The sequence below is a fragment of the Phocoena sinus genome, chromosome X (assembly GCF_008692025.1).
Source record: "Phocoena sinus isolate mPhoSin1 chromosome X, mPhoSin1.pri, whole genome shotgun sequence".
NCBI classification, from domain to species: domain Eukaryota; kingdom Metazoa; phylum Chordata; class Mammalia; order Artiodactyla; family Phocoenidae; genus Phocoena; species Phocoena sinus.
In genome coordinates, this window is record NC_045784.1 from 15860459 (window position 1) to 16148816 (window position 288358).

Consider the following 288358-nt stretch of genomic DNA (forward strand, 5'->3'; position numbering starts at 1 on the left):
TGCTGTGGCAGCTGTCTTGCAACCATGAGAGAAGGAAACGGCACATTCTAAGGATGATAGAGAAGGAAGATGGGAAGGGCATGGATCATTCATGACATTACTGAGCCACTGAACCAACCCTGCAACCTCCTGGCTCCGGACTCCTTGTTAAATGAGATGATGATTATCTTTATTGTTCAAGCCACTGATAGCTGGGTAGCCTGTGATGTACAGCTGAAAGTATCCTGAGAGATTACTGAAGAATCTATCCACTAGTATCATCCTGCCTTTTAGAGTTCTGGGAAGAGACAGGTCTTCAGAGCACGTGTGCCACCCCCCCCCGCCCTCCCCCCCCGCCACGGGTTCGGGCAGTGCCAGCCCATACTTAAGCAAAAAACATGACGGGAGGGGGTTGAGGGCCTTTTACTGTCCCATCTCCTTTCCCCTTTAGCTCCCCATCATACTGTCTAGCTCAGAGGCTGAGATTCCACAAGTTATTGCTTTCACTGAGGATTAAACATGACTTATGAAAGACAAACACCCCTGCAAAGGCTGGGAATGGCCAATGACCATCAAGGTTTCTTTCCTCTAATACTTCAGCAACATGAGTCTCTCAGAGGAAACAGAAGACTGGCTGGAGTGAGGACAGTCGGGGAGAGAAGGCATTTGGGGTCTGTTTTTAAACAGGAATTCATTGAATGTTTGCTAGGTTCCAGGAGTTGTATTCTATCTAATTTTTTCAAAAAAATTCAAACAAACATTTACTTAGCACTTACTGTGGTACCAAGTGATATCCAAGCACCTTAAGAATTAATACATTTAATCCTTGTAACAATCATATGAGATGGAGGTGCTATCACAGGCCCCACTTCACAGCGGAGTTGGACCCCAGGCAGGCAGGCACCAGCTCAGGGGCGGTGCTCTGAACCATTCCCAAGCAAGGCAGCTCTCGTGGTCTCAGCAAAGCAACGCCATGTCCTGCTGGCTCCCTGACTCTGCCCCTCAGCTGCTGCCTGGCCTGCGCCCATCCCAGATGCTCTCTTCTCCGAGAGCAGCAATACTTCTTCCAAGGAAGGGAGGAGGCTCCAGCCCTCTCTTGTCACACCAGGCCCTTGGTGACAAGTTCCAAGAGACAGAAGGAATTCAGAGGTTGAAGATGAAGATAGGGCTTTGAAACTCCTTGCTCCTTCTCCCCAAAGTGCCATCCCCTGCCTCTGTCTGCCCTGCTTTGTCCTTGGTCCACAGCAGAGAGCCCTGCTCAGGGCGGAGAAGAGGGCAGTGACCTTGGCCTCTCTAGAGTGTAACTAACACCTGAATTGGGCTTAACCCAAGCTTTGCCAGGTTGCAGTACTGATGGACCTTCTTTTAAACAATTTTTTACTCCCATTATCTAATTTTTAATCGTCCTCCAAATCCTTAAATGGAGAGCTCTGATTATCCCCTCTTGACAAATGAGGAAACGTGGCTCAGAGGAAGGACTTGCTGTCCGCGGGTATGCAGCTAAAAAGCAGCCTGTCTGGATCCACAGCCCACATTCAAAAGCACCCGGGCTGCCTCCCATGGGGATTGGAGTCTGCAGACCTAGGTGGGAGGCGCCGTGGGGGAAGGTGACTACAGCCGCTGTCTACTTAGCCTTTGCCACGTGCCAGTGGCTTATACGCATTATCATGACATCAGTATATATACATTATTATGATTATTATTACACACATTACCCTGTTAATCTCTGGAACCTCCAGTGAGGACGGTTTATATAATCCATCCCATCTCACAGAGGAGAAAACTGAGGCACCAAGAGACTATGTACAATCCAAGGGTGCCCAGCTCCCAGCAGCAATGTGGGGATCTGACTGTTGCCCGGCTCACCCCAGAGTGCCCGGGGGAGAAAGGGCTGGGGGCCCAGGAAGCGGTCAAAGCCAGGTTCGATGCCTTAAGGCAACCGCTGCCTCTGCCTTGCTTCCAATTTTGTCAGAGGCTCACCATCTGGTCAAGGTCTCTAGGGTGGCAGGGCCCACATTAAAACAGACACTCTGGTTAAGAGCTTTGCAGTTTCCAAAGCACTAACCACATTTCTTCTAAATTGAAATGGACCCTTAGAGAAAGTGGAGCAGGACATGGCCTCCCAGCTTTAGCTGGAGAGCTAAGGGCCACCTAGGGGCCGGCTGAGGGCCACGCTCGGAGCACTGTTAGTCTAGCCCTGAGCTCTGTGCCCACCCGAGGCCTGGCGCCTGCCTGTACGGCGCGTCTGGTTCTTAAGTAGGCTGGAATGCATCCCCTGCGATAGCTGTCTCCATATCTGCCGTCCAAGTCTTGTGTGATCCAAGAAAACGAGAGGCTGTCTTCTGAGGTAAATTTGTAAATGAAATGCAATATTCTTTGCCCAGATCTAGGTAAACATGGAGTCTTGAAACACAGGCTTTAGTCCTGATCTAACGCAGGAGAATTTATGAAATTCACAAGCCTCTTGAGCCTCCGTTTCCCCATCTGTAAAATCCTGGTGCTAAGAATGGTCATCTAACTAAGCAAATGTACGGGGGTGAAAGTGTGTTCTTTTCCAATGTCTGAGGGATGTGCTACTCGACCAGATGTTCAGTTTAAATGTCTGCCGCCTTCCTCTGTCTTTCCAACATACCTGGGGCTTACCAGCTGTTAAGACCCGCCAGACTCTCGCCTATTCCCGAGATGACTCAGAGCCAATCCTGTTGGCCTCACCTATTCCCACCACCATTCCCCTGACCACGGCCTCCAAGTGGGAGCAGCTCTCTTCCTCCCAATGACTCACTACATTTCTTGCTTGCTTGCTTTCTCCATTGTGCCTTTTTTAGCTTCAGAAAAAGAAATGTGTCAAATTTAAAACTCAGCACAGCGCAGCTATTTAAAGCGCAGAGGAAGCAGCCTTTGAATGGCTTGCAGAATGTGAAGCCTTTAGAGCCTAGAAGGCCTCAGCCACCCCATTCTTCCTCGTGCTTTCTGAGGCCCGACTTGAAAGGCAGCTGGGCTCTTGTGGATGGCAGAGAAGAGGTCTGATGTCCCCTGGGTTGGGGATGGGGAGAAACTTCTTCAGGGGTGGGGACAGCAGGAGACTGCAAGCCTGGACGGAGCCCTGGGGACCAAGTGCAGCCACTGTTCCCTTTGCGGCCCCTCGCTCTGCACAGAACTTGCGGCCCCGGCACAGGAAGTGTGGCAGGCGGTGGCCGGCCGATGGCTGGGTGCACGTGTATGTATGTTTGCTTGAAAATGATCTAAGGACCACACAGGGTTTTAGGCCTGAGAGGGAGAGGAGGGTTGAGGAAGGGAACAGGAATAGTTTTCCTCTGTCATTCAGTCATTCGATCACCTCCATTTTCCAGCTTCAGGAGGAGCTTGTCTGCTTCTCAAGTGGGGTGGAAGGAAGTTAAATCACCTTGGGCACTTGCCCCTTTCGTCTCACCCTCCCAGAGACACAGTCTCTCCAAACCTGCTGCGAAATGAACCCTTCTCTCCTCTGCCCCTGCTTCCCTGTGGAGTCGATCTCTGGAAGGGTTGGCATTCCTCTGTCCCAAACCCCCCAGTGATTTGGGGCAAAAGCCAAGGTCTACACTCCTCACCTTGATGGCACCAGTCTGCACCCTCTGGCCTCCTTCCTGTTCCAAAGACATGTTAGGTGCATTCCTGCTTCGGGGCCTTTGCACTGGTTGTTCCCTCGATCTGGCGCATTTTCCCCCTTAGTTTCCCCTAAGTTCAGGCCCTCACTTCCTCCAGGTCTCTGATCAAATCCTGCCTTATCAGGGGTCTTGTCTACTCATCCCATATGACAGTCCCCGCTGCCCCCAGGCCTCCCTGCCCTCTTTGTCTGCTTTAATCTTGTCCAGCCTCTTGTCATCCCAACACATTATGCATCTAATTGCTCATTCATTTACGATCTGGGCCAGGAGAGGAAGGAGGACTTGGGGGTTGGCTTCTCAGCCCTCTTGGCCGAGTTACATGGAGACAGGGAGATGGGCTTGGCCCCGTGCCCTCCCCTGAACCCCACCCCCCACCCCCCTCCCCCGCACTGGGTTCGGACAGCTATAGGCCGAGGTCCGGTACATTCTTGAGAAGCTCCTGCCCCGTCACCCAGAACGTTTTGCAGGTGGGTATCTTACTCATCCGTGACCTGCTAGGGGAGGGAGGCCCATCGCACCCAGGGGAGGGTTTGGGGCTGCCCTTTCTTCTTCTTCCTGTGTCGTCATTGTCGAGAAAACAGGGTGGTCCTGGTGGAGGGCTAGTGAGTTTACTCTGCAGATTCCCTACTGGCCCCGTGCTCAGAGTGGACCCTTTGCTCTGGGCTCTTGATTTGATCCCCCTCCCACGGTTGACCTGCTTATTTTGTCTCTTGCCTTTAGTAGGCGTGCGCTGCTGTGTCCCAGCCTGCTGAAATAGCGCCAGCCGCAGAAATGTGTGCTGACGGCACAAAAGCCACCTCTGGTCTCAGGGGACCTGGGGACAGAAGCGTGTGTGTGTGTGTGAGATCACCGTAGCACATGTCAGCTCGCTGCTTTAGGGGATGAAAAGCCCAGAGATCTTTCTGGAGACTCGGGCTGCAAGGTCAACTCAGGCTCCAGTGCTCTGCACCGCCGGGGCCGCCAAGCCCGGCTTCATCTCCGGCACAGAGACCGCCTCGGCGCCTGCTGGGCCGTTTTTCACTCCAGATGGAGCTCTGTGGTTAATGAGGGGGAGAGCACTTCGGGGGAGCTGCCACGGAGGGAGGGAGGGAGGGAGGGGAGCGCCAGAGGCCGACTCGCCTCCGCGGCTGGGCTCTCTGGAGCTCAGGAGACAGTGGCTCGGACGCTTGCGAGAATTCAGGGATGGAACCTCGGTGACAGCTGGGGGAATTTATTCACACTGTCAGGACACAGGCTTACACTTCGAATCAGTTCCAACTCTTTATTTTTAAATCCCCCAGCTGGCTAAAGACTTAGAAGGAAAGATGAGACAATCATTTGCGTCTTGTCCCAGATGGGCTGTCACTCAGAGGGTCCAGGAAAAGGCTACCAGGGCTGGGCTGGTATGCTGGTAGCTTTGCAACAGCTCCTTGGAAGCTGAGTGGCAGGAGGTGGTCTGCTGTGCAGGCCGGGTAGCAGCAGCGACCCAGCCCCTATGACTTAGAAACATTTCTACAGGCAGAGAGAAGCTGTGCTTGGTCCAGCCTGAGCCCAGAGGGGGCACTGGCCGCCTGCTGTGCACACCCTCTTCACTCCCACTGACCGAGCCTCGCCAAAGGGCAGACCCCGGGAGAGCACATGTCCTGCGTCTCCGGACAGAGGAATACAAGCCAAGGGTCCTGGCTGTAGTGGACGCTTAGTTTTAGATGCTCAGCATCGGAACGCCCTTCCTGGGTCTGGGGGGGTGGTCCGCCATGTTATGAAGCCGGCCCCGCCTCCACTCGAGGAGGAGGAAGTCTCAGATGCTGGCTTTTCCAACCTCCCTCTCAGCTGACAACCCCGCCCCAGCTGATGGAACACACCTGCCAGAGTCTGACTTGACGGCTAGTGACTGTATGAAACCTACTCTGTTGACAGGTGGCAGCCTCTACGTTTAAAATAGTTTCTGAAAGAGAGGAGGCGGAGGTCCTCGTGACATTGGTCAGCGTTGGGGGCATCTGTGGTGTAAGCTCCAGGGCGTGAGCCCGGTGACCTGGGGCCTTGTTCTTGGCTGGGGAGTCGCCAAGTCTAGTGATCACGTGACTTATCCAATCTCCTTTAAGAAACGTGTTTCCTACCCAGCTAGAGTTGCTGTCTGTAATTTGCAACTAACACAGTGGTGAAAGGGGACACAGAGGCCGTGAGAGAATAGAGCCAGTGACTATGAATTCTCCTTGGCAAGTCTAGCCTGAGCCTGTATCTGGAAAGGTCTTTCAAAAAGGAAAACTGGAAGGCGTAACCATTGCCCCGTGCCCATTTCAGAAGTAGCTCGGGGCCACACCCTTAGCCCACCAGCTGGAGGCATCTGGCGGCCACCCCGCTGAGACAGGTCAAAGACGCTCAGGATTGAGGGCCGACGCATGGCTGTCCCGGTGGGGCGGTGCCAGGAATGCTTCCATGGGACGCTGGACAACGTGCGTCCTTAGAGGTCTTCTCAAACGACAGGCGTTTCTTCATCCCGCCACGCTGGTCCGTATTCTGTGGGCGGACTGCCGCCTGGGTAATACCGTAATAGGCCCCCAGTAAGTGCCTTCCTGAGCAATTCATTTTTCAGAATAGCTGACATACTGCAACAAGACAGAGGGAGGAATCACGTGACTTCAGAGTTCAACGGTTACGACGATGCCAGTCCTTCTAAGAAGGCATTTTTGCCAAAATTGCACGTATGTTCCTTAAAAACATACACAGTTGTTTTCGGATGGAATTTTTCCTCTCCCAAACTATCAAACACTGCGTGCTTTGGGTTTGAGAATTAGTCTCTCTTGCGGTTTCAGGGGTCTTGTTCCTCAGAGAATTCTCTTGGTAACTTAAGGATACGGCTTCTCCTAAATGGCTTTGAGGGAACAAGGGCACACTGGGCTCTAAGAAGGTGGCAGTGTGTCTTTACCTTCCCCTCACAAGCAGAGTTATCAGTGGCCAAGTCCGGGAGAACAGAAGGCATTCTGGGAACATGCGAAGTGCAGAGCTGTACAGAACAGATGGCAGGGACTTCAAAAGCGTAAGAGTCACCTTGAAAGATGATGGCGCCAAGGGAGGGGGTGGGAGGCTTTTGTACCTTTTGACAAGGAAGCAGGGAAGACAAAAGCGATCTGCCAGACTCCCGCGCAAGTCAACAGAACTGAGAGATGCTCTGCTGTCATTTACATCAAGGGAGGCCGAGCCACCTGTCTTCTTGTCCGGAAATAAATGGCATCCATCAACTGACAAACTTGTTTCTCTTGCCTCCTGATCTTCTGGTCTTTTTTCTTTCTTCTTTTACACAAGGAGCATTTATATCCTCTCTATCCAGGCAGCTATTGCGTAACGATCTCTCCTTTTAATCGCCGCATCTCAGGGGAGTTGCAGAGGCTCTGACCTCCGGGCTGATGTCCACTGGGGAGATGCTGGCTTGACCGGACAGCCTCCCGGCTCCCCCAGCCCAGCCTGGGTTGCTACTGGGCATATCTGGCTTCCTGTGACTGGAATTCAAGTTGATTAGTTTTGTTACTTCTTAGCCGCAGAAAAGGGTTTACCAAGAAATGAAGTGAAAACGCTCTGTGGCCCGGCACCCTCTTAAACAGAGCTCTCTTATTTCTGCAAATCTGCCACACAATCATCATCAGTATTTTAACCCCAAGGCCCTGCAAAATCCAGAACTGCTTTCTATAACATTCAAGTTCTTTTTTCCTATAAAATGTATGCATGTATTTATTTATTAATTTATTTTTGGCTCTGTTGGGTCTTCGTTGCTGCCCAGCCCCAAGGTGCCAGGGGCTCCTGGTATGGAAACCTGGGCCCATCCGCAGAGGCCAGGATGGTGGCAGGACAGGCCTCTCCCATCCCCCTCGAACATCTGTTCCTCTTCTTGGTGGTGTGGGCCTCAGCTGCTCGTGAAAGGGATCAAGCCTCAGAAGGCTGTTCTTTGAAGCTGACAGCTTGGTGCCTGTGGAAATGTGGTACTATTATTTCAGGATTTCATTTCAAAGAGGTTTCAAAAGAGTGAATCGAAGGCTCAGTTGAATTGCTTATTATGGCTCTTCTCCTGGCTGCCCGCGTCTCGGTCGGTGAGCCCAAACACAGCATCTGCGACTTTGCGCGTCATCCACAGGCAGGTGATCGTTCTAAATTAGCACCTGGCTCATTCTGGAGGACTGTAACTCTTCTCGAGCCTTTGCCCAAGAAGCAACAGGGCCTTTAGCGGCTTGTACCTTTCTTACATTATCTGTGTTTGAAATGATCCACCAGGGAGTCTATCTGGTGAATGACATGAGTCTTGTTTATGTCAAGCATGTCTTAAAGACACCAGAAATAAAGGCCATGAAAATGCGACTATGAAACGTGGGTGGCTGTGACCCCCCTGGACCCGCCGAGGCAAATGAGAGCAAACTGGCTTCCAAGGGAAGACGGGGCACAAACAGGAAGGCTCCGGGCACTGCGGGGGGCTCGGGGCACGGCGCCAGGCCACCCACACTGTCTCCGGGATCTGCCATGCTGATGGCAGGGCTCTGGGCCGTCCCTACCTTCCCAGCCCAGCCCTCGTCCAGCTCCCTCACACCCCCCCCCACCACGCTAAAGCCTGGTCATCTGTTCACACTGGCTTTCCTGCGCAGGCTGAGGGCCTTGAGCACCGAGTCACAGACAGAGCATCTCACACGTGCCGATGAATGACAGAAGGAACCATCTAGTAATCTGAGGAGAAAGGTTTGACATACCGACAGTAATAGGAAGGAGAGGGGATGTGGGAGTCCACTGGAGCAGAAATTGAGAGAGATTTTGGGCACTGTTCTTGTTTTTTTCTTTAGCGGTACGCGGGCCTCTCACTGTTGTGGCCTCTCCCGTTGCGGAGCACAGGCTCCAGAAGCGCAGGCCCAGCGGCCATGGCTCACGGGCCCAGCCGCTCCGCGGCATGTGGGATCTTCCCGGACCGGGGTACGAACCCGCGTCCCCTGCGTCGGCAGGCGGACCCTGAACCACTGCACCACCAGGGAAGCCCCTGGGCACTTTTCTTTATGTAACTACTCTGTACCTCAGCAAGGAAAATATTATGGTTTCAAACAAATATGAAGCCAAGGCACTGATGTCCCGTATAAACAGTGCCTGTGCACCACCGAGCGGGTAAGTGAGCCAAGACTCGTGTTCCAGACTCTCTCCCCCGGGGCAACTACAAAGTGTTTGGCTTGGACTGAAGCGAGGCTCTTTAGCAGGAACCGTCCCTGCCTTTCCTCTGCTTCAGGAATACTGGTCAGTGCTGCATCTTGACTCTGAGAGGCACTGGGCACCTTGCTGTCCTCTCAAAGCAGCCTGAGCATCGGCTTTCTCCACCTTCACGCAAACTTCCATGCAAAGATCCAACGGCCAAGTTTCCATTTCAGAGGCAGAGTCATCACCAATCTAAGCCGTCACCCTCAACCAGCCAGAGCGCACCACGAGGCCACCAGGTGACTGTCCTTCAGAGTCCGTTATCCACAGAAACGGTTTTCCCTGTTGTGTGTCATGCCCACCCCCCGTCCCCGTAAGACACCTGGAGAGAAACTCCATCAGGACCTTGGCAAAGACAGACTGGTGAGGCCCTGCCCCATCAGGATTTGTCCTCACGCCTCTGCAATCAAGGCCTCCAGCTACACCCCACCTGAGAGCCTTAAGGCAAAAGTGCTGCTGTGAGAAGGGCTCCAGGCCCCAGCCTGGCTCTGCCGCAGAGGGAAGCGTCGTTTCTGAGCATGGCACGCACTTCTGTGGCGTCCGGTGCTGCAGCCTCATCACGTGGCTCCCCCAGAACACGGCGGACGTGCCGCTCCCTGCCGGCCGTCACCCCGTGAGGGGGGCGGGGGCACAGGCCTTGCAGAGGGACTCCCTGCCTATGCCAGCCCCAAAACGACAGTTGGCCCAGGTATAAGAAGGGTTGGCTTCTCCTCTGCCTTTTTTCTTTTTGGTTAGATTCTGGAAGATGATGTGGGATTTTTTCGTAAGGCAGGAGAAATCCCTAACTCACGGGTGGCCAAGATAAAATCCTTGAAGACCATGAGCCAAAGTCAAGTGGGAGCAATTTTCTAAATCTTGGTGAAGGCGAACCGTCACGCAAAGGTAGCTGCCAATGAGACAGCAACGGGCCAAGGAGACAGCAACGGGCCAAGAAGGAAAGCAAGGCACAAGACAACCAAACCTCTGCAGAATGAGTTCTATTTGCTGCACATTTTGACCCACAGACAGACTGTACCCTGTTAAGATGTGGCCCTTGCCAAGGTCCACAGCTGCGGGAAGGATCTTTTCATCTTGAAGATGTATTATCACTAGCTCACTGAACCTGTTCGGCAACTCTGCGATCTTTTCATCTTGAAGATGTATTAGCACTAGCTCACTGAACCTGTTCGGCAACTCTGCGAAAGCCAATTTAAGCTGCCTTCTCACTTCACTCTGCACTCACAAGAGGAGACCAATTTCCGATACCTCCTCAGACTCCAGGAGACCAGATGCTGTGACAAACTTCCCAGCAAAATGAATGTAGGAAGATGATCCCAGGGCGCTCCTCGGGGACGGGCACAGGATTCTGCGGCTTGGACGTATACTGCTTTCAGGTGTGTTACTGCCACCTCCTCCCTGCCAGTGCTTCTGACGGGAAATGCTTTTGTGACAGCACAGGGGATCTTGGGGAACACAAGAAAGTTCCCACGAGAAAGCGACAGACTCAGAGCGCCAAGGCCCTACTGCATCTGGCAGCCTGAACTGGGCAGCAATTCCTGCAGATGAGAAGCCACCGCCTTCGTTAGGTAGGTCATTGTCCCATAAGCCCCGCTGGGAGCACTGTCGTAAAAGAAGTGGCAAATGCCCGTGGCTTGGTCCTTCTCCAGTGTGTCCGTGGCACCGATCGACATCTGCAGCAGGAAAGGGCAGAGGCAACATGTGAGCAGAGCTGGTGCTACCGGCCTAACGGGGGGACAGATGGCCTCTACTCTGGGCACCGTGTCCCCACCCGCCCGAGTTGGCAGCACATCACTGATTCTAGGATGAGAGGACGGCTTCTTCTAGCTCGACTTTGGTGCAGGCTAAGTGGTTGGTTCACTTGGGGCCAGACATGTCGCGAGGCTGGTGCTGGCACTAGAACCTATGCTGAAATGGGCCTGTCCATCTCCAAAGGTCTTTAGATCTCCCAGTGGCCACTGTGCCATTTTCAAACCAAATGGTTGACATTTTCCCACCATCTGTGATGACATTATCTTTGTTCGAGGATATTCTTTCCTATTGGTCACAGGATCTCCAGCCTCGACAGAGATAAATGCCAGCCAACCCGGCTGCACTGCCGCTGTCCCCACCTTGGCCCTGGGCACACCCACCTGGTCCTGCAGGAACAGCTGGTTGGCCACGTGCACGATCTGGTCCACATGGATGATGCCCCCGATGCTGTTCATCTCCGTGTCCGAGAGCAGCGTCAGCACCATGATGGCCTCCACCAGCAGCTGCCGGTACTCAGGCTGCGGCACTCGGTTCAGCACCGACTCAACGTGGACAGCAAACTTGATCTCCTGTGGGGTCATCTGCCAAAGGGACCAGCAGGGGGTCACGAGTGAACCGAGCACAGACACAGTCCTGTCACCCACGCTGCCCACAGCACCCAGGGGCTCAGAGTAAACACTGCCTCCTCTCTGGCCACTTTGCTGATTCTGCCCACAGGAATCCTCTGGGGCAGGAAGCTGAAAGCTCTGCCCTGGGCGTCAGTCAGCCTTGTCCTAGCATTAGTCACCTATCCCGCTGGACTGCGACTTCCAGGGGCCAGGGCCATTTCTTATTTCTCTTTCTTCATTATTCCTTGTGGCGCATAGCATGGTGCCTTGGGTGGTGTAAAAACTAAAAGATCAATTTTTTAAAAGAACGAATGGGGGAAAGAAAGCAGGGAAGATGACTGTTCTCTGCTGTGGGTCCGATAAGCATGGCGAGCAACTTTGCTCTTCTCTTAAGAGAGTTTTCAGCAACAAATCTAAAGATGTCGATAGTCCAGACATGCTCTTTCTGAGGGGAAAGAGAAAAGATGATGCAACAAATGTGGAAAAAAAAAACTTTGCAAAACTTGAGGGTTAAGTGTCTAGAAAGATCGATCTACAAATGCCCTGTCTGTATGTAACAAGCTTGAAAGAAGGGTGAGTGGTCAGAGTCCAAGAGATAAAGCACTTAGTGAAAACTCACGGCGTTCGGGTTTTTCCCATCCTACCTCTCGCGTCGTCGAGGATGGGAGCACATAACCGTCGATGGACAGACCGTGACACTGGAGGCAGAACACACATTTCAGTCAGATTCCAGAACGCGATTAAAAACGGCGCACACACACTCAAGTCGCTCTGCCCTGGAAGCCAGCACGAGGACTGACACACGCCAGACTGTCGCAGTTATTTTTAGAGGGCTTGTTCTCACTGCCCACAGGCTGTGTTTTTCAATGGAACCAGCAGACATCGTTCAGATCTCACCCGAACAACGCCCCAGGGAGCTGCCGGGTCCTCCTCTGTGGGAGCTCCAAGTTTCACTTGGCAACCCGGCCCTGGTGGCTGAGAGGCCCCCTTTGGTGCCAGATAAAGGGAGATGTGCATGTTTCCTGCTGGCAAAGTGATACTTCTATGCCTTTGCAGGCATCTATTTTTGAGATTTCTATAATAAGCACCAATCACAGAAGACTAGAGCACATGCACGCACACGCACACCCGTGTATATAAATAACCAGCGCTGGCTCAATACAAAATGCTGCTTTTTCATAATAAAAGCATCTTGGTATGAAGCCGGTGGAAGCCCGGCCCCAGGAACAGTTCTGGGCTCACAGGCTGCCTCCTGACTCCCTGCGCCCTGGAGACAGCAGCTGCACCGCCTCCGTCCCAGGGGGGCTGAGGATGCAGGGGCAGCAAACGCTCCTTCCTCCTGACAAGAGGCCTCTTCGGGCCCTGCCCCCACGTGGGGACCGGAGTTCAGCTGTGAGGACAGGGACCCCTCTGACCTCTCCACGCCCAGCTCCACGAGGAGGACTTCACAGGGGCCATAATGCAGCCGAAAGGGGCCGTGGCTTTGGGAAGGGGCTGCAGTACGGGGTCTTAGGGATGCCTCTTCTCTCCTCGCCTCTTCTACTGTGAAATGAGCTAACAAACATAGTTTAGGGAAAAACTCGGTCCTGCCTGTGGTTCTTGGTTTGCATAGAAGCTTCTAATGGAGGCAGACAGTCCCTCTGGTGGGGCCCAGGGAGACACCGGGACGCTCTGAGGCTGATGTGGGAGCGAGACAGGAGGCGGGTGCAGGGACCAAGGGGCGTGGCTCCTGCGGCTGTTCTGGGTCAGCCGGGTTACGGCGTTTCATCCAGAGCTTTCCCTGCCTTCTCTGGTTCTTGCCTACCTTCTGACTTTTCTGCGTTCCTAAATTACGTCAAAGGTGGCCCCCCACAACCCGGGCTGCCACCTTATCTATCTTGTTGGGTTTCCAGCCAGTGTTTCTCAACCAGTGGCAATTTGCTTCCCAGAGGACACTCGGCAATGTCTGGGGACATTTTGGTTGTCACACTGGGGGAGGGGGTGCTACCAGCATCTAGCGGGTGGAGACCAGGGATGTCGCTTAACATCCCACAATGCACAGGGCAGCCCCGGAAGTGAGAATTACCCAGCCCCAAAAGTCAATGGTGCCGAGGGGGGAGAAACCCTGCTCTAGGCCGTGAGCTACCTAAGGTTGGGGGTTATGCGCCTGTTCTGCAGCCGCCTGCTACCTGTAGGTGCCAGCACGCCTCAGCACCAGTGCCTATGGGATGCAGCACAGTGGCCAAGCTCACCTTCTGAAGGATCTGCCACACCTTCTGGTAAAATCCCACAGGGACCCTGTTGATGGCCCCGTCCAGCCTTCTCCTGCGCAGCCACTGGCCCTGCCGCTCCCCCCAGCCGATGTGATGCCCACCTGAGTCTGACGATGACGTGCCTGTGGGTGAGGATGGGGTGCTGGACCTCTGCAAGACAGAAAAGGCGCGGCCTTCAGAAGCCTCACAGCCGGCACCCCATGGCAGTGCTGGTCACCGAGAGGGCAGCTCTGTAAACCCGTCAACACCACCAGCTGGATTCACTCCTTCCCGCCCCAGTTCGTTTACTAAGCTCCTTCCGTGCACTCTTCCCAGCCCCCAAGAGGAAGTACAGCAGAAGAAGCCCCTGACCCAACGGAGAGGCCGAGCAGGTCAGGGGGTGGGCGCTGGGGGGGCTGCCCCAGTCTCTAACTCGCCGCGAGCGCGCTCAGCCTCATCTGAGCAGTGGGGCACAGGTGCGCACCCCGAGTGCAGATGCGGGAAACCCTGGGAGCACGCCCGGCCGTGGGGTCGGCAGGCACTGCTGCTGGAGGGCTTGGGGAGGCCTGGGACCTGGAGGAGGTGACTCCTCGGGCGCCGCAGCCCACGGAGACCGACGCCACAGTGACCACTTTCCTCCTGTGGCGCCGCGGAGAGTGGTGGTCACTCCCCTGGCGGCGCAGCTGCCACGAGAACACAACACAGCACAGGGCAAGGCTCTGGAGCCCTGGAAGGAGGGAAGGCTGGAACCCACGTTTGTGGCGGGGCCTCAGAGGCTATGGTATTTCCACCTTCCTTTTCAATCGCTTTCTACTTTGCCTGTTCTCAGCACGGCGCTTTATCCTAATTTGGGGCGATGACCACCTCCGAGCCGGGAGCCTTTGCTGAGGCAGGAGGGGTATCACCTCCTTCCCACCTCCTCCCCGAGGCTGGATTTATTCCGGCCTCCACGAGGGAAGCGCTGGGGCAGGGCCAGCAGTTTTGCTTCTGCCTCGGGAGCCGCAGGCCCACCCACGACTGCGGAGGCAGCTCTGAGAGGCTCCCGGTGGGGCCTGAGACCAGGCCTGAAAGCGGTTCCCTCAGCGGCGGCCTCCCTGCGGCAAAGCTCACACCTGCTTTCTTCCCGTGGATGGATTCTCACCCCTTGGCCTCTGGGTCGGGGAAGGGATAACCTTCATCCTTACACATCATCTTTGTTCTGGACTACCTGGCACTTTCGTTTCTCAGTGTGCAACGTCAAGTTTAAAGGTTTAAAAATGCAAACCCAATGTTAAGCAGGCCAGCAGGGCCGGAGTCTTCTTGGAGCGCATTGAGACTTCATCGGATCTTATTTTGAAAAGGCTGTTAGGCTGGGTTATTCCATTGGGCTCATTACTGCCATTTAAATACGGCAACAATTAGATACAAATAAAAGTAATTACAGCCACGCTCATCAATGACTCAGCTGGTTTTCTGCCTCTAGTTTCGCAAGGAGGATTCAGACTCGCCTCTGCAATGAGAACACTTCCTAGCCTTCCATCTCAGCTGCGGCCTCAAGCCAAGCGGGGGGGGGGGGCGGCATTCTGCGTACAAAGTGCCAATCAGCACGTGCTGGCAGTGGTTCACCCCCGTGACTCAACGGAAAGGCACAAAACCACTGCCTCGAAAGTTCCAGAAGCTCCTGGGAATTGGTGAGAAAAGTGCTCCTCAGTCACACCCCACCGAGGAGCATAAGCAGAGAGCTCAAGATGGAAAAACAGAGCTCAGTTCCACAGGTTCTCGGCTTTCTTTCCAGCCTCTACTCATAATCATAGTCAAGTGGAAACACTTAAACCTGTTCACATCTTCGGGAGTTAGGGAGGTGGTGGGAGCACGAGAAGGGCAACGAGAGGATTCAGACACCATAAACGAGAAGGAGGTGGCGAAGGGGACAATGGCTGGGACACAATGTTTACCACAGACTTGGAGGAGTGTGCGCTGCCGGATGGGGCCTGAGCTACAAAACAGAGAGTCCACTCAGTCATGCGCAATGACGCCAAAGGATGCACGCAGAGAGAAGGAACACAGAACAGCCTCAGAGACAGCCAAGGAAGGAAGAGGCAGAGGATGCGGGTGGCCACAAGTTCTCACTCACCCCCGCCCCCCAGGCAGATGGCCTGCAGCGCAACGGGCAGAGCTCTGGGCTCGCGCAATAGAGGTCCCAGGAAATGCTTTCTCTGAGTGTGGAGTGTTCCCATATCTAGTCAGATGTGGAGGGTGCCTCATCAAGTTAGCACACGACTTATTTTCCAAACTCCCAGCCATGAAATGCTAATCTTTTATGTTAATTTTGGAAAGAGGATAATATACTTCTTTGATGTAAGTGGCCAAATACAAAACTTGTACTGGCTAACTGAATCTAAACCCATCAAAGAAAAAAGGTGATCATTTTGTCCCCATAATATGTAAGGACGGCACTAAATGGAGACGGAAGGAACCACCCCATATTCAGCCACAGTCAGCGGCCATCGGGATGTAGGTAACAAGAGGGACAGTGCCACCTAGTGGTGGGAAAAGGAAGATGTTTGGAAAATCTGTTCCTTACTTGGAAAGAGCATAAATTCGAATGAGACAGCATGGACGTTTTTCCCGGGGACAACACAGAGAATCCGCGTGTCAGTATGTGACTCCTCTGAGCTCTCTCACAGAGACATTAAATCATTAGGAAAGGGACTCTGATCTTCTGGATGGAGGAGGCGAAGGAAGTATGTCACAAGGGTGACATAAAAGAACAGTATCCTTACATTTTTCCTTCCTTCCAGGGTTAAATTCCCCCAGGCAATCTAGGGACAGGAAGTAGCAGTATTCTTTCTACTGCTATAATCAATGACCACAATCTATTTGTCCCTATTTCTTCCCTTTTTTTGAACAGAAACTCCTGCCGAGGCAGAACCCGGGACCATCTCTTTCACATAGCCTCCTGTAAAATCCAAGAGTTTGATACATGGATTTGTTTAAAGGCGCTGGGCAAGGTCATTTCTCCTGCTTTCAAGTCCAGTGCTCTGCCTGTCCCCAGGGCTGCCTCCCACAGCCTGCAGAGTCCCCTCCACCCAAGCATGTTGGATGGGCAGAACCATTCTCCACGCACTCAGACTCTCTGTACTCACAGCCTTGCTTGCCCCATTCAAGCCAGAAAGAACATGAAGCACAGTAAAGGAGGAAACAAGACAAAGATGTTTCACCTGTTCATCAGCACTAAATCGCCTAGTCATCTGAAAGTAAAAATACATCAGAAAATAAACAAAAACCAGTTTTAAATCAAGGATGCCTTACTACTTCTATCACCCTCTAGATTATCCAAGGAAGTGTTGCTCCAGCTGCAGGGTGTGACCCTCAGTGCCTCACAGACTCAATCTACTGAGTCATCATTTGAAATGGAGAAGAAAATCCGAGTGCGTCTCTCACTGCAGGTCACGGTCAGAAGGAAAGAAACTTTCCTACTGTAGATCACTGTCAAGTCCTACCACAGTAACCGGCACATTAGGACTGAAAGGCTGTTGACTTGCAGTCCTGTGGGATCAGTTGAGAAGGAACTTACTGTGAATTAAATAACGGTGAGCACAAAAGAGACACCTGTGGATGGTGGAAAATAAAGGTGTCTCTGTTTCACCTGAAGGACACATTTGATGGAGAGATGATTCAGTTACCTTTTGCGCGACTCTACTTTTTAAATGGCTGTGATCCATTTGAATGACTAGTTCTCGGGCAACAGGCAAACACGGGGAAGGGTATTTTCCAGAATGCTCGCATAACACCTTAACGTTAAGGATGAGCATGTGTTGGGTGCACGTGAGTGGCTCTGGGATGTCTGGGTATAGGGTGTGTTCAGATTCCAGGACAGAAGGGATGGCACATCCTTTACAAAGCAGGCTGTACCCTGCATGCCTTGGGATTCTATCACTTTCTGAGTTGAGCCCAGATAGGAAGAGCACTTCTTTCCTGGCGCCGAGAGCTCTTCTTACCTGTTTCATCTCACTCCTCAGCCTGTTGATGCCACTCCTCTCGGTTTTGGTGACTCCAGTATGTCCCACCTCATGGATGGAGATGGCAGGGCTGGATGTGGAGGAATGGATAGGCCGCACTGGAGGGGAAACACACACATCGTTCTTAGAAACGATATTTTGTCCACCCTGAGAGGAATACATGCATGTGCTTATTTTTTTTAATTAATTAATTATTTTATTTTATTTATTTTGTTTTTGGCTGCGTTGGGTCTTCGTTGTTGCGCGTGGGATTTTCTCTGGTTGTGGTGAGCGGGGGCTACTCTACTCTTCGTTGCGGTGCGCAGGCTTCTCAGTGCAGTGGCTTCTCTTGTTGCAGAGCACGGGCTCTAGGCGCGCAGCCTTCAGAAGCTGTGGCTCACAGGGTCTAGAGCGCAGGCTCAGTAGTTGCGGCACACGGGCTAGTTGCTCCGTGGCATGTGCCATCTTCGTGGACGAGGGATTGAACCCATGTCCCCTGCATTGGCAGGTGGATTCTTAACCACTGCGCCACCACGGAAGCCCACATGTGCTTATTTTTATCCGCGTCTCTCTCTCCCACTCGACCATGCACTCCATTAGAGGCGGCCGTGTCTGCCCTGGCCAGCGCTCTGTTTCCAGCACCTGGGGCAGCGCCTGCTACACAGCACAGGCTCAATATGTGTTTGAGTGGATGGGTGACAGAGTGAACATCACTTAAGCAGCATGCAGAAAACACTGAGTGGCCAGGAAACCCTTCAGTGATTTGTTTACTTCTCCAAATGCACCCCCTTCCTTGCAGAAAACTGAGACCACCTAATTAAGGTCCAGCCTTGGGGCCGGAGAGGGAAGTCCTGGGAGAACAAGCCGACCAAAGGCTGGAGGTGGCGAAGACACACAGAAGGGTGTGTCCATCACCTGGCTCCACTCTGCTGCCCGCCCTGCCCCCACTAACCGGTTCTCCGCGGTGCGCTCACAACGATCATTCTTAAAGGCACGTATGACCATGTCACTGTCCACCTGGAATCCTTCTTCAGGTTAAAAGCCCTGTCTTCAGGTTAAAGCCTCACAGGGGCACACAAAGCCCTACCGACTTGAGCCCACCTGCCCCTCTTAGCTGTCCCCTCCAGGCCAGCCACTCAGCACTGGGCATTGCACAGGCGGCTCCCTCCTGGCCTGCCTGCTCCCCTCGGCCAGGTGCGTCCTCTCCTTCTGCAGGCCCGACTCTCAGGTCATTTCCTCGGGCAGCATCCTCTGCGTGCCCTGCCTTCCCACCCACCCCACCCCCGAAGCCATGGGAGTAGGGCACTGCCCAGAGGAGTAGGGACAGATAAGGAGCCAAAGGACAGCACAGAGGGAGGACCCACAAAGGAGACACGACGATTAGCCAGAGAGGGAGGAGGGACACCGGGAGAGTGGAAAACGGAACCCAAAGGGGTCTGGGAAGCTACAGTGGGGCCTGTATAGAGTGGGCATTAGCTGAAAATACTCATCTCCGACATCTCAGAATGTAATAAAAATTCTAAGACTATTTGAGTTTCCTGATTTATAAAAATTGAACAATTACAAAGGACAATTAACAAATGATGCTGTACGCAAAAAGACAGGACCTCTTCTGGCCTTGCTTGCAATCAGACATATTTATGGTTTCAAGTGACATTCCTCTGTTTAGTAACAATTTTTAGTAATTATCTGTCAAACCACATGTATTATTTTCATGAGCAGAACACATTAAATATTAATCTTATATATTTACATTTCAAGGACTGTGAATTTCAAAGAACTGAAAATTACTTTTGGAAAAGGATCTTGACCATTCCTCAGGAAAGGAGAAAACCCACCAAAACACACCTGATCGCACGATGCCGGTTTCGTTTGCCTGCTGGTGCCCACTCTAAAGAAAAGGTCCGAAGTACCCAATGTCCTTATTAAATAAAAAGAATGACAGCCCACACTGCATTTCTTTGGCTTGATGAAATAAATTCACAAATGTGTCTGCAAATCATTTCACCTTATTATGAGGAGGGTAAATGATAATTGCTTCAATTATAATTAGGGAGCATTTGAGAACAGAATTCCACCAGGACTTGGGCGATTATATTTCCTAGCACTGCAAACAGGGTTCCGGTACAGATAAAAAGTGAGAGAGAGCAAGAAGGGGACGAGGCAAACTCACTCAGCAAGAAGGTGCTGTGAGGCTGCAGAGGGCTTTTATCTGGGCCCATGAAGGGTGATGGGGGTCTAACTGAAAACCAACCCACACTAAAGGTGGGGCCCTCAGGTGCTGGGAAAAGACAGCCCTTGCATGCTGACACCTTGGTCACCTCACCTGCTCCTAACCCCTGTGCACAAGTGACAGTGCCTGGACCAACTGCAGAAGGAGGGAGGCCGCAGGCCAGGGTGTGCACCACGCCCACATGGGACCGCAGCTCTCCCAGCAGGCCGACGAGGGGTCACAAAGCCCTACAAGTCACAACCTTAAACCTAGAACTCTGTCCATCTCAATGAAGTAGGAACCTTCTACCCAAACATTATGTCCCGAATCGCGATTACTGATGTTGATCTGTATAGAAATGAAGCAGTTCCAGGCCACGCTGGACACGTCAGTCAAGCCCTCTCTGACCCCCTCCCCTCAGTAAGATGGGCATTTACTTACCGCTTCTTTCAACACCAAACTCTTTTCCACTTAAAATATGGTGTAGGAGATTTTTCATATCGAAAGGGCTGAGGTTCATCAAACTTTCAGAAGCTTCTTCTCCTAAAAACAAACATCGTGTAAGTGTCCCGACACAGGCCTGGTGGCAGGGGAAGGTAGAGTGGCGTGGGCGTGGGGTGGTGGTGGAGACAAAGGGTACTGTGGGAGGTCTCCCTGCTCAGGATTACCTCTCTACTGCTTCAGGAATGAAAGGTACTGATCCTTGGTGATTCTAAATGCTGCTATTTAACTTGTATATTTTCTTAGCTCAGACGCATAGTTTTTCACACTGTAATAACCCCCAACGTTGGAATGCATCTTGCGGTTGATTTACATATTTAAATGGGTAGGATTTCTCCCAGCAGACGTCTTATGAAATGGGGGGGACATCTTACCACAAGGAGGAACAGTGAGGAACGCGGATGTCAGGGGCAGAGCAGAAGATTCTAGTGCCTCATTTGCCCTAACCTATGAAATTCAACACCCTGTGCTGGATGGTTTGGCGGAAGTTACATCTAAACGAGAGAATCTGGTGAAGCCGTGAGCCCACCCAAAGGCTCAGAAGCCCTGGTTCCAGAATACTTGGGCAGGGCTCCCCAGGGGCGGGTGGGTGCAGGAGCTGTGGGAGCCGCGTGTGAGAATCGCACCTGAACAGTTCAGGCTCCGCGCCAGCTCCGTGGCCATCACCTGAATGATGAGTCCAATCCGGAGTCTGAGCATCTCCACGAAGAGGCTGGGCTGTGCCCTGACATACATCGCCAGGTAAACCACAATCTCCTGACACAGACAGACGTGGAGACAGGGCTTCAGAGACTGGCTGGTGGCGGAGAAGCCCCTGCTGCCCCGAGACAGCCCTGCCCCTCCGTGGCCAGCTGACCTGTGTGAGCACGGCGATGCTGATGTCCTGCCCGCTGGCTTCGTAGATGAGTTCTGTGAGCTCCTCGGGGGGAAGAGGCCTAGGAAGGAGCGTCAGGACACAAACACCACAAAAGATGCCTCCTAGTCCTCTATGGAATATCCTCATTTTCCTGCTGGAAGTGCTCGAGTGACAGTGTCTATAAAAAGACTCTCTTCCTGAATGGTGGACAGCACTGATGTTTTCCCCCCAGGTACCACCCCCAAACCTGAGGCCCCAGGTTGAAAACTTACGCAGAGATGGTCTTCTCCCGGGGTTCTGGCGGCAGGCCCACCGTGAGCTGCTTCTGGTGCGACAGCAGGTCCGTGCAGGCCTACACATTTAGGAAAAGGGTGAGGGGGAGAAAGATTAGCAAAGCCGGTGGGGAAGGATCACTGCCAATAAGATCATAAATTTACCTTTACAAACTTTATGACCCATGCTGCTATTTATTTGAAAATTCATACACAGACCCCAGACTGAGCAACCCAGCCAGGGTTGGGTCCCCGTGATCTTTTTGTCCCCAAAATGTGGCCCCAGGCCTGGCTCTGCAGGGCCTATTAGTGGGTATTTTATGCTCACCCCCTGTAGCAAACACACTGGATTCCCTGATATTCCATAAGGAGGATGAGTTGCTGTGAGTCCTAAAATACTGATGTTAAGAGTTAATGACCATATTATAGTCCTAAGTTGCCAGTTTCCCCATTATTCACATATAATAAATACCATCGCCTTACTAAAACAGTGAACTTGGGGACTTCCCTAGTGGCACAGCGGTTAAGAATCCGCCTGCCAATGCAGGGGACACGGGTTCGAGCCCTGGGCCGGGAAGATCCCACATGCCACGGAGCAACTAAGCCCATGCGCCACAACTACTGAGCCTGCGCTCTAGAGCTCGTGAGCCACAACTACTGAGCCCACGCACCGTAACTACTGAAGCCTGAGTGCCTAGAGCCCATGCTCTGCAACAAGAGAAGCCACCGCAATGAGAAGCCCGCGCGCCACAATGAAGAGTAGCCCCCGCTCGCCGCAACTGGAGAGAGCCCATGTGCAGCAATGAAGACCCAATGCAGCCATAAAATGAATGAATGGGAAAAAAAAGAACCTGAATGTCATAGAAAGCAATTCTGGATTTTGCAGGGCCTTGGGGTTAAAATACTGAGATGACTGTATTACAGATGTGCAGAAATAAGAGAGCTCTGTTTAAGAGGGTGCCGAGGGCTTCCCTGGTGGCGCAGTGGTTGAGAGTCCGCCTGCCGATGCAGGGGACGCGGGTTCGTGCCCCGGTCCGGGAAGATCCCACATGCCGCGGAGTGGCTGGGCCCGTGAGCCATGGCCACTGAGCCTGCGCGTCCTGAGCCTGTGCTCCGCAACGGGAGAGGCCACAACAGTGAGAGGCCCGTGTACCAAAAGAGGGTGCCGGGCCACAGAGCATTTTCATTTCATTTCTTGGTAAACCCTTTTCTGCAGCTAAGGAGTAACAAAACTAATCAACTTGAATTTCATTTCCTCTGCCTGTCTTCCAAGAGCAGTGGGAGGTCAGGACAGAAGGACCAGCTCCCTCTGTATATTAAACAACGCGTTTCCTTTACAAATGGAGGTGCTCGCCTCCAGCTTTCATAATAGGAAGACAGCACCGGGCTAGAGAAGACAGACAGACACCCTTCACGTGCATGGTTGTTCTGACCTCAGCCAGGACTTCCACTTTCTTCTTGAGTAGGCCAGAGATGTAGCGGATCAGACCCCACTCCTGGTTCAAGCCGGCTTTTCCATATAGCTCACTGAGGAGGTTGTGAACAGTGACCCCGTGCTGTCCAGAGAGATTTGTGTCCCAGCTGGGACCCCTGTCAAGACATGGAAAACCCCAGAAGTATGGCCCAGAACGTTTCAAGGCCAGATTCTCTTGCAATAGAGCTCACTTGGCAGGGAGGGGAATGAATCACCACGCATTCTGCCAAGTGCTTGGGGGCTTCCCAGTGCCTTTGAGTCTCACCGAGAGGGCTGCGTCGTCTTCTGTCTATTTGAAACAGAAGCCTAACATCAGGAAATGGTGAGATCCTGGCCTCACCCAGCCTTCTCATCTTGGGAGGGCAACACTAGTAGGTAGAGAAGGGGATGGGAGTCTGTTCACGGTGAGTCTGGGTAGCTTGGGTGACTATGACCATGATGTGGCTTGCTGGAAGGCCAAGAAGCCTAGGACAAAGAGCAAGGAGAAGAGAGAAAGCTCAACCTAGTGAAGACCACCGACTTACTTTATCACATACAGAATGTACAGAATGTCCGCTTGGTCCTGTAGGTTCGAACAGTCTTTCAGCTGCTCAGCCAGCTTCTCACAGTCTATGTTGCCGTGGTCATCTCTGGGAAACTGGAAGTCATCTTCAGGGGCCTGTCCATACAAAAGCCAAAAAGCAGGGGAGGGGGGCTGAGCATGCCAACTTCCAGAAGATCAGGAAGTGACACACCAACCTGGTCTTGGAACTCTGCTGCTGTGCTATGCTTCAGGTTTTCATTGTATCTTTTGGGGCTTTTTGTTTATGTTTCTGATCGGTGAATCATTGTGTTAGTGGATGTTTGCAGGAGACTGAACTGAACAGGTTAAAATATATGTAAATTTTATTTATGTAAAGGTCAAAAACAGGCAAAACCAACCCCTGGTGTTAGAATTCATGCTAGCAGTTACCTTTCGAGTGGAGGGGGAGGAAGCGACCGGGAGGGACACAAAGGGCGCTTGTTACGCACACGGGTCTATTGGCTCAGTGATAATTCATTGAGCTCTATACTTATATTTTATATACTTTTCTCTATATATGTTAAACTTCAATAAAATGTGTTTTGAAGGCAAAACACACACAAAAACTATGTGAGTTTTAAACAACCTAAAATTGTGGTTAGGTTTAAAATAGTCTCCAACAGACGCTGAATCTTTCTGATAAAATCAAAGGGAACTTTGGATAAAATAACAAATTATGGGAACTAGTGGGGACCACCCTGGGATTTTATTCTCCAGAGGAATCTTTTTCTGGTTTCGTGCCCTGCTCCACAAGTAGCCCGGCTTTGGCTGCTGGCACAGCTGGGACGGGGCTGGTAGCGAGCTAGCTCGTTTCCTCTAACGTGCCACAGATTCTGATGAGTAGGCAGAATGTCAGTAGCCATCTCCTACACGCAAAATGGAAAGGTTTGCATCAAATTCAGTGTGCATACTGACACAAACCAGAAGCCAGACAACTAAGTGAGTGGGTGCGCATCAACACCCAGAACTTCGAATCCTGAAAGTTCTGGATACCAAGAAATGTGCTCTTTTGAGTTCAACCATTTAAAAGAGTTCTTGGGGCTACACCAGCACCAAAGAACATTACACTTTTTGAAAAAGTGATTCTAAATACTTTACCTTTTTTAGGAGTGGCTGAGGAGAATCAACAAGATTCAGCGATTTACGGTGGGCACTTAGAACTTTAGTTGGCAAAGCCATGGGAACAACTAGAAAACAAATGAATAAAGAGAAAGCTCTTCGGAGCAGGAGGAAGGATAAAATACTTCTTTTAAGAGGTACGGTGGCTACTCCCTATTCAGTACAAACCAAGTAAGAAATGATTACTTACTTAGTTTCACTGATTTCAAAAAGAATTTTTCATGTGGCCACATCATGTGCTAACTCTGGAAATAAGAAATGAGCAGGACACACACAGATCTTGCTTTAAGGAGCTGAATTCCACTTTTCTCTCTTAGAATTCAGGGAAAACTACATAGCATCTAGGACTGGAAGGAGCCTTAGAAATGATTGAGTCCAACTTCTTTTTCTTTCAGATGTGGAAACTGAGAACCAGAGAGGGTTTGTCCAAGGTTTGTCCAATGACCCTGTCATTTGTCCAAGGTCACTGGCCTTCTCATAATCGAGGTGTACCAGCTTCCTGTCCACTGTGTGTTTCACTTTGCCCCTGCTGGGTGTTAGTGCTTCTGTTTTTTTTAACCACCTAATTAATTAATTAATTTTTGGGGCTGCACTGTGCAGCTTGCAGGATCTTATTAGTTCCCTGACCAGGGACTGAACCTGGGCCCCAGCAATGAAAGCACCGAGTCCTAACCACTGGACCATCAGGGAATTCCCCTTTTAACCACCTTTAGATGTTATCAGTATTTATTCATTAAGCCATCTCTGTCTGCCAGGGTATGTCATATCACCTTGGGAAAATAGGAAGCTTTCCAGGTAAAGATGAGGTATATTTAAAAGGCATTTATAGGGCTTCCCTGGTGGTACAGTGGTTAAGAATCCACCTGCCAATGCAGGGGACATGGGTTCAAGCCCTGGTCTGGGAGGATCCCACATGCCGCGGAGCAGCTAAGCCCGTGTGCCACAACTACTGAGCCTGCGCTCTACGGCCCACGAGCCACAACTACTGAGCCTGCGTGCTGCAACTACTGAAGCCCACGTGCCTAGAGCCCATGCTCTGCAACAAGAGAAGCCACCACAATGAGAAGCCCACGCACTGCAATGAAGAGTAGCCCCTGCTTGCCGCAACTAGAGAAAGCACGTACGCAGCAACAAAGACCCAACACAGCCAAAAATTAAAAATAAATTTTAAAATAAATAAATAAAAGGCACTTATAGACCTTCAGGTAACACTAGTGGATTAAACATAAGTTTTACTTTCTCTTAAACCCCCACTAACAGTACAAAAAATAATAATTTTTAAAAAGGCAAATCCTAAAGAATAGGGAAGCAGGAGAGAAGACAATAGTAACATTTTGGAAGTGGGAAAGCTGAAGGATGAAAACATTTAGGGGACACAAGGCAACCAAACCCAAGACTGCAGTGGGGAAAACCAAGAACCAGGCAGATTTCTAACAGGGAATCCTCAGAAGTCTAAGGAGCTTGCTGCACCATGGACCTCTAGAACTTGGGGGCCCAGGGAGGGTAACCATAAGAAGGAAGATGGAGAAGAAGGTGTGTGAGAGGCAGTGAGCTCCCTAGATGCCTTGTGCAACTCCACACAGCTTGGCAACTGCCTTGCTCACCCTGATAGAAGGCTAGAAGGTCTCTCTGAAGAGGGTAAAAAAGGGGTGGTATGTGTGTCTCTGGAGGGGATGCTGACCCACATGTCTGAAGGTGTGGGTACATTCCTTGGGGGAATAAATGACTGTATAGCTCGAGGCAATCAGACCCTTACAGGTTAGAAAGGAGATTGCAAAGGAGATTGCAGACCATCTCTGGGAAATCTGCCCCGCCTTCACCCATAAACCCAACAGGCCCCATTTACAGGTACAGGCTTGGAGATTCTTATATGCGTAAGCAGTTAACCAAGGAACACCCAGCACTGGAGGAAAGACTCTACTCTGGAAGATAGAAACCAATACAAACAGGAAAAATTGACTTGGGGAAATGGAAACCATTTAGGGAGAAGAAAATGTAAAAACAAAACCAAAAAGCCCTGCCATTAATTCTTAGAGTAATAAGAATTACATTGCATTCATGAAACAAGAACAGATACAATTCAGAGAACAAAGATTTAAAACATGACAGCAAAAGTGGAAAAACTCAACTGAGCAGGTGGAACAAAAAGTTGAAGCAATTGCCCTCAGAACAGATCAAAAGACAGAGAAATGGAAGACGGGAAACGATAAAGACTTCTTCAGGAGGTCAACACTGGAATCATAAAGTACCAGAAAGAGGGGACAGAGAAAATGTAGGGAAGGAGATGAGTCAAGGAATTTTTCAGAAAAACTTTACAGGACTAAAAAATATAAATTTCCAGATAGAGAAGGCCCACTGAGTAGCCAACACAGTGGATGAAAATACACCCAGAACAAAGCACATCATTGAAATTTCAGAACCTGAGAGAAGATCCTACAAACTTGGAAAGAGAATAACAGTTTATATTTCAAGGATCAAAAATCAGAATGGGGCTTCCCTAGTGGCGCAGTGGTTGAGAGTCCGCCTGCCGATGCAGGGGACAAGGGTTCGTGCCCCGGTCCGGGAGGATCCCACATGCCGCGGAGTGGCTGGGCCTGTGAGCCGTGGCCGCTGAGCCTGCGCGTCTGGAGCCTGTGCTCCACAACGGGAGAGGCCACAACAGTGAGAGGCCCGCGTACCGCAAAAAAAAAAAAATCAGGATGGGTTCAGATTTCTCAGTAGCAACACTGATAGCTAGAAGACAATGAAGAGATGCTTTCAAAATTCTTAAGGAAAATTTATTTTCAATCTAGAATGCTATACCCAGCCTAACTCTCAAATGGAGAATTTGTAGATATTTTCAGACTTGAAAGGTCTCAACAATTTTACCCACCGTGAACTGTTTCCTAGGAAACTACTGGATGTCCTCCACCAAAATAAGATAGTAAGCTAAGAAAGAGGAAAAGTTGAGATACAGAAAACAGGAGAGCTAACAAAGGAGACAAGGAAGTCTCCCAGATGATGATGAAGGAACATCCCAGGATAAAATCTACATCCTGGACGTGGAGGGTGACCAGGCCAAAAGGGGCAGTGAACTCCAGAAACAAGCAAGTTAAGGGCTGTCATTACTGTGCCCTCTTCCATTGCACCATTTCTTAAAACCTACTGAAACTGTTCTAGAATGTATTCCACCAAAGGAATAAATTGAGAAAGGGGAACATGCCAGAATCAAGAAACAGGGAACCCAACTGAAGAGACAAGCAAAGGAGATTCCAAGGATTATAGTAAAGAAAAGACCCAGGATGCCAGGTATGCAAGAGGCTTAGAGTGCAATCAGCCAGATGGGAAGAAACTTCTGGACTCTACGAAAAGCAGTGGAACCGTGAGATTCATACATATGATTCACCTTGTGGAAATTTGTATTGCGAGGCCATTGGAAGGTGTAGAAAGGAAGCGAAGCAAACTAAAAGATAGGGCAACTGTTAACTTTAGAAAAAACGAAAAGGAAAAATGATAATGTAGTATATTATTATACTGAGTTGGGAATAATATTTGCATACATACAATGACAGAAATAGTGAATACTGAGTTAACTAAACCTTAGTACAACTGCATGGATAGGTTAGGGGAAGTGAAGCAGAGGAGTGGTGATTTAACACAGCTGAATTCCTCACCTGCACAAGAAAAAGTCAACAGATACTGAATAAAATCGATGCATCGAAGACAGCACTACAGACACATTATTTAGAAATATGTAAATACCAGGAGAAACAACTAAGAGTTGAAAGTGGTTGCCTCTAAGTAGAAGGACTGGGAGCAGTGAGGAAGGGAGAGGTGAGGCAGGAAACAGATGCATTTTGTTGTCGTTTAGGATTCTTGGACTTCTACATTATGCTCATGCATTACTTTGATAAAAGAAGTTATTTTAACAGGCAGAAAAGAGTTAATAATGTACATGGAATTTCCAAACCCTTTGCTTTTGCCATCACGGAAAGTATATCCCGAGTGGAGTAGATGGCACTGAAAACATGGCTGTCCTCTGTCTTCTTACAAAGAGGTGGCAGATAGCACTTCGAGGATGTGCTTTGCAGGAGGTGGTTGATATACTGGTCAAGTTCATCCTGGCTTTCTATAATTACACAGGTAAGAAAAAGAGCCAATGAAAACAAGCTGCACAAATAACCTAAATGCATGACAGTGATTACGTGTAGCATGAAGTGCTGAGTAGATTTAGTGAAAGACAACATTTTGATATAGATATTTGACCTCCACTCTACCCCTGAAAAATAAAGAGATTTACATAGATAACGCATGTATTCATAAAGTTATTGTTTGGAAAAACTTCATCCTAGAAAAAGAAAATACAGGTCCAAATAGTGTTTACATCACATCATCCCAAGATGAGCTGAATATGTAGACAATGAGAGGGCCAGCAGCCAACATCTGATCTTTTGGTTTTAATTTGTCATGAGTGAGCTAAGCATTATGGAATCCCCAGCCGCAATCCCAAGTACTATCTAAAAGTGAAAAACAGGTCACTTCAACCCAAAACCTTCCTCAGTTTGAGAAATGTTATACACAAAGGACTTCATCACTTATATCCAGTCAAACCAAGATCATTCTACCATTTCTTTGAAAATTCAAGCAGTGTGTTTCTTTCTTTATATTTTGTGAAAAGTCCACATTCCTGAAACTCTTTGTCCCTCTAGGTTTAAAAAAGCCCCACTTTCACAGTTTAGGTTTATTAAAGTGGCATTTTATTCATTTTAATACGTGAAAGTTTCCAGAGACTCTTTTGTCATGTTAATTACAAATCCTTTTCTGTGCTTGAGTTTTAGGGCAATTTTATCACAATGCCAAGGTTTAAATAAATTCAGGGACCACCTGCAAAGGCATTCCAAGCCGTACCTTGATTATAGGTGTCTTCGAAATATCCTCCCAAATCTGAATCACTATCAGGACTGAAGCTCCCTTCACTGGTATCATCAAACAACTTCTCATCACAGTCTGGATCCAGGAAGGTCAGATACGTGTAGAAAGAGGTGGTGAGAAATTCCGAAAGACTCCCTAATTTTACTCTGCCAAGGAAACACTATGTTAGAGATATAGGTGGATGTGGACAAACTTCCACTATGAATCATCGAGAGACTTTTCAATAACCAGGTGGCACTTCTGCCAGAATCAGTAAGCACGTCACTCTGCAGATTGCCCCATACAAGTAGTCAGCCGAGACATTAAAATGAAAATTCAGTAGCAGGTATGAAGTGGAAGCACACAGCATATTAAAAGCCAAAATGCATCATGCCGATTTCTTATCCCCAAACCCAACACAAACAGAAATCTATTTTATTGAACCAACCAAAGTTTTACAAAACATATTGAGCGAACCACTTTTAACCAGAACCAACCCTCGGGTATTTTTCGCCCTAAAACAACTGGACCAGGACAAAACCACAAGCAATGATTCTTTGGGTGCCCTCGTGCTACCTTTTATGAGTCCCTACCACTCAGCCACACAAGGCCCGGGGGAGGGTGGGGGGAAATGTTGGAAGAGGCACGTCTCAGAGCCAAAATTCTCTCTAGAAAGAATGTGATGGCCGGGCCATCCCTGGATAGAGACAGTGGCCCAGAGGGGCCCTATTATCAGGCTGGGAAAAGTTCCACCGAAAACTGGGAGCTGGGTTTGGCAGTATGGGGTTCTGCTACAAAGGCAGCAGCCTCCGAGTTCTTGCTCCCTGAACCTGATTCACCCCCAGGTTCGGGGGGCAAGTGGGATGTCCACTGTACAGAAAGAAAGCGGGTACTATGTGCTTCTTAAAGTGTTAGATCTGGAGGCAGAAAAGTGTAGGATGCCTCAGAGCTACCAGCATCAGATTATGACTTGTTTAAAGGGCTTAGTTTGAGGAGAGTAAACAGAAGCGTGCAGCTCAAATGAATTCACAGGTGCCTGGGCTTCCACGGGCAGCACACTATGTCAAGAAACACTGCCTGAGGGAGAGAAAAGCCTTCCCTTAAATCAAGTAAAAACTTTCCCCCTAGAGCCCTGGGGTCAGTTCTAAGGATTGTTTTGCCCTGCGGTTGGAAACAGTAGGAGATGAGGTGGAGCCAGGGACCAGTTCCTCTCTGATCAAGTTGAAAGGAATCAGGTCAAAGGCGGAAAGGCTAAACCCTCTGATAGCAAGCGACCCCAGGTGGGTGCAGAGGGTAGAGTCTGGCATGTAGAGCGAGTTCAGTTTTTTAAATACCCTCAGACCTAAAAAAGAGACAAAATTACATTCAACTTTAATTATGAAGAACTAAGTAGGAAGGGTAGCTGATGGAGCCTAGGCATTCCTGTTTCTTTCCATGGTTCTCTGAATTGTTTGCCATACTCCATAACCAGGAAGCCCTCCTGATTCCCGTAAGCCCTCATCCAGCTCGGTATGGTGGTTACAGCCCCGTTTCTGGATTCACACAGAGCTTCTGCACCTACTCATCTTGTGCCCCTGGCTCTCTGAGCCTACAGATCCTTGCCCATAAAATAGGAATACAGCCTGCACGACAAAGTGAAGACAACATGAGACAACAGGTGCAAAGCCACAAAGAACACACTGCAAGTGCTCAACTAACTGCACACGGTATCCTTTTGACAATGATTAGATTTCAGTTAAAGAATTCATTTTGGAAAACAGTTAATTATGGGCATATAGTATGGTCTCTCGGTTATGACACCATATGCCATGTGGTAACTTATCCAAGCTGGATATGAAATGTACGAAAGCAGATGCCAACTGCAGTTATGGCGCCAGCCCTAGGAGCTAGACAGCAGAATGCTGGGGATGGCCTCGCTGACACTCATGAGAGAGGCCAGGAGAAGCTTGGAGCGAGGGCCACTTCGAGTCTACAGCAAAACCCGCAGCGAGCTTGGTGAGCAGAGGTGCCAAACCCAGTGCTTAGAAATCCAGTGACTCAACCCTGAGGACATCAGCCTAAGTGAAATAAGCCAGTCACCAAAAAAAACAAATACTGGATAAGTCCACTGAGACGAGACACCTGGAGACAGAAAGCAGACTGTAGTTGCCAGGGGCAGGGGTGGGGGGAGTTTCAGTTTTACAAGATGAAAAGAGTTCTAGAGATTGGTTGCAAACTACGTGAATATACTTAACGCAACCGAACTGTACACTGGAAAATGGTTAAGATGGCAATTTTTATGTGTATTTTATAATTTAAAAAAATTACTGTGGCAGCAGGGTCCCTGGTGTGGGAGGATGTGACAAGAAGGGCTGACTTCAACTCCCAAACACTTTTAGCAACTGGCACTCCATCGGGACCCAAACGGCAGTCTCCCCAAGCTTGGCAAAGGCCACACATTACTCGGGCCAGCTGCGTGGTGAGGTTATCCTGGGGCCCTTCTGGCATATTCCAGGAGATTCACAGAGATCAGGGCATAGATGCTACTGAGAAATCCTCTGCCTTGTGACAGTCATGGGGTACAAAAACAAAAGGGGTTTCCATGGGAGGTGAGCCCCCTATCCCTCAAGGTGCTTCACTGTAAAAGCTGGGAGCACCAGTTGGACTGTGGGCCTGCAAACCGGAATGGGTGTTGTTCCACGGAGGATGAGGGGACAGTGGTCTAGGGAGGCCCACTCAGGTGCTCTGGCTCGGAGGGCCACGAAGGAATTTGTAAAGTTCTGTGAATTATTCTTACGGCGTTAGCACACTCAAGTCAATTCCAGGAGTGATCTGATTATTGAGCACCGGCCAGATCCTAGGCCCTGGGTGTTTCCTAGCCTTTGAGTAGAAACAGACACAGCATCCCATACATGCATTCCGAGAGTGCCACTTCGGAGAGACTTGATATGTTCATCTCTCTATGCCCCAGGCCTCCTGGCGTCCATAAAAGCTTCACAAACACCCACCAACTGATGCTTAGAGATGATTCCAGTTTCACATGGGTGACTAGATGTGGATTAGATGTTTTAACTCCCTTTTTACTCTAAAGCTCCACGCTTCTATGTTCGGCAAGTGATACGAAAAATGGGAGAAGGGCAGCAAAAGACTTTAAGAAAGGTCAACGTTACTTTTGCTTTTTAAAAAAAATCACAAATTACCTAGCTCCTCCAAAATATCCATCCTCTAGTTTTCGAATTGTAGAAAGAATAGCAGAATGAATATCTGAGCCATCGTTTGCTTAAAAAAAAAAAAAGATCAATTAGTTTACTTAATCTGGGAATACTTTGTTTCGTTATGCACTGAAACGTTTCCATCAACAAAATCTAATTAAAATATGTATGGCACAGAAGATTCCCGACCTAAGAAATCTAACTGCTAAGAACCCCCTTCAGTACTTAGCTCTGTCCATGGGATGCATTTTAAACATTTTGAAAAGGGTCCAAACCACCAGTGGGACATGAGTCAAGCAGATCAAGTTCATGGAGTTACTGAGCATGGTATGGGTGATGGGGAAGGTGAGCGTGGGTCTGCCCGTCATCCGCCAGCAGGTGCACAGGTAGGCTAGCTCGATCCTCAGCATCTCCACGATCATCTCATTGTCCAGGGCCAGGTAGAAGTGATGCTGGTCAGTGAACTGCAAGTCAGAAGACGCCAGGTTCAAGGCTGTCCTTCACTTCCCTCGACATAACCCCAGCTGTCATTCACGGCAGCACTAATCCTTGCATTTTGTTTCCAGAGAAGAGGCTCAACCCTGGCTGTAATCCGCCCCCATAATGGGGCTCTCCTCGCGATCAGACAAATCGATCTGTCGCCTGCCCAGGAGCCAGAGCTACGTTAGTGCTAGCGCAGAAGGGAAAGTTGCACAACGAGATCTATTTACAGCTCCTTGGATGGGGATTTAAGGACCTGCCCCAATACCGCTGTCCCTGAAAGTAAATCAGTAACTCCTTAATTCCTACACTGCCCAGGGCTGCTGGGCTCGGTGATGTTTTCCTAGGCCACTGAGAGCAGGTGAGACATGGAGAATGTGTTTACCTGATTCACGGCCTGGTTAATGTGAACTAAAGGCACTGTTGCCTGATGTTGATGAAAATCACTGTCGTCCTGGCCTCTGGACCAGTGCACGCTCAGTTCTGGTCTAAAATTTGTTACGAAGGGAAATAACTCACAAGATTTAAGCAAGCAGCACAGGCTGGGTGAAAAAGAGCAACTTGAGCCTACTGACCCATGACCCTACAGTCCAACTATGTCCCCAGATAGCTGGGCGGCTCTGCCCCGTGTTGACAAAGTGATCCCTCAGTTGGCCTTTCTAGCTGCCCAAATGGATGAAAAACACTTCGTTTGCATTCCACAGGACTAGTTTCCTTTGGAAACAAAAACTCTGAAGAAAGGTTCCATAATCAGTATATTCAGGATCCTGTCAAGGGGGTTGGGACCTAAAAAATCAGACTTCCCATGTGAGATTCTGCCGACAGAGGACCTGCTAACAGCCTAAGCAAGGGTTAAGGACTATTGCAATTAGGGCACAAGGGCTGCGAGTCAAGTGGCATGTCACTAGCGAATTTGTAAAGTGGTATGAATTTCATACTGGAAGTGATGGCACGCTCAATTCGATTCAAGCCGCATTTATTGAGCACCTACCACGAGTAAAGAATTGTATTAGGTACTGGGTGTCATCTTATGTCTCTGTTTGAATACACGCATGCACATTCTGCCACATTCAAAGTACCTCCCCAGACAGAAAAGACAGCTTAATAAACAGATGCTTGTTGCTTTGTTACTGGCCTGCTCTTCTCACCTGGGGTGTGAAAGTAAAGATTTGGTTCCTAATCACATATAGTTTAGATGTTCCAAGGACTCCGATGTGCCGATATGGTCGCCCACTCAATTTCATATTCTTATTCCGTCCTATTTAGAAAATAAAAGAGAAATTCGAGCTAGAGCAAATACAGTGACATCTAATCCAAGTGATTCTGGCTAAGACTGGGCTTATTTATATGTTAAACAACTCACTTTGCGGTTTGGTTTTTCTAATACTGTTATCCTTCTTTGGGACAAGGATGAATTAAAAACAAATCCCACCCCCTTCTTTTCATGCATATAGAAGAACAGCACCCGGTGCAACATCTATATGGAATAAAATTATTAAAAGGACTTTATTAATGTTCACTTTTTATTAATTTAGTATTGAACCATGATCCTAAACAAAGTCAGATTTTAGAAAAAGTAAAGAGAACCCATCTCCCATTTTAAAGGGTAAATGAGCATTTTCTTAGACCACAGGTAAAATTTAGAAACATCACCAAGACACGAATGACTGTTCCAATTGTGACATTTCAAAGGTGGCTCCTTAGTTTACAAGAGCTGATGAATCACACTGCCACCTGTGGTGGCATCTCCTGAACAGGCATGAGAGGAATGTGCTTGGTGGCCATTCCTCTTCACGTGGAAGCTGTCAAACCACCTACTTTAGTGCTTTGCCCAATTCCTTTGAATTTACACATATCACAGTCTCCCCCAGACCCCAAACCTAGAACCGAGATGCCCCCTCGCCAAAAATGCCCTGCTATTTCCCCAAACCTACCAAGCTTGGCATATATGTGACTAAGAATCCGGCCTGGCTGGACTCGGATTGGATGAATGTCGGCAATACTCTGCAAGCTCACCCCATGTTTCCTCAGCAACTCCTTAATGTGCTTGTTTTCTGCCAGAACAGTCACTGTGAACAAGAACATAGCACCTGCATGAGACGGCGGCCCTCGTCCCCTCACACGGATGTGTGCTGCTGTCTCCTCTCCTCTCTGGCCTGTGACAGCATGCTCTCCACGTGCTGGGTGGTTTTGAAAGGGAGAGCGCTTGTCCTGTCGCTCTTCCTGGTTTGCTCTGGCCTTGCCTCCCCTCAGCACCCACAGTGCATATTTATCAAGTGCCTTCAATGTGCAAGACAGTCGGGGACTTCTAGAAGTGGTCTTCAACAGGTCCCAAGATGAATTACCCATCTCAAATGACGTCTTGCTTCCCTGTGGGTCTGCATTTATTCGAAACCTGTCTTGTGTTCTTCTCACATGGGGTCAGGAGTGGAAACAGCTTTGCAAAGGGGATACCAGAAGAAGTCTGTGCCTCTGCTCTCAAAGACAGAAGAGCAATATAGTGGTGTGTGCAGCAGGGGATGCTCTGACCGAGGGGGAGGGAGGAGGAGGGCGGAGGAGATTTTATGCTCTGGAGAGAAGGAAAAGGGGGCCTACCAGTGGGCTGGTGGTAGTGGGGCAGCCTGGCCCACTGGGAAACAGCACAGGGCCCCCCGCTAGTAGGGAAGAGCCACCCCAGAGCTGGGCCACGCACCCAGTGGGCCGGCCTGAGCCCCATCTCCAGTGAATGAGGCTGGGCATCTGACTCTCTAGCAGGCAAGGCTCTGGGATGCCTGGGATGTGGGGGCCGGAGGTGGGCTCAGACCCCCCCATACCTGCTGTACCAGTACTGCTGGCTTTTAAGAGAAGGGACAGGGCTTCCCTGGTGGCACAGTGGTTGAGAGTCTGCCTGCCGATGCAGGGGACACGGGTTCGTGCCCCGGTCCGGGAAGATCCCACATGCCACGGAGCGGCTGGGCCCGTGAGCCATGGCTGCTGAGCCTGCCCGTCTGGAGCCTGTGCTCCGCAACGGGAGAGGCCACAACAGTGAAAGGCCCGCGTACCGCAAAAAAAAAAAAAAAAAAAAAAAAAGAGAGAAGGGACAGTGCTTTGGCAAAAGGAAGGAGTCCTGGGGAGGGAACTGGAGAAAGGGAGTTCTGGCCACAGAGAGAGTGGCCGGTGCTGTGTCCACCTGCAGCTGAGCCTGCCAGGAACTGGAGGGGCTCGGGGCGGTGCTCAGGCCAGAGGAAAGACTTGGTTACTGTTAAGGTAGCTCCCTGAGCCCAACCACTGTACCCTCAGGCTGGTGGCACCTGAACGTATGATACATATAAATGCCACTGAGACCTGAATGTCACCTCCTTATATTTACATAGCACATGATGCGTTTCAAAGTATTTTAATATTCATGATCTCATCTGAGCTTCACAGCAAGGCCCTGAGGGGAAGCCTTGCTGCTCGACTGGCCAGTTGTAGCTGAGCAGGGACTGGAAGCTAACCCCCCAGGCCCCAGCATGGGAACATCAGCCATGCAGGACTGGGCGAGCAGCTTCCCTTAACACCCGTCTCTTTGGAAGATTACAACACCGTGCAGAGATCTCCACGTATCAGAGCCACAAGGCGGTCACTCTGTAGAAGTGACTCTTTCAGACGAGTGGCTTGACCAGACCTGTGAGCCTGGTGATCTGAGAGAGCTGCACGCAGAGAAGTTTCTGAAACTGCACTTCTCCTTCCTCCAGACCACAGCCTCTGATATTTTCTGTTTTCTTCTATTGCATTAAAAAAAAAAAAAGGGGTGCTCAGGATCCATCGATGCACCCCAGCCTGCAATTGGAAGAGCGGCCTTGTGGACTTAAGGGATCACTTAGCAGCATGTGCTCTGGTGACGGGCAGAGACTGTGGGGTCAGGCTGGATCACGCCACCTGGATGTCAGAGCTGGGTTTGCACCTCCAGCTGTCAGCCGTGGGTCCCTGAGTAAGTTAACCCCTTAGCCTCATGTGTAAGAGGGGGATGATAATCACGATCGTCACACTTTCTACCTGACCGGAATGTTGTGATGGTTGGGTGCGTCTCTCGGTGGGCCTGGGGCACAGTATCGACTGGGTGATGACCTGCACGACCTCTGCTGTATCACGGACAGGCAGCCAAATGCATCCGTGGCCACAGAGAGGGTTGCCCTTCATTTGCTCAATAATTGTTTTTAATGTATTGAATGCGTGTGTATCAATCAACATAGAAGCTACAAAAATGATAAGGCCCTTGTCCTTAAGAAATGTACAGTGTCCTCTAGAGGACACAAGGCGTAGTCATGACACGCTATGATACTTAGCTGGTATATAAGTCACTCTATGAGGTTTGTGAGCTCCTGGGGAGTCCTTCCTAGGAGGGGAAGTAGGGAGAGGAATCGGCCAGCAGGGAGCATTCTAGGCCTGGCCCTGCACTGAGGGCTTTCCCTGTGGATCTCAATTCCTCTCAAGACCACCCTGTGAGACAGCACCGGTCAGGAGAGCCCGAGGCACACAGAGGTGAAGTCACATGGCTAGTCAGAGCCAGTGCCGCAGCAGTAGCCCAGGTTGGCCTTGCACTTCTGCGGAAGAGTTGCCGGCTGGAGAGGAGGGGAGATGGGTGGAGGGAGGTGAAAACATGGGCCTGCAGCTCTGGAAAGAAGTCAGACCTCCAAGGGAGGAACGAGTGAACCCTCATTTGGGTTTTGAGTTTTCAACAAGGTCACGTTCTACTTTTTAAAGAATAGCAGTTATGAAAAATGATGCTCAATGAATCACTTGTGCCCCAGTTGCAATCAAGGTTTAGATTCAAGAAACAATTGCTTTGTAGAAAGTAACTTTGTGATCGGAAGCAGCTGTTACAGAACGTATTTCACAGAACTAATACATGCTAAAACATATACACATGCAGATTTTTAAAAATTACATAGGAACACTTCGCTTTAAAAATAACATTGGTTTTACAAAGTTAAATATGAATAGTAAACATGCTCACAAACCTTGTACTACGACATCAGGTTTGACGGAAGTGGAAAATCTTCTATTTAAGGGATCAATTTCACCAGTGGCAAGGAATCCCTAGGAAAAGAGGAGCATTAACACTATGAAATACTGATTAACTGAAATTTCACCTTAAACCTAAGTTTGAAAATAAAGTATTTGGGGGCTCAAAATCTTCAGTGTTTTATTCCTTTATCATTTTTCAAGGCAAATGCTTATTTTCTCTGAACTACAGTATACCATTTAGATGGCACTGATCAATGTATTGCGTTTTTGGCACCCAGCTCTCCAGGGCTAGTCAGAGACGCCAAAGTTGTGTGAGTGAAAAGAACAAGGGTAACTCATGCTTCCTGAGCCCTTACCCTGCGCCAGGTACCGTGCTGAGCCCTGTACATGCACTGTCACACAGGCCTCCTAACAGGGAGGCACTACCATTCGCACATCTTACAGGTGGGGAAACCGAGGCAATGTCCTTAGGGTAAGGACTTGGCCCAGAGTTGACTGTCCTGAAACACAAAACTCCCCTGCCTGCTGGCAGAGTGCTCTTTGAATGTGAATCTCCTCATATTTTCTATAAATGATGGGAACCTTAAGAGAAGGTGTTCTGGGAGTTCTGAGGAGAAGTTGGACCTAATGCTGGGCCTAGATGAGGGCCTTTACATCGAGAGGAGGAAACAAAAGCAAGTGTGTTTCCCATGTCACTGATACAGAAATCAGAGCTGCACCATATTGCAGAGATGATAAAGCCCAACTTCTTTACTTTAAAGATGAGGAAACGTGAAAAAAAACCCTATATTTAAATAAAGCTGTACAACATTAAAAAATAATAATAATAAAGATGAGGAAACCGAGGCCCAGGGAGATTAAGAGACCTGCCCGAGGTTAAAGAGCTAGTCAGAGGCAGGGCTGGCTTTCCAAAGGAGATATATGTGCTTCCCTACTCATAAAGACAAAAGTATAAGACACAGTCTCCACCCCCAAGAACATGTCCATGAAACTGCGGAGATGATCACATCCATGAAGCAACTACTCCATCTCAGCACCTAAGGGCCACTTGCACTGTGAGAGCTTCACTTGGGTCTTCCTTTCACCCACCAGGAACTCCAGTGACATCCAACCCATTGCTCCCCTGGCTCCCCCGCCCCCCACACCCCTCCCCAGGGGTCCAAAGCATTCAGCTGGGCAGGATCCTCCCAGGAAAGATGAGCCATCCGATAAAAATCACTCACACTTAGGACTGGGGAGGGGGATTCATTTTTAGCTGGCACAAAAGCATTTGTATTTTAAAAACTTAAACCTGGGGGCAAGAAAATGCTTAACAAGGAGGAATGAGTCAGAGGCAGCAGACCTTCTGTGTGGCGGTGTTACTGGCTGAGGGAGCGGCCGACACAAAATCCACGACAGAAGAACCAGCCCGCTGCCCCTTCCTGGAGAGAGCACTGGAGCGTCAGAGTCCTCCTGCTTCCTGCACCTAAGACCGTGTGGAGTAGTCCCCCAAACCCTGCATCTTTCATACATGTGCTGATCCTGGCTGAGAAGTCTCCGGCCCTCCTACCGACCATCAACTCAACCAGGTTCTAGCCACAGACCAGGAATGCTGGTGGGAAGGGGCGCTGGGGGAGGGACAGAGAGTGCTTGGCTTGCAGCTAAGCCCAAAACGGTTTACTATAAATACGGACACAAGCCTAGGTCTCAAGCCTCAGAGTGAACCCCAACCAGTTGACCTGAAGGCCACGAAGATGCCAAAGACGGGCGACTTCCCTCGCGGGCGGTCCAGTGGTTGGGACTTCACCTTCCAGTGCAGGGGGTGTGGGTTCCATCCCTGGTCGGGGAGCTAAGATCCCACATGCCTCGCGGCCAAAAAAACAGAACATAAAAAACAACAACAACAAAAAAAAACCACAGAAGCAATACTGTAACAAATTCAATAAAGATTTTAAAAATGGTCCACGTAAAAAAAAAATCTTAAAAAAAATTTAAAAAGAATGTAATCTTAAAAAAAAAAAAAGATGCCAAAGATATTCATAGCCACACGGAGCAGAGAGCCCCTGTGTTCTTCCAGGGCCCCCTGAACTTCCAATCAGATGGTTTCCAGTCTGTGAAGCCCCCAAGTCCCTTACCTCTGCCAACAGGGAGCTGAGGATGTACAAGGACTGACCCCACAGATGGGGCAGCTTCCCCAGAGGAACTCTGTCCACCGTGTGAGGATTCTTATACTCGTCATCTACCTGGCAAAGAGAGGAAAACCCGAAGTCAGAATGTCAGAGGAGAAAATGGCCAACGTCACTACATGGGGAGCGCACGGAGGATTTACAAAGTGCCACTCATTCGATCCTCCAAACCAATTCTATGCGAGAGCTGGGATAAGGAGGCCATGGAGGCTGAGGCCCTTGCGCGGGGGGCCACGTGGCTAAAAGCAGCAGAGGTGGAACTCAAACCCAGGCCTGGTTCCAGCCAGTGCTCTTCCCGCAAGCACACTGATGGCAAAAGGCAGAGAGATAGGCACTGGAAACTGGGCCTGCTGTCTTTGAGCACAGCTCTGGGCAACAAGAAATGTCACAGCTCGTACTTATATTTGGTTGCATTATGGGTACAATGATCTAAAACATCAGCCAACAGTCATGGCAGTGTAGTTCTGGATGCTGAGTCAGGTTTCTATCTTGCTCTCCTCAGGGGTTCATAAACTCAGTGTGCAGATGCAAGAAAATTACCAGAAGGTGGCGCTATTTATTGAGAAAAACAACTGTATTATTAGATCACTAATTTTCCATCAGGGACTCAAAAAGCTGAATCCATTGGGGGCTTTTGACTCACCAAAATAAGCTACAGTTCTCTTTCTGATGGACAGTGCTGGCTACGTGTTGTAAAAGGCTGCAATTTTCTCTGTTGTAAACTCCATGCTGACCTTTGGGTTTTGGGTCATTACAACGTTCGTTGGTTGGGGGAATGTTAGTGACCACTTTCTTCTCCAGAAAACATAAGCCAATTGAAGGAAATAGGAAACACATCTTTCTCCAAAGGGGAAAATCACATCATGAGACGAGCCATTCTCTGCTTGTGAATTAATCAGTGATGTTGTTAATATATGCAGTAAATTTTTTAAATTTTTCTGTAGTAAACTGAGAAAAACTTAAGCTTATAAACGGAACAGAATTAAATGTTACCAGTAATCAAATAATCAAATAGGATAATATGTGGAGGGAGATTCTCCAAAACATCATTGTGGTTATATTTGGGAAGTAAGATTCGGCAGAAATATTTTCTTTCTATAGAATCTTGTATGTTTTGCAGTATGCAGAATTACTTTTACAGTCAGATTGTACATTAAAACTTTTTGAAATGTAAGTACTGTTAAGAAAGATTACATAGACCTGGAATGGGAAAGAGTCGATGCAAAGAACAGAAGGTAGACAAGATATCTGGGTCAAAAGACAGCTTGGCTCTGCCCTCCTCCCACCCATTGCTGGCTCCTGCCTCCCCGTGGAGGTATGTGTCTCCCCCTCTCCACCTCAGTCCTTCCAATCTGCTTGCAGGTCCTCTAATGCACCAAGCCTTTGCCGCCGGTGGTCCTCTGCCCTCCATCCCATGGATTCGCTCCTCCGACCCCCCTAGCCTGCAAGTTCGCAGAGGCAGAGCCAGCGTCATGACCCCTCTGTACCCCAGTACCTAGCCTGCTGCCCAGCCCGGAGCAGCTGCTCCAAGCAAGTCTGCTGGGTACGCTTGCGTTAGTCTCGAGCTGTCCAATGGAGGCCCCATGGGTGGTGGCGCCTTGCAAAAGCCTGTCCACCTGAGGAAGTGAGTGACGCTGAAAGTCAGGCTGGATGGTGCCTTGGCCCAGAGCTGTGGCCACTCCAAGGGTGAGGCTCTTTTTCTAATTTGCACAAAGGTGCCATATGGGTCGGGGCAGCCCTGTCTGTGGTGGTCTCTGCATGTTACTGTGATGTGATGGGTGAACCTTCCCAGCTGTCATCCAGAACCAGCACAGATACAACCTGTGCTCAAAATAAAAGAATGTTCAAAACCGGTGCCTAGCTGATGTGTAAACACACTGGATAAAGGAGGATACTGAAATGACAAGTACAAGCCCAAAGGTCAGTGTAGAGATCAGAAAAGTTGCAGAGTAACCCTTTACAACATGTAGCCAGAACTGTTCACCAGGAAGAAAAGGAGAGCTTGTAACACCTAGCAGTTACTACAGTCAGGAAATATGCCTTTTAGTAGAACATGGATAGATGGTTGTTCTCTATCATAAAACAGGTAAAATGCCCCTGAAGCTATTTATTTTCCCTTGCTATGCTTTCAGGTTCCAAATTACGGCCCATTACCAACTTTGTTTCGTCAAGTGCCTCAATACTGGAAAAGGGGCAACCTGAACACGCAGTTGCTAGGAAGTAACTACCCAGCCCCCACTGTCAGCCCCCCCCCACCACATACACATCACACATAGTAAAATGAATACGTTTGCAGGCAACCTAGGTTTCTAACCGTTAGAAAGAAAACAGCCCCTGCAGGATCCATGGCCTGATCTCTACAGTGAGGGACCGTCCATCCCCTGGAAATGCACCACCCACTAGGAGGCAGCGTGGGGTTGTGAGGAGGCCCTGAACCTGGGGTCTGATTCCAGGCAGAGCCCAGTGCTGTCTGAGCTCTGCCTCTATGAACTGAGGCAGATAATTTCAAAGGCCTTTGCCAGTTCCCTGACCATGTGCTCGTGGGCCTGATTCAATCACAAACTCGTAGACCCAAGCTGCTGTGTGACAGCAGGGTTACGCTCTAGTGCAGGCCCTGTCAACCGGGGGACGGACACTGCTCTCTGAAATCTCTTCCTCCCCAAAATGCAATAATGAAGCTTTGAAGCAACAGGAACATTCAAAAGAGAAATAGCCTTGAATAGAAAATTCTTTTCTGCTAAACATGAGATATGTATGGGGAAATCTTCCCATTGAGATATATAGGTCCATCATGACCCAAGCTAGGAAAGTGGATAGAAAAAACGATCTTTGGGCATCTTCTTGGAACTGGCCAGTTTCCCTTTTCATGATATAGAATGGTTTCTAAGTGATTACTCAAGCTCTAGCTCAGGAACTGCTTGACTCAAAGGAAGAGATTCTCAGCTACCCTATACAGGCACACCTCGGGTCCAGACCACTGCAATAAAATGAATATAAAGGGAGTCACGCAAATTTTTTGGTTTCCCATTGCATATAAAAGTTATGTTCACACTACACTGTAATCTATTAAGTGTGAAATAGCATTTTGTCTAAAAGAAATGTACGTATCTTAATTTAAACATATTTTGTTGCTAAAAAATACTAACCATCATCTGAACCTCCATGAAGTTCAGCAGTAGTAACATTAAAGATTACTGATCACACGTCAGCATAACAAACATAGTAATAATGAAAAAGTCTGAAACGTTGTAAGAATTACCAAAACGTGACAGAGACACGAAGTGAGCAAATGCTATTGGAAGAACTCAATTAAGGGTTGCCACAAACTTCAATTTGTTTAAAAAATAAAACGCAGTTATCTGCGAAGTTGCAGTAAAGCGAGGTATGCCTATACATCTCTCCCCCTCTCCCAGGGAGATTCTGTCTGGTTTCTTCTTCCGTGGAAATGTGTGAGAACGTGGTGCCTAATAGTGTTCTGTGCTTTTTAGGGCCTGTGTGGCCTTGGGCTCAGAGAAGGACAAGTATCCTCTGAAAGTCCTCAACTAACGCCTCCCTTGGGCACCAGCCAGGTCAAGCATGGCTCCAAAGCCGTAACTCCTGTGATAAACAGGAACACTACTGAAGGCTTTAGAAACCACTTCTCCTGGAGAAAAAGTGTTAGGTCTGAAGGGCGAATGAAAAATACCAAAATGCCAAGCACCATCTCACTTTGTATTAGATAAACAGCACCTGGTTACCTTGTTAGGCGGGACGGCGTAGAGTTCAGGCATCAGGTGGATCCCGTTCTTGCCTCTGATTAATATTCCCTCCAGGGCCTCTCGGTATTCTTGGACCTGGAAAATAGCCCCATCCCCCACGGTAGGAAACAGCAGTGCAACACAGAAAAACAGCTCTCTTGGCAACAAACAGATCAGAAGTAGGACACAAGGCTAAGAAATGCACAAATACCTTCAGCTCAAGGACTGCAGGAGGAAGCTGGACTCTTGCTGACAGCAAATGTTAGGAGGAGCTAAATGCGACTAGCCTTTTTTTTTTTTTTTTTTTTTTTTTTTTGCTGTACGCGGGCCTCTCACTGTTGTGGCCTCTCCCGTTGCGGAGCACAGGCTCCGGACGCGCAGGCTCAGCGGCCATGGCTCACGGGCCTAGCCGCTCCGCAGCATGTGGGATCTTCCTGGACTGGGGCACGAATCCGTGTCCCCTGCAACGGCAGGCGGACTCTCAACCACTGCGCCACCAGGGAAGCCCCGACTAGCCTTTTATGTGTTGTCTTTAATTCGTGATTTAAATACTTCACTCTTAACTTCTCACATATTTAAATTTTGTCTCACCAGCTAGACTATAAGCTTTATGGAGTGGAGGCCAGATCTTAAGCAGTGCATCCACTTCCACCTGTTGGTAGTTTTCCACTGAAGAAGCCCTCGTTCAAACATTTATTGCTCGCGAAATATTTGCTGAACGAATAAGATGTGAAGAAAAGTGTAGGTACTATGATCCATGTACCCCAATTTTTAGGATGTGCTACTCAGTAAAAGCTGTTGATGTAAACATTTCTATTAGATTAAAAAGGCAGCGATAAAACCCTATACGTTAAAGGGGAAATGGAGAGATAAAAACCTATACATTAAAAGGGAAATGGAGAGAAAAGAACCCTTAACAGCCACTCAGCTATTTGACACATTTCATCTTTGGAGAGCCCAGTCAAATGCCTTCCAGATCTCATTTTCTTTTCGTTTGAAATTTATGGACCGCAAAGCACGACAGGGCGCATCACTTTAAAATGTGACTGGGCAGCAAGTGGAAGAGACAGCACAGGGGGCTAAGAGAAGTAAATTCTGTGAGACCTACAAAATAAGGTACTAAACAGGCTTTTCTGTCTCCTTAGCTTTTTTGTTGTTGTTTCTGATAATTTTCAAGCTTGTTCATAATTGAAATTCCAACTCAATCTTTTTGAGATCTTTCAGTCTTGGGATAAAAAGACAGAAAACGTTAAGAACCGAGATAATCACTGAAGCATAAGAGAATCAACAAAGAGGGAACATTAATATTTGAAATTTACTGCGGCTTCTGAAACACCTCTGCATTCCTCAATAGAGGCAGCTTTCAAAAACTAAAACGAATCTTAGATTGCATATCCTACCCCAGAACATGAGACCTGAACAGATTAAAAAAACAGCAAAGTGTTTGAGTTTGTCAGCCCCGTAAACTTCATGAGGACAGGTCTGTTCTGCTCACCAAAGTATGCACGGCAGCAAATGCTAAAGAAATCTGTCTCGAACAAATGAATGCTGCACTAACAAATATTCACTGAGTACTTACTATGTACTAGGCGTGGGGCATACACCAGTGAACTGGAGAGAGACCACCTCTACCAGGGTCCTTTGACAACTAAGTGGGAAATACTGTTACAGGTGCCAAACGGTTGTAAGAACCGTGGGGCATATAAAAGGGGCACCTGACCCAGCTTTTAGGCTTTCTAAAAGAAGAGACACTTAAAACGAATCACGTGAAGGAGGGTGGGGAAGTTGGGGGTTGAAAGCATATCCTGGGCATTTGAGAGAAGGGGAGAGACAGCATAGCCTGCTCAAAGGACTGAAAAAGTTTCCATGTGCTTGGATTACAGAACTCAAGAAAGGAAATAAGTAACAAGAAATTGGGGGTACACTGGTGAAAACGAGGGCCCGATCTTATGGGATCCTACAAAACATGTGAAGAGCTTGTACCTCATCCCAAAAGCAGTCAGGAAGCCATTCAAAGCTTCTAAGCAAAGCAGTAGCATAGTCTCTTTCTTAATAAGATCACTGGCAATGGTGTGGAGAAACAGCAGGAAGCGAGGCTGGGAGACCAGTTAGGAGGCTGACACATTAATTAAGACATTAGCTAAGAGTACCCTTAAGGATGGCAAAAGCACTGCTGGTCTGAAAAGAACAGCAGCAACAACAAAACCTGTGTGTGGAAGACTGGTGGCCCCCGACGACCCCAGCCTCCTAGTCCTCCAGCCTTCATGTAGGGCCCTCCCCTTGAATGACTTACGATAAAAGGCCCTCAGATGTAACATATTGGGTTAGGCTAATCAACAGAGAATTTCCTGTCACCTGTTTTATCCTAAGCCGAAATTTGGTCCTCTCCTTGTGTCCTCAGATTAAAAAAAAAAAATGACCCTGGCATCTACCCTTGTCAAGGTTCTACATGGCCAGGATATTATAGAAACCATACTTACTTTTCCCAGCCTGTGTCCCTTCCATATTTAATATCTAATTGTTTCAGCCAAACTGATAATGATCAAGACACTCCAATATGGAAAAAGGTAAGACACTTGATCCCTGCCTTATCCTATATAAAATCCCTAAAAATAAGAGCCTAAGTTTTAACAATGTGTGGCAATCTATGTGCCCCCTCAGGCTACATCTCTGTCTATGGTTTACCCATCTTGGGCCTATGGATGCCTTGACAGCTGGCACATAGGTGGTATTTGTTTATTGGGATCAAAATATTAACCTGAAACTGGGAACAAGCGAATATTTTCAAATGAGTGCTGAACAGTTTCATTTCACAAGCCCTAGTTGGGTCTATGCCCCTTATCGGCAGGAAGTATCCAGAGTGGTAATCTCCCTTCTTCCCTCAAGATGGAGGAATGATCAAAAGATAGGGTGGGGCTTTCCTGGTGGCGCAGTGGTTGAGAGTCCGCCTGCCGATGCAGGGGACACGGGTTCGTGTCCCGGTCCGGGAAGATCCCACATGCCGCGGAGCGGCTGGGCCCGTGAGCCACGGCCGCTGGGCCTGCGCGTCCGGAGCCTGTGCTCCGCAACGGGAGAGGCCACGACAGTGAAAGGCCCGCGTACCGCAAAAAAAAAAAAAAAAAGATGGGGGGACTGAAACCAAGCGTAATCATTAGTCAAATCCATTTTACCTGTAACCCGCCTTCACTAATCAAAGTCCTTTTAAGACTTGCAAGTCCTCCAAGCAGCACTTTGCCTGAATAATATGACGTTTGCCCGAGTTGTTGTAGGAACTTGGAGTCAGCTGTGTCTGGTTCCAACTGAGCTGGTTAAGACTGGTTAGGACCACTGACCCTCCAACTGGGCATGCCCAAGTGTCCGCTGACCTTTTGGCATCAGAGGGCTGAAAACTCCACCCTCAGAGCACGCTAAGCACCTCCATTTTGGAACATGCAGAGCCCTGTAGCCTAGTTACACTTGGGCAGAATGACAATTACTGCACCTTTTTCCAATCACCTTTCCCCAGCCTCAGACCGCCCTGCTGCTTTATTCTTTATCCCATAAATACACCGAGCCCCTTGCCTTCGCTCAGGTAGACCTGAGACTTTCTCCTTGCATGGCTGCCTTGCGAATAAACCCTCTTTTTGCTGCAAACCTCGGCATCTCGGCGTTTTGGCTTGCTTGCTGCTCTCTGGCAAAACAAACCTGGTTTGGCAACAATAGCCCTTAAACAACAGAATGCAACAGATGTGACACTTTGCCAGTTCCAGGCCTAAACCTTAAGAAAGCTTGGCAGCTTCTGCTTTCGCGCTCTGGGAGAAGACGACCACCATGTAAAAAGCTTAACTGTCCAGAGACTGCAATACTGTAAGAAGCTCAAGCTAGCTACGTGGAGAACTAAGGTCTGGGCCAACAAGCTGCCAACCATGTAAGGGAGGCCATCTCGGATGTAGATCCTCCGGCCCCACTGAACCATCCCAGGTGACAATAGGTGAAGCAGAGAAAACCTGTCCCTGCTGAGCCTTGCCCCAATTGCAGAATAATAAGCAAACAAAACAGTTGTTTTAATTCACTAAGTTTTAGGCAAGTTTGTTAAGCAGTGCCCTGAATTCCTGCATAACCCTATGTTCTAATAATAACCAGCACAGCAGTGGAATGAAAACGCTGATTACCAACACAACATCCAGCATTTTCTCACCTGAACAGCATCACCGTTGAAGACCCCATCTATTATGAAATAAGTCCAGAACACAGGCCATTCACATTCAATGTTTTCAAAGAGCTTGAGTTCAGCAGGGTCATAATGCAATCGGTTTGGGTCCTGGAACCAAGCAGGTAAACCCTCTAAAAGGTAACGTCAGATTACATACATAATACCATTGTACCTCACTGGGTGTCCCTTGCTTTCTGATTCAATGCAGCTTTGAGGCTGGCATAATTAGGATTCTGCTATAATGGGGAGATGCTATTTTTGGCAGTTTTCCATGGTAACATTTCAGAAAAGTAAATCAAATGTACACAACACTCCTGGGTAGTTTATTATTTAAAGCTTACTATATCTCTATAACAAATAAATAGCAATTTGCCTCTCACAGTGCTGGGCAGACTATCTGTTTTACTGATATCATTATATCAGTCACTATGGCAAAGGAACCCAAGGAGGCCACAGGTAGCCTTTTAAAAAAACGTGTGAGCCACAGAACTGTTTGTCCTTGTCTAAAAGCTGGTTTTAAACCACCAGCTTGCTGTCCTCCAGATGATATTACTATTCTATTGCCTAACTCCAGCTTGCTGACTCCAAAATTAAGACTTGCTTCCAATATTCCAACATGTAAGTTTTATATTCCAACATGTAAATTTTATAATCAACAGAGGGAGAACACCACAGTGGCAACTTAGATGTGAAGCAGTTAAGGAATCAGAAGAAACAATCTTTAAATACAACCTCTCTTGGGGTTTTATAACCATCTCGAAGGAAGCGACAGCATCCATAACGCCCCTAAGAAGATGAAGAAAAAAGATGCATTTGATGAAACAGAATTTCTTTGCCTCTTTGATTCAAGTCAGCCCTTCACCCCCTTTCCCATGAACCTTTTAGTAACAAAATGGGTACCAAATGCTCTTTGCTATCAGTACAAGAACTTAATTTTTAAGTAATAAGCAAAGTAAATTCAGGTTTGATCAGTGCTTGGAAGGGAATGCCAAAACCTTCCATTAGAGTGGCAGTCAGGGCTGAGAGATTAATTACCGATAGTTCACTGAATGACCATCCTTTCATTCTGATTTGCTGTATTGTGCAAAGATGCAAAGGGGCCCTTACTACTTGGAGAAGCCACCAAGGCAGATACGTGGATTGACTGGACTGCTTCTACTGGAAAGACTGGAAAGCCACAGGACATTCCAGACTCCTCGCAGTTAGGCTCCGGATGCAAAGAAGCCTGCACCTGGCAAGAAGTAGGTGAGGGAGGTGGCAGGGCTCCCTGTGGCTTAGGGCCATCGCTGCTGGTTTTCCTGCTGCAGGCTCCAGTGTTCCTCTCCAGCTTCTTGGGGGTCAGGAAAGAAGGACAGTGGCAGTGCTCTCTGAATCTGCCTCCCTAATCCCTGGATTGCAGTTTTGGGTGTCCACTGCCCAATTTATTAAGTGGCACTGCTCTAGCACTGGCCATGGAGGCGGGCACGCTCCTAGTGGCCAGCCCTGTAGTGTTCGGGGCATCCTGGGAGGCCCGGTCTTGAACTGCTCCCCTTGAAACGCTTCATTCCCTACATTAATTCCCTGCCTACTTCCACAAACTAAAGAGGTTCTGTTTTCTCCACTGGCCCCTGAGACAGTGCCTTCTTTTGGGGATATGGTTGGAGACCCTTTACCCCTTTGTTTCCAAAGGCTAAAAGCATTTTTCACCAAATCTAAGTAGGATCATCAAATGCAGATTTCAGTTTAGGAAACTTACATTCTTCAATCATTTTACTGATAACTTCAGTTGGCTGGAGTACTGAATAACCTTCTCAGTTTGGTGTAATGTGTCATAGTTGCTGCGTTTCACCTCGGAACGGGGATTTTTTTTAACCTCAATTTAACTTTGGGGTCTCCAAGTCCCCAGAAATTGTGTATAAAGTTTCAGGATATTGGGACATGTACATTTTTTTCTGGCGGGGACTTTACCTTTCAAGAGATTCTTAAAAGAGTCTGTCTGGGATCTCTAAAGGGTTAAGAAGCTCTGCCTTAGAAGTACAGGAGTGATACGAATTGGGGTTTAAAGGTGCCAGCTTGAATTGAAGCTCTGCTACTTAGAAAGAGAACTAAGGCATTGATCACTCCAAGACTTATCCAGACTCAGCTTTGGAAACCTCAATCACGAGTCGACTTAGATACTGAGCAACTGATCTCATGGAGAACCGAGGCCTGGGTGAGCTGCTCCACGTCACTGTCTGAAAGGGGCACTTAACACAGGGCAGAAGGGCACCAGTGTGACCAATGCTTACCTGGAGCTTGGAAATAATTTCATTTTTGGTCACATTCACAAGGTTCACATCTTCCACTGCAAAGGCCGGGAAAGAAATAATGGAAAGAAGCCCAGCATCAATCTCTTTAGATGTCGATGCTCTTGGCAGCATGGAGAACAGAATAGACTGAACGAAAAACAAACAGGTGGCTTTAACCTCGGAAGCACTAACAGTTACATACAGTATCTAGAAATGACGACTTTACCCCAAGGGAACATTTGAATGAGTTTGCCAATTTTGAGCAGAGCTTTTTCCTACCAACATGGCCCCTGCTGGGCGACCTCGCCTACCCAGCCAATGCTTCCTGCTCCTTGCAGGAGAAAAGGGGTCTGGGGAGAGCAGTAAGATGCCTGGAGCCCATGCTGAGAACTGTTTGTCTCCCTTCCTTTCGTGCCTTCTGTTGACTTCACTGGGCCTTTAGGACATACAGGGAAGGGACTAAGGACTACCTTGTCAGTAGGCTAGCATGTCCTGGCTGTGAAGATAAGAGACAGAGAAGAACACACATATGGGACCAGGCCAGAGAAATGTCTGGCTTCTGTGGAATGTGACCAGTTGGACTGGGTGACCCAGGAACTACTTAAAGGAGTCAAATTCAAAAGACCACATGAACAGGCAAAATGGTTTAGTCAAAACAGAATTAGTTTAGTCCTAGAAAGAATGGGTTACTTAGTGGCACTATAATATGGCCTCAATTATAAGGTGGTTGGATTAGGTACTGTAAACTAAAGGAAGGTGAAATTATAAAGAAAAGTTTGGGAAGGGAAGAGAGCTAACACTGAGATCTAACATGTACAGACATGGGACTAGACCCCTGCAAACATAAGCTTATTAAATCGTCTATATGAAGAAGGAATTCGAGAACTATGTCCAATTCACACGTGAGGATTCTGAGACACAGAGACTCATGCCTAAATGCACACAGCCAGTCTGCGACAGAGCTAGGATTCTAACCCAGGTCCAGCTGGCTACAGAGCTCATGCAATCTCTACTAGGGACTACACATCTATTAAGATGCATACCAGCTTGACTTTATTAAACCACACCCAAAGAAATAGCAGACTCCCCATTAAGGACTATATAATGGAGGGAAATGGAAAGAGCTAGAAGGAGTTAAATATGGGGGGGGAGCCCTTCAGCTTCAGAACAAAGCTTCATTTTCTATAGCCAAATGACCCCCAAGCCCAGTTCTTTAACTAGTCGCTCTCCCTCGGCTCTCTGCCTGAAACACACAGTCCCACCGGAAGCGCTCTGCTTACAGGTTTTATGTAGCTCACTCCCACAGCCCTAGCACAGTGCCTGGCACGCAGTAAGCCCTCACTAAATAAGAGTTTGCTGATGTGTCAGCAACTGGTGACCTACTGTCTGCTAAATGGAGTCCCCTAATCTGCATCAAATCACACCTTTCTCTGACCGGTATTTCAGGGAGATTTTACTAATTTGCCATTTCTCCCATATCATCTCTCCTCCACCATCCATTCTGCCCATTCCCACTCCCTCCCCAAGTGAACTACTGCCTGCTAGTCATCCAATTTGGGGACCTCATGAAATAAACCTGAGAGAAAACCACCTACATGCTCAAAAAACATAAAACCAATTTTGCCTCCAACGAAACAAGGCTGCCTTGATTATTGACTCCATATACAACATCATCACTGTGTCTTATGTTTGCACAGTACTTTCTGGTTTACAAAGTAGTACTCTGACAAACTAAGTTGATTTACTCTGATCCTTGTGACCACCCTGTGCAGCAGGAGGAGAAGGTCTCAGTATGCCCATTTTATGGATGAGGGAACTGAAACTCAAAGAAGCCAAGTCCCATCAAGCTAGGAAGGTGAGGATCTGAACTGGAGCCCAAGTCTTCCACTTCATGAGTCTCCTTCGCTACTCTCTGGAACGTGAGAGCCTTGAGCCATTACCTGGCAGTGTTCGACCTCATCGGGCAGAACGTGGATCACGGACTTGCGACCTCCATGGGCTCCAAAAAGGTCCAGTTCGTCAATTGCCTCTAGGGCTGCCTACAAGCACAGGTATGAATTACTTTTTCTTGCTAGTACACATACACTCCCACATCTGGCACCCCTTTTTCATTAAGCAATCTAGCATATATGTTTTCCCAAACGTGGTAAAACAAATCTTTAAAATCCACTAAAGTGTCTTATACTCGTGTTCTATCCTTATTTTCAGTGGATAAGAGTTTTCCTGTGTTTTGCTGCTCACTGCAGGAACAAGAAAGAGAAAACAGAAAACCATTTCCCAAAATGAAATTACTATTCTACCCAATAATGAAACATTAACAACACAGCTTTGTGTGTGTAAGGGGTGGAGGGCTAAATTCATGGGCGGCTTTTCTTTCACCTATTTTAGCGGCTGACTTCTAACATTAGCATATTTGGCACTTAAAAATGTTAACTTCTTTTAGTATTAAGTATGTTTTCTGTCAGTTGACCTTAACAGAGCAAATTTATTGTTGCTTTAAAAATTCTAGTTCTGGAGTCTTTATTCTGTCTAAAATTATGCTTCAGTCTTGAGGAAGAGGGGAGGGAGGAGGCATGCTAAACGGCTAGGGCAAGACATGTCAACTGGTGGCCAGTGGGCTGAATCTGCCCTACAGGCATGTTTTGTTTGGCCTGAGGAAGTTTTTAAAATGATTTTGAATTAGAATACCTACAGAGAAAGTTTGCAGCGTCCTCAATACCCCCTGATATTTTTCTATCTGGCCAGCTTCACTTGTTTATATTACTCGCCTGACCTGACCCTGTAGACTTTTAAACTTGTGAGCCCTGTCCTACAAAGTGGTCATATTCTTCAGCCCCCCTTTATGACCCAGAAAAGAAGACTGGACATCACACATCCAGCTTCTTCGACAACAGCAAGAGCTTAGATGTGTGGGTGATAACAACGGATAGTAAGGAGGGAATGCACTTATTTTCAGGTACACGCAGATTTCGGTGTAAGAAACCTACGTTTTTTTACCTATAATTTCAGTCGGCTGGGGTACATGTGCCACTTGAATTCCATACTTGCTGCTGACTTTTGAAAAATATGCTAATCAGATCAAATCCAAACCCCTAACGATGAGAACCAAACCAAAGCAGTTACAGACGCACAGAAGGAAGAACAAACAGGACGAGACTGTCACCTTGGCCATTCCTACAGAGCTTGCATTCAGTTCTGGAATGCCCTGATTGGTCTTATCTCCACGTTCCCACATTCCATAATCCTGCGGGAGAAAAAGGGAAAAAGAGGTATATGAAAAGCGCTATGGAAAAATGATTCGTTCACGTCACTGAAGGCATAAAGAAACATGAATATCTCTTCTCGAAGGCTACTAAATTCATGGCTTTACATATTCGAGCTGCGTTCTTTCTCGATTTCAGTTCATTTGACCTCTGGGTAGACTTTTGGAAGTAAATACTCAAGTGGAACAAAAATGCATACAAAGACACTCTCAATTTTCTTATTTCTAAAGTTAGTAATTTGTAAGAAACTCTTGATTTGTAGAGACCAGAACATTTTATCTTAAAATAAAAGGCTGCCCTTTACTTATCTAATACGTTTGAACTTGTATTAAATTGTAAGATGGAATAAAGAAACTTTAACAAATGGGTTATAACTAGGTGAAGCCAACCAAACCATTTAAAATAATTTAATACCTACTTTTAACATTACCTCTTGGGAAAAAAATGCTCAGCAACTAACAGAAGCCAAAGTCAAAACTGAGGCTCAGAATACTGGACTTTCCTGGTATTTTGAAACAAATTAATAGGAACTGGCTTAGAACAGCCCATCGACATAGACGACTTGATACATGCATACCTAACTTTTATAGTTGATATTTTCACTGAAGAAACCCAAGCACTGGATACCGTTTTGAAATAATGCTATATGCGCTGCTGAAAGGCTGCAACCCAAGAAGAACAGGACCAATGCCAAAATTTTGGCGTTTATTATTACAGAGAAAGATGAACATTTTCAAGATGAGAAATTTTAGACTTAGACACACGAGAGTGACTTCAGACTCTTCCCTGCCAAGCAGGCCTTGTTGCTGAGCCCCAGGACCCCTTCCCTTCAGTACTCCTCACAGCTGGGCCTTTCCGCTCCAACCCGTCCTCACTCCAACCTTGGAGCCAAGTGACTGACTCATCCTTAAAAACTGCTTTGATCAGCTCACTCTCCAGCATAAGAGTCTAAAATGAAGACCTAGTGGATCTTTATTCCCTAGTGGATCACGTTCAAATCTCTCTCTCTGTATGGCGATACCTCTATTATCCAGCCCCACCTCCTGCACGTCCACAAGCTGACTTTACTTTCTACTATTCTTAAGTACTCAGCTTTCACCCTAAGAATACTCCTTCACTCTGCACCCCCTTTCCCCAAGCTGTTCCCATGCTCACAGCCTGTTCCTGCCTCTGTTATTGCTCCTGCTACTCCCACACCCTTTTCCCTCCCTTCTGCCAATCTAAACCCTACTCATCCATCAAGGTCCAACTAAAGTCCCGCCCTTTCCACAAAGACTTCCCAAGTTTCTTTAGACCAGGGTTTGTCAACCTCAGCACCACTGACATTTGGAGCTTGATCATTCTCTGTCGTGTGGAGCTGTCCTGTGCACTGCAGTACGTTCAGCAGAATCGCTGGCCTCTACCCACTGGATGTCAGTAGCACTCTCCCCAGAGTGACAGCCAAAAACGTCTCCAGACATTGCCAAATGTCCCCTGAGAGGGGAAGACTGCCTGTGGTTGAGAGTCGCCAATTTAGACCTGGGGTCAGCAAACTACGGCCCTTGGACCAAAACAGTTTGCCACCTGTTTTTTGTAAATAAAGTCTATTTGGGACACAGTCACGTTCACGAGTTCACGAGTTGCCTATGGCTGCTTTTGTGGTACAGTGGCAGAGTTGAGTAGCAGCAACAGAGACTGCAGAGCTGAAAAAATTTACTCTCTGGCCCTTTACAGAAAAAGTTTGCTGATCCTTGTTTTAATGGCTTTTTAGAAAAAAAGAAAAAAAAAAACAAACTCTACCCTTTCCTTAACGGCTCTTATGGTCAGCTTTGCAGTTTAGCTGTTCTCTACAAGTGTCAGGCTCCACTCTCTGTAGCAGACAAAAGCCTGGAGGAACTGAGTTTCTACATATTTACACCCGCACACACCTGGCCCAGGGCACACATCTGGCTCCAGCCTCCTACCTGTGGGCTGCCTGGGGTGATCCCCACGGCACCGCAGCTCCTGCGGTGTTGCCCTTCATCCTGATTCAGGCTGGCCTGTGCACGTGCTACAGGACATTTTAGAGTCTTATTTAAAATAAGCGTGACGGATTCAAACAGAGCATGTGGCACATTCCAAAAACAGAAGCTCCCCAACTGAGCTCCTGGACAGAAACGTGCACTTTGTGTGCAGAGGTGACGTAATCGTATAGCTCTAATCTCGCTAACTTCTGGTCAGCCCCAAACAGCCTGGCCCTCCAAGAGCTGTTATGATTTTTATTCTTTTTGACACTGGGGCACCTGAAAAAAAAAAACACTGGGTTTGACACTTACAGCGACTTTATATGCAGCTTCTATATAAAAAACAAGATTCTGTATGAAGGCCACCTCGTCAAGAGTGAAAATAATACGTAAGCCTAGTAAAGAAAAACAAACAATGGAGTTAACGGAATTATGTTGTGAAGAGAGAGCTGCCAATTACAAATTACAAATATTACACTAGGAAATAAATCCTTTTACCCTCATTTTCATTTTTCTTACTAGGGCATCAAAAATTAAGTATGAAGTAAACTGTAACAGTTAATGTCTAATCTCGAAAGGAAGGAAGGAAAGATGGGGGGAGGGAAGGGAGGAAGGAAAGAATGGCTCCACTTTTGTGTGTGTGCCTAGGAGTAGAAAGGATCGAAAGAGAAGATGTGGGGCTTTCGGGTATGTGTTGGATTTGTGCAGAGAAGATTCCACAAAGCAAGCATTTTAGCCCAGAGCAACCACTGTCATATCTTTGAGTGAGCCAAAGGGCGGGTACTTTTCCCCAATGGCAGATGGGGAAAGTAGAGCCCTCAACTACAGGAGATGGCTTTTCACCTCATAGATCTGCCCAGGCGGCTACATCAACGTGTTAAAGCAGGCAGTGACCAGGAGAGCTGGTTTTTTGCTTGGGTCCTTGAATGTATAACTGGTTATGACAAATACATGTTTTTATTTTTTTTTGGCTCTCCTGTTGGATTTTTAAAATTTTTATTTTATATTGGAGTATAGTTGATTAACAATGTTGTGTTAGTTTCAGGTGTACAGCAAAGTGATTCAGTTATACATATACACCTATCTATTCTTTTTCAAATTCTTTTCCCATTTAGGTTATTACAGAATACTGAGCAGAGTTCCAACATGTATTTTTTTTTTTTTAATTAATTTATTTATTTTTGGCTGAGCTGGATCTTTGTTGCTGCACGCGGGCTTTCTCTAGTTGCAGTGAGCGGGGGCTACCCTTTGTTGCGGTGCACGGGCTTCTCATTGCGGTGGCTTCTCTTGCTGTGGAGCATGGGCTCAGGTACATGGGCTCAGCTGCTGTGGCTCGCAGGCCCTAGAGAGCAGGCTCAGTAGTTGTGGCGCACGGGCTTAGTTGCTCTGCGGCATGTGGGATCTTCGGACCAGGGCTCGAACCCGTGTCCCCTGCATTAGCAGGCGGATCCTTAACCACTGCGCCACCAGGGAAGTCCCCAACATGTATTTTTAAAGTATGAATTCTTGAAGCTGGTATGGGTATGGTAAGATATGCACCCTTAACATCACTGGGGGAAGTTTAACTAGTAAACTGCTCTGAAAACAATTTAGCAGTAAGTATGAGTAGCCTTTGAATGATATCTAACTAAGGGAAGGAAGCAAATAGAGATGGGGGTCAAAGTTGGTATTGCAACATAGTTATAATAGCAAAGAATAAAGGAATAGTTAAACTAATTATGGAATATCCACTGACAAAGTCATTAAAATTATGTTTATAAACAGCTTGTAATATCAAGGGGCAAATGGTTAAGTTATAATGCTATGTAATAAAAAGACTATATTTATGCATATAGTATGACCTTAAATATGTTTTTTAAATGCATAGAAAAAAAAACTTGGGAGGAGACACATTCGAATGAAAGTTGGCAGTGAGATTTTTTTTCTATGTATTTCATTATATTTTCCAAAATATCTACAGTGAGCTCATGTTAACTTTCATAACCAAAACATATTTTTTAAAGTGCCTGGTTTATTCACGAAGCCATAACAGTATTATTTACTGACTTCTCCTATTTTTAGAGTTTCACATTTGCAGCCTGAAATAAATGGGAAGCCTCTAACTCAGGAGTGTGAATTTAGGGGACTGGAGATAAGAACTCTGAGACACAGCAGCTAAGTGACCTAACTTGAGGCTACTTGGTGCACAGAGCGGGGCAGCAGCTTGGAGCTTGGGAGGCCTGGTGTCCAGGCCTCCATGAAAGCCGACAGCTTGGGCTTCAACGAGAACAATGCTCACAACCCAGGAGTTTTTGGCCCACTCACAGCATGGGTGCTATGGACTGAAAGACAACTCTGGGCAAACTGCTGACTTCTAGAAATTATGTTGTTTGTTTATAATTTGGATAAACGAGGGTGTGTCTAAAGAGGGTGACAGGGTAGTGAGAGGAAGAGCTGAAGGGCCGGCTACTCCTGGAGAAGAAAACTCTAAAATGGAGCATGACACCGTCTGCAGATATTTGAACTGTTGAACATAGATCTGATCTAGGTTGGTCCAATAATTAGGCGACAGAGACAGCAAGGAAGCTTTGGGACCAACCAGTGAGATGCTGACAGAGCTGGCGCAACAGCCCTCGTCCTGCAAGGGTTCAGGAGGCTGACTGTCAACAGAGCCACAGAGTAGCGCACATAATGCAACGCAAAAAGAAGCATGCTTTTTCTTTACAGAAATAGCTTATTTTGAATACTGATCAATGCCTGCCCCTCCCCGCCCCCTTCTGGATTGTCACTCCCAGTACAATGAGGTCAATCAGCCCTGGCTCACCGGAGGCAGTCATCTGGGCCAGAAACAGGAGGAAGAGGGAGGTGGCATCCACCTGGAGGTGGCCCCACTGGTCGTCGCCCACCACAGTGCTGCAGGTGGCGGTGTCGTACTTGGCATGCAGGCTGTCCTTGGTACTCTGAGTGTGCTTGAACCTCTCCACTTTATTCACCTGAGAAAGCAAGTCGGCTGCTCGCACCTAAGGGGTTCATGGCTGGCAAAGGTCAATCTCTTGGATCTAGACCTTTTATCTGTTACCTCTGGGAGCCAGTGGGATGGAAGGCAGGGGATGGATGTTCACTAGTGAGCACCACACAGAGAGGCTGTGCGGGGGACTCTTCCTGCCCATCACCAGAAATGTCTGAGCCCAGCGCCATTTTAACAAGTTCTGCAGGGCTGAGGGGTCAAGCCGCAGGGTTTCCTTGTCTGATATCTCCAGCATGAGCTGTGACACACAGTAGGAACTCAATGAGAGGGAGGGAGGAGGGGAGGGAGAGGAACCTCCTCTTCCTCTTTAAATTTCCAATCTTGTTTCCTTATGTTGAAAGGGAAAGAGCAATGTCGTCTTTGAAGACTAATGAGGCACGTGCCGATTAAGGGTCGGGACTGTATCATATTTATCTTGGGGTCTGTGTAGATCTTAGTATGATGTTCTGTATACAATACATGCTCAACAAATTGTTTTATTTACCCCTCACTGAAAATATCAATAATATTAATGTCAAGTTTTAAAAACTCAAGCACTTCAACTCAAAAGAAACCCTTTTATAAACTCAACAGAATAAACAACAGTACATGGCTTTCTAGGAGTGGCTTTTAAAAACAACATTTTCTTCCCTGTTTAAAAAAAAAGGGCACATTCTCCTTTTACACAAGTTAACTCTTGAAAAGAGATTCTGAGAAAGTATTCTTTGACTCTGGTTCTATAGCATAATAAAATTATTGAAGATAATTTTAAAAGGAGAAAGTAAGCAAAATATTTTCAATTTCTCTTCATCTTGAGAAAAAAAGTTCAAAACACTTTAAGAGTGTTAGTTGTCACCATGACTATGAAGTGCCCACTCAGATGACCCAAAAATATATCTGTCGTTTTCCACTTACCTGTCTCATCATGCACTGGAGAAGACCCCGCATCAGTTTCACCACGTTCTACGGACATAAAATGGAATCAGTAGTAAGGCCAGCTTCCCTGCTCCATGAAAACAACCTCCTCACCACATGGCTGGTAAGCCAGTGCTGCCTGGAGCCTTCCCCGAGAAGGCATATACATGCATTCTGATTGTTTAGGTTATTTCTATCCACTGCATCACAAAGAAATTCTTGACGAAGTGACTTATCTCAAATAAAGGAACTGGACCAGATGGCACCTCCTGGCACTGAAATCCAGTGACTCCTGCTTTTAGCAAGACAATTTTTATAAGCCTAGTACCCTGGAGCTTTATATCACAATTCTTAGTAATTTATTTTTGTTATACTAAGGATGAGTTAAGTCCACCACCACGCCTGCCCCAAAATAATGATGCTTTGCCAAAATAGCCATTTGTGACACCATTACTGGACCACTGAGTAAAGTTCTTACAAAATGCAAGTAGCTGCCAACGTTTCTTAATAATATGTATTATTATTATAAATAATATCAATACCACTATGATAATCAGACGTTCTGTCCTGGTATTGTACAAAACTCTTTACCTGGATTCCCACTAATTCTTGCAATACCCTTATGAGATGGGTGTTATTATTTCCCCACTTTATAGATGAGGAACCTGAGGCTGATGAAGCAACATTGCTCAAGTCTCTCCGCTGAAAGGAGGGGGAGCAAGGACAGAGCCCAGGCCCTCCGACTCCAGAGTTTGAGCTCTTAGTCAATACATTGTGTTGCCTCCCACTTGCTCCACAATTCAGGCCCACTGAAAGACTGGTCTTAATATGTCCTATTAAAAACTCTACACAACTGCTTCACAAGTGGCTGGAGAATGGGATATTTTTAGGTCAAAGTAGCCTGGCTGAAAGAAGTTCCCACCCAGGGCCATCAGCGTCTCCTCTCTTATAGAATGCACATGGTTTGCAGGGGAAGACACAGTGAAGGGCCACGAAAGTTAATTGCCAAAGTCTGAAATGGATCACCCTTTAGATTCTTCCATCTCTAAAATCCTAGGAGTCTAGAGTATAATCTCACTTTATGTCGTAAACTCTTTTGATGCAGAAAATATTACCTCATAATTAAAAGGTATAATTAACACTGTTATAATTAACATTTCCTACGGTGTTCAGCGTAAACATTTGCCAATCGACTTCCCCTCAAATAAAGAAAAGTTATTTTCCATTGTGAAGAAGCACAGTGGTTCCCAACTGGTGGTGACATTACCATCCCTGGGGATGGGGAAGCATCTGGAAATGTGGGGTGGAGGCATTTTTATTGTCACCATGATGGGGGTGGGAGCTACAGCCATTTAGTGAGTAAGGACTAAGGACACTGTATGTCCTGCAATTCATGGGACAGTCTCACACAATAACAACTGTACTGCCTAAGCCCCAAATGCAATAGTGTCCCTGTTGAGGATCACTGGAAGATCCCGTGTTATTTTCCATAATCAAGGGAGATGTCTTCTTTATTAACCACACTCAACAAATCAAACAGTGTGGCCTATTTGTGCCTCTCTATCGTCAGTCACAGATCGGCAAATCTAGTCTACTGTAACCCAGATCAGAAACTGCTTACAGAGGAGAGGTAGTGTGTGTGTGTGTGTGTGTGTGTGTGTGTGTGTGTGTGTGTGCGCACGCATGCGTGTGAGTGTGAATAGACAGGCATGGGTTTACTTGGATTTTGTGTCAGAGGAGGACAGAAAGTTTGGAGGACATGAATATCAAATTATTATACTGTTAAATGAATGATTCACTTATGTAATAGCCAAGTTCTTAGAGGAGCATTCAGTGCTTGCTGTATGCATTTTATTTTCTTTTTAAAAATTAATTAATTAATTAATTATTTTATTTGTTGGCTGCATTGGGTCTTCATTGCTGTGCGTGGGCTTTCTCTAGTTGTGGCAAGCAGGGGCTACTCATTGTCGTGATGTGCGGGCTTCTCACTGCAGTGGCTTCTCTTGTTGCAGAGCACAGGCTCTAGGCACGTGGGCTGCAGTAGTTGTGGCACGCGGGCTCAGTAGTTGTGGCTCACGGGCCCTAGAGCACAGGCTCAGTAGTTGTGGCACACGGGCTTAGTTGATCTGCGGCATGTGGGTTCTTCCCAGACTAGGGCTCAAATCCATGTCCCCTGCATTGGCAGGAGGATTCCTAACCACTGCGCCACCAGGGAAGTCCCTATGTGCATTTTCTATACTACCCATTCTTGCCTTACCTCCAAGACTGGGTGATTCCATTACCTCGTACTCAGCATGTCTAGTCAAATCCAGACTGTCCTTTCCTTGCTCACAGAGACAGGCTTCCTCTCTTAGCTTCCCTACTGCTGTCAAGGCTGCCGCCACTCATGCCCACTTTGGTTGCTATAAACAATCACCAATTGGGACGTAAGAACTCTCCCTGGACCTGACAATCCACTGGCTGTGCCAGCCAATGAGAAATGATGAATCAAAGACAAATCCCAAACGCTCTCATGCCAAGAGATCTATACTTTTATACATCAATGCTCCTTACTTCAATGCTATTACTCAAAACACTCTGAAAATACTTCCTGTGCTCAGGGGCAGATTATTTTCTTACATACTTAGTGATGCGCAAGTCTTCGCTTTGGTGGGTATGCTGGTTTCTAATTTTGGAAAACAATAAAAGGCCCTCATTGTGCTGTATGGTAACACAGGCACAAAAACTGGACAACACCAATGTGGTTCAAAATTAAAGGGTGACTATAAATTAAAAAGACTGCTTTGGAATGACTCAAACTGAAAGGCATTTTTAAAGGAAATTCCAAACATGTTTTAAGCAGTGGCAATATTGTTTGGATAAATATCCTTTCAACACGATTACTCCAAAGAGTATACACTTTGGAATGTGTAGTTCTGGTGTGCTGACTCTTTAAAAGCTATCATATTAGTTTATAATGACATCTTGTATATAAGTATGTATAAAACTGACAGAGCACGTGTGAGAGAAATGTAGCTAGTTAGAAATTTGGATGTCTATTCAGTGTGATTTTTGTTGTTTTTTTATGGAGGGAAAAATCTCAAAAGGAGAGACACATGAGAGGCTGAGACCACCAAAGTGCCTCCCCAAAATATACTATAGCAGAAATGGAGGAGAAGCCTGTACCAGACTGTTTTGCACACACAGCTACCTCCTTGGAGGCTTTTCAGTTCAAGGAAAAGATGCTGAGCGGCCAAGCCACGGCTGCCAGTCAGCCTTACCTGCTCCAACTCGTAGGCCTTGGCTTTGTCCTCATCGCGGTCAGCATTCTTGCGGTAGGCCATGCCCAGGCCCCACACAGCCAGGATGCTGTAGATGTTATCCCGCACCCAGGCGTCCTTCTGCTCATGACTGGCTGACAGCAGCCCCGTGACGGGATTCTATCAGAGAAGACAAAACGATTCAGCACGGCCCTTCACCTAGCTCCTGGGCAATGAACGCTCACCCTAATCGGGGCACGAGGGCTGGGACGAGAAGTGAAGAGACCCTGCCACCAACAGTGTGATCTTGGGTGAGAAGTGACATCACTTTTCCTAGGCTTTGGTTTTCTCATCTGTATAATGAGGATATTAGACTAAAAAAATCTCTGAGGGATCTTCTAACTTGTGAGTACTTGTTCTTTGGCTTTCAGACCAGACCATACTGTTGTAAGTAACGAACAGAAGAAACAGCAAACAGAAAAAGCCTTCAAGGCTTTTACAAATCTGTGCATTACACAATTAGATCTTCCTCTCCCTTTGTGTTTCCACACCATTTAGTAAAGCATTGAACATGGGAGCAAGAGGCCCCACTCTACCACTCTAGGTCAGTGTGACCGGGGAAGCCACCTACCTTAAAAAGGAGGTGCCGAGCAAGGGGCCATCAGGGGCTTCCCTCGTGGCACAGTGGTTGGGAATCTGCCTGCCAGTGCAGGGGGCATGGGTTCGATCCCTGGTCCGGGAGGATCCCACGTGCTGCGGAGCAACTAAGCCCGCGCGCCACAACTACTGAGCCTGCGCTCTAGAGCCCGCGCGCCACAACTACTGAGCCTGCGCGCCTAGAGCCCGTGCTCCGCAACAAGAGAAGCCACCGCAATGAGAAGCCTGCACACGGCAACGAAGAGTAGCCCCCGCTCGCCGCAACTAGAGAAAAGCCCAAGCAAAGCAACAAAGACCCAACGCAGTCAAAAATTAATTAATTAATTATTTTTAAAAGGGGGGGCCATCGGGGTTCCTATGTAGCTATGGTATCACCAGTATTTAAAAGGGCAGCTGAGTCACTAAAAAGCCAGACCTTCACAAAAAGTGTACACAAATGTTCATCACAGCATTATTCATAGTAGCCCAAAAGAGGAAACAACCCAAGTGTCCATCAACTGATAAATGGATAAACAAAATGTGATCCATACGAACAATGAAATATTATTCAGCAATAAAAAGGAACGAAGTACTAATACATGCTACAGCATGGATGAACCTTGAAAACATTACACTAAGTAAAAGAAGTCAGTCACAAAAGTCTACATACTGTATGATTCCAATTGTACAGAATGTCCAGAATAGGAAATCTATAGAGATAGAAAGTAGATTAGTTGTCTAGGGCTGTGGGTAGGAGTGGGATGGGAGGAAATGGGGAGTGAGTGAGTGAGTGAGTGAGTGACTGCTAACAGGTTTTTTCCTTCCTGGGGGTGATGAAAACGTTCTAAACTTGACTGTGGTTATGATGTACAACTCTGTGAATATGCTAAAACCCATTAAATTGTACATGCTAGATGAATTGTATGGTAAGTAAATTATATCTCAATAAAGCTATTACTTTTTTAAGAATCTAGTCTTAATAAACTCTGTGCCTAGAAATAAAATGGATAAGATAGGAAAAGAGTCCCATAAAGATAAAGCCTCTGTTGACTTTTCCGGAAATTATGCAAAGAAATATGTATCTAATAAAATACATCATAGCAATCAGAACCCTGCCAGCTTAAATTATTATTCAAAAGGGTACCAAATTATTTACAAGAGGGCTCATTAAAAAACGCTGCTGGGTACTTTCAAAGTGATACTGCCAAGGTTACTGGGTAAAAAAAATATTGGCATAGTTTCAGATGATCCCACCTAAGGAATTAAATATTTGACTTCTTCTTTAACTAATCTATGCCCTCTTCAAAAACATCTAAAACGCAACTGATGGGCCTTCAGGGGCAGCAGCATTCAGTGTATTGACACTGTTCTACAGCCAACAACTACAGATCAATGATATTAAAGTCAACCAGAAGTGAAGTCTAGGAGTGGCTGAGGGACGGTATGAGTCATTCCAATAGTGGACTATTGGAGTTCTTTTTTAAAAAATCACTATGCACCAACAAGGTATAGCATAAGCATCTTTATCTGTTCTGGGTCCTGTTGGATAAACTCAGGGCAGGAAACCATCAGGAGGTGCACAGAAAGAACTCAGCCCCTTCCTGGCGTACCCATCAACCGTGAGTCCACTGAGACAAACAGCCTTCCAATGACACAGCAGTGACTGCTTACACAGCGCCAAGTGTGGCTTGGATTATGAAATGTCACTGTTCTGTTAACTGAAAGTCACCTCTTTGGTTCTTTAGTTTGGGTTTAACTATAAGTGGATTAGTTCATCCCCACCCAGAGCTAAACTGTCTCAGCCTCATTCCACTACAGAGAAGCAGTCTGGGTGTTTCAGGGGATCCCCACATTCAAAACTGCATACGCAAGCCATGTTAAATTAGAGTGCTGCTGCACTCAGCAAAAGGAATACCTACTATTATGAACTGAAAGCCTGTGTCTCCCCAAAATTCATACGTTGAAATCTAATTCCCAATGTGACAGTGTTTGAAAGTGGGGCCTTCGGGAGATAATTAGGTCATGTGGGCAGAGCTCTCATGAAGGGGATTAGCGCCCTTATAGGAAGAGAAGGGGGCAGCTACGAGGAGAGCTACAAAGAGTCAACGGTAGTGTCCCAATGCAGTATTAGAGGAGGTAGCACAGACCTGCACTGGGACTCAGCACTCCTGCTCTAGGGGAACTGACAATGACATCCTTAAACTGTAGAAGAAGAGGTCCAAAACAGATGAGCCTAACATAAACTGTGCTTCATCAAGGGCAAGGGGCCAACAGCTGGGCAGTTTCTCTTTTAAATCCAGTCATTTGTCGGCCCCTCTCCAACATTTGTTCATTTCTAATTTAGGGGAAGTGCCTTTCCTGGCTCCTGTTTATGGGAAAAAAGGGTAGGACCCTAAGGCTTAGAATGGACTGGGCCCAGGGCTTGGCCCCTATACTGTCATAACAACACTAAAATCTTCGTGGCTTATATTTCTCGCCCACGTCTCGTGTCCATCCCTTTTCAGCTGTGGTTCTGCTCTGTGTTACGTTCCATCTAGGAACCAGGCTACTGGGACAGCCTTATGCCCACAACACTGCCCATCTCATGGCAGAGGAGAAGAAAGACAGTGAACCATGAGCTGCCTCTTACAGCTGCTGGTTAGAACTGACACATATCACTTCCTCTCGCGTCTCATTGTTGAAAGCAAGTCACATGGCCATTCCTAAGTTCCACAGGGTAAGGATGTGGAAGCCTCTCCCAGGGGTGAGAAGCAAGTAACTGTGAACAACCATTATGTGAATAATTATTATTACTATTACTTTTTAGGTATGAAAATTATATTTAAACCAAGGAAAGAAATCACAAGTTATGAATATTAAAAGCTGACCAACATCACAAAATCTGTACCTGCCTTAGACACTTCTGTAATACTTTTTATTTTTGATTTGCTGAATTTTATTTACTTTTTTATACAGTTTAACTATTTTATACAGTTTAAGTATTTTATACATATTAGTGTATCCATGTCAATCCCAATCTCCCAATTCATCCCACCACCACCACCACCCCCGCCATCTTCCCCCCTTGGTGTCCATACATCTTTCCTCTACATCTGTGTCTCTATTTCTGCCCTGCAAACGGGTTCATCTGTACCATTTTTCTAGGTTCCACATATATGCGTTAATATACGATATTTGTTTTTCTCTTTCTGACTTACTTCACTCTGTATGCCAGTCTCTAGATCCATCCACGTCTCTACAAATGACCTAATTTCATTCCATTTTATGGCTGAGTAATATTCCATTGTATATATGTACCACTTTTTTTTTAACATCTTTATTGGAGTATAATTGCTTTACAATGGTGTGTTAGTTTCTGCTGTATAACAAAATGAATCAGCTACACATATACATACATCCCCATATCTCCTCCCCTTTGCGTCTCCCTCCCTCCGACCCTCCCAATCCCACCCCTCTAGGTGGTCACCAAGCACCGAGCTGATCTCCCTGTGCTATGCAGCTGCTTCCCACTAGTTATCTATTCTACATTTGGTAGTGTATATATGTCCATGCCACTCTCTCACTTCATCCCAGCTTACCCTTCCCCCTCCCCGTGTCCTCAAGTCCATTTGCTACGTCTGCATCTTTATTCTTGTCCTGCTCCTAGGTTCTTCATAACCATTTTTTTTGATTCCATATATATGTGATAGCATACGGTATTTGTTTTTCTTTCTGACTGACTTCACTCTGTATGACAGACTCTAGGTCCATCCACCTCACTACAAATAACTCAATTTTGTTTCTTTTTATGGCTGAGTAATATTCCATTGTACATATGTGCCACATCTTCTTTACCCATTCACCTGTACATGGACACTTAGGTTGCTTCCATGACCTGGCTACTGTAAACAGTGTTGCAATGAACAGTGGGGTGCATGTATCTTTTTGAATTATGGTTTTCTCTGGGTATATACCCAGTAGTATGATTGCTGGGTCATATGGTAATTCTATTTTTAGTTCTTTAAGGAACCTCCATACTGTTCTCCAGAGTGGCTGTATCAATTTACATTCCCACCAACAGTGCAAGAGGGTTCCCCTTTCTCCACACCCTCTCCAGCATTTGTTGTTTGCAGATTTTCTGATGATGGCCATTCTAACTGCTGTGAGGTGATACCTCATTGTAGTTTTGATTTGCATTTCTCTAATAATTAGTGATGTTGAGCAGCTTTTCACGTGCTTCTTGGCCATTTGTATGTCTTCTTTGGAGAAATGTCTATTTAGGCCTTCTGCCCATTTCTTGATTGGGTTGTTTGTTTTTTTAATATTGAGCTGCATGAGCTGTTTATATATTTTGGAGATTAATCCTTTGTCCGTTGACTTGTTTGCAAATATTTTCTCCCATTCTGAGGATTGTCTTTTTGTCTTGTTTGTAGGTTTCTTTTCAAAAGCTTTTAAGTTTCATTAGGTCCCATTTGTTAATTTTTGTTTTTATTTCCATTACTCTAGGAGGTGGATCAGAAAAGATCTTGCTGTGATTTATGTCAAAGAGTGTTCTTACTATGTTTTCAACTAAGACTTTTATAGTGTCTGGTCTTACATTTAGGTCTCTAATCCACTTTGAGTGTATTTTTTGTGTATGGTGTTAGAGTGTTCTAATTTCATTCTTTTACATGTAGCTGTCCAGTTTTCCCAGCACCACTTGTTGAAGAGACAGTCTTTTCTCCATTGTGTATCCTTGCCTCCTTTGTCATAGATTAGTTGACCATAGGGGCGTGGGTTTATCTCTGGGCTTTCTATCCTGTTGCATTGATCTATATTTCTGTTCTTGTACCAGTCCCATCCTGTCTTGATTACTGTAGCTTTGTAGTACAGTGTGAAGTCGTGGAGTCTGATTCCTCCAGCTCCGTTTCTTTCCCTCAAGACTGCTTTGGCTATTCGGGATCTTCTGTGTCTCCATACAAATTTAAAAACTTTTTTGTTCTAGTTCTGTAAAAAATGCCACTGGTAATTTGATAGGGATTGCATTGAATCTGTAGACTGCTTTGGGTAGTATAGTCATTTTCACAATATTGATTCTTCCAATCCGAGAACATGGTATAGTTCTCCATCTGTTTGTGTCATCTTTGATTTCTTTCATCAGTGTCTTATAATTTTCTGTGTACAGGTCTTTTACCTCCTTAAGTAGGTGTATTCCTAGGTATTTTATTCTTTTTGTTGCAATGGTGAATGGGACTGTTTCCTTAATTTCTCTTTCTCATCTTTCATTGTTAGTGTATAGGAATGCAAGAGATTTCTGTGCATTAACTTTGTATCCTGCGGGGCTTCCCTGGTGGCGCAGTGGTTAAGAATCCGCCTGCCAATGCAGGGGACACAGATTCGAACCCTGGTCTGGTAAGATCCCACATGCCGCGGAGCAGCTACTCCCGTGCACTACAACTACTGAGCCTGTGCTCTAGAGCCCACGAGCCACAACTACCGAAGCCCACGTGCCTAGAGCCCATGCTCCACAACAAGATAAGCCACCGTAATAAGCTCACACACCGCAATGAAGAGTAGCCCCCTCTTGCCACAGCTAGAGAAAGCCCACGTGCAGCAATGAAGACCCAATGCAGCCAAAAATAAATTTTAAAAAATAATAAATAAATTTTGTACTCTGCAACTTTACCAAATTCATTGATTAGCTCTAGTAGTTTTCTGGTGGTAGTTTTAGGATTCTCTGTGTATAGTGTCATGTCATCTGCAAACAGTGACAGTTTAACTTCTTTTCCAATTTGTATTCCTTTTATTTCTTTTTCTTCTCTGATTGCCATGGTTAGGACTTCCAAAACTATGTTAAATAAGAGTGGCGAGAGTGGACATCCTTGTCTTCTTCCCGATCTTAGAGGAAATGCTTTCAGTTTTTCACCATTGAGAATGATGTTTGCTGTGGGTTTGTTGTATATGCCCTTTTTACGTTGAGGTAGTTTCTATGTCCACTTTCTGGAGAGTTTCTGTCATACATGGGTGTTGAATTTTGTCAAAAGCTTTTTCTGTATCTATTAAGATGATCATATGGTTTTTATTCATAAATTTGTTAATATGGTGTATCACATGTATTGATTTGCGTATACTGAAGAATCGGTGTATCCCTGGGATAAATCCCACTTGATCATGGTGTATGATCCTTTTAATGTGTTGTTGGATTCTGTTTGCTAGTATTTTGTTGAGGATTTTTGCATCTACAATCATCAGTGATATTGGTGTGTAATTTTCTTTTTTTGTTGTATCTTTGTCTGGTTTTGGTATCAGGGTGACAGTGGCCTCATAGAAGGAGTTTGGGAGTATTCCTTCCTTTGCAATTTTTTGGAAGAGTTTGAGAAGCACGGGTGTTAGCTCTTCTCTAAATGTTTGATAGAATTCACCTGTGAAGCCATCTGGGCCTGGACTTTTGTTTGTTGGAAGATTTTTAATCACAGTTTCAATTTCATTACTTGTGATTGGTCTGTTCATATTTTCTATTTCTTCATGGTTCAGCCTTGGAAGGTTATACCTTTCTAAGAATTTGTCCATTTCTTCCAGGTTGTCCGTTTTATTGGCATAGAGTTGCTTGTAGTAGTCTCTTATGATGCTTTGTGTTTCTGAGGTGTCCGCTGTAACTTCTTTTTCCTTTCTAATTTTATTGAGTTGAGTCCTCTCCTTCTTTGTTTTGATGAGTCTGGAAAAAGGTTTATCAATTTTGTTTATCTTCTCAAAGAACCAGGTTTTAGTTTTATTGATCCTTGCTATCGTTTCCTTTGTTTCTATTTCATTTATTTCTGCTCTGATCTTTATGATATCTTTCCTTCTACTAACTTTGCGTTTTGTTTCTTTTTCTTTCTCTAGTTCCTTTAGGTGGAAGGTTAGATTGTTTATTTGAGACTTTTCTTGTTTCTTGAGGTAGGCTGGTATTGCTATAAACTTCCCTCTTAGAACTGCTTTTGCTGCATCCCATAGGTTTTCGATCGTCGTGTTTTCGTTGTAATCTGTCTGTAGGTATTTTTTGATTTCCTCTGATTTCTTCAGTGATCTCTTGCTTATTTAGTAATGTATTGTTTAGCCTCCATGTGTTTGTGTTATTTATGCTTTTTTCCTTGTAATTGATTTCTAATCTCATAGCATTGTGGTCAGAAAAGATACTGGATATGATTTCAATTTTCTTAAATTTACTGAGGCTTCCTTTGTGACCCAAGATGTGATCTATCCTGGAGAATGTTCTGTGCGCACTTGAGAAGAAAGCGTAACGTGCTGTTTTTGGATGGAATGTCCTATAAATATCAATTAAATCTATCTGGTGTATTGTGTCATTTAAAGCTTCTGTTTCCTTATTAATTTTCTGTCTGGATGATATGTTCATTGGTGTAAGTGAGGTGTTAAAGTCCCCCACCATTATTGTGTTACTGTCGATTTCCTGTTTTACAGGTGTTAGCAGTTGCCTTATGTATTGAGGTGCCCCTCTGTTGGGTGCATAAATATTTACAACTGTTATATCTTCTTCTTGGATTGATCCCTTGATCATGATGTAGTGTCCTTCCTTGTCTCTTGTAGCATTCTTTATTTTAAAGTCTATTTTGTCGGATACGAGTATAGCTACTCCAGGTTTCTTTTGATTTCCATTTGCATGGAATATCTGTTTCCATCCCCTCACTTTCAGTCTGTGTGTGTCCCTAGGTCTGAAGTGGGTCTCTTGTAGACAACATATATATGGGTCTTGTTTTTGTATCCATTCAGCGAGCATGTGTCTTTTGGTTGGAGCATTTAATCCACTCATGTTTAAGGTAATTATCGATATGTATGTTCCTATAACCATTTTCTTAATTGTTATGGGTTTGTTTTTGTAGGTCCCATTCGTCTCTTGTGTTTCCCACTTAGTGAAGTTCCTTTAGCATTTGTTGTAGAGCTTGTTTGGTGGTGCTGAATTCTCTTCGCTTTTGCTTGTCTGTAAAGCTTTTGATTTCTCCATCGAATCTGAATGAGGTCCTTGCCAGGTAGAGTAATCTTGGTTGTAGGTTCTTCCCTTTCATCACTTTAAATATATCATGCTACTCCCTTCTGGCTTGTAGAGTTTCTTCTGAGAAATCAGCTGTTAACCTTACAGGAGTTCCCTTATATGTTATTTGTCGTTTTCGCCTTATGATTTCAATAATTTTTGTCTTTAATTTTTGTCTATTTGATTACTATATGTCTTGGTGTGTTTCCCTTGGGTTTATCCTGCCTGAGACTCTCTGTGCTTCCTGGACGTGGGTGGCTATTTCCTTTCCCGTATTAGGGAAGTTTTTGACTATAATCTCTTCAAATATTTTCTTGGGTCCTTTCTCTCTCTCTTCTCCTTCTGGGACCCCTTTAATGCGAATGTTGTTGCATTTAAAGTTGTCCCAGATGTCTCTTAGACTGTCTTCATTTCTTTTCATTCTTTTTTCTTTATTCTGTTCTGCAGCAGTGAACTCCACCATTTTGTCTTCCAGGTCACTTATCCGTTCTTCTGCCTCAGTTATTCTGGTATTGATTCCTTCTAGTGTATTTTTCATTTCAGTTACTGTACTGTTCATCTCTGTTTGTTTGTTCTTTAATTCTTCTAGGTGTTTGTTCTTTAATTCTTCTAGGTCTCTGTTAAACATTTCTTGCATCTTCTCCATCTTTGCCTCCATTCTTTTTCCAAGGTCCTGGGTCATCTTCACTATCATTATTCTGAATTCTTTTTCTGGAAGGTTGCCTATCTCCACTTCATTTAGTTGTTTTTCTGGGGTTTATCTTGTCCCCTCATCTGGTACAAAGTCCTCTGCCTTTTCATTTTGTCTATCTTTCCGTGAACGTGGTTTTCCTTCCACAGGCTGCAAAACTGTAGTTCTTCTTGCTTCTGCTGTCTGCCCTCTATGTGAACAATTATTATATGAATAATTGTGAACAACTATGCTTTCATGGTGACGTCACCTGCTAGCTGTGATGGGCTGGGAAACACCCCCACCTGCCGCCTCCACAGCCGAATCATTACTGAATCTAAAGTGCTCAGAGATTAAAATGGTGATGAATTACTTGCCTTTTGCTTTTGGGCTTATAAAAAAGTTGTTAAAGTAATAAACTGTAAATCCTACTCTTCAGCATAGGGAGAAGAGGGGAAACGAATTGAGATATTAACATCAGACAAAGTAGACTTCACAGCAAAGAAAACGACCAGGGATACAGAGAGATGTTACATAATAATGAAAGGGTCAGTTCCTATGAAGATATAATAATCCTGAATGTGTGTGCACCTAACAAGAGGAAAAGGGATGCAGACATAGGGCCTAGAACAGAACAGAGACCAGAAGTAGATCCACACACATATGACAAATTGACCTTTGACAAAGGTCTAAACACAAAGGGAGAAAGAACAGTCTTTTTAATAAATGGTATTGGAACAAATGAACATCCATATGCAAGAAAATGAATCTGAATCTAAATCCCACATCTTACACAACGTTAACTCAAAATGGATCACAGATCTAAATGTAAAATGTAAACCTATAAAACTTCTGTAAGAAAACATAGAAGATGGGACTTCCCTGGTGGCGCAGTTGTTAAGAATCTGCCTGCCAATGCAGGGGATACGGGTTTGAGCCCTGGTCCAGGAAGATTCCACATGCCACAGAGCAACTAAGCCCATGCGGCACAACTACTGAGCCCGTGCTCTAGGGCGCGCGAGCCACAACTACTGAGCCCACGTGCCACAACTACCGCAGGCCACGTGCCTACAGCCTGTGCCCTGCAACAAAGAGAAGCCACCGCAATGAGAAGCCCGCACATCACAACAATGAGCAGCCCCCGCTCGCCACAACTAGAGATAGCCTGTGCACAGCAACGACGACCCAAGGCAGCCAAAAATAGATAAATAAAATAATTTTTAAAAGAAAGAAAACATAGAAGAAAAATCTTCATGACTTAAAATTAGGCAAAATTAGCCATGACACCAAAAGCACCATCCATAGAAGAAAAATCGATAAACTGGACTTTATCAAAATTAAAACCTTTTTCTCTGTGAAAGACACTTAAGAGATAAAAAGACAAGCTATAGACTGGGAGAAACTATTTGCGAGTCACATGTTCAACAAGGGAATTGTATCCAGCATATGGAAAGAACTCTCAAAACTCAACAGTAAGAAAACAACTTATTTAAAAATTGGTTGAAAAAAAACTTGAAAAGGGCTTCCCTGTTGGCACATTGGTTAAGAATCTGTCTGCCAATGAAGGGGACACGAGTTCGAGCCCTAGTCCAGGAAGATCCCACATGCCATGGAGCAACTAAGCCAGTGCGCCACAACTACTGAGCCTGCACTCTAGGGCCTGTGAGCCACAACTACTGAAGCCCGCATGCCTAGAGCCCATGCTCCACAACAAGAGAAGCCACTGCAACAAGAAGCACGTGCACTGCAACAAAGAGTAGCCCCTGCTCGCCACAGAGAAAGCCCGTGTGCAGCAATGAAGACCCAACGCAGCCAAAAATAGATAAATAAAATTTTTTTTAAAAGGCCAACATCATTAGCTATTAAGGAAATGCACATTAAAACCACTGTGAGATAGCACTACCTACCTACTGAAATGGCTAAAATAAAAAAATACTGCCAAACCACATGATCATTTCAACAGATGCAGAAAAAGCATTTGATAAAATTCAACATCTATTCATGTTAAAAACTCTTACCGAAGTGGGTATAGAGGGAACATATCTCAACATAATAAAAGCTATTTATGACAAACCCACAGCCAACATAAGACTCAATGGTGAAAACCTGAAAGCCTTCCCACTAAAATCTGGAACAAGAGAAGGATGCCCGCTCTCACTTCTCTTCAACATAGTATTGGAAGTCCTAGCCACAGCAGTCAGACAAGAAAAAGAAATAAAAGGTATCCAAATTGGAAGGGAAGAGGTAAAACTGTCATTATATGCAGATAACATGATACTATATATAGAAAACCCTTAAGACTCCACACAAAAACTAGTAGAACTAATAAACGAATTCAGCAAGGTGGCAGGATACAAGATTAACAAACAGAAATCTTTTGCATTTCTTTACACAAACAATGAAATATCAGAAAGGGAAAGTAAAAAACAACCCCTTTTAAAATCACATAAAAAAATATCTAGGGGGCTTCCCTGGTGTCGCAGTAGTTGAGAGTCCGCCTGCTGATGCAGAAGACGCAGGTTCGTGCCCCGGACCGGGAGGATCCCACATGCTGCGGAGTGGCTGGGCCCGTGGGCCATGGCCACTGAGCCTGTGCATCCAGAGCCTGTGCTCCGCAGCGGGAGAGGCCACAGCAGTGAGAGGCCCGCGTACCGCAAGAAAATAATAATAATAAAAAATATCTAGGAATAAACCTGACCAAGGAGGTGAAAGACTTATGTGCTGAGAACTATAAAACATTGATTAAGGAAATTACAGATGATTCAAAGAAATGGAAAGATATCCCATGCTCCTGGATTGGAAGAATATTGTTAAAATGGCCATACTCCCCAAAGCAATCTACAGATTAAATGCGATCACTATCAAATTATCCATGACCTTTTTCACAGAACTAGAACAAATAATCCTAAAATTTATGTGGAACTATAAAAGACCTAGAATTGCCAAAATAAGCCTGAGGAAAAAGAACAAAGCTGGAGGTATAACCTGCCCTGATTTCAGACTATACTACAAAGCTACAGTAATCAAAACAACATGGTACTGGCACAAAAACAGACATATGGATCAATGAAACAGAATAGACAGCCCAGAAATAAATCCACACACCTATGATCAATTAATCTTCGGCAAAGGAGGCAAGAATATACAATGGAGAAAAGACAATCTCGTCAGCGAGTGGTGCTGGGCAAGCTGGACAGTCACATATAAATCAATGAAGTTAGAACACTCCCTCACACCATACACAAAAATAAACTCAAAATGGCTTAAAGACTTAAATATAAAACATGACACCATAAAAATCCTAGAAGAGAACACAGGCAAAACATTCTCTGACATAAATGTAAGAATGTTTTCTTAGATCAGTCTCCCAAGACAAGAGCAATAAAAGCAAATATAACAAATGGAACCAAATCAAACTTACAAGCTTTTGCACAGCAAAGGAAACCATAAACAAAACGAAAAGACAACCTACGGAATGGGAGAAAATATTTGCAAATGATGCAACTGACAAGGGCTTAATTTCTAAAATATACTAACAGCTCATACAACTCAATAACAAAAAAACAAACAACCCAATCAAAAAATGGGCAGAAGACCTAAAGAGGCATTTCTCCAAAGAAGACATACAGATAGCCAACAGACACATGAAAAGATACTCAACATTGCTAATTATTAAAATCAAAACTAGGGACTTCCCTGGTGGCACAGTGGTTAAGAATCCGCCTGCCAATGCAGGGGACACAGGTTTGAGCCCTGGTCTGGGAAGACCCCACATGACGCAGAGCAACTAAGCCCGTGTGCCACAACAACTGAGCCTGCGCTCTACAGCCCGTGAGCCACAACTACTGAAGCCTGCATTCCTAGAGCCCGTGCTCGCAACAAGAGAACCCACTGCAACAAGAAGCTCACACACTGTCACAAAGAGTAGCTCCTACTCAGTGCAGCTAGAGAACGCCTGAGCACAGCAATGAAGACCCAACACAGCCAAAAATAAATTAATTAAAACAAAATCAAAACTACAATGAGGTATCACCTCATACCAGTCAGAATGGCCATCATCAAAGTCTACAAATAACAAATGCCAGAGAGGGTGTGGAGAAAAAGGAACCGTCCTACACTGTTGGTGGGAATGTAAACTGGTACAGCCACTATGGAAAACAGTATGGATGTTCCTTAAAAAACTAGAAAGAGAGCTACCGTGTGATCCAGCAATCCCACTCTTGGGCATATGTCTGGAGAAAACTGTAATTTGAAAAGATACATTCACCCCAATGTTCACAGCAGCACTACTTACAATAGCCAAGACATGGAAGCAACCTAAATGTCCATCAACAGATGAATGGATAAAGAAGATGGGTGATGTATGTATGCGTGTGTGTGTGTGTGTGTGTGTATACACAGACAATGGAATACTACTCTCCCATAAAAAAGAATGAAATAATGCCATTTGCAGCAACATGGATGGACTTAGAGATTATCATACTAAGTAAGTCAGAAGAGAAAGACAAATACCATATATCACTTGCATGTGGAATCTAAAATATGATACAAATGAACTTGTTTACAAAATAGAAACAGACTCACAGACATAGAAAATAAACTTATGGTTACCAGAGGGAAAAGGAGGTGGGGAGGGATAAATTAGGAGTTTGGAATAAGCAGATACAAACTACTATATATATAATAGATAAACAACAAGGTCCTATTGTATAGCACAGGGAACTATATTCAATATCCTGTAATAAACCATAATGGAAAAGAATATAAAAAAGAATATGTATATATATAACTGAATCACTTTGCTGTACACCAGAAACACAACATTGTAAATCAAGTATACTTCAATAAATAAATAAATGAAAATTTAAAGTATAGGAAAACTAATGCCAATACTGTTAACAGGGGCATAGAGCCACTTGAATCCTCACACACTGTTGGTGGGAATGCAAAATAGTGCTGCCATTCTAGAAAAGAGTTTGGTGATTTCTAATGAAGTTAAACAGACACTTACCCTATGACCCAGCAAACCTGCTCCTAGGTATTTACCCTAGAGAAATGCAAACCTCTACATGCATGTTTAAAGCAGCTCGATCCATAACTGCCAGAAACTGTAAATAACTCAAATTTCCTTCAACGGGTGAATGGATAAACACACTGTGATATGTCCATATAATGAATACTACTCGGCAATGAAAAAGAACAAACTACTGATACACACGACAACTTGGATGAATCTCGGGGGCATTATACTAAGTGAAAGAAGCCACTCTCAAAGGTTACATACCATATGATTCCACTTACATGACAATCTTGAAAAGACAAAACTATAGTGACATGGAACAAATCGGCGGTTTCTAGAGATTAGGGTTGGGTGGGATGCACTGAGTATAAAGAGGCAGCAGGAGGGAGATTTTTTAGTCGAAGGAACTGCTTTGTATTTTGATTATGGTGGTGGTTACGTGACTCTATACACGTTTTAAAATTCATAGAACTGTAGTCTTTCTTTAGGAAACTCTGAAGAAGCATGAATCTTGGGAATGATTCAAACAGGTGGTAAATCCTCATTTTTGCTTTATAAGTAGAAAAGTGGGTAAAACAGGGAAGCTGCTTCAAGCATAGGAAATGGCTTATCCCTAGATTCAGAGATGAGATGGGTGAAACAGAGAATGGTAAACTCAAAGGACAGAGGTGAAGTTTAAGGAGGCAGAAGTTAGGGCAGTGAATTTCAGTGAGGGTAACGGTACAGTGGTACAAGATGACCGAAGAAGACAGTGTACATGGCTCCCTAGGGTGGTGGGTGTGTAGTTTAAAAACATATATTCAATGTTAAAATTATCAACCTGAAAAATAAAGATAATAAAAGCTTAAGTCTTCGTCATATATGCTCAAGAAACAACACTTATACAATCTTCTTGGTTGGTGGCAATACCAAGATGATACTGAGAGCAATCAGGGGATGGGGAGGATTAACAACAGAAGAGAGCAGCGATGTTGAAAAGGTGGCATCCACTGCTCCTAAGAGGGCGTGTGCATGTGAGAGGAGGGGCAGGTAAGGGCTGCAATGTGGATGCTGACCCAGAACAGCGGAACACTTAAGGACTTAGAAAACAGGTTGAAACAAAACTAGATAGAATTCGACAAGAATTTATTTATTGGGCTTACGTGTTCAATAAATGTCTGCTTAACTAATTTTAGTAGCAATTACTCCCACACATTTGAGATGACTCAGCTCTCTTTACACATACACTCCCACTCCCAGGGCCCCAACAACTCTTTGAACAGAACCTCTTCTCTTTTTTCCAAATCACCCCGCCACTCCCCCATCCCAGCAGCTACCCTTTGACCCAGCCACATCTTGCCCCAGTATTTAGGTACAAGAAATTTCAACTATACAACACTGCCTGCAAGTTTTAACAACGAACGACCTACGAACAGCATGTGAGTGGATACCAAAAAATCAAGGCTATGTTAATGGAAGTAGAGTTTTCAGAACAAGGGAAATGAGCATCTCACTGAACTGCCAGCCTGGCAGAGCACACGTGGCATACTGTCACTGCCAAACACCATGTTTGAAAAGGGATATTCCCTACCTGGAACATACCCAGAGGTTGATCAGGGCTATGAAGAGGCTGAGAGCCACAGCTCATGAAGGGAGAATAGGGTGTTTAGAGAAGATTTAAGGGAGAGCAAGTTAGCATCTTCAAATTGCTGAAAGGCTGTCCTCTGAAAGAGGGATTTGATTTTTTTTGGCTATTCAACTCAAGTCAGATTTCAACTCAACATAAGAGCTTCCTAACATTTAGAATTTTCCAAATAGAATGGACAGGGTTGTAGGTAATGTGAGCTCAGTCTCTGGTATTATTTGTGCAGAAGGTCCCCGAAGGCCGTTCCTCAAGGGAGGCACGGAACATAATGCAGTGTTTAAGGCCACAGCCCCCACACTGTGTAAGATACACCTGGGTTCAAATCTGCTTTGCCACTTATTAGCTATGTGATCTTGAGCGAATTACTTAACTTCTCTGGCCCTTGGTTTCCTTTTGTATAAAAAGAAGGGTTCGAAGCAGACTGGAGACCATGGGTCGGGACCCCTCGGGCTCTTTATTTCATCCCTATTCTAATGGAAACCACTGTTGCCTCTGCCTATCCAGTAACTGTTACCCCTTTTCTGGTAATGGCCTATAATTTCCCCTGCTCTGATTCAGTGTGGTTCTGGGGAGGGGAGGCAGGGTTGATCCCATAACTGCCTGACCCCTGGCCACAGCCCCAGCCGCAGGGAAGGACGTGTGACCCAGCCTGGCCAATCTAGGCACAGTTCAGGGATGTGCACACGACCCAAGCTGGACCAACTGAGAGCCATTCACAGTCAGGACTTTCTCTGGGGGCACTATAGGAAAAGCTTTCTTTCTACAGAGGGCACCAATCTGAAAGACTATAACCTGGAGCTGCCAAGGGACCACTTCTGCCACCACTTGAGATGAGCCTGCCAGAGAATAAAGCCCACTCTTAGTCAAACAGGGCCAAGTCATACAAAGAGGTATACTTGATCATTTGAGCTCCTAAATCCAGCCATGCCTGAATCTAGCCCAGTCCCTTGGGATTTTCAGTTATTTGAGCAATAAATTCTCTTTTGTGCTTAAAGGCCATTTGAGGTGGGTTTGTGTCAGTTACATCTGAAAGAATCCTGACAGATACAACTACAAATGCCTATTAACTAGCCACAGTGAACTAGATACCGTAAAAACATTTGATGCTATTAAAGAAATCTAAGATTGAGGCAATATTAAGGCAAAATACATAAGCTAGATGGTAGCACCAAACTACTTAATTTAACATTCTGCAGTTCAATTTCTAGCTGGAGGGCACACAGGTGGATGCTGTCATCTACCCACCAAAAACGGCACAGAGAGGATAGATTCCTTCTTCCCCTCCCTCCGTCCCAAAAGAAAATCGGAATAGCTCCTTACTGATCTCTCTTTCTCTAGTACTGCTTTCCTTCCAATCCATCCTCCACAAAGGGAGATCACTGAAAGACCCAGAATCTCAAGCCTTCACTGCCCTGCTCAGAATTCTCCGACCCTACAAGATAGAACCGAAGTCCCTCGGGCAGCCATACAAGGCTCATCATGTGCCGGCTCTTCCTCTCACATCCCGCCTCATCACCCGTCGCTCCCTCCCTAGCTCCCCAGAAAACCCCAATTAGTATTTCCTGCACATGCTCTGCTCTCGCACTTCTGGGCCTGTGCACACACTCTTCTCCCCGCCTGTAATGCTCTCCAGCAAACGCCTCTCCTTCACATGCTCCCTCCTCCATGAAGCCTTCCTGAAGCTCCCTTTCCTATGCTCCAAGGGACAGAGGTCAGAGGCCTCCAGCTAACTCCTACCCTTAGACCTCTTTCCTTTGGATTAAGAATCGCTAAGTGCATCCCACCAACTTGCTCAGTTCCAAGGGAGGAATAAACTGTACAATTATTCAAATGCAATGCCCAAAAGAAACTAGGATAAAAGTTGAAAATACATGATTACTCCCCCAGGCCCCTGTTCCCTACCGCCCCTGTGCTGGTAAAGCAAAAAATAGAATGTGAGAATTTCTATTACAAAAACTCCGAAAACTGGTTAAATTCATTTGCTGTATGGGAATTTTGTTCTAGCAACTGTTTGAAATGTTAAAGGAGATGGGGAAGGGCAATGCCTTGGACTTGGGAGAGGTTTTTTAAAGTGGGAATGACAGCAGCATTGGTTTTAAAATGACTGCATCTGTAATTGAGACTACTGGTTGTGTGAGTAACCTTTCTTTTTTCCATTACTTATTTATTATTTACTTTTTAATAGATTTATTTAATTTATTTATTTTTAGCTGCGTTGGGTCTTCATTGCTGCACGCGGGCTTTCTCTAGTTGCGGCGAGCGGGGGCTACTCTTTGCTGCGGTGTGCAGGCTTCTCGCTGCGGTGGCTTCTCTTGTTGCAGAGCACAGGCTGTAGGTACACGGGCTTCAGTAGCTGTGGATCGTGGGCTCTAGAGCGCAGGCTCAGCAGTTGTGGCGCACGGGCCTCAGTAGTTGTGGCTTGCGGGCTCTAGAGCGCAGGCTCAGTATTTGTGGCTCATGGGCTTAGCCGCTCCGCGGCACGTGGGATCTTCCCGGACCGGGGCTCGAACCCGTGTCCCCTGCATCGGCAGGCGGACTCTCAACCACTGCACCACCAGGGAAGCCCCTTTTCCATTAGTTTAAAAGATAGGTTTTGGGCTTCCCTGGTGGTGGTGGTGCAGTGGTTGAGAGTCCGCCTGCCGATGCAGGGGACACGGGTTCGAGCCCCGGTCCGGGAAGATCCCACGTGCCGCGGAGCGGCTGGGCCCGTGAGCCATGGCTGCTGAGCCTGCGCGTCCGGAGCCTGTGCTCCGCAATGGGAGAGGCCACAACAGTGAGAGGCCCGCGCACCGCAAAAAAAAAAAAAATAGGTTTTGCGTAATTTGATATGTAAACCTCAAGCTTTCAGAGAATAATGTTGAAAATTTAAGCTCTAACATGCAGCAGCCTCATGCTTTCCCTAAGGAGATCACAGGTGTGCAATTTTCACTTGCAAATGATGTCTTCTTCTAAATTGCTGCCGATTAGATTTCCCCCTCTGGGTTCACAAATAAAGCACAGGCTGCAAGCTGCCCTGGGCCGACGCATCTGTATCATCTCATACGGCTGAGTGATGGCTTACAGGGAAACAAACTGGGTCGGAGGCCAAGCGCTGCAGGCATGCACTTCATTTTAGCTGTGTTCTAGCTTCGCTCCAGATCCCAGTGCTCATCTTAAAACTTTCAAACTTCACAGAAACCATTCTGGGCCCCTTAGCTACAATCAAATGTGCAAATGACTTTACCACTCTTTTAGGAGATTTTAGTTCTTTGACTCTCTTGCCAATTCCTTAGCTTGAGTTATCAGTCCTTAGCCTGGGTTGTGGAAACTTACAGAACACATTCAAACTCAGTAGGGCTGTCAGAATCCTCCCGGCCACGCCTGAAGTCAGAGGTATCAAGGGATTACTGGGTGCCACACTAGTAACCTTTCACCTGAACAGGAAAATTGCAAATGTCACCGTTCGATATTTTCAATGACTTTTATTCCATCAGGTTCGGGTTCAGAGCATGGTGGCATCACACCTGTCACTCTGCCTCTGGGCTCTCCGGGAGTCCATAGATGGGCTTTGTGGGGGCAGGGAGCTGGAGGTCCTTAGACTCCTGGAACTTTTATGTGAGCATTTTTCCCAGGAGAAGATAAGATATTCAGCCATCATCAAATTCTCAAATGGGTCTGTAACCCATCTGATTAAGGAACACTTCTCTAAATGTACTTTATTAACATTATGTTCTCCCTATTATGAGGCAGATGTGATATTTACTTCACTCTATTAGTGAATAACTTTATTTCACAGCAATCTGGTATGTCTAAAGTATTTACCTCTACTCTTTGGCCTGTTTCCAACAAGACGGAGCACTTATCACGGGGCTGTCAGCTCACCAAAAGGATGACCTTGAAAAAGGTCCCCTCAACTCCCTTGGCTGGAATTCTTCAACTGTAAAAGGAGATTAGGTGATCTACATGACCTTTTGGATCCCTGCGAAACTTGGGAGAGATTTCCCTCGTACGGGTCTATTATGGTCCTTTATTTGTAAATGGAAGATTCAAGGACTTTTTTCATTGAATTACTCTAATGTTTTTATCTGGCACTAAAATATTTAAAGGCCGTCCTGAAAAGAGCACAGCAAAAGCCCCCCTCCTGGCTGCACCTAAAAAGAACTGAAGTGGGAGATGGCAGAAGGCAGGGCTGGGGTTGATACTAGGTTATCTATCAAGTGCTCTCTTTCTCCAGTCTTCGACACACAGACCAGACAACCATCTGTCAGACAGTCCCTTTCTGACTATGGACGAAAAATGTCATTTCTGCCCTTTTTGGACTCAGTGGTGCCCGGAATGCTTGTGTATGCCCTGGCCCACAACTGTTCTCATTCCCATCTTGACTATTAAATAAATTCCTGCTAGATTAAACTGAACTAAGGACAACGGATAGGTTGCAGCAACTTTGGCCCAGTCTCTTTTTATGGACATACAATTAGGTTCTAAGAACCCCCAAATGATGGTTGTATGGTAGAGGTGTGATGAATAATAACAAGAGCAGTGGTCATTTGTTAACTGCACGTACTACAGCACATAGACTATGTGGTTTAAGCATTTTATTTCATTCATTTATTCATTCAATCAACAACTGTTTTTAAAATCTCTACAACTGCCAGACACTAAGTGCTAAGGACAAAATGGTAATTAAAAAGAAATCCTTGGTCCTGTGCAGCGGACTTTATAGCCTAGCGGGAATTCATTCATTTTAAGTCACACAAATAGATGTAAAATTCCAACTCGGTTAAGTGCAGCAAAGGGAATGTGTGTCATGCTGTGAGGGCATCAAGGAGGGAGGGGAGGGAGGGCTCCCCTGGTGGAGCCGGGGTGGAACGGAGGTTAAGATGTTACCCAGAGTGAGGGTGCAGCAGGAGGGCATACCTGCTCTGGAGAAGACCACTTTGGCTGCAGTCAGGAGAAATACCGGGAGGGGATTGAGAGTGGCTACAGAGAGACGACAGGCTGGGAAGCTAGTACTGGGGTAGAGACTGGCAAGGTTGGCAGCTTAGACAAGGAGCGCGGTGACGGCAGAGCGGAGCAGAAGCAGCAGGTGGATTCGAGAGAGGTTCAGGAGATAGAATCAGCAGAGCTTGGTGATGGAATAGATCCAGGTGGGAAAGGAAGAAAGAAGGGGCCAAAAAGACTCCTGGGTTGCTGACTTGGGGCTCCAAATGGGTGGTGGTACCCAGATTTGTTGGGAAAGATCAAGAGTTTGCTGTTGGGCATGAGAGATTGGGGGTGGTTTTCTCTCATTTTCTCCCTCCTGGTATGGCTCTTGACAAAGAAGCCACGTTTTCAAGTCAGCTGAGCCAGCTGTTAAGCATTTACCAGCACACCACTGATGATGAGTGAGAAGCTGGTGAGCTAGGCTGCAGCTGGACTGCAAAGTTTGATAGAACTCTGCATTTTATTCTAGGAGTGACGAAAGCCATGGCAAGTTGTAGGCAGGAGAGCAGTGTAGTCTGGTGCCTGATGTAAGGTTGCTTACTGCTGGGGAGGAGGGGCCAAGAGTGGAAGCAAGGAACTCATTAGGAGGCTAGAGGGGCAGTCCAGGCATGAGATGATGGTGGCCTGGACTCGGGTGGGGGCAGTGGACAGGGATAGAAGTGGGTGGAGCGCAGAGAGACTTTGGTGATCTAATTCATTAGGACATTCTCTCACTTTTTGGTGGGGCATGAGGGAAAAGAAGAAATCCAAGCTGACTCCTGGGTTACTCCTAGACTATGTTTATTAATATGGCCTTAATTTTTACAACTTAATAAAATGTCGAACATATAGGAAAGCAGAACAATATAACCAATACCCATCACTCAGATCCAACAAATGAAAGCATCCCACCATGAAGAACGGTACAAATTCCTTCCTTTTTTAAAAAAGAAATAAAATGTTACAGATAAAGTTGAAGGCTGTTTTTCCTTTATTAATATGGTAAGTTATATTAATAGATTTTCTTAAAGAAACTTTCCTGGTGTTACTGAGATAAACTTTACTTGATTATGCTGTATTTTTAATACATTGCTGGCTTCATTTTATTAATAATTTACTTTATATTTTTGCATCAATATTTATAAGTGAATTTCCTCCATAAATAATATTTCTCATTACGTCTTGTTTGACTATGGTATCTTGGGATATTGGCCACATAAAAGGAGTTGGTAGTTATCCCTCTTTATCTTTTATCTGAAACAGTTTATTTAAGATAGGGGTTATCTGTTAATCTCTTGCCCCTCTCTCACTGCACTGTAGTCACCACGCAAAAACCCAAGCTCTGGTTAAATCTGACTCTTTGCCTACCACTGGGGGTGCACCTACCTGCGCAGCTGGAAAAAAAAAAAACACAGCCATACTGGTTGAACTTGCTTGAAATTAATGACCTTTAATGCTGTCCAACAATCATACTAGAAATCCCTGGACCATCCATTCCCTTCTTCTCCTAAAGGACAATTTCAAACCTTCTCCCCTCTCCTCAAACCTCTGATAACTCCTCTCCAACCCCACTCTTGGCTAATGACGGTGCCTTGTGTTTCACTGAGAAAGCAGAAGCAATCAAAAGAGAACACTGAGCCTGCGTACCCTGCCTTCCCTCTTGTTTTGATGAATAAACTATCTCTGCTCCAGTAATTCCCACTCTCACTCTTGCAGTATCAGTTTTTCCCTATCTACTGGATCATTTCTACCAGATATATAATTTCTCAAATAAACCCCTCTCAAGCTCACATCTCCACCCTACCACTGCTCTCCTTTACAGCAGACTCTTGAAAAGAATCGTTTCAATGCAATCTTTAGCTCTTGTTCTTCCCTTCTCGAGCTCCCCTCAACCAATTTCTGCCTCTAATACTCACATAAACTGCATGACAAGATCACCAACAACTTCCACACCGCTAAATCTAATGGTCACTTCTCAGTCTTGTTGCTACTTGTCTTTGACCCATTATTAGCCTTTCCCCCATCTGATACTCCTCCTTGAATCACTTTCCTCACTTGGCTTCTAGGATGACAACCACCCTTGGCTGGTTTTCCTCCTTCCTCATCTGCTGCTTCTCAGTCTCCCTTGGTGTTCCCTCCTCATCTTCCGGACCTCTCCATTTTTGGAAAGCTCCTCTTTAAATGTCATCTCTTCTCTGTTTAACTCACTCCTGTGATCTCATCCAGTCTCATTATCTTTCATTACATATATGTGTACCAACAGCTCCAAGGTTTTCATCTCCAGCCCTAACCTCTCCCCTGACTTCTACACTCATATATTCAACTGCCTATTTACCATTTCCACTTGGATGTCTAATGGTCACCTCGAAATTAATAAAACTCCTTATCTTCCCCCAGAAACTTGCTCCTCCACAAGCTTCCCCATCTCAGTAAAAGGCAATTCCATCCTACCAGTTACTCAAGCCAAAAATCTTGGAGTCATTCTTGACTTTTTTCCATACATCGTACACTCAGTCCACCAGTAAAACTTGTCTCTACCTATGAAATTTTCCCCAAACTCAACCATTCCTATCTGTCTCCACTACAACCACCCTTGTCTGAGCCATCATGCTCCAATTGCAGAAGCTTCCTTAACTGGTCACCCTGTTGTGCATCTTGACACCTTATATTCCATGCAGCCGGTGGAGTGATTCTTTTCAAACATCATTCAGATGATGCCACTCATCTGCTCAAAGCCCTCTCACGGCTTCCCTTCCCACTCAGAATAAAAGCCAAATTCCTTAGCCTTCAAAGATGAATGAATAAACCTCTAAATGTTCCTTGGTCCTAGTCTATAAACTCATCTTGGACTAGGAGTTTTTTCACTCATTCAATTTTCTTTAATGGTTATAGTCTAATTAGGATGTAATTTTTTCTTGCTTTAACACTGGTAACATTTATCTAGAAAACTGTCATTTACGTTTTCAAATTTACTGCCCAAAATTGTTCATAGTATTTTTCCATTTTCTCCTAATATTGTCTATTTGTCCCTTTTCCCCTCCCCCCATCAACCCTGACAGAAGTTTGCCTTTTTATTAGTCTTTTTAAAAAACTAGCTTCTGATTTTGTCAATCTTTATTATTTGTTTTATATTACATTAATTGTTGGTCTTGTCTTTATTATTTCCTTTCATCTATTTCCTTGGGTATACTCTGTTGTCCTTTTCTCAACTTGAGTTCATTAATTTGTAAATCTTTCTTCTTATACATTTCAGGATATAAACTTCTCTTCACATCCCACTTTAGCTATATTCCATAAATTGGTATTTGGAATGCCTTTGTTTTTATTCAGTTTTAAATATTTTATAATTTCCATTATAATTTCTTCTTAGATCCATGACATCATGTGTGTACATATATATATGTGTGTATATGTTCATGACGTACATATCCATTATCTGTTTAAATATATTTAGAAGTGGGCTTAGTAGGATTCCAAACATATTTGGCGGGGGCGGGGGGCGCGTTAGCAGTCATTGTTTATTGCTAATTTTCTTGCATTTTGGTCAAAAAATGTGGTATGCATAAAGTTGACTCCTCAGTATTTTTTGAGGTTTCCTTTATACCCTAATTTGTCATCAATTTTTGAAAAATATACTTTGCAAGGTTGAAACAAATAAGTATTTTCTACTGGTTGGGCACAGAATTCTACGTATGTATACTTGATCAAGTTTGTTTCTTACGGAAGTGTTCAAATTTTCTATGTCCTAATTATTTCTCTGCTTTATTAGTATCTGAGAGAAGGGTATTTAAAAACTCCCACTATGGTTATGGATTTGTTAACAATTAAGTCAAGTTTTTCTTTATACATTTTGAAGCTATGTTGTTAGTATTCTGTGGGTTTAAAACTGCTCTATTTTTTTTGGTGAATTATCCTTTTATCATCTAGTAATAACATTTCTTAATCCCTAATAGAATTCTTTTAAATTTCAAAAGCTTATCTGTCTGATGTTAGTATCAATATAATTACTCCAACTTTTTTTTGGTTAGCATTTGCCTAGTATATCTTGTCTCACTAATTACTTTCAAACTTTCAGTATCCTCTGTTTTAGGTTTGTCTCTTATAAATCACATATATCTTTAAAAATTTTTTTAAATTAATTTCCATTATCTGGTTAATTTAAAATTTTACATCTATTGTGATTGCCTTTTTATTAGTCTTTTTAAAAAACTGGCTTTTGGTTTTGTCAATCTTTATTATTTAGCAGTAAGTACATTTGGCAAATGACTAATGGAAAAAATTCTCTTTCACAGACACAGGAAAAGGAATTAGTTGATATGCTAGCTGATCTGAACAAAGTATTGCCTCTAACAAAAGAATAATTACGAGTTTGGTATATTTAACACTGATTTCTAACAAGTGAAATCAATGTAACTTGATGTCAACTTAAAAAGCTCAACATCACTAATCATCAGAGAAATGCAAATCAAAACCACAATGAGATACCACCTCACACCTGTCAGAACGGCCATCACCAAAAAGACCACAAATAACATGTTGGTGAGGATGTGGAGAAAAGGGAACCCCAGCACACTGCTGGTTGGAATGTAAATTGGTGCGGCCACTACAGAAAAGAGTATGGACCTCAAAAAACTAAAATCAGAACTACCATATGATCCAGCAATTCCACTCCTGGGTATATATCCAAAGAAAACAAAAACACTAATTTGAAAAGATACATGCACCCCAATGTTCATAGCAGCATTACTTACAATAGCCAAGCTATGGAAGCAACCTAAATGTCCATCAACAGATGAACAGATAAAGAAGATGTGGTGTATATATACAATGGAATACTACTCGACCATAAAAAAGAATGAAATTCTGCCATTTGCAACAACATGGATGGACCTAGAGGGTATTAGGCTTAGTGAAATAAGTCAGACAGAGAAAGACAAATACTGTGCTTTATCACTTATATGTGGAATCTAAAAAATAAAGCAAACAAATATAACAAAACAGAAACAGACTCACAGATATGGAGAACAAATTAGTGATTACCAGTGGGGAGAGGGAAGGGGGGAGGGACAAGATAGGGGTAGGGGACTAAGAGGTACAAACTACTATGTATAAAATCAAGAAGCTACAAGAATATATTGTACAGCATGGGGAAATATAGCCCTTATTTTATAATAACTTCCAATGGAATATAACCTATAAAACTATTGAATCACCAAGTTATACACCTGAAACTAATATGGTAAATCAACTATACTTTAAAAAAAACCCAACAAATCAGAAAGAGGTCAGCCTTGTACCAGTTGACAATGAAAACTACCTCATGAACATCTGCACCTATCTACAGGAGATGGGAAATATAGTATAAACTTTAGAAACCACTCATTCAGAGTCCAGCTCATTCATTTTTTATTGTGGAAAAATATGCATAACATCAAATTGCTCATTCATTCTTACACAGTGGATAGGTGACCTGCCTAAGATCACTCAGAAAAGATGACCAGGCCCTAAATGGGTTAGGGCTCTACAACTGTGAAAACTAGCTGTTGGGGTGGGATGGGTGCGAGGTGGGGGAAAGTGGGAAGGAGTGATTCTGCATGTGCAGACTCACGGGATTTTCCAACAGAACCATACTTGGAGTGTTCTGGTTAACCAGAAAAGCTTGACTATGCAGTCAGGAAGGGAAAAACAGGGCAAACATGAGGGCTTCTCACGAACTACCCCCAAAATAAATACAACTAAAGGCTCAGACAACTTTTTTTTAATCATTAAAATGTTGGAGAGGAAAGTCCAATGCTGCAGATTTGCTTTAATGGGAAGACAATTCTTTTGCTCCTGAGGGAAGGTAAGCTTGGATCAATAGCTGGGTCATTAGGATGGCTCAGAGTCTGCAGAACATATTTCATCAACAAGGACTTAAGGGTACTTTTCATGTGCCTGGAGCACTACTTGATGCAAAAGGAATGAAACTGATGAGGTCTCTGTGCTTAAGGATCTCACAGAATCCATGAGGAGACATAATTATGTTCAAAGACCAGAAAGCAATTAGTAGCTGTATCAAGGCCTTCAGGAAAAAGAGCATCCTGGGCCAGGGTGGTGAGGCGAGGACTTGTGGCCTGGATATGTGTGGCCTATATCAAAATCATAACACCATCAACAGCACTATTTGCTAACTGCCTACTGGGGCGGGGGGCAGGCAACATACTGGGCAGTAATCACAGGTGTTTACATCCTCATTTTACAGATAAGGGCATAGTCTCAGAGAGGCTGGGAAACGGTTACACCTGTAGTTGAAGGACGAGCTAGAGATTCAAACCCAGGTGTGACACAAGAACCAAGCTTGATCAGTTCTCCTTAAAGCCCCTTCCATCACAGTAATGAAGGGCCAGGATTTTCAACTTGGATTTTTAAAACACTTTGTAGAAGTAATTATAATATATTCCAAAGAGGAAGGCAAAAAAAAAAAAAAAATCACCCCCACTTGCCTGCCTACTTCTTCTTCAGTTCTTAGCTTGAACATCGTCTCTTCCAGGACTCCTCCCTGCTCCCCAAACTGGGCTAAGCTCCCAAAATAAGAACCACAGTCCTTCATGTGCAATTTCAAAAGCCAATATGCTCTGAAAATTTAAAGCGTTTTCATAATTTTGCAGCAAGCTCGTTTGGTAGCAAAAGGTGACCTGATGTGAAACTACTTTCAGTCTTTACTTTTCCTACTCAGTGTGAATCTTCATATTCCAATGTGGAAAATAATAATGTGTTTAAGGGTGCTGCCTAGACTTCACTGCAGTTACTAGAGAATATATATGTATATTACCTTCCTAAAATCCAAACACTGCTGACCTGCAAACCACATCTGACCCCAGGAGTTTCAGACAAGAGACTCTGGACCTATTCCCTACGCATAAATCTGACTGCACTACAATTATTTATTCTTCTTTGTAGGCCCAGCACCTGACAGAGTGACTTGCACATAATAGGTACACAATAAATATTTCCTGAATGAAGAAACAAGGCTGTGAAATTGGCTGTAGGGAAAAGGGTCAGTGGCTTGGGAGTGACCATGGCTCCCAACTTGAAGGCCAGGCCTCTACCCTGGAAGGCCACTTCCTTCTCTGACGTGGAGCTCCTATAAATAATTGCTGTTGATGGAGGGCAAGCAACATAGCTGTTGTCTTCACTAGGAATAAAAATAGTCCAGTGGCCTTACATGATGGGCCCAGACATAACTTTAGCCGGGTAATACAAAACAGGAGACATTCCATACCTCAGACTACATGGGCAGCTTCGAAGATCCCCTCCAACTTTGGGAGAAGACCTGCACTGGGTCTACCCCTGCTACCTGCAGTAACCTTTCTGGCCTGCAGTTTTCTCATCTGTAAAATGGCAGCCAGAGTAAGCCCTAAGACCCTCGCAGGTGGGTCTCTAACAAGATAATTCAAGGGCAGAATAGCAGCAGTCGCCACACACCCCGGAGTGGGACGCACACCTCAGGAGTTTCTTCACTCCCGTCTACTGTCCTCGCAGTCCAGAGCTCACCATCCTCATTCAGTGTGCTCTGTCCAACCTACACACACCTCCTTCCATCCAAAAGCAGCAGAGTCAATGCAGAAAGACGCATTTTGTACCCAGGGCACCCAGGGGGCTCCTTCTATCCTCGATCCCAAACAGCGATCAAAGAATCCTGTGCAGTGTAGCCGCACAGCCCTTGGGTCCCCTGGCTCGTAAAGTGGACGGCGTGGGGAGTAACCATCGGCCAGCAAGGACCGGATTTAAAGAGGAAATTTCCTCTTAACTGCAAAGTCTCAGGACACGAGAGGGGGCTGGGTAGGAGAATAAGTGCCTCGAGATGGCAGTTCGGGGTGGTCCCTCCTTACCTGGTAACACAGGATTGTCTGCTGCACCAGCCGCGCGTATCCGTCTAAGCGGACCCCGGAATTGCTCCGGCTCCTCATCTCCGTGTTGCTCCGGGTCCTCGGCGTCCGACCTGCTACAAGGAGGTGGGACGCCCGGGCTGCGGCCGCCGAGCGGGCCCGGTTCCCAAGCACTCACAAGCCTCGGTCAGTTCTCGAGATGGAGCCCGGCGTTACGAGGTAGGGACTTTTTTAAACGACAGAACCAAACTATGATTGGAAAGCAAGCCAACTAGAGCTTCTTACTGCTGAGAGGCGCGGAGGAGGAGAAAGGGGCTGGCGCTATGGCTGCCCCGCCTTGACCAGGTCCGTAGCGCTCCCGACGCTCGCGGGTCTCTCGCGGCCCCGCGAGAGAAGTGGGGAACTGGGTTCCGGGCGTGGGGCGACGATGCCCCCGCCGAGCCTTTTTTGTCTTCGGGCTGTCGTGAGACGGCCTCGGGGCCGGCCGCGAACTCTATACGACCCGCCTGCCGCAGCAGACTCACAGCCCAGTCCCCGGGCGCGCCCCCGCGGCGGAACGGAACCCTCCGAGTCGCGGCCAGTGGGGGAAGGAAAACGAGGTGGCCCCCGAGAGCAGCGGGGAACTTGGCTCCGGGCGGGAACGTTTGCCTCTCTCAGCCCCTTACCTCCCTGCCGGCCGTCGACCTCAGCGGGGGCTGTTGAAATAGGTCCTTCCGTCGCGGGCATCTGGACGCCCCGGGCCCGCCCCCGGGCCCGCCCCCGGCGCGGAGCCGAATCCGCGGAGCCGGGCCTGAGGCCCAGAACACGCCTAACACGCTCTGTCGCTGGCGGCCCCGCCCAGCCCTGAGATGCGCTTACAACCCCATCCCTGGCCCCGCCCTCTAGCACCGCCCCTAGATCCGCCGTAGCGGAGCAGAAAGCTCGCAGTTGCGGAGATAAAGGACTGACTCCGGGCGGAGGATAAGGCTTCCTTCCTAAGCGGCCGTGGGGAGGGCCGCGGAATGGGCTGCCAACCTTCGCCAGAGGTGGGAGAAATACGTCCGCCCACTGCCGCTGCCTGGGCGCCCCTCCGCGGACCATAATAGTAGCTCTGCCCCTGGCGCGTCTGCGCCCACGAGCGGAAGTAGAGTAGTGGGGCCCAGCGGGGAAGAGGAGAGGGGGCGACTGGGGCAGAGCAGGGTCCCCCAGCTGCCCCCCGCGCCTGCGGCCTCGCCACTAGTCACCTGGCAGAAGCTCACCGAGCCTGGCCTGCAGTCGATCTCGAGACCTGCAACTTGAAACTCGACATTACAGTTTCTCGTGGCCTATCATTACCCACAATGTTTACAATCTTCTGCCCACTATTCATTTTCCACCAAAATCTGGTCCCATATTAATTCCAGAGGACAGCTCAGCTAATATCCTTAACTCAAGCCCTTTGCTAGTCTCCATGCACTTACTGTATGCTTGACCCAGTAGGCCTCCTCCTCCTTGCCTATCTGAAGCTTGTCTTTGCTTTAAGGGCCTGCTCGGCTCTTCTCTATTAGCCCTCCCCATTCTCTGAATTCCCATAACAATTTCTTTAGTAAGAACTTAGGTCTTGGAGTCAGTTCAAATTGAGTTCAAATTCCAGTTCTGCCATTTACAAGTGGTGCGAGCTTTGGGATGTTTTAGCTGTTTGATATTCAATGTTCTCATCTGTAAAATGGCGATAATAATAGCACCTACCTCCTAGGGTGGCTTTGAACAAGAGGGTGAATATAAAGCACTCAGCACCATGCTTGGCTCATAGGAAAGTACTTCATGAATCACAGCTGGTTCCATCATCATTTGACAACAATGTACTGCTCATATTGTTTTCACGTGAGGCATGTTTTTCTAACTGGATTGTAAGTTACTCATTGAAACAGTTTTGGTATCTCCTACCGTACCTGGTACAGTGTTGAGCATGTAGTTGTAGCTCAATTGGTACTGAATGAATGAATGAATGAAAGAAAATAAGTCATGTTCAGCTGGGTCCCCTATGTATCATCCTTAACCAAGTTCATTTTCAAAATTCCATAACATAAATCTGTGTCACTCGACTAAAGCACCAAACCCATTATCTCACTTTTTGTTTTCTTACTATTGGCTCTTACATAATGCAGCAATCCACGTGATGTGCCTCCATGCAAAATTTGCTATGGTCTAGGGGTAAATAAAACGACATTAAGTTATCACCATTAAATCTCTTGGAATGTGAATATGTACTCTTACAGAACTCTCACATATACTGTAACTAAAAGCTGGGATTATTGCTTCCTTTCATTACTGCCTTTGTTCACAGTGAGTTCTTCTTCAAGAGTCCATTTTGTAGCCATGGGGGAAAATAACTGATGACCTTTACATATTACCTGACATTTCCATCCAGGATAGAAACATTTTCAGTCTCTTGATCTCTTTGTAAATTCTGCTACACACATATACTTCTTTTGGTGCATAGCCAGCCTACATTCTTAGGCTTTGGTCTATGCTTTAATGTATATTATCATATAAGCTGTATTTTTCAATAAGCTTGAAATTCAGGAATAAAACCAAAAAGAAAGGCGGCTATTACTTTTTTAGCTTTTAAATCTCCAAGCAAATTTCAGTGATTCTTTTTGGACTACAAGCTCTGCTATATAAAAATCAGACTCATGGGGCTTCCCTGGTGGTGCAGTGGTTGAGAGTCCGCCTGCCGATGCAGGGGACATGGGTTCGTGCCCTGGTCCGGGAGGATCCCACATGCTGCAGAGCGGTTGGGCGCGTGAGCCATGGCCGCTGAGCCTGCGCGTCTAGAGCCTGTGCTCCGCAACGGGAGAGGCCACAACAGTTAGAGGTCCTCGTACAGCAAAAAAAAAAAAAAAAAAAAAAAATCAGACTCATATCTTAGATTTCTATGTCCCTGAGATATAAAACCTCCGTATCTTGGTCCCTATATCCATGAAAACGTTCTCTGGTTGTGTCCCAATAGAAACCCATCTCCGGGTCATTTCTCAAATGTTTGTTAAGAATCAGATATGGAATGTGATGGGGTATGCTGTTGTTTCTGAAGCTGATTCATGATCTTTATAAAGATGAAAGTCTGAAACTAGACCCTTAGGTAGCACCATGTATAACTTCTCTGACCCCAACCAGAGGGTCTGCCCCTTAGCCTGCCATGGGGGGCTTCTGCCAAGGAAGTTCCCAGGGAGCCACATGTCAGCATCCAAGGTGGAAACCAACAAATGTTTCTCTTGGAGGGTTCAGGTCTTTGACTCTAAAGAAAAGCACGCCATCTATGACACAGAAGAGAGGGTCCGTTTTGAATTAATTTGCTGAAAATAGCCAATTTGCCAAATAATTTCTATGACAATTTAATTTTAGTTGACTGGAGATAATTTTGTTCTTTATCACAATATTTTAAAGAATGCTGAGTATATCTCTGCTCCAGCTTCCTGCAGCTAGTTTGAGACTGAGAGGTAAAGAGAGAAACGCCAGGGAGCATAAGATTTCTTCACAGCGAGGTATATATCTATAAATATTTTATTTTTATTTATTTGTTTTGGACTGCATTGGGTCTTCGTCGCCGCGCTCAGGCTTTCTCTAGTTGTGGTAAGCAGGGGCTACTCTTCATTGCAGTGCACGGGCTTCTCATTGTGGTGGCTTCTCTTGTTGCACAGCACGGGCTCTAGGCACTTGGGCTTCAGTAACTGTGGCTCGCGGGCTCTGGAGCGTAGGCTCGGGAGTTGTGGCGCACGGGCTTAGTTGCTCCGCGGCATGTGGGATCTTCCCGGACCAGGGCTCGAACCCGTGTCCCCTGCATTGACAGGCGGATTCTCAACCACTGCGCCACCAGGGAAGTCCTATAAATATATTTAAAAGAACACACTCTGGAAGAATGTATTCAATTTTTGTCCACCCCGACTTTTTTTTTTTTTTTTTTTTTTGCAGTACGTGGGCCTCTTACTGTTGTGGCCTCTCACGTTGCGGAGCACAGGCTCCAGACGCGCAGGCTCAGCGGCCATGGCTCACGGGCCCAGCCGCTCCGCGGCATGTGGGATCTTCCCAGACCGGGGCACGAACCCGCGTCCCCTGCATCGGCAGGCGGACTCTCAACCACTGCGCCACCAGGGAAGCCCCACCCCAACTTTTTGATGCTGTACCTAGAGACTAAGGTGAAAAGAAAAAAGAATATACTGCTAAGAATTCTTCCCGTTCAAGATGATGTTCTTATGTCCACTCAGTCTTATCTTTCTCCTGTCCGTCCTTCAGACTCCAACCGCAGTAGCGAGGAGCTGAAGCAGAGAAAAACTCAATAGTCCTTAAAATGCTCTCATGGAGACAAAGTGACAACGCACTAGTCCATTTGATAAATTCCTTGTTCAGTAAACTCGCTCTTTGTGGAAATGACCTTCAACAAACTAACCTGCCTCCTAGGTGACCTCGTTAGACACAACCCAGTATCTCCAATGAAGACATTTCACCCTTTTTACTGAGAACAATCATGATGCTGTTCATTGAAGTTAACAGAGTTACTTTGTGGGATTAATGAATGCAGTGTTTTGGGGGAAAAACAAAACGAAACAAAAAAAAATTCTCGAACTGTTCTGAGAAAATACTCCTTCAAATACTGGCCACTGTTGTGATACTCCTTGCCTCCTCATATTGCCACCACCTTTGTCTCCTGCAGTAGAGTCTCAGATTGTGGGACCAATGTGAAAGCCAAAGGAGGATGCTTCTCAGGAACATTCTCTCTGTCCTGCCCCTTATCTGTCTGAAGTAAAAATACAGACGGGAATTTGGTTTAAGGACTGTAGCCAGACACAAAGCACAATAGGAAAAATAAGGGGTGGGGGGCAGGACCTAAAGGTTGTCAGACATTGTGTATCCTTTTGTGTACACTTTGTTTACATAATCTGCTTTGGGAGATTTGGTTTCTGATATCTCACCCCCAAATCTAGAGTATCTCACCACCTCTCTCATCAAATTAGTACTCAACATCTTTGAGGCAACTGAGCATCGTGGAAGGAGGGTTTGCTCAGACACCTCTTGTGGAGTTGAGGCCAGCTTTCCCCATTTGTGGCTCCTATATGCTAATCAGCTCCCCAGAAACCCCAATTCCGATCCTCACCTTCTTGAAATCCTACTGTTTGATGCTGAGGAAGCAGACACTTGGAGGGGATCCAAATCTGGGGCTTGTGTGAGCCAATGTCAACGTGCGTTAAAGAGATAATCTTGAAAGAGCAAGAGGAAAATGAAAAAGAGACCTCAGAAAGCAATCGCGGGAGGCAGGACAATCCTTGCTCCGACTTCACGGTCACAGCGTGCCTGCCGCCTGCCAAAGGATGCTACTGTCGAGTTGCCTTCCTCACGGTGGTCCTACCGCTTCCAAGCTCCACCACCAGGGAAAGAGATCACAAATGTCTTCCTTTTGTGAAAGTTCTCAAACTTAAAGGGCTTAACTGCAAATTTATTTTGGCAATTTTAACATTTTTGTCAATTTTAACGTATAAATACAAGACAATTAAATAAATCGGAGAAGAAATATTGCAAAGACAAATCAGCGCTCACAGAAGTGTATTACGTTATTACTGTGGTTAGTCTGGGATACAACATTCACTTGAAATATATGCAAGGGAACCTTGGCGAAAGACCTAACTAAAGGTTTTTGAAATGTTCCTAGTAAGGACATACTTGAGGCACTGCTCAAGCAGTTGTAGGTAGGAAGCAAGATAGACTCGCTATGACTAGGACCAATCAGGGTTCGATACATATGGAAACAATAGCATTGCAGGATAGTTCACTGTTCCCAACAGCTGCTCCCCCTTGTCACTATACATTCATCAAGACAATTCTTTAAAAAAAAAAAAATTAAAGCTCTGGCTGGGCCAGAGTGTACCAGTCATAGCAATCAACAAAGTACCATGCAGTTGCTTTTTAAAGAACAGCAATATGATTTTTTTTTTAATGTACATCTCTTTTAAAAAGTAATCCTACTCTACTCCCCTTTTCTGAAAGGCTCTGGGGATTTGAGAAGTGGCAGTGTATGTATCTCTTCCACATCATGATTTTTCTACCATATGGTCTAGATTACAGTTCCTTCCCTCTCGGTGACCAAGGTATTAAGCTAAACATCTTGGTGCAGCTTCCATAATCTGATGATTAGGGAAGAGGTCAGGAGATGGGTGTCAGTATTGGATGCTATGTACGGTTGTACAGGTGCTACCCTGAACAACGGTGCATCCAAGAGGGTGAGTGGGGCTAAAATATGGCCCTCATTCTGTTTGCCAAATCACGAGCCCATGGGCTGCCCAGTGGGGGCACCTTTTTCTAACTCACTCCAAGGCACTATATGAGCTAATTGTGGCACTATCTGCTTACATTTTTCCAGTCTGGCTGGCGTCATTATTTCTTGATTTCAGTGAAGTTCCTGTATTTCACATCCCATGTAATCTCCAAAAGGAGCTTTAGAGGTCACTGAATCAGCAAGGATTTTCTGAATTATCACATTAGACACAACAACACAACCGTGATTCTACAAAGAAAGAAATTTACACAGTAGAAAATAAATACAAAAATGGAGAAGTAAGATTTTTGACATGTGGGTCACTAGAATTTATCTTATTTACAACAAAGGCATGCACAACGAAACTCACCAACAGGCTGAAGCCAACAGTGGCTTTATATAATGTTATCAAAGATAACTTAGCATCTTTAACTGGGGCTGGAAATGAACTACTTTGATTTTTTAAAAATGAGTCTTATTCTTAGTGTGTTGTTTAAAACCAGTCTTCTTTTAAAATGAAGGATGAGAAACCAAATCACAAATGTCTAAGAACCATGGTATAACGTCTTGCTTTCCTCTTCCAATAGCAACCATTGCGCTCAATTAGCTTATGCTCCTCCAGAAGTTGCTGAGTATAAAATTAGTTGATTTTCATACAACTCACATTGTGTAAAAAATAAGATTGGACATTTTCACACTGTCAAGCAACATTCTTTGATTTTAGGGAAAGGAATCACATTTGCTCAATAAAGTGTAAGCTTCCCCGCTTTGAAGTCCTTCTTAGAGCGATACGGTTTTTACCATTGCAGGAATCTTCTTTCTCATTAAACATGTGCTGTTTTCCAGTGAAATCATGGAGGCACACGTCTCCATTCTGAAGACTGAAAGAAAAACCATTCTTCTCGGTAGAAGCATTCGCTGTATGAGGAAAAACAAAATCAGCGTCATAAAGTATCCACAGAAAGCATTTTCAGGGGACAGGAGAAGATGGCGGAAGAGTAGGACGCGGAGATCACCTTCCTCCCTACAGATACATCAGAAATACATCTACACGTCGAACTGCTCCTATAGAAAGCATTTTCAAAATAAACAAACGTCACTTTATTCTTAAGTATGCACATGTAAAGCATGTCTTTTTTTAAAAAAATGTCTGATATATTGTCATATTTTATTTACTTTTCATTCCTTTCCTAAGACCACTCAAAGTAAGCAAAACAAATTGGAGAATGATTCACAAACCAGCTCTCTATGGCAGCTTTTTTTAAATGACACGGTCAAAATATGAAGCAAAGCAATGTTTTTGATTTTTTTTTTTTTTTGCGGTATGTGGGCCTCTCACTGTTGTGGCCTCTCCCGTTGTGGAGCACAGGCTCTGAACGCGCAGGCTCAGCGGCCATGGCTCATGGGCCCAGCCGCTCCGTGGCATGTGGGATCCTCCCGGACCGGGGCACGAACCCGTATCCCCTGCATCGGCAGGCGGACTCAAAACCACTGCGCCACCAGGGAAGCCCTGTTTTTGATTTTTAAAGGCCCATTTCCTAACTCTGGTTGAACATATATTGCCTTCAAGTAGTAGCGTATGTATAATTTAACTTAAGGTAATATTCTGGTCTCTCCCAAAGGTTAACAGAGATCCCTCACAAGGTTCTCAGTTCCCTAAGATCCCTATAAAGTAAAACTTTGTACCAGAGAAACCCAGAGTGACAACAGTCCTGGCAAGAAAAAATATCAGCTCTCATACACTAAACCAGCCCCTCTAACTAAATCAGGATAAGACTGATTCCCAGGAGAAAACAACAGAGTCCAACCTCAGAGTCCAGGCCAGGGAGCAGGTGGGCCTCCCCAACCCCAGGCAGGCCCTGAATTGTGTGTGTGTGTGTGTGTGTGTGTGTGTGTGTGTGTGTGTGTGTGTGTGGGCGGGGGTGGGGTGGGCACAGCTGCTGAGATCCTCTAGCTCCTTGGCACCATCTTTTTGACCGTTACACCATTTGAAGACAACGTAGAAAGCTGAATAATAAGCCCAACTGTTAGTTCATGCCATAATTATACTAATAATGACAGTGCTGAGAACTTTATAAGAATTATCTCATTTACTACCCTAAGGGATGAGTGCTATTATTATCCCCATTTCACAGACGATGGAACTAAGGTGTCAGAAAGTAAGTGCTTTGCTTAAGGTTACATGGCTCAGAAGCGAAAGAGTCAACATGTGATGTCTCTTCCAAACTGTGAGCTTGTGGCCCTGTGTACTGAGTGACATGGCTGCTAGTAGCCAAGCCTCCAAGGCATAACTGAAATAGGTAGTATTCACACACACTAGGTGACGGATGTGGCTAACACACCTCCATCTCTGGGCATAGCGATGGGCAAGTGACTGTCTGAGGCTGCTGTTCTGATTTAGGCATTTTGGTTCGAGGACATTCTTGTGCAGGAACAATTTGAACTGGTATAATAAACAAACCGTTAAACTTCCAGCTTCTTTTTCTGTCATCCATCCCAGATCCTGATGTGCAGGTTATGTGGTATTAAACACGTGGCCATTTTGTTGGCCTAAAATGTACCCCACCCTCACTGTCAGCCATGGAAAACAGCTGTGCGAAATCAGCCACGTCAAACAGTTGTGCAAAATGTGCTGCCTCCATTCAATCTGATTCCCCGAAGGATGGCAACATATCGGTAGGCTAGGCAAGTGAGGCTTCGTCTCTGAGTTCTTTCTAGAACATGGAAAAATCTGGCTTTAAGAGCCCCAAACACTTCTATCCAAACCAGTAGGTTTGACTGATACGTTGTGATTCTGAGGGATCTTGATGACTCAGCTCACACCTCTGATTTCTCTACTTTGAACTCGGTTTCTCCCACTAACTTATGAATCAGCCTTGACTGCCACTGCCTCTACTCTGTTTACCTGCACTGAGTCACTCCCGCTATAGCAACTTGGCATAGAGCCCAGCTCTCCCTCTGGTATCTACAATAAAGAGCTAAGGCCCCATGGCAACTGTTTCTCATCTGATACGGCAATGGTTCTCAACAACCGGGGGGTGGGGCGATCTTATTCCCCAGGGAACATTCCACAATACTGGAAGACATTTTTCGTTGTCACAGCTGGGGGGGGGCGGTGAGCGGCTGGGTGCTACTGGTACCTGGTGGGTGGAGACCAGGGGTGCTGCTAGACACTCTCAAATGCACAGAACAGGCCCCACAACAGAGAGTTATCTAGCCCCAAATGTTAACTGTGCCGAGGTTGAGAAACCTTGATGTAGAGGCCTCCTCTTGTATTTTATTTATTTAAAAACAAATTTTTAAATTAATTAATTAATTTTTGGCTACGTTGGGTCTCCATTGCTGCACGTGGGCTTTCTCTAGTTGTGGCGAGCAGGGGCTGCTCTTCATTGCGATGCTCGTGGGCTCTAGAGCACAGGCTCAGTAGTTGTGGCACACGGGCTTAGTTGCTCCACGGCATGTGGGATCTTCCCAGACCAAGGCTCGAACCCGTGTCCCCGGCATTGGCAGGTGAATTCTTAACCACTGCACCACCAGGGAAGTCCCTCCTCTTGTATTTTAAAAGTCTATACAAACCAGTAGGACCTCCCATCTTTGGGAGGCTAGAAAATTATCTGGTAAGTATATGAACCTTCTCACAAATTTATCTGAAATTGTCATGCAAATAACTAATATTGTAAAATGATAAGTAAAGGCAAATTCTCCAGGAAAGGAGAAAGTATACCAGCAGAATTTAAGATTTTATAAAAATGCAAAAGACATATTAAGAAGCCAAAGAAGAGAGAACAGATAAGTTTTTATGAGTAATGAACTGCCCAGTCTTATGAAAGAAAGAAAATGTAATGGAAGTTCTAGCTAGAAATGTCAGAATTAATGAGTAAAGGAGGCACAGCAGCAATGATCTGTATGTATATTGGAGACATATATAGTCACCAATACAGGTCACAATTCATCTTTCAGTATTTGATATATTCGTGGGGATTTGGGCACTGTCACAAGGCAGCCACGCTGTGGAAAAGAATGAACAAACACGACAAGCAAAAAATAGGAAGGTTTAAAAGTGTTGAAGATGTGTATAATTATAGATATACTAAAAAATTGATATAGTCTTACTGAGTATTTTAGGTACTGCTTGCACAGAAACAGCATAGGACTGAAGTCTTTGGGCAATACTTAAGTCAGGATTTGCCACATTAAAACTTTTAGGTCGTCATCAATTCCCATCGTGAAAACTTAAATCTTTAAAAAAAAACAACCCCTAAATCTTAAAAAAAAAAAAACTGCTCTAAAACGAATGAACTTGGATTAATAAACTTTCTTTTATAAGGGAACCACATTTTGATTCACTAGTCATACATGTAATTATACACTTTGCTTAGCAAAAATGCCATTAAAGGATAAAAGTGCTTTAATACAACAAACACTAGCTTGAGAAATACTATATTGAGACATAACGTACCGTTTCCGCTCGTGAGTCCTGAGCAATCATTATTCACTAGCAGCGTGGTGGACTGGGTGGAGTTACTGTTTGACTGTAAGGAATTTGAAGAGCTTGAGACTCCTTGGTTTACAGTCTGCTTCTTTAAACCATTAGTAGCAGTTTTACTCCAGTCTACAGAAGGGTAAGAATTACAGAAAAACAGGGCAGAATGTTGAAACTCAGATGCAGGAGACAGGTCACAGCATAACTCGTTCTAAGCAACTGATCTCTCGCTTCCAGATCTTACAGAGAATCCCACATTTCACAGGTTGGTGTGATAAAATGTATTTTCATTTAAGACTGTATACATTCGTCCTTTAAATGACTGCCTGGTTAAAAGTAACCTATGTTCTCTGGGAACTAAAGGCCAAGCTAATTTGATTGTGTCTATAAATATCCTCTGAATTAGGTAATATTTCAGAGCCAAGGACTGTCTTCACAAGAACACAAATCGACCTGCTGTGATGACTAATGGCTCTTCAATCCAGGCAAATGATGGAACTCTAGGTACTGCCATTTTCCAATCTTGTGCAACCAGATCTTTGCAATACTACAAAGTCTGTATTCATGGGTAATATTTATGCAAAAGGAATTTAGATTTTCAAAGAGTACTTCGTTTTTCTTATTTTCTTAAAAATGAGCTATTTGCTCTATAACCCAGGAGGGCATAGCTGAAAATAACTTCAAAATAACCAAATGTATGCTAAGGCTTATATATAAAGTCTGGCCCAATAACAAATAAATGAAGTCACTGACAACCAGGACCTGTGGAAAAAAGGTTGAGTCAAGACTTAAAAAGTTAGGGAGGTAAATATTAAAAATTTCTTTGGACAAATGGAAAGCATGCACGCGAAAGGAAATGAATTCTAAAAATTTCACCGTTGCTTCATTCAGGAAGCAGCCAGGCCACTAATTCTATTGCTCACTAAGTTCCCAGATGTGAGTAATTGGTTTTTAATTCACTAGGTTTTTTCCCCTAATGTTCACAATGGATATTTTGTGTTGAGCAGGCTCCATTCATTGATTTCCAGACCCGATATTCCTTTGGCATTAATTGCTTTGGATCTTAACTTATACAATCTTTTCCTCAAGCTTTAAGGGAAGGAGAAAAAGTAAGGTAAATATGTACCAGAATTTTCAGCCAGTCGTAACTTTCCACAACACAGATACCGTCTCCACTGCTTTCTGACATTCTCTTTTGCTACACAGTAAAAGATGAATATGAAAAATCCTATGGGGAGGGGGGGGAAAACATAACACAATGAATTCCAGACTAAGACTTGAATGTCATGAGCTTACTCTGCACAAAAGACAAAACCTTTGGCAGCCATAGGCAAAATGAAATTTTGCAGATTGAAAATAAAGCCCGAAGTCCTGGGAAAGTTTGCTAACGAAAGGTACCCTGGGAGGACTCTCTTTGTAAGATTAAAAAAATACTTGTAAAAAGAATATCACTCCATATGTCCAAAATGAAACTCACTGCCTCACCTCTCACATCCTGTCATTGACCTTCCCTATCTTTGGAATTACGAGCCATCTACCCAGGATGCCAGCTCAGACCTAGGCTCTGCCAACTAAAGAATGTTGCTGGCCATCTAGCTCTACAAGGATTGAGTCATAAGCCACTGCAGTCACTGACATTCAACACACCCTAAAAGGGTTTCAGGATGGAGATCAGGCATGAGGCACTCTGTGCTCTGGGAAAACCGGTAGAAAAGGGCTTCGGATGGTTAGGTATTTTCAGGAGGAAATTTTATGAACCCAGTTTCTTGCATCTTCCCACACTTAGAAAAGCACTAAAAGCATTAACTAAGATATCTGTGCCTTGTGACAAGCAGTAACCTTCTGCCGAGATGTGTGTTTGACTGTACATACCCCTTCTCCAAACACACATATGCTGATCTCCCCCCTTACCTCTTCGGAGCAGTTCTTCAGAGCTTTCTGAGCAGCTCTCTCCCGGACTCTATTCCCCCAAAGAAAATTGAAACTCACAGCTCTCACATTGTGCTTTTTTTTTTTTTTTTAATATTTATTTATTTGGCTGTACCAGGGCTTAGTTGCGGCATGTGGGATCTAGTTCCCTGACCAGGGATTGAACCCAGGGCCCCTGCATCAGGAGTGCAGAGTCTTAACCACCGGGCAACCAGGGAAGTCCCTGTGCTTTTTTAATTTCAGTCCACAGCTCCTACCTCCCCGTCCCTCCATATGCGTAATCGATTTCCAAGTTCTGTCAAATGCCATCTCCTCCTTTGTCTCACACCCCTCCCTCCTTCTCTCCAGTCCACAGCCACATCCCTGCCCTGGGCCTTCCCCTCTTCCTGCGAAGCCTGGGGCACTGCAGCCATAGCCTTGTCTACCTTCCAGCCTCCCTGTGACAGGCTCAAGGAAATTCTCCAGCGGTGTCCTGGCCACAACACTACAGACGGGAAGAGGCCCTCAGGCTCTGCCTCCACCCCCCACTGCATGCAGGCGCAGGGCTCCCCACACAGCCCCCTCGCTACCACTCCCCAAGGCTTTGAACGCGAATATTAGCAGAATGAATGGGTGAATTGAGTTCTCCCTCTCCCCAGCCCCCAATCTATCTACTTTAAAACCTTCATGTTAAAATATCAGGTTTGCCTCTAATAGGGTACACGTGCCCAGCCTGAAGACTGATATCTCGAGTACTGCACACCTTTGTCCACCTGCCACCCTGGGCAGCTACACTTGGTTGCATTAGGGGAGACATCAAAATGGGGGTACCCAAGGCCCAAATCAGAACCTGTATACATCTCTCCTTTTATCAACCCCAAAGCCCTGTGAATTAGGCTTTAGTTCCCTTTTATAAATGAAACAATACATTCTTTCTGTCCACTCGTATTCTAATGAGAAGTCATTCTAGGGGAATGAAAAAGAGGCAGGTTCAGTTTCCACGGTAAATATGCGAGGGGAGGTACCTTGCTTTCATGTTTACAATTAGTGTGATTTGGGCATATATTTTTTCTCTTTAAAATAAGTGTCTCTTACTTTTAGCATGCCATTGTTGGCAAATAAAACTTTTATAAGTTGTCCGACACCTGGATATACCAGTTCAGGAACTGTACATTGTAGGTAAAAATGAACAACTGTATGTACCCAGCAAGCACGTTAACTGGCTTCCTCCGAATGAAATAAGAACCGGTAGCCAAATTAGGCATTTGAATTCAATCTCAGGTTAATGAACTATACTGCCTGAAAGAACTACAGGAGAATGCTCTGGGAGCTAAAAGCCACCAGCAAAAGATGAAAATGAGTGGATGAGAACGCAATTAAAGGCATCAACACAGAGGATTTGGAGTAAAAGGAAACCAAGGGACACGAATGATTGTTATTGTAACGTAAACTTATTAGCCTGCTCCGCTTTTTTTTTTTTTTTTTTTTTTGCGGTACGCGGGCCTCTCACTGTTGTGGCCTCTCCCGTTGCGGAGCACAGGCTGCGGACGCGCAGGCTCAGCGGCCATGGCTCACGGGCCCAGCCGCTCCGCGGCATGTGGGATCTTCCCAGACCGGGGCACGAACCCGTGTCCCCTGCACCGGCAGGCGGACTCTCAACCACTGCGCCACCAGGGAAGCCCCCTGCTCCGCTTTTAATGCCAAAGTGCGTCCATGAAAAATTAATCACAGCTGGGACTTCCCTGGTGGCACAGTGGTTAAGAATCTGCCTGCCAATGCAGGCGACATGGGTTCGAGCCCTGGTCCGGGAAGATCCCACACGCCGCAGAGCAACTAAGCCCGTGCGCCACAACTACTGAGCCTGCACTCTAGAGCCCGTGCTCCGCAACAAGAGAAGCCACCGCAATGAGAAGCCCGGGCACCACAACGAAGAGTAGCCCCCGCTCGCCGCAACTAGAGAAAGCCCGTGTGCAGCAACGATTAATCACAGCTGACAACTCTTTTATAATGCTGATCTAGAAGAATGAGTAATTTGCTTTCCTAAAGAATACAATGAGGCCAAAGGAAAAAAAAAAAAGAATACAATGGAAGAGGGCTCCCAAATGACTGCGGCTGGGCTTCATTAACTAAGGGGAAGCTCCGAGGTCAAGGGTCACACACAGAGCCTGCCCTTCCCGCTGCATGTCAGGGCAGAGCAACTGCGTGGGATTAAGCACTGGGCCAGGCTGCTGCCATTGACTTCACATTTATCGTTGTCTTCAAATCAAACACAGACCTAGGAGGTCAGAGTGGTGAGACCTCACGGGGACACTTATGGGTATATGCACTTTTCTGTATGCATGTTCTACTTTAATAAAAAAGTTAAAGGAAAAAAAGGTAAGGAACCAGGTGAAGGAAGAGTGATTGACTCTCCCAGAAACAGTTCCCTGGTAGGTTCCCCTTGATATGTTTGTTCCCTCCCAGGAGGTAGTGATGGATAAGGAGGAAAAAAGGAACACTTCTTGAATTTAACGAATTTAGCCTTTCTTCCAAGGCTCTCAGAGCACCCTTTCTCAAAGTTAAATCTGTTTTTCAATGATTATACTAAGTAAGCCACTTTGCAGATACTCTAACTTTTAGTAGCAATATTTTTCAGTTCGACGGGGTCATTCAGTGTGTATTTAGTGCTGTAGAGCTTACCTTGTAACGTGTTAAAGATGGCAAAGAGATACATGAAGGTGACATTAACTGGTCCCCAGGCAAAGAAGGCAAAGCCCCAAGTAATTCCTAGTAAAAACGTAAGGCCAGCGACACTCCTGAGATCTTGAATACTGGTTTTTCGCTGGGCTCCCAGTTGCTTCTTCTTTTTAATTCGACAAAGTTGAACCAGGACCACAATGAACATGCTGACGTTCAGCAAAAATATCACACAGAAATATCCCACAACCGTAATATAGAATACAGCATTGCTGTTGATCCAGCAACTGGAATTGGGGGGAAAAAACAGGGAAAACATATTATGGTTTTTTTTGCTGAAATATGGTTCAAAATGATAACAATGAATCTATATTGTTTTACTGAAACATTTTCCTACAATTACAAGAGAAAAAAAAAGATGAAACCTCTGATCTCCACAGCCATTTATAGCTCTAGGGGAAAAACTCCAAGAGGGTTTATTTTAGGACACTTGGTGATTGAAAGTATTTAAAAAATATTCTTTGAAGACATTAAAAGATTTTATCCCCTTTAGATCCTAGTAACTCTGTTCCATGAGTCTTTACTAACATAGTGTAGCTGGTATTTTATTTTTATCAGAGGCTTATAAAAGTATTTTTGAAATACTTCCTCCTAATTCATTTTTTTAATACTTACATAGTAGCAAGGCTTTTCTAACTAGCTGATCTCATTACATATATAACTGCAAAGCCTGCTGTAAATGTTACTGGATTTTATTAGGATGAGAGCCAGTTGATACGCTGATTAGAGCCTCCATTTTCTTGGAGAATTCTGCTTTCCAGTTCACTTAACATTCCGAGGGGGGCTTTGTACTCACAAGTCATCAGGTGACCCGTTGGGGAATTTCCCATAGGATCCAAGTCCATAGTTATCTGGAGATATAATCAGGACAATGGTCACAACCACAGCTGGTACCCCTGGAAGATGGGAAACATTGGTCACACACAGTTCTAATAACCAAAGGTGGTGAGAAGAAAGAACAGAGATCACGTTCTACTTTCTTCTGAAATAGCAGAGACTGGTGAGCTGTTCACCAAACCCAGTTCCTCTTCCTCCAGGCATGTGGCTGGCCATCTCCCAGCCTCTCTTACAGCTAGGTGTATGTGGCTACTTGACTAAGTCTTGGCCAATGGAACATGGACAGAAGTGATTTGCTCCACCTCTTGGCCTAGCCCATAAAAACCTCCAGTGAGATTCTCTACTCTTTTCTCCCAAATTCAGAGCGACCTTGGAAGCCCTGTCTTGAGGCAGAGTCTCCAGCAGCTTGGCTCCTGAAAAATCACAAGACCAGAGACCCCTCCACTTCTGCTAACTGGACTGCACATGAGTAAGAAATTACCTGCTCCTGACATTTCAGGGATGGCTGCTATGGCAGCTAGTGTTAGCCTTAACTTACACCCATCTGGAATGTAATTTTAAGGGTCAGGTGGCAGGCAAAGTGAAGGACTCCAAAATATACACCAAAGAATCAACCTGTTAGGGTTACCAGCAACTTCTGGGAAATCGTTCATTATGAACCCCAAAGTCCTCAACTGATTATCTGGAACCCGTTGATGGACTGAGATGCCTGACCTGATTGATTTGGGGGTGTTGATTGCCATTACACTGGCTCTCTCACTGGCTCTCCCAGGGCGCTTGGGCTAAGAGGAAGCATAATGAAAAGGCTCCTCCCCGCTTAAAGTGACCTTGGGCTGGGAAGGAGTCCGTCTCACCCCTCTACCCCATCACTCCCCACCCCACGCTGACACTTCACACTCTGTGCACACAGACCAGCCTGGCATACAATCTCAAGGCTCTGGTAAATAAAAAACAATTCCTTCTCACAGCCAGGTTGGGCTACCTGGTACCATCTAACACAATATTTCATTTAATTCTTTTGTATTTGTACCTTACGGAGACCCTGACATATGGTGACTTCCTAAGCGAGACACCTTCCTAAAAAGAAAATCCTGGGGGTGTGGAGCTTTTCCTTGACAAGGGAATCTGACCATTCAGGATTGTACAAAGAAGACGGAATCCGTGCCCAAGATCAGAGGCAGGGATTTCTTTTTCTGGGAATAAGTGACTTTCTAGAAAGGTGTTGTTCTTCACAAAGATATAATAACAAGCAGGATGACAAGGGAGGAAAAGGGTCTGCAATCCTATTGCATAGGGAATATCTGAAGGAATATTTATTTAATATACATATATTTTAAAATATCTTTTGATGTAGACCATTTTTAAAGTCTTTATTGAATTTGTCACAATATCACTTCTGTTTTTTGTTTTTTTCGGCCCGAGGCATGTGGGATCTTAGCTCCCCAACCAGGGATTGAACCTGCACCCCCTGCATTGGAAGGCGAAGTCATAGCCACTGGACCGCCAGGGAAGTCCCTGAAGGAATATTTAGCCTGAAGAAGAGGAGGGAGTCTGGGAGGGATGGCGGCTATAATACAGTGGAAGGGATAGGCATAAGAAATTAGAGGGCTTCCCTGGTGGCGCAGCGGTTGGGAGTTCGACCTGACGATGCGCGGGACGCGGGTTCGTGCCCCGGTCCGGGAGGATCCCACATGCCGCGGAGCGGCTGGTCCCGTGAACCATGGCCGCTGGGCTTGCGTGTCCGGAGCCTATGCTCCGCAACGGGAGAGGCCACAGCAGTGAGAGGCCCGCGTACCGCAAAAAAAAAAAAAAAAGGAAATTAGAAAGCCAGCCTCGGCTGTTCTCGAGCTGTGGTATTAGGGTAATTACGTCATCACTTTGAGCCAGGTTCTTCACCTGGTATTAGCAATAACTGCCTTGCTAACTTCACTGACTTGTCTCTTATGGGGTTACTTGTGTGAAAATACATTGAGAAATAGAGCATTATACATATATATTACATGTAGATTATCTAAAGGACTCTGGCAGAACAGGTATCAGCTTCTTATTTTTTTTCCTGAGAGAGCAAAACCAAGACCGCTGGGTAAGTGCCACCAGAGAGCCAAGTGAACTTAATGGAAAAACAGACCTGCAGAGCTTTAGAAGATGGGCATTGGCTGCCTTGTAAGGTATTAAAAACGAGACAACAGGCCCAAAATGGATTCGCTTATGCTAGCCACAGGTCACCAAACTGAGACTTAACTCCATTACAGAGTTAAATCTTCGGCTCTCCCAGAAATGGAATCTTAAACCAGTCAATCCGAAATCACCTTATCAGCACTAGGTAGGTAACCTGCCTGATAGACCCCTGCCACCCCTGAAGGAAAGTAACCTTGCAATAACCAACCCACTTTATTGCCCAGAATGACTTCCTTATTCCTGCTTCCTTCTGCCTATAAAAAGTCTTTCACTTCGTACAGCTCCTCAGAGCTCCTTTCTATCTGCTAGACGGGATGCTGCCTGATTCATGAATTGTGAATAAAGCCAGTAAGAGCTTTCAAATGTACTCAGCTGAATTTTGTTTTTTAATGAAGGTAATGAGCTCCCCTACAATAGAAAAATTCAAGCAGAGGTTAAATTATCTTTAGTCAAGGGTAAGTCAAGTCCAGGAGGCTCCTATATTTGGTGGGGAGTTGAATGAATAAACCTTCAAGATCTTGGGGGCGTCTAAGACTTTGTGATCCACCGCTGACAGGTGGTATGATCTGAAATACGGGGCCGGTGTGGTGATGAAGTTACGTTAGGTTTTATCTGTACGTCCTCTCGCTCTGCCCTGCTGAGCACACCGTCGTGCACATGTATGAATCTGGGAGGTACAGAGCAGAGTGAGGCTGGCTGGGAGCTTGGGGACTGACAGTCTGGCCTCATTATCACCAAGCTAATATTTTCAATTGATTGAGCACCTTCTGTGTGCCAGCCCCAGTTCTAGTTGCTGGAGATACAAAGAGGATTCATAGCTCTAACCTCAGAGTGTTGTGGTCATAACCAATCCAGGGTAAATATACAGGTGTTCTAGAAAGAGACTTGCCGAGGTTGCTCTCTGGGCAGTGAAACATGAAAAGGAGAATAAAGCTGTTTTAGAAACCTGCCAAGTATGACCTGCTTCATCAATGTCTCTATCTGATTAAAAATCAAAACACTGGAGAAAAAGCAGAGAAAACCCAGGCACTGTGTGAGCAAAAATTATACATACCCCAACCAACAATGCAGAATTTAAGGATGTATTTTCGGATGTAAGTATTAAACACTTTGACAAGGGCCAGGTACATATGGAATGCTTCCAGGCCCATCCAAGTGAACGAGACCAAGAGAAAATAATGCAGAAATATAGCCACTGAGATGCAGAGGCCTCTTATGTCATACAAAGCAATCCACGAGTCCAAGAGGAACACCAGGTTCAGCAGCAGCAGAGCTGCACACAGCTGGATGAGGATTTTGGAAGGGTAATCCCTCCGGATCTTTCTAAAAGGAAAGGACAAAAAAAGAATTAGCATCACAATCTGCCAAGGTTTATGTGAACATATCTGTGTTCTAAGCAATTTCTTTTTATTTTTTGGTAAATGTCTATATGTATAAATTTCCTCTCTGAGCGTGGGCGTGTATGTGTGTGTGGGGGGAGGCATTAAAGCCAACAATAACAACAAAGGGAAAATCGAAACCGAATCATCTGTGATAACCATATGGAAAATTCATGTTTATATTTCTGTGGAACCTTTTAATACATGCCGACTATTGACCCATCCTTTCAAATAGTTTGTTGTGGAATCTTCTGAGCACCCACCTCCACTTCTCCCAAACTACGTCTAGAAGCATTGTGCTGCTTCTCATACAATAGGCTCCTCTCGGGCTTCCCTGGTGGCGCAGTGGTTGAGAGTCCGCCTGCCGATGCAGGGGACACGGGTTCGCGCCCCGGTCCGGGAAGATCCCACATGCCGCAGAGCAGCTGGGCCCGTGAGCCATGGCCGCTGAGCCTGCGCGTCCGGAGCCTGTGCTCCGTAACGGGAGAGGCCACAGCAGTGAGAGGCCAGCGTACCGCAAAAAAAAAAAAAAAAAATAGGCTCCTCTCTTCAGATCTTCAAAAAGCCAGATTCTCCTCTTACCTTATGTTAGTAGTTAAAGTGAGATCATGGAAAGAAGAGTTCAAACTATAGCTAAATGAAACAGCCATAGGAAAATACAGCTAACTGATGACACGTACGTGTTTATGCGTGTGAAATTAGATCTGGTGAGATCATTCTGAGTAATGGTTGGCCTTATAGTAATTTAGTCTCATTAATCATATCTCCAAAGGTCCACTAGAAGATCTGTAGTCACAGCTGGACCCTAAGTTTGGCACTAAAAGTAAATTTGTGCATTTCCTGATCAGTGTCCAAAATCTAGATCCCAGAACTTACATATTATTTCATTTAGTTAATGCAATAAAAGTGCCTATATTTCTTTTCTGACAGAATTTATTGGAATCCCCCCCAGAAGTGACCAAAGGGACCCTTCTGATAAGCCAAGGAGATGCTGTCATTTGGAATGTCATTCTTGCTTTGACCTACAAAGCCACACTCACTGAGTATCTGTATTTTTCAGTGACACTTGATACCCTTTATTCTTCTTCATCCCCACACCCGTTAATGCATTTAATCTTTTGTGTTTGCTCAGTATTATTTAGAAACGTAACATATTAAACACAGCTCTTGTGCTGTACATGGAGCTATGGTCTATTTCACATTGTAAGCTCTTGGGTTTCGGGGTCTGCATCCATTTTTCATTTCTCATTTAATGTCAGCTAGGTACCAGGCATCATTTTAGGGTACAAGGATGATTAAGACACAACCCCTGCCTTCAGTGAGTGCACAAACTAGTGGAAGGAAGGAAATATATAAACCAAAAAGTCCCATGAAGTTTTACATATAGGTGGCCCCACTAGATGGGTGGACAGGATAAGCTAGGCTAAGGAGCATGCTTAATTAATTAATATACTTTGCCAATTGAGGTGCTATGTCATATAATCCAAGTTTCCAGTTGTGGATACTCACTCAAAGGCTATGTAGGTTACAAGAGTAACTGACAAAAAAATTGATGAAAGCCCACAACCAATATAGGTGATAAATGTCAGGGCCATTATCTGAGCCGGTGGCAAGGATGTTCGAGACAAGTCCTGGAAAATAAAATATTGCTTTCAAGACCAAATATTTTTAAATAAATAACAGTCATAATTTACATTTATTGGGTATTCAGGTACCTGTCCATAGTTCGTTCAACAAACCTACAAAATAGGCACAATTATTATCATCATGTAAAGATAATAAAACTGAGGCCCAGAGAGGTTAAGTAATTTGCCCAGGGTCACACAGCTACAAAGTAGAGGAGCCAGGATCCAAATTCAGGTCTGGCCGACTCCAAAGCCCATGTACTCGATCACTGCATTATGGTGCACTGGAAAAGCACCAGGCTAGAAGCCAAAAGACTTGAATTTGGCTTCTGGCTCTTATATTTCTTAGTTCTATGACTGTAGACAATTACCTAACAAGTGAGTCTTAATTCTGACTTCATTAATATGAAAATAACAACTCCCTATTCTACCTATCTTGCTGGATTGTTGGGCAGATTAAATAAAATAATTTATGTCAAATGTTTTATAAAATTTTAAAGTGCATTAAAACTATTTTTATTACCCATTTTAATCTGAATTCCCTAGTCCTCTTATAGCTATCTTAAAAAGAAAAACTTAAATGTAAAAATAGAATGCGAAAAAATACTTCTAAGTTCAAGTATTTTCCTTCAAGTACATTTGCTTATTAGAAGAGTCATTTCATTGGTCTATAACTTTGCCACAATATGATGAAACCTGCTGATCTATCCAAGTTATCCATCAGATTAGACATCATGGTATGATCCCCAGCTAACCCTCAGACCCAAATCTAAGGCCAGGTAGAGTGGGGATATTACCAGTAAGACGCCGAAGCTTGTAAGGTGGCTGCAGGTACAGGTGGTTTCATTTAGCCTCCTGTCTTTGACAGAGCAGCCATCAGATGACCAGCCTCCTCTGCCGCCTGTGGGCATTGGAAAGAGTGTCCGCCCCGTCAGCAAAGCCACTGCGCCAATCACTGCTCCTCCCTCCTTGCTCCCCCTCCCCTTCCCACTCAAGACTGAAAAAGTTATGTCTGGAACCTACCGTTTCTGCCCAAGTCCCAAAATACACATCTCACTGTTAAGCCATCCTGTAACAGAAAGATAAACTACAAATAATTAATTTACAGAACTGAAAAAACTGGAAAGCGATTAGAAAAAAAACGATATTTTAAAATTTCAGAATCTCATTCCTGATTTTAGGAGAGTTCTTATTTTACACTGGTCTCTAGAAGCAAGTGAGTCTCATATACGTCAGCACTTAAACTCAGCAATCGTGCACAGGAATCACCTTGAGGCCTTGCTAAAAGGCACATTCTGATTCAGTGGGTCTGGGGTGGGGCCTGAGAGTCTGCATTTCTAGCAAGTTCCCAGGTGACGCTGATGCTGCAGGTCTGCAAACCACACTTTGAGCAGCGAGGTCACAGATGAGGCTCAATGTGAACTGAACTAAGATGCTTTCTCTTTGGAGGTGAGACTCAGACCTGTAGCCGCAGATATAAAGCACTGAAAACTGGCAAGAAGAGCTTGCTTTTTACACTGCTCCTTCTTGGAAATTAGGAAGGCAGTTATTAGGCATGTTAAAACCCAACGGAGTGACTATGTGATTCTAGTCTTACACACTGCCCTAACTGGGTCTGAGGATCTGCTGAATCTACTTTTTTCAGGCAAAGTCTTACAGCCATAGTTTGCATGAGGTGTTTCTGGTCAATGAACAGACCAGACAGGCCCCGCCCACCTGGCTCCCGTGGATGTGCTTTAATGTAACCGTCACGTTTCTTGTCAAATTCTTGACTGTCAGGTTCGCCACGCTCGAGGAAATGACATAGCTGATCAGAGAGAGGTTCTCCAAGGCAGGGTCCTAGCACACCAAAGAATCAATAAGATGGCAAGGGAAAATGAAATGTTATCAGAGAATTTTAGAGCTAGACGGGACCCTAAGGACTATTTAGTCCACACTGTTTATTTTACTACCTAGGTCAGGAATTCAGGGGCAGGGAGTAAAGTGACTTTCCCAAGGACCATAATGAGAGGCAGAGCTTATTCCACTATACAATGCTCTAAATGCTGAGTTAAATTTCACAGATTGACACAACGAGACCCTCATGAATCTTAAAGGGAACATAACATTAAGCCATTTAAGCTGTGTGTTCCTGAGCAAGTTACTTAACCTCTCTGTGCCTCCATAGCCTCATCTGTAAAACTGGGCTAATAATTCAATAGTTCCTCCCTCACGATGCTGAGAGGATTAGAGTTAACATTTCTAAGTGCTTATGATACTGCACGGCAGGTGATAAATGCTATGTGAGTGTCAGTTATTGTTATTTATCCTCAGCAGCATCATTAGGTCCTGTTTAAAAATAAACTACAGCTTTTCAGCAATTCATGTGACTTATAGCAGGCTTAAGAATATGTGAGGATTAAAAGAAATAAAACTCCCTCAGTCCCCCCCAAAACCGAAACCAAAAGCAATTAGAGGCAACTTTACCTGAAACAGGGCAGGTGTTTCAAAAAAGTTGAACTGCACCCTGGAAGCCAGCTCCACATCATTAGCTGGTAAATTACTCATCAGCGAAGAAGGCAGAGTAATAACACCAATACTATTCTCAGGAGCCTGAGTTTCCAGAGAAACCTGAAAATCAAGTGAAAGGTCATAAAGACGTCTGGGGCTAGTATAATGAAGAGATGGAAAACACAACACCTAATTAAGATGGAGGATCCTGTAAGGGCATTTATTTGTGGTGTCTCTATGTACAATTGGTTCTTCTTTTTTCTCTGACTGCTATGAAATTAGGGGATGTGTAATAGGGAGATGAGGCCTCGGAGCAGGAAAGGAAACATTTTAAGGATAAAGGATATACAGAAACAGTCAGAAAGTACAGGATACTATATGTCAATTGTATCTCAATAAAGCTAGGGTGGGAGGGGAGAAAGTTCAGGATAACTGCAGAGCCCAAGGAGACCACAGCAGCAGACACACCAACTTGGTGACCTGTTAGGGCAAAGTCATCATAGAACCACATGCACTAAACTTGTAAAGGGAAGACTAGACAAATTAAGTTTAAAGGCGAGACTTGGTTTTACTTGCATGTTTCCAGTCCCCAATCCCTCTAAAAGAAAACACTAGAAGCAGGATTGATATACAGCACCACTATATATACAGCACCAGTACACCAGTGTAGTCGTAACACTTGTTAAAATATTGAAATGGGGACTTCCCTGGTGGCGCAGTGGTTAAGCATCCGCCTGCCAATGCAAGGGACATGGGTTCGAGCCCTGGTCCAGGAAGATCCCACATGTGACGGAGCAACTAAGCCCATGCGCCACAACTACTGAGCCTGCGCTCTAGAGCCCGCAAGCCACAACTACTGAGCCCACGTGCCACAACTACTGAAGCCCGTGCTCCGCAACAAAAGAAGTCACCGCAATGAGAAGCCCGCGCGCTGCAACGAAGGGTAGCCCCCACTTGCCGCAACTAGAGAAAGCCCGCGCGCAGCAACGAAGACCCAGTGCAGCCAAAAATAAATAAATAAATTTATATATTAAAAAAAATACTGAAATGGGTCGAAAAGTAGCTGGTACCAAACGTAAAATAGACAGCTAGTGGGGAAGCAGCCGCATAGCACAGGGAGATCAGTTCGGTGCTTTGTGACCATCTAGAGGGGTGGGATAGGGAGGGTGGGAGGGAGACGCAAGAGGGAGGGGATATGGGGATATATGTATACACACAGCTGATTCACTTCGTTATACAGCAGAAACTAACACACCACTGTAAAGCAATTATACTCCAATAAAGATGTTAAAAGAAAAAAAAAAGAAAAAGCGAAGTCGCCGGTGTCCCTGCTCTCTCCCAACTGCCTAGAACCCGCTGGACACCTCCCCGACTTGACTGCCCCCCCGCAAACTTCCACAAGCCAGCTGCTAAAGGGTTAACACTGGGCACAACGAGGACCTCTGAGATCCTGCTCCAGCCAAGACCAATGTCCTTTTTCTTGATTCTGTGGTGCCCCATTGTTCTAGATGTTAAATATTTTGCATATCACCCCTGAGTATAGCAGTAATTGCCTCAATCATGAAGTACACAAGGACTATAATCATATACAAAAAAAGGTCTTTTCCACAATAAATTAGGATGTACCTGAAGATTTGCAGGATCTTGGGCAGCAAAAGTAGTCGTGTCAAAATTACTGGCATTCACTCTGATCACAGTCAGAGCCAAAGAAGGGGAGGTCAGACTTATGGTCTTGGTTGAAAAATTCAGCTGTAAGCCAATGTCATCCACTACTTTTAGCAATCTGTAAAGAGAAGTAGCCGTTCAAATTCAGCACTCCCACTTTGTTTTCCCCAGTCTAAGCAGAATATTGAGTAGAAACTTAACAAGTCATCATGAACCTCGTAAGTGAGAGAAAAATACTTGGCTTTAATTAATCATATAGAAGCATCATTATCATTAGAGGGTCCCCTCTCATGACCACATCAGTTTGCTAAGTCATACCTTTGGGCCAAAGGGGCCAGCAAGGTGGGCGGGGAATGAAGGAGTCTGCTGACTTGGTTTATCATTTGTCCTGCGAGGTTAGGCTCCAAGCTGCCTAAGGAAAGAAGCTTCTCCATCCGGGACACTTGGTTCTCAAGCTCAGAAACACTGACGCTGCTGGTGTGAACAATTTCTATAACAGAGAGCCAAATCACTTTCTGAACACATAATGGAAAAATCACTAATGAAGGAACACACATAGACTCTGTGACCTAGCAAACCCACTCCTAGGTATTTGCCCCAAGGAGATGAAAACCTGTCATAAGAAGACATGTTCATAAATGTTGATAGTAGCCTCTTTCATAATAGTCCCAAACTAGAAACAACCCAAATGTCCATCAACTGGAGAATGAGGAAACAAACTGTGGTCCATCCATACAGTGGACTATTACTCAGTAATAAAAAGGAATGAACTGCTGATAAATGCAACAACATGGACAGGTCTCCAACAGTCCAATGTATTATGTTACATGAAAGAAGCCAGACTCAAAAGGCTACATACTGTATGATTCTCTTCATGTGACATTCCAGAAAAACTGAAAGCATAGGGAAACAAAACATATCAGTGGTGCCCAGAGGCTTGGGGTAGTGGGTAGGAGTTGACTACAAAGGGACACGAGGGAACTTTGGGGATAGTGGAAACGTTATATATCATGATGGTGGTTACGTGACTGTGGGCATTTATCCAACCTCGTAGAACTATAAAAATTTCATTCATCTATAGAACTGGATGAATTTTATTGTAGGTAAATTATACTTCAAGAAACCTAACTAAAAAAAAAAATGTAAAAGCACATTAGTGTATTTAGTGTATATCTGTATAAGCATAAATATACATGTATTTAATTTACAGCATGAATACAGAACTTTATGTGGGTAACTAAAAGCTCTTTTTGTGGAAAGGAGAATAGTATGAAATCAACAGCTGGACTACCAGCTGTAAGCCTGATTTTTAGTAGTGTTTTTAATTGGGATACAATGATATAAACCTGTCTAACAACAAAGAAGTCTCTCTTTTAATTTTATTGAAGTAGAGTTGATTTACAATGTTGTGTTAATTTCTGCTGTACAGTGAAGGGACTCACTTATACATATATATATTCTTTTTCATATTCTTTTCCATTATGGTTTATCACAGGATATTGAATATAGTTCCCTGTGCTATATAGTAGGCCCTTGTCGTTTATCCATTCTATATATACTAGTTTGCATCCGCTAATCCCAAACTCCCAATCCTTCCCTCCCCTACCCCTCTCCCCCTTGGCAACCACAAGTCTGTTCTCTATGTCTTGTGAGTCTGTTTCTGTTTTGTAGATAAGTTCATTTGTGTCATATTTTAGATTCCACATATAAATGATATCATATGGCATTTGTCTTTCTCTTTCTGACTTACTTCGCTTAGTATGATAATCTCTAGGTCCATCCACGTCGCTGCAAATGGCATTACTTCATTCTTTTGTTTTTTAATTTTTATTTATTTTTTGGCTGCGTTGGGTCTTTGTTGCTGTGTGTGGGCTCAGTAGTTGTGGCACGCGGGCCCTAGAGTGCGTGGGCTTCAGTAGTTGCGGCGTGTGGGCTCGAGGGCACGCGGGCTTCAGTAGTTGCGGCACACGGGCTCAGTAGTTGCAGCACGCAGGCTCTAGAGCGCTGGCTCAGTAGTTGTGGCGCATGGGCTTAGTTGCTTGGCGGCATGTGGGATCTTCCCAGTCCAGGGATTGAACCAGGAGGATTCTTAACCACTGCACCACCATGGAAGTCCTATTTCATTCTTTTTAATAGCTGAGTAATATTTCATTGTATATATATGTATAAAACACATATATATAAAAAACATATCTTTGGGCTTCCCTGGTGGTGCAGTGGTTGAGAGTCCACCTGCCAATGCAGGGGACACGGGTTCGTGCCCTGGTCTGGGAGGATCCCACATGCCACGGAGCGGCTGGGCCTGTGGGCCATGGCCGCTGAGCCTGCGCGTCCGGGGCCTGTGCTCCGCGGCGGGAGAGGCCACAACAGTGAGGGGCCCACATACCGCCAAAAATTATATATATATCTTCTCTATCCATTCATCTGTCGATGGACATTTAGGTTGTTAACATGTCTTGGCTACTGTAAACAGTGCTATGAACACAGGGGGTGCACATGTATCTTTTCAAATTTTGGTTTTGTCTTTGCATATGCCCAGGAGTGGGATTGCTGGATCATATGGCAACTCTATTTTTAGTTTTCTGAGGAACCTCCATACTGTTCTCAATAGTGGCTGCACCAATTACATCCCCACCAACAGTGTAGGAGGGTTCCCTTTTCTCCACGCCGTCTCCAGCATTTATTATTTGCAGACTTTTTAATGATGGCCATTCTGACCGGTGTGAGGGGATACCTCACTGTAGTTTTGATTTGCATTTCCCTAATAATTAGCGATGATGAGCACCTTTTCATGTGCCTATTGGCCACCTGTATGTCCTCTAACAAAGAAGTCTCTTAATTTCACCACCTAACATCCTATTTCTTATTTTGCATATTCCCTTCTAATCTTTATCCACCTGTTACAACTTACTATTACAAACATGGTGTGCAAACTATTTACTGTCGCGTTATTTTCACTTCACTCAAGACTTGAAAAATGCCCCAAGTTTCTGTCTAGCTGTTCTTATGCACAGCCGCGTAATAGACATTTTGTTGAGGTGGCGTATCATATTTCATCATTCCTTTCTTGTGGAATTCAAAAATATCTCCAGTCATTTGGCTCCAAATCTCCTGGGGATGCTTGCCCGGGGTAGAGGAGGCAGGACCACAACTCGAGCTCCAATCTCATGTCGCCAAGAAGTTGGCTTTGCCTCCCACCCTCCAAGTTCTAGAGGAAGGCCTGCTTCTTACTCACTGGCTTAAAACTCCAGAGAGTAACCAGAATTCTCTCTGCTTCCTTCCCTCTTCCCTTTATCTTTTTAACCCTAAGCCTACTTTGTGTCCGGGGAGCCCCGTGCAGTTTCCATGGCATTCTCATGTCCGCCACGGTTCCAAACCTATGAGGATAGTGAGACTATTTCCATCTTGAGGTAGAGCAGGCTAAGTTAGGGGGAGCTAAATGGCTTATTCTGGATCCCACCGCCTGTGAGGGCCTGGGCAGACCCACCCCTAGGTCTTCTGAATTCTCTTCTCCTCCTCACGGCTACTGTGGCTCAGCCCCAGCTCTGGCACTCTGTGACTGACTGGTTTTCAGGAACATCAATGCTTTCTTTTGTCTTCTGTCTAAATGGAGTTACCGTGTTTAATAGTTCAAAATCTTTCTCTTCAGAATGTTGAAAACAGTGACCCAACAACCTTTTGTAGGAGAAAGAAACCTATAAAATAACTCATCTTGACAAAATGAGATCTGTGTTTGCCTCAGAGCTATTTCTCCTGGCCAAACAATCAAACTCAGCCATATCTATGTTCTAAGAATGCCCAAAGGAAAGCTCTCCAAATCAAGTAGGCATCACAAAAGCAAAGGCTTAACGTGGTTTCATTACAGGTATTTTGATTTGGCAGGCTGGCAGCTGGGTTTCACGTGACCAGAATTACAACAAACGTGGGAGCAGCGTTGCTCCCTGTACTTACCCGTCTTGTCAGGAGGTGTGCTGGTCGTGTTGACATTCACAGGGGCAGACGTGGTGGGAGAGGGAGGTAAGGATTTCACAGGTGGCAGGGTGTGGGAAAGATGAGTTGGAGGCACAGGGGAAGAGATAGTTCCAGACTGGGGGAGCATATCAATGGCAGGGCTGGAAGCTACGGGAGCTGAAGGGTGGGGAGGAGAAAGGGGAATCACCCCTGTTGGAGAGTGAGGGCTCTGGATTACAGATGGATGAGCTAGAGGCTCAGTAAAAGAGAAGGCACTGGAGGTCTGGGACACAATGGTGGCCTGAGGAGCAACTGGGATGGAATTGCTGGAAGAAGAAAATGGTGTACCATGTGGATGACCAGCAAGACACACAACGGGATCCTGCACGTCACTAAAGGAAAGAGTCAGAGAGATGCACGTGAGACACGAATGAGCTACAGAGGCTAATCTCTTCTTCTGGCAACCATCTGACACCACCACTGTGACATGGCTCCACCAGGGACCTGCCACTGCACATCCTCTGTGGACCTGCTACTGGTCTCCTGCCCCTGCCCACTGCCACCACCTTCTCCCTGGGAGGGGAATTAGCCAGGAGGGATGCTCTTTCATGAATTCCCAGTTCTGCTTCACTTGTTCACTGCTGCTCCCTGACTCTATCAGTCAGTTGAGGAGATCGTGTAACATTTCCAGGTGCTTCTTGCGGAGGGGAGCTATTAAACGCCCTGCGACCCAACTGGTAGTTTCCATATACTAGGAATCTGTCTTTTTTGGTGCTTTTTTTGATTTTACAAAATTTACTCTCAAGAAAAATGGAATCACATGCCCAAACTGTTCCCAACATACTTAAAATTTTTCTAAAAACTGAATCAAATGCCAAAATACCATTTTCCTTTAATATTCAAATCCACACTGACAAAACTGGCTCATCATTTTTGGAACAACTGATTTGACTTAGAAGCTAAAGCACACCCATTTCAAAACTATGTCTGTCCATAATAGATCCACTAACTCTTGTGTCAACTCAGTATTAACAATGGCTTCAAAGTGGTATGGCGTAAACTGAAAAGCAGTTCTAAATTTACCAGAAACAACAAAATGTTCTTCAAATTTTTCTTACAGTTTTTGCAACCAAAGTACATGATTCTGTCAATTACAATTAGTCTTCTGCATATTGATTGATAGAAGAAAAAAATATGTAGAAATCACTATTATTAATTCGTAGAATGGAATTTTTAATTCCAGCAAATTCTTGTACTGGTCTTGGTGGGTCACAAATAAGCTTTTCCTTTCCAAGAAACTTCAAATTTAGGTCGTTCACATGCACGCTGGTGATACTGGCTAGGAAAGGTAAATCACACTGCCATTTATTTTTCTTCAGCGTATTGAATTTTGTTTCAAGAAAATCTTGAATTGGAGTCAACAATACATAAATTGCTGTGAAACTGATGAGCACAGGAATCTGTCTGGATCAATTTTATACTGCTGTAGCCTGCCATGGTCCTAACTAGCACGTAGTATGTGAACAAGAAATGCTTGCTGAATGAAAACATGGATCAAGCTGGGGCCAAAGTGGTGGTCCCCAGCTTGTACATCAGCTACACCCTCAATGTTTCTGTAGCCCAGTGGTTCTCAACCTTGGCTGTGCCTGAGAATTACGGAGAGGACTTCTTAAAAAAACAGAGAGATTTCTGTGGCCTTCTCCTAAGTATCTGATTCAGTTGGTCCTGGAGTGGGGGTGAGGTTCCCAGGCCCATATATTTTCATGACATGGAAGACTGAGAAGAACTCATCTACCTTCTGGCACAAAATCCACCAGTCTTCAGGGGAAAAGGCAACAAATTATCACCCAGGGAAGACTCTGGTGGATCCAGTCTTAGATGGTGACTTAGAACACCAGTGAGAATGTATTCTTGGAGCTTCTCTTGGGTTAGAGGAGGGAGGAGTATCAGGTTGAGAGACCTAAGGAAAGTCATACCCATAAAAAGAAGTGCTGGCTCAACCCAGTCTGGGCCAGGCACCCAGCTAGAAGCCTCTCCCCACGGCCTGATGTTCGGGAAGCAGTATGGACAAAGGGGTGCCAGGTAGAAAGACGATGAGTCGCGAAGCCTTGGCTGGGGCTCCAGCTCTCACTACTCCTCTGGGCAATCCACCCAACTTCTCTGAGCCTCCATTCCCTAAATTGTATAATGCGGCAACCCATCTGGCCAAGCTGTGGCAAAGGTGCTTTGAGAAGTGTAAATTAAATTTCCTTCATATCACCTGGGGGCTGCAGCAGCCGGACCCCTTAGCACGGGGCTCCCATTCGCTGGGCTCAACCATGAAGAGGTCGTCCTGTATTGCTCTCATCACTTCTGCTAATCAGAGCCCTTAACCCACCGGGTGAGGTACGTGGTGAGCAGCAGAGCAGTGGCGGGCAACGCCACCTACACGTTAGAAACCCTGGAGCACTTCAGCACCAGTGCCGGGGCTCCCAACCCGAACCAAATGAGCGAGAATCTCTGGGGTGGGTGCAGGCATCCATATTCATTTTAATGTGCTTCTTTGCTGAGGCATAGCCTAATACAGTAAACTGTACTAATCTTACATTTAGAGCTTGAAGAATTATAAAAATTGTAATTGTAATATGTATACACCTCTATCATCACCACCCGGATCAAAATATAGAGTATTTCCAGCGCCCAGAGGGAGACCTTGACACATCAGTTCTAAAACAGCCCCATGTGTTTCTAATTGGTTCTTAAGAACAAATGCATGGGAAAGACACTGGGCCATCATCTAATTCTAGCCTAATTTTTAAAAAATCCAGAAACCTAGGCTGCACCCCAGACCAATGACATCCCTAGCTCTGCGGGTGGGAGGCAGGCATCGGCGCATGTATGTATGTATGCATGCATGTATGTATGCATGTATGTATGTACATGCTGTGCCGCGTGGCTTGTGGGATCTTAGTTCCCTGACCAGGGATTGAACCCAGGCCCCAGCAATGAAAGTGCCAAGTCCTAACCACTGGACCACCAGGGAATTCCCAGCATTGGTATTTTAAAAACTCCCCAGGGCTTCCCTGGTGGCGCAGTGGTTGAGAGTCCGCCTGCCGATGCAGGGGACACGGGATCGTGCCCCGGTCCGGGAGGATCCCACGTGCCGCGGAGCAGCTGGGCCCGTGAGCCATGGCCGCTGAGCCTGCGCGTCCGGAGCCTGTGCTCCGCAACGGGAGAAGCCACAACAGTGAGAGGCCCACGTACCGCAAAAAAAAAATAAAAAAAAAATAAATTAAAAACTCCCCAGATGATTCCAACATACAGCCAGGGTTGAGAACCACTGTTCTACAGTCTAGAACTCCACTACTCAAAGCGGGGTCCCTGAACCAGCTTCACCTGGCTCCCCCAATGTTAATAACTAACACTTGGAGTTTAACCCAAATAGCTACCAAAATTTAGCATACGACAAAGGTGGCATCTCAGGTAACTGAGGAAAAGGTGGACTTTTTTTTTTTTTTTGCTGTACGCGGGCCTCTCACTGTCGCGGCCTCTCCCGCTGCAGAGCACTGGCTCCGGACGCGCAGGCTCAGCTGCTCCGCGGCATGTGGGATCCTCCCGGACCGGGGCACGAACCCGTGTCCCCTGCATCGGCAGGCAGACTCCCAACCACTGCGCCACCAGGGAAGCCCCAAAAGGTGGACTTTTTAATAAATGGTGCTGGGACCACTAGATAGACATTGGAAGAATATTAAATTAGACCCATACCTCCCGCTACATAAGAATAAATTCCAAGTGGATCTAATGTAAAAACAAACAAAAAAAGAAACCATACAAGTACTATAAAACACAAGGGTAAATTCCTCTATAGCCAGGCGTAGGGAAAGGCTTTCTAATAATGCCTCCAAATCCACAAGCAATAAAATAAAAGATTGGTAAATTTAACTACATAAAAAAATTTTTTAATTTGCAAGACAAAAACATCACAAACAAAGTCAAAAGATAACTGACAAATTGGAGAGAAAATATTTGCGACATATACCACAGACAAAGGGCTAATATCCACAATATAGAAATATCTAAATTACTCTTAAAAACTGATTAAATATCTAGCGGGAAAAAGATATGAACACACAATTCACAAAAATACAAAAAATGGCCCCACATATATGAAAAGAAAATGTTCAAACAGTTTTAATACAAGAAGTACAAATAACACTAAGACACCATTCCTCATCTACCACACTGGAAAAATTTTTCAGTATGAGGACACATTCAGTTGGTGAGGCTGTGGGAAGTCAGAATATTGTCAATGCTCCCCAGGTGATTCTAATGTGCAACCAAGATTGCAAACCATTGGTTTAAAGTGAAGGAAACTTCATACAAAAGAAAAGTGTGCTTTTTCCCTAAACTTGAAAGCCCTTCTTCACCGTCAAAATTTCAAATTCCTTAGCCAGCATGGCGATTAAGTATTATTATTATTAGGAAAAGGGTCAGCATATTTGCTACATACCACTGCAGTTTTTCTAACTCTTCCAGGGAGGAAGGGCAGGGGATCCTGACAGAACAGCAGCACTGTTCTGCAGGAAACAAAAAGAAAAGAAAGAAGAAAATGCATTGGTCAAGAATAAGGCAAGGTAGAAGCTCAGCTCCGTCAAGTATAACAGTTCTTACACTGATGGGATTTTGAAGAGCATTAGTCTAAAACAGGTGATAAAATAAATTGGATTCCATTATACTGACAATTATATATAAATAGTAGGTGCTCAAAAATATCTATTGAGTGAATAATTTGGGGTTATATGCACACAGTATCAATCGCTCTTCAGCAACTCCTAAGAGAAATTCAGGAGTAAATATATCCCAGCAGCAATCGATCGAGCACTCCAAATAGAATTCCCCCTCTCAGTAGGGTTTGTTTTATCATGATTTCCGATACAGCATACTGAAACTTTACCGAGAAAGCAGGAAAAATCACCTTTTAGAGCTCCTTAAAAATTGCCCAAGGACAAAAGAGTCAAAACAGAAAGCTGTGACATATGTAAATTTATTCATTGTATTTTCAATTTTGAAAAGAACACATCAAAGTCATGTGAAAATGAACACAGCAATAAAGATGGAGACAACTTACCCATCGGTCGAATCTTTACTGTTTGCAAAGCAGCCATCACAGCACATATGTTCATTGTCTTATGCAGTTTTATTGTGAATGTACAATTTAATGTGCTATAAAGAGAAATACATATAACCAGAGTGTTACGAAACTGGAAACCTACCTACATATTTGTAATTGCTTTTTCAAGCTTAGACTGAGGAAAGGGGGCACTGACACTGTCAACTTGCAATGTCACCCCAATAAGCTTGTAAACACCCACCTATCAAGGGCTGAACTTTACCCCAAAGACTTTCTAGGATGAAGAATTTATAGAGGTTTACATTCACAGGGACTGCAAACCAGAGACCCTCTGACCACACACAGCTGCTGAGTCGTTTTGCCTGCCCGCATCATGAACGTACAGGGGTGAAACCTGGTTGCAAAGACAAGCGTCCTGACATCTACAGTCTTACCACCCACCCACACCACCCGGTGTCTGGAGGCATTTGCGTTTCCATCAGGAGAGCCCTTTCACATACCAGCCTAGATGAATAGCAAGGTCTCTTAAATCCAAAATCTTTCTGGCAGTTCAATTCAGGTCATCAGATAACCAGGAATTTAAGACATTTTGTTTCTTTTTTACTTTCGTCTTGGTTTAATGTTGCAAATAATGAAAAGTGAAATAACTAAATACATACAGTGAATAGGAATCCGATCTACAATTTCACGGAAGACTTGCCTTTATTTGTACCAATGAACCGCCTGATGAGTAGAAACTGTTATTTTCTAGGACTTTTACTCTCACAGAATGCTCAAGATTCGCGTAGTGAGATTATCGACCTAAAAGCCATTGGCTTATGCAGCCAGGACAGCCAATGGACATAATTTCAAATGATAATCTGTGTAACCTCAAATAGCTGTCAGACAATCTCTGATTCATCCTTGCACACACTTTTTTTTTTTTTTAAATAAATTTCTTTCTTTCTTTCTTTCTTTTTGGCTGCACTGGGTCTTTGTTGCTGCACGCGGGCTTTCTCTAGCTGCGGAGAGCGGGGGCTACTCTTCGTTGCGGTGTGCCGGGTTCTCACTGTGATGGCTTCTCTTTTTGCAGAGCACGGGCTCTAGGCGTGTGGGCTTCAGTAGTTGTGGCTCACAGGCTCCAGAGCACAGGCTCAGTAGTTGTGGCTCACGGGCTCTAGAGTGCAGGCTCAGTAGTTGTGGCTCACGGGCTTAGTTGCTCCGCGGCATGTGGGATCTTCCCAGACCAGGGCTCGAACCCGTGTGCCCTGCACTGCAAGGTGGATCCTTAACCACTGCGCCACCAGGGGAGTCCCGACCCTTACACACACTATTTATTTTCTTCTTTTCTCTTTCTTTCCTATCTTTTCCTTCCCCCTCTCTCCTTTTCTCTCCTAGCTCCATATTATGTTCCTTCTTCTCTGTATGGCCTTCACCCTGACTGGACCACTGGGAGCCATTTGTTGTTCCTATTGGTGGCCTTATGGGGCTAAGGGAACTGATGACCCTTAGCTTCATAGAACCAGAGGCAAATGGCCCAACATCACCCACCCCTCTGTGCTTCATAAAGAAATGAGAATATGGATATGACAGTGATATGTGTTTGGAAGAATAAAAAATTATATATCCAAAATGTCACTAGTGTGTATTTATTTTAGAGGAATGCTTTTGAATTTGCACCCTAAGACTCCTTGTACTTTATTTCTCATGACTAGCGAAATAAGGTTATTTATATAAAAGTATTAAAAATGACTGACCTTTGGGCCTCTGCTGTAGCACACACTATAAAATAAGTCTGAAACAAAAGAAAAAAATATCCATGTTAGTTTGACAGTTGAAAATTTCAGGCAAGATGACCCAGGACTAATCACAGCATCACAGAATCTTAAAACCACAAGAACCCCTAGGAATCATCCAATTCACATTCCTACCAGATTAATGACATATGATCAAAGCTATTCAGGCCAATACAGGCTCTACTTGGATACCTCTAGTGTCAGGAAACTCATTACCACACAAGGGAGCTCATTCTCCTGGAGCCCTGGTTTTAAGAAACTTGGTTTTACTTACAGGAAAATCTACCCCCTTGTAATGTCCATCCATTGAGCCTAGTTCTGATTTTTGGAGTAATGGAACTAGCCCATTCATTCTTATACATGACAGATTTGGGGTAATTTGAATACGTATCTCCTCAGGAGTACAGAACTCCATGCTCTCCCCCAAATAATAACAATAATTATAAACAAATACAGGATGTACTATGATTACCTCACTTAAAGTTTGCAGGGTTTTGTTGAGTTCTGATCGTCTGTTAATAAAATGAGAAATTGATATGAAGGAGACCATTGGTGATGTTAAGTTCAAAACAAGTTAGATTTTTAGCAATTAAATTAAGCATATGGTATTTATTGCTTGCAGTGCTCACTCTGAAGAAATACTGGGTATAACAAGAGATTCCTAGGTGGGAAAAATTCATTATTTACATGACAAGGGAAACTAACCAGACAGAAGCTGTATCAGTTCTAGCCAACGGCAAGATATAAATTATGGTTGAACAATCTTATTTCATTAGGCTACTGCAACCCCCAGGCAGCTGCTTCTGGCAAAGGGCCAGAGGAAGAGCTGGCCGGAAGCAAAATTTCTGAGAGGGGCCAGCCACTCACCCTGGGGTCTGTCTCTGATTTCTTACTCATTCTCTCTCCAACTGACCCCACCTGCCCTCTAGCACTCCCCAGCCCTGCCTTCCCCTCCTCACAACTCCTCTTTAGGAATTTCCCTCATTCCTCTCCTCCAGTCCCACTCCAACAACAGTTTTATTTCTTCAATGTGGCAGAGCTTCACATGAACTTGGGATGAAAGAAATCTAGTTAAAGAACTCACGTGAAGGCAGCGATTCTCAACTGGGGTGACTCTGCCCCCCCACCCAGGGACATCTGGCAATATCTGGAGACATTTTTGATTGTCACAATTGGCGGCAGGGTGCTCCCTGCATCTAGTGGGTAGAGGCCAGGGATCTGTTACACATCCTACAATGCTCAGCACAGCCCCACATAACAAAGAATGATCAGGCCCCAAATGTCAACAGTGCTGAGGCTGAGAAATCCTGCTCTAAGGACTGGGCAATAGTTCTGGGCTCCAGGGAAGGTCTGGAGAGAAGAGAAGTATCGTGGCAACAGCAGTCAGCTAGCTTTTCAAGCTGGCAGGAGCTGCTCCTGCAGAACTGTGCTCAGAGGCCACCTTCTTTCTGGAGTTTCCCTGGCGACTCCAGTCATGTCCAACTACTCTGCCTACTCTATATTCAGACACTCAGAACATCCTTTGGTAGCCTGTACGTGTCACCTTCATTGCAGGGATTATACTGTATTGTTATCATTTGTTTGCTTCCTGCTACTTTCCCATCAGACTCTAGATTCCTGCTTCTCAAAACTGGCCTCGCGCTGGAACCACCTAGGGAGTTTTCAAAAACACCAACGCCTGCAACTCAGGCCCCAAATACCGATTTAATTGTTATGGAGCGTGCCTGGATAGCAGGCGTTTTAAAAGCTCCCCAGGTGATTTTAATATACAGTCAGGGTTGAGAACCACTGCTCTAGACCCAGTTTTCCATCTCAGAGAGTTGGGTTTATCCCCATTTGTATCCCCAGTGCCTAGCACACAGTAGGTGTTCAACAAGTGCTTGGTGGCTTTAAATGAACTCATCTATATTTCAAGTCTAGCAATTAAAATGAATTACTTACAAGTATGCTAGGTTGTGTTCTATTTACGAACTTGTGAGTTTAAAAACATGTTTCCTATCACATGTGTTTTCTTTTTATTGATACCTTGGAAAAGTTTTTCTCTTCAGTGTCATCACAGATACTCCTCAGAGCTTCTGGATTTGGTTCAATAGTTTACGAAAATCTCTTTTGAAAGATAATAGCAAGGTTGAGAGTGGATGAATTTCACCTGTGACAGTCAAGGTGCGACTGTCTGCTGGCCGACATTTTGACCTATTGTCTAACTAGGAGCATTTATTTGTAATGCATTTCTTACTATCTGTGCTTACCCTTGTAAACTGAGGTCTACTTAACAAAGACCTCTCTCTGACTTTTGAATGATCAATGCCTCATGAAAGCATGAGTAAATGGTATACATGGAGTCCTACCTTGAACTCTTATTTCAACCTGGCTGGCTACCAAATCATATTAAAACCCAAATACCATTTCAAATGGAGCTCTTGAAACCGTGGGTGATTATTAGTCAAATCCATTTCGCCTATAACCTGCCTTCACTAATCAAAGTCCTTTTAAGACCTGCATGTCCTCCAAGCAGCATGTAGCCTAAACAATAAGATGTTTTCCCGAGTTGTTTTCCAGGAACTTGGAGTCAGCTGTATCTAGTTCTAGCTAAACTGGTTAAGATGGGATAGGACCCCTGACCCTCCAACTGGGCATGCGCGAGTGTCCGATGTCCTTGGCATCAGAGGGCTGAAAACTCCACCCTCAGATGGTGCTAAGCGCCTCCATTTTGGAACATGCAGAGGTCTGTAGCTTAGTAACACCTGCACAGAACAAAGATTACCCACCTTTTTCCAATCACCTTTCCCCATGGTCCCCACGCTCCCCAGCCTCAGACTGCCCTGCCACTTTATTCTTTACCTCATAAATACCCCAAGTCCCTGGCCTTTGGGGAGGCAGATCTGAGACTTGTTCTCCTCATGTGGCTGCCTTGGGAATAAACCCTTCTCTTTGCTGCAAACCTTGGCTTCTCAGTGTTTTGGCTTGCTGTGCATTGGGCAAAACGAATCTGGTTTGGTGACACTCTTACATAATTCGATAGCATCAAAGAGAACAGCCTCACAGGGATATTAGTTGAAGACAGGCGACTACGGTTAGTTTGCAAAGATCTCAAGAACCAATTCCTCATGACCTCTGGGGTCTGTCTCTTTCCTATTCTCAGTTTCCAAAAGTATAGATAGCGCAGCAAGTGTCTTTCCATAGTTGATGTCTTTTAAGTTTTAAATCAAACAGCAGATTGATTACTCACTTCAATTCCCTTAGAGACAGGATTCCAGTTGAGGTGCCATTAGCCATAACTTGATCCTGCTAGAAGCACAAAATCATTAAGAATACAACAAATATTGTTTTGTTTTATAACACTTTCTAAGAAGGAGCTGTTCTTCAGTTTTGTTGGGCGCCCAAAGAACTACACCCCAAAGACTGTGATTCCTAACGGCATGGAATATTGTCTAGCAAACGACCAAATATATATCGGCTGAGTCAGTTTTTGTTTTTATGTTTTCTTTAAAAAAAGATTCTGAATCAGCAAGTCTGATGTGCTAATTTCTATCTTTTGTTGTTCCAAGGGTTCCCCCAAAAGAACACTATTAAAGTTCTCTATGTGAATGTAAACAGGGACACTTGGTAGCAACCATCACTGCATTTCTAGCACCTAGCTCATTGCCTGGCACATAGTAGGCGCTCAGGAAATATTTACTGAACTAACAAACCATATTTAGCTGGGATCTTCTGAACCAATCTAGGTTATGGGAAGGCTGATACTACTGTGTCTGAATCCCCCATGGGGTGAACAGGATCAGATTGAGAAGACAATCTTTAGGTTCAATATATTACATTTCTTACTGCTAGGAGTTTCTAATATAATTTTAAATTTTGACTGGCAATAGAACTGTATCATATAAACACTCTATTCAGCATCAAGCCTAGTGAAAAGTAAAATATAATTTTTAACAAAATACCATGAAGTCAAGCCCTCTCAACAAAGCTAATGTTTCAACAGCACGTACTTTATTTCAATTTGGTGATAAAAGTAAATATGCTCAATATCAGAAATAATTTGAACCTTAAATCTTTAAATACATGAAAATTCACTTGTTAAATTGCAATCAAAAAATCTTTCAAACCTACCTGGGTAACATTGCTTTCTTCATCATATTGAAACATGATCTCACCTCTAAAAAAGGCTAAAAATAAATTTTCAAAAAGCAATTTGAAACTTGCATCCTTAGAGTTTGAGGATTAATACAATACAGAAAAATATTATCAGATTACTTTATAAACAATTTCATCAAGTTCTCTGTTATTCACATTTACTTTCTTTTCTATCACAAAGTTACCCAACGATTATCAATCAGTATAATTTTCAGAAAATATCAACTGTACATTTTATGTGGGAATGCAGAAAAACAAAAAACTTGTCCCCTTGTCAAGAAATTTTATCCCTATCTATGTGCTTCGCATCAGGACTTTGTTTCCCTTAACGATGTTAACTGGGGAACTGTGGCTCTAACACTGCAAATCTTTTTAAGCTGTTATAGTTGCAGTTATGGGAGACATGGGAGGGAGGGAAAAAGGATTTCTCAGCAGTTACACAGCCTTATGAAAGTCTATTTATTCCTTGCCATTTTGGGTTTTTCTTTTTTGTTTTAAAATACAGCTACCAGATGAAAATAAAAATATATATATAATAATAAAATAAAATAAAATACAGCTACCAAATGCACTATCTTTCCTAGGAGCAAAGTTGAGATTTGCTTTGAAACCTGAACAGAATGCAGAGCAAATCCTTTCTTCAGCTGAAAAACTCACTGTGGCTTTCGTCCCAGAAATGCCAGAAAACCCTGTTCTGAAAATGCTCTCCTTGGGAAACACAACTCAATTTCAGTCAATGCCATTTCCTGCAGGGTATACTCGGAAGGGCTTTGGCTCTATCTGGAGACAAAACAGAGACTCCTTAACAGAAGTACACTGTGTGCACTTCATAATCTACAGAGACAAAAAACTGGCCTCCTGATCAGAAGGGCAAGGATATCATATAAACTAGAGCAGGATGCAGCCAACTCTTTTGGTAAGAGATCAGAAGGTAAACATTTGAGGTTTTGTGGGCTATAGGTTCTCTGTCGAAACTACTCAACTTTGCGGTTGTAGCGTAAGAGCAGCCATAGACAGTATATAAATGAATGGCATGGCTGTGTTCACATGAAACTTTATTTACGAAAACATGTGGCAGGCTATTATTTGGACTATGTGCAGTAGTTTGCCAACTCCCGAGCTAGACGGTGGAAGGCCACCCCGTCTCATCTTTTATTGCACTACAAAGTACAACTGATTCCCACAGCCAAGGACCCAGTGGTCCACTTCCCTTTAAAATGGCTGACAACGCCACTAGGCCAGTGATTAACATGATTTATCTATTCCAGCAACCTTTCTCCTGAGAACTTCAAACTCTGCATATTGATACTGAAATTTCAATTAATGCACTACATAATTATTAAAAGTAAAGATAATTGATGGGGCTTCCCTAGTGGCGCAGTGGTTAAGAATCCACCTGCCGATGCAGGGGACACGGGTTCGAGCCCTGGTCTGGGAATATCCCACATGCCGCGGAGCAACTAAGCCTGTGCGCCACAACTACTGAGCCTGCGCTCTAGAGCCCACGAGCCACAACTACTGAGCCCACGTGCCTCGAGCCCGTGCTCCTCAACAAGAGAAGCCACCGCAATGAGAAGCCCGCGCACCGCAATGAGAAGCCCGCGCACCGCAACGAAGAGCAGTCCCCACTCGCCGCAACTAGAGAAAGCCCGCGCACAGCAACAAAGAACCAACGCGGCCAAAAATAAATTTAAAAAGAAAAGATAATTGATACATGCATAGAATTACTCGTACATTTTTGCAAAAATCTTAGCTTTTAAAAACTTATTTAGTGCCTATGTGTGTGTGCTGACACCCACAATTTTTCTCCCTCACCTCTCCATTCTCCAAGTTCATTCCTCAGTCTTATTCAGCACATGCTGAGTTTCAAGAATATGCTGGGCGCACAGGGGTAGCAGAGCAACCAGGAAGCAACCACCTTCTGACTCTCAGTCTAACTCTACCTGGTCAGCTCTCAGTTTTTTCACCAGCCTCCATTTCCCTTAATGAATCCAGATTGGAATCTGCAAGAAGTGAAGGATTCTAGTTTCTGGGAGGATATCGTGGAATTTCTGGTGACAAAACAGTAGGTCCCCTGAAGAGGCTGTTTTCACCAGACACTAAAACAAATGGTCAATTCAGTAGCTTAACTGGGGAAAACATTACTCTAACCAGCTTCCTGGCATCTGTTACTCAAGATGACCAGGGTTTTTTTTGACTTAATGTTCAATTTTCAGTTATCAAACATCATGTAGACATAACACTAAGCTAGACATTAGTCACCAGTCCAAAACATAGATGAAGCATGAAAATAACGAAATTATGGAGAATTCAGTAAAGAGAAGGGTAAGAGAGGAGGGAGAGGAGAAGGAGGAGAGAAGAGAGTTCCACAATATATAAAAGTGAAATGTATCCAACAAGTTTCTGCTCCCTTTAATCAAAGCCAGCTAACACTTTCCTGCTATATTCGACCTGGAGCATACTATCAGCAGAAAGCTGATGTAAGTAAACCTCACAATCACATAAATAGAAAGTGCCTGTGGAACATTCTTTCAATGGAAGTTTTCTAAACTATCCAACCTTAACTTACTTCACTTGAAATTGTTTCCTATGTTTTTCAAAGAAATTGTTAAACTGTTAAAAGGAACAGAATAAAAGGAAAACATTCCTATAATGATTGGCTTTTTTGTATCACTGGAGCTACACTAAGACTTCAATATATAAAATACTTTGTTACTTTCCTCTTCTTTCTTCCCATGGTCCAGTTCTGACCTGCCATACCATGTTTTTCTGTTTTTCACATCTCTTTCATTGGTTTTAATAAGGAAGGGACCCCAGAGAGCCAAACCAACGTCAGAAAAGTGGTTGTTTCATTCCTTCTGGCCCATGGCAGAAGGGAAGATATTCCCATTTCAAAAATAGCATGTTCTCAAGCGACTGCCATCTTAATTTTTAAAAATAGTGGACAGTCTAGTTAGAGATGGCAAAATACACTATGAGCACTACTGCAATTAGCGTCCAATTAAACTAGGTGTACGTAAGATTTGCAGCATTCTAGTAGAGTGGTTTGTTTTATTTTTAGCAAAAGACAACATCCTGTTTCTAAGTTATAATACTTAAGGTCCTATGGAAAACCTTGAGGATATTATATATAAGAACTGGCTTTCAATAATTAAGTTCATTATTATGTTCATAAATCAACTCTAAGGCCATTAGCTATGGATTTAAAGCTATGGTGAAAAATATTTGGTGCAGAGCTTCATGTTCTCATATTAAGGAAGTTAACCCATTATCTCACCTTCAGCCTGATCTAAAATTTGCTTTTGTTTTCATTCGAGACTCTTAGTAGCCAGGTGTGATGAAAGGAGATAAATCAGAGGGGCACACATCACATACTCAACGGCAGGAAAACAAACCATTTCTCTGTGGAGCTAATTTACCTGGTAATGTGTAGTGTACACAAGAACTAACCTGAGTCATTGCAAATAGATGACAAATTGCAGATATTTCTCTGGGGTTTGACACCTGCAAAGAAAACACAACACAGCGGGTTAAGCATGTAAACACCTGCACTTACATACTACATTAAGAGAATTCACAAATTCAAGCATTAAGCATGTACCCAAAATATTACATGTTGGATATAATTGGCTGGATGAATTCCACAAAGACTAAAGGAATGAGAATTTTCATTTCTTAGTAGTTCAATTATGGAACTGGACTCTACTATTCTTTAGTATGTCAGTGTCTGATCCCCTACTCCCTAAAATTTCTTTGTCCCATTCCCAATTAATCCCTCTTCTGTCCAATATAAAAGGAACAGCATGAATACAATCGAGTATAGAGACTTTAAATGAAAGAGCCCTTCCTTACTCATAGGTCCTCCTTCCTTTCCTAGGCAGGGGAGTCCATGAACACTGTAATGCTGGTATTAGCTCCTTATGAAAATGTAGGTATGAAATAACATCAGTGTCATGATGTCATTTCACATGGGCAAAAACTACAAAATTCAAAAAATGTTTGCTGAGCACCTACCTTATTCTATAGGCTTTGGGACGTTCCAGATACAGACCCTGCCCTCAACAAGCTTACAATCTAGTGAGTGATATTGGCCAGTAAATAAAAAGTTATAGTGAGGGCAAAATGGAGTGATGGCCAGTACAACAGATGACGTAGGCATACAAAGGAGGCAGAGACGAATGGGAGGTGAAATAAGCCATGTTAGAAAAAATACTTCATACGTATTAACCTGAGAAATACTTTCTCCTTTGGTGAAAGGAGAGGTACATCTCTTCTTTGATTTGATTTACTCTGCTTCATTAATTTCATCCTTTTGGCAAAGTATAAGAAATCTATAATAAGTGTGAGGGGCAAATGCTGATAATGTATTAGCAGACTGCCCAGGGGAGAAGGCTGTCATATTAAGAAATATTTTGATGTCCCTGTTAGGTCTGGTTTGGTCAGAATTAACGTATGCAATGCCTGATTGCTATTTTATTTCTACAGTACTTTATGAGTGCTTAATTCTTCCCTAAGAGAACTAGTTTGGACACAAACTAAAATTATAATTTGAGTTAGTGCATGCGATGTGGTTCCGGCCAGAATGATTTAGTTGACATTTGGTGTGTAGGCATCACGTTTCAGCTAAGAGTTTTGATTCTGTGAGCGAACTGAATTTAGGTGCCAAAAGTTACCTGACATGTAGATTTCTATATTGTTCTGCAGCAATGTTAGCCACACCAAAAGAGAAAGATTTCATTTTAAATATACTTGCTTATGGATATAACTCACTGGAAACATACACTATGCAAATACTATAGATTACTATGGATAGTAATGCTTTAATGTTCTTGGTCAAACATTGGTCTATTGCTTACTAAGCTTTTCATTCTCTCATCTCCATCTCTCATCTTTCTCGAAATTTTAGTAGCACCTTTGTTTCCAGTGATGCGTATCTTTTGCTACTCATTCATACTGAGAATTTTCTTTCCTATTGCTAGGGCTGTTATCCATAATTTCCTCCAAGTACACGGCCACAGGTCAGCCTTTAAATCATGAGCGAGAAAACTCTGGCTGTAATGGGCCAACCCTATTGTAAATATTTTAGGCTTTGTGTGTCATATAGTCTCTGTTGCAGCTACTCTACTATTCCTTGTGGCGGGAAAGTAGCCATGGACAATGTGTAAACAAATGGGCATGGCAGTGTTCCAATAAAACTTTATTTACAAGAACAGGTGGTGGGCCATATTTGGCCCACAGGCCACAGTTTGCCAACCCCTGCTTTAAATCAACTGGAAGCCTTTGTTAAGCAAATCATGTATCCTTAATCTTATAATAGGCACTTAATAGTACATCCCTTATTTGATTTAAAAAGAGTTTGAGGTTCACTCCTCTAAGAATCCTTCCTTCATAAATTGCATCTCACTGATAATCATTAGCACCAGCCCTTCTATCTCTCATGATTCTCATCCATGTCAGAAACACTTGTGAAATCATTGCCTTTATCTGCACACATGTTCATGCTGGTTATCTGTTTGCCTTGTCTCTCCTCATAGACTAGAAGATTCTAGAGGGCGGGCATTGTGTCTGATCATTATTATATAACCCCAAACACTTAGTACAATTTAAGGTACCCAGTGCATAAACACCTAATACATGAAGAACAGATTTCATTTTTAAAAGACAGGAAAAAAGAGAAAGAAAACATAAACACCAGCCATTTGTTTAATTTTACTTTAGTTATAAAAAAGGAAAGTCTTGATATTGATAATAAGTCATACCTGATGCATTGAAGGTTTTTACTATAGTGATTTTAGTTTTCTCTGCAAAGAAGCAATTTAAATATTAGAGAATTGTTATTTTTTAAAAACAATTTGCCATGAGTATCATTTTAGTGAACTGCTAAGAAAATCAAACTGTTGACACATTTAAGACACTATTGGTCATCTCAGCAGCAGAATGAATGAGAATTACATACTCAGATCATATAGCATTGGCAGAGGGTGGGTCTGGATTCGGATTCCTACGTTTACCCAGTTAGATCATTCCTGTTACCCCACTGCCTGCATAATTCTACTGCAGTTTCCATGCGCTGCCGCTAGACAAATTAATGTGAACTTACACTTCAGATATGCAGAATTAAGTCACTATCAGGACCTTCGGGTGATAGGTTGTAAGGAGCAGGTGATTCAGAATAAAAATCAATGGAAATAGTAAACACAGGATCTACTATCAAAATATTGCTACTATACCCGAATATCAACAGTGTCCTCCTACCTCCTTTACAAGTTAATAATATTATTGATAGATAAAATTATTCTCAGAGAGGTTGAGACTATCCAACTACAGTCATCCAACAAGCTCACAGCAGAACCAGGACAGAATTGTTCCAAGTCAATGACTCACAGGCAAATATTAACACACTCTGAAGAAACGAACCTTAGAAATATCTTCCCGACACGCTTTGGGAACAGAGCCCATGGCTTATTTCCCAGATAATAGAGAACCAGGCTCAGAAATCCTTACTGTAAGGATGGCCAGTTAGAAGAGACTGTGTTCCGGGCACAGACTTACAAAGAAGGTCTGTCTCCTAGGGTGAGTAGCAAGTTCTGAAGAAAACACAAAGCTCAGATCTTGGAGAAACACTTAAGAATGATGACGTTATCCTGACAGTTTCAGAAATCTCATGTCTGTATGTGTTATTGACAAGCTTCTGTTTCAGTGTGTGAAAGACCCATGGGCAATGATCGGTGGTAATTAAAAAAGCTGACAGCATTTTGCATTACTATTAAGAATCCTTTTAATATATTATTTTGTTTTGCCCTGACACTTTCCTTTCCAGAGCAAACAAAACACAGCTGTGAAATGAACTTCTGATTCCAGTAAAAAAATCTTTGGGGGAAAAATGTTCAACCTCACAAATATGAAAAGATGCAAAATAGAACCTAAGGAATCGAGAGGAAAATCTAATAGTATATGACATAGTCTCAGCTCTAGGCAAAGGTACGGTTACAAAGACATTCTCATCCACTGCAGACAGGAATGTTGTTGGGTGCAACTTTTCTAGAAGGTAATTGGGCAATTGCTATCAAGGGCCTTAAAATATTCATAATGCTGACCCAAATAAGTCCAATCCTTGAAGAGCATTCTACAAAAATCAGGGAGAAATGCAAAGATGTTGGCACAAGGATGTTCACTGCAACAATTTCTATTTAAAAAGTAGAAACAGGGACTTCCCAGTCCAGTGGTTAAGACTCTGCACTCCCACTGCAGGGGGCACGGGTTCCATCCCTGGTTGGGGAACTAAGATCCCGCATGCCGCGCAGTGCAACAACAGCAAAAAAAAAACAAGTAGAAACAAATTTAATGTTCACGTATGGTACACGACGGAATATTATCAAGTCATTAATAGGAAGGGATGCTGGAAAATACTTATAATTTAATATGAAGTCAAAAGGGTAAGATACAAAAATGTATGTAAACTATGACTATTTTGTTATATATATTTACATAGTGTGTATATATATATATATGATACTGAATGGAAATATACCAAATTATTAACAGTAATAGTCTTAGGAAAGTAACATTAAAGATGATTGCTATTTTCTTCTTTGCATTTTTCTATATTCCCCATTTTTTATGAGCTAAGATGTATTACTACTGTAATCAAAAAAATTGTAAATGTTATTTTAAATGGAGTGCTATAGCCATAAGAGTTTGGAAGTTCAGGAGTGTGGTGACACCAGAATTATAGTTCAATGTCAAAGTAAAACGAGTAATAAATCAACAGTTGGAGTCATAGGAAATGGGCAAGGAGATAACTTTTACTAACCCAGAAGACCACACAAGTGAGAAACTCAAGAAGCCACAGAAGACAAGTTATTATATTTAGAAATAACTTGACATTACCTGTTTTGTTCAAAGTAGATAATACGCTCGAAGTAGCATCTGAAATAAAATAATAAAAATTAGCACAGCTATTGACATGGTTAACAAATACATGCATCTTCCTAAGTTCCTTAAACATTTCACTTTTCCCCAAATCCTGGAGAAGTTAGAGACTTTTGCAAAAGCCAACTGGTCCACCCCCTCACGACACTAGCCATTCCCCAACCCGCGCAGACCATTCCTCAGCAAGTATTCATTCATTTAAAAATGTATTTCCTGAACACGTTTTACGTGCCTAAAACATAGCAGCACTCCTGTAATCATTAGATTTAAATAAACCTATTTATGTTGTTTAATATTCTGTCCCCTTTTTTTCTCTATTATAATGAAAGTCTCTAAGGGATATGACATTTCCGTAGTTAGTAGTAACTTTAATATTATACATAGCCCTATAGATGCTTAATGCATTTGTACCTAAAGGTATACTCTTAAAAAACAATCGTTAAGAAATTCTAGTTCAAATTTGGAGTTCTTGAACATGATATTCAACGAACTTTTAAGGAAATCTCATTTTGATCGTTTCACTTGAAATCCAATTTAAAATCTACCCTATTGGTATTTCTTTAAATGAAAATCCTTCTAGAATTTATTATTCTGGATGAAACTTTAAGGGGGAAAAAAAGGCCTGTAATATATTATTACACTTAAAAAAAAAAACCCACACAAATGGGATCCAAAAACTACTGCCAAGGCTATTTTAAAGATGTTTTTTCACTGTAAAAAGTAATTGCACATAAAAATGATAATGTCTGGGGCTTCCCTGGTGGTGCAGTGGTTGAGAGTCCACCTGCCGATGCAGGGGACACGGGTCCGTGCCCCGGTGCGGGAAGATCCCACATGCCGCGGAGCGCCTAGGCCCGTGAGCCACGGCCGCTGAGCCTGTGCGTCTGGAGCCTGTGCTCCCCAACGGGACAGGCCACAACAGTGAGAGGCCTGCGTACCGCAAAAAAAAAAAAAAAAAAAAGATAATGTCTTTCCTTCCCACTGGACCAAATGTGAATTTAAACCAGTTTTGATTGGCATGAGTTGCATCTATGATTGTTTAGCTCCTTAACCACCAACCACATGGTGAGATTTCATCTTAACTAAGGGATTGTGAAAAGTGTTGGGTTTTGACTGCAATAAGATGGATGGCTGTCTACCCACAGAGAAAGGAAACAGAATGTGCTGCCCTGCCCACCTCCCTCGATTATGGCCCAATTCTTCGCCCTTTTCCCTAGCATGAGGCCAGATTTTTTTTTCATTTCATACTATTTAAAAATTGATAAAAATCATCTGTAAAAAAAAGGCTGTCTCTGAACACTTTGTGCCTCTAAATCTAGGCTGAATCACATTAAAGTCACTGGATGTGTTTTTCCCATTTAAACAATCTGTCCTGTAAAGTGTGTTCGCATCGTGTTGGAGAGCAAGTAGAGCTCTCAAAATGTGATCGATATTTCTTTCCTTTCACAGCACAGTTAGAATGCTGTACGGCTGTCCTCCTTCCACAATAAGAATGTTATCATTTCACCAGAAAGTTTAGGTTGCTCTCCAGGGTCGATGGTCTGGGGGATTTTTTGTGTTTGTTTGTGTTTGTTATTTGAATAAGGAAACCTTCAACACCATTCATTATACTTATATTCATATTAAGGGTTATCAATTTTCACTTGGTACAGAAAAATTCTTACCATTTAAGCTTGTAGTTTCAACCTCTTTTGTCCCGAGGAAAAACGACAAGACAAAGGTATGATTAAATCAAAAACTTAACAAATTGGGGTAAATATAGGTTTAAATTTTTTCAAAATCTTGCCTGGAGTACCATTGGAGTAGGGGACAAAACCAACAAGAGATGATTCAGCTGCAGGAGAAAAAAAAATTCCAATTAATACTTTGAAACAATTATTTATTGAGTTTTAAGGAGTTAAACTTTTGAGATGTAATTATGAAAAGTAGAAAACAGGCTATCAGACCAATATGTAGTTAAATCTGCAAGTCCCATAATCACTCAGTGAGTATACATTTAATCAGAAAATCGTAAAGAAAGAACCCAAGAGATGAAATGAGTACAACTGTTTCATTTTACAGGTAAAGAATATGAGACTCATGACCACGAAGCTTGCTCTGACCTATGGAATATTATGGAAATAACTTTAGGAACCACAACAAAATAGAGACATACTACTTTCAAAATTTTTCAGCCACAGAGTCCTAGAAAACATTTTATAGTTTAATAATTTGTCACACTACAATTATGAAACATATTGGCACATAGGTTCTACTCTGTTTATAATGACACCTGGTAACTTTTCTCATAATGAATTTAAGATTTAAAAAAATGACACTGCTATCACTCAATACTGTACTACCTAACACAACTTCCCGGTAAGTTATTTTAAAATATGGCTGCTGGGACTTCCCTGGTGGTGCAGTGGTTAAGAATCCGCCTGCCAATGCAGGGGACATGGGTTCGAGCCCTGGGCCAGGAAGATCCCACATGCTGCGGAGCAACTAAGCCCGTGCGCCACAACTACTGAGCCTGCGCTCTAGAGCCCGTGCGCCACAACTACTGAGCCCGCATGCCACAACTACTAAAGCCCGCATGCCTAGAGCCCGTGCTCCGCAACAAGAGAAGCCACTGCAACGAGAAGCCCGTGCATCTCAATGAAGAGTAGCCCCCGCTCGCCGCAACTAGAGAAAGCCCATGCACAGCAACGAAGACCCAACATAGCTAAAATATTTTTTAATTAAAAATAATAATAAAATAAAATATGGCTGCTATTAAGACAATCAGGTTGTAAATTTCCTGTGGAATAACTCTATTTATGCTAAGAGGTCAGTCTACTGCACACACTTTGCATGTTTAAATATTAAAAAGATCCAATGGCTTGACCTCTCCGTATACACAGGACAAGTAAACATTTTACAACTAAACTGAGCTTTGCAATAGGGAGCCTGATATTCAGCTGGTAAGGACAACATTTGGGTGTGTCGAGGCGCTTGGCTGGCCTGTCTGTTTTAGACCAATCATGCGTTGGCTGAAACACACACACCCCGTCTGTCCTACATTATTCCTTCCAAATTTTGTCATTTTTTAAAATTACCAAGTATATTTCTTGAGAAGTAAGACAGTTCCTGAGCAATGAGATTCAAAGCCTGGGTATGGAATCCTTTGCTCTTGGGGCAGAACAATACAATTGGCCAAAGGGGGTTTTTAATCAATGGCTATTCATTTTTCTGATTGGAGAGGAATGGGTGACACCATCCAAAGAGGCCTGCAGGCACAGCCGCCTGTCCATCCCTGGATGTGTGCTGCCTTTCCCCTGGGGTCCTGGGGCTGTACCTGGCATCACTGTGTGCCTCCAAACGCTCGACCTCATTCCATGCAAACAGAGTTTTGCAAAGATATCACCATGATTAAGTCTGAGAAGGCTACTGCAGCAGAAGAAAAATACAGTGGTTCATTTTATCCTAGAAGTTTAATAACAAGGGGGCAAACTGGCTTAGTAAAAAGAGCTTGGGCTTTGGAGATTTGCAGTCCTGGGTTTGAATCTCTGCCCCATTACTTAATAACTTAATAATAATGATCAGCGACTTCCCTGGTGGCACAGTGGTTAAGAATCTGCCTGCCAATGCAGGGGACACGGGTTTGAGCCCTGGTCTGGGAAAATCCCACATGCCGTGCAGCAACTAAGCCCGTGCGCCACAACTACTGAGCCTGCGCTCTAGAGCCCACAAGCCACAACTACTGAGCCCGCACGCCACAACTACTGAAGCCCACACACCTAGAGCCCGTGCGCCACAACGAGAGAAGCCACTGCAATGAGAAGCCAGTGCATTGCAATGAAGAGTAGCCCCTGCTCACCGCAACTAGAGAAAGTCCACGCACGCAGCAACGAAGACCCAACGCAGCCGAAAATAAATAAATATTTAAATAAGTAAATTTGTAAAACATAATAATAATGATCGTTATTACTTACTGAGGGTTTACTCTGTGCTAGGCACATGTGTTATCTCATTTCATCTTCACAACTTCCCTATGAAGCGAGTATTGTTATTCTCTTCAATTTACAGATGAAAAAACTGAGGCACAGAAAGGTGAAGGAACTTGTCCAAAGCCACACAGATAGCAATGGAGGTGGGGGGGCGGGGGGGGTGGCCAAATTCAAACCCAAGTAGTGTGGCTCCAGAGAATGTGTGAACATGAGCAAGTTTCATCCTCCCTGACCCTCGGTTTCCTCATCTATAACATGAATATAACGATCCCTATACTGCAAGACTGGAAGTAAAAAGAGATGTCGGAAGACTCCCAGACATTTAGTATGTGCATGAGCAGTAATAGCGATTATTATTAATTTTAGTTAAATGAATTAATAACAGTAGAAGCTCATTTTCACACAACTGAGGACAATGTGAGTTGACTCACTCCCTACCGTAAAAGATTGTTCTGTACTATGTGGTATATATATTACAGAATGAAACACAGAGGTAGGAGTTAGAGAAGCCATGTGCTGCCTCTGTGATGTAGGGCAAGAAGCCGTGTGAACTTAGATTAAGTTACTCATCCTCTCCAGGCTGCACCGTGTTATTAACTAAGGGATGGGGTGGGACCACTTTATCCCTGAGGTCCCGTTGTAGCCAGCAGTCTGGAATGCAGGTTCAGCTCCTGGTTCCTGCCAAGACGGGTCCTAGTTATAAATTTCTCTTTATTGATTTGCTTTCCCATTCTCATGAGTGCTAAGCCTTTAGAAGCCTTTTGAAAAATATTAATTCAGAGGGGTGCTGAGGAAGTATATTTAAGAGAACATCTCAACCCTCAAATATAGGAACATTTAGCATGTTTATGTCCTTGATACTCTTCAGGAGACATGAACTAGAATACTAAAAATAACACTGAAGAACTGAAGCGGTTACCATGATGAAAACCCACAACTTAGTCCCTAGCTTTCTTTAGCAATTGGGGGGAATTGATAGACTATCCTGTTGTCTGTGTCTGCTTTGATTTTTCAGGAGTAGGTTTAATGACAGAATTTAATTAAACTTCATAGAAGAAAACAATTTTTCTGTATCTGACATTGCATGGAGAACTTTTAGAATACTTTGCTGAAATTCCCCCAAAGTCATGAAATAACAATCTTACCAGAAGGTGATAACAAACTGGAATTATCAGCATGCTCTGTTGACGAAAAAGGTGATTTAAAGTTAGTTTAGTTTGTAGATTAAACAACAGGGAGCTACTGTATAATACAGGGAATTATTACAGTATCTTGTAATAACCTATAATGGAAAAGAATCTGAAACAGAATATATATATATATCTGAATCACTGTGCTGTACACCTGAAACTAACACATTATTGTAAATCAACTATACTTCAATAAAAAATGTAAAAGTAAATAAAATTAGTTTGTACATGAATTTGTAGGAGATTAACATCTTTAACGGCAGTGAATGTAAAATGAGTTGCAAATAGCTACCAAGAGAGGGCAGTATGTTAATTTACTATTATTTTCAACAGCCTAACCAGTTCTTTCAATTCTCCACAAAGACATATCTCTGGTGAAGCAATTCTTCCAATTTAACTGTTGATGGTACTCTACATATTTTGTTATATAATGGTTTAGTACATTTTGAAATAAAAATGATGACTAAGAACTTTGGTTGTTGGCAAATGTTCATTAGAATGTGTAAATGCATACATCTGCATAAATTAAACTTCCCGTAACTGTACTTCTTTTTATACCTATTAGCGCAGACTTTATACCTTTAATTAAGCCAATCAGACACCTCTGGGTATATAAACTACAAGAACTGCTGTGTTATTTATTTTGGGAGGATGCTAGATTCCTTAAAAGAAAAGTAATTCTATTTTTTCTCTATGAAAAATAATACACTTATTGGAGAAACTTCAGAAATTACAGATAAACAAAAAGAAGAAAATTAAAACCACCTATAATTTCACCACCCAAACATAAATGACATTAACGTTGTGACATATATTCTTTTCTCTTTCTATGTGTTAATGTATACCTACATATGAATATAAATATATGAATGTGTGTGTATACATATGTACTTATATGTACGATGAGAAAGATCATATCACTTAAAACTATTTGTAACCTGGCTTTTCTCATGACACTATATCCTGAACATTGTTCTATATCATTAAATAATTTTCCCCAATACCATTTTGTAATGACTGCATAGCATTTCATTGATTGGATGTACCATTAATTTATATAACAAATTTCCTTTTGATGGACATTTTAGTGTGCACCGTTTTTCATGATTACAAACAACGCTGCAAGAAATCCTCTTGGTAAATTTTTGCATTCATACTTGCTATTTCTTTCAGAAATTCCATGAATTTTGATTGCCAAGATGCCTTACAGAAAACAAACTAATTTATACCGCTCTTTGCAGTACATCAGAGTGTTACTTTCCCAAACTCTCACCCAATGGGGTATTACCTTATAAATTCTTAAACTGTTTTTAATTACAAAGGAATGGTTATTTCCATAGTGGTATCTTGAGATACAATTAAAAAGAAAGAATAAGTATATTTAGAAACTAAAATTGCACAGTGAAACATACCTGGTAGCTTCCAGGAGCCTATTTTCCTTAAATGGTGGTAGGGTACTGATTATTTTCTGGTATAATTAAAACACAGTTCTTCTTGAAAGCAGGACTGAATGAGTGCTCCAGTGGTTAGCACAGAGTAGTTAGTGTCCTGATGCCCTAATTTAATTGGCATTGCCTCTTCTTAGTCTCTGTCCTTCAATATATCCCTCACGCTACCTTAAATATCCCACCAATCAAAGAGTCCGTTGAATTAACAGGAGTTTAATTTTGAGAATGCTCCTGGGAGCACTAAGGGGAAATCAGTCATTCACAGCTTAGTACGAATTAATTCCAATTGGCTGAATTCTTCTGATTATGTAGCAAAGACCTACCATACTGGGCCATGTTGAAAATTTCCGGGAAGAATCAACATTCAATATGGGCTACTTGAAAATGACACATCAGTTTAGGCAGGTGAGGTAGAGTGGTGTGGGAGCGTGGCACAGGCAGGGAACAGCATGAAGGCACTGAGGAAGAGTTGAGTACCAGGGAAGAGGGATGGAGAGTGATGTTGAAGGGCAACAGGGGCTAATACTGCTTCCTTTTCAATTTTGCCCAGTGGCTGACCAGAATCACCAATTGTTCAACCTTCTCCATTGCTAAATCCTTTGACAAGAGCTGTATACCCACAGGGAAAGGGGCTCATCTGAGTTTTACCTCTTTCTTAGATGCTAGAGGAAATGGACAACTCAAGGGTAATAGGAGAGCCAGAGTAGAGAAGGAACTTTCCTGGTTGGCCATCCCTGGGTAGACAGGTTTGATAGGCATGGATTCACAATCAAGAGGTAAAACCTGATCAAAATATAGATCAGGGCTCCCCTGGTGGCGCAGTGGTTGAGAGTCCGCCTGCAGATGCAGGGGGCGCGGGTTTGTGCCCCGGTCCGGGAGGATCCCACGTGCCGCGGAGGGGCTGGGCCCGTGAGCCATGGCCCGCGGAGCCTGCGCGTCCGGAGCCTGTGCTCTGCAACGGGAGAGGCCACAGCAGTGAGAGGCCCGCATAGAGCAAAAAAAAAAAAAAACAAAAAAAACATAGATCAAGGGCCAGCCCAGCCCAGCCTACAGGGCTCCCAGCAGAAACCTACACTGATGAAGGGAGGGAACCCAGTAAATAAAAGTTAAAGGTTTTTAAATTGTTATTGTCCGCTTTTTCTCTTTTGGCATTTTTTTTCTTCTAGGGGCCCGATTACTCAGTGACTAACATTTTATTCACTTTTTCTGTCTCTCATTATAACGCTCCACATCACTCCTCTTGGTGCCACATAGAGACGTCCCATAGGCCTTACATTTTCCTGAGTATCAGCCTCTGTTTCTCTTGGGCTCTTTCCTAACTCACTTCTCATTTGTTAAAACCAAGGAGGTGGTCGGCATTTCCAGTGAGTCATATATTTGAGTTCCATGTCACTCTTAGGAGACAAAACATTTCCATTGTTAAAAAGATTCGCAAGCAAAGAAAGGAAAAACATTTAAATTTTTCAGATTTTCCTTTGGAAACTTACAAAGAGCAAAATTTAAAGCATTATTCATTTATTGAAGTCTCGATTTAAATCCATAAATAAAATTGTGAGCTGTCTATAAAATTTACTCAATATGACTCCCTAGTGATTTTTTAAAACAAAGTCCGTATATTGCAATTATGATGACCAGGAGTTTGGCATGCCTAAGCTTCGAATGGATGCCAAACAGAGGAACTGGCAACTCAAGAAAGTGGCCCCCCTCGACGGGGTCTCTTTCCCTACATCGCCTCCCTGGCACATTCTTTCAAATTTACTGCTACCACCTCCCCAAATCCAATCCCACATGATCAAGTGTGGTCTGAGCACTGCCATGTGAATGCCTTACTGTCATTGCCTCTCCAACCCCATATATCCAAGACCTTGTCCCCCATCGCCCCACAGCATTTCCATATCATTCTTGAATTTGACGGACCTCTGGTAACACCAGCCAAACAACTGAAACTGGAAAACTCAGTATATTAGTTTCCTGTTGCTGCTGTAACAAATTACCATGAACTTAGTGGTTTAAGACAATGCAAACTTGTTACGTTAGAGTTCTGTAGGTCTGTAGGTCATTAGTCCAACATGGGTCTCACCAGACTAAAATCAGGGTGTCAACAGCCTGCACACCTTTCTGGAGGCTCTGGGGGAGAACCTGTGTCCTCCTTATTTGGATAACTGGCAGAATTCAGTTCCCTGCAGTTGGAGGACCTAGGTCCTCATTTTCTTGCTGGCTATAAATTGAGGGCCATTCCTCGATTCTAGAAGCCACCCACATTTCTTGGCCCCATTCCTCCATCTTCAAAGCTAGCAACAGTGGGATGGGGTAGGGGGAGTCCTTCTCATGCAGCATCCGTCTGACTCACTCTTCTGCCTTCCTCTTCCACTTTTAAGAACTCGAGTGATTAGACCGGACGCACTCAGGCAATCCACGATCACCTCCCCATCTCCCAGTCCTGAGCTTTAATTTGCAAAATCCCTTTTATCGTGTAAGGCAACATAGTTACAGGTTTGAGGCATTAGAAGGGGACATCTTTGGGAAGCCATTATTCTTCCTACATACTCAAAAAGCCAGTTTTTTTAAATTATGGAGAATATGACTTGCAAGGAACCACACTTTAGGAAGAAAAATCCCACAGGGGTTAAGTGAAGGGCCCAGAAAACTAGTCAGTTTCAGCAATACAGCTGAGTCTACAAACCAAAGGCTCACGCTCTGGCCATCGCTCCTGACTCCTCCTGTTCCCCACCTCCCATCCCACCCCCAGATTCCGTCATCCATCCTGTGAATTCTTCTCACCCTAACAGGGAGCTGTTGCAAGGATTAAAGAGAAATGATGTGTGTGATGACAGTAAGAGTGAACACTGATTGATGCTTCCTGTGAGCCAGGCTTAACACACGAAGAGCTTCATGCACATTTTATTATTTAAAATCAGCCAACGACTCTATGAAATATGTGGATTCCTTAGCATCAGTCCTTTTTAGCGCTTGAGAAACTGAGGCTGCGCAAGGTTCTGTGAATTGTTCCAGGCCTCTGTGGGAATTCACTGTAGAGCTGGGATACGAACCCAGGCAGTCTGACTTCAAAGCCTACCCTCTGGGCCTCTACTCTATCCTACCTCCAACGACAAACTGTGTGGACCATAAACTAGTACATAAAGGGAGGGTATTAATATTCCCTAATCTCTCTCTTACCTCTCCTTTCTTCCCATGCCCACTGCCCGCTTCTAAGCCCAGATCTTGATCGCCTCACACATAAGTGAAATATTAGAACCCGGAATCTTCTCATTGGCAAGGATCTTAACGTTCTTTGCGTCTGACTTCTCACCCAACTCAGTAAGCCATCCACCGAATGCACACCATTGGCTCCCAACCCCAACTCAGCTCCCCGACAAGTTCTATCTTGCCCACACAATGGAACTCACACTGAAGTTTTTGAAAGTCTGAATTACTTACCAACATTTAAGAATTAGGAGATTTCAAATAAAATTCCAAATTCTTACCCTTCCAAAATTGGAAGTTTTAGATGACCCCTTTCTGTCAGCTCTCCAGCCCTCTAAAGCATGCCCTGGCATGAAACTGATGGAGATGGCTCTTTCCTCTTAGTATCTTAAGGTTTATTCATTGGCTACACCATTCACTTGGCATTTGGACATATACTGTTAGGCACTGTTATTTAACTTTTCCACTGTATGTCTTGTTTTCCCAACTAAATGCTAAGCTGCTTGATTCTTTGTTATCCTCCAGGAATCCAGTGCAGGACTTTGCATTTTTGCATTGACTGATGACATCATTAAGGAGTCTCCAGCAGTCATGAATATACGACAGGTAGTTCAAGAGCAGCAATTTAATGCAAATATTGCAAGGGGTCAGGTCCCTGTGATACAAAGCACAGCAGGGGAAAGATGGGCAAAAGATCTGAGAGCAATGAGGCAGAGTCCATGAAGGAAAGACTTGAGAATACTTCTTAGATGGCTATGGTTCAGAATGTGTACTTTGGAATCATAGCTATAACTGCCAATCACAGCAGGTAGCTTGCTTAACAGATCTTCTAAACGTATACTAAAATGGCCATTCAACTGCTGTATCACAAACGTTGCCTACAGTAATGATCTCAATACCGTACCCTTTATCAACCTTTCCTCTTCCTAATGCCCTCTCCCTGCTCGCTCACTCCTGATTCCTGGGATCACCTCCCAAATAACCTGCACGCAAGACATACAAGGTCATGTCTGAGGGTTCTGAGGTTTTCATTTTTCTTCTGCTATTTGATATGTGGGAGATGTAAGACTTAAAGCGTCAGACAGTTGGTTCTCTTTACACCCAGCACATTCTCCCCGAAGTTGGACGGGAAAGATAAAGGCTTAATCTTCTAGGAGTGGATCTAAAGAGAATACAACTAGCCCCCCTTGCATGAACGTTTTAGAGCCAACTAAAATTTGTAATCCGGTGACAGTCCTCTGGATTGAATTACTGTTCCATAGAGAGATGATTCAAAACAAGGTGCCACGCCTAGGCACTCTTATACAGGAACCCCAAACAAAACAAAATTATTATGACAGTGGCTCTCCAGGGCTTGGGACAACAGACACTCTTACAAGAACTGTATTTTTCAGATTTTACTACAGAACCAACAAAATGACTGAAAACATTTCTACTTCGGCACAGCCAAAATGTGTTTACTTGAGCTGTGACCATCTCACGTCCCAGTGCTCAATAAATACTGACACAACGTTTTTATTAAACAATTGATAATGACATCCCTAAAGAAAACTTCACCTCCTAGCTGGTGGAATTTCCCAAAGTGCAAACGATTGGCAATTCTAGGTGGGCCTTGGCCAAAACGGGAAGTGGGTGAAACGTGGCCTTGATTCCCCAGCCCCTGGGTCTTGCTCCTCTCCCGTCCTCACACGGTACCACTCACCCGCCCTCTTGCCCCTTAACCCCTCCAGAACTGATCTGGCCTCTCTCAGAGGTTAACAGACAGTCCCTCCCTTGAGGATCTAGGAGATGCATTTTGGAGTGTCCATAAATGCCCTAGAATAGAATGCAAATTTGTGTGTATTCATATGTATTTTTTTCTGGGAACAGTAGAGTCCCAAAAGGGACTCTATTTTAAATTAACAAGCATGTATATAGCATTACTGTGACCAGGCACTTCACAAATATTAACTCATTTAGTCCTCATAACAACAATACGAGGCAAGTCACCCCATTTTACAGATGGGGAAACCGAGGCACAGGGAGGTCAAATAACGTGTGTAGTAAAGGGACAGAGCTAGGATCTGAGCCTAGGCTTTCCAGCCCCACTATACTGGGCTGCTTCTCATCTTGGGCTGTGGTCTAAATCAGTGAAGAGCCACTGACCTGCTGGCCACCCACTCCATTCCACTGGGAGGGATGTATACTTTAGGAAGGAGGAGAGCCTTGAAATAAACTGTTTCTGACAGGTGGGGGTTTTAGGGCATCATCCCCCCTTCCCAGCCCCCCTGAAGTTAGACACATAGACAGTAATCTAGGCTGCCCGTCAAGGCCAGTGCAGATAATGGAATATTTGGGTTGTGCTTTCCATTATAAAATACTAGCCACAACTTGGGTTCACTCTACTTCTGAAGGCTGGTAGCTTCTGGAGCTTTTTCAGTCTGAAAGGTAAATACTGCTTAGTGTTTCAGGGGGCAGGGAGGGAGAGAGGCAAACTGGCCTCTATTGAACACTTATTACAGTGGCATTATACCCATGCTTCTTCATGGAATCTCCCCACATGCCCGTGAAACATGGCCCTCTATCCAGACCTCATCTCCCCCTCCTCTGCCCTCACCCAACCACTCTGGTGTCCCTGCTGTTCCTCCAGCACACTGGGCATAGTCCCACCTCAGGGCCTTTGCACTTGCTGCTCCCTCTGCCTGAAATACTTTTCCCACAGAGAACCCCTTGGTTTGCCCTGCTGCCTCTTTCAAATGTTGCTCAAATATCACCTTCTCTGAGAGACTGATCCAGACCACTCTATTTAAAATCACAACACTTTCCCCCTTTGCCCGACCCTTTCCATCTCCTTACAACACTCCTTGCCATCCGAACAGTATGTATATATTTATGTATGCGTGTATTTATGTATGTGTGTACACACACACACACACACACACACAGCCCTAAGAGGGGGTGTCTCCTAACATTCTGTGCCCTAGACCCCTCACTTGCCTCATCCAAGTCCCAGCCCTGTGTAGTATGTAAGATTTTGGGACTTCCCTCGTGATGCAGTGGTTAAGAATCCACCTGCCAATGCAGGGGACACGGGTTTGAGCCCTGGTCTGGGAAGATCCCACATGCCGCGGAGCAACTAAGCCCATGCGCCACAACTACTGAGCCTGGCTCTAGAGCCCGTAAGCCACAACTACTGAGCCCGTGCACCACAACTACTGAAGCCCACATGCCTAGAGTCCGTGCTATGCAACAAGAGAAGCCACCGCAATGAGAATCCCGTGCACCACAACGAAGAGTAGCCCCGGTTCGCCGCAACTAGAGAAAGCCTGCGCACAGCAATGAAGACCCAACGCAGCCAAAAAAGCAAATTTTTTTGGCCCCCAAGAACCAATTTTCATTCCCATGGGGGCGAAGTGGCCCCCCATAGAGAATGCACACTCCAGGGCTATCTCCGTTTCCTCCCGAAGAGATCCAGCTTAAGGAAAGCAACATTTGCCTGGGTGCCCCTCTACTCCTGGATCCCCACTAGTGTCTCGGGTGATTCTGCTGTTAGTCAGCTGACATGTTCTTTCACTCCAAAGCACCTGTCATTTATGGGTAGTGAGAGTTCCCTGTGGTAGATGTTTAAGTGCAGAAGCACCTGGAAGTGGGGGGGTGGGGCACCAGTGGGTAGGGTACAGAAACTCTTCCAGTCTCCCTCAGATCACGCCACTCTTTGCCAGCTGACAGGTGAGCAGTGACCCCCTTGGCATCTTAGCTTAGGTTCTCCGGGGGTGCGGAGCCTAAGGTAAGGACTTGGCTGCACAATGGACTCCCCATTCTCCCCAGCCCCTGGCACAGAACAATATTTTTTTTTATATAGCTATGAAATAAACGGAGGAGGGTGATCTATAGTGGGACGGCCAGACAGCAGGCTACTGCAGTAGATTAGCCAAGACATGATGACGACTTGAACCGGTGCTTGGGAAGCTGGCATGAAAAGAGAGGTTCAACAGACACTTCTAAGGTAAGATGAGAGGATGTAGGGGATGTTGCGGTGAGGGAGAAGCAGAATAGTTAACCTGTCAAACCCCAACAGTGCAGATGACATTGCTCTGAATCCCTCAAGTGCGGCAGGAAGGTTAACAAATAACAAATGTTGGCGAGGATGTAGAGAAAAGGGAACCCTCGTACAGTTGGTGGGAATGTATATTGGTGCAGCCACTGTGGAAAACAGTAGGGAGGTTTCTCAAAAAGCCAAAAATAGAACTACCATATGACCCAGCAATTCCACTCCTGGGTATATATCAAAAAAAAACCCCAAAACCACTAATTCAAAAAATTCTGAAGCAATTAGAACAGATGGCCTATAGCTGTACTGTTCAATATGGTAGCCACTACCCACGTGTGGCTATTTAAAGTTAAATAAAATTTAAAATTCAGTTTCTCAGTCACATTTCAAGTGGCCAATGGCCACATGTGGTTGGTGGCTACTGTACTGGACACATATAGAACACCTCCATTATCACAAAAATTTCTACTAGATCATGCTGGTCTCTAGTGATGACGGCTATAGTTTTTACGGAGTTCTTACAACGTGTCAAATGCATTTCAGCCATCTGTTTTACATGCATTAACTCATTTAATCTGCATATAACTCTATGAGAGAGATACTGCTACTTTACAGATAAGGAAACTGAAGCACAATGATTAAATACCTTGGTACAGTCAGAGTTAATAAATGGAAGAGGTAAGACTTGACCCCAGGAAGTCCAGAGCCTGTAGTCTTAACCTTATACCACATTATGGAGGTCCCAGTGGCCTGGGTTGGCACAAAGGGAGTGGGCAGCTCTGGTGGAGTCTCCTGACTACAAATGGCTCTCTCCTGATTGGACAGTGATAATCTGGTAGTGCCCAGAATAGCCTCCTCCAGCTTTCTTAGATTGTATGAACCCGGGTTCATACATGATCTCAAGAAAGAAGGGATGCCTAGCCTATCCCACCCCACCTTCCAATGGCAGAATGAATGAGATGTACCAACTACCCTGCCTCATTAGTTAAGGTAAGGCAAGTTGCTACAATAAATAAACGCTGAAATCTCAGACACTTTAAAAAAAAAAAAGTTAATTTTCCAGGTGTGAAGTCCAATCAGCAGCCTAGAGTGGAGGGTAGAGTGGGACAGAGAGAGCAGCATCTGCTCCATGCAATCATTCAGGAACCCAGGCTGACAGAGGCGCTGCCATTTTCAACATGAAGATTCCAAGTTTGTTCTGGAGAGCAACATCCAGCCAGGCAAACAGGTGGGAGATTTTTTTTTTTTTTTTTTTTGCAGTACGCGGGCCTCTCACTGTTGTGGCCTCTCCCGTTGCGGAGCGCAGGCTCCGGACGCGCAGGCTCAGCGGCCATGGCTCACGGGCCCAGCCGCTCCGCGGCATGTGGGATCTTCCCGGACCGGGGCACGAACCCGCGTCCCCTGCATCGGCAGGCGGACTCTCAACCACTGCGCCACCAGGTGGGAGCCCCAGGTGGGAGATTTTTAATGGCTAAGCCCGGAAGTGGCAAACATCATTTCTCCCCACACCCACTGGCCAGAACTCAGCCACATGGCCACTTCTAACTGCAAGGGAGGCTGGGAAATGTAGTCTAGCTGTGTGCTAAGGAAGAAAGCTTTGGTGAGCTGCCAGCCAGTCTCTGCCACATCAGACTTAATTTGAGTGTTGTAGAGTAATGATACCCATTAAACTAATGATAGGTCAAAATTAATGCTAAAATCACTCTCCCCAGTCATTTTCTCTCCAGTTCTTTGCCCTTATATTGACTAGGTCAAAAGTCAGGGAATCAGTATGAATCAGAGGAGGGGGAGTCCTTGCCACTCTGAGGCTGAATATGAATCCCCCCTTCTTTGTGCCTCACTTCCCCAGCTTTGCTCCTAGCTAACATCCATATCATGTTTTTTTCATAACCCCCAACTGTAGAACTCCTATGCGACAAACCAGTTCTGTAAACAGTGACATACTAGTAAAAGCCACAGAGAACGGCTGAATTATGGATATTCTTGCTGCATCCTTAGTTGAAAAAGTTGTATTTTTGAGTTCCCTCTGTTTTGAAGCCATGTAAACCTTAACCTCTGCTGTAGCACTTCTGGGTAGAAGATGCTTAGGAGGCCCTTAGGCCTCTGTACGTTGGCGGCTCCTGTTCTACTGTTTTCCCCTTCTATTGTCTTTGGCTTGTCATGAGCTTTGAAGTCTGATCTGGGACTCCTCACTTTTAATAATGTGTAGCTCTTGAGTTAGTAATCTCCATGTGGATTAAAGGCCCGTGTCCATGTATTTCCCATGGATGAATGAGCATGCCTCCTTAACCAACTTTAAACGTGATTAAGAGACTAGGCTCTTGAGCGAGAGGTCCAGATCCTTGCTCTGCCTTGAGTAAGTTTCTGACATTTCTCTGCTTATATTTCTTCACCTGTAAAAATGGGGGTGGTTACTTTGAATGAAATTATATTACATTTACAAAGTATTTTTATCACAGTTCCAACAGTAAGTTGTAATTATTATTTTTTTTAAAAAATGTTTATTCATTTATTTATTGGCTGCACTGGGTCTTTGTTGCTGCAAATGGGCTTTCTCTAGTTGCATCGAGCGGGGGCTACTCTTTATTGCGAAGCGCAGGCTTCTCATCACGGTGGCTTCTCTTGTTGCAGAGCATGGGCTCTAGGTGCGTGGGCTTCAGTAGTTGTGACACGCGGGCTCAGTAGTTGTGGCTCGTGGACCCTAGAGCTCAGGCTCAGTAGTTGTGGTGCACGGGCTTAGTTGCTCCACGGCATGTGGGGTCTTCCCAGACCAGGGTTCGAACCTGTGTCCCCTGCATTGGCAGACGAATTCTTAATCACTGCGCCACCAGGGAAGTCCCTGTAATTATTATTAATTCACTCTGCATGATTCTGTGTCTTTGGATAGTTTACCTTTATGTAATAAACTGGTTTTTTTTTTCTTAAACAACGAGATATCAGTAATTTGCAGAGGGGCGTTTTTAAAAAATCATAAAGATAGTTTCTTTCCAAGATTTGCATGTATGTGATTTCCATTCTAACTTTAAAACATTCCTATCTATTCACTAATGCTTGATTAGTGAGAATATCTATTACAACACTGTGTTCATCTAATTCAAGTTTCCATGGGTTAGCATCATAGGAAGACATCTCCTAGAAAGACCGTGGGGTTCCATCACTTTGTATTACACATCAGGAAATGGAAGTTCATAGAAATCCATTTCAGAGGTGAAGGAGACTTGAAGATGACCTAGTATAATATTGTAAATCCAGAAAAGTGGCAAAGGTAGTGACTTATACTATATTTCTTTACTTCAAAAGTGGTTTATTTACCTACAATACACTGCATGAGAAAACAGAGTGTGATGTTTGCTTTGTTTGAAATTATATCTCTCCTGGTTTTCTACTACTGATCACAAACACTGGATGCAGTTATCTTTGTCTTTGCTCAGCACAAAAATGGGAGGAAAATTTTACTTAAATAAACCATTTGAAAGATAGTATCTTTTAGGACTTGGAGTTCACTGGAAGAAAAGAATTACAACATAAGCCATAGGTCTGGAAAAGACTAAATACCAAACTAGTCCAAGCCCCTCAGTCTACAAGGGAGGAAAGAAGCTCAGAACATGAAGGGATTTGCCCAAAGCTTATTCACTTATTCCAATTTTTGAAGGCCAATTGTATGCCAGGCACTGGGGTTGTTATAGCAGGAATAAAACCAAACCCCTGGCCTCAAACAGAGTCTACATTTTAGTGATATTATGCAACTCACTTGAAAGTTTTTAAATTCTACTTTGAAAAAAATCCTATGACTGAAAGTTCTTCAATAATTCAAACTCATCCCTCCTGCCTGTACACCAAAACCCAGAATTGGTTAGCCTTTACTGTGAATCCAAACCAGTAACCAGTGTAATGACAAGGCATATTTTACATTAGGAGCAAGGCAAAAAAGGCTACAGAGTTGAGACACAAGACAGCTATGTGTTCAGTCCTTGTTTATTCAATTAATCAGATAATTATAAGCAATTCTCATTTATTCATCAAAGCAACACCACCACCCATTTGATAGTTTTCATTTCTCTCGTCCTTAAATTAACAAAATTCTATACTATACTAAATACTAGAGCAACAAGAGAGTAACTTTTACTTTATGCTGTGTGCATTCCTGAAGGGAAAGAAGAGGGAAGGGTATAGGTCAAATAGGACACTGATGTTAAAAACAAACACAGTTGGGCTTCCCTGGTGGTGCAGTGGTTGGGAGTCCGCCTGCCGATGCAGGGGACACAGGTTTGTGCCCTAGTCCAGGAAGATCCCACATGCCGCGGAGCGGCTGGGCCCGTGAGCCATGGCCGCTGAGCCTGCGCGTCCGGAGCCTGTGAGAGGGCCGTGTACCGCAAAAAAAAAAAAAAAAAAAAAAAAAAAAACACAATTGCCACAGACATTGTTGCAAAAGCACTCTCAATCTATCTTGATGGGTTTCTTTTACAGCGCTGTGATCTTGTGAACGAACATGAGGCTTCTTGCCAAGATCAATCTGTTTCTTGTTATTTCCTTGAAGGAAAGCTGTACCCACATCAAGGTACATTTCAACAACATGTTCTCTTGGAACAACTTACTTCTTAACAGATTAAATCAGCGGAACTATTGCTTTTATTCCTCAGATCTCTCTTAATCTTTATCTAGTCCTTTGGAGGTACAAACCCATCCCAGGATAAATGAATATGGCAAAGTTTCAGTCAAAGTCATGTAAAAAAACATTTTCAACTGCTTCAGGGACTAAACACTGAGGAAGTGGTTAAGGACACAAGTTCTAAAATGCCACCACTTCTACTTTCCAGCTGTGTGAACTTGGAAGTGACTCAAACCATCCAAGCCTCAGTTCCCTCATCTAGAAAATGAAGGATTAACACCTGACCGTAACTATTATCAGGATTCACGGAGGTAACGCACGAAGCATTTGAAACGATGTGACACACAGTAAACCTTTGTAAAGTTAACTCTTAGATGTGTTAGAATGCTTTCAGAGGCAAGTCGCAGAACGTTCAGTTAAAAGTATCACAAACATTAAGGACATTCAATTAACCCACCTAACAATAACTCCAAAAGCGGACAGTTCTAAGGCTGGTCCTACAGCTCAGTGATGGCAACAAAGACCCAGGCCTTTTCCAGCCGTCGGTTCACTCAGCCTCAGGATACAGTTAGTTCAGGGACTCAACCTTTCAAAAACTCAGGTTATCTCCACTTTCTCCTTGCACTCCCTAGCTCCTCTCAGCGTTTTTAAGATGGCTACCACTGTTTCAGGCATCAAATCCAAACACGAAAATGTCTAGGCACAGCACTAGCCAATAGAACTTTCTACAATGATGGAAATATTCTATATCTGCACCGTCCAGTACGGCAACCACTAGCCCCATGTGAACACTGAACACTTGAGATGTGACTTAGTGTGACTGAGGAACTGAATTTTTAATTTCACTTAATTTTAATTAATTTAAATTTAAATAGCCACATGTGCCTAGTGGCTATCATATTGGACAGTGCGTGTCCAGAGTAAGAAGAGAAACTCTTTTTCATTGAGTCTCAGGAGTGGGGATGTTTTCCTAGAAGTCCCCCAGCAGATTTTCCCAGGTGTCTTTTTGGTCAAAAGTCAGTCACAGGGCTTCCCTGGTGGCGCAGTGGTTGAGAGTCCGCCTGCCAATGCAGGGGACACGGGTTCGTGCCCTGGTCCGGGAAGATCCCACACGCCGTGGAGCGGCTGGGCCCGTGAGCCATGGCCGCTGAGCCTGCGCGTCCGGAGCCTGTGCTCCGCAACGGGAGAGGCCACAACAGTGAGAGGCCCGCGTACCGCAAAAAAAAAAAAAATTCAGTCACATACCCACTCCTAAATCAAATATTGGCAAGGAACAGCATTTCCACGGGTGGCTTAGAATAATCAGGATTTACTCCTGAGTGCGGAAAGAGGGGAGCACCCTACGAAGCCAGGCTTAGCCAGCAAGAAGAAAAGCAAGGAATGGGTGTAATATAAATGATCAGTACTAAGTGCCGCACCACTTCTGCACTGTCTAGATCAGGAAGGAGTCTGTAAACTACAGTCCATGGGCCAAGTCCAGCCCACCAACTGTATTTGCAAATAAAGTTCCACTGGCTCAAAGCCACACCTATTCATTTACATATTGTCTAGGGCGCTTTTGAGCTGCATGGGCAGCACTGAGTAGTTGTCACAGAGGCCCGAAGGATCACAAAGCCAAATATTTATTATCTGGTTCTTTAAAGAAAAGTTTGCCAACCCCTCATTTAGAGGGACATTCCTCATGGCTAAAGTCACCCTTGTTAAAGATCTTGGCTAAAACATACTCCTATAACCAAAAGCAAGCACTTCGTGCAGGCTGGTGTACAAGAAAGAGTTCTGGAGAGCTGCTTTCAGCACCTTGATACTGTCTCTTGCTGGGTAACCTAGAAAAGTATCCTTTGCTGTGCGCTTCAGTCTTCTCATCAGCAAAGTGGGGATAATACAAACTTCTCCACCCACCTCAGGGGGACATGAGGAGATGATGTATGCCAAGGTGCTCTGTAGACCATGAAGACCTACAGAAATGTCCAGATGGGTTGCTACCGCTGTTCTTAATGTTCAGTGCTATGTGCTGTTGCCACTGGATCCTACAAAGAGACACTGGGACTTTTCCATGTGCAACAAGGCAAGGATAGCACTGGCAACTGGGAGATTTACCAGTCAGCAAAAGCCATGTCTGGAGCTTTTATCAATATGGAAATCAAGAGATTCACTGGCTTCACTGTAACTTTAAGAGCTTTCTAAATCACGTCAAGTTAAAAAAAGTAGTCTGGAGAAAATAGGACTTTTAAATTGTTTCCAATTTCATATTAGGAACTTTGAATAGGAGAGCAGCCTTAAAATGGGATTGCAGAGATGAGTGGTTCTTAGTTCGAGGCAAGACCTCAAGGATCCCCGGTATCCCAGGACAACAAATCAGGAATCCAAAGACTGATCCTACTGGGTAATCGAACTCACAATGTCAAAGTGTGAAGGACTCTTAACAGGCAATCAGCTGAGCCCCTTCATCACATGGAGGAAAGGAAATACATTCCTTAAGGGTAATTGGAGCCAATGTACAGCCACCTCACTGAGGTCTACACAAAAGTTTAGTGGAATATATGTTGTATCAGAACTCACTGGGTTCAGATAAGGATAATGCTGGTGGTGTAAGCTGAGGAGAGCAGTCCATGTTTTAGTGTATCTCTAGGCTTTAGACTAGAGCCACAAATCAAAACCAACCAACCAGCCAGTTTATTGAGCACTTACTATGTGCTAACACTATGGAGGATATAGACAGGACCTGACCAGATATTCCTTCATACCTGCAAAGATAAAACCAGGAGGAGGAGCAGAATTCAGGATATCATGATGGCCTTCACCACTGCTAGCAGTGTCCTGACACATCCTAACTGTTCAGTATGGATGTTTTAGAGTTAGTATAAAATGTATAGACATACGGGGCTTCCCTGGTGGCGCAGTGGTTGGGAATCTGCCTGCCAATGCAGGGGACACGGGTTCGAGCCCTGGTCTGGGAAGATCCCACATGCCGCGGAGCAACTGCGCCCGCGAGCCACAACTACTGAGCCTGCGCGTCTGGAGCCTGTGCTCCGCAACAAGAGAGGCCGTGACAGTGAAAGCCCCGCGCACCGCGATGAAAAGTGGCCCCCGCTCGCTGCAACTAGAGAAAGCCCTCGCACAGAAACGAAGACCCAACACAGCCAAAACTAAAAATAAATAAATAAATAAATTTAAAAAAATCTTATAAAATGTATAGACATAATTTAGATGTACAAACAATAGTGACAATAAACAAATTAAAAAGAAATCCTTGAGCTTTCCTTTGATGTCTAGGATGACTCCATCTTGTTTTGGAGCCTCCATTCCAGAGGTACAGGAAAGGGATCCTTAAACCTGATGATTTAAGGTAGCTCTCTCTTCCGCTCTAAAATGGTCTCTAGGTAACTCAATGTCTTCCAGATAAATGTGCAGTCTTCGTTTTCCCTCCTCTTCCTTCTGGTAGTCAAGATGGCTTCCAGGTTAGGAATGGGGTGCCAGTGTTCTGCACAGTACGGAGAAAGGACCTACATCACCTCGTGCTGAGCCCTGGGTTCTCAAGGGTCTCTCCAGGGATCTCCCTCACCCTGCAGGGTTCCTGGGGGTCCAGCTGGCATCCACTGCTGAAGGCTGTGTCCAGTGTGCCCCATGTTCTCAGAATCCCACCCTGGCCTGGGGGTCCCTCTCTTGCTGACCTAGGTCCTCTCAGCTCTCACCACTGGGTGTCTGTCACATCCTCCATCTGGCCCCTGGTCTCAGCTGTCCACACCGTCATCTCTGCAGCCCTGTCCCTGCCCCTGGCTCTCAACAGAGCTACCCACTAGGAACACGAGGGCAATTTTGAATCCCTTCCCTGTCACACAAGAGATGAGAAAGACCTGGAGAGGACACCACCTCCAGCCTTCACTCTGCCTAAACACAGTGTGCCACCATTTCTCATCTCTGCCGCTGCCCCATGTTGACTTACAGTCCACTGTGAGGGGTTCTCATCCGGAGTTCTAAGTGGAAAGTGGGACACAATGTCCTCTGCTTTCAGTTTCCCCCTCAACCCATCTAGATTCTCTATCATTCCTTGTCACCACTTCTACCTGCCAGGGAAAGACTCAGGGCCCAGCAGAAGTGACCTCATGCCTGTGTGGAATTTTGGGGGCTTGGGAAATTGGCTGAGTATCAGATCAGCACTATGGTATTTATAATCGCAATTTTACAGATAGAAAAGTGAGAGACAAGGAGACCAGCACTGGGTTTGGAAAGAAGAACAAAGACTTGGATGGACAAAGCATGAGACGGTAAGAGGAGACAAGCCAGTGAGGCCTTGGACAAGGGGAATTAGAGAGAAATCTATCACTAGAAATGCCTTCAGCACAGAAAGATCTAGATCCAGCCCAGAAAGACAGTAAGTTGGGATTATAGCTCATGAGGTCACCAAACTGGCTCAAATGTGTACTTGTTTCCAAATGGGGACGACAACTCCACAAGAATGAAATTATAACCATCTTCCACTAATATGTCATCTCACGCTCTGGAAAACAGTTGTACCTAAAAGAAGACCTTCTTGGAAGACAAAAAAAAGCAGTGGAAGAAAGGAAGGGAGGGAGGGAGGGAGGGAGGGAGGGAGGAAGAAAAGAAAAGAGGTATTGGCACAGCCCAAGAGAGCTAGAGGCTAGAGATAAGTTACCTGCCAAAACTTATTTGGGCTTCTGGTAGACCACGAATGACTCCCTCGAACATCACCAAATTACACAACTGGAAGTGTCAAGGTCTAAGGGTTTTCTCTGTTGGTCAGTAGCCTAACAAGAGAGTGTCAGTCCAGGGAGAAGATATGGGGATATATGTATATGTATAGCTGATTCACTTTGTTATACAGCAGAAACTAACACACCATTGTAAAGCAATTATACTCCAATAAAGATGTTAAAAAAAAAAAAAAAAAGGGAGTGTCAGTCCGATCCCTCCTCACTGTCAAGAGCCACTGAGTCATCTCTCAGGCTTCCAGGGCGAAGCTACTGTGTTTGCAGTCCAGATACCCCAGAGCCAGGGGCAACGGCTGCTCCCTGGCAGTCTACTTCAGGCTCCCTCTCCCTCTTCTCTCCGTGCCTCAGTGCCACGTTCATTCAGTCTTCACTTACTGGGCAACCTGGTATAGTATGAACAGTACGGGCTACTGATTCCAATGGGGGATCCTCCAAGCTGTGTGACTCTGGGCAAACGACTTACTCTCTTAGACACTCAGTTTCTTCATCTGCAAACTGAGACTTAAAATATCTACCATGAAGAGTTTTTGTGAGGATTAAATGAGATGATCTACATCACGGCCTGCCCCAGAGCAGGCCCTCTGCCTGCTTTCACCCCATTAGTTTCCCACCCACCTCGCCAAATCTTCATTCTCCCTTCTCACCTGGCACAGACCATGTGCTGAAACGACTCATGACGCAAAGGAAGTACATCATGACATGATACGAAGTGACAAGCATAAAAAGACATGGATAAACAGAAAAGGGAGCACTGGCAGAAGAAATTTAATTCTTATGAAGACGTGAGGGGAGGTTTCCTAGAGGCAGTAATACTGGGCTGGACTTGGAAAATGAGTGTGTTTCCAAATGGGGATGACCCCAGGAAGCAGAGGGAGGGAGTAGGGGAGTGAGGTAGGGAAGAGAGTAAAGCCAATAATGGGTACATTAATTAGCACACTGCTACTATGGGCAACTGTGGCCCAATCCAACAATCTCCTAGGTGTATAGAACACACCTTAGCATTGTCCCACCAAGGGACAAGGAAGCTGGCATAGGTAAACACGAACTCCCATTCTTCACTGCTTTGGGGTATTAACTCTCCGGCACTACTAGCTTGTTCCATGTACAGGCCAAGCATGGGCGTATGGGTACAGATCATTCTCAGTCAGGGAGACATGGGAGCCACCAGCATGTGCAGGATCTGTCTCTAGGTGACCTCTGGGTGGGCCAGGGGGAGATGGGCAGTGCACCAATAGCATCTGCTACAGGTGGCTTAACATTTAACTAGACTCACCCACGGATTTGGCCAAAGGCCATATGTTAAAGCCCTATAGCACTGACTCACGCTTCAGGATTTAGTTACAGTTTGTACTGTTCTCATGTGTCATAGTCATGTCCCTCCAACTGGAGTGTAAATTTCCTGGAGTCAGAGATGATGTCCTCTGAGCAGCCAGTAATGCTAGGCACACAGCAGGCACTCATTACCATGCAACTGATTAGCCAGTGTAGAAGTAGCAGGTCCCCTTGGCCTTCACCAAAGACCAGACCTAAGCCATCCTGAACCAAAAAGAACCTGCCTCAGTCCAAAGCTGTTCAGAGAGATGATGCCTATAAGCCATCTGGATGATCCAGTCCACTATCCAGTCCAAAAGTGGATTCCACCTTGATGTTTAACCTACAGCTACACAACCACCAAGCACAGTACACAACCTAGTGTAGCAGAGAGGTTAAGAATGCTGAAGACAGGATAGCGTAGTGGCTAAACACACAAACTTTGGGTCAGATGGCCTGAGTTCGAATTGCAACTCTGCAACCAAAATGTTTAACCTAGGGCAAGTTGCTTACCTTCTTTGCGCCTCGGTTTCCTGTAAGTCTGTAAAACGGAGCCTAATACTAGTGCCTACTTCAAAGAACAGCGGCTGGCACAGGTAAATATTATCAAAGTGATTATTAAATAACATGAATACTCTTAGATGGAGTTCTGAAAGACAATAACGAACTCCTATTTAGCCCTTTCCAGATCCCAAAACACTTCATTCAGAAAAACCTTTGCATATGCAATGTTAAATGTTATATGTCAATAAAGCTAGAAAAAGAAACATAGAAAAGAAAAAGAAAAACCTTTGCCATCATGGAGGTTCTTTTTCTTTCTTTTTTTTTTTTTTTAATCATATATTGAGCCTTAACAAGAGCCCAGGGCTTCCCTGGTGGCGCAGTGGTTAAGAATCCACCTGCCAATGCAGGGGACACAGGTTCGAGCCCTGCTCTGGGAAGATCCCACATGCCACGGAGCAACTAAGCCCATGTGCCACAACTACTGAGCCTGCGCTCTAGAGCCCGTGAGCCACAACTACTGAGCCCACGTGCCACAACTACTGAAGCCCACACACCTAGAGCCCGTGCTCCGCAACAAGAGAAGTCACCACAGTGAGAAGCCTGCGCACCACAAGGAAGAGGAGCCCCCGCTCGCCGCAACTAGAGGAAGCCCGTGCACAGCAACGAAGACCCAACGCAGCCAAATATAAATAAATAAAATATTTTAAAAAATAAAAGATAAATAAATAATGTTTAAAAAAAACAAAAAACAAGAGCCCACTGGGGGAGCTCAGGATTACACTCATTTTGAAGATGAGGAAATAGAGTCCCATGTCAGTCTACTGGCAAATAGAGATCATACAAATAGCAGGTGGCAGGCACAGGGAGGGCTCTAACTCTAGATCTCACCACCTTTCTACTATATCATGGGGCACAGTAATGTTTCAGCCAATTCTTTAAGACTGTGGCTCTCTGAGAATGCATCAGCATCACCTGGAGGGATGGTTAAAGCACAGACCGCTGGACCCCACCCTCAGAGTTTCCAATTCAGCAGGTCTAGGCTGGGCCTGAGAATCTGCACTTCTAAAAAGCTCCCAGGTGATGCTGATGTTGCTTGTCTGGGGGCCACACTCTGAGAACCACTGCCTTAAGAAATCAATTCATCAGAGAGCCAGAGCAAGAAATACATTCAGCGACCTTAGCATCCACACAGGTTTTCCCTACTCAGGCTGGTTTCAGAGCCATGAAACTCTCATGTGTACCTGCCCCATTTTCATAATTTTTTGTGTGTGTGTGGTACGCTAGCCTCTTACTGTTGTGGCCTCTCCCGTTGCGGAGCACAGGCTCCGGACGCGCAGGCTCAGCGGCCATGGCTCATGGGCCCAGCTGCTCCGCGGCATGTGGGATCCTCCCGGACCGGGGCACGAACCCGTGTCCTGCATCGGCAGGCAGACTCCCAACCACTGCGCCACCAGGGAAGCCCTCAACTGTGTTTTAATCTGTTGCAAGTTTTCCATTTAGTTTGTGTGCATCTGTGTGTGTCTGTTGTATTTATGCCGTTGTTTGCTGCTAGTAGATATTTGCTTTATCCAACAAAGATTCCTTGGTCTTGCAACTCTCTTCTAAATAAGTAAGGTATTTCTCTGTATGTCCTTAATAATGTCTTCTTAAATACTGATTTTTTATATTTGCATAGCACTGTATTCTTTTGGCAGTTGTACTCAAAGATATTGCAGCCCTGGGGTTTCTGGATTTTTTATCGCCTTCCTCAGGTACCTTTTCCCATTCTCACATAAGCTTCTAAGGATCCTCTTTTCTGAAATGGATGCTGCTTCATTAGGGTGATTCTCTATCTCCCTTAAATTTCCATGCAGAAGTGCCTTCGAGTAGGTACTTTTAAAAACAAATAGGGGCTTCCCTGGTGGTGTAGTGGTTGAGAGTCCACCTGCCGATGCAGGGGACACGGGTTCATACCCCGGTCCGAGAAGATCCCACATGCCGCGGAGTGGCTGGACCCGTGAGCCATGGCTGCTGAGCCTGCGCGTCCGGAGCTTGTGCTCCGCAACGGGAGAGGCCACAACAGTGACAGGCCCGCATACCGCAAAAAAAAAGAAAAATAAATAAACACCAGAAATATACCCTCACATATATGGTCAATTAATTTTTGACCAAGGTGCCAAGACCACTCAGTGGGGAAAAGACAGTGTTTTCAACAAATGGTACTGGGAAAACTGGATATCCACATGCAAAATAATAAAGTTGGATTCTTACCTTACAACATATACAAAATGAACTCAAAATGGATCAAAGGACCTAAACATAAAAGCTAAAACTATAAAGTTCTTAGAAGAAAAATCGGGAAAAACCTTCATGACATTTCTTGGATATGACAGCAAAAACACAGGCAATAAAGTAAAAATAGACAAATTGGACTTCATCAAAATTAAAAACTTTTGTGCATCAAAGAACACTATTAAAAGAGTGAAAAGGGACTCCCTGGTGGCGTAGTGGTTAAGAATCTGCCTGCCAATGCAGGGGACACGGGTTTGATCCCTGGTCCAGGAAGATCCCACATCCTGTGGAGCAACTAAGCCTGTGCGCCACAACTACTGAGCCTGTGTGCTGCAACTACTGAAGCCCGTGTGCTCTAGGGCCCGTGCTCCACAACAAGAGGAGCCACCACAATGAGAAGCCCGCAGACTGCAATGAAGAGTAGCCCGCACACCGCAATGAAGAGTAGCCCCTGCTTGCCACAACTAAAGAAAGCCCGTGCACAGCAACGAAGACCCAACGCAGCCAAAAAAAAAGAAGAGTGAAAAGACAACTCACAGAAGGGGGAAAATATTTTCAAATCATATATATAATAAAGGATTAGTATCCTGAATATATAATGAACTCCTAAAACTCAATGACAACAGAAAACTCCAAACAACCCAATTCAAAAATGGACCAAAGATTCGAATAGTCATTTCTCTAAAGAAGACACACAAATGACTAGTAAGCACATGAAAACATGTTCAAAATCACTAATCATTAAGGAAATGCAAATAAAAACCACAATGATACCATTTCACATCCATTATCAAAACAACAGAAAATAACAAGTGTTGGTGAGGATATCGAAAAATTGGAATCCTGTGCCTTGCTGGTGAGAATGTTAAATGGTGCAGCCTCTGTGGGAAACAGTTGGGCAGATCCTCAAAAAGTTAAACATAGAATTACCATATGACCCAGCAATTCTACTCCTAGGTATATATACCCCAAAGAATTGAAAGAAGGGACTCAAACGGATACTTAAACACCAATGTTCACACTAGCATTATTTATAATAGCCAAAAGGTGGAAATAACCCAAATGTCCATCAACATTGAATAGATAAACAAAATGTGTACATACAATGGAGCATTATTCAGCCTTAAAAAGGAATGAAATTCTGGATCATGTTACAACATGGATGAACCTTGGAAACATGCTAAGGGAAATAAGCCAGACACAAGAGGATGAATATTGTATGATTCCTTATACTTACATGAGGTACCTAGAATAGGCAAAATCATAGAGACAGAAATAACAGAGGTTACCAGGGCCTGGGGGGAGGGGGGAAGGGAGGTTATTGCTTAATGGGTACAGAGTTCCTATTTGAGATGATGAAAATGTTCTGGAACTGGATAGTGGTGATGGTTGCACAAAACTGTGAATACATTTAATGGCAGTGAATTATATACTTAAAAATGGTGAAAATGGTAAGTTTTATGTTATGTTTTTTTTACCACAGTAAAACAATCCCAAATAAACACACACACACACACACACAGATAAAATAGGAAAAAGATGAAGGAAAATGGGCACCTTACCTTCCAGGGATGTAACCACAGTGACATGAAGACAAATGATGACAAGGAATATCTTGAACGTCAGTAAAAGTTCCTCAGGTCTCCCAACATGGCCACACTGCCTGCCAGAGAAAAGCATCCTGGAATAAAATAGAGGGACACATCATCACAGCTTTGCCATAATCACGACACGACAATGCCCAAAAGGCCAGTTCCTCAAGCAAGACAACCTGCAACCTGCTTCCTTTAAATTACTCTAGTCCACAGAATTGGCAATGCCAGGTGGGCACTGGCTACAAAAAGCAAAACCCATGTTTATTACGGGAGGCCCATCCAGTGGGATATTATAATAAAAATGATAAGCAAGGTAGTCCATGTAGATTTATGGAAAACATCAACACATGCAAAATATCAAGAAAAGAATTTAAAAACACAAAATGCTGAGTATATATAATGATTACCACTATATAAAGGCTGGTTAAAAACTATGCTAAGAATCAGAAGAGGTCACAGAATCTTATAAATGATCTATCCCATTTATGTCATACCGTAAAAGGATGGGGGTGTTGCATTTCCTCTTTATTATATGTTAATTCATTATCATCGCTTACATTTTTAGTAGTGGGGAGGGCAGAGTCAACATTTTTTAAAAAGTGAAGTTTATATCAACACTGAATTTTAAAGTCTCATTTACCATTCGTTTATTCATTTCGTTCCAACGAATAATCATCAAGGGCCAATATATACCAGATGAGATGTGTGGGTTAACTAGGCAGCAACTAGATGAAATACACATGGGGGAGGTGGGGCAGAGGCTGAGAGGAGCTCGGCACGTGGAGAAAACTGCAGATGCTAAGGCTGCGTGCGTCCGTTCCTCTCCCGATGGAGGAGTTGGCCAACGGAACCCCGTGACAGGCAGTCAGCACCAGCAGCAGTCGCTGGCGGGGGATACTGAGGGAGGAAGAAGCCAGCGAGGAAATCACACGCCACCCACGGGGCTCGGGCAGTGAGAGCCCACGGAGCAGGCTCCTTCTACATGGCCACAGGGGAAGGGGCCGGGACAGACCAGGCCGCGTGTTCTCAGCTGGCAGAGCTCCTGGCCACAGGGCACCCAAGCACCTAGCCACCACTGCAGCTTCTGTTGGCCTGAGATAGAGTGTGCAGGCACCGCGGTGAAGGCTAAAGAGCATGGGATCAAAGGTCCTGGCTCTGCCACACAATGTCTGAGTGACTCTGGATAAGTTATTTCCGATGGCCAAGATTCCCCATCTAGCGAACTGTGATAATAGCACCAGCCTGATAGTGTCGCTGTGGTGAGTAAACAAGAGATCTGGGCACAGGGGCTGACACTGTGAAGGCACTATAAATGCTAGCTAGACCCTTCAGTCAGTCAACAAATAGCTTTTTTTTTTGCAGTACGCGGGCCTCTCACTGTTGTGGCCTCTCCCGTTGTGGAGCACAGGCTCCGGACGCGCAGGTTCAGCGGCCATGGCTCACGGGCATAACCGCTCCGCGGCATGTGGGATCTTCCCGGACCGGGGCACGAACCCGTGTCCCCTGCATCGGCAAGCAGACTCTGAACCACTGCGCCACCAGGGAAGCCCAACAAATAGCTATTTTGTACCTCATATGTGCAGGGTAAGATAGTGCAGGGATTGCAGGGATAAGGACACAGAAAGGTGGGAATAAATCACGATTTCTCAGTCTCCAGGAAAAGCTGGCAATCTTTAAGAATCCTATAATTTAACAGCCATCGCCGGTACCAGAGGAATGATTCTTTCCTTGGACAAGGCATGATAACGTCTTAGAGCAGGAAGTGAATCCTTCTCCTTCCAAAGAGGACTTCTGTTTTTAAAATCAATACTGTAAATTGTATTATATATTAATAACACACTATGTTAATAAATTATAAAGTGCCTCTGGTTTCTCTCCAGCACTTTCATCCTCTCTGTGTTCATAATGGCATATTACTGACCCTCCCGAATGAGTCACTTGAATGATAACGACGTTGTGCAAAGATAAAGCAATGTCTCTCTGGAGGAAAATTTAAGTGTCTACTACAGCTACACACAATAATAATGATGAATCTCTGAAATACAATGTTAGATAAAGGAGCCAGACATAAAGGAATGCACGTTGTCCATGATCCCATTCAGATGAGGAACAAAAGCAGGCAAAACTAATCGATGGAATGAGGGTGGGAGCATGGTTATCCTTGGAAGCGGGCAGAGGATACAACAATTAGAAGTGGGCTCAGTGCGGCTTCTGAGGTTCAGGTAGTATTCTGTGTGCTGGTTACATGGTGTGTTCAGTTTCTGAAATTCATTGAATTATACACTAATATATATGTCATAAAAAGTTTCATATATAGGGCTTCCCTGGTGGCGCAGTGGTTGAGAGTCCGCCTGCCGATGCAGGGCATGAGGGTTCATGCCCCGGTCCGGGAAGATCCCACATGCCGCGGAGTGGCTGGGCCCATGAGCCATGGCCGCTGAGCCTGCGCGTCCGGAGCCTGTGCTCCGCAACGGGAGAGGCCACAACGGTGAGAGGCCCACGTACCGCGAAAAAACAAAAAACAAAAAAAAAGAAATTTTCATATAAAGTTTAAAAATTAATCTATTTTTAATTTTTAACTCAGCTCCCCTCCAAAAGCATTCCCCCCCCTTTTTTTAAGCTATATTTAATGAACCTCTACAAAAAAACTCTCCTATACAAATGCCTTAGGTTTGACTCTACCTGGAATTCACAGAGCTGACTTAGAAGATTTACTACACAAGTATCTAATTTTAGCTCTGGAAAGAGTATCAGAGCAGTCTGTTTCTGGAAAGGAATTCAGAATTCACCTAGCTGAGACCCTTATTCTACAGATGTAGAAAGAGGCCCAACGTGTTCTAGGGGATGGGTCAAGGTCATCTGGCTGTTTGGTGGGACTCCTACTCTTTCTACCAGGCCACAATGCTGGCCTCCTGGGAATTGATCTCCTTGGAAGTAAACTGTTTTGAGTTCGTCAGGTGAAATAAATCAACAAACTCAAAATGCTATTATAGAATTTTCAAAATTTCTGCAAACCCATTCTTGAGCTTTGCCAACTTCTAGGGTAGGGCCTAAGTGGTGTATAAGATACGGTCAAAGTTAAATTAGTCATGGCACTGGGTGACTGGTTAATATGTGCTGTGACTTGGGCCTCTGATCAAAATAAACCATGCTTTTCCACTGAAGAGAGCTTGTACTCAGCTCCCAGATGACGGCAGGAAAGGGCACAACGAAGGGTGATTCCAGTAACCATCCTGAAAAGAGAATATGGCTCAGGAAGAACTTACTACAGACCTGGCGCCACTGAAAAGACTGCTTTCCATTGTCCATATTCCAAGCCTGGAATACGTTTCCTCAAGGCTGAATATATATTTCCTAATAGGAGAAGAAGTGTTATGGTATTTAAAATAGTGCCATTCCTACTGCCTTCTGCATAAACTGGAGAACATCCTGCTGGGTCATGACGTCTCTGGGATCACTGATTAAAGAGGGAAATCTATAGATTTTGAAACCCTTACTCATTATATATAAAAGTCATTTTTATCTTTTTCAGCTGGAACTTCTCTTCATCTTCTGGTGCAAGTTGGGTTGCTTCAATGCTATCTACGTCAACAACAAAGATGAATAGCCACTGGTTCTTAGCAAAATTTCAAGGTGCTAAGGATGGCTTGTGAGATAGCATCCATTACAAAGAAAACTATATGCTAGCATTTAAACAGTAAAATCTAGACCTTGACACTAGATAACCACTCATTAACGATTACCCCAGGTTCATGTTTTGTGGTTGTAGACTCTGATGTAAATGGCAACCCCTAGGGTTGAACAGTACATAAGCTACATGACTGAATGCCATGGCCCCGCTTGTACCACTCCAAGAAATTATTCTGGATCTCTTCAATTTCATTAAATAGTACAAGTATCATATTTTTAAAAATGTAGACCATCGGTGCAATCTTGAATGGTAATAAATGATAAATCTAACTTCATCTAGGTATAGAATAAAGTTTAAAAGGAGGGAAATAGCTTGATACCACTGCAGAGCAGGTCTGGGTGAGGGTCACTCTGTGCTACCACAGGTTAACTGATGTAATCTGATTATACCATGGCTGCAATGATGTATGCAATTATCAATATTTTAGACCTGAGTAACAAGAGGTGTGATTATTGCTCCCTAAGTGTTTTAGAAAATGTTACGCCTTTGAGATATTTACACTGATTTATAAGTGTTGGCTAACAAGACTAGCATAGCACAAGGAGGACTTTCCTGGTGGCGCAGCAGTTAAGAATCTGCCTGCCAGTGCAGGGGACACGGGTTCAAGCCCTGGTCCTGGAAGATCTCACATGCCGCGGAGCAACTAAGCCCATGCACCACAACTACTGAGCCTGCGCTCTAGAGCCCGCGAGACACAACTACTGAGCCCGCACGCCACAACTACTTAAGCTCGTGCACCTAGAGCCTGTGCTCCGCAACAAGAGAAGCCACTGCAATGAGAAGCCCGCGCACCGCAACAACTCCTAAGGAACTTATTACAAATTGGAAGACAAGCTCAAAGCCCGCTTGGGGGCTGACCTTGTTAATGTTTTAGTAGCATGTATTTAGTAGCATGTTTTAACCTGCTCAGTCTCAGGTTTCATTAACTGCATCACAGGGGCACTGGACAATGAAGTGATCGGATCTGAGGAGGGATGGTCTCTTTTAGAGACCATGCTTCATCAGCTATTTCTTCAGTTTCTGTGACTTAACTTCCCTAGAAACTAAACTCCTTGATATCAAGGATTGGGTCATTTATGTCTCTTGCATCCCCAAAGCCAGAGGCAGAATTCTTTCTCCACGGAGGGGCTAAAAAAATAACTCTCTACTGATATGTTTGGCTCGGAGTTGGAAGGGGGAGGTGGAGGCATTGGCAATGACCTGAGTGAGGGACAAGGCAGATGCACGCTGGGGAAAGGAAATTGTGTGCCCACCCAGGACAGAGAGTACTGCTGACAACCTGACTTGTATCTTCGAGAATATTCCATCATGCTTCACTTCAAAACCAAAACATCAGTACAGCTCTTAGCTCAAAGATGACAGTCACTTCACACTATGATATCCCCTCATGTGAAATACAGACATAAAGCTAAAGAGGTGCAAGAGGTTAACAATCTATAGGGTGATCTTGGAACCAACTGACCTACTCCTGGCTTCAGTCAGTGAGCCGTGAAGACAGAAGTTCAATGCTCAAGGAGGATCCAGAATATGAATTTAAAGAGGAAATAAGGAGTCGTGGTGAGTTTCTATTGATTATATGCTCTTTAAGAGGAAAAAAGAAGTAGTTTTTAATAAAGCCTAATATGTCAGGAAAACTTCATTAAGCAATGTTTAAAGAAGGCAAAAATGAAAGCCGAGCATGTTGTCCTGTCCTAGGATGAGCAAATTACAAACACATGTACCAATATTCAACGTGGAATGAATGTAGGATCAACAACTGAAAAACATTAAAATAATCAAACAAGGAAACAAATCAACTTCAAGTATGGAAATAATTTCACTTCGTATTTGGGCAAATGAGAATTTTCTACATAGGGGTTTTTGATGAAATTTCACAATTCAAGTACATTGCCTCTTCCAAAACCTTATGGATAACCACAATAAAGCATGCTGAGTGGTTCCTGGTAACCAAGTTTATTAATAAACAACATGAGGCTCTCTTTGCTCCCTTGGAACACTTTCAGGTAGAAAAATAGGGCAAGCAACAGTGAAATTTGTTTTGCCCACTGAATGAAACAATTAAAAAGCCTAATAATACCCAAAGCTGGAGAGCATGTGGGGAAATGAACTCTTGTTTACACTGCTGGTGGCAATGTAAACTTTGAGAGAACAGTTTAGCTATATTTTGAATTTTTAAATGTGCATACCTTTTGATCCAGAAATTCTAATTCCGGAGATTGTCCCTACAGAAATATTGGCATACATACACAAAAATATACAAACAAATACTGTCATTGCAGCTTTGTGCAAGGGGGAAAAGCCTAAGTCTCCATCAGTAGATGAATAGTTAAAAAATGATGGTCCATCCATATTCTGGAATATTATACAAGGCTTAAAAAAATGAAGTTGATCTATATGTGTTGACACACAGAGATTGTCAATACATATAAGTCAAGTGAATAAAATCAAATTTCTTAATAATATAGATACTAGGATATGTTAAGAAACAAACAAAGCTATACATATGTATGCTTATTTATATAGTGACAAGTATGGCTGCATACAAAAAAGCCTGGAAGGAAACCCACCAAACCTCCACAGAGAGGCGTGTGATGGGGGAAAGGACGAAGCCCAAAAGAACACCGGCACATGTTCACGTATTACTTATACAATTACATGTATTTCTTCTAGCAAAATGCATAACAGAGGGAGGCTGGGCCAAGCCATCCAGGTTCTCCAAACAGAACTCGTAAATCAATCTCGGAGGGGGGCTAACTAGGAGGTAATGCCATCACTTGTTCAGCTGGATACCGTCTCCCCTGGCCCTGCTCTAACACAATTAGAAAGGCCCCACTGAGAGCACAGACTTCTGGTCTCAGAGCCAAGAAACCAGCTTCCCAGCCAGGGAGCAAGAACTCACTTGAGTAAGTTGTGGAAGAGAATGTCAAAAGCTATGATGTGAAAATGGCTGATGGACACAGAGGCCTAAACTTAATTAAAGAACTGTGCATCCGTCGGCCTCTGGATCCCTCTTTGCCACTATTGCCACAGCACGTCCACCGTCCTTTATCTCGGCGAGGAACTGAGCAGGACAGAGTGCCTGCCAATGTCTGGGCTTCTTACATCATTGAAAGGAAAAGGCAAGTCACAAAAGGAGCCATATTGACTTATGTAAGACATGGCACAGGACAGAGAAGTTTCTCAGAGAAGAACAGCAAACTCACCAATTGCTAGGATTAACTGAAACCTCCCACAACTGCAGACTCCACCAAACCATGACATCAGGAAGTCTGGAAAGGCATCCAACTTCCTCTATTTATCAAGCTGGCTAAAACCCAGGGTAATACCAGCATAACCAGAAAAAAAGAAAAAAGCAAGCAGACTGTACAAGTGGTTTGGGTGGGAAGGAAATGATCTCTGTACAAGTGGTTTGGGTGGGAAGGAAATGATCTCTGTATGTACTTAGAGCCCTGCTCCAGCACAGAGGAAGCTCTCAGAGAGGCTGCATCCAGGAATTAGAACTCCTGTGCTCACAGCCTGCTCAGGGGCCCTGGGTGCTGACCACAGGGCCCACACATCCTGGAATAATCAGCAAAACAACGGGCAAAGGGCACAGGTAACAGCAGCCCCAGACAGTTTCCCACTGTCCTCTTGGGTAATGTGATGCTGGTCCAAGGAGGAACCAAAACAAAACGAAACAAAACCCAGTGACATGCAGCATCCTTAGGGCTCGGCGCTTCATTTACAACCTAATGATTAATCACTGGCCCAGACTGAGGGGCAGAGAGTGGCTCACACTTCCAGGCAATGACACCAACACCATGGAAGAAACGACCAGAGGACAAAGGCCTTGATAAATTGAAAATGAGAGTAGAAATAAGCAAGGAGAAGCTTCTCCACACTAGTAGGAAAAGCAAATTGCACAGACGGAGAGAATGGTGAAGGTTAGGCTTGTGGGCATATACAGGAGAAGGTCAGGGGTATGCAGGTCTTGGCTGTAGAGTGGTAGGTATGGCCATCGAGGAACAAACAAGAATGGTTCTCAAACCTTGTGGTGGCCCCATTACTGATGGGAGCCCGTCTAAAAGGACCTTTACCTGCACAGACTGGTTTGTTCAGTTCTGGATGCCACCATTCAAGAGGAGTTAAATTGTGAGATGGCTCTGAAAGACTTCAAAGATAATTAATTCAACAAAACTTTACCAAATGCCTACTGTGTGCCAAAGAACAGGGCCGCTCTGTTTGGGTGTGCCAAGGGCACTTGGCCAAGAGGACCATTAGAGGCTGAATGCAGATGGCCAGGCTTTCTGGAAGCACAGATGAACTGGCAGCGGGCTCTGTCACAGGCGCAGCGGAAGCTCCAAGGAAGGGAACCTAACCCGTTGTAGGGAAACGGATCTGGGAGAGTTTCCTCAAGGAGATAACAGTCATGCTGCATCTTAAAGGATGTGCAACGCCCTTTACGTGAAGCGATGGGAATGGGCATTCCAAAGAGAGGAAAGTACCTGAACCAAGACAGAGTCAAAGACTGGCATGGAGTAGGCAGGGCTTAGAATCTGTTTGATGTTGCTGAAGCATAACAAGCAAATCAGGAGCATGGCCAGAGGGACCTGGAGGAAAGGAGCAGACAACCGATGGAACGTATTAAAATTTTAATCTGTGAATAGACTGGGAACAATCCACATTGCATGTCCACGTGGAGGTTACGATGGATTATGAATATCCACGATGTATACAAGGCCCTCCGAGAAAAAACCATTGCAGCGAGGTGGTTTTCGTCTCTGCCATGGGCACAAGGTGATGTCTAAAAGGTAGCTTAAACCACATTCCAAGGGATTTAAATTAACAAGAGGAAGAACGTCCTGATATGGAGCATTGTTCAACTGTAGAAGTGACGAAGAGAGCTTTTGGAATTGCTTTCCAAAACATCTAAGAAGATGACCTCTTGGTCACCCTGGTGAGGCTGCGTCAGAGATGGAATGAACCAGACCAGGGAAAGGAGCTGGTGGACCTCTTGCAACTGTTGGTCCAATGCTCTTTTTCTGCAGCACTGAACACTTTCTTTTCTCTCCTCCCCTCTCTCCAGTCTTCTCGTCCTCTCTTCCCTTCTACTCTCCTTGATCCCACAGTTTCCCTCTTTTCCTTCCCTCCCCTTACCTAGCTTAAGGCTTCCCAAATGTATCCCAGGGGATAGAATACTGCTGGTTACCTCTGCCCAGAGCTGGAGAAGAGGGTATTAAAGAGTACACAGTGAGGGACCCAGTTTCGAAGGACCCTGATCAGCAGACCCAACCCTCTGGGTGAGGCTACCACAGGCCTCAACCCAACATGGTGGAACTAAAGGTGTTTCAAAACTTAGGGCATGCCGGGACGTCCTTGGTGGCACAGTGGTTAAGAATCTGCCTGCCAATGCAGGGGACACGGGTTCGATCCCTGGTACAGGAAGATCCCACATGCTGCAGAGCAACTAAGCCCGTGTGCCACAACTACTGTGCCTGCGCTCAAGAGCCCACGAGCCACAACTACTCAGCCTGCACGCCACAGCTACTGAAGCCAACATGCCCAGAGCCTGCACTCCGCAACAAGAGAAGCCACCACAATGAGAAGCCCGTGCACTGCCCCAACTAGAAGCCCGCATGCAGCAACAAAGACCCAACGCAGCCAAATAAATAAATAAACATACCAATGAATTCTTTCTCAGAACATTAATTTTCTATTTCACAAAAAGAACACCTATCGGGCTTCCCTTGTGGCGTAGTTGTTAAGAATCTGCCTGCCAACACAGGGGACATGGGTTTGAGCCCTGGTCTGGGAAGATCCCACATGCCACGGAACAACTAAGCCCGTGTGCCACAACTACTGAACCCACGTGCCACAACTACTGAGCCCACGTGCCTAGAGCCCGTGCTCCGCAACAGGAGAAGCCACCTTGATGAGAAGCCCGCGCGCTGCAATGGAGACGCAACACAGCCATAAGTAAATAAATAAACAATTTTTTAAAAAACAGAACACTTATCTACTGGATTTTCTTAATGACAGTCTTATATTAAGCTGTATTCATACGAAGTTAACTAAAGGTGAACTTTTTTCCTTTGGTATGAAAACATTTCACCAGGAAAGCTGAATTTAGATAACTACCACCTCGTTAAATCAATCCCAACTGCCAAATCAAAACTACAATGAGGTATCGAGATCACTGAAGAAGTCAAAGAGGAAATCAAAAATACCTAGAGACAAATGACAATGAAAACACGACAATCCAAAACCTATGGGATGGGCTTCCCTGGTGGCGCAGTGGTTGAGAGTCCGCCTGCCGATGCAGGGGACATGGGTTCGTGCCCCGGTCCGGGAAGATCCCACGTGCCGTGGAGCGACTGGGCCCATGAGCCATGGCCGCTGAGCCTGCACGTCCGGAGCCTGTGCTCCGCAACGGGAGAGGCCACAACAGTGAGAGGCCTGCATACTGCAAAAAAAAACCAAAAAAAAACAAAACCTATGGGATGCAGCAAAAGCAGTTCTAAGAGGGAAGTTTATAGCTATACAAGCCTACCTCAAGAAACAAGAAAAATCTCAAATAAACAATCTAACCCTACACCTAAAGGAACTAGAGAAAGAAGAACAAACAAAACACAAAGTTAGCAGAAGGAAAGAAATCATAAAGATCAGAGAAGAAATAAATGAAATAGAACAAAGAAAACAATAGCAAAGATCAATAAAACTAAAAGTTGGTTCTTTGAGAAGATACACAAAATTCATAAACCATTAGCCAGACTCATCAAGAAAAAGAGGGAGAGGACTCAAATCAATAAAATTAGAAATAAAAACAGAGAAGTTATAACAGACACTGCAGAAATACAAAGCATCCTAAGAGACTACTAGAAGCAACTCTATGCCAAAAAAATGGACAACCTGGAAGAAATGGACAAATTCTTAGAAAGGTATAACCTTCCGAGGCTGAACCAGGAAGAAATAGAAAATATGAACAGACCAATCACAAGTAATGAAATTGAAACTGTGATTAAAGATCTTCCAACAAACAAAAGTCCAGGCCCAGATGGCTTCACAGGTGAATTCTCTCAAATATTTAGAGAAGAGCTAACACCCATCCTTCTCAAACTCTTCCAAAAAATTGCAGAGAAAGGAACACTCCCAAACTCATTCTATGAGGCCACCATCACCCTGATACCAAAACCAGACAAAGATACTACAAAAAAGAAAATTACAGACCAATATCACTGATGCTTGTAGATGCAAAAATCCTCAATTAAATACTAGCAAACAGAATCCAACAACACATTAAAAGGATCATACACCATGATCAAGTGGGATTTATCCCAGGGATGCCAGGATTCTTCAATATACACGCAAATCAATCAACGTGATACACCATATTAACAAAGTGAAGAATAAAAACCATATGATCATCTCAATAGACGCAGAAAAAGCTTTTGACAATATTCAACACACATTTATGATAAAAACTCCCCAGAAAGTGGGCATAGAGGGAGCCTACCTCAACATAATAAAGGCCATATACGACAAACCCACAGCAAACATCATTCTCAATAGTGAAAAACTGAAAGCATTTCCTCTAAGATCAGGAACAGGACAAGGATGTCCACTCTCACCACTATTATTCCACATAGTTTTGGAAGTCGTAGCCACAGCAATCAGAGAAAAAAAAAATAAAAGGAATACAAATTGGAAAAGAAGAAGTAAAACTGTCACTCTTTAAAGACGACATGATACTATACATAGAGAATCCTAAAGAGGCCACCAGAAAACTACTAGAGCTAATCGATGAATTTGGTAAAGTTGCAGGATACAAAATTTAATGCACAGAAATCTCTTGCATTCCTATACACTAATGATGAAAAATCTGAAAGAGAAATTAAGGAAACACTCCCATTTACCATTGCAACAAAAAGAATAAAATATCTAGGAATAAACCTACCTAGGGAGACAAAAGACCTGTACGCAGAAAACTATAAGACAGTGATGAAAGAAATTAAAGATGACACCAACAGATGGAGAGATATACCATGTTCTTATATTGGAAGAATCAATATTGTGAAAATGACTATACTACCCAAAGCAATCTACAGGTTCAATGCAATCCCTATCAAATTACCAATGGCATTTTTTACAGAACTAGAACAAAAAATCTTAAAATTTGTATGGAGACACAAAAGACCTCGAATAGCCAAAGCAGACTTGAGGGAGAAAAATGGAGCTGGAGGAATCAGACTCCCTGACTTCAGACTATACTACAAAGCTACAGTAATCAAGACAATATGGTACTGGCACAAAAACAGAAACATAGATCAATGGAACAGGATACAAAGTCCAGAGATAAATCCACGCACCTATGGTCAACTAATCTATGACAAAGGAGGCAAGGATATACAATGGAAAAAAGACAGTCTCTTCAATAAGTGGTGCTGGGAAAACTGTACAGCTACATGTAAAAGAATGAAATCAGAACACTCCCTAACACCATACACAAAAATAAACTCAAAATGGATTAGAGACCTAAATGTAAGACCGAACACTATAAAATTCTTAGAGGAAAACATAGGAAGAACACTCTTTGACATAAATCACAGCAAGATGTTTTTTGATCCACCTCCTAGAGTAATGGAAATAAATAAAATAAGCAAATGGGACCTAATGAAATTTAAAAGCTTTTGCACAACAAAGGAAACCATAAACAACATGGTTTATGGTTTCTTCCATTCTGAGACAACCCTCAGAATGGAAGAAAACATTTGCAAATGAATCATCGGACAAAGGATTAATCTCCAAAATATATAAACAGCTCAATATTTAAAAAATAAACAACCCAATACAAAAATGGGCAGAAGACCTAAATAGGCATTTCTCCAAAGAAGACATACAGATGGCCAAGAAGCACATGAAAAGCTGCTCAACATCACTAATTATTAGAGAAATGGAAATCAAAACTACAATGAGGTATCACCTCACACCAGTTAGAACGGGCATCATCAGAAAATCTACAAACAACAAATGCTGGAGAGGGTGTGGAGAAAAGGGAACCCTCTTGCACGTTGGTGGGAATGTATATTGATACAGCCACCATGGAGAACAGTATGGAGGTTCCTTAAAGAACTAAAAAGAGAATTACCATATGATCCAGCAACCCCACTACCAGGCATATACCCAGAGAAAACCATAATTCAAAAAGACACATGCACCCCAATGTTCATTTCAGCACTATTTACAGTACCCAGGTCATGAAAGCAACCTAAATGCCCAACGACAGACGAATGGATAAAGAAGGTGTGGTATATATATATATATATATATATATATATATATATATATGATGGAATATTACTCAGCCATAAAAAGGAACGGAATTGGGTCACTTGTAGAGACATCGTGGATCTAGAGACTGTCATACAGAGTGAAGTGAGTCAGAAAGAGAAAAACAAATATCGTATATTAACACATATATGTGGAACCTAGAAAATGGTACAGATGAACCAGTTTGCAGAGCAGAAATTGAGACACAGAGGTAGAGAACAAACGTATGGACACCAAGGGGGGAAAGCAGTGGGGGGCGGGGTGGTGGTGGGATGAATTGGGAGATTGGGATTGACATGTATACACTGATGTATATAAAATGGATGACTAATAAGAAAATTAATAAATAAACATACACAGGTCATTTGTGAGTAAAAAAAATTTTTTTTAAATTATTGGGTCTCTTTGAACTCCAAAATTCAATGGACACCTCTTATAGCAATGGATCGTGATTGTTTACTAATAAAGGTCACTTGATATGGAATGCAGAAATTAAAAAAAAACAAACTACAATGAGGTATGGAAGCAATCTAAATGTCCATCAACAGATGAATGGATAAAGAAGATGCGGCACATATATACAATGGAATATTACTCAGCCATAAAAAGAAACGAAATTGAGTTATTTGTAGTGAGGTGGATGGACCCAAAGTCTGTCATACAGAGTGAAGTAAGTCAGAAAGAGAAAAACAAATACCGTATGCTAACACATATATATGGAATCTAAAAAAAAAAAATGGTTCTGAAAAACTTAGGGGCAGGACAGGAATAAAGATGCAGACGTAGAGAATAGACTTGAGGACACGGGGAGGGGGAAGGGTGAGCTGGGATGAAGTGAGAGAGTAGCATGGACATATATACACTACCAAACGTAAAATAGATAGCTAGTGGGAAGCAGCCGCATGGCACAGGGAGATCAGCTGGGTGCTCTGTGACCACCTAGAGGGGTGGGATAGGGAGGGTGGGAGGGAGATGCAAGAGGGCGGAGATATGGGGATATATGTATACGTATAGTTGATTCACTTTGTTATAAAGCAGAAACTAACACACCATTGTGAAGCAATTATACTCCAATAAAGATGTTAAAAATAAATAAAATAAAATTCAAGGTGAGGGCCTCAAACTCAGCCTCTATACTGTTGTGTCTCTGCCAACCTTGCCAGCAAAAGAAAGTTCTAGCCCTTCCCTTTGTGGGAGATTGCAAAACTGGCCAAAAATTCTCCCTATGCTAATATGCCTGTCCATTTGCAATGTGACCTCAGCTCCTCCTAGCAAAAGGCGGAGTCTACTTCTCAACCCCTTGAATGTGGGCCGGACTTGCACTTGCTCTGCCCAATGGGACATTGGCAAATGTGATACAGGCAGAAGCTCGAAAAGAGCTTGACCGCGGAAGTCTGTACTTTCTTGCTGCTCTTGGAACCTCAAGCCACTCTGTGAACAGGGAAACGAGCCTGAGCTAGCCTGCTGGATGGTGAAAGGCACGTGCCCTGTCACCACCATTGTTCCAACCCCCAGAACAGAGTCATCTAGCTGACTGGCAGGGGACTGAAGGGGTGTGAGTGAGCAAACTGACACCAGCAGGACTGTACACTCCAGAACTGGGAACAAATGAAATGGCTGTGGCTTTAAGCCACCAAATGTTGGGGTGTTTTGTTACACAGAGAAAACTAACTTATGTACCTTCCTTCTTCCTTTCCATCCTCTTCATTCTTTCTCTTCCTCTCTGCCTACACTTCCTCCCTTTCATTATTCCCCCCACGCTTCTTGCTTTCCTCTCTTCCTTCTGCAAGTACTACAAGTACCCGTTTAAGGACCCACTGGGTACAAAAGACACTGGCCCGGGCTAGTTCAAATTCAAGGCCTCATTTCCTTCTAGCCCACTCCCTCTGAAGCCCACATAAGCAGAGTCTATAGACACGGTCGCTGGGACTCACTCATAAAGTGATTCAGCAAGGTGTTTCTGGGGACCGGCAGGCAAGAGGGTGGACTCCTGGCAGGGTTTGCAGTCCATCTCTGGGCATTTGTTGGTGAAAATCTCCCTGGGAGAGTCATTTATCACAGTGACCTGCTGAGTAGACTACTGAAGCATTCTAGCCCTCCGCTCTTGACCGGTCAACTCCTTGCAACCAGACGGGAAGTACAATAAGAAAACAGGCCTTTCATGCCAGACACCCAAGGTTTAAGGGGCACAGCCCAAACCCCCTTCCCTCACCTGGCTGCCCAGCCTAAGCGACTGGAAGATACATTTATAACTACAGGAAATTCTTAAAACGCTTTCTTTCCTCTTCCACATTCATAGTCCGTACTTTATTCCCACTCTAACTTATTTTTTCCCCTGAATGATGTTTTTTCAGACTTTTTAAAAGCTTACTTTTCCCTGGTGTCCTGGAACCTGTCATTTGTTTGTGGTTACAACATTAATGTTTAGAAAGGGCAAATGAGATGTCAGGGTTGGATAAATGTTCACTTTTTTTTTTTTATGGTGTTTTAAATGGAACTCTTTTCTCCCTAGGACTCCCTGCACAAGTTCACTTCTTCTCTAGGTGCATGTGTGAACGTATTTTGAAACTGACCACCAACTGTCTCTCAGGTACAGAGATTTTAATGGCTTCCATCAACAAGAATAAATCGAAAGTATACCCTCTGGAACACATTTCTAGGATTTTTCTCGATTTCTCAATGCCATCTTCTGGAAGAGCAGAGGAAGACTTTATTGCCTCAACTGTCTTCCAATATCTCCCTTCCCATGTTCCAAAACTGTCTATAGAACCTCCCTGTTTTTCTTTTGTTTTTTAGGTTTTTTTGTGGTACGCGGGCCTCTCCCCTTGCGGGGCACAGGGTCCAGACGCGCAGGCTCAGCGGCCATGGCTCAGGGGCCCAGCCGCTCCGCGGCATGTGGGATCTCCCCAAACCGGTGCACGAACCCATGTCCCCTGCATCTGGCAGCCGGACTCTCAACCACTGCGCCACCAGGGAAGCCCGAACCTCCCTATTTAAAGAGAACTATTTGCCCTCCTCATCTGTTCTTGATAGTAATAATCCCTTCCATTTGTATGGTGATTTATGGTAGACAAAAGGCCAAGAGGTAATCAACCACCAAGACCACAGATGACAAAATGGCATTCTGTAGTCCCCTCCCCACACAAAGGAAAGCAGGCTCAAGGAGAATATAAATTAGAAAAGGAGATCAAAACCAAGGGGGGGAATTAGAAAACAAATAACACGGTCATAAGGCCTTCACATTTGTATTATCAAATATCAAACCACAAACATGGCTCTCTGGTGCCCAGAGAGAAGAGGAATCACGTTCCATGCCGAACTCATCCATGAAGAGGAGAAAACACAATCCTTGAAGGAAGCAAAGTTTTTCCTTGTAACTAGTCCTTAACTGAATCTGCTCAGGGCTTGGCCGTACTCACGATCACCGCTTCCTCTCTTCCCAGCCTCTCTCGAACTGATTTCAAATAGGCTTTTGTGCTACTCTTATCAAGGTCGCCCAGGGCTCCCACCTCACCTAACCCAGCAGTCACTTCTCAGTCCTAGGCTAAATCCTCCTGTTAGCAGCCTCGGACGTTTGATCACATCATCTACAGGAAGTTGTGGCTCCTAATTAAGACTCTCTTCAAAATGGAGGCCGGTCCATATTTGCACAGGGAAAGAAAGGATAAAGGGGTATGTTCTGGGAAGGCAAGAAGCATCTTCACTCAACCCCTATGCACAGATGAACAGTTATAAAATGCGCTCTAGTCCTAAGAGCAGTGCTTTGAGGACACAAAGATGGGAGTGACTGACTCTTTTTGTGTTTGGGAAGTGGAAGACAGAGAAGTGTGTTCCATATCAAAGGGACTGAAGGAGAGGATGCCCTGTTAAAGTCTGCCTAGAGTAGGACTCCTCTCCTACCCTCAAAGTTCTTAATTTCTGATTAAGAACCAAAAGATCACCTCTCAAGGCTTGTTTTTTTTGTAAGGCATTGCAACCCATTAAAGATGCAAATTTCAATGACTGTGGTCATTAACAGACGAGTGTGGCTCCATTGATCAGATCAGCTTTGCTGGTGAGTAGGGATCCCACAGGCAGGGATGACTGGGGAGAGCCCATTGAGGTCAGGCACAGACAACACAAGGGCACTGAGCTGGGAACCTGCTGTTAGCTCAGTGAGGGCAAAGGGAGAGGGATGGGGAAGAGACCCCCAAGGAGGCTTTGCTTACATTATAGGTTTAGGTTTGCTGGGCTGGTCCTTAGAAACCAGAAGTCAGTGCCATTCCAAGCAGCTCTCCTACATCCAGGAAAACCTCCCACTTGCTAGCTGGTCTTCTCATTTTTTTCCCTTCCTCATCAGGATGTTCTCTTAAAGCATCAACACTACCTGCTCCTTTTGTTTACATTGCCTTCAAGTGACTCTACTTGGCTCCACCAGAAGTGGAATTATTTTTTCAGACTGTAAAAAATAATGGTGTAAAGTAGGGTGGGGAAAGCCTCCGATGGTGGAAACTCCTCTCTCACCGGGGAATTTTGCTATGACACCGAGCCCTGGCCTCACACCAGAGCAGGGCCATGCACTTTCTTCTTCTCTTTTTAGTGTTCCCTCTTTGACCCGCCCAGGGCTGCAATTTGTCAGGGTGTTTTTCCAGGTGACCTGGCTAACAACAATGTGACAGATTCAATGGTTTTCATTCACAGCCCCAGTGGAGTCCTCCTCCAAAAACTGCAAAACTGGACACACGAACAACCTATAAAAAAATCCTACCTCCCACGAGTGTCTGGACACTGCCTCTTCCCTAATGACCCTCCAGCAATCATGCAGCATCGGGGGCTTTGCAGTATTTTTTTTTTTAATGATTTTTTCCAAAACCAAGGTGTTCCAAGTGGTGAGAGAGTATTATTTTTTTCCCTTGCAGCAAGAGTCTAACTCCCCGGATATTTTCTGAAAACTGGATCAGACCACATGAGTGGTCCCAAAGCTACTCACTTGCCACCAGACCTCAAAGTCTCCTTGAACCATGAGGCGCACTGGGCCTGCCTGTTATAAGGTCTGTAACTCTCTAATACACTGCAAGGAAAGCCATGTGATATCATGTGTGGGCCAGTTGGTTTGACCTTGAACTCTATGAGGGGTCAGCAAACTTGATAGTAGAAAGGCCACTCTGCAGAAGCAGCTCCTGTAAGTCCTTCTGCCACCCAGACCTCAAGCAACAGTTGTGGGGGGGGGGACAGCAAGACATTTTTATTGAGTCCTGATGAGAATGAATATGAAATTTTAGCCTACCACAAGCTGCAGGATGAAGTCGTCTCAGATATTTAATGCCTCACCACCTCAGATTCCTTATCCATAAAATGGGAATAATCATCATATTTGTGTCCTAAAATTCTTGCAAAGGAGTAGTAAGTACAGCAAGAGTGCTCAGCATAGAGTATGGCTCACAGTACATGCTCCAAAAATGTAGCTATTGCCTTATTGCCATCATCCACTGCTCAGGTGTGTCAGGCACTCGGTTGATTGCCTCATCGGCCTGGGCGGCACGTGAAATTGAACGAGCTTCTCTAGCAGAGACTAGAGAAGCCTGGGCGGCGGGCACGCTGCCCTTCCTGCGCTCTTTCCTCCCTGGCCATCCCACCTTGCAGGCCCTCTTCCCCCTCCCTGCCCTGTGCTCTTCTCCTCATCCCCACCCTATCACCACTACCCCCTACCCCCCAAGACCGCAGCTAACATCCCTCTTGATCTCCGAGTGTGAAGGTCTTAATGAGCTTCCTGTCTCAAAAGGCACTGGTACTTGAAACCAACTCAGATGGTTGAATTGATGACTCTGCCATTTGTTAAAGGAATTGGGGGCCTGAGGGAGAAAGTGAGGATGATATTTGTGGGGCCAAGGCCATCTTTTAGGGCTTCATTCTCTCGCAGCTGAGAACCCGGCACACGGGTCGTCCCCGTCCTGGACCCCTACGCGGTGGGCGAGTGTGTGCCGCCAGGCTCAGTGGACTCCCCATTCAACAAATGTTTAGTGAGTAAATACCATGTGCAAGGCACTACGTGAGGCACTAGGAACACAGTGGTGAGCAAGACAGATACAACTGTGCCCTTCTGGTACTTACATGCTGGTGGGGCACTCAAATAAAAATGTAAACGAACAAATATATGAAACAATTAAAAGTTTTAAAGAGGGCTGTGGAGCAAACACGGAGCTGAATTATATTCTTGGAGGAGAGAGTGACACACAAAGAATGTGCAACTTGCTCTATATTATAAAGGAAGTCAGCAAATAAAAAGTATGCCACCACATGATCCTTTCTATTAAGGCGTTTACATTGGCAAGAGTCGGACTAACACACTGCCAACACGCCAGGAAACCTTAATTCCAAGCGGGGAAACTTGCCGTTTCACTCAGCTGCTCTGCCACGTTTTTTTCTTTACTTCTGGGGCTGAGACCAGGCTGGACCAGTATTGCTTTGATATTTTCTCTCAGACCAGTTTCAGATGAAAATATGAAGAAAAGTTTATCTTAAAGGAATCAAAATTATAATACTTACAGAACATAGGAAATCTTCATTTGCTTATAAGTTGTTTAGCTAAAGTTCTATGATTAGACTAGAAAATGCATTCCCTCTAGAGCTGGTGTAAAATTGCTTTCTTCTTAATACACCCCAAAATGACAACCCTGGGGGAGGGGTGGGACTATGGGTGGATTATATTTGTTTCACTGTGGTTTTCTGTAATTTCTCAAATTTTAACAATAAAGCTACACTATTTTTAAAAACAGAAAAATAAATCTCACAGGCATAGTGTATTTGGGTTTCTTTTCTTTCTATCCAACAGCAAAAGAAAACTACACTAAAAATATTATTAGCCGCTCAATAAAATCTACATGTTCTCAGTAGTAAGTATTAGGTAGAAAACCAGGTAGGTAGAAGCAGGGAAGTAGACACGAAGTGTATGGGAGGGCATGGCAAATTAGAGAAGTGGCCTGTGAAAGCATCACGAGAAGATGACATCTGAGCAAAGACCCGCCAAAGGAGATCAGGGAGTGAGCCCGGACGCTCGCGGGGGGATGAACACTGCAGATGGAGGGCTCTGTGCCCTAGAAGAAGGATCCTCCATCACCTGTTAACACAGACAAAGTCGCTTCAGACAGCAACCAGTCTGGACTTAATGGAATCAAAAAATGAGTCAGAAGAAAACTAAGTGATGAGTAGGCACAACATTGAGATAAGAAACCACTGCCACAGGCTATGGTCAGGCAGGATTCTAAGTCCTTCATTTGTACTAAGTCATCCCAGTGACAACCCTAGCTAGGGTACGTATATAATTTAATGTCCAGACTGGAGCACCTGAGAGTAAAATGAGACACTATTAATAAACGCAGAGAAAATAGGCATAAACCAGGGTTGCCTCAGGCAAACTGGGATGTATCACCCCCGTACCCAGAGGCATATTATTATAACTGCTTTATAGAAAAGGAAACTGTCACAAGGCACAGAGGTCACAGAGGTAAGTGGCAGAGTGAGGATTTGAACTTGGGCAGCCAAGCTTTACAGCCCACACTCTTGATGCCTACGTAGTATTGCCTTTCTGTGTTGTGTACGCTAGGAAGCTCCTGGTGCTAAAAAGCTGGGTTTTATTTATCATCAGGAGCAGGTGATTAGGCTGGAAAAAGCACCAGCTTTTAGAATTAAACATCACCACTTTACAAGCGCAGCAGCCCTAGACAACCTCAGTAACCTCTCCAGTTCAGTCACCTATAAAACAAAGCTACTTAGACCTCTCCCAACACCTCTACCACACTCCAATGAGGCAGCGTTTGTAAAGATGATTTGGAAGCTGAAAAGTGTGACATGCGTATTAATTCTAAAAAGTTATCCTATATAAAAATCTGCATTTTCCCTGCAAAGGGCCAAATAGTAAATATTTGCAGCCCACATGGTCTCTGTTCCAACTAATGAACTCCACAGACAACATCTAAATGTATGGGTGTGGCTGTGTGCCAATAAAACTTTATTCACAGGAAAAGGTGGAAGGTTACAGGCCAAAGTTAGCCAACTCCTGACCTAGAGAAATGCTATTTAAAACTGAAGCCCCTCAATGCTCCCTGTGCCTCTCTTCTGATTCATTTTCCTCTATAGATAGCACTAATCACCATCTAACATAATGTGTATTTTATTTACTTATTATCTGCTTTGCCCACTAGAAAATAAGCTTTGTTGAAGGCTGAGGTTTTGTCCTTTGGGTTCACTGTTGAGTCCCCAGTGACTAGAAGGTTGCCTGGCACATAGTAGGAACTTTAGAAATACTTGTTGAAAGAGTACATGTATGAATGAATGGAGAGATTTTGAAGGAGTTGGACATACTATTGGGGAAGAAGGGAAAATCCATGGCAAGTTAAAAAAGGAAACAGAGAAAAAGGATGATATCTGGAAACCTACGGAAAGAAAAACTACTGCAAATGAACTCAAACTCAACTTTGCAGTTCCTTGTAGGCAAAGGGAAAAAGGATTATTTCCAAAACCAATTTTGTGGGTTGTGAACATTTGGAAGAACTAAAGCCTTTTAGAACAATTTTCAAAAGAGCTGGTTAAAATCTAAATGAATTATTGGCTTGATTTAAGTTTAGTTAAGAGAATAGCTTGAGGTTTGCTGCAGATCAACTAATTATGAGTGTGTGTGAGTGTGTGTGCATGTGTGTGCATGTTTAATCTCTCCTCTTCCACTACCCTGCCAAATGTGGGTTCAGTTTGTTCACTGGGAGTGGTCTGGGGAGTGGTAAGGAATTAATTCAGCAGACTTGGCAGGGAAACATACATATTTGTCCCTAGTTTAGCTCAGGGCTTGGCAAATTGTAGTGTCATTCTTTCTGATTTTTCTTCATAGTTCAACTCAAGCTCAAGGTTAACATCAAAATATTGATTAACTGAATGAGTACATTTTTAAAGAGAGAAGGGTTCTTTATATACAGTGCTTTATGCTGTCTTTCAAATCAAGATCTATGTAACACAATCAACTGAACAACCTGATGTTTGCTAGAAGAAAATACGCCTTCTCTTCTACAAAAGCAAGTTTGCATATCTAATGCACAGCTCACAACCTAAACAATATTCCACTTCCCAGGCACAGTGCTTAGCAAAAGTTTGGCTTAGCATAAACAACACTGGCAAGACTCTTCTAAAGAACTCTGATGCTGAATCTTCTATTCTGGTGCAGTCAGCTCAATGTTTGAGTGCCTAACGCATGCCAGCAAGGAGTGAGGCTGAAGAACTTCGTTGTTAGGCTCACGCGTAATCATTTCATTTCATCCTTAACTTCTTAAAGAAATAAATTTCCACTTACTGATTGATTTAACAGGGTAACTGTAAAAAGAGCACTGGATTTGGAGTCAAAAGATTTGGCTAAAGGACTGAAGAAATGAAGGAAAAGGAATAGAATGAAAAAAGAAAGAACATGAAAATGAAGAAAGGAAATGAACCCAAGAAAAAATGAAGAACGGGAAGAAAAAGGTATGAAGTTCCGATTCATGACATGGAAGACTCTTGAAAACATGAGGCTAAGTGAAAGAAGCCAGACACAGAAGGCCAAATACTGCATGATTCCATTTACATGAAATCTCCACAACGGGCAAATCCATAGAGACAGAAAGTAGATGGGTGGCTGCCAGAGTCTGTGGGGAGGAGGGGAAAACGGGCAGTGACCGCTAATGAGCGCAGGGCTTCTCTTTCAGGTGATGAAAATGTTCTGGAATTAGATGGTGGTGATGGCTATACAACTTTGTGAATATACTAAAAACCACTGAATTGTACACTTTAAAAGGGTGAATTTTATAGTATGTGAATTATTTCTTAAAAAAAGAAGAGAGGGATATTAAAAACAAAAAAAGACCAGGATCTGCAATCGACTAGCTTTGTGAGCTGTGGACAAGGCATTTAATTTCTTTAATATGTTTCCTCATCTGAGAACTGGGGGTAATATTAACCTACCTCTCAAGTTGTTGCAAGACACAAATGAGATCATCTATATCAAAGTAATTTGGAAAAAAATATATAATGCTACAAATTCAAGGTAATTTCACTCAAAATCTTTTTTTTTGTTTGTTTGTTGTTATTGTTTTTTTGCGGTACGGGGGCCTCTCACTGCTGTGGCCTCTCCCATTGCAGAGCACAGGCTCCGACGCACAGGCTCAGTGACCATGGCTCACGGGCCCAGCCTCAGCTGCTCCGCGGCATGTGGGATCCTCCCTGACCGGGGCACGAACCCATGTCCCCTGCATCGGCAGGCGGACTCTCAACCACTGCGCCACCAGGGAAGCCCTCACTCAAAATCTTAATGAGGTTCTTTATGGAACTTGATGGTAACTCTAAGGTGTATAGTCGTCCCTTGGCATCCATGGGGGATTGGTTCCAGGAACCCCCACAGGTTCCAAAATCCAAGGATGCTCAACTCCCTTATATAAAGTGGCATAGTATTTGCCTATAACCTACAAAGGATGTATACTTCACATCATCTTTAGATTACATATACTACCTAATACAATGTAAATGCTATGTAAATAGTTGCCGACTTGCAGAAAATTCAAGTTTTGCTTTTGAGAACATTTTGGAATTTCTCTTTCCAAATATTTTCAATCTGTAGTTGGTTGAATCCTCGGATATGGAACCAATGGATATGGAGGGCAAGATGTGTATGTAAAACAAAGTGGCCAAGACAATTTGACAAAGAATAACAAAGGAGGGCTTGACTTACCAGATACCAAGACTCTTGAGAAAGTTACAGCAATCAAGGCTGTGTAGTATTCACTCAGGGTTTGAAAAATATACCAGGAAACCAAATTTGAGAGAGCCTGGAAGCAGATTCACACATATATGGGCACTTGATATAGCAAAGGAGGTGCCAGGGTAGATGCAGCTCAGGGAGGGCAACGAACAACACTTCAATAAATGATCCTGGGACAACTAGTTTTCCACATGGACAAACAACCCACACACAGATTTCCTCCCTCAATTCCAATTAGACTAAAATTATTTCAAAAGCCAACATTTAAAACTTTTAGGAGACAATAGAGAAGAATATCTTTATGTCTTTGGGATAGGAACACAAAGAGTGCAAACCATAGGGCTTCCCTGGTGGTGCAGTGGTTGAGAGTCTGCCTGCCGATGCAGGAGACACGGGTTCATGACCCGGTCCAGGAAGATCCCACATGCCGCGGAGCGGCTGGGCCAGTGAGCCGTGGCCGCTAAGCCTGAGTGTCCGGAGCCTGTGCTCCGCAATGCGAGAGGCCACAACAGTGAGAGGCCCATGTACCACAAAAAAAAAAAAAAAAAAAAGTGCAAACCATAGAAGAAAAAAAGAAGAAATTTGACTACATTGAAAGACCTTTATCAGAAAACACCATAAAAAGTGAAAAATAAGCCACAGACTGGGAGACATTATCTATAACATATATCACTAAAAATCAGTATCCAGAACATATAAAGAACATCTACAAGTCAATTTTTAAAAATACAGATAAACTGATAGAGAAAAATAGGCAAGAAACTTGAACTAGAATTTCACGAAGATGAAACTTAGTCAGTGAACACTAGTACTGAGAGAAATGCAAATCACAACAAGAGATAAATATCATACCTATCATCTTAGCGATATTCAAAAGTCTGACTATGCTAAGTGTTGGCAAGGATGCTGAGCAACAGGAAGTCTCTTACACGGTTGCTTAGGAAAGCAATCTGGCAACAACTAGTACAGTTGAAGAGGCATATACCCTACCACCCAGTACTCCCATTCCTGAATATAATCCCTACAGAAATATTTATATATTAGCACAAGGAAACATGTTCAAGGCTGTTCATAGCAGCTTCATGTTTAACAACAAAATCTGAAGCAATTTAAATGACCATCAATAGAAGAATGTACAAATAGATTATATATTTACACAACGGACTACTACAGAGCAAAGAAAAAGAAATGAGCTAGAGCTACATGTAGCAAAAAAGAGATATTTATCTCTTTTTTCACCAAAAAAAGACACTGAAAATTAAAGTTGCAGAATAATATGAGGGTAAAAAAGATACCAATCATATAAAGTTCAAAAGCATGCAAGTAGCATTTTCTCTTGCTTAGGGACATATTCATATATAAGTATAAAGAAATATATGAGAAAATGAACACCAGTTTCAGGACAGTGCTTACCTCTGTGCACTTTTTTAAAGCTAATGTACGGCCAGGGTTAAAGACTTCTAGATGACACCATTGATGGAGCAGGTCCAAAGGAGATGGAATTCCATGCACCTTCCTTAGCAGAACTGAAACAGCACTGACCCACCCTCTATGGGTCCCCCTAGGAGCAAAGGCCACATGGGGTCAAAGCCATATGCCCGACTCATACACAATGTTCTGATTAGCTGAGCTAATTATCCACAAGCAGCCGATCCCAGCAATAAGAAGCCACGAAAAGGGCTCACTTTACCTCAGGTACCGTTTTGATGTTAGCGTGGGAGAAGGATGAAGTACTAAAATGGAAATATCCTGGTTGATAAAGGATTACCATTCAGTAACAAGCAGTAACCAAGACTTTATCAATATCGGGGCTTCCCTGGTGGTGCAGTGGTTAAGAATCCGCCTGCCAATGCAGGGGACACGGGTTCGAGCCCTGGTCCCGGAAGATCCCACATGCCGCAGAGCAACTAAGTCCATGCACCACAACTGCTGAGCCTGCGCTCTAGAGCCCGCGAGCCACAACTACGGAGCCCGCGTGCCACCACTACTGAAGCCCACGCGCCTAGAGCCTGTGCTCCGCAACAAGAGAAGCCACTGTAAGAAGCCCGCGCACTGCAACGAAGAGCAGCCCCTGCTCGCCACAACTAGAGAAAGCCCGCACGCAGCGACGAAGACCCAACACAGCCAAAAATAAATGAATTAAATAATTTTTTAAAAAAAGACTTCATCAATATCACAGTTAATATGAAAATTATCCCATACATAACTTAATCTTTGATGACTCAAAAAGTACTTTAGGCTCCAATGACACATAAGAATCTTTACTACAAACAGCTGTTGTCATTACACATAATTTGTTGGCTAATAAAAAGTGTTGACAGAAGGCTGGAAAAACCAATGAGAGATTGTACTTCTACTTCTCCCTTTGCAGAGAGACAATAAGACTCCCTCTTTATCATTATTTTAACATTTTATTTATTATTTATTTATTTTTGGCTGCAACATTTAAACATTCTCTTGTTGCTCTGCAACAAGAGAAGCCACCGCAATGAGAAGCCTGCGCACCGCAACGAACAGTAGCCCCCGCTCCCTGCAGCTAGAGGAAGCCTGCGAGCAGCAATGAAGACCCAACGCAGCCGAAAATAAATAATATAAATAAAAAATAAATGTATAAATAAATAAAAATAAAAGGCAATGTCTTTCAAATTGTTCATAGATCCAAGAAAGCAACGTTAAGTACTCAGTTCTTTGATCTTAAGGGTTATTTTGCAGGAACTGATAAAATAATTCTGAGGACTTGAACAGGCCTTGGCAAAGTTAACAAAAAGACACTGCTCCGAGAAAACCAACTTTCATTTTAGTACCCTTTCTCTCCTCTAGATGGGGCCCATTCCCAACTTGCAGGTACCCAGTGGCCTCCTCCTTTTTGAACCCTACCTGCTCTCAGGAGCCGACCTCATATCAAGACACATCAACCAAATTCTGTGCCCATTTACATTTTAACAACTCTTTAAACCAAAGAAATGAATCTCAAATTGTGGAATTTCAGGATTCAGCTAGATGAATGGAGGGGTTGGGGGGGAAGCTGGGCACAGTTACTGCTATGCACTGGACTGTGTCTCTCCCCCCACAAATTAATATGTTGAAACCTTAACCTCCAGCATGACTGTATCTGGAGACAGGGTCTCTAGATGATAATTAAGGTTAAATGAGGTCATAAGGGTGGGACCCTAATCTAACAGGGCTGTGGCCTTATAAGAAGAGAAAGATTCCCTCCCTCCCTCCTTCCCTCCCTCTTCCCCCCCCCACCCGCCCCTCTCTCTCTCAGGGAAGCAGTCACCTAGCCATCCATCCTTGATGTTTTCATGGATGTTTACATTAAAGACAGTCCTACTGATGTAGTGTGTACTCTTAAAATACCAAGTCCAAAGGAACAAGGGTCTCTATCAGGAACCCCAAGAGGCCCAAACAAAGACATGGGTGTTCAGCCTGGTGGGCAATGCACCCTGGCAGGGGTACAGCAAGATTGTGAGCAATCCATTCTAGAGTGCCAGGTCAGGCTACCCTCCCAAATATCCCCACCTGGTGGGGGTTCCCATCATACAAGGAACCACAGAAAGGGGAGTGCTGCATACAAGGTCTTGAAGGGAAAAGGCACACTTCTGAACATATAGAAGGGCTAAGATCCCCCATTTGGGTACAGGCAGTTCTAAAATGCACTCAGAAGTTTAAATTATGCCAAGGTTTGGATCCATTTCCAGTCTGGGGAAGAAGGCAGGAGGAGGGGGACAAGCTAAAGACACGGCTATGAGAAGCACTGATCATTGGTGCAAAGCTTGGAGAACAGGGGTGGTACATCCCTGAAACTTAAAGTCAGGAGCCTCCATGCAGTAAACTGAAGGTCCAAGAAAGGACTCCTTGTCCCAAAGCGCTGGGCAGAGAACTCACAACAGAGAACCCCAGGGAAGGAGGCCTACGGAAAGGAGCATGGAAGTAGGAGGCAGCCAGGATGAGGGTTGCAGGGGCCACAGGATGTGCTCAGGGCTCTGAGGCAGAACTCAGAGATACATGCCCCTGGTCAGGAGTCAGAAAGACAAGAATCAGCTCTACTAGGGACCCCAGATATCAACTCTGTTGACAGTCCAGGAACACAGAAGCACACTCTCCATGATCGGGCTTATTTCCAGCCATCTGAATGGTTGGTGTCATGCCAACAAAATAACTAGACAGTGGTGAAACCCCCCTAGAACAAACCCAAGGGGCTCCTGGGTTTTCTTGTAATGGGGTCTTATTAAAACGAACAAAAGTACTTCCTGACTGTTGGCCTCAAAGAGCCTTGCCATAGCTTGGGTTCCTCCAGAAGGTAACTCTGAGGCAAAGATTCGAGAGCAAGCAATTTATTTAGGACGTGATCCCAGGACACAGGAGAACGGGGAAGAGAGACGGAGGCAGGAAGGCAGCTAATACAGGTGTTACCACTGGGGGCAGCTGAGTCTCAGTCCTGGGGAGCTCTGGGAGCCAGCGCAGACCGTCCATCTGTCTCAGTGGTCCTGCTCATGGGCAAAGAGCTGGGCTCTTTATCTACCAGCTTTCATCAGGCGCTGGCTGAGGGCTGCTCCCGGGGTGGGCTGGGGATTGTTAATTCCCCAGCCCTCCAGGCTGCCACATGGGCGGGCAGAGAAATGCACAGCTAGTGGCTGGAAGGGGGCTGGTGTGTACCGCAGTGCTCGGTCGGCACCGGGATGTTGAAACGGACACCCAGTCTCTGCGGAATGAACGAGGAAGTACAAGGCACTGAAGCCAGGGGAGAAGAGAGCGGCTTCGTGCCTGCCCTGCCCCACTCCTTCCTCCAGGTCAGTACCTGGGATTAAGTGTGCTCGCGCGCGTAAGGGCGGGGGTTGGGGTGTGGGTGTGTGTGTATGTTGGTTTGGCGTGCTTTTGAGGAGTGCAGTCGTTTTTCTTCAGGTGTTCGGAATGTTTGAGGAGAGACTAGGTGAGGGGAGATTGAAAGGAGTTGCTACTTGAGATTTAAAGAAACATCCAAAGAGCACTGGGCTTTTGTGGCTCTAACGGGGACTGCACACACCTGGTTCTTCAGCCCGCACTGGGAGGCCAACCCGAGAGGCACTGGGGCAGGGATGACCCGTGAATGGGCAACCGACCAAGGTCTCATGTAAACCCAGCTGTGCTCTAAAGCCTCGCTATTCAAAGTGTGGTCCCCCAAAAAGCAGGCATCTTCCAGCCCCATCCCAGAACCCCAGAATCCGCATCTGCCTTTCAACAAGATCCCCAGCTGATTGATGTGTACATCTGAAAAGCAGTGCCGTAGATAATAGTATTCGCTGTGTTCTCTACATAAAGAGTACATTCAGCGGCTGTGACTCCTACCAAAATCAGATGGAAGGTATTTGCTCGATTTCAGGCTATATTTGCTCTATTCAGTTGGTCCAGTTAACTTCAGATTTGCTGAATGGAATAAGTTAATGCAGTCTGGGACAAAGGGAGATAATAATGTCAACCTGCGGACCTGGGTGTAATCACAACACAATAAAGCATACTTTAGTTTTTCAAAACCGCTTTCATTCACTTTGTTCTTCCCTTTTTCCCCCCTTGGCAAAATTAGGAATCAGTGCTTAATAAGCCTGTACCACTCCAGGACTATTCAGGTGGGGTAAGCCTTTGCCTCAATATCTGCAAAATACATTTGACAGTTCCAGGAGTGTTTTTCATTTCAAAATAATTACGTGTGTGTGTGTGTGTGTGTGTGTGTGTGTGTGTGTGTGTGTGTGTGTCTCACGGGAAAAGAAAAAGTCAAAATTCTTGAGATACTTAAAAATGACATTTTGATATAGGTAAGCTGGTAAAGTAATAAATGAACATAGAAACACTCTTAGAAAAAAATTGAAGTAGAAAAACAACTGATGCTAAAACAATTCAAGTTATGAGTAAAAAGCCTCAACACTGTATATGGATACAGATATGGAAGTTTATGCAGAGATGGTTACTAATCCTAATTGCATTCAGAGAAGAAAATAACTGACAACCATGAAAATGAGTAGAAATATATCTGAAGCGTTCTTTTAGGTATTGAAGGGGAGCACAATATGACACCCCAAAATGTCTCTTTGGCATAAGAATTATCTTGAGGCTGATTATTTTTAAGAAACGGCACACAAAGGAGAAGCTCTGAAAACCGACTAGAGGTTACCCTTTTGTAAGAGACATTTACATTTATAAGGGAAATCTCCACTTTAAGGGTATCTCCCTTTCTGTACCAGGAAGAGAAGGGTGACTCTAAATCTCTAGAAACTCTTGTCAATGGAGAAGGCGTGGACTTAAATCTGCATAACAACCTTACCCTTGTTTACTGTATTTTTCCTGATAATTCCTATAACTGGCCTCCTCCACCACCCCCCCCCCCCAAAATCTTCTTTTGTCTTTAGCTGAAGATGGTGTTGAAGGTGGTTGGGCTTGGGCCATTTGGGGGAGTTACTCAGTTTTCGTGGGTCTCTCCTATGTATACAGGAGGTATATATGTTACTAAACGTGCTTGTTTCTCTCCTGTTAATCTGTCTTTTTATTACAGGGGTGTCTCAGCCAAGAACCTAGAAGGGTAGAGGGAATACAGCATTTAGCGAGTAGTAATGCACATATGTGTTTATCAAAAGATATGTACAAGGGTGATCCTCACAACACTATTCATAAAAGCCAAAAACTAGAAACAAACCAAAGACCCATCAAGAGTAGAAAGGATAGGCCTTCCCTGGTGGCACAGTGGTTAAGAATCCGCCTGCCAATGCAGGCGACACAGGTTCGAGCCCTGGTCCAGGAAGATCCCACATGCCACAAAGCAACTAAGCCCGTGCACCACAACTACTGAGCCTGTGCTCTAGAGCCCACAAGCCACAACTACTGAGCCCGCGTGTCACAACTACTGAAGCCCGCATGCCTAGAGCGCGTGCTCCGCAACGAGAGGCCACTGCAATGAGAAGCCCGTGCACCGCAACAAAGAGTAGCCCCCGCTCACAGCAACCAGAGAAAGTCCATGCGCAGCAACGAGGACCCAACTCAGCCAAAAATAAAATAAATAAATTTATAAGAAAAAAGTTCACAATGAATAAAAATTTTTTTTTAATTTTAATATATATGTAATTAGAGCTACTAGAAATAATAAGGGAAATTTTTCAGTATGCAAGGAAAGTAGGATGTGTGTTTTCAGTAAAAGAAGGTATGAGGAATAGAAATACATTTTGCTAAGGGAAAAAAGTGGTAATTTTGTCCTAGAGCTAATTGTTTCTGGATGGGAAACAAAATAAGGGACAAATTAATACGGATACAAAAAGTTGTGGAAGGTTTGTAAAAAAGGAACCCTGAGAAAAGTGTTTTGTGCATGGTCAGGGTTGGCTAAGATTAGATTGAATTTAATTAAGTAAATTGATTTTGTTATTAAAAGTAAGCTGGTACAAGACTGGAATTTGGTTTTCCCTCTGTTAAGAAAACAAAGTTTTTTTCGACTATTGAGCTGCTTTTGATATCAGATTGTAAATTTTCTTTACCTTTTAAGTAATTTGTTGTTATATTCTGTATTTGCTTTTGAAATCTTTTATTGTCGCTTTGGTTAAGTGAACAAGTATTGTTTCCCAGTGACCTACGTGTTTGACCAAGCGTTTTGAAACTTTTCGATATTTTTGACAAACTTCCCAAAGATCAAATTTGAATTAAAGTCCGTTGACCTCTAGCTAACTTTGAGTTTTCCAAAGAGCCCCTAAGGCATATCAAAGAGAAATATTAAACTAATTAGGCTTGCTTGGTATGTTAAATTACATAGGAAGCATTGTCAAATGAGGGATAAACCTTAAGTTATATTGTATGGGTAAATGTTATTAATATAGATATACTAGAAATTATATGGAATTCCTAAAATTTGAATACATCCTAGTAAAATGGTATCAGTCATAATTCTAGTTATCATCTTAAAATGTTGTATGTCACAGCAGTAATCAAGTTTCTTTGTCAATGGCATTGTAATCGTGTTTAACCATGCCTTTTAAGGTTTTTTTGTCATTCATAGACAGTTATTGTTTTACTCTGATCCTTCTGCAAAAATGTTTCATCTTCAAGATTCATAGAAAGGACTTTTTGACAAGTACAGGTTTCTAATAACTTTCAGACCATACTGCTGAACAAGGTAAGAAATTTAAAGAATCCTAACAGAAAACCTGATGGCTTCCTAAAACTGTTAACAAAAAGGATTCGTTACATTGGCTTTTGTCTGAAATATTACTGGCTTTTAATCTGTGTTTTCCAGATATAAGGAAACCTTTCCCCTCAGGGTAATTATGGCATACAGCAGCTTGGTAAATTATACCTTTGTAAGTGGAATCGAAACATTTATATTTTCTCTCTACCAAATCCCTCCAGAAATTGGAAACTCTTAGGTTCCCAGATGCCTTATCAGGTGAATAAGGAAGGTCACCTCCTGACATGTACAAGAATCTCAAGATGTTTGGTGGACCTCAAGAAGAGAGGAATTCACCCAAATCTATACATATCACAGGCAGAATCTGGCTAGCCCTTGCCATGGATTTCCCAGCCTGGAGAGGCCTTTTAAAAGTTCGACCCGAGATTCCTTAGGAAAAGTTCCAGCACAGCCAATTTAGAAGAGCCTATTTGGTCAATTAGCCAGACTTATTCTGCAAACAAATCAGTCTTAATTTGGCTATATTTGGTAGAAATTAGGGTAATTTTAGAGAGAGAAAGGTTGTTTCAGTGAGTATTAAATTCTAGGTTTGTTAATTGAGGTCTGTATTTACTGCTTAAGACTCACTTCCCAGATAGCTCCTTGTTGTTAAGTTATATTATTGGAAAGTTTAATTGAATTATTAAAAGAACACTCAAAGTTTGTTTCTGAAGCTTATCACAGCAATCTATCTTTGGATGAAGGTCAGATGCCCCGTGACCTGCAACCAGGAGATTATGCACACTGGAAAAGGCATCATTTAAAGGACTGTCTCCAACCAAGATAAAAGGACCCTTATCAGGTGCTATTAACTAGCTCATACGCAGAGAAACTGAAGGGAATTGACTCTTGAATTCATATTTCCCACTTAAGAAGGGCCTTTGCATTGGACTGATCTATAGAAAGGCCTGCTGACCCCCAAATGATACCCATACCAGGACAAGAAGAAGACAACAGCAGTGGTAGGCAGATGACCCAAGAATCTGGATCAGGCTTGTAAGATCCATCCTACTAATTCAACTGAACTGTTTACCAAATGTTGGTCTCCTTATCAACATTGAAAGTTATTGTTTTACTTCTAACCATAACATTACATGTTTATAAAGATCAGGAATTGTGTATGCTCCTTGTTCCTATGAGCACTGTGGTTGAGAACACAGGCTCTAGGTCCATCCACATTGCTGCAAATGGCAGAGTTTTATTCTTTTTCATGGCTGAGTAATATTCCTCTGTGTGTGTGTGTGTGTGTGTGTGTGTGTGTGTGTGTGTGTGTGCGCACCACTTCTTTATCTATTCATCTGTTGATGGACAGTGAAATAAGTCAGACAGAGAAAGACAAATATGGTATGATATCACTTATATGTGGAATCTAAAAAATAATACAAATGAATGTATATAGCAAAACAGAAAAGATTCACAGATATAGAAAACAAACTAGTGGTTACAACTGGGGAGAGGGAAGAGGGAGGGGCAAGTTAGGGGTATGGGATTAAAATATACAAACTACTACGTATAAAATAGATAAGCAACAAGGATGTAGTGTATAGCACAGGGAATTATAGCCATTACCTTGTAATAACTTTTAATGGAGCATAATCTGTAAAAATACTGAATCGCTATGTTATATACCTGAAACTAATATGATACTGTAAATCAGCTATACTTCAATAAAAAAACAAAAACAAAAGCACAGGCTCTGAAATCAGATGGTCTGTGTTCAAACCCTGGATCTACTGCTTACCATTTGTATGACCTTGGACAAAGTATTTAACCTCTCCGTGCTTCAGTTTCCTCCTCTGTAAAATGATAATAATAGTACCTGCCCCAAGAGGATGGGAGGGTTAAATGAGTTAATATACGTAAATTGAGCACTGCCTGCCCAATAAATATTAGCTGTTAGTTATCATTATTATTATCAGAGTCAGAAATGTAGTGGATACCAGATGTCTGTTGATTAATGACTTACATTAAAATATACTCTAAAAATAAATAAATTAAAAATACAAATAAAATATACTCTATGCTTAACCTAAAGAAATTTCCACACCAAAACTGAATTTGAATTTCTCTTAGGATTAGTGCCTGATTTCTTCTAGATTCTAGGTGCACTCATTCATCCATTCAACAAATATTTATTGAGCACCTACTATGTCCCACTGTTCTAGGTCCTGAAAATACAACTGTGAGCAAGATACACAAAGTCCCTGCCCTCCTGTATTCTAGCAGGGAAAAAAAGGACACGGAATCAGTGAACGAATAACTAAATAATATAATTGCAGATAATAGTGTTAGAAGAAAACAAAAGTGGGATAAGGGGTGGACATTTACAGTGGTAGGTGAGGAATGCTGATTTAGAATGAGGGTTAGAGAAGACCCAAATGAAACAGAGGGACAAGTTATGTGATTATCTGGTGAAATGGTGCTCCAGGCAGGTAGCACTGCAAATACTAAAGCTGGGAAGCAGGAAAATGCTTGGCTTGGGTGATGAATAGCAAGAAGGCTGGTATACCTGGAGAAGTGTGGGAAGAATGAGATAAAAGTCATATAGGGCCTCAGAGGCTACAGGGAGCAGCAGCTGGGGGTTTAGCGTAAACGTGGTAGAGGCTGTTAGAGGTTTTGAGCAGTGGATTTACAAGACTGCCTTTACTGGCAATTCTCTGGGGTCAAGACTGGGTGCTGGGAGACTGGGTTAGAGGCTATATCCTAATTCAAGAGAAAAATCTGGGTAGCTACCACTCTCTCAGGGTATTAAAAATGAACTCACTTTGTATCATAACAGGATGTGATATAAAATGAATCTGTCCTGGACACAGTTCAGCATTTTGGGGGCTTAGAACCTAAATGAACAGTTTTATAAAACAGGGTTATATGAAAGAGTGTCAAATCAATGCAGAGGGCCATGATCATCATTTTTAAATGAAGTAGAACAGATGGAAGAGAACTGAAATTTTCAGAATACACTGCACAGAGGAAAAATGCATAACACTTCGTGAGATTCTCTTTCAATTATATACAGGTATGTTCATACTGGGTTGAGATCTATACTTTTCACTGTGAATGGTGGGCAGGAAAGTTTGAAAAACACTACAAAAAGCTATCTTATCTTATTTATACTTAAGATATTTATTTATATATAAACTGTTCCTTTATTCTCTCCCTTCCTCGCTGTACCTGGCATTCCCCCCCCCCAAATGAGAACATTATAAAAAAAGCTGCAAAGGTAGTTTCTTCCTAGTCTAAATAAAATGAATTGACTTCTGCTACACTATCTTCTCCAGGGAAGAAGGTCAAAATATGACCTCCCAAAGCTGGGAAGACTGACTCACCTCTAAACTGTTAGGCTTTCAATGAAAAAAAAAATACCAAGCAGAACAAGAAATTTTAAAATTAAATTTTAGAACATTTCAAAGCTAAAAATGGAAAGAAAACCCCCTGAAGGTACTAATAAGGGTGACTGTCAGAACTCCACAGCAAGCAGAATACCTAGTGGTAAGCTATGAGAAGCGTTCCCACCTGAGTCAGATACTACTCCTCAACACTGCTCTAACAGGGCAGCCTAGCCACTAAGGAGACCAGACAAATTGAGGAAAAAATATTGGGGGCGGGGAGGGACCGCTATACCATTGCCATTTGCAGCCCGTTTGATTGTCGACCTTGAAAATTCAAGAAAACTGACTGAAAAACTATGAGAGCTAATGAAAGTTCAGTAACATGGCTTGAATATGCTAGACCTACAAAAAATTTAAAAAAAAAAAAAAAAATTAAAAAGCCTGTCTATACAATAGTATAGTCACAACAAAATAAAATGGGGGGAGGGGGGCGCTTCCCTGATGGCACAGTGGTTAAGAATCCGCCTGCCAATGCAGGGGACACGGATTCGAGTCCTGGGCCGGGAAGATTCCACAAGCCGTGGAGCAACCAAGCCCGTGCGCCACAACTACTGAGCCTGTGCTCTAGAGCCTGCGAGCCACAACTACTGAAGCCCGTGCACCTAGAGCCCAAGCTCCACAATAAGAGAAGCCACCGCACCGCAATGAGAAGCCCACACACCACAACAAAGGTAGCCCCTGCTCAACGCAACTAAAGAAAGCCCGTGCAGCAAGGAAGACCCAAAGCAGCCAATAAATAAATAAATAAATAATAAAAATAAAATGAAATGGGCAAAAAAGGATACAATCTCTAAAAGCAATACAAATTACGAACAAAACAGTCTAGGAATGCACCTAACAAGTATGTGTGGGACTTCCCTGACAGTCCAGTGGTTAAGACTCCGAGCTTCCAATGCAGGGGGCGCAGGATCCATCCCTGGTTGGGGAACTAAGATCCCACATGCCACGCAGCGCGGCCAAAAAATAAAAAAAGAAACAAAAAAAATTTTAAAGAAAACAACAACAAAATACCCTCTTATTAAAAAAAAAAAGAATGTGTAACACCTACACAGTGTGGTATAGGCATAAGGACAGATGTACAGATCGATGGAACAGAAGAGAGTTCAAAATTAAACCCACACATACTCAGTAAATTCATTTTTGACAAAGGGGCCAAGGGGATGCAATGAGGGAAAAGTATAGTCTTTTCAACAAATAGTGTTGCAACACTGGCAACTATCTATATGGAAAAGAGTGAACCTTGACGCATACAAAAATTAACTCAAAATGAAGTCGTGGGACTTCCCTGGTGGCGCAGTGGTTAAGAATCCGCCTGCCAATGCAGGGGACAAAGGTTCGAGCCCTGGTCCGGGAAGATCCCACATGCCACAGAGCCACTCAGCCCGTGCACCGCAACTACTGAGCCTGCACTCTAGAGCCCACGAGACCCAACTACTGAGCCCACATGCCACAACTACTGAAGCCTGTGCACCTGGAGCCTGTGCTCCACAAGAGAGGCCACCGCAATGAAGAGTAGCCCCCTCTCACCACAACTAGAGAAAGCCCGCGTGCAGCAATGAAGACCCAACGCAGCCAAAAATAAATTAATTAATTAATTTTAGAAAAATGAAGTCATAAACCTACATACAAAAGATAAAACTATAAAATATCTAGATGGTGGCACAAGAGAAAATCTTGGTAAATGTGAGGTAGACACAGATTTATCAGACAGGTTACCAAAAGTGCTATTCATAGAAGAAAAAAAACCTGATAAATTAGACCTTCTCAGAATTTAAAACTTGTGCTCTTCAAAAAAAAAATCATTAATTCCACTCATATGAGGTATGAGTCAACTAAAAGAGTCAAACTCACAGAAACAGAGAGTAGAATGGTGGTTGCCAGGGGCTGGAGGGAGGGGGAAATGGGGAATTGCTGTTCAAAGGGTACAAAGTTTCAGTCATGCAAGATGAAAAAGTTCTAGCTATCTGCTGTACTACACCATGCCTATAGTTCACAATACTGTATTGGACACTTCAAAATTCATTAAGAGGGTAAACCTCATGTTAGGTATTCCTACCACAATTTTTTTAAAAAATAAAGAAAATGAAAAGGCAAGCCACAGACTAAAAGCAAATGTTTGCAATACATATATCTGACAGAGGACTTGTGTGCAGATGTATGCAGAACTTTTACGATTCAATAGTGACACACAATACAATAAAAAAAAAAACAGACATTTCATAGAAGATATATAAAGGACCAAAAAGCATACAAAAAGATGCTCAACATCATTAGTTATCAGGGAAGCACAAACTAAAACGACAGAGATGCCACCACAAATCTACTGGAATGGCTGGAATAAAATAAGCTGACAATACCAAGGGCTGGCAAGGATGCCAAGCAACAGGACCTCTCATACATCACTGGTGGGAGTGCACGCTGGTGTAGCCACTTCGGAAAAGTTCAGCAGTTTCTTATCGAGTTAAATTTACCACACAATACAGCAATCCTGCTTCTAGGTATTTACTGGAGTGAAATGAAAACTTATGTTCACACAGAAAGCTGTATGTGAACGTTTACACTGGCCCTATTCATAATCACCAAAAGTTGGTAAATGGACAAACTGTGGAATATTACTCAGCAATAAAAAGGAACAAATTACTGATTCACACAACACGGGTGAATCTCAAGTGCATTATGCCAGGTGAAAGAAGCCAAACTCAGAAGGCTACATCGTGTATGAATCCATTCACAGGACATTCTGGAAAAGACCAATTTATAGGGACAGAAAACAAATCAGTGGTTGCCAGGGGCTGAGAGTGGTGGGAGGGGTTGACTACAAAGCGTCAATAAGGAACTTTTTGGAGTGATGGACTTCTTCTATATCTTGACCATGGGGGTGGTTACATGACTACATGTATTTGTCAAAGCTTACAGAACTGTACACTAAAAAGGGTGAATGTTATCGTAAATAAGCTGTACTTCAATTTTTTTTAACATCTTTAATGGAGTATAATTGCTTTACAATTGTACTTCAATTTTTAAAACATGGAATCGGCTCAAGAGTTAAGCAGATTTATAAAATGAAACACAGGGGCTTCCCTGGGGGCGCAGTGGTTGAGAGTCCGCCTGCCGATGCAGGGGACACGGGTTCGTGCCCCGGTCCGGGAAGATCCCACATGCCGCGGAGCGGCTGGGCCCGTGAGCCATGGCCGCTGAGCCTGCGCAGCCGCAGCCTGTGCTCCGCAACGGGAGAGGCCACAACAGTGAGAGGCCCGCGTACCGCAAAAGAAAAAAATAAATAAATAAATAAAATGGAACACAGTGTTCACAGACTTTGATTGAGGGGATTTATTTTATGACAATTTTTCCCAAATGTTTACCCCATTTCTTAACGTCCAACATCTCCCACCTCACACCACAACCCCCAGATAATTTCCATGTGGATTAAAGACCCGTGTATTTTCAACACCATGAACATTTTAGCAGAAAAATTGTTTTCTTCTATCTTGAGGTAGCGAAGGCCTTTCTCAGTGAGGCATAAAAGGCAGCTCCCAGGTTTTTACTAAAGGCAGAATCTCTCCTTTCTATCTTCAGAATTATTACCACCACAGAAATGCATTCTTCCCCTCCCCCCGACCCCCAGCTCTCTCTTTCTTTTCAATGGTGCTCTTCCCAGTTTGTAGTGTGTATTTGAACTATCTTGGCACTCTCAGGCAACAAAATGGAAAAATGTGTTTGTCGGTTTCATGTACGCTGTGAAAGCACTAGGGACCTCACGGTGATGTCCCCCTCGCTGAGTCCCCAACCAGCCCCAGGCACACCACAGCCACACTGGAGCACCCAGAATGACCACATTAGCCGTGGAAGTGCAGCTTCCTTACTGGCTCTCCCTAACACCTGAGCAAACTCACTTTGCCATTTCTGGAAGGCTGTTCATGGTACCAGAAACACAGCAGCTCTCCTTTGCCTGCCAAACCCGCCAATGAAATGCCATTTCCCAGGCTTTTTCCTCCCTCTGCTGAACAAAATCATATCCATAATTAAAGTTCCATTTTTTTTCTTTTCTGTGTCTCCAACATTTTTTATTTTTTCTCTAGAAAAGTACACACACCTGCAGTCTGTGGGTTTGGGGCAAGAATTATTCACAGAAAACGCTAATGCTGGCCCTGCATTTCTTCAGTGTTTTTCAATAGCAAAGTCTGCTCTATCCCCCTTTTAATGAAAGTCACCTTGCAGGGATGTGGGAATGATAAAAGCAGAGGGAATCCGATAGGGGCTGGCGTCACACTGAGGCCCTGTAAAGCAATACCCCTGAACAGCTTCAAAATTTGGCCACTTTTTATTTTCCAGCTTTGCATTTGAGCTGAAAAAAGCAGCCAATTTAGTAATGTCCAGCTCATTTTAGATCTTAAGTAAGCAAAACTTTGGGACACTAAATAAAAACTCTCCAAATCCTTTGAAAATAGCACACGCCTTTGTCACTCAATTCACAAACTACTACAACATCGAACTTAATTGTATTAATAATTAAGCTCTTAATAGATTATTGATATTATTTTTAAAATAAATATTGCCATACCATGTAGAACTGAAATTATACTCATAGGCTTATCTCTTAAAATAGCTGAAAAGAAGTTGAGAAAGATGGAAGGAACTGCAACATCTAGCTAGTCTTTGCTTAAAAACCTTCACTCTCCATCACCCACCAGCTCTGAACACTGATCAAAGAAATGGATCCTTGGGCTTCCCTGGTGCGCCAGTGGTTAAGAATCGTCTGCCCAATGCAGGGACACAGGTTTGAGCCCTGGTCCGGGAAGATCCACAATGCCGCAGGGCAACTGGCCCCGTGAGCCACAACTACTGAGCCTGTGCGTCTGGAGCCTGTGCTCCACAACAAGAGAGGCCGCGACATGTGAGAGGCCGGTGCACCGCTTATGAAGAGTGGCCCCCGCTCTCTCCACAACTAGAGAAAGCCCTAGCACAGAACCAGAAGACCAACAACAGATCAAAAAAAAAAAAAGAAAGAAAGAAAGAAATGGGGTCCTTTTTCTGCCTACGGATCAGCTACATAATTTGTGGGGCTTAGTGCCAAAATAAAAATGCGAAGCCCCTTGTTCAAAAATTATTCAGAATTTCGACAGCAACAGCAGAACATTAAACCAAATACAGGTTGCATGCCCATGAAGCCAGCTCTACTATCAGATAATGTATTTGGCTGGTAACCCAGTAAGAAGAGTAAAGCATTTTGCTACTAAATGAGTAGCAATCGTTTAAATGTGTGTATTTGGGGTGGAGATGGGATTGTAAAGTCTTAGGACCTCCTCTCCCAATGTCCCAGTTTTCCTAAGGTTTTCAGCCTGTTGGACAAAAAGTACTTCTGCAGGGCCTGCCGTGTAAAGTGTGATCCATGGAGCAGCAGCATCTGAGAGCCTGTCAGAAATGCAGACTGTCGGGCCCCACCCCGGCCGGACCTACTGAATCAGAATCTGTATTTTTACAAGATCCCCAGGGAATTCGTGTGGACGATACATACAAATAAGTGTCACTGTCGAAGCAGCCACGGAAAACCTCTGCTGCCTGCCTCATCTGGCTCTCAGGAGACCGTCAGCGCTCCCTCTCCTCACCTGAAACGTATATAGCTCCGGAGCCTTGAAATGGCAAGTCCCTGTCGAAAAGCGTTCACCCGAGACCTCCAGTCTCCTGTCCCCATCCTCAGGCTCCTGGCTGCCGCTCCATCCCGCCGCGCCCTTAGCCACCTGCTCTGCGCCCAGCCAGACGCTGCCGCGCCAAGCCGTCTGAGGTCCGGGTCGCGTCCGCGCTCCGCAGGCTCCGCCGCACCCACCGCGCGGCGCGGCAAACTGAGTCCCCACCAGTCGGGTCTCGAAGACCGCCCGCGCGAACAAAGCTCGTGGATCTTTTTCGCGGAGGGTTGGGGAGAGCTGGAGCCCGTTTTAAGGTTTTGGATACACACGCCCCTCTCCCTCGGAGAACGCGTCGCCAGAGCCCCCTTTCCCACGGCGCGCCCTCTCCCACTGTCGGGGTGCCAGCTACCGGAGCTCGGCCCTCAGCCTCCGCCTTTTAGGGCGGCCCAGGGCCCGGCTCAGAGCCGCAGTCGGGGCGGAGGGAGCGTTCGCCCCGCCGTCCCGTCGCACTCCAGGTCCAGGCGCTTGCACCCGAGCCGCCCACGCTGGTCGCCAGCTCCGCGGCTCCCCCGGGCCGGGTCTCAGGAACCCGAGGAAGACAGGACCCATCCCGGCGCCGCGCGCTTACCTGCCGGTCCCCGCCGACGGGCTGGCTGCTGGCGCCCTCCAGCCCTCCTTTTTCCCTTTCGCTCGGGCCGCGGCCCTCCTCCTCCCTCCCGCGGGCTGGGCACCGCCCCCGCCGCTCCCGGACGGTTTTGCCGGCCTGCTCTTCAGCGGCCCAGCGCGGCATGGCGCGTCCGGCGCGTCCGGCGCTCGGCAGCTGCGAGGCTGGACGCGGAGGTGGGGAGCGGGGCGGGGCGCGGAGGGGGGAGGGTGTGAAGCGAGTAGCTCGGCCGCCCGAAGCCGGGGGCAGTTTCCAGGCTGCGGGGCGGGGGAGAGAAGTAGGGGCCGCGGGCCGAGCGGCCCCACCCCACCCTGCAGAGGCCCGCGTGGCGCTTCTGGACTCCCTGGACCGCGAGCACCTCCGCTGCCCCGCGTCCGGTTCGGCGTGCTCCTAGGGGGCCTCCAGTCTCCAGACCCAGCCGCTCACCTTTAGGGGTCGCCCTGTTACCCAAATGCGTGTCCCACCACTTTCAGCACCGTGCACTGTGATGGGTGGGAACCGCGAGGTCGCCCCTCTGCCACAATATTCCTGATGCAGAGGTCAGACCGCTTGGAGGGGGATTTACAGAGGTCGGTAAAAGGAAAGGGTCCTGAGAACGAATTCGGTTCCATGGTTACCTGGCACACCAGATACCTAGAAACTGGGATCCCCAGCGCTCTGACTGCTGGCGGGTGGAGGGTAGTATATGAAGTGAGTTGTCCCTGGTCCCCTCTACCTTTTCTGTCAGCATCTCCTTCCTCTGCACATTCTAGAATAAAAACTAGATCCGGATAAGATTTACAGATCACCTAACCAGCTTGTCAAAGTACCCAGTGTTACAGATGGGAAAACCGAGGCCCAGGGGAACTTAGCTCGGTTCTACAATAAGAATTGATTGTAGAGGCCAGGGGGGAAAGGGCTCTGAATTCCCTCTCTGGCCCCTTTTACACCATCCCCACACTACCCTCTCCAGCCCTCCTCTTTGTAGTCAACTAACTCCAATATTTGCAAGATGCTTTATCACTTTCAAAGCACCGTTCTCTTTCTTTCGTTAAAATCTACAGAATATTCCATTTTTCTTTACCAGTAAAACAAAATTCTAGATTCTGAATTGCATTCAGAGCTTTGGAGAGGATGTTTATAAAGTGCAGATCTACAGAGCACACCCGTCTGGCTCTGCCATATTAAACACAACACCCGTGAGATATATACTCCGCTTTGCAGGACGGGGTTGATTTTGTTTTGCAAACACCAGTTTATTAACACTCACAACATTCTAGCTAGATAAATGAATGGAAAGGGTTGGATTAAGGGGGAGTGGACGGCAGGAAGCTCACCCAGGTTACATAACAAGTTGGAGGCAGAATTGTGATGAAGAGTAAAATACTATATTTTAATAAATAGATTGAATGCTATTCCAAAGGGTTAAATTGTTTCCATTGGCATTAACTTAACACTTGCATATGTTAGAAAAGACTTCATGTTGTGTAGAGCCACCAGAAATCTCATACACTGCTATTTGGCAGAATCGATTAAAACTGAGCACACAACTACCTGATGTCCCAATTCCCCTCCTAGGTATATACTCAACAGAAATGAGTGCCTATGTCTACTAGAGGAAAGGAATGAGAATGTTCATAGCCATATATTTGTAATAGCCCCAGATTGGAAGCTCCCCAAATGTGCATCAGCAGTAGAATGGATTGAAAACATTGCAGTGGTATAGTCTCAAAATGGAATACCAGACAGTGAATGCACAAGCCACTGCCACGCTGAGTGTAGATGGACCTCATAAGCAACATTCAGCGAAGGAAGTCAGGCACAAAAGCATACATACTATGTGGTTCCATTTATACAAAGTATAAAACAGGCACAACCAATCTGTGAAGTTAGAAGTCAGAATGGTGGTCATTGGGGAGTTGATGACTGGAAGCAGTTATAAGGATGATAAGGATCTATGGGGTACAGGTAATGTTTCTTGATCTGGGTACTACTTACATGGATCTGTTAAGTTTGTGAAAATTCATTGAGCTGCTCACCTATGATATGTGTACTTTTCTCTATGTATGTTTTACTTCAATAAAAAGTTAGTATATGTAGAGCTCATATTAAAAGTTGCTTGACCTAGAGGGGTGGGATAGGGAGGGTGGGAGGGAGACGCAAGAGGGAGGAGATATGGGGATATATGTATATGTATTGCTGACTCACTTTGTTACACAGCAGAAACTAACACACCATTGTAAAGCAATTATACTCCAATGAAGATGTTAAAAAAAAAAAGTTGCTTGAAATTCTAAAGAGCAATACCAGAATAAGTATGCTTTTCCTTTAAACAACCTGGCCGTTAAAAAAAACAAAACAAAAGAAAAGGCACTTTGGGGAACTATATCTAAAACACACAAATGAGATACTGCCTAAAACTTAAAATTCCTATTTTGATGGACTTCCAGGCAAACTTTCATTCTCCTTGACAAACGCTCAGATCAAGAAAACTCTGCCATCAGGATCAACAGTAGAGGAAAGAGGCTGGGGCTGAAGAGGGGCCCCTCCAGCCATGGGGCTCTCTGCCTTTTCCGAGAGAGGGGGCCCTGGTCACACGCTTCCTACACAGGCACTGTCTGGTGACATGAAGGAAGGCCGTGGGTGCTTAGGATTTGCGGTTAAATCATCCACAGCCCGTGGGCTGACGTCCCAGCAATTGGAGAGTGGGCAATTTTGGCTCTTGCCCTGCAGGGTCTTTGAACCAGTGATAGAGTTTGATCCCCAGACATCGGTTGGTCAGGAAACATGGCAGAGACTGAGTGGGGAGGGCATAAGTCCTTGTCTCATTGCCCTCTTCCACTGGTTGGACCCCTTCATGTGGGCAGCAACGGGAGGTGGCAGAGGAGGACAGCTCGCCAGTGCTCAGGGCCCAGCTCTCTCCTTAGAACTGGAAATGCAACTTTACCTGTGGCTAGTCTAAAAATATACTACACAATGGCCTCAGACAGATTCATTATTTCCCAAGGGAAATGAGCACAAAGAGAACATGGGACTTGGGTGCAAGGCAAAAGAGTGGGATGAGGAACTAGAATGATGATGACGATGAACATACTCGGTTTTTACATCTTTTTTTTTTTTTGCATTACGCGGGCCTCTCACTGTCGTGGCCTCTCCCGTTGTGGAGCACAGGCTCCGGATGCTCAGGCTCAGCGGCCATGGCTCATGGGCCCAGCCGCTCCGCGGCATGTGGGATCCTCCCAGCAGCCATGGCCGCTGAGCCTGCGCGTCCGGAGCCTGTGCTCCGCAATGGGAGAGGCCACAACAGTGAGAGGCCCACGTACCACCAAAAAAAAAAAAAAAAAAAATACATAGCGGGTAACAATGTCAATCTAAACTCCAGTGGTGGTGCCAAGAGTTGGCATGGGGTCTTTTTTTTTTTTTTTTCAACGTTTTTTTTTTTTTGGGTTACGCGGGCCTCTCACTGCCGTGGCCTCTCCCGTTGCGGAGCACAGGCTCCCGACGCGCAGGCCCAGCGGCCATGGCTCACGGGCCCAGCCGCTCCGTGGCATGTGGGATCTTCCCAGACCGGGGCACGAACCCACGTCCTCTGCATCGGCAGGCGGACTCCCAACCACTGCGCCACCAGGGAAGCCCTGGCATGGGGTCTTTTAGGCCTCCATAATCTCCATCAACATTCCAACTGCCCAAATAAAAGGCATCTAACAAAAACAGTGCACTACATACACAAAACAAGAAAACTCCCCTAAGCCAACATGGCCCCCATCTCCCACAAAATTGTAATCAGCTTACCAAGTTTGAATTTCCCTTTTATAGAAATTCTGGAGCTACCACTGCTCAGAAATCCTTTCTGGTTTAAGTCATTCATTCATTCAACAAACATTGGTTTTTAATGCCTACAGTATCAGTGAGGATATCCTAGGTTATGCTGCAGTAACAAACAACTCTCAAAATCTCTATGGCTAATGCAACAAAGGTTTATGTCTTACACTGTGCTGTCATTATAGGTTGGAACAGGGAGCTCTACTTCCTCCAGTCACTCAGGGACCCAGGCTGACTGAGGAGCCACCTTCTCAAACATGGCTGGCTGCTTAGCTAGAAGGAAAAGAGAGTTCTGGACCACAAGCATTTCAGTGCTGCAGCCCAGAAGTGATGTGCAACACTTCTGCTCCCAACTCATCAGCTGGAACTGTTCACATAGTTGCACCCAGGCACAGAGGGCCGAGAAATGCAGCCCTACAAGGACCTAGGAAGTGGAGAGGTAGTTCATCATACTTGAAGAACTGCACTGATGACTATCCCATCTACTATGTGCCGGACTCTGGGCAGGATGAAGATGGCCAAGAGGTGATCCCAGCCCTCCAAGGCACTCACACTCAGACCAGAGAAGTGTCCGCTGATGTGATCTTATCCTCTGTGGTGTAGGCTTTGGTGGATTTAGGTGAGAAACCAGTCACTGCCGACGTGAGTGAAGTCACCATGTGATACAACAAAATTTTGCTCCAGAACATTGCGCTAGTTGTGATGGTGGTGAACCTACTGCACAATGGAAGACATAAGTAAATCACACACTCTCGTGGGAGGCAAGAAGACTCTCTCTTGTTGAAATACTGAATGAAGACCGTTGGACAGATTGTCATTCTGTTCGATGAAAATTACAAACGGCAGTTTAATGAACAATGAAACTTTGGCCTCGACCAAGATGAGAATGGTGGGACCAGCCCTTCCAGAGAATGTGTTCCAGTTTGGGAGGAACTGAGTATGGCCCCCTGCCAACACAAATAACCAACCAGAAAATCCAGAGGAAACTAGATGCATTCCAGTAGATCTGCACACTGGCATTGGCTTGTGCAACTGACCACCACCCTGCCTCCAGAGAGCAGCCTTGACATTGGGGTAGAGATGTGGGGGGGGAGGGGCGGTGAGGAAGACGAACCCATTGGGTTCTTCAGTAGAACACAGGGGACAACACTTTGGGCCAGGCCTCATCCAGCTCAGTCCTAACTGAAGGTCTCTGATCCCCTTCTTGTTTCTTGGAGGAACCCATGAAGTTCTGGCCATGTAATTTTAAACCAAATCTCTCAGTTTACCTGTGTCTGAAACCACAGGGCATATTTCAGGGGAAAACCCTGGACATACACAGCCCCGTGACACCCTAATTTGTCTTCTATGTTCATTTTCTCCCTTGAGGAAGATACTTTGAGACTATACAGATATCCTGTTTCTCTTCAAACCTTCTTCCATTAATTTTAGCATCCATCATTGGATCACACTTGCAACCATGATTACTGTGGTGTTCTGCTTTTCCATTTCTTTCATTCATTCCTTCTACATTAATTCACTGGAACTCTTCTATAGGGAAGGGCTATATCTTCTCTCCCATTTCTTTACTTATTCAATTATTTATTTATATCATTACGGACTCATGGGTAATTACTTTAGTCTGGTTTATTATCCAATGCTATCATTATTTATTTTGTTGTCAAATTATCTTGGCTTCAGTCATTGGGAGTTCTTTCAGGCTGGTTCCTGCATTCCATTCTTTTTTGAGCACTTTCTTACTTTCTGGAACTAAAATATATTCTGGGCTCATCTTGTGTATTACTCCATTTTTTTCATTTCACTTAAGAAGATTACTTAAGTCCCCCTCTTTTTTTTTTTTTTTTTTTTTTTTTTTTTTTTTTTTTTTTTTTTTTTTTTTTAGTCCCCCTCTTTTTAAAAAAATATTAGTTGTGTATTTTTAGTCAGTTCACCACCTGGGGACCCAGTGCATGAAGTAATGCTCCATTTTATTTGTCCTAAATTGCTTTTCCCAAGTTATAACAGTTATTCTAGCTGGGTCTAGTGTTTGAGAACTTGGTGGAAAAAAAAAAAATCCCTGTTAACTAAATAAGTCCTTCATCATCCTAGAATATTTTTGGTATGCCCATTGGCCCCATACTTCCTTGGTCTCATAACTTCTTTGTAGTTATGACATTTTTGGCTATAAGTACAAGAAACCACAAGTCCAACTGGCTTAAATCATAAGGAAATGTGTTATTTCAGGGAACAGGCACAGTGCAAGCATTCTGGCTCCTTTTCACTGTGATCCTTTCAGCTCTGCCCTCAGCCTAGTTTCCCTCATGGTCGGCAAAGAAGGCAACCTCACTCGTGTCCATCAAAAGGGGTAAGGGAAGGAGCAGGGTCCTGGAAAGCTTAGGAAGGGAAAAAAACCCTCCTTCAACTGTGGCTTCAATAGCCTTCTCTTCAGTCTGACTTGGGCCAACTTAAGTCACATGACTCCCTTTGGACCAGTTCAGCTGCCAGGGGAATACCAGACACTGACCGGCTTAAACCTGGATTCAGGAACCAATCACTATCAAGGGGAATGTGATTAACATGATTGGTGAGGACAAGTGGTTCTCAAATATAAGCCTGCATCAGAATCAGCAGGAGGGCTTAGTAAAATACAAATTGCACGGCCCCAGCCCCAGAGTTTCTGATTCAGTAGTCTTGAGGGGTTGGGGGCTGAGAATTTACTTTTCTGATTGTACATTTCTAACAAGATCCCAAATAATGCTGATGTCGTTAGCCTAAGAACCACACTTAAAGAGAACCACTGGGTTAGACCCAGCAGACTGGCTTTGCAGCTAAGGATGGGCTCAGTGTACCTTGAGTCACATGGGCTGCGTGAGGGAAAGATAAATGCCTGAAAAAAAATGAGGAGACGAGAGGAGTGGGTTGAGGGTAGACAATCAGCCAGGAGCATGTACCTCCAAGATGGCCAAGGTAGGCAAGGGAAGGGGAAGGAAGCACTTGGGCTTTTAAATGCCTCAGCCCAGAAATGATACTTATCACTTCTTTTTTTTTTTTAACAGGATTTTTTTTTTTAATTTTTATTTATTTTTGGCTGCGTTGAGTCTTCGTTGCTGTGTGCGGGCTTTCTCTAGTTGTGGTGAGCGGGGGCTACTCTTCGTTGTGGTGTGCGGGCTTCTCATTGCGGTGCCTTCTCTTGTTGCCGAACACGGGCTCCAGGCACACGGGCTTCAGTAGTTGTGGCTCGCGGGCTCTAGAGTGCAGGCTCACTAGTTGTGGCGCAAGGGCTTAGTTGCTCTGCGGCATGTGGGATCTTCTCGGGCCAGGGCTCAAACCCATGTCCCCTGCATTGGCGGGCAGATTCTTAACCACTGTGCCACCAGCGAAGCCCCATATCACTTCTGCTCACAAACGATTGGCGACTACTAGTCCTATGGCTCCAACCTAATGCAGGGAAGGCTGGGAAATGTAGGAAAGTACATGGAATATTTGATGAACACTCATCTATACCATAGTAGATATCAGTAGTTACCTGATAAAATTATTTCTTGATCGATTGTTTGAGTCTCTTTCTCAGGGTCTTTTCCAGCTTCAAGAGATCTTTCTTGAGGGTTTATGACCAAGGCCACACTGAATTCCAGTGAGGCCTTCCCTGGTCGCCCTATTTATTTATTCTTTCAAACTCCCTTCTTCGTCACCCCCAGCTCTGTCTATACTCTTTCCCTGTTTTATTTTTCCTCCATAGCACTAATTGCCTATGTACTTGCTTGTTTTGTTTATTGTCTTTCTCCCCAAAAAGACAGAAAGTTCCATACGTTCCATAAGGGCAAGGTTGTTTTTGTTGTTGTAGTTTTTACTTTTTTTTTTTTTTTTTTTTTTTTTTGCGGTACGCGGGCCTCTCACTGCTGTGGCCTCTCCCGTTGCGGAGCACAGGCTCCGGACTCGCAGGCTCAGCGGCCATGGCTCACGGGCCCAGCCGCTCCGCGGCATGTGGGATCTTCCCGGACCGGGGCACGAACCCGCATCCCCTGCATCGGCAGGCGGACTCTCAACCACTGCGCCACCAGGGAAGCCCTAGTATTTACTATTTTTGTTGCTGCTGTTTCCCTAGTGCCTAGACCTGTGCCTGACACGTAGTTGATATTTCATAAGTAATTGATGAATGAATGAATGTGTGAATCATGGATTTTTATGAGAGGAGGTGATGCTTTCGTTTTCCTATCAGGTAACTTCCTGGAGGGCATTGGCCTTGCCTGAGTAGATATACCAAAGCAAAAGTATATACTGGCTATTAAAAGCTTGTACTCTCCGAAACTGGTAGTGCCAGAAACTTCCCTTGATTCTTTGCTCTGCTCCCTCCTATGCTTATCTGTATACTCAAGAGGAGGAGAAGGACAGAAGAAGAAGGCTTCATACATATGGTGCCAGGGCTTCTCTTTTCTTAGGTTTGCCTCTGGATAGACCACGTCCCCAGGGCAGGGTGGGCAAATCTTCGGAAAGCAGGCTACTAAATAGAGTTCCCAGGGACACTCAGGAACACTGCTGCTCTCTCCCTCCACCTGAAAAAAAAAGTTCAAAAAAGCAAGTTATTCTCCAAGTCACCAGGTGAGGTGCCCAGTTTCCCTCTGGGGAACTTCTGCCCTGGCAAGAACAACAATAAAATCCCTTTCTCCCAGCTGCAGAGGTGGGACTCTTAGGAATAACTGAAGTTCCCTGCTTTTTGTTTCATCCTCTTTATTCTTTCACTCCACAAAGTGAAATGTGATAGTAGCGTAATTTCTGTAGCTTTTCTAAGAAATTCCTCTTTGCTGGCACATAGAAAGGACTCTCCTGGATTCCTGCCATTGGCCATGGAGCTTTAACACATTGTTGTTGGCTCAGCTGGGGAGCCAAGATGAGTAAGACATTCTCCAAACTCCTGTGGAAACACACAGCAAGTGTTTCCAACCGTACTGTATTATTTGACCCAAAATATTTTCCCTCTTCTATTTGCCTATCTATGTGTTTACTTCCCTCAAAACTCCAAGTGGCCCTCCTTTCCTAAACCCTACAGCCCTTGGATTACGAAGAGGGTCTAAAGCAACCTCTAACTAGTTTTGTGAACTTTAGCAAATTACCTCCCTTTTCTGGGCTTCTAGTTTCACATCTATGAAAAGGGCTGTATTAGAACAGTTTCTCAAACTTTAGTGTGGATTGAAATCATCTGGAGGGCTTGTTAAAAATGATGTCTGGGGCTTCCCTGGTGGCGCAGTGGTTGGGAGTCTGCCTGCCGATGCAGGGGACATGGGTTCGTGCCCCAGTCCGGGAAGATCCCACATGCAGCGGAGGGGCTGGGCCTGTGAGCCATGGCCGCTCAGCCTGCACGTCCAGAGCCTGTGCTCCGCAACGGGAGAGGCCACAACAGTGAGAGGCCCGCGTACTGCAAAAAAAAAAAAAAAAAAAAAAAAAAAAAAAAAATGATGTCTGGGCCCTTCCTCCACACTTACTGATTCAGTAAGTTTGGGATACGATTCCAGGATTTGCATCTCCCAAGTTCCCAGGTGAGGCCGAGGTTCTGGTTCAGGGGCCACAGTCTGAGAGCCACTGTATTAGAAAAACTCAGAGGTTCACGTTGCTTGTTCATTCAGTGAGCCTGTAAGTCTGAGTCAGAGCTCTTTTGGGTGCAAATGACAGAAATTTGACTCAAACCAGCTTAAGTAAGAAAGGGAATTTATCAGCTCACATATCTGGGAAGGACAGAGGTGGAATAGATTCTGGATACAGGAATTCAAATTATGTCATCAGATTTCTGTCTCTCTCTCTCTCAGCAGCTGGTCCCAATCCCCTCCCTTCCACAGGGCTTCTTCCATGCTAAGTTGCATGAGACATGGCTGAAGACACCCTTGGCTTCTATTAGCCCAGATGGCAATCCCAGAGAAGAAACAGAACTCCTGCTTCAGGGTTCGGTGTATTGAATATAATAATCTCAGGGACACACTCTCACTGGCCCAGCTTTAACCATCACATGGTGAGGAGGATGGAGTATAATGATTGGCTAAGCCTAAGTCACATGCCTCCTCCCCTTTAAGTCAAGGGCAAGAGCATTAGGACCGGCAGCATCCTTCTCGGACTGTAACCTCTATATCTGTCTTATCTACTGCCATATTTTCAGGATCTAGTGTCTAGCACATAGCAGGTGCTTCACAAATATTCGTTGAATGAGTGGATGAATCATTTCATAAATAGTGTAAACTTTTCTTAGTGAATCTAGAAATCTTCAAAATTGGTGATCTTATGCACACTGGGGATAGGTGTGAAATTTCTTGAGATAGTCACACAATCTTACTGTGCCCAATCAAAGTACAGTTTGTTGTTCTTTTTTTTTTCTAATATTCTCCCAGTATAGACTAGAAGAATTGTGGTGGGTTTCCCTGGTGGTGCAGTGGTTAAGAATCCACCTGCCAATGCAGGGGACACCGGTTTGAGCCCTGGTCTGGGAAGATCCCACATGCTGCGGAGCAACTAGGCCCGTGCGCCACAACTACTGAGCCTGCGCTCTAGAGCCCGCTAGACACAACTACTTAGCCCGTGAGCCACAACTTCTGAAGCCCACGTGCCTAGAGCCTGTGCTCCGCAACAAGAGAAGCCACCGCAGTGAGAAGCCCACACACCACAACAAAGAACAGCCCCCGTTCTCCACAACTAGAGAAAGCCTGCGTGCAGCAACGAAGACCCAACGCAGCCAAAAAATTTTGAATTAATTAATTAATTAAAAAATAAAATAAAATGGTCGTTTAAATAAATACCCCAAAACATTTTCCTTCATTTTGAGGGAATACTTTTCCCCATATTATCCCCTCGATTTTCTCATTTTTAGTCATACATTTTATTCATCATTCCAGAAAGTGATCCCATGAAATAAGAGGGTGAAAGACTGTTCCTCACAGCCCCCCAGGGACTATGTGTAAAACCACCGGTCACACCCTCATGAGGCAACTAACTTCTTACTGTCAACGTGAAGTTCTTTTTAGTCCTCAAGGATGGCTTTCGCACACAGAAAATATTATTCAGAGGTTAATTTGGTTCTTGGAAATAATATTTGATTTAAATTAGCAAATTTTAAAACTTAAAAACCTAGATCTTTCTTAAGCTTTTAAGATCAACTTACAAATCTTGTTGTTTTCCTTATAAACATAATTGCATTTTATCAATAACTTTACAGGGACTTTGACAGTTAAGCTCTTTTAAATAATTTTAAGCCAAATTTTTTTAAAAAATAAATTTATTTATTTTTGGCTGCGTTGGGTCTTTGTTGCTGCGCCTGGGCTTTCTCTAGCTGTGGCAAGAGGGGGCTACTCTTTGTTGCGGTGCACGGGCTTCTTACTGTGGTAGCTTGTCTTGCTGTGGAGCACGGGCTCTAGGCGTGCAGGCTTCAGTAGTTGTGGCTCACGGGCTCTAGAGCAGAGGCTCAGTAATTGTGGCACACCGGCTTAGTTGCTCTGCGGCATGTGGGATCTTCCCGGACCAGGGCTCGAACCTGTGTCCCCAGCATTGGCAGGCAGGTTCTAAACCACCGCACCACCAGGGAAGTCCTTAAGCCAAATTTACACATTTAATATATTTTATTTTCTGTTTAAATATATCAGTTGTTTCCTAACAAAGAACTTCCTCAAGAATGTCACTGATTCTAATATATTTAATAAATTAACCTTCTAAATAAGTTCTCTCAAATGTTCTAATATTGTTTACAAACTTGGTAAACTAGTTGTCACAAGCCTAAATCAGTCATGTACACATTTTAAATTAGAAACATAAGGCCAATTTGTTAGACAGTCAAATACTCAAAATTATGTTAAACATTGCAAATAGATATACACAGAGAATTTCCACATCTAAGACAAAAATATTAATACTGTGGGTTTGATTTATTTATCTAGCTCTACACTGAACTGTAAATCTTCATAGGGTTAAAGCAGTGGTTCTCAATAGAGGGTGATTTTGCCTCTCAGGGCATATTTGCCTACGTCCAGAGACGTTTTTGCTGTCACAATCTGAGTGGGGGAGAAATTCCGCTGGCATCTAGCGGGTAGAGATCAGGGATGCTGCTACATGTGGAACAATGCAAAAGGACAGTCCCCTACAACAGTTATCCAGTGCAAAATAAGAATGGTGCCAAGGTGGAGAAACCTGAGGTTAAAGGTGCCATTTAAGGAGACAATGATGTCATTGCAAGCAATTTGGGGTCACACCCCATTTGAATTTTGGGGTTATCTTCTCAGTTGGCTGAGATTTGGTCAGAATGTGCGATCTGGAACTACAGACATTCATAGTGATCTTTCTTACGACCAAACGGCCTTATGGTCCCACCCTCCACCCCAACATTTTGTCATAGTGGCCATCCCAACAGAAAACTCCAAGTTCAGATCCCATAAATGAGGTTAGTTTTGCTCTCAGAATCCCCGGAGTAAGTTCGAGTCAAGGCTTATTTACTTTTGTAACTTCTTTCCCCTTTTTCATCTGATAAGAGTCAATAAAAATCTCTTCAATCCAGAGTGCTTCACTGTCTGCTTGGATTTACCTAATCTATCTACGGCTTCACTCTATTATGAAATTTTATCCTATCTCAGAGGGCTGAAATACTTGAATGCCTCTTATTGGATTCTGCCTATTCATCAAGTTTACTCTGGCTAGGTGGTCAAGTTCTCAAGTCATTCTAATGCCAATTATATATATTTAAATAAATTAATTAGTAAAATTATGCTTTATTAAAGTATATAATAATAGTATATATGATATCTAATACATGATGTATATACTATATATACATTATAGGTATATAAATAATATATATTATTGCATGCCTACTATGTGTCAGGCACTGATACTGTACATTAACATTGCTCTAGACATAAGAACCACAGTTTAAACTGCTTCTAGGTTCTTGTAAGTCTCTCTCTCCATGCCCTCAAACTAATCAAGCTTTCCTATCCGTTCATTTAGCAAGTATTTATTGAGTACCTATTATGTGCCAGATACTTCGGGAGGTGCTGGGAATGAGGAAGGGGCCAAGATATGCATATTCTCCACTCTCATTGACATTACATTCATTTAGGATTAAATGAGATAATATATGACAGCCCTTTATACCTCCTAAATCACCATGCAAATTCTAAAGATTCAGGCACACAGAGGCTACAGCAGATTCAAGTGGGAAAACTTTGTATCTACAGGGTTTAGAGTCATCTTAGGGTTGAATTCTGGAAAGTCTCAATTCTTTCTTCTTTATAACAAAAATCACAATGGAACTTGGTTACACTACTCTTGAGTGTGGATGAACAGGGTAGACACAGCCAGTAAGAGAGGCTCTACCATCTGCAGTCTATGGCTTTCAAGATGTTGGCCCTGAGGGCCAACATCCAGCCAGCAGGTTGGGGGGAAGGGAGGGAGGACTGTGAATGGGTAGTGTTATGAGCCAGGTCTGGATGGTGCACTTCACTTTCGCTTGCATTTTATTGGTCAGGCTAGAGCTCGGCCATATGACTATACCTAACTGCAGGGAGGCTGGGAAATGCGGTTCACCTAGGTGCCCAGGAGGAAGAGGATCTAGTTTTAGTGATCAGCTAGCCACTGTCTAACACATTCATTCACGCAAGATTGATTAATTATGGTGGACAGGGTTATATGAAAACCCTGTACTGTGCATCTTGAATCTTGATACTTGATTCATTTTATACTTCCAAAGCTTAAGACTTACATTTGAAAGAAAGGATAAAAGGTATGTGTGTTAATTTCTTAGGGCAGCTCTCTCTGCCTCTTAAAGCCATAGTTCTTTTCATTTATAAAAGAAAACATTGGGACTTCCCTGGTGGTCCAGTGGTAAAGAAGCCGCCTTCCTATGCAGGGGACACAGGTTTGATCCCTGGTCGGGGAACTAAGATCCCACGTGCCGTGGGGAAACTAAGCCCATGCACCACAATTGCTGAGCTTGTGTGCCACAACTACTGAGCTTGCGCACCACAACTAGAGAGCTTGCGTGCTGCAACTACAGAGCCCATGCGCTCTGGAGCCCATGTGCCACAACTAGGGAAGAGAAAACCCGCAGGCCACAATAAAAGATCCCACATGCTGCAGCTAAGACCCAATGCAGCCATAAAGATAAATTAAATTAAATTAAATTAAATATTAATAAAACATTGAAATAATAAAGATTAGAGCATAAATTAATAAGATAGAAGAACAATAGAATCAATGAAACAAAAGTTGGTTCTTTGATAAGATCAACAAAATTAACAAATCTTTAGCTACACTGACCAGGAAAAAAAGAAAGAAGACCCAAATTACTAAAATCAGAAATGAAAGAGGGGCCATTACTACCAACCTTACAGAAATAAAGAGGATTATAAGGAATACTATCAACAACTGTATGACAACAAATTAGATACCCTGGATGACAAACGTCTAGAAAGACACAAACTACTTAAACTGACTCAAGAAGAAACAGAAAAGGTGAGTAGACCTATAACAAGTAAAGAGACTGGATAAGTAACCATACAAACTCCCACAAAGAAAGGCCCTGGCCCAGATGGCTTCACAGGTGAATTCTACCAAATATTTATAGAACTAATACCGGATTTCACAAACTGTTGCAAAAAATAAAAGAGGAAGATATGCTTCCCAACTCGTTCTATGAGGCCAGTATTACCCTGATAACAAAACCAGACTATGACATCATAAGGAAAGAAAACTACAGACCAATATCTGTCATAAATACAGATGTAAAAATCCACAGCATCTTATAAAAAGGATTATACACTGTGACCAAGTGTAATTTATCCCAGGAATGCAGGTTGGTTTAACATGCAAAAATCAATTATTGTTATATACTATATTAATAAAATAAAGGGAAAAAACCACATGATTCTCTCTACAGATGCAGAAAAAGCATTTGAAGATATTTAATACCTCTTCATGATAAAAACATTCAACAAACTAGAAATATAAGGGAATATTCTCAACCTGATAAAGAGCATCTGCCAAAAACCAAACAACAACAACAATAAAAAACCACAGCTAGCATCATACTTAATGGCTTTCCCCAAAATCAGGAAGAAGAGAAGGATGTCTGCTCTCAATATTTCAACTTAACATTGTACTACAGGTTCTAGGCAGGGAAATTAAGCAAGAAAAAGAAATAAAAGGCAGCCATAGCAGGAAGGAAGAAGTAAAACCATCTTCTTTCACAGATAACATGACCCAAATAATTAGTAGAAAATCCCAAATAATTCTCTAAAATCTACTAGAACTAATAAACAAGTTCAGAAAGGTTGCAGGATATAAAATCAATATACAAAAATCAATTGTATTTCTCTATACTTACAATGAACAATCAGAAAATGAAATTTTTAAAAATTTCATTTACAGTAGCATCAAAAAGAATAAAACACTCAGGAATAAAATTAAAGAAAGAAATTCAAAACCTATATTCTGAAAACTATAAAACATTGTTAAAAGAAATTAAAGACCTAAGAAAATGGACAGATATCCATGTTCATGGATCAGGAGAATTAAATTGTTAAGATAGCAGTAGTCTTCAAGTTGACCTACAGATTAAATGCAAAATCTAGGCTAGGTGTTTTACAGAAATTGACAAGCTGTTCCTAAAATTCGTATGGACATGGAAAAGATCCAGAATAGCCAAAACAATTTTTGAAAAGAATAACAAATTTGGACTTAAACTTACTGATTTCGGGCTTCCCTCGTGGCGCAGTGGTTGAGAGTCCACCTGCCGATGCAGGGGACACGGGTTCGTGCCCCGGTCCGGGAAGATCCCACATGCCGCGGAGCGGCTGGGCCCGTGAGCCATGGCTGCTGACCCTGCGCGTCCAGAGCCTGTGCTCCGCAACGGGAGAGGCCACAGCAGTGAGAGGCCCGCGTAACAAAAAAAAAAAAAAAAAAAAAAACTTACTGATTTCAAAACCTAATACAAAACCACATTAATTATGGATGTTTTTCTATTTATTTAGATCTTTAATTTCTTTCAGCAACAATTTATAGTTTTCAGTGTATGTCTGTGTCTCCTTGGTTAAAAAAAAAAGAAATTAATAGGGTCTACACAAGACTTACTGAATTATTCAATTACTTCCATGATCAACATCTTGAGGGATATGGGTTGATAATTATGTTTTAACACTCAAGCCGTTTTTCTCTTAACATTTGTTTCTAAACTTCTGTCATTATTTTTTTTTTTTTTTTTTTTTTTTTTTTTTTTTTTGCGTTACGCGGGCCTCTCAATGCTGTGGCCTCTCCCGCCGCGGAGCACAGGCTCCGGACGCGCAGGCCCAGCGGCCATGGCTCACGGGCCCAGCCGCTCCGCGGCATGCGGGATCTTCCCGGACCGGGGCACGAACCCGCGTCCCCTGCATTGGCAGGCGGACTCTCAACCACTGCGCCACCAGGGAAGCCCCCATTATTTTTGAGATAGAAAGTTTTCCCAATTTCTGCTCATCTTTGGCATCTTATAGCAGTTTTGTAGAAAGTAAAACAAAAAGGGCAAAAACATTTTGAACTAAAAGCTTAGAAATGTTTGATAAAGCCAACCTGAGACTGCCTGAAAAAAATAAATAAATAAAAAATTAAAAATTCAAATACATATTAAAAAAAAACCCACATTAGTTAAGACACTATGGTACTGGCATAAGGACGGACATATATATAGATCAGTGGAATAGAATTAAGAGTCCAGAAATAAACTTCCACATTTACAGTCAATTGATTTTCAACAAGGGTGCCAAAACAATTCAATAAGGCAAGAATAGTCTTTTCAACAAATGGTTCTGGGATAACTGGATACCCACACACAAAAGAATTAAGTTGGAGACCTACACTGTGTAAAGCATAAAAACCTACTTTACACAATGTACAAAAGTTGACTCAAAAAATGGATCAAAGACCGAAATGAGAGTAAAAACTGTAAGACTCCTAGAAAAAAACATAGACCTATATCTTCCTGGCCTTGGATTAAGCAATGATTTCTTAGAATGATACCAAAAGCACAAACAACAAAAAATAAATTGTACTTTATCAAAATTAAGAACTGTTGTGCTTCAAAGAACAGCATCAAGAAAATAAAAAGAAAACTCACAGATTAGAAGAAAATATTTGTGTAGGGGAGGAAAAATAATTTTTCTTCTACCCTTCTAGATTCTTGGCTGAGACCCCTGCCCATAATAAAAAGACAGATTAACAGGAGAAAAACAAATAGAAGTTTAAGAACATGCACACCTGCTGTATACAAGGGAGAGACCCAGGGGGACTGAGTAACTCCCTGAAATGGCCCAAGCCACCACCTTCAGTAACAGCTCCAGCTAAAGAAAAAAGATGTTGGGGGTAGAAGTGGGGAAGGCCAGTTAATAGGAAGTTACCAGGAAACAACAAACAAGGGTAAGGTTGTTATGCAGATATAAGTTCACGCCTTCTCCATTGGTAAGAGTTACTAGAGATTTAGTCATTTTTCTCTTCCTGTTACAGAGATGGAGACACCCTTACAAATGGAGATTTTCCTTATAAAAATGTAAAACATCTCTAACAAAAGGGCAACTTGCACTCAGATTTCAGAGATTTTTCCTGTGTCTGCAGCCTCTCGAGCTCAAAATAAAATGCCAAAGAGGCATATCTGGGGGTAGCAAATTCTGCTCCCTCTCATTTGCAAATCATATAACTGCTAAGGGACTTGTTCCTAGAAAATATAAAGAATTCTTACAACTCAATAATAAAAAGACAACCCAATTTAAAAACAGTCAAAGGATCTGAACAGACATCTCTCTAAAGAAGATATACAAATGGCCGATAAGCACGTGAAAATTTACTCATCATTAGTCATCAAGGAAATGCAAATCAAAACCCCAATGAGATACAATTTCATACCCATGAGGATGGCTATAATTAAAAGAAGAGAAAACAACAAGTATTGGTAAGAATATGGAGAATCGGAACCCTCATACACTACTGGTGGGAAGGTAAAATGGTGCAGTGGTTTTGGAAAACAGTCTGACAGTTCCTCAAAAGCTTTCACATAGAGTTACCATATGATCCAGCAATTCTACTCTTTGGTATATACTCAAGAAAAATGAAAACATATGTCTACACAAAAATTTGCACATGAATGTTCATAGCAGCATCATTCATAATGGCCCCAAATTAGAAACAGCCAAATGTCCATCAACTGGATAAACAAAACATGGCATATCCATACCATAAAGTATTATGTGGCCATGAAAAGGAATGAGCTACTTTTGTGTATTAGTTTGATATGATTTCACAACCACTTGTTTTGATCTAAGAATGAAGTTGTTTAGTTCTAAGAGTAAAGTTGTTTACATGGAGGAGGCCACGTGAGGATGTTGTCATCAACATCTGTGGTTGTTTATAAGCCCTCAGTAGCTCAGCTACTGAGCTACTGAACACGTGGAAGAGCCCCTGTGGCTGGGGGATATTTAAGCTTTAGATACCGAGAAGTTTGACCAGCAACTAGAGAGTGTCCAGTCTGGACGAGTCTACTCTGCTGAACTGAAGAACTCTCCAAAGACCTTGGGGCATTAGCTCCTGCCCAGGCAAAGTAACTCTCTCCTGGCAGTGGTGAAAACCGTGAAGCTCCCCGTGAAGGAGATCATCTTGCCCACCAACACCAGGGCTTGTATTGCTTGGCAATATGCTCTAAAAATAAGGGACTTGAACTTTTGCAGCCCGCAGCTGGATGTCAGCGCTTGGTTGGCGAAGCCGACCCTCCCGAGAACCAAGTCGTACACGTCATCTAAATGTGGACTTTCCTTTCATCTCCTCCTTGTCTGGAATAGTAGTGTGATTAACCTCTCACTGGTTTGGTGTATCTCTTTATTGGCTTATTAAGAGACATTATCCTGTATGCTACTGGCTTGTGAAATTATTATAATTCCTGCACTGAACTTGTGTTAAATAAATTATTGGCAAAGACAATCTCAGTCTCTAAGCGTAATTTGCTGCCAAACAAAACAAGTACTGATACACGTTACAACATGGATGACCATCGAAGACATGACGCCGGGTGAAAGAGGTCAGTCATAAAAGGCCACAAACTGTATATTGCATAATTCCATTTATAGGAAATGTCCAGGATAGGCAAATATATAGAAACAGAAAGTACATTAGTGGTTGCCTAGGGCTGGAGCGGGGCAAGGGGGAGGTTTGAGGGAAAATGGGAAGTGATTGCTAATGAGTATGAGGGTTTCTTTTTAGGGTGATGAAATGGTCTAAAATTTATTGTGGTGACAGTTACACAACTGTAAATATAAAAAAACTGAATTGTACACTTTAAATGGGTGAGCTGTCTGTTATGTGAGTAAGACTGTTATTTAAAAACAAAAATTTAGAAAGCATTGGTGCTTAAGTCCCTGTCAGCTGGAATGATCTAGAACTGACCTACCAAAATGAATACATCAGGGATCCTCGGGTGATCAAACTTGTAAAGCCCCACACAAAGAGTTTCCTTTCAGGTTATTTCTATAGGGTAACAAAACATGTGTCGTGTGTGTGTGCGCACATGTGTGTGTGTGTATGTATGTGTGTGTGTGCACATGTGCAGGCATTTATACAATCTGCATTTAGTCCATATGTTCAAACAACTACACATCGAAACTCCAAAATGCTTGGGAGCCATTGCTTTAAATAATATTGTATTCATTGTGAGAAACACTTTCAGATTTCCTCCAGTGTTCCAAAAGATGAATTATTTTTGAAGTTTCAATGCCTTCCTGCTGGTTTACTCAGAACTAACTTTTAAAAACTTTTGTAAAAGAAGAAAATATTAAAATAGGAGGGAGAGAGAAATGAAGGGATAGATGGGAACAGAAAATTGTCCACATTCCCCACTCTGGCCTTTTCTTTCCTATTCTTCTGGTACTTTTAGAAACAATATATATTGTTTTTCTTTTTTTAACTCTTTTTCTCCTACTTAAATTCTGCCTTCATCTTTATTCTCTCTTTCATCAACTATGTTTGCATCGACCTTTGCATCGAGGTTCATACATCCTGGGGTGGGCAGATAGAGTTTATTTGTTGTCTGGCATAGTTGGTAGGGCAGGGGTTAGAGGTGGTCCCAAACTGTGATATTAATAAAATATTTCTTTGTATCTTTGGACTCTCCTCTATCAAGCTGTCCCTCTGGACATTTATTTATTGATTCAACAGACATTCATTTACCTTCTGATACCAGGTACCATGCTAGGTTCTGGGAACACAGAATAAATGAGATTTCTTTCCAATCTCAAGGAACTCAGAGTTTAGCACAGTGTTTCTCAACCTTCTTTTCATTATCTCCCCACTTAAAGAGCCTTTGTAGGCCTCTTTTTCCCCCTAAGAGACCGTCCTTCACGAAATTTTAAATGCACAGGTACACTGTTTATCTCTTTATGTATTTGTGGCCCTTTGAAGAGCCATAAATCATTGTCATATCTAAGATTTTTGGTCCCTTGGGGACCATGTTTCTCCCATTGAGAACGCATGGTTTAGTGGGAGAGAGTGATATATAAGGAGATGACAAAATGATATGACATTTTTAAGGGAGAACAAAATATATCATATCTTAAAGAAAGGAGTGACTTTACATCCAAACTGCTTAAATGGCAAGAGACTGTGCTGGGGGCTTTTAGGGGTAGAAAAACCAACAAAACAGGTCTATATCTCCAAAGCATTTACAAAAAAGCAATCTTTTCTCCCTTGCTTCCTTCCTTCCTTCCTTCTTTTTTCCTTCCTTCCTCCATTTCTTCCCCCTTCCTTCCACAAATCCTTCTTGATTAACTAGTTAAGTGCCAAGCACTGAATATTTTCTTTAGCTTTCTTTCCCTGTTTCAGTTTTGCTCTCTCCCTTCTTCTCATCTCAGATCTCAGTGATTTTCTATACTCTCTTTAAAGAATTTATTCAGGTCCCTTATCTCCACTAATGATTTTTTAAAAAATAAATAAATATTTATTTATTTATTTGGGCTGTGCCGGGTCTTAGTTGCAGCACACGGGATGTTCGTTGAGGCATGCCGATTTCTTAGTTGTGGCATGTATCAGGATCTAGTCATCCGAACAGGGATCAAACCCGGGCCCCCTGCATTGGGAGTGCAGAGTCTTACCAACTGGACCACCAGGGAAGTCCCCCCACTAATGCTTAAATGACTGATAAAAGATTGAAAACATTATCCTTCTGTGGTCAAGCCCATTCATTATCTTTCTTCCTCAGGTACAGCATCTTAGGTTTTTTATTTTTTTGCGGTACGCGGGCTTCTCACTATTGTCGTCTCTCCCGTTGCGGAGCACAGGCTCCAGACGCGCAGGCTCAGCGGCCATGGCTCACGGGCCCAGCCGCTCCGCGGCATGTGGGATCTTCCCGGACCGGGGCACGAACCCGCGTCCCCTGAATCGACAGGCGGACTCTCAACCACTGCGCCACCAGGGAAGCCCAGCATCTTAGTTTTACACTAGATCTTAATGAGACAAGTGACAAAACTACATTACCCAACCTATCTTTCAGGTAGGATTGAACAGTGCGATATAAAAAGAAGTTGTTGGATGGCATGTTTAGGAAGCCTCTTTAGAAGTGGATAGAAACTGGTACCAATGGGACTTTTGCCTTTCTTTCTTTTTTCCTGCTGACTGGAATACATATATGATGGTTTCGGCTTCAGCAACAATCTTGGACTCTGAGTGCAATTTGGAGATGGAATGCATGCACTTAGGATGATAAAGTAAAAGACCAAAAGGAGCTGTTTTCTTGATGATCATGGAACTTCCTTCCCAACACTGGACTGCCTACTTTAGGATTTACTATACACGAGGGGAAAATAAACTCCTACGTGTTTAACCACTGCTATGTGGGGTTTTTGGTTACATGAAGCTAAATCTAATACAAACTCCTACCTTCCAGTGGTGGTATTTGCATTTTAACAGGCATTAAGAATTTAACCTAGGGGCTTCCCTGGTGGCCCAGTGGTTGGGAGTCTGCCTGCCAATGCAGGGGACACGGGTTCGAGCCCTGTTCCAGGAGGATCCCACGTGCCTCAGAGCGACCGGGCCCGTGCACCACAACTACTGAGCCTGCACTCTAGAGGTCGCGAGCCACAACTGCTGAAGCCCTCGCGCCTGGAGCTTGCGCTCTGCAACAAGAGAAGCCACCGCAATGAGAAGCCCGCGCACTGCAGTGAAGAGTGGCCCCCTCTCACCGCAGCTAGAGAAAGCCTGTGCACAGCAACGAAGACCCAACGCAGCCATAAATAAATAAATAAATAAGAATTTAAACTAAAAGAATGAAACTCTACCCTAAAGTTTCAGGCGGAAGTCAGCAGATAGGATATTGAGGTCTTAGATCTTCTTTGGGATTTTGAGATCTCTTCTGGAACATAGCCTTAATATCTATAAAATTAGGAGCTGTGTTTTGTAATAATTTTCTACCTTAGCAACTCTTTAATGTTATTCAATCTATAAGGCAACATTTAAAGTGCTATTTTCTTAGGCAATAATTCATCTAAATGGTTAAGTGCAAAAAAGAACACTTTATAATAGGTAAATAAATGTTTAATTACCAAGTTTGACTGGCTTGGATAAAAATCCCGTTCTTTTCTAAAACTGGAATTCAGACTTGTGCACTATTATAATGTGTTTTCTGTTTGTTTCCTGGGCTTGTGCTGAGGAAATTAAAATCCAGAATTGGACTTTGATAAGTCACAATTATCTTAGCACATGCATGCCCATGGCAGAACATACCCAGGTGGTGAACTGGTGCCTGGAGCACCGTAGCTCGAACAGGAAGCTATCCCTGCTTAGTCACACCACCATTAAAAAATAAAGTCAATCCTATCAACTTGGAAACTATATGTAAGAATGCCAGTGGCTAAGAAAATATGAATCATGAGGGTTGTGAAAAGGAAAATTGGATTACGTTTATGTGTTATTTAAAATCTATTATATGTGTGGTTGTCTTACACATTATTTAATACTGAGTTACGTCTAGGCATATAGATCCCAGGACAAGGTTTTAAATATATTTTCTTACTTCACTGCTAAGAAATTGGGAGCCAGTGTGAAGCTGCAACTCAAGCCTCTATTTCCAATCTCTGCTCTGATTTTAAAAGCATATTAATTTGCCCAGACACAAGAACATTTATCCATTTATAAAATTATATTGTAAATATTCAAGTTTTCCAAAGAGTGCAATTGAGCTGCTGAACTCCTTGAGCTGCCAATAAAGAAAATCCTTCTCCACACAACCTGGCTAAAGCCATGAACAGCATCTTACTGAAATTGGCCTAATCACATTTTCCAGAAATGCCCCCAAATGTTTATTTTGGTTTAAAGGGATAAAAACTGCTTGCCAGTTACTAAAATGTGTGCTTGTGTCAAGCTGAATGCCAGCCCTTGAGACTTTCTAACCACACACTGGCGAATAAGAAGTAGTAATACCACGGAGAGGACTGATACCCATGAATATGTAAATATAGCTACAGAAGATGGTTCCTACAGTGAAGGGTCGAAATAATCGATGCCCACCTGAAAAATGGGTAACTTTATAGGTAAGATCAGCTCCCTTCAAATAAAGCCAAACAGACATTTCCAAAGAAACAAACAAACAAAAATATAGCATTTAGAAGAAGGCAGTAAGTGAAGAAGTTAAGTGGACAGGATCTTTGGCAGGGAGTTCAGAGATCAAATATTAACTTGTCAGAGTTCCAGCAGGAAATAGAAGGCACACTCAGCTGGGATCTATGAAGACAACTTAGTGAAGAGACTATTTCTGGAAGTGTGTGCAGGGCTCAGGGTACCAACAGATGTCAGGGTGCTCAGAGACCAGCAACAGCGGGAAGCTTATTACCCTTGGGTTGGAAAGGAGAAAGGGAAAAACTGGTGTTTCCAGCTCCCACCCTCCAATCTCCGGTGGTGACTCCCAATGGCCGAACCCAAACAGAATTCAGAGGATAAGGGAGGCCTGGGACACAGAGTAGGACCCGGATGGGCCGAAAATGGATTAGGAAGAGGGATTCAAGCAGAGAATACTCAGCATGTTGTAAAATGTGTGAATGGGGATAAAAATAGTACCTATCTCCTAAATTTGTTTTCAGGATTAAATGAGATTGCATATATAATTCTTTTTTTTTTTTTTTTTTTGCATATATAATTCTTAACACAACACCTGGCATAGAGGAGCAGCCAGTTAACACTAGCGATTATTTTTATTGTATGGACTATTGAAGATAAAGACATACTTATTTGTTTGAAGTTATGGCCAGTTTATCAATCAATGTCAAGATTTAAGACCTCTTGAACATGATTCTAAAAGCTGGCTTACACAGATGCCTTTTCAAGCTGTCTTTTTCCATTAAACCTCATGACTTTATACTCCATGACATAACAAGTGATGTATCAGTCAGCAACTTCACCTCATTTAGGCCTGTACACTCATAAGATCCATCCAAATGATAAATCAGAAACCAGAGGATGTAGAGGAGCTTCTTCTTTCCCGCTCTGGAAAAATAATATGTTAAAAGTCCAAGTATTTTCTCGTTTGACTTACAGGTGGACTCATAAAACATTAGGATTCTAGATTCTTCAGCTCCCAAAATTCTTCCCCACTTGCCTTTGATGCCTGAAATTCTTCTATAGAGGAATAGAGTTTTTCCTTCTGCGAGATATGAAATAAAAATGGCCCCTGGGAAAAGAGCATTTTGACCAAGAGTTCAGATGCTTCCCAGACTGTAAGCTTTGATATAGGCAGAAAGGGAGTAAGCGGGCTTCCTTCAACTACTCAGGCCCTGTTGAGACTGACTGAGGCCTGCACTGAATTAAAACGGGTGTGACACAAGGCAGTCTGAGGCTGTGCAGCCAGTTGCAGGGGAGAACCAGAATAGTTCTTGACTGGAGCCACGGTCAGAGCTGCCAAGTCAATTTCATGTGTGCCATTCGAAAGGTGAGGCCAGGACAGAAAACTAGTATGGAATGTGTGTGGTGCCTAGGGGCCATGGTCAAAATATTTCCCAACAGGTAAAGTAACACAGAGCTGCAGATATAGAAATGTAATACATGTAGGTAAAGACATTATTTGGTATATTGATATATAGTATATAACATTAATAAGAATGAAATGCTTATAAATCCTTTTATTCTCTAAAATCTATATGTTTATATAGTATAAAGCCGCTTATTAAATCATTCATCAAAAAATTTAATTTCTAAATTATTTGGTGATTTTCAGAAAATCTTAGTGTGGTCTTTTGTTCGACATGGGCTGTTACTGCTAAAGGTCTCCATTTAAACACTTTTTGTTCTACTTCAGAGAGATTCATAAACATCATTTGGTCAAATTTCAGGTTTTAATATTAGGAAGTTTTCCCTCATATTTGTCATTAAACAACACAACCATTTTAAAATAACTTTTAAGGCAAGTGAATGGTAGCTCTTCTTGGAATTGATATTTACTTAGTTTCAAAGGGATGTCCTAATTCTCTATCTCTAATAATATCATCCACCTCTCTTTACACTTTGATTTATTTTATTTTATATACTCAATAACTTTTCCCTTTCATCAAATTAATCTGCCAGCTTTAATATCAAAACTTTTCTTGCTTGGAGAGCTGAAGAAAGTTATTGACATCTCAGAATATTTAATTAATTCCATTTAATAATTTCAATTAACGTGACGGTACAAGGCTAGCTATCCTCTCCAAACTGCTTTTGCAGCTTCTAGCCCTACAGACTGCCCCAGGAGATCAAAATATTCTCATTTTCATTACTTTCAATTTCCAGATTTTCACACATTTTATTTAATTATTTCCAATTATTACTTTTGTTTGGCAGCATATTATAAAATTTATGCAGAAAGGATTTTCAGTGTTTTACTTTGGCAGTTGTTAAACTTTTTCTGTCACTATTTTAGGCTTTGCAGGACACAGGGTGCCTGTAGTAACTATTCAACTCTGCTGTTGTATCATGAAAGCGGTCACAAATTTGTAAATGAATGGGCGGGGCTGGGTTCCAATTAAACTGTATTTATGGACAGTGGGATTTGAAAATTTTTTTAATTAATTAACTTATTTATTTATTTCTTTTTGGCTGAGTTAGGTATTTGTTGCTGCACACGGGCTTTCTTTAGTTGCGGCGAGCGGGGGCTACTCTCCGTTGCGGTGCACGGGCTTCTCATTGTGGTGGCTCTCTTGCTGTGGAGCACTGGCTCTAGGTGCGTGGGCTTCAGTAGTTGTGGCACGTGGGCTCAGTAGTTGTGAGCTTAGCTTAGCGCACGGGCTTAGCTGCTCTGAGGCATGTGGGATCTTCCCGGGACAGAGCTCGAACCCGTGTCCCCTGCATTGGCAGGCGGATTCTTAACCACTGCACCACCAGGGAAGGCCCTGGGATTTGAATTTTATATAATTTTCACATGTCACAAAATATTTTTCTTCTTTTGTTCACAGGCCATACAAAATCAGGCAGCGGGCCAGATTTGGCACATGGGCCCAGAGAACAATCTCTATTCTATCTAATTTACCTTTTTATTGCATCATCCAAAATAATCGAATGCAGTGGCTTATTTCCAAACTAAAATATACAGAAAGTTTCCTAAAATTTTGACCGAAGTTCCATTCTTTTTATCAAGCAATAAGATTTTCCTGTAAATATTTGTCATTTAAATATTTTTTCCCAAGCACCAACAGTAGAGTTTAATATATTACTCCTTTTGGTTTTTGGATATCAACAAAACTCATTAAACTATATTTAGTCTTGAATTTCATAATTTAAGTATGTCATTAAAATTCTTTTATGTGACTAGCTAGAGCACCTTTGATAATTATTAAAATTTGTATCTTCTTGTTTCATGTTTTCCTGAAAATTATTTTCTCATTTTACTAAATAAGTTTTATGATAAGAAGGACTTTAAGTCTAGACTGCATTATATGCTTATATCAGTATTATTCTTTCTTTGAAGTTCTCATAAAATTTTCCTTTCTGAAGAAGCTCGATTATTTTTAACTACACAGTAGACAACATTTAAAATTCTGTTTTCTAAATGTTTTTTACTTGCTTTTTTGACTTTTTGATTAAATACTTTTGGAATGTTTTTACTATTTCAAAAGCTTTATGGAATTGATTCTTGATGTTATTTCAAATTTTTTGTGATTGATGACTGTGCATTTTTTTTTTGGAACCATGAGTTTTAACAGAACCTAAACATAATAACAGAACATAATTGCCGTTTTGATAAAAATGCATGTTTGGTACTTCCATATTTTAGTGATACAACTTTTGAGTCCGTTTGCCCCTAACATTATGTAAGTAGGAATAATAAGCTACTTGTATTTTTTGTTGAAATAATCAAGCCGTTTTTAATTGTGGAATTACAAATTATTTTACTTTGAACTGATTCTTACCCGAAATCAAAGGATGTTTCAAGCTGTTTGTGATTTTTGCCGCTACCAGAACATGTAACAGGCTGCAGTTCATTATTGAAATTATTTCTTTGTTGTTTTCTTTCAGATTCAAAAGATTCACGTTGAAGATATTTTAAAGGAATGTTAGGAAGCTTATTCAATTTTATTGTCTCTCCTTTCTCTAAAAACCTTTGAATTTATGAATATCAACATACTGCACACTTACCACACGCACATTGCAATGAACTAGTAACAAACCATTGCATGAATGGAATTATTTAAAAGTCATTGCAACTAAGTGATTTGAGATTAATAATAAAATGATGGTTTTCCTAAAGCACAGAATGCTTCATAAAGAAAGTGCAGTGTAGCCTTACCAAAATAAAATCAGTATCATTCATGCTTCCTTAAAAAACTAAAAATGGAGTTACCATATGATCCAGTTATCCCACTCTTGGGCATATATCCGGAGAAAACTATAATTTGAAAAGATGCATGCCCCCCAATGTTCACTGCAGCACTATTTACAATAGCTGAGACATGGAATCAACCTAAGTGTCCATCGACAGATGAATGGATAAAGATGTGGTACGTATACACAATGGAATACTACTCAGCCGTATAAAAAAAGAATGAAATAATGCCATTTGCAGCAACATGGATGGACCTAGAGATTATGATACTAAGTGAAGTAAGTGAGACAGAGAAAGACAAATATCAAGTGATATTGCTTATATGTGGAATCTGAAAAAAATGATACAAATGAACCTATTTACAAAACAGAAACAGACTCACAGAGATAGAAAACAAACTTATGGTTACCAAAGGGGAAAGGGGGAGAGGGATAAATTAGGAGTTTGGGATTAACATATACACACTACTATATATAAAATAGATAACCAACAAGGACCTACTGTATAGCACAGGGAGCTATATTCAATATCTTGTAATAACCAATAATGGGAAAGAATATATATATTCTAAAAAGAATATCTGTAGCTGAATCACTTTGCTGTACACCTGAAACGAACACAACTTTGTAAAACTATATTTCAATAAAAATTTAAAAAAAAGAAAGTTTAGTGCAGCCTTACCAAAATAAAATCAGTGTCATTCATGCTTCACACATTTTTCATCTATCTGTGCATACACAAAAACACAAAATTAAGACTAATGAATTGTTCAATATTGTGAACTGTTTGCCAGCCACCACGTGCAACCACAGTGAACACCATGCTAACTCACAAATATTTTTGAATCGAGAAGGGAAGGAAACAATTGGATGCCTGGGACTGCCGGAAGCAATATTTCATTATGCAAGGATCCGTTACGTCCATTATATTTGGCAAGGAACGTTAATTAATTAACTTGGGTTTTCTCTTATCTAGGCATTTCCACAACTGAAATCTTCCGTGTACTCCAAAGCTATAGATGTTTTTTTAGGCCGAGTGCTGTGTAACCATGAACTCTTACAGCAGTTGGACACAGCTGCCTTTTGTTTTAAGGCCACAGGATGAGAAATGCGCAGAAGCATTTCCCTTGAGCCTGAACAGTGTTAGTCATGAGAGTATAAATGTTTTAAGTTACGGGTTGTGCTGTGCCAGGCTGAGCAATGAATTCCTCATGACAGAGGTGCCCCAGTATTCAATACTTCTTTTCTGGGGTGGTGGGGGCGGTGTTTGGGAGATCTGTGGCCCTCTCAAGCATGGCGTCCAGGATTTTTCTTGCATGGATCTAACAACATTACTGAGTGTGTGTCCAGTATTGTACTCGATGCTAGAGTACACAGGTTAACGAGGTCAGGTTACACATAGACCAATAATGGAAGACACTGGCAGAATAGGGGGCAGCTAGTCCAGCCTGGAGGTGGGTAGGGAGAGAAAGGCTGGAGAAGACTTTCCAGAGGAGAGGAGATCAACTTCGAAGAAGGGGAAGTAAGGAAAAAGAAGGAGAGTGTTTCAGGTAGAAACAATGGCCCGGGAGCGAGGAGGGAGCCAGGTGAGGAGGGAGCCAGGCAAGTACGGCATGTTGGGTTGGGCAGAGACCAGAGCCCTCAGAGGTCTGGATCATTTGGAACCACATGAGGATAGAAAGCAAGGAAATGATCTAACAGATGTTCGTTTCCAAAGGTGTACTTGACAGAGGATGGGTTGGACCAGTGCTGGGATCCAGGTGAGAAAAAAGCGCTATGGAAAGTGGGGGATTGAAATGACAGAGGGGACAGGAAGACCCTCTAAATATTGGCAGCTCCATGTATGAAGGGGGAAAGGAGAGGAAGTAGTGAAGAGAGACCTCCAGGTCTCTGGGCTTTCTGACTTGGGTAACAGACTGGACACTAGCACTGCTCCTCAAGATGGGAGATCACGGAGGAGAGAGAATTTTGTGGAAGGTGAGTTCAGTTTCAGACATGCTGAGTGTGGGTGTATCCAAGTGGAACTGTCCAGATGGGTTGACCCCATGGGTCTGGAGTTCAGGAGAGTATTCCTGGCAGGAGAATATAAATGGCAGAGGCGAGGGCCATCTACACATGGGTGCAGTTGAAATCTTGGGAATGGACTTATCTATGGAGAAAGAACCGGGTGGAGAGAGGAATAAAGAGAGAAAAGTGGGAATGAGAAGTGAGGCGGTGAAAGAAGAGGTGTGAAGAGGGAGGAGAAGTGAGGGGAGGAGAGGTGACCGAAAGACCGAGGACAGGAGCTTGGAAAACAGCAGTATTTAAGGAGAGAGGTGGCAACCATGGGAAGCCCATGAAGAAGACGAAGGAAGAGCAATCAAAGGGCAGGAGGGACAGGAGGAGAACATGGAATCACGTAAGCCAAGGGAGGCGAGTTCTGAAAAGGAGGCAATGACCAGCACCATGGTGTGAACCGGATTTGGCAATGAGCTCCTTAACCTGCCTTAGTGTGAGCGGTTGCTGGGACCGCCTAGGGGCTGAAGACAAACTGAAGTGGTTTGAATAATGAATGGGAGCAGGAAGTGAAGATCATAATAAAGAAGCTGGATCGAAAGGGAAGGGAAAAAAAATTGGCTGTGGCGAGATGGGAGAGAAAGTAAAGAGAGAGTTTGATTTGAAAGTGTTTATATCCTAGATGAATAAAAGGCAGAGGAGATATGGGGGTTGAAGATGCAGGAGAATCGAGTAACCAAAGAAGTAGGAAGGAAGGGGCGACCTTGCCCAGGTGGATGCAAGACGAGACCACATTCTCTGTGTTGTGTGAGAATGTCACATGCTGAAAGTAGAGGACTTCAAGTGTGCTGTCAAACTTTGAAACAGTTGCTGTGGACACTGGGAGAGGGAGGATGCCATCAGAGAGTGGGACCGTGAGGGTGAAGAATTTCAGGTTCTGAGTAAGTACCTCCAGTTCTATCTAACCACTCTGCCCGGGCTTTACTGATATTGCCAAGCTGAGATGTCATTAAACAGGAGATTAAAACTACGGAGCCTATATTTTGTGTCTGGGATTGTCCGATTGCATTCCCTGCTGCTTCCTACACACAGCCAGCCACTTGACACTGAGAGTCACCTCTCCACAGTAGTTCACACAATCCAAATTTGCAACTGGGAGGCTAAACAACCAAGCGGAGCCCCAAGAGTCTCCCATCAACCTTACAGCATTATGAGTCCCTAAGCAATTCTGTTTGGGTTCTTTGTCAATGCAGCTTACACAATCCAGGGATCAGCCCCTGGAGTTAGCCTTGGACCACGACTGGATTCTCCACAGGCCCCCTGTGAATGGTTCCCTTCCTCACAAAGATATTAAGCGCCCTTGAGGTCTGATTTACCAAAGTTACCAATCCAAGTAAGGTCGCTCAAGAGCTCACCCAGTCCCAACAGATGGGACATCTCTCAGAGCCACGTGATTCCTGCTCAGGCCTGGACTCCGTCTGGGCTTTTCTCAATCTGCCAATATCCTTTTTTGCTGCTACGCACCCCACCATCAGCACCACCAGGTGGGCTCCACTGGGCATGGCATCCCCTGGCCCGTTGCACCCGTGATTCACTTCGATGGGTCCTTCCCGGCAGCAGCAGTCCCTGTGTACACATTCCATGAACTAGCAATGCCTCTGTCCAGAGTCCTGGGGCTCCAGGGTGGGACCCAGCACAGCACAGCCAGGTGGTGCTGCCTCTCACTCCCTGGCCTCCCACACGCTCAGTCCTCCATTTGTGGGATATCTGTCCCCTCGCTCTGTCTCCAGCAGTCCCCCAGCCTCTGGAGGCAGATGGGCCCGTGGCTCTAGGCACTTGGCAGTGGAATGTCCATTCCTTCTGGGGAGCAGGCCTGCTACGTCACAGGCTATAGGCCCTCCAACCAGCCAGCAACCTCCCAAGTGACCAAAGGTCTGCATCTGCAGTACAGAATCGAAAAACGTTCCTCCAGCTCCATGGATCCTATCCACCCATCACAGCAGAGACCGAAGGCCACTTCTTCCATGCAGCCTTCCCTCATGCCTATGAATAAATGTCATTTTTTCCTTCTCTGAACAGCCACAGAGCCTCACCCATGCTTCAAGTTCAACCATTCATTCATTCAGTATTTACTGAGAAGCTTCTGGGACCAGGCTCTGTGGGAAGTACTCGAACACAAGAATGAAAACACAAGTCTCCTACCTCATACAACTTTCCAGAGTAACTGGGAAACAGCTGTGTACACGAACAACTTAATATTAAAAACATTATTGTGTGGTAGGAAGTAGAGTTGTTAAGAGTGTGGGCTCTGCAACCAGACTGCTTGGATTTGGATCTCACTTCCAACACTAACTGGCTGTGTGAACTTGGGCAGGTGCCTTAGTTTCCACATCTGTACAATAAGAGAGCAGTAACTCTTACCTCACAGAGTCTAGACTACTGAAAGTGTTCTATAAATGGGTTCCTATTATTATTAATATTGTTATGATTGTTTTAATGGTTACAAGTACAAAGGGAAGTTGGAACAGAGGAGGAGCATTTATTCCTCTTGACTTTTTAGAGTTCTTCGTCTGTGAGCCTTATCTCCCCTTCCAAAGTCTAAGGTCCTCCAGGACAGACATTTATAAACCATGTAACATTTGACTCAGTTCCTTGCACTTAGTAGGTGCTCAATAAATATTTACTAGTTTCATGAAAACGGCTTCACCCAGCTTTGGGTCAGCACCCAGGCCACTCCAGCTGGGTGTAAAAGTAACAGAAGCCGCCTCCAATCTTCCAAACCAAACCCTGAGAGGCTGCATGGGTCTGCGGTCAAAGGAAAGGGGCAAATAACAATGAAGGAAAAGCTGCCTCTCCCAGAGACGCCATGCTTTCTTTCATCCTGGACTTTACATTTATTCCCTCTCATGAAGGCCATCTGGTGTTTGCCGTTTCTACTCATGATGTAAACGTATTTTCAAGGGTTGGTTACTTGGCTCCGGAGTTCACTGGGTGGACCTCAGCACTCAAAAATCCATCCTGGGAGCCGTTAGCACTTTCCCACTCCCTACCCCCTTACAAACTAACAGAAGGAGACAGAAAGGTCCGCTTTAAGGTCCATAAATGCAAGCAACTTATTGTTTCCCTAAGAAAGTCACTTCCGTCTTCTTGAAGTAAACGTCATTGACTTACTGTGGAATTTTCCAGAAATTCCTCAAATTTCTTAAATTTTGAGTTGTGTGGTTCTAAAAAGAAAATATGTCATACTGGTTTTAATGTTGAATGGGTTCCAATTTGAAGTCCTGGCCAATTTCCATTCGGGATTGAACCCTAGCCAGACTTTGAATTAATTCTGGTAAATGATGGCGACAGATAGCTTGCCTGTTGCCAGCTTCACTGAAGCAAGTTAAGGCAGGTTGAGTTAATGTGTTCTTCTTTCCTACTTTGGGTATCACGTGCCTGACTAATACCTTCATTACTATAATTTCCAGTCTTTTGTAATCTCATTAGAGAAGCGTTTTAAAAATACAAGTCCATAAAAGATATGGAAAACACTAATCACAGGACTTCCCTGGTGGTCCAGTGGTTAAGACTACGTGCTTCCAACGTAGAAGGCATGGGTTCGATCCCTGGTCGGGGAACTAGGATCCCACATGCTTTGAGGCACCACCAAAAAAACCCAACAAAACACTAATCACATGTTCTTCAAGGAAATTTGTATTATGGAGTAGAATTTTTAAAGAGGCATGGATTAAAACCTGGGATTAGATACAGGCAAGAATGTAGTGGGTGCTCATAGGCAGGGTGGCCTGTTTTTGAAGACAAAGGAATCACAGAACTTAGAAAAGGTCAAGTTTGAGGTCTTCCCACCCAACTATGTACAGAGTGCTAAGTCCTGTCTACAATATCCAGGACTGCTTGAGTATCTCCAAGGGGAAACAGGTGTCTGTATATCAGACTGTTGGTGTTCCCTTGACATTCACCTCTCCACTCCTGGATCCTGAGAGCATTTTTTGTTGGAGCACATTTGGCCCATAAGCAGGGCAAGCCCAGAGTGTTGGAGAGTTAGTGCTTCTGGAAGCAGTTCGAAACCAATGGTGGATGGGGAATGGGTGAATGAATCCTCCACCTTCCTGGTCCCTTCTGGGGACAACCCTGAGGCATGCTCTCCTCTGTATCCCAGAGCTCCCCAGCGGGATTGACCTTCAGTTGCCCACTCCACTAACTGGCTTGCTAAAAGACTTGTCACTGTCTTCCTTTCTTTCCCTGTCTCACTCCCCCTCTCCCCAACCAGGGTTTCCTAGGATCACCTCTCAAAGAAGCTATTTGCAATTGAATCCTTGTCTCCGAATCTGCTTCTGGAAGGATCCCAAATGGAGATACTTCCTGGTTCTGCAACTCTAGGCAGGTCTTCCCCACTTCTCTCCTTGATGATTTTATACATTCCCCACCTGGCCTCTGGCCTGCAATCTCTTTTTCGTCTTTCCTTACCACCCATTGCTCCCAGGTCATCCCTCCTCCTAAAGCATTGCTTGGATCTGTTGTTCCCCCTGCTCTGAATCCTTAACTACTACCCCACCTTATAAGTGGGAACAAAAGTCCAAACCCCTCTCCCCATTTTTTTTGGCCGTGCCTCGCGGCTTGCGGGATCTTAATCTGCCCATACCCTCCCCAGCATTTGACCCACAATTTTCTATGACTAGATTAGAAACAGCTTTTTCATCCCCAGTTCTTTCATTCCAGAGCTAGGGCTCTTACCAGCCCAACTGGAACAAATTCCGCAGGTGAAAGTCCTCCTGTAGTTTCATGTACTGGAATTTAACTTAAATTCTCTGGAGGAATTAAACCACTGATTTTCCAATTGCTTTCTAGTTTGCTTAAACCACAATAGGTACTGTAATGATAAACATTTCACAAATGCAGACAGAGGGAGTGAGACGGTGTGCTATGTGGAAATAAGCAACATAAGAGGCCTCAGCTATAGCCTGGCTCTGCCCTTAACAGCTCACGTGATATAGAACAAGTCACGTAACTTCTCTGAACTTCTGTTTCCTCATCTGGAAAACAAGAAGGTTGTCTCTCAGATCCATTTTGGAGCTAACATGCTACTAACAAGGTTCTGTGATTTGAAGCTGTGGTTGCTGGGAACAAATAGGTGGGTAGATTCAAAGGCTCAGAGACTAAACTTATTCATGCTTCCCATAATTTTAGTTTAGTCAGTCCAAAAATCCACTTCACTGTTGTAGTCCATAAAAATGATCAGGAGTGTTACCCATCAGGACATGAACTAAAGTCAGCCACAGTCTTTGTTTCCCCCAGAAACCCTTGCCTCTCCCCCTCCACCAGTGTCTTCCTGACCTTCATGTTGGATGACTATAACCTGCCTAACTTGGTCCTGGCTTTCTCTTGAGAAAGATAAATATTAAATGTGAAAGGAAAACCACACATGTGATAATGTTCGGATTAATGAGGCGCCGAATTGTATTCTTACTTTGCTATCGTTGGCAAGTGTGGTATTCAGCCAAATTCAAAACAGTGAAACCATTTCTAAACCAGAAATGTTAGTCCAAAGTTTTGCATCTACCATGTGGCTTATTACTCTACCAAAGTGGGATGGAAGGGCCCTCCACTAGGAGGCAGGGCAGGCAGTACTGGTGTGATGTGGTCTAGGGGTTCTGGGGAAGCCCCACCTCCAGCCTCCGTGCTCGGCCAGTCACAAAGAAGAGAAGGGAAGGGAATGGAAGAGAAGAGGTTGTTCCCATGTAGTCTGCTCTGGTGAAGATTGTTGGGAAGGGTTATCCACTAGACCATCATTGGTCATTAAAATGTAAACTCTCATTCATTTCCAAGATTAACTAGTCTCCAAGCAGCACTGAAAGTGGGTGTGAAGTAAGCCTCGCATGTGCAATTTCTCAGGTATTCATTCCAATAGCTCTTTGGGAAGGTGTCACTAGTCCCATTAGACACTGAAGAAACCAAGTCTTCTAAAAGTAAGTGACCCACATGGTCACATAGTTGGCAAGTCAGGGTTTAAACCAGGGCTTTCTGGTTGTAACTCCAGCAGTCAGTGCAGCCACCAGCCACCTACCCTTAGAAACGCAGGAATGTGCCCTTTCTACTCTTCTACACGGCAGCTCAAAGTGAAAGTTGGAACCATCTTTGGTAAGAAGAATTTGCGTTATATATCAAGACGCTCTAAAATGTTTATACCTTTTGACTGTGTGATTCCACTTTTAGGAATCTTCCTGAAATAAATTACCTGAGGGACTTCCCTGGTGGCGCAGTGGTTAAGAATCCACCTGCCAATGCAGGGGTGACGGGTTCGACCTCTGGTCCGGGAAGATCCCACATTCCGCGGAGCAACTAAGCCCATGCGCCACAATTACTGAGACTGCACTCTAGAGCCCGCGAGCCACAACTACTGAGCCCACGTGCCACAACTACTGAAGCCCGTGAGCCTAGAGCCTGTGCTCTGCAACAAGAGAAGCCACCGCAATGAGAAGCCCACACACCGCAACAAAGAGTAGCCTCTGCTCGCCGCAACTAGAGAAAGCCCACGGGCAGCAACGAAGACCGAATGCAGTCAAAAATAAATTAAGTAAATAAATAAATTTATTTAAAAATAATAAATAAAATTCTAAGGAAAAAAAAGAAGAGAAAGAGACACCAGAGGAGCAATCATGTGAAGAGGCAGCAAGAGAGTGGCTATCCACAAGCTCAGGAGCAACCAACTCTGCCAGCACTTGATCTCGGACTTCCAGACTCCAGAAGTGTGAGAAAATAAATTTCTATTGTTAAAGCCACCCACTCTGCTGCACCTTGTTATGGCAACCCTAGCAAAATAACACAGCCTCCATCTCTGTTGTCTGAAGCCCAGAACCCCAAGTCACCTCTCTTTCCTCCAATTCCCAAACCCACATGGCTCCTAACCCAGTGTTTTCAAACCACATATTGGAACCCAGTAGTGGGCTGTAAAGTCAATCTAGAGAATCTTGACCAACATATTAAAAATTAAATAGAATAAAAAAGAAGAGAATAAAATGCAACAGAATAGCACAGAAGAGGAGAAAATAAAATAGGAAATAGAATGTGATGCATGTAGTAAAGATTAAGTATTGCTCATATGAAATCTTTATTTCCATTATATATGTCTATGTGTGTATACTGGGTCATGCTGTAAACCGTATTTCATACTGTGGGTCACGGTAAACATAAATTTCGGAGCAACTGACCTAATTTCACCCCATATTCTGTCTTTCTTCAACTCCCAAAGCACTTTCATTATGGTCCGTCATCAGCAAAATCCCCCATGCACTTAACCTCTTCCAAATGTTTTGTTCATCTTGCTCAAACCAAAACTAAAAAGTACAAGTCTCACAAATATAACCACGGCAAGGGGAGATATTATTAGGTGTGCTCCGAGCAAGAAACCTTCTACTTCATCTTGACTCTTGACTCAGTGGATCTGAGACAGGAGGGAAGGGGGCAGGGCACAACCTTTAAAAGAATGACTAAGCCCTTGAGGATACAAAAACTGGTTAGAATCAATTAGGCCCAAGATGATGGAAGATTTGACTTCCACTAGACCTTGAGCCTTGTTATATTAAGACACTCATTGTAATTCATTAGCATATGCTAAAGGACACAGCCACAGGCGCCATGAGAGTTCTGAGGCTGACCATAAAAGGCCAAAAAGTAGGCATTGGCCCAATTCCTGGAACCCGCCCCCCCAGCCCCTTCCCCAAAATAGTTGGAATAATCCTCCCACTTGTTAGCCTATGAAACAACCCAGCCCATAAAAACTCACCACCCCATATTTCAGGGCCACCCTTGCCTTTTGAGATGGGCTGCCACCGCATTCTGTCTATGGAACGAGCATCTCCCAGGGCTTTTAGGCTTCTGAGACGGACTGCATTCTGTCTATGGAGTGTGTATCTCTCTCAATAAATCTACTTCTTACCTATTACTTTGCCTCTCGCTGGATTCCTTCTGCACTGAGACATAAAGAAGCTGAGCTTCATTAAGTCCTGAGACCAGGTGTGTGATTTCAATTAAACGACAGTGGGTTTGAGTCCCAGTCCGTGGGTTCAAGTCCCAGTCTGAGTTTTGGCTGGGTTCTAATCCCATCTGAGGTGCGGTTGGGTTTGAGTCCCAATCTGAGTTGTGTGGTTTCAGATTTCTATAGAACTGTGTATTCATTTTTGAAGAACAAAATTGAAAACTGTGTATGAAAGGCTGGAAATATATCGTAGAAAATTATATCTAAAATTAAAGTGCAAATTTCATAATCATAATTTTTCACTGAATGTCTTTTCTAAAATGCCATTAATTGTAAGATGGACCATTAATTGAGTAATGGCTTTTCAGGCAAAAAACCCTTTTGAGTCAAATAGGGTAACCGCTAGCCATATGTGGCTACTTAAATTTAAATTAATTACAATTAAAAAATCCAGTTCTTTAGTCGCACTAGCTACGTGTCAAGTGCTTGCTAGCTACATGTTCTATATTATAGAACATTTCCATCATCACACAAAGTTCTACTGGACAGCACTGCTATAGAGTTTGGGTGAATGTGGGGTAAGAAGCAAGAAGGTCTGAGGGCAGCTGTGGCTTGTGAAAGCACCAGAGACCAAGTTGCTTTGGAGGAAATGGATTTTTTAACGAGTGGTGTGTAATGGTGAAACCGAGCAAGAACCTGTAGCGCCCTCCTGGGTACAAAAGCCTTTCAGTGTTTTCCTTTCTTATTTGCAGGAAAAGGTTTCAGCCTCGGAGACCTTCCCTGAGTACCAAAGGGCAGATTCAAACAGTTGCTGATCAGGGAAGTGAGGGAATGCAGAAACAAAGGAAGAGCAGTCAGGAAACAATAGTACCTGATAAAGCAGAATCCTAGCTCCTCCTCAAGGAATATACATAACAATACATCTTTGAGTTCTTCAGGAACTAAGGACCCCACCCAGGTGGAGGATGGTAACTCCAGGCTGTGCACAAGATTGCTGGAGCACCGCCCTGTTACCTCAACACCAACCAATCAGAAGAAACTTACACACCCTGCAGCCCTCACCCCAAATTTTGCCTGTAAAAATTTCTCCCCGAAAACCATTAGGGAGTTTGGAGATTTTTTGCGCACAAACCATCCGTTCTCCTTCCTTGGCCCTGCAATAAACCTTCCTCTGCTCCAAACTCCGACGCTTCAGTTTGTTTGGCCTCACTGCGTGTCAGACACACGAAATTGCATTCCACAACAGGGATTATAGTTGGATCTTCAAGAGAAGGAAGTAAAAGTTGGAATTACATAAAAATGGAGCCCTAGGGCTTCCCTGGTGGCGCAGTGGTTGAGAGTCCGCCTGCCGATGCAGGGGACACGGGTTCGTGCCCCGGTCCGGGAGGATCCCACGTGCCGCGAAGCGGCTGGGCCCGTGGGCCATGGCCGCTGAGCCTGCGCGTCTGGAGCCTGTGCTCCGCGGCGGGAGGGGCCACAGCAGTGAGAGGCCCGCGTACCGCAAAAAAAAAAAAAAAAAAAAAAAAAAAAATGGAGCCCTACAACAATAGACATTAATACAAAACAGCAATTATAAGAATTTTTACTAAGAGCTTGCTGATGTCAAGCACCATGCTAAGCGCTTATAAAATAATCTATAAGATTATCTGTGACTACAATCCTGGAATGTAAGAATAAACCATTTTTACATATGAGAAAATTGAGGGTCAAGCATTAAGTAACTTGTTCTAAAATAGAGCAAAAAGTGGCAGGACAAGGATTTGAAACCAGTTTCCAAACCTTATTCTTCTGTTAATCCCGTTCTCAACTGGAGATAAGGGTGGCAAGGGCAGCAGTCTAGAGAAGCTTTCAGCATCACCCGGAACTACTGGAAAACCAGGAACTCCTCCTATTCTCAGGAAGCCCTTTCCTAAAGCCCTCCCTTTCCCTCCTCCCCCACCCTTTCTCCCACAATTCCCCCTGCAGCCATTCAGGCTACAACTCTCTTGGTACAATAAGGCTGAATCCAGAGGGGGAGTCATGCAAAGGCTGTCCTAGACACATAAAATTAGAATTCCTCCGCGGGATAGGGCTTCCCTGGTGGCACAGTGGTTGAGAGTCTGCCTGCCGATGCAAGGGATGCGGGCTCGAGCCCCCGTCCGCGAGGATCCCTACGTACCGCGAAGCGGTTGGGCCCGTGAGCCATGGCCACTGGGTCTGCGCGTCCGGAGCCTGTGCTCCGCAGAGGGAGAGGCCACAACAGTGAGGGGCCCGCGTACCGCAAAAAAAATATATATAGGCAGGAACTTGAAAATCAATTAAATATTTAGTTAAATGAAAATAATTGTTGTAAATATGGTTATTAAATTGAATGCAAAAATCCAAAGCCAAATCTTGAAAAAGAACGTTTATATAATAAATATAGCATAATAATTGAGTTTTATGACCCCAGATTACATTAGTAAAGACAGGAATTTGTGAGATGTAAAAGCGAAAACAAAACAAACAAAAATAAAACCCATTAACTGTTAAATGGATGATGTAAAAAATTACTTTTTTGCCTTCATTTAGACAACCAAAGAAGCATGGGTTCAGAGCTACATCTAATAAACTTAGCGGCAATCACTACTAGAATTAAGAACCACCTTCCAAATTACCACCAAAGAAAAGAAAACAAAAGCACTGCAAGTGAGAAGAAAATGTGGAAAATAGCAAATAAGCCTAAAAGAGAGTATGAAAAAGATTCCAGAAATAGGAGCAAATGCACCAGTTATTATGCTAATTGTAAATGTTTTACGCTCTGTAATAAAAAGAAGAGTTGCTCACACTGGGCTAAAAGCAAACAAAATATGATTATGTGCTGCTTATAAAAGACAACCTAAAACATAATTACACAAAAAAGGTTAAACCTAGGGACTGCCCTGGCGGTCCAGTGGTTAAGATTCCGCGTTTCCGCTTCCACTGCAGGGGGTGCGGGTTTGATCCCTGGTCAGGGAAATAAGATCCCGTATGCCGTGTGGCGTGGCCAGAAAAAAACGAAAACAAAAGACAAAGTTAAAATTAAAAGGGTGAATAAAGACATATCAGTCAAAGGTAGGAAAAAGAAAACATCAATGGAAAATATTACTAAACAGAGGATTCAAGACAAAAGCACTATTCAAAATGAATGTAGATTTACAAGCGTAAAACAATGAAAAACTCAAAGATCTTTTCATAAGGAATAAGTTTACTGGACTTAACTGTATAAAAATGTAAATGGTTGAATAGCTAAAACAACATAATCGGCTGAAAAGGTAAATAGTAAAAGAGAAAAATATTTTCAAAAATGAAACACAAGGTTAGTAATGTAGCTTTACTATATAGAGTTCGTGCAAATCCCTGAGAAAAATATTAATGCAAAGATAGACAATTCAGAAAGAAGGAAACTGAATCAATCTAAATCAAAGAAATTAGAAATGAAATAACTGGCTTCTCTCACATTAACCATTAAAAAAAATCCCAGCAAGAACACTGGTGGAAATATAAATTGGTATCCAATTATCTGGACATGATTCTGACACAAGCTCTCTGGAGCTTTTAAAAGGTTCATTCCTGGGCTTTGCTGGTGCCGCAGTGGTTAAGAGTCTGTCTGCCAATGCAGGGGACAAGGGTTTGAACTCTGGTCAGGGAGGATCCCACATAACTAGACCCGTGAGCCACAACTACTGAGCCAGCAGTCTATAAATTAATTAATTAATTAATTAATTAATTAATTATGGCTGCGTTGGGCCTTTGCTGCTGGGTGTGGGCTTTCTCTAGTTGTGGCGAGTGGGGGCTACTCTTTGCAGGGCGTGGGCTTCTCACTGCGGTGGCTTCTCTTGTTGCGAAGCACGCTGAGCCAGCACTCTAGAGCCCACGGGCCACACCGGCTGAGCCCGCGGGCCACAACTGCCAAAGCCCGCGCGCCTACAGCCCGTGCTCCACAGCAAGAGAAGCCCGCGCACCACAATGAAGAGTAGCCTCTGCTAGCCACAACTACAGAACGCCTGCGTGCAGCAACGAAGACCCGATGCAGCCAAAAATAAATAAATTTATTTAAAATATATATATATATTAAAATGTTCATTCCTTTTGAAACAATAACTCCACTTCTGGGAATCAAATCAAGCCTGTGGACAGAATCAGAACTGCCAGACCAAGATTTATGTAAGAAGATGTTCAGGAAATTATTATTATTATTTTTTTTTTTTGCGGTATGCAGGCCTCTCACTGTTGTGGCCTCTCACTGTTGTGGCCTCTCCCGTGGCGGTGCACAGGCTCCGGACGCGCAGGCTCAGCGGCCATGGCTCACGGGCCCAGCCGCTCTGCAGCATGTGGGATCTTCCCGGACCGGGGCACGAACCCGCGTCCCCTGCATCGGCAGGCGGACTCTCAACCACTGCGCCACCAGGGAAGCCCCTATTTTTTATGACAGAGAGAATTTTGAGAGAGCCAGAATATTAAATGATGGTGGAAATTTTTAGAAAAGTATGGTATATCCATAAGACTAAATATTCTGACTCATCAAAATTGTATTTGAGAAGTTGTTATTGAAATAAAGAAATGATGTATGGTATAATGTTAATATTTAAAAAAGAAGTATGCCATATTCTATAAACTGTATAGTAAATTGCATATATAGTATCATCTCAAATAAATTAATAGTGCTTACCTTTGAGCAATGGGATTATAAGGGTCTTTTTTGTTTTTTTTCTTTAGAATACTCTTCTGTATTTTCTCAACTTTCTACATTGAGAACAGGTTACTTTTATAACCAGAAAAAATCTGAGTAGTTTCTTCAATAAATGGTGCTGGGAAGACTGGACATTCACATGCCAAAGAATGAAATTGTACCCACAGCTTATACCTCTTACAAAAATTAACTTGAAATGGACTAAAGACTTAAATGTAAGACCTGAAACTATAAAACTTCTAGAAGAAAACAGGGGAAGATCTCCTTGACATGGCTCTTGGCAATGACTTTTTGGTTATGACACTAAAAGCATAAGCAACAAAAGTGAAAATAAACAAGTGGGAATACATCAAACTACAAAGCTTCTCTACAGCAAAGGAAACAATCAACAAAATGAAAAGGCAACCTATGGAAGAGAGAAAATATTTGCAAACCATATATCTGATAAGGGGTTACTATCCAAAATATATAAGGAACTCATACAACTCAGTAGCATAAAACACAAATGATCCAATTTAAAAATGGGCAAAAGTCCTGAATAGACATTTTTCCAAAGAAGATATACACATGGCCGTTAAGTACATGAAAAGTGCTCAACATCACTAATCATCTTGGAAATGCAAATCAAAACCACAATGAGATATCATCTCATATCGTTAGTATGCTTATTATCAAAAAGATGAGAGAAAACAGTGTTGGGAAGGATATGGAGAAAAGGGAACCTTTGGGCACAGTTGGTTAGAGATGTAAATTGGTAAAGCCACTGTGGAAAACAATATGGAGGTTCCTCAAAAAAATTAAAAATAGAACTACCCTATGATCCAGCAATCTCACTTATGGGTATATACATCCACAGGAAACTGAATCACTATCTCGAAGAGATATATGCACCCCCATGTTCACTGCAGCATTGTTTACAATAAACAAGACATGGAAACACCCTAAGCATCCATCAATAGGTAAGTGGAGAAACAAGATGTGGCATACACGATGGAATACTACTCAGCCATAAAAGAGAAGGAAATCCTGCCATTCGTGACCACCTTGAAAGCATTATGCTAAGTGAAATAAGTCAGATAAAGACAAGTACTGTATGATCTTACATGTAGAATCTTAAAAAAAAGCTGAACTCAAAGAAACAGAGAGTAGAATGGTGATTGACAGGAGCGTCTGTGGGGGGATGGGGAGGCGGCGGGAGGAGAAATAGGGAGATGTTGGTCAAAAGGTACGAACTTCCAGTTATAAGATGAATAAGTTCTGGGCATCTAATGTACAGCACGATGACTGTAGTTAACGATACTATATTATATACTTGAAAGTTACTAAGAGAGTAAATCTTAAATGTTCTCACCACACACACACACACAAAAGGTAACTATTTGAGTTGATAGATGTGTTAACTAACCTTATTATGGTATTCATTTTACAATATCTACGTTATCAACTCATCACGTTGTACACCTTAAATGTATTCAATGCTATGTCAGTTATAGTTTAATAAAGCTGGGAAAAAAAGAGAAAAACGCAAAAAGTACAATAAAACAAGCTTTAGATTATAAAATAATTTTTTAAAAAAAGAAAAACTTCCGAGTAGAAACAAATCATTCCACTCTGTGAAATCCTTAGTTATAGCCCTGTTTTATTAATCAGGATTCTTTGCACAGAAACTGCCGCTGGCCAGCTTGAGCAAAAGTTAATTTGTTACAAGGATTCAGGAGACAAAAAGGTTTGGAAAAGCCTGTTTAGCACTGGGGTGATGTGATAAATAACCTTTAACTAGTCTTCATATTCTTATATCACTCAGGCTTCAAAGACATGGGAGAGGGTGTCCCATGGTCTAGCCTAGGTCACCTGCCCGCATCAGGGTGAGGGAGCTGGCCCATCAACTTCCACCGAAGGAGGCACATATCACCTCTCTCCAAGACAGGACAGAGTGGGAGAAAGGTGAGCACCCAAAACTAGTTAGGGTGCTATTAGGGAGATTAAATCCTGTTGACCTGAAATGTGACATCACCACTCTCTCTCCTGTCGATAACTTTGCTTCTGAAGTATCTTCTCCATCATTCCTCTCCTATTCAGTTCTCATCTCCCTGAAATGAGGCCACTCTCCCCCCATTCCCAACTTTCTCACTCAAGTCACCGATAGAACTGACTGTTAGATCCAATGGACGTTTCTCAGGCCTTATCTTTCTAGATAGCTTAGTTTGGGTTCCCCTAAAAGTAGAACCTGAGGCAAGAATTCCAGTGTAAGTGGTTTACTTGGGAGGGGATCCCCGGAAATATAGGTAAAGGAGTGAAGAAATGGGAAGGAAAGGGAAGAAAGTCAACACAGTGTGTGTTATCAAACAAGTTACGGCTATGGGCAACCAGACCTTAATCCTGTTCCAGGGAACTCTGGGAAATAGCATAGAACACGCATCTCAGAGTTACATCACTCAAGGGGCAAGGGAGCTGGAGTAGTGGTACACCAGCTTCTGTCAATCATCAGGTGAAGGCTGTTTGAAGGGGAGTGGTATGCCTTAATTCCCTGGCATTTCCAGCCCCCCATATCCATGGACAGAGCAGGTTCTGGAAACCAGAGAACGTCCAGAATCAAAGAGATGCAGGTTTTGGCAGTTGGAAATCTGGCTGCATACACTGGTAAGAGCTGAGGAAACACAGGCTCGGCACCAACACCATTTGCTTTATTAGACATTTCTGTGTGTTGTTTCACATTGCTCACGAGGCTTCTTGAAATTCTTCCTTCCCTTGGATACTGGAACATACGACCCCACTGGTTTTCTGCCCTCTTCTCTTGCCACTTCCTTCCATTCTTCTTCAAAGGCTCCTTGTCTTTTTTCCTATACTTAGATACTGGTAATAAGCCAACTGTTGTCTTCTCATCTCACACAATCTCCTCATCGACCTCAACATATCCTTGCCATGGAGCCCATCTATAGACTGACTGATCCAGATGACTATTTCTAGCCCTCCTCTCTTTTGCGGAGTCTACACTCAACAGCTTAAAAATCTCTCCACTTGGATCTCCCGTGAGCACCTTAACCCCAACAGGTCCAAAACATACCTCTCCAAATCTTCTCTTCTCTCTAAATCTCTCTCTCCTGAGTGCCCTCTCTCAGGATGGCAGCACCATCCATCCAGTTTCCCACGCCAGAGACCTGGGATCATCCTTCTTTTGTTCTTTCCTCTCCTCACCTCTGATGCCTAATTGATCACAAAGTCTTAGCCATCCTAACTTCTAATCTCTTTTCTGCGCTCTCTACCTTTAAGGCAGACTACCTTTATGCACCACAGTCCGTAAAGGCTAGGTATAGAAGGGACTCCTAGCTTTCTCCCCAACATTCTGTTGGCTCCGTTTGGGCTCATTTCCAGTCCCTGAGTCTTTGTTGACTTCAGTCCTGCCCCTTTGGCTTGGAAAGACCTCAGCTTCCCTGGCTCACCTCAAAGTGTTTGCTGTAGCCTCAGAGTCGGACTTATCCCCAGGAAATTCCCATTCTTGGTAGGATTCTGAATCAGCTGGGATTAAGTTTGGTTGTGAATTATCAAAATCCAAAACAACTGGGACTTAAATAGGCTAGAAGTGTATTCATTTCTTATACATTAAAAAAAAAATTCTGCGAAGGAAATCAGTCCAGGGCTGTTGTGACTCCCTCCCCGACCCCCCATAGTGTCTCAGTTTCTGCTTCTGAGGGAACCCAAATTAAGACAAAAGAATAAAAAGTCACTTGGAGCATTTGATTGAAAATAACAATTCCCCTGAGCACAGTTCTTTAACAACTTGGTTAAATTTCAGGTGTACATAAATCTGTGGAGGGTAGAAGCCCTAGGAAGGTTTTCAATGAGTTACTTCTTCTCCATGTGGAACTATTAACATGACGCTGCTATGCGGCAGCTTACGAGAAGCTCTGTTCTGAGAGAATCAGAGAATGTGACTTCTTCTTTCTGGGGTTCCCGGGGCCACCCCTGCCCACAATTCCTGCCAACACCGCCACCACCAGGCTCTAACTTCTCAGCATCTTTCCTCCCCCACTTCCCCTCAGGCCTACTTCATTCGGAGCCCAGCAAGCAGCTCACTGGTTTCCCCAGGGTCTTATCCCACCCAATCTAAAACTCACCCATTATCCGAGGGTCGTGAGAGCTGATAGCTGAAGCACTTGAGGAGGTAAGGGTTGATAATAGCTTGCTGAGTTCACCCCACCCAAGGAATATTTACTTCTTAATGGGAACAATCTTGAGCCAGTGTTTTTTCACCACATGGCTCAAAGACAGTGGTAATTATCAGAACAGCACCCTAGGGTAAAAGGATGAGGCTACGTATGGCCCCAGGCTACCAGGGCAGGGATTCTGGCCAAGAGCCCCACCCTCTGCCTTAGGCCCTGCTGGCTGCTCCAAGGGCTGAGGGGCTCTCGATCTCAGCTACCTCTGCGATCCACACCCTCACACTGGTAGAGAGACAACTTTACATGACTGAGGAAGGATGGTGCCAGCCTGTTGCCCAGGTGAAGGTGCAAGATTGAGAAACAGTGCCTGAAAACAGAAAAATGTGGTTTTTTGTTGGGAACATTTCCAAAACTACGTAAAAGCAGAGACGACAAGTCACCACTTCGGACTTATCACCCAGATGCAACAACCGATACTTTGCTGTTCTTGTTTTATCAAGTCCCCACTTTTTTTGCGGGGGAGGGCAAGTTTTCTCTAAAGCAAATCTCAGTTATCATGTCCTTTTCACTTCAATATGCTTCTCAAAAGGAAGGAAGGAAGGACAAAATGAAGGAAGGAAGGAAAAGGTTTTTCTTGTATGACCACAGTGCTGTTAACACAGAATTATTAACGATTCACAGATACCAGCTATCACGTAGTCCATATTTAAATTTTGAGACAACTGGGAAAACAGAGGAGTACTTTTTAAATGGTGGGACTTTTTTTTCTTTTACAACATCAGAGCAGACAGAGTTATAGGAATAAATTAGGGGAGCAGAGATTGTACCCTCTTAGACCCTCTCCAAACATCCATTTGACCCAAACTAAGGTGGTGGAGTCTTGTTAAGCTGAAAAGGCAAATTTTCTCCTTATACTTCTTCAGTTCAGAAAAAAGTAAAGGTGCTCTTCCCGGTTTTCGCCCTGTGCTCCTATTCACAGGATTTTGTAAGGTACTGGAAGGTTACTTCTACCCACCTCCAAGGGCGCATATCAGTCTCCCGCTAAAACAATGTGAATAAAAGACTCCGTTTACATTCTAAGGGGGAACATTATGGTGCCCACTTGTCGTTCTTTATATCAAAGACTCAGGGAAAAAATGATGAGGATTTGTACATTAGCCAGGAATTGTCCATTAACTTTCTAAATGATCCAGTCATAGTCTACTGAATTTGGAAGAACTGCCAAAGATGAAACGGCTTTTCCTGCTCAACTGGAACTAAGGGAAAGTGGTTTGGGACAGAGAGTGACAAGTCAGGGAAAGACAAAAATCACGACAACTCCTACCAGCTTGCCTAGAAACAAGTTGGCTTTAATTTTAGCTGATAGCACTTCTCCTTGCTCGAAATGAGTGTTTTCTAGTTAGAGCTAACATTTAAAAATTTTCCTTAAGTCCCAGGCTCTATTCTCAGGACTCACTATATGAGCTCATGTCATCCTCACAACCCTCTGAAGTAGACCTAATTATTCTTCTCACTTTTACAAATGAGAAAACAGAAGTGCAGAGAAGTTAAGAATAACCTGCACAAGATTACATAGCCAGTTATGATTGGAAGAGGTAGGGCTTGAACACAAGGCATCTATCTCCGGCCTGCGTTCATAACCACTATGTCGTATATACCACCTCGGGATGAAAAGCTGTGTTTTTTTGTACACATGGACTCATCTGATATCATTGCTTACTTCCACCCAACACTTCTCACATTGTCCTATGTAATCTCTGCTTACTCTCCTGTTTTTCCCAATAGAGTTGTGAGCTCCTTAAAAGCAAGGGCTGCTATGTCCCTACAGTGCTTAGTAAATGGCAGGCATCCATTAAATGTATGTAACAGGACCAGGACTCACTCCCAGTTCAAAATCTAACAGAGCTCCAAAAAACTCAGCAATAACACGAGGAACGGTTTAATGAAACGTTTTTTGAAAAATCAGGGACTTCCCAGGCCGTCCAGTGGTTAGGACTCTGCATTTCCACTGCAGGGGGCACGGGTTCAATCCCTGGTTGGGGAACTAAGATCACACATGCCACGCAGCTCGGCCAAAAAAAAAAAGGTGGGGGGAAAGGAAAATCAAAATCAGGATCAGTCACAGTGCCATGCTAAGCCATAACAGAACCTGAGGCCAAAGGAAAAATCAGCAACAGTGATCCCATCTTTTTTTTTTTTTAATTTATTTATTTATTTATTTTTGGCTGAGTTGGGTCTTCATTGCTGCCCTAGGGCTTTCTCTAGTTACAGCGAGCCGCGGCTACTCTTCGTTGTGGTGCGTGGGCTTCTCATTGCAGTAGCTTCTCTTGTTGCAGAGCACGGGCTCTAGGCGCGCAGGCTTCAGTAGTTGTGGCATGAAGGCTCAGTAGTTGTGGCGCAGGGGCTTAGTTGCTCCGCGGCATGTGGGATCTTCCCAGACCAGGGCTTGAACCCGTGTCCCCTGCATTGGCAGGCGGATTCTTAACCACTGCGCCACCAGGGAAGTCGCTCCCGTCTTTAAAATATTGATGTTTTGGTCATAATAGGTTTTTTGCATTAATTTTGATTTCTTTAAAATATTGCATTAAAATATTACTTTTCTTGATTATTGAGGTTTTTTTGTGTCCCCACCCAACCCCCCTTAAATTTTGCTCCCAAGGTGAGCAGCTCACTTGCTTCATCCTAGTTTAGGTCCTGGGTATAACTGAATAAATGGCTGAGTTCACACACCAGTGTCTACATTTTACAGATAGGAAAACTGAAACCAAGGTGCAGCGAAGTGGAACACTTTATTCAAGGCCACACAACTAATTGGTATCAATTCTTTTGGAATTGGAACACAGACTTTGTAACTTCTGGTATCTCAAACTTAGTATCTTAAAAATGGAATTTATGCTTTAGCTAAGAATGATGAATAGCAAAAATAAACGAAGTTCACAGGTAGGACAAAAATGTGAGCCAATGGTTTTAAAGGTTGCGCTAAACTGCATTATCAGCTACTCACATATGATAATATTGAAAAAACATGACTACTGCCATCATTTTAAAAGAATTTATAATCATGAATTCATTCAACAAACATTTATTTAGTACCTACCGTGGAGATTTCTCCATTTTTATTATTTATTATTTTTATTTATTTATTTATTTATGGGCTGCGCTGGGTCTTTGCTGCTGCGCGCGGGCTTTCCCTAGTTGCAGCGAGCAGGGGCTACTCTTCTTTGCTGTGCGTGGGCTTCTCATCGCGGTGGCTTCTCTTGTTGCAGAGCACGGGCTCTAGGTGCACGGGCTTCAGCAGTTGCAGCACGGGCTCTAGAGAGCAGGCTCAGTAGTTGTGGCGCACAGGCTTAGTTGTTCCACGGCATGCGGGATCTTCATGGACAAGGGATTGAACCCGTGTCCCCTGCATTGGCAGGCAGATTCTTAACCACTGTGCCACCAAGGAAGTCCTCCTTTTTTATTTTTTTAAATTTTACTTATTTTTTTTTAAGTTTTTTTTTTTAATGTGGACCATTTTTAAAGTCTTTATTGAATTTGTTACAATATTGCTTCTGTTTTATGTTTTGGTTTTTTGGCCGCAAGGCGTGTGGGATCTTAGCTCCCCGACCAGGGAATCGAAACTGCACCCCCTGCATTTGAAGGTGAAGTCTTAACAACTGGACCACCAGGGAAGTCCCCCTTAATTTTCTTTTTAATTTTTTAAATTGAAGTATAGTTGATTTACAATGCTGTGCCAATCTCTGCTGTACAGCAAAGTGACTCAGTTATACACATACATTCTTTTTTTAATATTCTTTTCCATTATGGTTTATTACAGGATATCAAATATCGTTCCCTGTGCTATATGGTAGGACCTTGTTGTTTCTTTTGCTTTTTTTTTTTTTTTTTTTTTTTTGCGGTATGTGGGCCTCTCACTGTTGTGGTCTCTCCCGTTGTGGAGCACAGGCTCCGGACACGCAGGCTCAACGGCCATGGCTCACGGGCCCAGCCGCTCCGCGGCATGTGGGATCATCCCGGACCCGGGCACGAACCTGTGTCCCCTGCATCGGCAGGCGGACTCTCAACCACTGCGCCACCAGGGAAGCCCTGCATTTTTTAATAGAATCCCTACTAGGCCATAAGATGACCCCAAAACACACGTAATCAATTAATTTGTTAGATAAGCCTCTGGATAAACCAGCATTAATTGAAATGAATATATATATATATGTACATACATATAGTTGCTACTTTCAATGAATAATGGAAAAGACAAATATAGCAACATATGTTAAATCAATAAAGCTTAAAGTCATAAGAGACATTATTTCTAGGAAATTCTTTGCGTTTGCCTGAGTCATCTGAGGTTGGTTATCTCAATTATTTCAAGCAGGTTGTTAATGAGGTCACGGCCATTGACCAACAGTCCTAAAAAGCCCCTCAAAGAGCATGTCCTGCTAACAATGACTCATTCATTAAACAAACATTCACTGAGCACCTACCATGTACCAGGTTGTGTGTTAGATGCTGGGGATGCAGCGATGTGGAGTCAAAGCCTGTTTGGAAGTGGGGTGTAAGTGGGAGAAGGTCAACAGGCAAGAGTTCAGAGGTCTATCAAGAGGGTTCTTGGAAGACTTCTCAGAAGGGCAAGCAGCATGCCAGTTTGGAGTTGGGGTGTTTGAAAGGGCCCAAGAGATAACTCTCCCCGACCTGAAATCTGAATTACTTATAAAATAAAACAAAGAAGTTGGCAGGTAGAGACAAAAATAGTAACTTTATCCCTGATATGGCAGGTATTGGAGAACGTAGCTTATATCTGCTACCAAGAGAGCCTCCCAATCAGAATTAGACTGACCCACCCACCCAGCATTCCTGGACCAGGGCAGACCTTGCCCACTGCATGGACAGAGCCTGCTCTAGAGCACTGGAAGAGAATGGTGGCTCACTGGGGCAGCTTGTACCCGAAAAGTTGGGATTAGACAATGCTTGCTCATATATTGTGTGTATGGTATAAACTGTGACGTAAATGTGTAAACGTGTATAAATGAACTTTAATCTAATCCTTAGAGGTGGTTAGTTAGCGTTTGAATCCATAATCCAGAGTGATTTAAGCACTACAAATGTCATTATTTAAATCTATACCCAGAGGATTTGTTAATAAATGTTAGAAATAATTTTTCATTGGTGAAATGACTGGTATTTGATACATATATGGCAGGCTAGAAAGATTATACTGGCCCAGCTGTCCTTGCATGACAGAAGAAGTGAGGGAGCTCTCTGAGGTCACTTTTATAAGGGCACTAATCCCATTCATGAGGGCTCTACCATCATGACCTAATCACCTCCCAAAGGCCCCACCTCCTAATACCATCACCTTGGGAGTTAGGTTTCAATACATGAATTTTGAGGGGGACACAAACATTCAGTCCATAGCAGGGACACAAGTTTGTAGCATCATCTCCAATTTCAAAGTACACAGGTAGGCACAATTCACAGAGAAGTATTCAATCTATAAATATTTATTGAGCCATTATTATATAAATAGCAAATTTATAGTAGTAACTCTAGGTGGGAGATTGTATTTCCAAAGATACCCACCACAAACACAAATTTCCAAGGGTAAAATCCTTTTCTGTATGCTATGTATATAGTGCCCAGAAATGAGGGGTTTCTTAACATATGTTTCTTATGTTTGGTAGATGATTAACCTCTGCTTAGGCATGTGGTAGTGTCTCAGTAAATACCTGTTGAATAAACGAGGGGATAAATCGAGAAGCATAATACCCCCTGTGTGTTAGTGAGCCATTGCTGTGTAGCAAATTACGCCAAACGTTAGCATCTTAAAACAATAAACATTTCTTATTTCACAGTTTCTGCGAGCGAAGAATCAGGAAACAGCTTGGCTAGTTGGATCTGTCTCACAAGGTCGCAATCGAGGTGTCAGCTGGGATTACAGCCATTCAAAGCCTGATGGGGCTAGAGCATCCTCTTCCAAAAATACTCACAATGTTGTTGGCCAGAGGCTTCAGTTCCTTATCAGGCGGGCCTCTTCATAGGGCTGCTCACACATGGCAGCTGGCTTGCCCCAGAACAGATGATGACCATGCGAGAGGCCACACTGCCTTCTATGACTGAGTCTCCAATCACTGTCACCTGGGCCTTATTCTATCCATTAGGAGCAAGTCACTACTAAGTCCAGACCCCATTCCAGGGAAAAGTATTACACAATATCAGGGGATCACTGAGGACCATCCTGGTGGCTACCTACCACACCTTGTGAATTGTTAACTGCGCAAATAGCAGCCTCCAAATGCTCAAATGTGTTCTTTGCTGTGAAAGTGGTTATAAATTCTTTATCAACCTTTCTCTCATAGTTCTGCAAACATGGTAACACTGACCTCTTTGTTCTTCCAATGCAAAGGGCACTCCAGCAGGTACATGGATAGTGATACCAACTACATTTGCACTGCAAAGATTCCAGGTAGGTTCAGATGAGTTGCTTTGAGGCAGTTTTTGGTTCGTGTCTTTGATGCACAAGATTGTTCCTTGACTAGAATAAAAGTTTAGTTTGTACTTCTCAAGCCCATCTTCACCAACCCAGCAAAGCTAGATACCAGTTTGAGCATTAAAGCAAAAGAACTATTGACTCTGATAATCCATTTTATTTAAACTCTTGGTCTAAGATGACCTGTAAAAACAAGCAAAGTATCGCTATAATCAGGAATTTCTGAGTGAAAGTGATCGGTGTTTGCCAAAGAATGAAATGTGGATTTGCTTCAGGGAAGGAAAAAAAATTTTTTTCTTGGTTCTAAAACACACACACTTTCTCATGAAAAAAATCAAAGTAAGAAAAACGAAATGCTTTTTGCTTGTTAGTGAGTTTGCTAAACAGAGATTTTGGCTGAGTTAGCTAGAGGCAAAAGTGGTCTCACGTGAATATTTTCTAGTTGGTAAGCCTATATGGCCATTTGATGGGTTAGAGATATGGGCCTTTTGTCTATTTTTAGCCCATTACTTCTGCAGCCTCAGCCAGTGCCTGAGCAACTTCACTCTGTGTGATGAGTCTCTTCATGCCAATTCCAGATAAAGCTTCAGGAGAAGCAATTAAATGTTCGCGGTCAGTATACATGGTAAAGCGGAAAAAACAATTTTCCTCTTACAGACCATTTGAATAAGACTTGATATCAAACAAACAAAGATGACTGAAAGGAAATTTTCCCAATTATGCTGTGGGTATGAACATTTTCACAGACTTTCCCTAAAAACAGTTTTGCATGGTGGCTGCCAAACCTGGCCCAGATGTTTCACATCAGATGGTATCTTCACCGAGGCCAGGAGAAACTCTAGCTGAATTTCCCTAAACTCTACACCTCCAAGAGCAAATCGATCTTAGTCCTTAGAGTTTTGTACTACCTTGGCCAGTTCTGTGTGGCTGGTAACCTTAGCCACAAACAAAATGCTTTTAAATCATTTCTGTGTGATAATTAGATTAAGATTTGTCCTTTGAAGTCTGCTTCTAGTTGGCATTTTGGATATCACTTAACAAATTTAGACTCTGCTTTTGTGCTCATATGTTGGGCCATGTGGCCATAGGACCTATTAAATTTTTACTTCATTAGCGGATAGGAGCAAGTTTATTAACACCAGTACATCTATGGAGAAAGGTGCTTTTATCGCGTAGTATTTTCTCCTTCTCATAACCAGCTCTCTTTTCTATCAAATGTTTAAATAACCATTCATGTTGGCCTAGACTAGTACTTCTCAAACATTAATGTTCATATGAGTCATGAAACATCTTGTTAAAAACCAGATTCTGATTCAGTTAGGACTGTAGTGGGGCTGAAGAGTCTACATTTCTAATGTATGCCCAGATTATACTGATATTGCTAATTCCAAAACTACTCTGAGTCTCAAGGGCTTAGAGCTAAACCAATTAAGGGCAAAACTGCTTTGCTTTCATAGAAACCTAGTTATTCTTCTTAGGTGAGCAGCCCTAGGATTGAAAATCAACAGCTTTTTACGTAAAGAATCCCTCTCTCTCTCTTTCTCTCTCTGGCACAAGGCAAACTCTTGAATTTCCTTCCAGCTAAATCGGTTTGAACAAAGAAAATACTGTTCGAACCACTTTAGATCGATAAACACATTCCTTGTTTCTAATGACTGTAGTAAGTAATGGAAATTGGATGGACATTTTTAGCAATTGCCTTTTCTTCTTTAAAACGTCAGCACATTAGCTGTGGTTTATTTACTTCATTTGAAGTGACCTCCAATTCTGCTCAGGAAACACTCTTCAAGCCACTTTAAGGTATTAATCATATTGAATTTGTGACTGGTTTTTAAAAGGCTTTCTAAAGTCAGTACATTCTCAAGGACTTTCAGTGTCATTTCACCTCTCTCTCCATGTCTCTCTCTCTGTGTTTCTCCCCCGCCCCACCCCCCACCCCCTGCGGGTCTCTCTCTCTCTGTCTCCCTCTGTCTCTCTCTCCTAATTGGCCCACGACCTACAGACTCCACAAAGCTTCCCATACTACTAATAATTTAATAATACACAGACAGAGGACGCCCCTTTTTTTAAGGATGCTCCGCCTAGCTTCAAGAAGCAAACTAGCCAAGAGAGTAAGAGAGACAGGGGGATGGCGCATCAGCTGTCAGAGGACCAGCAGGCTAGAGTAAAATTCCCTTTGCTTCTCACTGGAGAGTTTCAGGCAATTCCAGAGGACTGGCCACACTCTGCTTGAGACACACTATTTAATTTCACAGAATATGTTCCCTTTTAGGTCTTCCCTGAAGAATGTAGGGTCTGCAGACAGGGAAAAGCAAATGATTCCCAGTGAATCTCTCCCTTGAATGGGATTTATTTGCCAGGATCTTGCTGAGCAAATACCCAGGACAGAAAAAATACAATTTCATAATTTCTCTCTAAGTTACTCCAACGTCTTGGCAGGTCTAGAACATTTAGTTTTTTCATTACTCTATTATTCTTTGAGTTGTAATTTCATGGTTGACTACTTCCCTTACTTAAAAAAAAAAAAAAAGGTAGTAGCTACCTTTCTGCTACATTACCCTAGACAGAGAAGCCTCAGGAACCACATTGCCAGGGATCAAACCCTAGCTCCTTCATCACTAATTATCTGACCTTAACTTCAGATGACTTAAGTTGCTTTACCACAGTTTCCTCATCAGAAAAACGGGGATAATGAAAGTTCCTTCGCGGGCTTCCCTGGTGGTGCAGTGGTTAAGAATCCACCTGCCAATGCTAATTCCAAAGCCCTGGTCTGGGAAGATCCCACATGCCACGGAGCAACTAAGCCTGTGCGCCACAAGTACTGAGACTGCGCTCTAGAGCTCGCGAGCCACAACTACTGAGCCTGCGTGCCACAACTACTGAATCCAGCATGCCTAGAGCCTGTGCTCTGCAACAAGAGAAGCCACCACAATGAGAAGCCCACGCAACAAAACAAAGAGTAGCCCCTGCTCGCCGCAAATAGAGAAAGCCTGCATGCAGCAACAAAGAACCAACACAGCCAAAATTAAATAATAAATATAAAAAAAAAGAAATAAAGATGATACACTCTCTTTAAAAAAATAAATAAATAAAAAATAAAAGTTCCTTCTCTATGAGGAGCTTGAAGGAATACGACTGGCTCAGTAAAAATGCTCAATAAAAGTTACCTATTGGGCTTCCCTGGTGGTGCAGTGGTTGAGAATCTGCCTGCTAATGCAGGGGACATGGGTTCGAGCCCTGGTCTGGGAAGATCTCACATGCCACGGAGCAACTAGGTCCGTGAGCCACAACTACTGAGCCTGCGCGTCTGGAGCCTGTGCTCCGCAACAAGAGAGGCCGCGATAGTGAGAGGCCCGCGCACCGCAATGAAGAGTGGCCCCCGCTTGCCACAACTAGAGTAAGCCCTCGCACAGAAATGAAGACCCAACACAGCCAAAAATAAATAAATAAATAAAAAGCCAAGCAGTTGAAGCCCTTTAAAGAAAAAAAAAATTTTACCTATTATTTTAATTCCATTCAACACAGTTAACTGCAAAATGTCCAACGTGGATCATTGCAACATAACTACCTACCAGGTTCTGTCCAGGTAATTCTAAAAACAACTTGTCAATTGTCTGCATTAAGTCAATCCAATAGTTTGGTGGTATGACAAGGCAATCACATGTGCCCATAACATCAGATGATAGCAAATGGAGTGGTCTCTACCCACCCTCCCACCCATGAGAACATAAGTGATAAAAATGCTTTGAAAAGTTGAATTCCCCGCACTGAAAAAACACATACACGATAAAAATTGCTATAAACTACTAATATATTACAACCCTGGATTTTATTTTTAGTTTCTGGTTTTCTAAAACCCTGTGTGGTACAGGTCAACCAATATGCAAGTATGTATTAGGTCCACTGCCCTGAATTAGGTAAAACAAGAACTTCAAAGATGATATAAGACAAGGTTTCTGCCCTCAAAGGTTTGGCAATCTACACTGGAGAGATCAAGTTGTCTGCAGTTCACTGCAAGGACGGAGAGAGATGCTCCAGTACAGATTCAGAGAGCCATGGGGGGTTTCATAATAATCAAATGTCAACTGAGGCAACCCTATTTAGAACTAAGCTTTACATCTTAAAAAATTCTCTCGTTCACCCCCACAATGGCCATAAAAGTGTGTGTGCGTGCACAAATTTGCTGCCATAGTCCAGTCCAACGCCACTATTTCTCTTTTTTATATTCAGTCAACAAATATTGATTGAGAGTATATCACATGAGCTAAGAATTGTGCCCTATTTATTCTAGTCACAATTATACACACAAGTCCAGAGTCCTTCAGGCAGCGGCCTTTACAAAAATGAATAAATTGGGGTAAAAATCTTTCACTCTTCAATTACACAAAATATCCACGTAGGCCAATTTGAAGGTAGAGGATTTGTTTTAGAAACAGGCATCAAGACTGGCGGAGGGCTTACCTGGTGGCGCAGTGGTTGAGAGTCCGCCTGCCGATGCAGGCGACACGTGTTCGTGCCTCGGTCCGGGAGGATCCCACATGCCGCGGAGCGGCTGGGCCCGTGAGCCATGGCCGCTGAGCCTGCGCGTCCGGAGCCTGTGCTCCGCAACGGGAGAGGCCACAACAGTGAGAGGCCCGCGTACCGCAAAAAAGTAAATAAATAAAGACTGGCGGAGAAATCCAAAGTTTCGTTATGAATAGATGTGAACCAAAACCAAGAAATGGGGACTTCCCCGGTGGCGCAGTGGATAAGAATCTACCTGCCAATGCAGGAGACACGGCTTTGAGCCCCGGTCCAGGAAGATCCCACATGCCGCGGAGCAAGTAAGCCCGTGCGCCACAACTACTGAAGCCCACGTGCCTAGAGCCCGTGCTCTGCAACAAGAGAAGCCACCGCAATGAGAAGGCCGCGTACCGCAAGGAAAAGCAGCCCCCGCTCACCGCAACTAGAGAAAGCCCGCACGGAGCAACAAAGACCCAACGCAGCCAAAATAAAAACAAACAAACAAAGAAACCAAGAAATGATTCTCAATACGTTTTACAGCAAAAGCAGAGTTGGTTGCCTATCTGAATGTTCCAAAGTCGTTCCATTGTTATTCATTTTATTTTTTGAATGTTAATAGCTACTAAAAGAAAATAAAATGAGGTTGCAAGGAGACCCTTACTGCAGGAGCCCTGTAATAATACCCCAATTTGCTGGATACTGTGAGTAAAATCACCAGGCAGCTGAAGCGATGGGGCCGTTTTATGTTCAGCTATAGCACGCTCAACCTTTGACATGAGATCTGTTTGTGAACCAAGAAACGTTAGCTTACACCCCAGGGCCTCTTAAACCCTTGACCTCTCTCAAAAATGCTGCGGGATATATTGAGGCAAATAGTTAGGTAAGTTCAAAATAGAAATAAATGCTCCACGAATGCATTTGAACCCTTGACATTGCAGCCCTGTCGGTCAGGGAAGCTCTTGCTATTTTCACAGGAAATCCTTTCTCCCTTGAAATCACTTTGGAAGTAACATTATTTTTTCCTTGTCACTCAAAAATTTTTTTACCTGTCATAAAATAAAGTGAAAAAACTCTGAGCCCAAGTACATAAAAGCCTTAAATGCATGAGCTTTATCTTTATCTTTCCTACCATAGTTGTTAGTCCTTAAATTTCATGGTGCTGAAAATATCCTTTTTGCATTTCCTTTCTGGATTGTTCCCCCTCTGAGCAATGGTTACCAGAATCTTTTAGAATGACATGTGTTTGCTAATTGGATTAAAGGGGAGATAATGGAAGAGATTTTTTTCAAACATAGCTGTGACATTCTTAATCTGGGACACAGATGTCTCCACATCTTTTTGCATCTTTGTGTTCAGTGATTACACTAAGAAAAGGTCTCAGAATCTTCCAAATTGTTCACATTCATCTTCCACACAGTTGGAAGCAGGAAGCCATTAAGATGAAGGCCTTGAAACTTACATGTAATAAACAGGAGGTAAAGGAAGGTAGAAAAGGGAGGGAGGAGTCCAACTTGTTCTTAGTTGATGTTTTCTATATTCTCAGCTCTCAAAATTGTCCTTTTGTTTAATTCATTTATTGAAGTAGTTAATGCTTATTATTATCCCATGCACACAGATAAAAATATTAAAATGCACTTACTAAGTGGAAGATGAAAGCTAATTCTCATTTAGGTGGTTACACTACCTTCACTGTAGGTAGTTCTTTTACCTAAAACACCATAAAAAGGCAGTTTATCCACTAGGGAAAAAATGTGCTAAATTTAAAACACAAATAAAACCTCCTGTGTCTCTTAACTTTCATCTTTCATCCAACAATGTTTATACACATTTTGTAGGCCATTGGTATTTGAGAAAATGGGAGGAAAATGGTTATTATCGAAATAGAGGTCTTAATGAAAAATATGGTTTCAAATGTTCAAATTACGTTAAAAAAAAGGCAAAAAAAATCTTATTACAGTAGCACCCTTGTTGCAAGTTTCAACAAATTTAGTCTTTAAAAAACCTTCAGTAATAATAACAAGAAAGATCCTTTGACTGCGTTTATCAGTGAGATTGATTAATTTGGCATTATAAAAACCTCACATTTTCCGTAACTGTTACTTGGAATCAAAGATGTGCAGGACCTCTTTCTACATTTGAGGTTATACAAAAGCCTTGGTGTACATAAAAGTGTTAATTCTTGGGTCCTGCACCCAGAGATTTGAATTTATTAAGTCTGGGGGGTTTTGCCTGTGAATCTGCATTTTTAACAAACAGCCCTAGGTGATTCTGATGTTGGTGGTCCAGGGACCATACCTGGAGAAGGGTGGTTCTGTAGCTCTTCTGAGATTGTAACAATGAACACAGCATAACCCTGCCTGCCATCTTCTGCTTGCACAGCTGTTACTAAATATCCTTCAATAAAGATCTTTAGGGAGATGACTTTCATATAGTTTGATATCTTGAAATACATTCTGAATTATCCTCAATTATGACAAACACCTTTGATTTATTCACTAAAATCCTCCTGAAATTAGTGAACATGCAAGGGCATATCTGGTAACTCTCTATAACCACACTACACACTTGGCCAGAATCCTCTGGTTAGATGATAGAGGTGGATCTGCCTATTCACCCAGTTTTGAAATCCAAATGAAATGCTAGAATTCAAATGAAGGGCACTTAGCCTACCACCATTATATATTGGAGAAGAGATTATGTCATTTAGAGCGAATCCTAAAAGACAGGGCCCATACATTAAAAAGATGTGGAAGGGGTAAAGAGAAGGGGTTGAATTTAGACCAAGATCTGGTGATTTTAACAACTGGTATACAGTGTAGTCTGTTTTGCTGAATTTCACCAGCTTCTGCTTCTGTTTATCTTTCTAAATAAATTTAGATGTGTTGATGCAAGCAGAACTTGAGACAGCTTCTGGTGAATTCTAGATTGCCTCTGAAAAGTTTATCCTTCATCACAAACACCTGGAGGTGGGGGAGGAGCCAGAATGCTGCCACACCCACAGAATGGCTTTTCTCTACCTGCGTGAATGCTAGGCCAGCTCTACAAAGGAGGCTAGACAAGCGCTTACAAATGAGACACAAGGCAGAGTTCCTATGGGAGCTATTTCCTCCCTCCTTACCCATCTTTCTTCTGTTGGCACCCTGCAGAAGGGAAGGTAAGTGTGGTAGAATGTATTGTTTGTTTACAATTCTTCCTTCTATTCCCTTTACTGTGCCATAGCTTCATGAGGCAGATTATGCTCCTCTGTCCCACTGACCTTGAGCTTGGCCATATGACTTGCTCTGGCCAAGGGAAAATGGGCAGAAGTGATCATGAATGTGTTCTGAGCTGAGATACTAAAAGGCACTGCAAATTTCTGCCGGGCTCTTCTTGTACTTCTGTCATCCACCATGAGAAGTGCATGCCCCAGGAAGCTGCTGATTGCAGAATGAGACACATATGGAACAGACCTCAATCTGATTCACAGCCTTAAGCAGAGCTGCCCTAAGTGACCCATAGACACATGAGTGAGAACATAAATGATGTTTTAGCAAGCCACTAAGATTTGAGGGTGGGAGTGTTTCCTATGCAGCAGCATCATAGGCTTAACTGACTAATACAGGAAGGTAACTGCCATTTGCTCAGGACTCACTCCTTGCCAAGCACATTAGTTCCTTTAATCTACTAAATTTCCTGCTGAGGTCTGCTAATGCTTCCATCTTTCATGAAACATCTGCCCAGAGAGGGCAAGGACTCACAGCTAACAAGTGGATGAGTCAGAAATTCACATTCACATGTCCAAATGCAATCATTATTCCATGGCTTTTTCCTATCTTCCTGCAGTTTACACCACCGGTGATAGCAACAACAACATAAAAAATAATTTCACTCTTTTATGAAGGGCTTTACAGTTCAATGCTCTTTCATGTATCTTTTTTCATCAATAAGAAAATGTCCAACTACTAACTGGGGTACTTAGTTCTGTTTAGTTCTGCTCTAGATTGAATCATAGCCCATGAGATTTGAAATGGCTAAGTCTTCAGTTCGGAAAGTATTGTGCTTTAGAAACCACAGGAAGACTTAAAATAGACTGGAATATTCTGAGGTTATAGGTATGAGAGAAAATGTACCAGATAAAAACCAGTTGAGCCAGTGTTTGGAGCTTTTCTTGACCAAAGCAGACAGACTCCATAGAAACTACTCAGGATCCTCCCCGTGAGACCGCTGCAGGAGACAACCACTCAGAAAGCACCACCAGTATTGTTGCTATCCACACTCAGAAGGAATATTTTCCAACTCTGGCTGCACATTAAAATCACTTGGAGAACTTAAGAAAAAAAAAATCTGGGCCCTGCGGACAAACTGAATCAGTATTTCTGGGTGAGAGGTTGGGCATGTGTTCTTTGGCGGGGGGGGGGGGGGGGGGGGGGGGGGGGGGGGGGGGGGGGGGGGGCGGTGGGGGGGGCGGGGAATTCGTAGTTTTTAAAGTTCCCCAGGTGATTCTAATTGGCAGCCAGAGCTGAATCCCACTAAGCTAGAAGATGGGACACAAAATATATTTGCTGATTTTTTTAAATTTTATTTTGGCAGCACGGCACAGCATGCTGGATCTTAGTTCCCCGTCCAGGGATGGAGCCGGAGCCCCCTGAAGTGGAAGCTCGGAGTCTTAACCACTGAACCACCATGGAAGTCCCTTTGCTGTTATTTAGCATTAAAAACCAATTCCATTCAATGGCTCACACCTGGAGATTGGAGTGAGCCGTCAGCTTTGTGTCTGAACTACCTACCCACTCCCCTGTCATCATTCTTTACCATTTCTCTTTCCTCCATTGAATATTTACTGAACGTATATTTATTTACTGAAATCCATATCTATGTCAATTCCTAAAGTGGTGTTTGACAAGGGTTAGACTGTAAAAGTCTATAGAGTTTGTTAAGGAATTCACTGTTATCGGCTAACAATAGGAGAGATGTCAGTGGCTTCACTAGCCAAATAAATAAAAGTACAGACTGTCATTTGTATTGATTCTATATGTGGTTCATACTCTCCTATGAACATTGTGGAGCACTGACATTCTGGTTTAATTTGCACATTCAAGTTCCCAAGGATTAGCTGTGATTTGCATAGCCCCAGATTGAGATGGGTATGCTAACCTGCTCCTGCATACAGAGACCCCTTGTGGCACTTATCTGATTACCTCCCAGGTAATGTGGGAAACTTTCTATTTCTTTTACAGTAAGACACACAACTCCCTTACTGCACTGGTGGCAGTTGATTTCAATGCATTTGAATGAAAATAATATCTAAGATTTATGGAGTATTCTTTTTTTTTGAATTTTATTTATCTTTTTATACAAGTTTCTTATTAGTTATCTATTTTATACATATTAGTGTATATATGTCAATCCCAACCTCCCAATTCATCACCCCACTGCACCACCCCACCCCTTTCCCCTCTTGGTTTCCATACATTTGTTCTCTACATCTGTGTCTCTATTTCTGCCCTGCAAACAGGTTCGTCTGTACCATTTTTCTAGGTTCCACATATATGTGTTAATATACGATATTTGTTTTTCTCTTTCTGACTTACTTCACTCTATGACAGTCTCTAGATCCATCCACGTCTCTACAAACGACCCAGTTTCATTCCTTTTTATGGCTGAGTAATATTCCATTGTATATATGTACCACGTCTTCTTTATCCATTCGTCTGTCGATGTGCATTTAGGTTGATTCCATGACCTGGCTATTGTAAAAAGGGCTGCAATGAACATTGGGGTGCATGTGTCTTTTTGAATTATGGTCTTCTCTGGGTATATGCCCAGTAGTGGGATTGCTGGGTCATGTGGTAATTCTATTTTTAGTTTTTTAAGGAACCTCCATACTATGGAGTATTTTCTATGTGCCAGGCACTATTAGTGTTCTACATGCATTAACTCAAATAATCCTTAACTCTATGAGGTAGATGATTTATTATTCCCATTTTACAGATGAAAAAACTGAGGCTTAGAAAAGTTAAGTAAGGTGTCTAAGTTCACACACTTATTAAGTGATAAAGCTGGAATTTGAACCCAGAAAGTCTAGTTCCAGAATCTGGATTCTTAGCCACTAGACTATACCACACCCCCTAGTAGGTAGGGGATTGGTGGAGTACATTTTAGGAGAGGATGTAGAGTAACCAGTAGTCTCATCACTGCTAGTGGAAGTGCAAACTGGTACAACTACAAACAAATTGACAGTACCTGCTAAGGCTGAACATATGCTTACCCTATGACCTAGTAATTCCTGGGTACATACCCCAAAACAGTCCATACTTGTGTTGACGAAAGGATATGAATTTGAATGTTTATAACAGCACTACTTATAATAACACTGAACTGGAAACTACCCAAATGTCCATCAACAGTGGATAAATTCTGGTGTATTTATACTGCTACGCAGCAATGAGAATAAACAATCTATAACTACACAGAGTAATAAGGAAGGTTCTCACAAACATAATGCTGACTGAAAGGAGTCAGGAAAAAAGAGCACAGGCTGTATGATTCTATTTATATAAAGTTCAAAGGCAGGCAAAAAGAATCTGGGCTATTAGGGGTCAGGCTATTGGTTACCATTAGGGGGACAAGTTGTGTCTGGAATGAGTACTTGGGGGAGGGGCCTTCTGGGGTTGTGGGTAAAGTCCTCTTTATTTATTCGAGCCACAGGGCTTTCAGGATCTTAGTTCCCCGACCAGGGATTGAACCCATGCCCCCTGCAGTGGAAGCACGGAGTCCTAACTACTGGACCTCCAGGGAAGTCCCAAGTCCTCCTTATTGATCTGGGTACTGGCCACAGCACGTGTTTAAGTTTTTAAAGTTCAGTGAGCCGTACACTTAGATTATATGCACCTTTCTGTATGTATACTATATATCAGTCAAAAGTTTGAAAGGGTACTATCTGTGATCAAATACTACCCAGAGTTAGGAGATTTCGTTAAATATTTTAAAATAAACAGTGCATATTTACGGAAGATAGTCATTCCAGGCAATGAAAGAGTAAGTTTCTGCTCTCTCTAGTTCTTCCCTGCTTTCCTACTTCTTAGCACAACTGCCAACCTGATGACTTAATAAGAGAAAATGTTCAACTCAGTCAGGTATATGGAACAGGTTCAGTCTGCTCGCCTCCAGACAGGAGTTCAAAGGCAGGGTGACTAATGAGAGTTGTATCAAAGTATGGTTTGTAGGAGGCATCGGAACAATGGGTCCCTGGCTCACGCCCTTTACATCTCCTGGAGCACCCACTTCCAGGGGTGTGGAAATAGGTTTCTTTTGTAGAAATCTTCAAGAATGAGGAAACTGAGGTCTAGGGTATGAAGCGACTGACTCCACATGACATTCTGCCAAAGGGTAGTCCCTCTTAGCAGGGACTCAGTGGGAGCAGGTGGGAGCGGCTCACCGTAAGAATTCTCACTATCCCTGCACACCTGTGGAATCAAATCATCAGCCACCCCTCACATATTTGAGAGGTACAGCCCAATCCACAATGCCCCATTTATCCCCCTTCTGCCTTTGAGAGACAAAAACTTCATTAACTGTCACAAAGGCAATGCTTGGCCAGGGAAAGCACTAACTTCTGTTTACTTTAAGAAGCATGCCTATAGGGCTTCCCTGGTGGCGCAGTGGTTGAGAGTCCGCCTGCCACTGCAGGGGACACGGGTTCGTGCCCCGGTCCGCGAAGATCCCACATGCCGCGGAGTGGCTGGGCCCGTGAGGCATGGCCGCTGAGCCTGCGCGTCCGGAGCCTATGCTCCGCGACAGGAGAGGCCACAACAGTAAGTAGACCCACATACCACAAAAAAAACTTTCATCACTACAGATGCCTTCAGCCAAGTTCTTTCTGGTAAGTTTCACAGGGAAGAACTTTTGAATCTAATCTAGATCAAAACTTATAGTCAAAACAGCCACAAAATTCACTTCTGTTATCAGGCAAGACAATGGTTCCCCTCCTTGTCCCAGCTCATGAATCTGGCCACCTTACCAGGTTTTCTCTCTCTTCCTCTGTGCATGGCACAGAATTATGGATAATTAAATATGAGATAACTTTGGCAAATACTTTTCTTACAATTCTGCTGATTATTCTCAGGGGTAAAATCATATTTAAAGGAACTAGGTTAATTTAATTAGTGAATTCACTCATCAATCATTTAGTAAATTTGCTTCCAGGTCTGATTTCCACTTGCATTCTATTTTTTTTTTATTTATTTTTTGGCTGCGTTGGGTCTTTGTTGCTGTGCGTGGGGCTTTCTCTAGTTGTGGCGAGCGGGAGCTACTCTTTGCTGCGGTGCGCGGGCCTCTCATTGCAGTGGCTTCTCTTGTGCCGAGCATGGGCCCTAGAGTGCACTGCCTTCAGTAGTTGTGGCATGTGGGCTCAGTAGTTGTGGTGCACAGGCTTAGTTGCTCCGCAGCATGTGGGATCTTCCCGGACCAGGGTTCGAACCTGTGTCCCCTGCATTGGCAGGTGGATTCTTAACCACTGCGCCACCAGGGAAGTCCTCCAGCTCCATTTTAAATCTCCAGCTATTTTCAGAATCGGATTTATCCCCTCCTCATTCTCCCCATCACCGCTCCCACTCCCTCCCTCTCTCTCCATTATAGACTCATCACTACTCACCTGAAGTCTTTCTTTCCCACAAGGGCTTAGTGGGACTGAAGCTCAGAATTCCAACATGGCTTCTGTGGTGGGAAGAATTTCAAAGACTTCCCTGTAGATGGGTCTGGATATTTCAATATTGTAAAAAGGCCTCCATTCCCTTCTAAACTACGGCTTGGGGACATTGCTCACCACCTCATTCCAGTTGTGTCCTTGGGTTGCAAGTGAGAACAGTCACCAAATTTCAAAGCCTTTTCATATGCCCTGAAGACAACAGAGCTGTGGCTTCCAACTCCCATCATTTCTGCAGACTCTCTTTACTAAGGAGATACCAGGGGGCATGAAGCATCTGTAATAGGGAAGAACCTCTTTAGTTAATCACTAAAGGGGTGTTGCCTATAAGCTTAAATTATGCATAATGGCCCATGTCTGGGAGCCCTGCCCCCCAGGTAATGAGCATTAAGCTAAAATACCTTTGCTCAGCTCACAGTAATCATCCTGACCAGGCCCACCTGGGAACTGCCGCAGGCAGAAAGAAATTAACACATCCCCTCTGGAGTCTGGCCAGAACCAGGATTTTACCACCTCCCCTTTTAGTATAAAAGAAGCCTGAATTCCAACTTGAGGAAGGTGGTTCTCTGGGACTCTAGTCCGTCATCTTCTTAGTCTGCTGGCTTTCTGGAATAAACTCACTATTACTTGCCCGAGCAACTCACCTCTCCACTCACTGGCCTGTCATGCCGTGACATGAGCTTCCGTAAAAAGTCCTCATGAAGCAAGGTGTCCTGGCTGAGTCCCTAGCCAAGAGTCAGTGTCAGCAGAACCACCAGGCTACAGATACCTGCCATCCTGGTCTTACCTGAGTTGATTTGAGGTGTTTTCATTTGGGGGCAAAAAGAGGAGGAAAGACCCCTGGAGAGAGGGGTGAGGGAAGACAAATTCTTGGTCTGGTGTCTGCCCTGTGTCTGATGTGATGAGAGCTCTGAGACCCCAGAAAGGGAAGGGTCAGGGCCTAATGGCTGAAGGGGCTCCGTTCATCAGAGGTTGGGCCCAAGAAGGGGTTATGTGATTACTAAGCAGAGGAGATAAAATATGAAAAAAAAAATTACTCAAGATAAAGTTAAAAAAAAAGAGGTGACGCTCTCCAGCCCTACTCTGACAGAGACCATCACATAGCATTGGCACCATGGGGCCTTAGAGTGGGCACTAATGGAGAATGGCAGTTCGTAGAAGAGAAATAGGTGGCTACCTGGCAACTATGAGAATTAGGTACTTAATAAGGACAGTTTAGAAGAACGTGGGCATTTTCTTGAATACCTGTAAGACACTTGCCCTGTGAAGTCCCAGGGACATCAGAGGGATTTCTTAGGGGTAGTTGTATGGTCAGGCCGCTCAGGATGGCTGTTCTCTCTCTCTCTCTCTCTCTCTTTTTTTTTTGGCTGCGCCGCGCGGCATGTGGGATTTTAGTTCCCTGACCAGGGATAGAACCCGTGCCCCCTGCATTGGAAGTGCGGAGTGCTAACCACTGGACCTCCAGGGAAGTCCCAAGACGGCTGTTCTCTTGCTCTCTGTACACCCCTGCCCGACCAGGGCCTGCTTCACCTACGCCCTACCCACAGCACTGACCCTCCTACGTACCTGCCCCAGGCCCCAGCTAAAGATAACTTATGCAAGGAGCGGTGAGGGGCGTGCCCCTCTACTGGTTTCCCTGGTAACTAATGAGCCCACCTGAGGTCAATTCCTGAATAACTGGTAATTCCTCCCCCCTCCCCCCGCCCCCAGCCCAGGAGCGAAGGCTGCCGCCTTGTCCTGCTCGCGGGCCGCCGTACACGGTGGAGTGTCGCTCCAGGACTTTGCTTCAGACAGGTAAGCTCCCCTATCCGTTAAAGCATGATGTCTCTGTTGCTGACCCCGCCGGGCCCTTTCTTAGGTCTTAAAGCTGGTCAAGCGCCGGCCTTGTAGGCCTGCCGGGTGCAGCCTAACAGCGGGCAGAGCGGCCAGGAGACCGAGGAAACTCCCGTGAGCGCCGCGATGTAGGGAAATACGGGGCGGGGGACGGAAAGCCGCGGGGGCCGCCCACTACCACGTGGCGCCCGAAAGTTGTGTGGGTCATCTCGGGGCGGCCGCCCACTAGTTTAGGGGGTCCTGTGGTGGGCGTCCTTGCTGAGCGGGGCTGCCGAGAGATCTGGACAACAGTGGCCTCCAATGGCTCTGCTATCGTATCAAAGTGAGCCTTTTGTAATTGGTTAAGCTAGCTTTCTAGAAGGGGTTGGTATTTCTCTTGTGCCTTTGGGATGTAAATGATCCACCTGGGCTCTCTGGCTTTTTAATCTTCTGTGATCTCTAAAAGTAAAGGAGAAGAAAGAGCTTTTAGGTAAACTCTCTGGAAATAATCGTGTTATAACTGGTATTTCCCCGGCGCCACCGCGCGCCTCCCCCCAGCCCTGGGAGGAAGCCTACCGCCATGTTCTTCCCGCCGGCCGCCGCACACAGTAGGGTGTTGCTCCAGGACCTTGCGTCAGACAGGTAAGCTCCCCCCGTCCACTAAACCATGATGTCTCTGTTGCCGACTCTGGGCCCTTTCTTTGGTCTTGAAGCTGGGCAAGTACAGCTCTCGTAGGCCTGTGGGGTGCAGCCCCACAGTATTGTAGGGCTAAGAGTCCTTAACAGGGCATAAATGTTCATGTGACATCATTTGTTGACGTAAGCCACTGAGATTTTGGAGTCAATTTTAGTTGCAGCGTAACCTAGCCTATCCTGATTGATACAGGGATTCAGTAGCCCATTAGCATATTAAAGGACATGAGAAGTTTTTTAGTAGAGACATCTGCTTGATGTTATTTAATCCTATGGTACCATGGCGCATGTGGGGAGCGAGGGCTTGCATCCTGGCCCACCTTGAGTCTACCTCCTGCCACCTCCTCACCTCCCCCGATGAGTTCTTTACCGCCCCCTCGCCTCCATCCACTGGAGCCCCAGCCTTGCCTGGCCTCCCCTCTCTGCCCTGTGAACACTGCCACCCTCTACCCTGGCAGCGTCCAGGTAGCACTGGGGGAAGAGGTGGAGTGGTGTGGGTAGGATAGGATAGGGGTTGGGGGGACGAGGCCCATGTCCTACCTGACACAAGTGCCAGGAATGTTGCAGTGGGGGTCTGGGTTGGACATGTGCCCCATATGGAGTCTCGAGTGGGGCATGCCAGGCTGTCCTCACCCTGGGCTGGCAGCACCACGGTGGGTTCAGGAGACAACTTGGCAAGTGTGAGCCTCTAGCCCATCTCTGATCCAGGTATGGAAGTTGCAATCCTTTGAGGGTTGGCCATCTGCCATGCGTTGGGACGGTGGGCTGTGGGAAGGGGGATTGACTTCCTGGCTGGGGTGGGGACGCTGCACAGGGGCCCAGTGGCTGGTGGGAGGGGGAACCTGGCAGCTAGCAGACCACGTGCACCTCATCACAGAATAGGATCCTCAGGTGCCTGTGAGGATTCAGTGTGACCTGAAATAGGAACTGAGAGAGAGGAAGGGGAAGTGGGAGGGGAGGGAGAGGGGGAAAAAAGAGAGAGAGAGAGCAGAGGCAAAGAAATATTTTATATTTTAGAACCTTAACGGCACTCTTTTCCTGCTTTTTGAACAAGTGGCCCTGCATTTTTTTTATTGGCCCTGCATTTTTATTTTGCACTAGGCCTGACAAATTATGTAGCCACCCTAGCCTACAGAATATATTTTCCATAGTTACAATGAAAGGAAAGGGAGCCATGTCCACCATCTTGCCACAGACCGGCCTGGAGACGGGGGCAGCGCCTGCTAGTCTACATGTCCCTAAGCGTATAAGCAGCCCCTCTCAGCCCACACTTACATATTTTGCTTCTGTTTCCTATTGGCTGTGGGACTGCATGTTGCTGCCTGCTGTAGGACCTGGGAGCAAGGATTTGGAGTTGTTCTTGTTGCTGGCACTGATCCTAAAACTTGAAGTACTAAATCTCATCATTTTGCATTTAGAACATTTTGGAGCTTGTACCAGCTCCCTCTTGCCTTCCTGCTTTCAGCGTGCATGTGCCTCGCCCGTCTTCCAAGCCAGCTGGAGCACATCGGCTAACATTCAGGCACAGGCAAAACTTTCTTGCTTTAAATGGTCTTGCCCCACAGGCGGGTGGCAGCAGAACGGAAGTGTTCACGAGACTCCCCCAAATGTTGGAGTAGCGTTTGGTGGAGAAGGAAAGGAAGGGGAAGGGGCATCGCATTTGTAAAGTGATGTACAGCTGTTTTACCGTTTTGCCCCTTTAAGTGTTAAAATGAAAGTGTAGTGAGTAATCTAATAATTAACCAAAACGCACACTTCCATGGACAAGCCTGAGTAGAACCTGAAGGTGTCAGGCAGTGGGAGAAAAACAATACCACCTTTCTGCTTTGAGAGAGGTAGACGCATTTCCCATTCCAAATTAAAAAACAAAACAAAATAAAAAACTCCAAATGTTTGAACTTCAGTTTCAGGATTCGTGGGTAGCTCAGGAAAGAACTGTTGGGTCCGCTGTGCTGAACGTTTTCTTCGGTTACGCCCATCAGTGGTTGAGCTCATCAATTTTGGAAGGCATCCTAGTATGTCTCATTAGGCTGTTTGAAACTATTGATGTCAGAATATAGCACTCTTATCCCTTCTCTTTTCATTGCTAATTAATGAATTAAAAGTCCACTATAAGAGTGTTAGAATCTATAGCCTAGGAAGAAGGTGGTCCTGGACTGTTGCCTAGTTGCATCTGATCACATCCAGTGCTGCCAATGCCTGGCCATCAGTGTGTATTCTGAGGGAGACAACAAAAACCCACAGGTGAGACATCTGGAATGCTTGCTAAGTTTAGAGGCATCCATTAACAGACTCTTGCTTTTAGCACAATGGACGTTTGTTATTTAGAAATTTTGTTTTGAATTATTAATTTATGTAGAAATAAGCAATGCTTGAATTTTTAGCCAGGTCAGCTTGGGTCCGCAACATCCTTCTGCCTGTTTTAAGGTGAGGAAAGGCCATCTGTTTGTCCGGAAGAGAACTGACCAGCTCTTGAGTACCTTGTAAAGTAGCAAATGATGAACCATTTTAAGCGGGTTGGTTTAGTTAAGTCTACAGCCTATTCAGTATTTTAACTCTCTATTTTTAGATAGGCCGTAAGGTGAAGTGAGAATAAACCCTAGTTCTGGTGACATCTGGCTGTTCATAGCTCTTGCTTAGGACCTTTAATTCTAACCATAATAGCTTCTACTTAGTGCTTACTATAACCCAGGAATCACATTCAATGCTTTCAATATGCTGGGCTTTTTGTTGTTGTTTTGTTCTTTTTTGTTTTTTGGCCACGTTGTGCTGCTTGCAGGATCTTAGTTTCCCAACCAGGGATTAAACCCGGGCCCTCAGCAGTGAAAGCTCTGAGTCCTAGCCAGTGGACCACCAGGGAATTCCCTCAATATGCTGTTTTATCTTCACAAAAATCTTAGGAGCTAAATATTATTATCCACACTTTAAAGATCAGGAAACTGCCCTTTAATAGGGTTAAGAACCTGCCCAGGGTCCTACAGCCATTAAGGAACAGAGGCATGTTTGTAGACTCCTAAATCCAAGCTCTGGGGTTTGAAGAAAAAGGGAAAAGGCCATATAAAAAGTGTTGAATTCTAAACTCTCAAATGGTAAAACTTAGATGATCATCATAGGACCAGTCCTTCTGACATATTTGGAAACCTGGCAGAATCCACCTTGTTCAGGAGGAAGGACACACACACTCACAAAGAGATACACTTTTATATATGTGCACAACAGCCCTTGGCCTTTCACACCAGGGCAATCAGCAGACACCCGTATTCTGGGATCCTTCATGCTCAGAGCCAAGTTAAAAGGCAGACCAAGTGGATAAATGCTCTGAACACCAATCTATAAGGGTAATAACATTCCCAATGGAAATTAGAAATATGGTACCACGTAACTCAGACCTCCACGTGTGACTACTTCTATAACCATCAAATTATAAATCAGTCTCGCTCGTAGAAATGAAAAAAAAATTATCTTGATGCCGGTTCCGCTCCCCCATTAAGAAAATGTTGCATTAATACTAAAAGGATATCATCAGAAGTACACCTAATTCTTAGTCTGCCTTGAGCTCCAACACATCTTGGTCCAGACCTGTTTGTGCTATGGGTGGCCTACTCTGCTTCTGGCACCGAAGTACCAGAGTCTCGAGCACTATGCCTAGTCTTGCATTCCAACTGCACTGTTGTCTTCATCTCTCATGTGTGGTCCAATGCATGAAGTCCAGTGCTTGTTTCTGCACTTGGACTTTCCTTCTGATCCAGTACGGAATTTGGAGAACAGATCTTGGTTGCCTCGCTGGTCTTCAAGCCTCTCCCAAGTTTGACTTTACATACTAGCTTTCCATTTTGCCTTGGGGTAAACTACTTTTCTCTTCTTGTTATTTGGGCAGCAGTCATGCTGCTGAGTCCATCAGCCTGGGCCTGGCCTGGCCTAGCCTTTGGCCACCTGGGGCAGTAGCCTTCTCTTGCTTGCCAAGCATCCCAGGAATGCTCCTGGGGTGCCCCTGCTTATTGAATGTTCAATATCTGTCCTCTCCTCTGAACGTACACTCTTTATTCACCACTGTTTCCCCAGCACCTTGCATGGGGCCTGCTGTGTAGAAGGTGATAAATAAGTATTTGTTGAATAAATAAATGAATGGATATTTATTTACTTACTTTGCAGGTACATGGCACTTACTGTGTGCCTGGGAATGTTGTACAGATTCTATACACATGAAACTCATTTAATTTTTTTTTTAACTTGCTGTTTACCCCACTAGACTATTTGTTTCTTGAGGACAGAATTTGTGCTGATCTCTAGTACAGTGTCTAGGACACAATTTGTGCTGATCTCTAGTACTGGTCTCTAGTACAGTGTCTGACAATAAATATATATTAATTACATGAAGACATTTATAGTTTTAATTGTTAAAATTATATTTCTGAATCTCTTTCTACTGGAAGCAACATGAGGACTCACTTTTTTTTTTTTTTTTGTGGTACGTGGGCCTCTCACTGTTGTGGCCTCAGCCTGTTGCGGAGCACAGGCTCTGGACGCGCAGGCTCAGCGGCCACGGCTTACGGGCCCAGCCGCTCCGCAGCATGTGGGATCTTCCCGGACCGGGGCACGAACCCATGTCCCCTGTATCGGCAGGTGGACTCTCAACCACTGCACCACCAGGGAAGCCCAGGACTCACGTATCTTAATTTGTAAATTCTCACATTTAAATGGGATGTCATGGCCAAATTATCTTAATTTGATTCTCCTGCATGAAAAATTCTGCTGCTGTTAAGTTTCGTGTTCTGTTCTTTTCTTTTATTGAACTCTATTTGTCAATATCCTTTGCTTTGGGTCAGATTTACTTTGAAAACTGTAAAATAAAGGACATTTTTTGGGGGAATTCCCTGCAGGTCCCGTGGTTAGGACTCTGCACTCTCACTGCCAAGGGCCTGGGTTTGATCCCTGGTCAGGGAACTAAAATCCCATAAGCCCTGCAGTGTGGCCAAAAAAAAATAATAAAATAAATTTTTTTTTTGGAAGGAACTTCAGCAGCTGATTGTAAATGATGTGGACCATGGAACTTCAAAAGATGCTATGTTTTCTCCCATTTTTTTGCCATGATTGTTATATATAAGTTCTAGATCCCATCAATCTGGACAATTCTTTTTCTTAGAGAAATTTCTCTGCTGGCAAGACACACTCTGCTTCATCACAGGTCAGGTATGTTCAAAATGTGTCCAAAAAAATGTAATACTTTAGGTGGGTCGCTCAGTGAAACACCACTTTGCTTCCCCTGCAGCATGTTTTGCTAGGATATTCAAACATTATTTTATTCAATTGAAGTTAGGTGTTCGCTTCCTACCCTCAAAGTGTGATTTCTGAGAGAATATGAGGGTGTTGAATTAGTTCTTGGTCACTGCTTTGAGACATTGGAAGGAAGGTAAAAGCTTGAAATCAAGGACTATGATTTTGGAAGATCAACTGGAACCTGCCTCTTCTCTTCCCCTTGAGGAAGAAAGTTTTGAAAGGGTAGTAATATCTCATGGGGCCAGGATCCTTTTAGTTTTTGCTGGAAACAAAACTTCTGAGCTTTTTTTTTAATTTAAAGGTAGGATTATAAGAGAAAAATATGACAAATATTCAGCTATCTATTGCTGTATAATGAATTACCCCCAAATTTAGGGTTATTTTATACATATTAAAATTTAATTTTGCTCACCATTGTGTGAGTCAGACATTCAAGGAAGGTTCAGCCAAACAGTTCTCTCTGGGATCTCTCACACAATTGCCGTCAAGTGTCCACTGTGCCTACAGTCATCAGAATCTTGACCAGGCTGGACATCCATGATGGCTGGGCCACAAGTCCTCGCTATCAGCTAGCACTGCAATAGGGCTGTCCACTTGAGTACCTATACCTGGCCTCTCCATGTGGCCTGGGCTTCTCAGAGCATGGTGGCTGGGTCCCAAGAGAGAGAGATCTGGAAAGCAGGTATTAAGAGAGAACTAGCTAGAAGCTACAAGGCCTCTTCTGACAAGGCCTTGGAAGTCACATAGCATCACTTCTCCTAAATTCTGTTGCTTCCAAATAAGGCCAGCCTAGGTTCAAGACAGTGGAAGGGGAGAATTAGACCCTACCAATTTATGAGAGGAGTGTCAGAGAATTTGTGACCATGTTTTTTTTTTTGTGGTTCGCACACCTCTCACTGTTGTGGCCTCTCCCGTTGCGGAGCACAGGCTCTGGACGCGCAGGCTCAGGGGCCAAGGCTCACGGGGCCAGCCGCTCCACGGCATGTGGGATCTTCCTGGACCGGGGCACGAACCCGTGTCCCCTGCATCGGCAGGCGGACTCTCAACCACTGCGCTACCAGGGAAGCCCTTGTGACCATCTTTTAAAGCTTCCACAAGGTTAGCACTGGACAGATGAATGAATGAATGAATGTATGTGCTGCGTGGCTTGTGGGAGTTTTACTTCCCCGACCAGGATTGAACCCAGGCCCTCGGCAGTGAGAGCGTCGAGTCCTAACCACTGGACCGCCAGGGAATTCCCTGCATTTATTCTGAAATATTATTAGGTCCAAAATTAAGACAGTGTTTTTATCATGAGAAAGGGTCTGCTTATACTAACTTCTGGGCATAACGTAAAACGAAGGAAAGAAGAAAAATAAAATGAAAGGCAGAGCTGGCATCTACTCACCTGGAAGGATCTACCTCCCCAGATATCTCCTCCTTCATCTATTTCCATGCTTGAGATCCCTCCAATGAAGGCTTTTCCTTCTACTGGATCTTGAGGAATTTGTCTCTATAGAAAACACTCATTGTGATACAGACAACACTTAGAGATGAATAGCATGTTAGTCTTTTAAAAATATCACCCCTTGGGGGTTAGAGTGGGAGTGAAGAGGAAGTGGAAACTTTGGGTGGGGGAGGTAATGAAGGCGTTTGAGATATTCCAACTGTGATGACTGAGAACAAGAGCCTCCATACTCTGGAAGTGGAATATAAGACAGAGTAGGAGTAGGAGGAGAAAAATAAATGGTGAGGTAAAAAGATTCTAAAGGTTAACCTCACATTTCAAAATGCCCAAAACTGACCCTGTATGGTAAGTTGACAGGTTGTCAAGAGAACTTATCCTGACCTACTAGGGAATGCCTAACAATACTGATCCTCCTGTGTACCAGGCATATGTTCACATATTAATCATTACAATAGTGCTTTACAAGAATAGTGTTGTTATATTCATCTTACAAATGAGGAGGACAGAGCCACAATGTAGAAGGAGTCTGGGCCCCTGGATAGCCATGTAGGAGGCTCTTGAAGCAGAACACTCCTGTTAGACTGATGAGAGTGAGAAATAAATCCACTGAGTATTCAAGGCTTATTTGTTACAAAACCATTGCTACCTTTAACTAATACAGCCTTGGTTAATTCTGCATCTCCACTAGTCACAAAGATAACATATTCCCATTGGTAATAATACTCTAGAGGTGGGGGGAGACCTGGAGTGGAGGAGAGGTGCAGAAGAATGTCTTAGGAAAGGCGTATGTATATTTTTAAAGTCTCCCACAATGCAATCCCCTGCCACCCCCACCCCTGCTCCCCAGGTAACTTGTCTTCTACTCACCCCTAGGGTTGCAAACCATTGCATTTAAGGTTTTAGAGTAGGAACACCACGTGAGCAGAGGTGTGCAGTTAAGAAAATGAGTATGGCAGTGCGATGTTGGATGTATTGGGGTGGTGGAGTGGCGGGTGGAAGCAGAGTGACAAGTAAGGATTATCTGGGAAAAAGTTGTAGGTAGCTCTAAACTACCAGATGAGAGAAGGCCATAAAGAGTATGGGTGCAGTAAGGATTGGGCAGTTAGAAACATACACAGGAGGACATGGATGGACTGACTGGATGGGGGGCCTAAGGAGAGAGAAGAGCTTTTGAATTTTGGGGACCGGGAAAATGGTAGTATAATAAACAGATTACAAGAGTCAGGCTTGCTCAATATACTCATTATATCATATGCGTGAATGATTTTGGACAAACGTTTTACAAATCATTTGGCTAAAAAGGAAGGCAACAATCAGCCTCTACAGTAGCTGAAGGAATCCGGTTAATCTCTTCCACTAAAAAGCTGGAAAAAAAAAAAAAAAGCTCTTGGGCTTCCCTGGTGGCGCCGTGGTTGAGAGTCCGCCTGCTGATGCACGGGACAAGGGTTCGTGCCCCGGTCCGGGAAGATCCCACATGCCACGGAGCGGCTGGGCCCGTGAGCCATGGCTGCTGAGCCTGCGCGTCCAGAGCCTGTGCTCCGCAATGGGAGAGGCCACGACAGTGAGAGGCCCGCGTACCGCAAAAAAAAAAAAAAAGAAAAAACTTTTCCCTCTAGGGGGCCCAATAGACAGGACCCAAGATGAGCCACAAGACCCTCATCTGATCCCCGAGAGATACTCCTATATCCCTTGACAAAGTCTGGATTTTAAGCTGGTCCAACACAGTAGCCCCCTCCTTACCGGCCCCCAGAGCAGTGGACCTGTCCTCCTTGGAGGCTCTGGATGCCCGGACCCGAGCCCTCCACTTCGGCTTTTCATATCTCTGCAGAAAACACTTTCCAAAGCTCCCAAGCGGCCCTCCAGAAGTCTCCCCCACAAGGCTAAAAGTGAAGGAGGTTGTGGTCTTTCCGCCCTCAAAGCACAGCAAGAGTTCTCTCCAAAGAAACTTGTTCACAGATCTCCTCCCCTCTCCACACCCTGACCTCTTATGATGCCCTTGTTCTAGTTGAAGGTCCCAGAGCCTTAGAAAGAAAGCTTGAACACTTCCCCTGTAGTTTCTGCTTCTGGGGTTTCGTCTTCTACTCACTTTCATATCTGATATCTGCAGTTCAGACACCTCAGCTGAAACTGAGGTGGCAAAATTCCATTCTAACCCGCTGTTATATAGATTACACTATTGTATTAAAGCTAGACAATCATTGATTTTTTTTTGAACTTTATTTTTTTATGTAGCATGTTCTTATTATCTATTTTATACATATTAGTGTATATATGTCAATCCCAATCTCGCAATTCATCCCAATCGATTTTTAAAAATCATAATTCCTGCCTTCAAAAAAAAAAAAAACCTCAGCCGACATTTTACAAAGTCCAGTGTCATTTAAGACTCCAGCTTCTTCAACTCAGTTGTATCCATATGCCAACAGTCAGTGTAATTTTTCTCTGATCCTCGGCAATTTCTTAGCCAGAGATCACTTTTCATCATGTAACAGTCATTTCCAAGCCATCTCTGAGATTTGTAGGGCCAAGTACAGTGACTTACATTTTTGCATTTCTTATTCCAACCAAATTAATCTAAATGGAGAAGTCCATTGGGAATCAAGTTCAGAGGAACAAGAGCAATTTCAAATGGCCTGTCTGAATCAGCTCCAGTGCCAGTGCTACTTTGTGTAGACTCCTTTACCAG

The 288358-nt window shown here is 43.9% G+C and overlaps 2 protein-coding genes across 8 annotated transcripts; both read right to left on the bottom strand.

Annotated features, from left to right (window-relative positions):
• Nucleotides 1-4870: 4870 nt before the first annotated feature.
• PHKA2 (phosphorylase kinase regulatory subunit alpha 2) lies at nucleotides 4871-92255 on the bottom strand. 6 transcript variants are annotated; one of them, XM_032619100.1, is made up of 32 exons: nucleotides 91426-92255; nucleotides 62701-62859; nucleotides 59441-59488; nucleotides 58343-58511; nucleotides 55852-55934; nucleotides 53458-53538; nucleotides 52235-52333; nucleotides 50295-50441; nucleotides 48760-48813; nucleotides 48013-48135; nucleotides 43836-43931; nucleotides 40048-40155; nucleotides 37927-38005; nucleotides 34879-35013; nucleotides 34093-34202; nucleotides 32784-32928; nucleotides 32453-32531; nucleotides 29271-29440; nucleotides 28333-28491; nucleotides 24363-24451; nucleotides 23227-23360; nucleotides 22662-22818; nucleotides 21229-21308; nucleotides 20957-21035; nucleotides 20727-20856; nucleotides 20041-20142; nucleotides 17388-17506; nucleotides 16608-16637; nucleotides 13408-13578; nucleotides 11821-11874; nucleotides 10949-11149; nucleotides 4871-10489 (listed from the first exon to the last, which is right to left on the bottom strand). In XM_032619100.1, exons 1-32 carry the CDS (start codon nucleotides 91501-91503, stop codon nucleotides 10319-10321), a joined length of 3639 nt encoding a protein of 1212 aa, XP_032474991.1. In that variant the 5' UTR covers nucleotides 91504-92255; the 3' UTR covers nucleotides 4871-10318. The 6 variants fall into 6 exon arrangements, with proteins under 6 accessions (XP_032474991.1, XP_032474990.1, XP_032474995.1 ...); XM_032619099.1 differs by having other exon boundaries at nucleotides 28318-28491; nucleotides 91426-92242; XM_032619104.1 differs by having other exon boundaries at nucleotides 28414-28491; nucleotides 91426-92164.
• Nucleotides 92256-96852: 4597 nt separating this feature from the next.
• On the bottom strand, nucleotides 96853-210520 carry ADGRG2 (adhesion G protein-coupled receptor G2). 2 transcript variants are annotated; one of them, XM_032620767.1, is made up of 28 exons: nucleotides 210321-210520; nucleotides 168718-168836; nucleotides 145004-145039; nucleotides 141686-141724; nucleotides 141555-141578; nucleotides 139849-139887; nucleotides 137718-137759; nucleotides 135409-135462; nucleotides 131935-131990; nucleotides 131054-131109; nucleotides 128297-128336; nucleotides 127786-127823; nucleotides 126047-126141; nucleotides 125429-125495; nucleotides 120940-121331; nucleotides 117307-117478; nucleotides 116950-117106; nucleotides 115300-115443; nucleotides 114550-114672; nucleotides 113857-113902; nucleotides 113631-113734; nucleotides 112718-112839; nucleotides 110884-111152; nucleotides 107611-107710; nucleotides 106758-107041; nucleotides 103297-103398; nucleotides 102147-102299; nucleotides 96853-98605 (listed from the first exon to the last, which is right to left on the bottom strand). In XM_032620767.1, exons 2-28 carry the CDS (start codon nucleotides 168833-168835, stop codon nucleotides 98421-98423), a joined length of 3057 nt encoding a protein of 1018 aa, XP_032476658.1. In that variant the 5' UTR covers nucleotide 168836; nucleotides 210321-210520; the 3' UTR covers nucleotides 96853-98420. The 2 variants fall into 2 exon arrangements, with proteins under 2 accessions (XP_032476658.1, XP_032476657.1); XM_032620766.1 differs by having other exon boundaries at nucleotides 131054-131112; nucleotides 210321-210510.
• Between the last annotated feature and the right edge of the window lie 77838 nt (nucleotides 210521-288358).

Coding starts and splice junctions, on each gene's coding strand:
- PHKA2 (XM_032619098.1), bottom strand. CDS start 91,503: ATGAGGAGCCGGAGCAATTCCGGGGTCCGCTTAGACGGATACGCGCGG. Junction 32,929..34,092: donor TCTTTACTTTCACACCCCAG/GTGAGAAGAGCA, acceptor TCTGACTTGCAG/TTCACTGACCAGCATCACTT. Junction 11,875..13,407: donor TGTGGCAGATCCTTCAGAAG/GTGAGCTTGGCC, acceptor TTCTGCCTCCAG/TGTCACGGTCTGTCCATCGA.
- ADGRG2 (XM_032620766.1), bottom strand. CDS start 168,835: ATGCTTTTCTCTGGCAGGCAGTGTGGCCATGTTGGGAGACCTGAGGAA. Junction 139,888..141,554: donor TGAAACTACAAGCTTAAATG/GTAAGAATTTTT, acceptor ATTTTATTTCAG/ATGCTACTTCGAGCGTATTA. Junction 111,153..112,717: donor GTAACCTACATAGCCTTTGA/GTGAGTATCCAC, acceptor CTTTCCTTTTAG/AAAGATCCGGAGGGATTACC.